Source organism: Schistocerca americana, chromosome 3, assembly GCF_021461395.2.
Source record: "Schistocerca americana isolate TAMUIC-IGC-003095 chromosome 3, iqSchAmer2.1, whole genome shotgun sequence".
Lineage (NCBI taxonomy): Eukaryota > Metazoa > Arthropoda > Insecta > Orthoptera > Acrididae > Schistocerca > Schistocerca americana.
Window position 1 is genome coordinate 571,929,717 of NC_060121.1, and position 268,594 is coordinate 572,198,310.

The following is a 268,594-nucleotide window of genomic DNA, read 5'->3' on the forward strand; positions in this document are numbered from 1 at the left end:
TGTGTGACAATATTATTCGTAGAAATCTGTCCTAACTCAGTAATATCTATATTAGGTAGTATTGTGGAGAAACAGTGCTCTACATTGAGAAAATCATGTTTATCCAGCTTTAATAAATCCCTTGGTATAATACTTATATTTTTTGGTTGTAGTCCACACAGCAATATCCACTTCGTTTATAGCAAAATAATTGAAACTATAGACAGACAGAATATAGTTCATAATCTTTTATCTGCATAGCTGTTTGAATTTAGGGACTGGATTGCATGTACGAGGATATTTAAAAGGCACCACCATGGATTTTTATAGAATAAGGTTTGACAGTTGCAACAGATCAGTCGTTTGTCGTAACGGAAAGCGTCAGCATGAGGCCAATGGTATGACGGTTTGGTATGTGGTTATTATTGGGAAACCTGGACAGTCATGATACTGACACTGGCAACATAATTTGAAGCGGAAGTTGTACACTCTTTAGCAGGAAAAATTTAAATTTACTTTAGTCCATTACAATACCCCTCTGTGACAACATAATGTTAGTCAGAATCTGTGGACTCTCAAGCACAATTAGAAAAGAGGTAATAGGCAATGTTAAGGAAAGAAATGTGTGGTTGATTTTAACAGCTATCTGCGTGGTAAATGCTTCAAGTTTATCTCTGGGAGACATGGCGTTGAGGTGGAGCTACCACATCTGCTACATGGGAACGACAATGTGACGGCAAGATCTTTCGGAAGAATTCCGCAGGGAATCATGAGTAACCATTTCGGGCAACTTTAAAAATCCTGTAGCTATTCCATATAAAGTGGAACTGCCTGACGCTAAAATGGGTACAATAATGGAGAAAATGTCTAGTGTAGCAACTTCATGTAAGAAAGTACTGCATTGTGTATCTTGATATACGGTAATGCTAGATTTTAATGGAACTTTTAACAAAATAGAGATTTGTGGCTACTTAATATCAAACAATGACTTCTGTGTGCGACGAGACCATAAAGGAAGGAGCAATATGATTAAAAATAACGATAATGTTGACGATTGGGTTTAATGTCGCATCGACAATGATGCCATTACAGATAGAGCACGACCTCGGACTGTGTCAAGGATGGGGAAGCAGATCGGCTGTGCCCTTTCAAAGGAACCCTCCTGGCATTTACCTTGAGATATTAAGGGAAATCACAAAAAACTTAAACCTGGATGACAGGATGCAGATCTGGACCGTCATCCTCCTGAAAGCAAGTCGTGTGTGCTAACCATTGCGCCTCCCCATTCGGTGACAATAAGTTTTGAGTAGACTGTTTAATGGGGGTGTGCTCCAGCTGTACAGCTAGATTACAAATATATACGTTAAATAACAATCATGGTAGTGGACGAAGTTATTGGTAACCATCTAATCAATATTATCAAATGTCCAGATATGCATCTATGAGAAACTTCAACGTCTCCCATGGCTGAACAACATGACTTAAGGCTACAATATACACTTACAGAACAAATCATGTGTTAGACTGTGTGCAAGACTGCATAAGTGTATTAAGCGTCAACAAACAGCATTTACAATGTGTTCCACTGTATTCCATGCTAACTACTTCTATATCATGTCAGCAAAGGAATAACTTACAGAGTAGCTGCTGTGTGGTATTTAACAAAGTTTTACTGTTTGTCTACTGGGCCAATGTCGACACCCGAAAATTGAGTGGAGTGGAATGAAATGTTCCAGAGAGCCAAAACTGAGAAACTTCAGTAAACTATGATTTGCAGCATAAAATTATAATTATCTTCTGTAACCCATGTAGAGGTTCCACTAGGAGACGAGATACTGGCAGAAGTAAAGCTGTGAGTACTGAGCGTGAGTCGTGCTTCGGTAGCTCAGTTGGTAGAGCACTTGCCCGCGAAAGGCAAAGGTCCTGAGTTCGAGTCTCGGTTGGGCACACAGTTTTAATCTGCCAGGAAGTTTCATGTAGAGGTTGTTATATATACTCCAATAAAGAAGATCTAAGTATTACAAAGAAAAATTTTATTAAGGTTGGAGAGAACATATTTCTCTCAATTCAGAACGTAATTCTCTACAATACTATCTAATATAGACTGATTCCCATGAAAAAAGATCTGTTGCATATAACAAACATAACCCATTCCATATTACAGAAACTATCCCCTTGTGTGCAGTTAGTGTGTTATTGATATTAACATAAAATTTAAAATTGAAATATCTAATTGAAAAAAGGAAAAGTGGAATATATTCATCTACATCTACATCTACATCCATACTCCGCAATCCACCTGACGGTGTGTGGCGGAGGGTACCTTGAGTACCTCTATCGGTTCTCGCTTCTATTCCAGTCTCGTATTGTTCGTGGAAAGAAGGATTGTCCGTATGCTTCTGTGTGGGCTCTAATATCTCTGATTTTATCTTCATGGTCCCTTCACGAGATATACGTAGGAGAGAGCAATATACTGCTTGACTCTTCGGTGAAGGTATGTTCTCCAAACTTTAACAAAAGCCTGTACCGAGCTACTGAGCGTCTCTCCTGCAGAGTCTTCCACTGGAGTTTATCTATCATCTCCGTAACGCTTTCGCGATTACTAAATGATCCTGTAACGAAGCGCGCCGCTCTCCGTTGGATCTTCTCTATCTCCTCTATCAACCCTATCTGGTACGGATCCCACACTGCTGAGCAGTATTCCAGCAGTGGGCGAACAAGCCTACTGTAACCAACTTCCTTTGTTTTCGGATTGCATTTCCTTAGGATTCTTCCAATGAATCTCAGTCTGGCATCTGCCTTACCGACGATCAACTTTATATGATCATTCCATTTTAAATCACTCCTAATGCGTACTCCCAGATAATTTATGGAATTAACTGCTTCCAGTTGCTGACCTGCTATTTTGTAGCTAAATGGTGAGGGATCTAACTTTCTATGTATTCTCAGCACATTACACTTGTCTACATTGAGATTCAATTGGCCATTCCCTGCAACTTGCATCAATTCGCTGCAGATTCTCCTGCATTTCAGTACAATTTTCCATTGTTACAACCTCTCGATACACCACAGCATCATCTGCAAAAAGCCTCAGTGAACTTCCGATGTCATCAACAAGGTCACTTATGAATATTTCGAATAGCAACGGTCCTATGACACTCCCCTGCGGCACACCTGAGATCACTCTTACTTCGGAAGACTTCTCTCCATTGAGAATGACATGCTGCGTTCTGCTATCTACGGACTCTTCAATCCAATCACACAATTGGTCTGATAGTCCACATGCTCTTACTTTGTTCATCAAACGACTGTGGGGAACTGTATCGAACGCCTTGCGGAAGTCAAGAAACACGGCATCTACGTGTGAACCCGTGTCTATGGCCCTCTGAGTCTCGTGGACGAATAGCGCGAGGTGGGTTTCACACGACCGTATTTTTCGAAACCCATGCTGATTGCTACAGAGTAGATGTCTAGTCTCCAGAAAAGTCATTATACTCGTACATAATACGTGTTCCAAAATTCTACAACTGATCGACGTTAGAGATATAGGTCTATAGTTCTGCACATCTGTTCGACGTCCCTTCTTGAAAACGAGGATGACCTGTGCCCTTTTCCAATACTTTGGAACGCTACGCTCTTCCAGACACCTACGGTACACCGCTGCAAAAAGGGGGGCAAGTTCCTTCGCGTACTCTGTGTAAAATCGAACTGGTATCCCATCAGGTCCAGAGGCCTTTCCTCTTTTGAGCGATTTTAATTGTTCTCTATCCCCTCTGTCGTCTATTTCGATATCTACCATTCTGTCATCTGTGCGACAATTTAGAGAAGGAACTACTGTGCAGTCTTCCTCTGTGAAACAGCTTTGGAAAAAGACATTTAGTATTTCGGCCTTTAGTCTGTCATCCTCTGTTTCAGTACCATTTTGGTCACAGAGTGTCTGGACATTTTGTTTTGATCCACCTACCGCTTTGACATAAGACCAAAATTTCTTAGGATTTTGTGCCAAGTCAGTACATAGAACTTTACTTTCGAATTCATTGAACGCCTCTCGCATAGCCCTCCTCACACTACATTTCGCTTCCCGTAATTTTTGTTTGTCTGCAAGGCTTTGGCTATGTTTATGTTTGCTGTGAAGTTCCCTTTGCTTCCGCAGCAGTTTTCTAACTCGGTTGTTGTACCACGGTGGCTCTTTTCCATCTCTTACGATCTTGCTTGGCACATACTCATCTAACGCATATTGTACGATGGTTTTGAACTTTGTCCACTGATCCTCAACACTATCTGTACTTGAGACAAAACGAAAATAACTAGCATACAAAAAATCTCAGTAGGAAAAAGAAGAAACGATTGCAGATGTGCAAGCCACACTTACAAAAACTTTAAATACAGTGTATGGCTTAATCTGGATACAACTGGTGAATGTAAAGTACCAGTATTTACTTTAAATACCATTGGTAAGTGGCCTTATATTGGAGTACTGGCCAAAGATTTTTAATTAAAGCAGATTTATTATGTTACAGGAAACAAAAATTAAAGATACAATCCCATTTAGATGTATTTAAAAGGCTAATTACAGTTACTCTAAATGTGGTGGACTTAACATTGTGTACCTGGCAACATAACAGCAATCTGATTAGTTTGAAACCGATGGAGTAATAAGATTCGATGGTAACTTATTTACAAAAAGTGTAAACTAATAGTTGTATATGGAGGTTCTCTAAGAACGTGGATGAGGAGAATGCTGTCGTAGAGCCATGATTAAGTGAAATATTTAGCAGTAGTATAATATGTCTCATAAGAGGGGAAACTCCCAAAAGCTATGTTACAAGGATTGCAGGAAGGAACAGACTAATTTTTTAAAGCTGTAAAAGAAATAGTTAACAGGAAAAAATCTGGCAATGTATTGGAAATATAGATCATATGTTCCTTGTATTTGTCCGGTTACTGGCTGGAGAAATAAATAGATGATTAAAATGTAGTTTAAATTGTAAAGTAAATTAAATGGGGCGTTGTTAAAATCACACCAAACAAAAATAAAGAACTAGTTTTTTCCGTGTGTAAATATATATTCACCACTTAATAATCTTTTTTTTTTAAGTAATTTGTTTTCTTCTTCACTGTCTTGCCAAAATTCATAAAGGGAAGTCTGCTCACGTTGATTCTGATGTGTTTCTTTTGTGTGGGGAAGTTTGTAAGATGAACTTGAAAAGTAGGTGAAACTAGATGGTTGGAAGTACAGTAACTCTGGTTTCTTGCCTATGAACAAAATTTGTTACTGTATTTCCTTGTTGCTACTTGTCAACCATGCCTTCAACCCCAAAACCAGTCAAACTGACACTATCCTTGCATATAACGTTAAAGGCACAAAAAATGGTTCAAATGGCTCTGAGCACTATGGGACTTAACATCTCAGGTCATCAGTTCCCTAGAACTTATTACTACTTAAACCTAGCTAACCTAAGGACATCACACACATCCATGCCCGAGGCAGGATTCGAACCAGCGACCATAGCGGTCGCGCGGTTCCAGAATGTAGCGCCTAGAACCGCTCGGACACTCCAGCCGGCTTAAAGGCACATCTACTGCATAACAATATGTGTGTGTGTGTGTGTGTGTGTGTGTGTAGGACAGGAGTACAGATACGATAAGAGATATAACATGAGTGGAAATACTGTCTGATTGAAGTTGAGGGTAGTGATGGAGGTAAGCATTTTATTTTATTTTTCTGACAGATGATGGTGAGGAATTCCTTGACACTCTTTTGTTGGATAATAAATCATTATAATTGATTAAGAAGTAATGTCGATAAAAGTGATAATTTACCAGTCTGGAGACACACAATTACCCTAGAATGGAGATCTGTAAAACAATGAATACTTTGTCTTCGACTGGATCCGCCATCTTAGATATCTCTTCTACATCTACATCTACATTGATACTCCGCAAGCCACCCAACGGTGTGTGGCGGAGGGCACTTTACGTGCCACTGTCATTACCTCCCTTTCCTGTTCCAGTCGCGTATGGTTCGCGGGAAGAACGACTGTCTGAAAGCCTCCGTGCACGCTCTAATCTCTCTAATTTTACATTCGTGATCTCCTCGGGAGGTATAAGTAGGGGGAAGCAATATATTCGATACCTCATCCAGAAACGCACCCTCTCGAAACCTGGACAGCAAGCTACACCGCGATGCAGAGCGCCTCTCTTGCAGAGTCTGCCACTTGAGTTTATTAAACATCTCCGTAACGCTATCACGGTTACCAAATAACCCGGTGACGAAACGCGCCGCTCTTCTTTGGATCTTTTCTATCTCCTCCGTCAACCCGACCTGGTACGGATCCCACACTTATGAGCAATACTCAAGTATAGGTCGAACGAGTGTTTTGTAAGCCACCTCCTTTGTTTATGGACTACATTTTCTAAGCACTCTCCCAATGAATCTCAACCTGGTACCCACCTTACCAACAATTAATTTTATATGATCATTCCACTTCAAATCGTTCCGTACGCATACTCCCAGATATTTTACAGAAGTAACTGCTACCAGTGTTTGTTCCGCTATCATATAATCATACAATAAAGGATCCTTCTTCCAACCATGTAACCTGGTCCCACTTTCCTAATCAATATAAACTGAATCTTACGCCATTTTTAAGCTTACCAGTTGGTCTACATCAAGTGGGGTATTTGAAGGTTGACTTTGACCCTTCACCTAGTAGGAAATCAGGAATGAATGCCGGCTCAAGCCGTAAGTGCAATGTCCCACTAATTCTGTAGTTCGGTCTTAGTGTGAAATTCGAACCTCTGCCCTTGAAAATTGAAAAGAAAATCTCATTGGCATAAAAAAAAATCATGGAACGTTCTCACTATTTGTTGCTATTTTATTATACAAACATGCATCAGTCAATGTCTTCTCGAAAGCTGACTGCTCCCTACTAATGCAGTACAGATTTAGAAATAGCTGCTAATCAAATTTTCATTGACATTAATAAGTGGTTTCATTCACTGTCATTAAACTTTGAGAATATCCCACTATATGCAGTTCACAACCTGTAAGAGATTTCCTCCCAGCATGAGTATAACATATGGAGACATGCAGATCGAAGAGGTTGACAGTGTCAAGTTTCTGGGATTACAATTCGATAACAAATTCAGTTGGGAAGGGCACACCACAGAATTGCTTAAGCCCTTAAGCAAGTCTGTATGTGCCGTGAGAATGATGTCAGGTGTAGGAGATATAAAAAAACTCACATACTTTGCTTACTTTCATTCTATTATGTCATATGGGATCATACTCAGGGAGAACTCATCAAAGTGAGCAAAAGTTTTTAGGGTGCAAAAGCGTGTGATAAGAATAATTTGTAGTGAAAATACAAGAACATATTGTAGAAACCCGTTCAAGGAACTTTCTATTCTATCCACTGCTTATCAGTGTATTTATTCCTTAATGAAATTTGTTGGAAGTAATAAATCTGTGTTTCCAACCAATAGTGATGGAGGTAAGCATTTTATTTTATTTTTCTGACAGATGATGGTGAGGAATTCCTTGACACTCTTTTGTTGGATAATAAATCATTATAATCGATTAAGAAGTAATGTCGATAAAAGTGATAATTTACCAGTCTGGAGACACACAATTACCCTAGAATGGAGATCTGTAAAACAATGAATACTTTGTCTTCGACTGGATCCGCCATCTTAGATATCTCTTCTACATCTTCATCTACATTGATACTCCGCAAGCCACCCAACGGTGTGTGGCGGAGGGCACTTTACGTGCCACTGTCATTACCTCCCTTTCCTGTTCCAGTCGCGTATGGTTCGCGGGAAGAACGACTGTCTGAAAGCCTCCGTGCGCGCTCTAATCTCTCTAATTTTACATTCGTGATCTCCTCGGGAGGTATAAGTAGGGGGAAGCAATATATTCGATACCTCATCCAGAAACGCACCCTCTCGAAACCTGGACAGCAAGCTACACCGCGATGCAGAGCGCCTCTCTTGCAGAGTCTGCCACTTGAGTTTATTAAACATCTCCGTAACGCTATCACGGTTACCAAATAACCCGGTGACGAAACGCGCCGCTCTTCTTTGGATCTTTTCTATCTCCTCCGTCAATCCGACCTGGTACGGATCCCACACTTATGAGCAATACTCAAGTATAGGTCGAACGAGTGTTTTGTAAGCCACCTCCTTTGTTTATGGACTACATTTTCTAAGCACTCTCCCAATGAATCTCAACCTGGTACCCGCCTTACCAACAATTAATTTTATATGATCATTCCACTTCAAATCGTTCCGTACGCATACTCCCAGATATTTTACAGAAGTAACTGCTACCAGTGTTTGTTCCGCTATCATATAATCATACAATAAAGGATCCTTCTTCCAACCATGTAACCTGGTCCCACTTTCCTAATCAATATAAACTGAATCTTACGCCATTTTTAAGCTTACCAGTTGGTCTACATCAAGTGGGGTATTTGAAGGTTGACTTTGACCCTTCACCTAGTAGGAAATCAGGAATGAATGCCGGCTCAAGCCGTAAGTGCAATGTCCCACTAATTCTGTAGTTCGGTCTTAGTGTGAAATTCGAACCTCTGCCCTTGAAAATTGAAAAGAAAATCTCATTGGCATAAAAAAAAATCATGGAACGTTCTCACTATTTGTTGCTATTTTATTATACAAACATGCATCAGTCAATGTCTTCTCGAAAGCTGACTGCTCCCTACTAATGCAGTACAGATTTAGAAATAGCTGCTAATCAAATTTTCATTGACATTAATAAGTGGTTTCATTCACTGTCATTAAACTTTGAGAATATCCCACTATATGCAGTTCACAACCTGTAAGAGATTTCCTCCCAGCATGAGTATAACATATGGAGACATGCAGATCGAAGAGGTTGACAGTGTCAAGTTTCTGGGATTACAATTCGATAACAAATTCAGTTGGGAAGGGCACACCACAGAATTGCTTAAGCCCCTAAGCAAGTCTGTATGTGCCGTGAGAATGATGTCAGGTGTAGGAGATATAAAAAAACTCACATACTTTGCTTACTTTCATTCTATTATGTCATATGGGATCATACTCAGGGAGAACTCATCAAAGTGAGCAAAAGTTTTTAGGGTGCAAAAGCGTGTGATAAGAATAATTTGTAGTGAAAATACAAGAACATATTGTAGAAACCCGTTCAAGGAACTTTCTATTCTATCCACTGCTTATCAGTGTATTTATTCCATAATGAAATTTGTTGGAAGTAATAAATCTGTGTTTCCAACCAATAGCTCAATACATAGTATCAATACTAGGAATAAGGACAATCTACATAAAGACCTAGAATCACACGCCTTGGTCCAAAAAGGGGTCCAATATTCAGGAACACACATTTTCAATAAATTGCCAGGAACCATTAAAAACGTGATTTCAGACAAAGCATGGTTTAAACAGAGTTTGAAAAACTTTTTGATAGGGAATTCCTTCTACTCCAGCTTAAGTAAAAATATCTGTTAGATTTTAGTTTTGACAACACTTGGTCACAACAGTCAAGGTTAGGTATTTTGTGTATGATAAATTTACTAATAGTGCATAAATTTTTCATTCTGAGAGTGTGTTAAATCTGTAAATATTAGCTGTTCCAGTTTACTGCATTGTGTTAACCTATTTCGACTACTCCTGACAAATGATCAGGGTAGTAAGTATTGCATTCAAATGTTTTATGTTTTTACGATATACTTTCTGACATGTTCCACACCCACGAGAATCATCTCACTTTTTGGGTCTATGGAACTAAAACTGAATTTAATTTAATCTAATCTAATTTAATGCTTGTTTGTTAGAGAAAATTTGAAATACTACAGTAAAAATTACCTTTTCTAATTTGTCGCTATTTTATAAAGTTGCGCACTTTGGATGTGAAGCTATAGTATATCAGTGAATCTCACTGATTATTTATGCATTCATTATACATTAGTGAACATTTTACAAGAAGCTGCGTCCTCATACTCTATCACTCTCATTAGGGGGAAAACGATCTTACGTCTACTGAAATGTGGCTGTGCGATTGCAGGTGCCCTTCATTCTGGAGAAATGCTCTTCTAAAGCTGCTGCTGTGTTAAGACAATGCATCGCGGTAAGAACAATGTCATTCTACACCAGCATTAAGATTTGGTAAAGTAGCCTGTGTGTCACATGCCCTATACAAAGTGAAAACTAATACTTGCACATAAGAGATCCCTGAGGTGTCTACAAACTGTTACAGAGTGTGCTCAAAACAGGCATAACATTTTACTCTTCAGTTACACTGTTTTCTGTTTCCTTCCTGCTGGAAGCCCACGTTAATATGCAGTGAAAACTCGTAAAGCTTTTTAAGGAAAACAAACTTTATTACCATATTACATCTTTGTTCTTCATGTTTACAAATTTATTTCTCAACAATGGGAGACCAATTTGTTGATGCCATCACTGTAGAATGTTTGACTTTGTCGACAGAAAAAGCGTCACTAAGAAAAACAGAATTTACTTAAGTTCACCATAGAAATAAATACTTTAGTCCTTGTGTGGTGTTGAGCAACGTATTTCACGAGTTTTGCTACCTATGGTTGGTTTAGCAGCTTTTACACAGTGGCTTCCAAATCGTAATTCTCATCATAATATGTGTAGCAACAATTTCATATCTTCCAAGGCCGATTAACGATAAAAAAATGTCGTGTGACTAGGGCCTCCCGTCGGGTAGCCGTTCGCCAGATGCAAGTCTTTCGATATGACGCCACTTCGGTGACTTGTGCGTCGATGGGGATGAAATGGTGATGATTAAGTTTTATAATACTTTTAAAACTAAGATCTACTTAACAATACATAGAGATTAATAGAAAAAAGCATTATTTACAGCTATACATTCGAAACACAATTACATTTTATTGGTGGCAGCACCTTAGTGGCCTGGTGCCTTAGTTTACCCTGCTGCCGTTAGATGGCATATGCGACCTCAGCACTGTATCATCTTACTGCTCGCTTTATACAGGTTTTACAACTGCGCTTCTACTGGTCGTATGTGTTACGTTATGACAGTGATTAACGAAACAACTTTTACGAAATGAAATGGAACAATTCCTACACTACCTGAAATATACTTGTGTCGTTACAAGTCACAACCTCATATTTGCTTCTACCGCTTCGTCATTATCAAAGCAAAGTCCTCGACTGCGTTATTTAAGTTTTGTAAACTGATGAAGCTCTGTCACACACGTTGAATTTTGCAGCACCGTTTGCATCATCACGAACACTAACAAACCACATTACTAATGACGATACAATGTTCACCGAACACAGCTTTTTTAATTCCATGGATTTCAGTTGGAAGCTCGTTTCCTGCTGTTATAAACTCAATTACAGCTTTCTGTTTCTCACTCTCCGACATTGCTACGTTAGACAACGCCATGTTACACGCTAAAAATTGGGAGAACTCTAGCGGCAGAGGGTTGCTACTTACGTCAGCGAAGCGGAGAAGACGACTGTGGATGCGTGACATGTAGTACCCCAAGCGATATTGAGAATAAAACTGCGCAGGCAGTACTTTTCAGCAGTGCCGTGTAAGAATATTTTGGCGGCCCAATACTTCTCGCATTTACATCAAATCATGTCACTGAACAATATCGCTAACGTAACTGAGCAGTGAATGACTTAAGTGGGAACAGTAAATGGAACATTAAATCATAGTAGCTGTGATGCCGTACAATAACGGAAGCTGTATTTACTTTCCAGAAATCCAACGCCAGAAGCAGATCCTGTAGTAGGGGGGCCGTAGGACCAGACAAGCCCGGCTTACCTGCAACTTCTCGGTTGCTCACGACAAGCTTGGCGAACGCTTAGATTTCTGGCATGAAGTTGTTACTCTTTTGCCTCTTCCCGACTCTTTGTCGAGAAAAAAATACTTGTAATAACAGACAAGCTATAGATAAGCCTTGCCAACTACTTCCAGTCATGTTTGCGACATAATTTCATTCGATGTGTATGTAACTAAATCACTGAGTTACAAGAGCAACGACATCTGTATTAAAATCCTGTCATAAAATAAATCCATAGATTTTTTGTGTTGGCTCCATCAATTAACTGTATTTGTGCTGAAAAAAGGGAAAACAGTCTCTTTAACCACTATCTACCAGTTTCAGAATTTCCTCAGGTTCATATATTCACCTTAGTTAGCTCAAAAGCAGACCCTGTTCCTGCAGCATTCAGATGACTATTATTCTTAGACAATAGCCAGTGTACTCACGTAAACATTAACCCAGACTTAGTGCACAATCAATAACTATATAATCCAAATGGAAACAGCTCTTCTCAAATCAGTCTCGTTCAAAGTAATTGCATTTTGATCCAAATGGAAAATACACAGCTTATCCCTGTCTCTTTTATGATAAATGCATACCATTATGATTTCGAAATACAAATACAGTATAACACTTTAGTAATATTTAAGATATTCTACGGATTGCAATAACTTGTACTCGATCTTTAAACATTATTGTCTCTGAGGTGAGGCTGCGCAAACCTACCATGGTCAGGAGGATGTGAGTCCTTGATGCGCTGGTAAGATGTCTAGGGGTGACCAAACACAGCTACAAAAGGTCTCAATAATCAGAATTCGTGGCAGAGATAGTAGCTTTAATAATTTTATTTAAATTAGCATTGTGATATAAACGTTCGGAAAATGTTCAGAAAAATGCCAATAAACTCGATGTATAGGTTATTTGAACAAACACATTAAATATAAGTCTGTCCGTGTAAACGGAACTTAATTACGCTGGATATTCTTAAACGTCACACAGAAATTAATACAATGTACTGTAAGCTTTCGCTACGTGCCTGCAATGTAGCCCCTGACAAGAATTTAAACTAAGGCTTGAGGCGTGCAATAATGAAACTATATCCGCTGACCAAACTAATGGAAGTTTCAGCCAGAAATCTCGAAATAAATACAAATTCATTTTCGTTAATACACTTGAAATTCCAAGCGTTGATTGCTTCGGAATTAGCTCAGAGCCACTGTTTTTCCAAATGTTCGAAGTTTTATAAAATGACCGCCGCTCGTGGTCGTGCGGTAGCGTTCACACTTCCCACGCCCGGGTTCCCGGGTTCGATTCCCGGCGGGGTCATGGATTTTCTCTGCCTCGTGATGACTGGGTGTTGTGTGATGTCCTTAGGTTAGTTAGGTTTAAGTAGTTCTAAGTTCTAGGGGACTGATGACCATAGATGTTAAGTCCCACAGTGTTCAGTGCCATTTGAACTTTTTTATTTAATTCCCTTGATAGGAAAGTTTTTATGATAGCTCCTCAGATCGTCATTTCATGCCATATTATATTCGAATTTTCCTACATTTAAAACTGAAAACTTCGGAAATCACGTCCATCCGCAAAACCTTGTTGATTTATCTACTCCGAGCGCCAAATCTTTCGTGTATTGCCGCTAGCTACGGTGCACCTTATAATCACAGACATCATTTCCACCAATTTTAATTGTTCACGTTCTTCAGATTAATTTACGTAGTAAATTCTAGGAAACGCAACTATACATCAAACTGCATATTTAAATGTACTCTTTTTCAACTAATAAAATAGTTGTAAGTTTGCTGTGTCTTTTTTAGTGTTGCTGATTGATGTTATACACGGTGAAAACCTTTTCAAATAGCACGAAAACTACAACTGGAACATCAGTGTGATGTGCTCTTCCTTGTAACGTTGTTGGAATAACCCTGTGAAGAACAGAATGCGAAAGACTACGTCAATCAACCGCAAATAAAGAAGGAAAATAATTACTGAATGTACGATGATGAACCAAAACATTGTGACCCGTACCCATCACGGAACTCAATGACAGCTGGTTGCGTTACTGGAACGTGACTCGGTAAAAATCGTATACATATGGAGTAGTGGCGAATGGACAATCATTCTAGCAATAATACGGGTCAGAAGTGGATAAATCTTCTGAGATAAACGACTATGAAAAAGGACAGTTTGTTATGATATAACCCCTGTAAACGAGCAGATTTTTAGAACAGCAAAGTACTTGAACAGGCAGAAGTGCTTCGGTGCACAGGGTCCACCGCGCGCTGTTCAACACTACAGACGATACCTATGTGTATCCTATGTTGATCCATTGCCACCGTCAATTACGACTGCAGTGTGCACGGCATCAGCGAGATTGGGTTGTGGGCGAATGGAGTCGCCTCACCTAAATGGATGAATCACGTTTCTTGTTCACCAGGTCGACGGTCGTATCCGGAGACGTTATCCTGGACAAGGCTGCTCGAAACATGCATTGTGTCTGGGACGAAGGCAATGGGGACGGAATTATGCCGGGGGTGTGGGGGGTCATTCACCTGGCCCTCCATTAGGAATGTGCTAGTAATCGAAGAAATAATGACAGTTAAGGATATATAAGGATAAGAAATAATGACAGTTAAGGACCAGTTGAACATTATTGCGTATCGCCTACGTGCCTTTATGTTTGTTGTCTTTCCCGATGTTGATGGCACCTGCAGAAGGGTAACTACCCGTCTCGCAAGATTACAATTGTACTGAACTGTTCTGAGGAGCACGATAGTGAATTCCCGTTGATTTCTTGATCACGAAAGTCGTGCGACGTCAACCGAATAGAAATCATTCGGGACGCTATCGAGTGCCAGATATGTGACCACAAACCAGTGGTCCGTAATTTACAGGAATTGACCTGCTCGTAGACATATGGCGCCACATACGTCCTAAAACCTACACAGAACTGTCGAATCCATGTTACGTAGAATCGCTGCTGTATTGCGTTCTGAAGGTACACCTACACACAAGTGGTGATAACGTTTTATATAATTAGTGTAGAACCTACAATGTTTTCTTATCTGATTGATCATAAACATTAAATCTATCAACTGCCTTTTTACTCTGTTGTTCACATATTCATTACAGGGGAAAGACTAAGAATACTATTTATACGTTCACTCATCAAACAGTACAAACCTTATAAATAACAAAACCACCAGTTTTTTTCAAACTGTTTGGTTTCGGAGATCGTGTTACTCTCGTACAAAAAATGAAATTTCATGGATTTAGCTCTACGCAGAGCTGGTTTTTGGGATCAATCCCATGCTTTATACATGTGAATGACTTTCCACTTAATATTCAGCAATCACAACTGATGTTTTTTCCACACAATGATATAGTTATAAAAATTCCATTGGAGATTAAGCAACAGAAGAGATGGTAAATGATATTTTCCAAAGAAATATGGAGTAATACCTAGAAATTTGACGCTCATCAATGTTTTCAAAGAAAAGGAAAATACATGAACAGCAGCCAGTAAATAGCGTAGAATGCTGCAAATTTTTGGGTATAAATTCTGATGGAAAGTTTAACTGGCGGAAGCACGTTACTAAGCTTCTCGAGTTCAGCTGCTATTGCTCTTCGTATAGATGCTAGTCTTGGAAACAAAAGAATCAACGTCCTGACATACTTTGCATATTTCCACTAGTAACACATTATGGAACAGTCTTCTGGGGTGGTTCATCACTCTGAAATAAAATGTTGATTGCACAACAGTGAGAAGGAAAAATAACGTGTGGCGTCCATCCACGGACTTCATGTAGATACCTGTTCAAGGGAGTGTGCATTTTAACTGCGCCGTCGCAATACATATATTCGCTAGCCAAATTCATTATAAATAATCCATCACAATTTGAGAAGAACTGTGATGTCCATACCTACATCACTAAATGACCTTTATTGTCCATTTTTAAAGCTGTCAGTGGCTCAGAAAGGAGTCAACCTGCAGCAACAGAAATCTATGATCACTTGCACAATAACATAAAAAGTCTGACAGGTAGCATAGCAAGCTTTTAAAATCAAGCTTAAAATCATTTTTCCTGGACTACTTCCTCCATTCCGCTGACGAATATTTGCTTGAAAAGTGCTAGCGAGTACAAGAAAATTAATAATTAAAGACTTCGTCTTTATGTGTAGCTGCAAGAGTCCTACTTAGATAATGATGTGTTCATCAGTGTTCCTGTAATGTGACTCGTTCCACATAATTTTTGTAAAATAATGTTTCAAATGATCTGTCGAACATGTAACTAACTAACTATCTAAGCAATGAATAACATAAATTTTCTATAGTTAATTCTTTTTTTCTTTTTTGCCTTTCTCGAGTAGGTACACAGGTATGTAGCGCTTGGAAGCCACCAAAAATATAGATGCACCTGAGTAACTAACTGTTGTCACATTATTTGTCACTGTATCTATTAACATCAGTGTCGAAGTGATTCCGTAATGTATTTGATTTTATGTACCTGTAACAAAGTGGACAACAAATCAAACAGATTAGACCACTGTACTAGTAATTTCTTTAATAAGGGATGTTATTTTAATGTCTCTGCCACCATGTGTCTAATGTAGTAAGCTGGAGCACGTCAAGACCGTTAAGACCGAGATTTCATACCTACTTACGGATGACCGGCTACCTATTCGTTGTTGACACTCAGTCCACGCTCAATCTGAAAGTAAAAGCCGCTGTAGTCGCGCCCATCACTCGCTCATTCTAAGTCGTAATCTCACAAGAAGCAGTTTGAAACAGTTGTGTCTTGTTTAACTTTTAGTTTCCTCCTTCCACATTTGTGACTGATCCCCTTCATGAAAGTTTCCGTGAAACAGAATATACTGATGATTCTGTACATGACTGAATTAATATGGGTAAAGGTTATACTTGACAGCCAACAAGATTTACTAATTTATTCCTCTTATCGACCCTCCACATAGATGATAATGTTGCTGAACGGTTCAAGGAAAAACTGAGTCTCATTTCAAATAACAGCCCCACTTAGTGGTGACTTCAATCTACCCTCGATACGTTGGCGAAAATAGATGTTTAAAGTCGGTCAAACGCACAAAACGCCGTTCGAAATTGCACTAAATGATTTTTCTGGAAGTTATTTTGAGAAATTGGTTCATGAGCCCACTCGGAGCGAAAACACCTGAGCTCTCAGCAACAAATGATCCTGAGACAATAGGGAGCCTCACAACGGCTACAGGCACTAATGACCACGAGGTAGTTGTAGCGAGACTGAATAACGTAACATACAAAATTTGTATTTAATACACCAAAAGCAAACGAAAATACACATTAAAAAGAGACAAAAATTCCCTTGGCACCTTTCTAAGAGATATTCCCCACTCCTCCAAAACTAACTTGGAGCAGATGTTTCTTAAGGTCAAATAAATAGTACCTACGCCAGCTGAGAGATTTGTGTCATATAAATTAACAAGAGACGGAACTGCTCTGCCATGATAAACAGAACAGGTCAATACACTGTTGCAGAAGCATCGAATAAAGTATGACTACGTTTTACAGAAACTAGAAATTAAGCGCGGACTTCAATGCTAGTTGCTTTTAATAGTGTGTACAACTAAAATGTAGCTCGAAACATGTTGGACAATCCAAAGAGATCTCGGTCGTTCGTAAGATACAGCAGCGCAAGACACAATCAATGCACCACTGATCGACAGTAGTGCTAATGTTACCAATGACAGTGCCGCTAAAGCGGAGGTTCTGAACACTGTTTTCCGAAATTAGTTCACCACAGAAAATGAAGTAAATATTCCAGAATTCAAATCAAGCATAGCTACCAGGAGAAGGAGGAACTGAGAAGCGCTTTTTCTAGATGTAGAGTAGCAACTCAAATCACAGAATAAAGGGAAGTCTTCTGGCCCAGATCGTAAACAAATTAAGTTCCTTTCAGATTATACTAGTGTAATAGTTCCATACATACAAATCATATACAACAGCTCGCTCGGCGGACGATCCCTACTTGATTCCATGCTGCCAGAAGACTTTAGACACGGTGCCTCTTGCGTGCAAACAGCGTGCTTATGGATACAGTCTCGGCTGTGCGAATAGATTAGTGATTTTCTGCCAGAAGGGTCAGTGTTTTGCAAATGAAAATAAATCATCGATTAAAAGAGAAATTACATACGGCGTTCCCCAAGGAGATGTAATAGGCCCCCTGCAGTTCCTAATCTATACAACTGATTGAGGAGACGATCTGAGCAGCCCTTTCAGACTCCTTGTAGCTAATGCTGTCATTTATCTTTCACGGAAGTTTATCAAAAAGAATTGAAAAGTTAATTAGACATGTTATTGGTATTTGGCGAAAAGTGGTAACTATCTATAAATAATGAATGGCTAAATGGTTCAAATGGCTCTGAGCACTATGGGACTCAACATCTGAGGTCATCAGTCCCCTAGAACTTAGAACTACTTAAACCTAACTAACCTAAGGGTATCACACACATCCATATCCGAGGCAGGATTCGAACCTGCGACCGTAGCGGTCGCGCGGTTCCAGACTGAAGCACCTAGAACCACTCGGCCACTGTGGCCGGCTATCAATAATCTGAATGGCTTCGTATCCAAGGAAGGTTATTTGCCTTACACATTGCTGACAACAATTTCTGTGATGAACAGATAAGTAAATTTCTGAATGAATGAGAAAATAAAGAAGTACACACTTTCCGAGTAACATTGGATCAGAGGTCCAAACCTCGCCTGTGTTTACAAGTTTAGTTCAGCCACTATCAAACGAACACAGCCAAGAGATAATGAATTGAGTTCTCGTGACTGTGTGGTACTCTTTGAACGTGAAGAACACCTGTGCGGCAGCTGTATAAACGACAGGCTACCAAGAAATTTCAGCAGTAGACGAGGCATGAGCGCAGGCTGAGGCACATTTAACGAATGAGCCACAATTGAAATAGTGTATCTTGGGTTCTGCCTGCGAAGCTGAAGAAGATATTGCCATGCTGCTGCACGTTAGAAACTTGCTTGGCATTATCCTTCTTCTTCGGTTCGCCGCCAAAGGCAAGGTAAGGTTTAGACCCGATAATTTCATGGTCGGAAAAGGTGAAACTAAACTTAAGGCAATAGTAACGTCCCTATCGTGAGAGGAAATGGAAGTACTTCACACTGATTAGTGCTGTAGTATCACTCTCCTAGAACAGTAAATAAGGTGCTGCAAAATATAATTTAGGGAATATAATGAGTATATGGCTATTGCAGCGAAAATAAAGCAACATATTGTATGCTTCAATAACGAAAGTCGGATGTTATGTCACACTGTCGAAATTTCGTAATCGCATGGATGTTCGTATGAGTAGTTAAAAGCAGAATGCTTCTGACTGAGTAGAGATAAAAATCTATGATAAGACTTATGGAATTTTTGTTGGTTTTGAGATAAAAAAGTAACTTCATTATGTCGTCCGTAAAGGATGGCGTCATGAGTAGCTGATAACTAAATGCAAATAAATCTGTGTTCTGAGTCACACTTCAAACGTTAAAACCAACTAGGCGAGAAAATACTCATTTAAATTCCTGATACTACTGGGGAGCACGATTCGTTCTTCATAATAGCACTTCAAGTAAAAAAATGCTGAACATTGCTAGACATTGCATCTGTTCTTAGCGGTATGTGATGTGTTATGGTGTTTTATCACATTTCACACCTTATAGCTACGAGACATGTGGCTATATTTAGATTAAGTACGAAACAGTTGCCAGAACTTGTTTGTTTAAAGTACTGGACATAACAGGACTTCACTGTGTTGTATGACAGCATATATTATATTTGTTTTAGTTTTAAAATGTGAATGGAACGTACAAACGTCTGTATGAGGAGCAGAAAACTTACGAGGATAGTTATTAAAATTATGCACTTTTAACAATAAAAGACCTGCATAGTAGGAGGAAAAGTTTGGTTGACAATTTTGTTACGTTGATAAAAAGTTTTTTAATTTATAAAATGCTAGACTTCTCAAATTATTTGTTGTAATAGAAAAACTGTTGCAGAAGACGCCCAAATTATATAAATTAGACACGAGGATAAGCGTATAAAAGAGTAATTAATAAGCTGTAAACTGAAATTTGTGGTAAATTTATTGAAGTTATAAGTACTTTGTCAGAACATCTGGAAAAGTGATTGAGCTTATTTTATTACTGACACTAACTCACTATCCCTCAAATTTTTATCTGATGGATTAAATTTCAAGGTAGCCCTCTGTCGAATGTCCTTTATATCACAGTTCTATTATATTATGCAGTAATGCAATGTGATATACATAAAATTAAACGAGCAGTCTCCGCTAACTATTCTCAGCTACAGTTGTAATTAATGTAAATAGGTATGTCTGATACGTATAACATATATACATGCAACAACTAGTAGCAGCATGTGTTTCCTGTTTCTTTACCTCTAAAGACGATGAACAATTTGTTTACGATATACGTTAATGTTTAGTAAAGGTATCTGTGTTCCTCACTAAGACCAGGAGTATAATTGTGGGATTTTGCTCCTGCAGAGGCAAGTATGATTCACTGAAAAGCATATTGGTACAGAAAAGTATGGACTATAGTACCTTATTTGTCTACGTAATTATCTTTTAGATATATAAGACTTTGTAGTGAGTAGACTCCTGTCGCGAAGTGTCTTTCTGGAAAATTACATCCCTCGACAACCACAATATCCTCTTCATTGGCTTTATAACAACTCCAAAATTTTTTTTTATGTTGGGTAACGAAGGGTGTAGGAAGTTAAACTCTACAACAATTCATACTATAATTCCTCTCTTAACTCACTCACAGTGGCTTTTCGTCAGAAGACGCAATCCTCGTACAAGATGATTAGTATTTTGTGGTTCAGATCTCTTCTCTCATATTTTGATGTTTGCTTGATTTGGAAAAAAACTGAGCTTTTGGCGGTTGTTATTTTACTCTTTCAAAGGTAATAAAATAAGAAAAATACTGTATAAACTTCAGAAAATACTGGACATAAAGCTCCACGAAAACATGGACTTATTTATCTAAGTTCTGCTGAAAAAATGGAATTTATATTTTTAAATGCCTGTTTCGTCTAAATTTTTTAAGCATCTTCATGGGTAGTGGACGGTCTTGTTTCAGAAGGTTTGTCATTACAGAAAATGTGTTCTTCGTTTGATGTTGATCTTGTACCTCCAGAACTATTAACACATGTCAGTACAGCACAAAAGCATATGACACACTTTTACACCGTGATATTTCGATGAGTACTTCTCAACATAGAGCAAACATTCAGGTTTTCATTTGCTTTTGATCAACATATGGCAACCACCTTTCAACAACTTACTTAAAGGTAACTATTCCTTTAAAATGAATCGCATCCATTCTTCTAATATGCCTTAAGACGTTAGATAATTCGAAATCCTAATATCCACATACCCCGTGGGTTCATTTGTTGTTAAAGTTCAAGAACGATCTTTACATGTATCATCTTCACGAAAAGTATGGCCACATTTGAATTTTGTCATCTCAATAATTAAAAGAAGCCTTGTAAATCATCAACCGCTTTCGATGAATTGTTGTTGCTGACAGACCATCCAAATAAGATAATTGTTATTAGTCGCCACTCTTTTAAAGACCTGTATCAACAAGACTAGCCCCAGATAAGAATGATGTTTGCCTATTGGGAATCACATACGAGAACAAACATAAAATGGAATTGCTGAAATGCTCGGCTTGTGTCACGTTTTTTTTTTCTTGTGGTAACAAAACGGAAGAACTAAATATAGTATGTACTCTTCAACTGTATCGTATTCGACTCGTTATGTTTCTGAAAACGGCATTATTTTCTAATGTGAATGTGGGGCTCCTCAGGAAACATGATTGAATGTTGGTACGCATCGCCAAGGTTTCAAATATAGATGCTGAGTCAATTTATTGATCCTCGACTTCAAGCTGCACATTTTCTGCCTGAGATTGCGCTGGTGTCATATTTTCCTGTCTTTCCTAGATAATATGTTCTCTATTAAGTGCGTAATTTGGGTGTCTTGGCTACATAGAGAGCACTCTTCCCTGTTAAGTCACAGAATGAATACTGAGTTTTTTAGATAATGTCATTGGGATTGTATGGTCTGTTTATTGTATGTCATAACGATAACGGAGGGTTCGACATTTAACCCCAGCTAAACTGCCTGTTATCGTAATGCGTTATAAGATTTAAGTTTACGGTAATGAACTGAATTAGTGAAAAATGCAATGATGCTGATAACATACTGGCTACAGACTTTCTCTTTTTTGACTATGGTTGATGATGAAAAATGGCTTTGACATAAACCTTCTGTAAGCCGGCTGCTTTGGTTTTCTTATTGGTAACGCCACGTAGCGCTCTGTATGAAAATCACTGGCTGTGCTGTGTGCAGTCTGTGGCTAGTTTACATTGTCTGCCATTGTAGTGTTGGGCAGTTGGCTGTTAACAGCGCTTAGCGTTGCACAGTTGGAGGTGAGCCGCCAGCAGTGGTGGATGTGGGGGAGAGAGATGGCGGAATTTTGAGAGCGGATGATCTGGATGTGTGTCCATCAGAGACACAGTAAATTTGTAAGACTGGATGTCATAAACTGCTATATATATTATGACTTTGAACACTATTAAGGTAAATACATTGTTCGTTCTCTATCAAAATCTTTCATTTGCTAACTATGCCTATCAGTAGTTAGTGCCTTCAGTAGTTTGAATCTTTTATTTAGCTGGCAGTAGTGGCGCTCGCTGTATTGCAGTAGTTCGAGTAACGAAGATTTTTGTGAGGTAAGTGATTTATGATAGGTATAGGTTATTGTTAGTCAGAGCCATTTTTTTGTAGGGATTTTTCAAAGTCAGATTGCGTTGCGCTAAAAATATTGTGTGTCAGTTTAGTGTTGATCAGAATAGGTAAAAAGCGAAATGTCTGAGTACGTTCAGTTCTGCTCAGCTGTTTGAAAATCAAATAATGTAAGAGGTTCATCAGCACAGTAATTCATTAATTTTTCTAAGGGGACGTTACACTACCACTATAACTTTACGTATCAGAGTAATGTCTCGTCAAAAGCAGCCTGATACAGAGTGTAGATACATATTACATATCAGTATTAAATATTCGTATTCTTCTAAAAGCTTAAGACTGCATGTGAAGTAATCCATTCTGGAACAAATTCCACGTTACATTTTAGCTATTGCAAACAAACGTTGTTCTATACAGAGTTAAAACATAAAAATACGATTATACACCATTTCATCAGGCTGTACCTTCTCCCTGCATGTCGATCAGTGCGCCCTTGACTAAACATCGCTTGGCAGTGAACCTAGAAGAGATGTCCCTTGTTACCTCTATGAATATGTTTCATTAAAGCTACTTTAGGCTAGAATGATGGAATGGTGTGGCATAGTCTCTTTTACATTCTGAGTATTTTATTTAATTAAGAGAGAGTATCAGTGAGAATTGATGATTATTTTCTTTTTTTATTTGGTGAAACTTTTCACATGACTAACTTTGGAAGATAATCCACAGGTCTTTATAACGACGTTGAACGATCTATATTGACATACGTGGAACTTCTTGTAGCCCACTCGTATTTGTAACGTAGTTTCTAATAAAGGTTTAATAAAATTGTTTGTCCAAGACATATTCAGTAGATATCAATTACCGAGGGTGACAGAGTGATCCACAGTAGTTTCCACATGAATCTGGAGAACGTGATGCACAATCAAGTACAGGACTAGAGATCAATATTTACAAATACCTATTCTCAGATATCACATTTATGTCACTGAATAAAGATAATGTTGCTGTTAGTAAATCACCTATATAAGTTGTAGTAAATATGTAATTTCTCTACAGGCTGAGGACATACTGGTGACCGTGGACGAGGGCACGCTGCTGGGAACCACGGCCACCAGCCTCTACAACACAACGTACACGGCCTTCCTTGGAATCCCATACGCTGAGCCGCCGCTTGGAGCGCTGCGTTTCGCTGTGAGTTCACTGCCAGCAGACAGTGATAAGTAACAATCTGGTGCTGACTAACACTAAGGGTGGCGAGCACAAAACCAGGAGTAAGTGAAAATAAAGTGGTAAGTTACTGAGAGAGAAGACAATCGGTGACTTTCAGTCGATAGTACTGAACTAAAGGAGTAAATTACTACAGGAGTAAATTTTTCATTTACTTCCTAAGTAATTTTATTCACTCCATTACTGGTGGAGAGCACCATTGAAAATTACGCTACTACGTTAGTAACTGAAGGAGGAAATAAGACCAAAATTTGCTCCTAGGCGGTAGTGGGAGTAAAGTAAGAGAGCAAGGTGCGACCTTTGAGTTCTGTATTTTACGTGTCGAATTCTATGGATTACCTGGACAACGAAGAACATATGGAAATTGAGGAAGAGCCGAACATCCCAAGAATGAGGGTTGTAATGGAGAGAAGTGACCCAGTGACTTCAAAGCGTGGTTTGGGTATCGTAAGGAATCATTTGAGCTGTTGCTTGATATGCGACTGCTGCCAGCAATCTTGTACAGTGGCTTCATTTCTGTCGAGTCATTTACAAGTATGTCTGCAATATCGCAGAAGGAACATTAAGCTTCTCGTAACCCTAGTACATGACCTCGTTCAAACTCAATAAGGTGTAAATAATGGAGTCTTCGTCACCTTAAAGGTATAAGCTCACCACGTCCAATTTCGAAGGAAACTAACGCTCATGACATGATTTGCACCCTCACAGTGGTGCTACTAGCGCCATTCTTACGTGACTGGTGCGAAATTGTATTAAGCATCATCAGATGTAGAAACACGCCTATCAATTTTCGTTTACGTCACTCAAATCCTTGTGGGTACTGTGATTACTTTTGTCGGTGCATTTTGAATAAAAGCGTAAAAATCCAAAGTAGTTCGTCGCAAAGACTGGGATTTATATAGCCGTCATTTGCGGGCTATGTGACAAGCCACCAGCTTGTTTTAAGTCAGTCGAAATATACATAAAACAGATATAGAATCAAGGAGAAACAACGACATCTCGTCCAGCCCCTAGGGAGAATTAGCTGATAAAACAGAGATGGATCTTGTGAACTGAGAACCACGAAAGAAAGCGGCTAGCCATCAACAGTCACATAACAGATGCATACTAAGATGGGCGATACGACAAATCCTACCGCTATAACGTCTGTTGAACCGTAATGCTGCTTACTCGTGGTGCAAATGCCGTATCTATAAACTTAATAACCGACGAAGTTGCCACGACCGTTCTACCTCTAAAGCTAACTGCATCTACACACGGTCTCTTCCAAGGGAACGGAAGCCAACACATACATCGCAAAATGGTGGCAATTGCAACACTATTGGTAGTCACCAAGTGAACACCCCCCTAAGAACTACAATGAAATGGGACTGAGGAAGAGCACCTCAATAGTTTAGTAAGCGCGTACGTGGCACAACAGTGTGCCTCCTCATGTAAAAAGATCCCTGTAACCAACTAGATCGACTGTGGCAATGCGAATCGTTCCTAATACTTTCGGTAGAAGGTTGGTTAACGTAAGGCGGCACCTGTTCCCTGAATGTGAGTGAGGTCAGTATTCCTACTATCAGGCGTTGGCGTGGCTTGAATTTGAATGTGAAGGTCCAAAAATTCTACCATTTCTATACCCAACAAAAGGAGCATTTTACTATAACTATCATACGGTATAGGGTCCCGTTGTTGTTGTCTTCAGTCCGAAGATTGGTTTGATGCAGCTGTCCATCCTACTCTATCCTGTGCAAGCCTATTCACCTCTGAGTAACTTCTGCAACCTACATCCTTCTAAATCTGCTTACTGCATTCATCTCTTGGTCTCCCGTTAAGATGCCCCCGCACCACCCACCAGGGCCAAATTAGTAATCCCTTGGTGTCTCAGAATGTGTCCTACCAAACGATCCCTTCTTCTAGTCTGGTTGTACCACAAATTACTTTTCTCCACAATTTTCTCTCCAAAACACTTTGAGAAAAGACAATTAAATCTATAGTCGATGTTAGCAAATTTCCTAATCTCATTCCCTTAGCATCACCTGATTTAATGTGATTACTTTCCATTACCCTCGTTTTCCTTTTGTTCATGTTCATCTTATATCCTCCTTTCAAGATACTGTCTTTTCCGTTCAACTGCTCTTTCAAGTCCTTTGCTGTTTCTGACAGAATTACAAAATCATCGGCGAGCCTCAAAGTTTTTATTTCTTTTCCCGGGATTTTACTTCCTACGTCATATTGTTCTTTTGTTTCCTCTTCTACTTGCCCCATATACAGATTCAATAACATTGGGTATAGTCTAAAACCCAGTCTCACTCCCTTCTCAACCACTGCTCCCCTTCAACCACCCTCGACTATTACAACTGCCGTGCGGTTTCTGCACAAATTGTAAATAGTCTTCCGGTCCCAGTATTTTACCCTTACCACCCTTAGAATTTGAAAGAAATTATTCTAGTCAACATTGTCAAAAGCTTGATCTAAGTCTACAAACTTTATAAACAAAGGCTTCCATTTCCTTAGCCTATCTTCTGTGAGAAGTAGGAGTGTCATCATTGCCTTGCGTGCTCCAACATTTCTCCAAAATGTTAACTGATCTTCCCCGAGCTCTACTTCTACCAGTTTTACCATTCTTCTGTAAAGAATGTGTGTTAATATTCCGCTACAGTGATTTATTAAACTGGTAGTTCGGCACCTACTTTCTTCGGAGTTGCATTATTATGTTCTTTTGAAGTCGGCCGGTAGTTCGCCTTTTTAATACATCTTGCTCACCAGATGGAAGAGTTTTGTCATGACTGGTTGTCCCAATGCTATCAGTAGCTCTAACGGAATATCATCTACTCCGGGGGCCTTGTTTCGACTTTGGTCTTTCTGATCTGTCAAATTCTTTGCGCAGTATCATATATCCCATCTCATATTCATCTACGTCCTCTTCCATTTGCATAATATTGCCCTCAAGCACATCTCCCTTGCATGGACCCTCTACGTACTCCTTCCACTTTTCCGCTTTCCCTCCATTGCTTATGATTGGTTTTGCGTCTGAGCTATTGATATTCTTACAGGTGATTCTCTTTGCTCCAAAAGGCTCTTTAATTTTCCTGTAGGCTGTTACTGTCTTTCCCCTAGTGATATGCGCTTCTAAATCCTTACATTTGTCTCTAGCCATTCCCGCTTAGCTACTTTTCATTTCCTGTCAATCTCATTTTTAGACGTTTGTATTCGCTTTCGCCTGCTTCATTTAAGCAATTTTATATTTCTTTCCTTTCATCAACGAAAATCCAATATGTCTTGGGTTACCAAAGATTTCTAGTAGCCCTCGTCTTTTTACCTACTTGATCCTCAGCTGCCCACTATTTCATCTGTCAGAGCAGCTCCTTCTTTTTCTATTGTATTCATTTCCCCTGTTCCTGTCAATCGTTCCCTAATGCTCCCTCTGAAACTCTCTACTCCCTCTGTTTCTTTGTGTTTGTCCAGGTCCCATCTCCTTAAGAGGCTACATTTTTGCACTTTCTTCAGTTTTAATCTACAATTCATAACCAATAAATTGTGGTCAATGTCTACATCTACTCCTGGAAATGACTTACAATACAAAATCTGGTTCCGAAATGTCTGTCTTACAATTACGTAATCACCTTCCGGTGACTCCAGGCTTCTTCCACGTACACCACTTTCGTTCACAATACTTAAACCGAGTGTTAGCTATGGTTAAATTATGCTCTATGCAAAATTCATTCTTTCCCCCCTATCCATTTTCACCTACTACCCTTCCTTCTCATCCTTTTCCTACTATACAATTCCAGTCCCAATGACTGTTAAATTTTCGCTTCCCTTAACCATCTGAATAATTTCCTTGACGGCCGAAGTGGCCGTGCGGTTAAGGCGCTGCAGTCTGGAACCGCAAGACCGCTACGGTCGCAGGTTCGAATCCTGCCTCGGGCATGGATGTTTGTGATGTCCTTAGGTTAGTTAGGTTTAACTAGTTCTAAGTTCTAGGGGACTAATGACCTCAGCAGTTGAGTCCCATAGTGCTCAGAGTCATTTGAACCAATAATTTCCTTCATATCATTACACATTTCTTCAATCTCTTCATCATCTGCGGAGCTAGTTGACATATAAACTTGTACTGCTGAGGTGGGAGTGGGCTTCGTGTCTGTCTCGGCTACAATAATGCGTTCACTATGCTCCACTATGCTATTCATAATAGCTTCCCCACGTTCCAACTTTTTATTCATTATTAAACCTACTCCTGCATTACCCCTATCTGATTTTGTTCTTATAACCCTGTATTCAAGCAACCAGAAGTCCTGTTCCCCCTGATACGGAACTTTACTGACTCCCACTATATCTAACTTTAACCTGTCCATTTCCCCATTCAAATTTTCCAACCTATCTGCCTAATTAAGGGATCTGATAATCCACACTCCGATCAGTGGATAGCAAGTTTTATTTCTTCTAATAACGAAATCCTCCTGAGTATTCCACGTCTGGAAATCTGAATGGGGGACTATTTTTCCTCCGCGATATTTTGCACAGGATGATGCCATGGTCATTTAACCATACAGTAGAGCTGCATGTCCTCGGGAAAAATTACGGTTGTAGTGTACACTTGCTTTCAGTCGTTCGCAGCATCAGCACAGGTTGATGTTACAGGGCCAGATCAGTCAATCATCCAGACTGTTGCCCCTGAAATTAATGAAAAGGTTGCGGCCCTCTTCAGGAACCCAACGTTGGTCTGGCCTCTCAACAGATACCATTCATTCGTGGTTGCACCTACGGTACAGCTATCTGTGTCGCTGAGGCACACAAGCCTCCCCACCAACGGAGTTCATAGGGGGAGTATGGGATCAAAGTATGAATATTACCCACTTCCTGCAGCTTAAAGAAACGATGCAAATCGTTTGATTATTTTCGCATTATATGTGGTCTATGGTGCGCCTTAATGGGCTGGTGGAGGCTCTATTTAGCTCATGAGTCATTCGTGAGAAAACCTGAAAAATATGGTTTTGAGTTCCGAGATGGCTGAGCACAGCAAATGATTGAAATTTTTGCCATAGACCTATAGTCCTAAGATCCTGATCTCGAGAAACCAGGAAAATTTTCTTGATATCTTTATCCGCTTCCGAAATCTGTCGCTTGTTCCTTTGTCCCGCATTTTGCGCGGGGTTGGCGTGGTTAAATCGGATTTGGCATGTTGATGTGAAGGGGTGGCCGGATGCCCCACCTGCCGCCACCCTGTACCCCCGGGACGGAATCAGAGTACCCCATCTGTCTGCATCTAGTTTAAATCATGGAAAAGTACGGATGTGTTTCAAATGTCTGTGAATTGTGTCACTGAGGTGGGACGTGGGTGGTGGTGGTTAGTGTTTAACGTCCCGTCGACAACGAGGTCATTAGAGACGGAGCTCATGCTCGGGTTAGGCAAGGATTGGGAAGGAAATCGGCCGTGCCCTTTCAAAGGAACCATCCTGGCATTTGCCTGAAGCGATTTAGGGAAATCACGGAAAACCTAAATCAGGATGGCTGGAGACGGGATTGAACCGTCGTCCTCCCGAATGCGAGTCCAGTGTGCTAACCACTGCGCCACCTCGCTCGGTGGGACGTGGGGACCAGTCCGGTATTCACCTAGAGGGATGTGGAAAACCACCTAAAATCCACATCCAGGCTGGCCAGCACACCGGCCCTCGTCGTTAATCTGGCTGGCGGATTCGATCCGGGGCCGGAGCCCCTACCCGAGCCCAGGAAGCAGCGCATTAGCGCTCTCGGCTAACCTGGCGGGTCTTTATCCGCTTCCGAAATACGGAGGTTCAAATTTACTCTACTTGTTCACGTAAAATACGCACGTAATATCGGGTGTGAGGCAAAAACGTAGTTTATGAAGTGACTTATAGCGGAGGAATATGTTGTAGAGTGCCTCCGTTATCATCATAAGGGTTCTGGGAGCACCATGTTGTAGAACCAAAACACATGCACGTAAAATCCGGTCTGGGGTGTAAAATTAATTTCGTCTTCTTTGAATTTCACGAAGAAAGCTATCAAAATTTTACTGGCACATAAACTGCTTTTCATGTGAATGGCGTGCCATGCTGTAGCAGGAAAAAGATCCAACAGAAAATGCTTCTAACGGAGCAGACAAAAAGTTAACATGCTCCTGTTGAATATGTTCCTGCACAGTGGGAGTGGAACATAGTTGACAGTGACAGAACAGTGCTGGGAAAGGAGTGAAGGAGACAGCGCCTGAGGGACATGAATAAAGAGAAGTGGGTGAGAGCCAATGACAAGGACAGACCATTTATGACAATGACAAGGAGGAAGGGAGAGACACTGACAGTAGAAGAGGTAGCAATAGTGCTACAGGATCAATGAGATAGTTGCAGTAAGAAAAACAAAAAGGGAGACAGTAGAAGTGGGACGGAATGAAGGAAACTGTGGCTTTGAGACAGGAGACAGTGACATACAAGAAGATAATGACAATGAGTTGGGTTGAACGAATGAGTGAGAATGGGCAAGGGGGATTGAATAAGTACAGCGATTTACCTCGCTGGACTGATGGGTGAGAGCGAGTTACAGTTAGCAGCTTTTTGCAGTGAGAGGTGAGTTACATGTTTAAAAGAGCGCGAATAGTTTTGCATGCCAAAATTTTTGAAGGTGTTGAGGAAGATAGAATGAGGGAGCTTGTACCCCACCTTTTAGTCAGTCTTTCAAGAAAAAGTGTAATAGATTTTTTTACGCTCCGAAAGGAGTATTTCTCCGCTGGTGAATTTTATGAATTACGTATCTCCTCATGATGAACATCCTTCCACCCCCAACATTCGACAGTCCTCTGTTCAGTCAAGCTGTATCCAATGTATCCAATTAATTGAGAAGGTATTCAGATACCACAGAATTATGCTACTATCCACATGACCGCAAAAAAAGTGGGACGAATTAGAAAATAATACTTTATTCTGAATGTTATATGTGCCACACCAGAAAACGGACTGATTCCGAGTGAAAATAAAAAACATTCTACAAGGTAAACCTTGTAAATGAAGAAAGAGTACCCAGCCACTGCCAATGATGCTATTTATTTAGAAAAATAGCGCCGTTACTGGTTTTGAACCGACATCCTCATCTTCTGGCTGCTGTTCACGTTGGTATTGGATTTGTTGTTCTTCACATTACTTGTACGTTCTTTTCTTTTTTTTCTATAACTAGCGTAAGGAACAATAAACGTAATATAAACTTTAACGGGCATCTGAAGATCAGCCTGTCGGCGAGAAACCGATAACGTTGCTGTTAGCGTAAATTGATAGCATTAGTAACAGTGCCGGTTACTGTTTTCTTATTGGAAAGAATCAGCTGCTACTTTATATGCAGCCACGGCATCATTAATGCCAGTTTTCGATAAAACAGCAGGAAGAAAGATTTAGTCGCAAGTGTCATAAAGATTGAGGTACTGCGTTTTATTTATGGTAATACAAATCATAAATACAGCGTTAGGTTTTTTACTAATAGAAAACTATATGGCTAGGGATTAAATTTAGAAAGTTCGAGTGAAAACACAGCTACGTACAAAAAACCATTTGCCATCTGCTAACGCATTTTTCAGACTTGAATGGGGTACCTGTAAACTCAGTCTCTATCTACCTGGCAGAGTGTGTTTGCTCATGCTACTTCTATTGCAGCAAGTGAAGCACCATTGTCCTAATGTCCTTATGTCTACATAAAGAGGGACGCCGACACGGCATACCACAACTTGATACTATACCAAGTTATCTTTATCCTCCATATCCAGGAAATCTATAGGACCACTTAAGAGACCTGTAGTGGAAGTCGAATTTGCTTTAGCAAAATTTTTATTTGGTCTGAATTTGAACAAGACGTGTCAAAAGTTACTTGCCTTTAACAGAACTCTTAATTTGTTACTTTAAGTGAAACTGAGGTACGTCACAATTAATCTGCTTTTAGTAGAACATTATACTCGAATACGAACATAACAAACATAAACAGATGTATAAAATTAATACCGTTTCGAATAAGCTTTGATAAGTTGGCGAGAGTAAATCTTTGTGAGGAACCCTATGAAAGGGAGACTGCATGGAAGCTACTGCGCCAAGATATCCTTATGTGTGCAGCTCGTTGATACAAGATAAGAGATCTAAATTCAAATCGTAATTAAGTCAGCAAGTTGGGTTGCACATCCAATATATATGAGAAGCGCTCAGATTGCCGATTGTACTGCCATGGATTGTGAAAATTTACTTCTGCTCGAAATCAGCAGAGTGTTGTAAAAAAGCCATAGATGGACGGCAGCTCCTGCCTCTGACGGAAAGCGCCGGTATCGCTCAAAACTCCATCCCCGACTCTCTCAAAAGTTCTTGCCTCCTACCAAGCTTCCCCACTCTCAAACATTACAGCAAGAGGGGCTTACATGATGGCTGAGGAATACCGCAAAATTTTCGAAAAATCGGGGAAAAGACAACATACACGAAGGAATTTAACCTTCACAAAGTTGCTACTGGATTTATATCAAGTTATTTTTGACTTATCAATCACTCCAACGCCTCCGCTAGCACGAGGGCATCATTCCTCAAGACTCGAACACTGATGAGCCTAATTATCTTACTCACAATTTCCTGGCTCGGCGGGGCATATGTTAACCATTGCCGCCTTGGCGCTGCTCGCTATCACACAACGGACAATGATGGGTGTACGCAACCTGAGTCAAGTCTAAGGACGTGCAAGAGAGTACCGACAAACAACTGCACTGATAACACGTTTTGTGATAATACGACACTTAAACTCTTTTCCATTTCCACTCTGAATATGACGTACAACAAGGAGTCTATAATGAAACGAACGTTTATCTTGTAGATATAACTCAGGCATTCCTGATAATGAATCAACTATATTTTTTTCTTTTTCTGAGTCTTCAGTCATCTGACTACTTCGATGCGGTCGACCACGAATTCCACTCCTGTGTGAAATTTCTTGTTTCTGAGTAACACTGGTAACCTCCATCCTCAATCATTTGCTCTACAGTGTTTAGTCCCTATGGCTACCTGTAGTAGTATGGTAGTTATATCCTGATGTCTTAACGGGCGTCCCACCATCCAATTCCTTCTTTTTGTCAGTGTTTCCCACACGTTACTTTCCTCGCCGATTATTTGGGGAACCTCCTCATTCCTTACCTCATCAGTCCACCTAATTTTTAACATTCTTCAGTAGCACCGCATGTCAAATGTTTCTATTTTCTCCTCTTCCGGTTTTCCTGTAGACCATGTCTCAGTGCCACACAGTGCTGTGTTCCAAACGTACATTCTCAGAAATTCCTTCCTCAAATTAAGGCCCATCTTTCATGCTAGTAGACTTCTATTGGTCAGGAATGAGTTTTTGTCAATGACAGTCTTTTATGTCTTTTATGTCTTCCTTGCTCAGTCAATCACGGTCTATTTTGCTATTTAGGTAAAGGAATTCGTTAACTTCTCAACTTCGTGATCCTCATTCACTACTTTCGTCTTCGATTAATTCTCAGTCCACACTCTGTACTCATTAGACTGATCATTTCGTTTAATACATACTATAATTCATCTTCACTTTTACTCAGGACAGCAATGACGTCATCGAATCTTAGCACTTATATTCTTTCACCCTTAACTTTTATCCCTCTCTTGAATCATTCTTTTATATCTGTCACTGCTTCTTCGATGTACTGAACCATCATCAGTGTTTAAAGACAACATCCCTGTCTTACACCCTCTTTAATACAAGCGTTTCGTCTTAGTCTGCTACTCTTGTTGTTCGTGTTGTGTTGGCTACTGTGGGAGTCGGCACCGACACACACAGGGAAGGAGAGAGGTTGAAATGACAGATGGCTGGAATCCAAACTGTTCTTACATTAAACTTTATAATTAATAGTAACCTTTATTTATGAAAAGAAAAGAAACATGACTTAATTTCTTGTGCTTCCTATGTACAATTATGTTTATCCACTATTACTACTAGCATAACGTAGGCTAAGAACTGTTTTCCTATCACTCCGTGTTGATGCGCTCGAAGATTGCGACTGAACTTGGCACGACCAGCCAATTCAGCATTGACAGGGGGGGGGGGGCACTGAAGTCTGTCTTGGCGGAGGTGTGGCGCTGCCCGCTGTTTCCATTGGTACGCGGGTCAGCGTCTTCTTCATGCCGTTCCGCAGCGCCTAGTTGGTTGGGGTGCAGTCGATGCTTCAGGACAGCACAGATCCTACTTGGTTCTTGCACTTTATGTGTATTACCCGTCTTTCCCTACAGCTTACCGCTATTTTTGTCAGAATTTCAAACATCTTGCATAACGTTACACTGTCGAACGCTTTGTATAGGTCTCATGCACGTGTCTGAATTTTCTTTAGTCTTGCTGCCGTTATCAATTGCAACGTCAGTGTTACCTCTCTGATGCCTTTGCCTTTCCTAAGGTCAAACTGATTATCATCAACACATCTTAATCTTTGTTTTTCGTTATTCTGTATATTATTCTTGTCAGGAGCTTCGCTGCATCAGCCGTTAATCTGGTTGTGCGATAATTTCCGTACTTACCGTCTGTTGCAAGCTTTTGAATTGTTTAGATGATGTTTTTCCGGTTGTGTGATGATATATTACCAGTCTCATACAGTCCACACACCAGCATGAATGTTTGTTACCACTTCCCTCAAGGAATTTAGAAATTCTGCCTTAATTGTTTTTAACTTGTCGAAAGCTCTTTTAAATTCTGATGCTTATAGTGGATACCCTATCTCTTGCCTCTCGACTCCCCTTTCTTCTTCTGTCACGTCATCAGACGCTTGCCACCTATCTGCTCTCTTCTCTGTATTTAACAGTGGAATTCCCATTGCACTCTTAATGTTATCAACCATGCTTTTGGTTTCCGCGAAGGTTGTTTGAATTTTTCTGTATGCTGACAATCATTTCTTTATCGATATCTTCATATTTTTCATGAAACAGTTTCGCCTTAGCTTCCTTGCACTTCCTGTTCCTTTCATCCCTAAGTGACGTGTGGTTCTGTATTCCTACATTTCCCTTTAGATTATTCTGCTCCCTTCCTTCGTCGACCAATTGAAGCACTTTTTCTGTCACCCAAGGTTTCCTCACAGTTGCCTTATTTGTGCCATTGTTTTTCTTTCCAACCTCCGTGACTGTACTTTTTAGATATCTTTTCAACTGAAGTGCCCTCTGAGCTGTTTACTACCGCAATATCAATTGCCTCAGCGAACTTCATGTGTGTCTCTTCATTCCTTAATATTTCCATATCCCACTTCTTCTCGCATTAATTCTACCTGACTAGTTTCTTAATCTTACGCCAACTCTTCAACATTAGTACATTGTGACCTGAGTTTGTATCTGCTCCTAGGTACTATTTACAATTCACTACCTGAATCGGAATCTCTGCCCGACGATGATGTAATCCAAATGAATCGCTGATTGCAAAAACCTACGGCCACATTTGGTGAAAACTGAGTTAAAGGCAAAAATGCGTACTCTGCACGTAGCTCCACCAGACTGTGCATGAAAACAGAGTAAGCCATCGTTTGTTGCCGTTCAAACAGAGAGAGAAAGTTTGAGCAGAGTGCAGGAAGTCCCAAGTCCAGGACTTCGGTTATTTTTCTTCTCAACTGTTGGCACTACAGTAAAGTGCGGTACAGCTGTATGGAAGAAATTGGCATTGTGGATTTTAGTATTCTTGTGAAAATGGTTGTAGTGGCGTGTACCAGCAGTTATGAGAAGAAGAGAGTGAAAAATTCTCCGGAATAGCAAAGAAATATTATGAAGAAAGCTAAAATTTATGGAGAGGAACATGTGAATCAAAGAAGCAAAGAAATTCCGAAAAAAGGTGACAGGAGAAGACTGCAAGTGTCGAAGAAGCTGTTTTAGTGTTATTGCAGAAGACAACAGAACTCGAGCTTTAGAACATTTTCTGGACATGGAATTCAAGAATGACCAGGACCTATCGCTGCAAGGACTGATCACAGCTAGTGATGTGAAAAGACAACGCCCGAGAAGTAGGAAGGGGTGCAGTCGTGAAAAGTCTTTTAGCTACTGTGTCCTTATTGGAGACAAACGATTTCAGGTATGTGGAAAATTTTTCTAAGTATTTATGCAGTAACTGACGCGAGAGTTAAAGGAATTCACAAACTGCTGTGTAGTGGGCAGACACCAAAAACGGAAGAGGGAAAAGTATGAGTGTCAATGCTATGCCGTCGAGGAAACTGTCAAAATTAGAGATCATATCAGATCATTCCCCATTAAGGAAAGTCATTATGGCAGCCGCACTATGCACTACCTTGACTGTGAACTACCTGTGAAAAAAATGCACCAACTTTTTATTGCTAAACATCATAATTAACCAGTGAAATACGAGTACTATAATCATCTTTTTCGTGAAAACTTTTCACTTGCTTTCGGAAGGCTTAAAGTAGACACTTGCTGCGCCTGCGAAGAGTTAGCGTTAATGATTAAGTGAAAAACATTCAATGAGGTAGCGAAACGAGCAGCAATAGCAGAGAAGATAGTCTATATCCGAAGATGTAAGAAGTTTTATGCTGCTCTGCAAGATGGGAAAAGACATTCGGAGACTAATCCTAGAGCTAGTGCTTCGTGTTTCGGATGCATGCGAAATGTTCAAGTTCGTGTCCCGGTGCAAGAGCTGTTCTAGTCGCGCCAGTTGACTGTTGTATACATAATCTACATACAAGGTCATCTGTTTTTTTATCTCTGTCACGAAGGGAATGCGAAGAAAGGACCCAATGAAGTTTGTACTTTACTATTAAGCTACATCAAAGATTATATAGCCCAAGATGTGAAAAACATACTTCTGTTTTCCTATTACTGCCCAGGATAGAACAAACACAATTATCCGCCTGCGTTTAGGTATTGTGGAGTTAGATTGAACATTTTTACCCTATCTGCGGTCATTCATTCCTGCCATGTGATAGGGTATTTGGTTAACAAAGAGAGCTCGCAAGAAAGTAGAGAGAACATACACAGTCCATGAATTAATGGAGCTTATAGTAACTGGAAAACTGTAATTTCATAGTGCAATTGGTGGAAGGAGATGAAACAGTAGACTTCAAGAAGTGGCGGCCATCACTTTATATGAAGACTAGCTTTTCTATTGAAATATCGAAACCAGATATTCCAAAGGCTGACAAGGGACCACTAAATATTTCTAATTTTCATCATTTCTGTTATAAATCATCAATGCCAGGAGTTATGGGGGCAATGGAATTCATTAATGGGCTTCACCCCGATAACTTCTCCTTGAAATGTGACCAAAGGAAGAAACCACAGTTGCCAGATGAAAAGCTTAAGAAGGATACGAAAGTACCTATTGGGGTAAAGAAAATGGAAGACATTAAACAATGTGTACGATTTATTCCTGATAGTGAAAGTGTGTCATCCTTTTGGAATGAAATATTAACTTGACCTACAGCAAATATGCTATAAACGTTGGGTGGACATCTCTACTTTATACATTAAATACTATTTTGTTTTGTTACTTGTTTTTTCTTTTGTAAACAGTGTTAATTATCGAAAAGATTCAAGTATGTCGTTTTACAGCTCTGCAATAAACATAAGAACAGTGCACTTTATTCTAAATAAAAAGAGGTAATTTGTTCTTTATTTTTTGAATTTTTTTATCATCCAATGTATTGATTGCAAAAGCAGCCTAAATCCACAACATAAAAATTTTTTGCAATGCAAATGGGTTAGCATATACGTGTGAGATGTTGAAAATAAACCTGTTGAGTGCCACTTAATCTTCAGCTTAAGGATAACCTTATTCTAATAATTTATATAGTACTTACATTGTTTTTCTCACTTCCCTTAAAAGTAGGTGAATGTCACTTACGTTGCTTTGCAATCTGCAATTAATATGAATTCTTTCCGTATCTCCCAGCATTTTCCAAGTACAACTCCACTTCTTGTGAGTCTTGAACAGAGTATCTGCTATTACTATCTGAAATTAGTTGTAGGTCTCAGTTAGTTTTTCTTCTCTGTTATCCCTACTACGAAGCCCATGTTCTCCTTTCTTCTTCTCCTTTCTCTATAACCGCGTTCCAGTGTCCCATGACTATTAAAATTTCACCTCTTTTTACGTAATGAATTACCCTTTCAGTATCCTCATATACTTTCTTATCTCTTCGTCGTCTGGATGCGACGTCGACATGTGTAGCTGAACTATTCTTATCGGTGTTGCTTTGCTGTCGATTCTGATGAGAACTAATCTGTCATAGAACTGTTTTGCGTAATTCACCTCCTCTTCTACCTTCGTATTTATAAGGATCCCTGCTTCCGTTAGACCATTTTCTACTACTCTTGATTACTTGTCTCACCGGAAATGTTTGTTTTATTTTCATTTACTGATACTTCAGTACTAAATGGGCAGGTTTCCACCCGAGGGATAATACAGTGCCCTGAACCTCTGTCTGCTCCTCCGATCTCTTTGGCAAGGCCGTTGGTTGAACGAGGCTGACATTATAAGGCGGAAATCTATGGTCGCGATTGCTGATGATTTTCATTCAAAATTTATGCGATGGTGAGCTTCGAATGAAGGACCTAAGACTTTGTCGTTATTATTAAAGATGCCACGCGTACAACACGGGTGCCTACTCGGCAATTAAATTTGATGAACTTGCTCATTTATGTGATAAAATGCCGTTAATTTTGCGTTATGTAAACTTTTACGTATTAAAGTGGGGATAAAGACCTTTTTTTATTTGAATTACTAATACAAGGTGTCACGTAATGGGTATAGGAAGTAACTGAATACAATTTCAGATGTAAAAACTATTGGGTTTTAGTGCCACGCATTTTTTTCTGTATCTTCGGGGCTCACGTTTCTGTCATCTTCCTGAGACCTTCTTCCAGAAAAAGACCTCACGTTCTGCCGCACTGTCAACCTCCAGAAAATTTAAGGTAACATTTTTCGCTTTTATAAACTTTGCTGTAGATAATTGTCTATTTAGTATCGTTGCTGTGATTGTTTGAAGAACAACCCGGTGTACCACTTGCTTGAAGACATCGCAAGTGTGCCAACTTGTTTGTGTTTGTATTCTGCGGTGGTGTGCTCTTAGTACTGAGAACAGCCAGCCAAACCACCAGCAGGCTAAAGAAGATGTCAGGTTGTCGTGATTTAAAGTGTTCGTGCGTTCAGGAATATCGACGGGTTCTCTGACCTCTCGTTTCTACTGGAAAATTGCATCGTCGCTAAAATGCAAACATGAAAAATGTCAGTATCTCGACCACACGTTTCACTACGATCAGTTACGATCGACCTTCTTGGTTATTTGAGCGCACATGTCGCTCCCGCTGTTTTAGACATTCTTCAGCTGCACGCTCTGTCTTCCCTACGTATACTTGCACCCAACCTCGTATACTACTGCAGTCTGTAGGCGTTCTGGTTGATCTTCGTGCAACATGTCTTTGTTTTCTGGCTGTTCGAAAAATTGGCTTTATTTCTACGATTTGGACTATACATTAATGTAAGTAAAATGGTCCTTAATAAAGCATTAACAGTTATATGGAATTACGTATGTACACCGGATGATAATCCAATCGACCACCACAATGCCACCTGGTGGACATGTGTATATAGTGATCGTTGTGTTCGCACCACTTTCCTATCAGGCGCCAGCTGGTGGTGAACATGAACACTTGTATTCGGCGTAATACAGCTATGTTTACTTCTGTGCAAAGTAATGTGACATTTGTCCTATCAATTTGATAGAGGGAGCGTATATGCGATGGGAAACGACTTGCAGTACTGATGGACGATGCGTTATAATATTTTAAAGCGTAAGCACTGTTTGAAATGCCTGGGATAGCAGGAGAGAGCGGATTAGGTTGTGGAAAGGGGCCAAAAGAAGTTGCTGTCTGTTGCACTCAACATAAAACCTTTATTTATCAACACACAATATTACAACAAGGATGCAAAACACTCACAACCTTAATTGACCTCCTTTAATGAACTTCAGATCGGCTGAAGGCCACACTCAAATTCAAGACAAGGCCTAAGCAAGAAATTGAAATACAAGGTCTTTCTGAAGGTTCCACCCAAAATATTTTCTAAATCTTCTATCTAAACAGGATGAAGGCCTCAGCAATTTAATTTTAAAGGAACTTGGTTGGAGGACGCATATTAAGCAATAAGAAGAGTTTCAATCAAAAGGCAGAAGGCCTTATCTTAAAACATTTCATGCAAAATTCGGCTGAAGGCCCCATACAAAAGCATAACAATTTTATGTCTTAAGGGCAAGACAGGAAAATTAACTTAAGAATATTAAAACTCGGCTGAAGTCTGCACATCAGCAAATAATTTAATGGCTTAAGCCCTAGAAAGAAGAGTTTCAATTTTAAAACGCAGAAGGCCACATCTTTAAACATTTCATATAAAATTCGGCTGAAGGCCACTATAACAGTCTCATGCCTTGAGGGCAAGACAAGAACATTAATTTAAGAGATATTAATGCTTGGCTGAAGGCCACATATCAACAAAATATGTTTAATGGCTTAAGGGCTATAAAAAGAGTTTCAATTTAAAAGGCAGAAGGTCTTATTTTACAACATCTCACGTAAAATTCGGCTGAAGGCCCCATATAAAATAATAACAGTCTCATGCCATAAGGGCAAGACAACAACATTAATTTAAGAGCTATTGATACTCGTCTCAGGGCCACATATCAACCAAATAACTAAAACCCAAACAGGGAAATTACTATATAGTGCACAAGTAAAGGCGCTCAGAAGTTTCTAGGGGTCAGCCTGAGATTGTAACACTAACCCCCGTTTAGGTGAGACAGGTAGCCAGTCCAACGACTTCTTAATCTGAAGGCAGCCCAACCGATAGACAGCCAACTCACCGATCAACAAAATCAGTTCCACTCCACGCAACCAGTAAAACGACCATAAGATTTCAATACAACGACACACAGAATATTAGCGCCCACAACAACCAACAACACCTGAGCTGTCGAACTACACGCCGCACTGGACAGCAACAACACGATGAGGAAAATACGCTGCCTAAAATTACGTCAACGATCTGGGCAGGTAACTGGAACGTCAACAGCCACAAGGCAGAAGATACCGCTGCGCAACTTCAATAATAGGAAATAAATTAAGTTAAACTCCATAGGAAGATGGCTGGAATCTTAGCCGAATTGAATACACACACGTTGTTGCTCGCGGGAATGTGCCAATGCCGACAACCAGGATCAAATGAAAAATGCAAACAGTTGAGGATCGATAGTAGGTTACGTGAGGACTCAACTTTCATGTCCAAGATCGGTGGGCGACGAACTTCGTAGCACTCGCAAGCAGCCCCTCACACTCAACCGCGCGTGACGCCGCCAGCGGCCCCGGCCAGAGCACGTGCGATGGAGACTTACTTGCTGCTTCACTCCAACCGACCGATTGCCCGGGTCCAGAAACGGTGAAAGGACCAAATACACGTCGGTCGAAGAGACGACCAACCGAACGACAAACCAACGGTCGTCCAGCTCCAATCTCCCTCTGTCGGACAGTTCATGTGTGTAGGCAGCGGTCGGCGAGCACTGGCTTCCGCGCCTCACCGGCGCTCCGTCCCCGACTTCACTGCTGGTCCATCTCCAACTGACTGTCAGACACACGACGACCCGGAAATACTATCGGTCGCTGCGGAGACGGTACAACAGTCCACTTACCGATACGCGCTGCTTCTGCCGCTCACGGGCAAGTAAGGCAGGAAGTCAGTGACACCAGTAAATGGAATAAGAAAACGAGGCGGCAGTACCGTAATAGCCGGCCGCGGTGGTCTAGCGGTTCTGGCGCTGCAGTCCGGAACCGCGGGACAGCTACGGTCGCAGGTTCGAATCCTGCCTCGGGCATGGGTGTGTGTGATGTCCTTAGGTTAGTTAGGTTTAAGTAGTTCTAAGTTCTAGGGGACTTATGACTTAAGATGTTGAGTCCCATAGTGCTCAGAGCCATTTGAACCATTTTGAAGTACCGTAATAGAAGATGACAAACAATAAAGGGCATGAACATGAGCCGTGCACGCCTCAATGTTATAGCTCCATAGGTTGTGTCATAAAAGAATTAATCGAGTAGTAATGTAATGCCTGTAAAATACTTTTTTATCAGTTTCTGTTCATCCTCATGTTCGTCCGATAGTGACGGATAACTCTGTAGAAAGTGGTCATCCAGTAAAATGTTTCTTTAGCGATCTTGGTTACTGAACTTTTTTTTCAGTTGCCGGCTACTCCTTACTGTATATGCCAACAAAATGTAGTTATACTGTTACGCTGGAGGATCTTTCGAGTGTGACTGATAGCGCTCTTTGTGTATGGCGGAATCACCAGCTGTCATGGTGTCGCATCCTCTCTGTTATCCTTAGCTGCAGCTATTTTTCGTTTCTGACTACTGAGTTTGTTTCATTGCCATTCGATGACAATGATTTCCTTAGATGACCTAAGTCTTGTTTTAAATTGACTTGATAAATGTTGTTCCTCAACCTGTAACTGTCTCAGGCCCCGCAGCCAGCAGCAGGCTGGGATGGAGTGCGGAACGCCACCCAGTACGGCAGCGACTGCGTCCAAGAGGACGGCAGCGGCTCAGAGGACTGCCTCTACCTGAACGTGTACGTGCCGGGTGTTCCAGAAGAGGGCGCCAAGCTGCCCGTCATGTTCTGGGTACACGGCGGAGGGTATGTACGCGGTGGGGGCTCTTCCCGCGAGTACGGACCAGACTTACTCGTCTCCTACGGTGTCATACTCGTCACCATAAACTACCGGCTGGGGGCTTTTGGTACGTATTGTTATCGTGATGGTAAGTCACATTTTCAATGACTTGTCTCATTCTTAACGATATACCCATACTGTCTGTAACAGATCGCGGTAGATTGTATAAATAGCTGCGCTGTCACCCATGCCTGTCTTTAGGGTGTAGTTCACAGACGTGTAATACACTGTACAGTCATATGAATGGGACCACCTGTCAAAAGCCTGAATAACCAACTTTTACAGCACCGACTGCTGCGAGCCAAAATGTTCAAATGTGTGTGAAATCTTATGGGACTTAACTGCTAAGGTCATCGGTCCCTAAGCTTACACACTACTTAACCTAAATTATCCTAAGAACAAACACACACACCCATGCCCGAGGGAGGATTTGAGAACCTCCGCCAGGATCAGCCGCACAGTCCATGACTGCAGCGCCTTAAACCGCTCGGCTAATCTCACGCGGCTGCTGCGGGACCAGCAAGAAGAGATCCAATGACGTTTTGGAAGGTATCAAAAGGGATGTGGAGCCATGCAAACTCTAGTACCATTTCCAGCTACGCTAAGTTTCTTGGTTGAGGATGCATGCTGCAAACAGACGGATCGAGGTGGATTCTTGAGTGAGTTTAAATCCGGGAAGGTTGGTGGCCAGGGTTAAACTCGTCTTGGTGCTCGTCGATCTACGCCCGTACATAGCGATGTACGTCATAATTTTCGCGATATTGGTTAAAACACAAAATCCACAGATGTGGAAGACATTAGTGTGGGCTCCAGTGTCATACAATGCACAGCCACTTATCCAAACGAAAGAGTCAGTTAATTCGGAAAGAACTACACTCACAAATCCCAAGTGGTGTACACTATTCGCAAAAAAGGCTCTAATTCCTTATGATGAATGACTGAACAGGGTAACAGGTGTTTACTGCTGCTTCTACTGGAATTATTAACTTTGTGATGCATTTTAAATTGTTATGATGTTAGCCAGTTGTCCAGTGTGAGGCAAGATAGAGTTTGTTCTGTGTTAACTTTGTTCTGCTTTCTTAAAATGATTATTATGCTGTGATTATTTTCAGCCTACTTGAAGTTCTCTCAGGGTACAAAATACATAGTTGTTTTATGCTAAGTGATTTTCCATTTTGATAAATAAAACTTTGATGCTAAATAAAATAATTGTTAAATTGAGCACCACGTCTAGATAATACGCATTCCATTCAAATCCAACACTACATAATCTCTATTACCAATCTGACATCCACTAGTAGCAGAAAACCTCTTCTACACCCTAATCAAAATTACAAGGTGTTTGACAGTCGAACATGGGAGGAACAGTGCGACGTTGTCTGTTGATATTCGTCTGCATGTACAATATGTCACAGGCAGCTACAGCTGGGTGTTTCCTTTCTGGATACGTTCATGCTCTGCCCAATAACGTGTAGTATTCGATTGCTTAATACGGTGGCAGCGGTCATGTCACTTATCCTGTGCACTATCGTCACTAGTTTAGGATGTTCATCCATGTAAAACAAACATGCCACACGGAAACACAATAAAGGAACGAAAACAAATCACAATAGTTATGTTATCGGTATCAAGCATCGTCTGCAACTGACTGTGGTATCTGAGGAGGTACCAAAGCGATGTAACAAAAGTGAACAGAACAGAAGGCGTGACACCGCTCATTCTCTGATTGGTTATTCATAGCAACTACCCTGTAAACATACTGCATTGCACCACTTGGTTATTTGATCCAGGTATAGATTCTAACTTCAGCTACGTTCTTCAGTCACACGTATCCCTTTACCCATGTTAAACGTTTTCTAATGTCATCCTCTTGCTTTCTAAGCTTTTGTCCTAGTAGCTCCAGGACGTGTCTCTCTATTATTCGCTGTATACTTCTCAGGTTTTAAATGGTTCGTCGCATTAAAAGCTCATGTCTATCTGTCCATGCCAGACGTCATAAAGGATGCTGATAGCAAGCTTTCGGTTTCAGGAACATCAGAAGCTCTATTAAAAAATCCTAAAAAAAGCACTGATGAATCTCTTCTGCTCTTCTGTCTACGTATTTTCCTATCTAATTTGCCACTGACATCAATGGACGTATCAGAAAAAACTAATCAACAGGTTTCATTGCTCTGAGCACTATGGGACCTAACTTCTGAGGTTATCAGTCCCCTAGAGCTTAGAACTACTTAAACCTAACTAACCTAAGGACATCACACACATCACACACATCCATGCCCAAGGCAGGATTTGAACCTATGACTGTAGCGGTCGCGCGGTTCCAGACTGAAGCGCCTAGAACCGCTCGGTCACAACGGCGGGCTTACTGGTTTCATATCTTTGATTTTAAGTAGAAGCATTTTTATCGACATGTGTATATATTATTTTAGCGCGCCGCATCTTCAGTTCCAATTCCGGAGAAATGTAAGAACATGAGAGGCAATAGTGACCCTATGACTGCTCTTAGAAGATAGTTTCATGAAAGATAAATTTAGATTTATGGTAATTGTAGATTTAGAAAACCTTTTGATAATGTTGACTGAAATGTACTCCTTGGAAATGTGAAGTTATAAAGGATAAACAAAGATAGCAAAAAGTTATCTACGACTTATATGGAGCAAAACTCCAGTCATAAAAATCGAAGTTCATGAAAATGAGGCAGTGACTGAGGAGTGAGCCTATGTTATTCAGCGTGTGCATTAGTCAAGCAATAAAGTAGATTAGGTACAAAATCTTGTAGGGAAATTAAGTTCAGGGATCTGAAATAATAATTTATGGTCTCCCCATGACATTGTTAATTTCGGCAGAGGTGGCAGAACCTTTGAAAGATTAATTGAAAGGAATAACCGTGCGAGGTGCCGGGGCTAGCAGTGTATGTAACACTAAATTCTTCTAGAATCTTCATATGGAAATGATGCGCTAAGCCCCCCCTTTTCTAACTCCGACTTTTGCTGTTGCACATGGATTAAGAAGAAACGCGAACTGACTGTAATCGACCCTGCAAGTGGAGTAGAAAAAAGTTTGGCACCTGCAATAATTTAATTTGATAGAAATTAAATAGATAAAGGAAAGTTTCATTAACGTAGTGAGAAATGAAAGGGTTGCTCTACCGATTAACAGAAATTTCTGTCCAAAATAACAATTTGATTTATTATGACTAAACTCAAAATAGTAAACAAACACATGAAACATTTACAGTACATCAAATTGGATACTCAAATAAATGCTGTGAAGGTGAGGTTGTCCATAAACTAGATTGTGACATTTATGACCAAGTGGTATGTGGAGCCAATTCCTTGCAACTCAAATCTTAAGAGAAACACCCAGCCAACCCAACATTAATTGCTGCTACAGTACTGAGAACTCAGGCAATGAACATCCGAGACAGAACCACGTAAGAAAGGATGGGAACAGGCGCGCTCTGCTGAGCTCTGATTATCACAGAGAAAATTCCCTAATCTGCCGGTGCTGCAGACATACATTACCAAGCTGTCTTCTTAACTGCAAGAACACGATCTGGCGTACTGGAAGCGATGGCTGGTTGCTTCGACATCCCGTCGTGGTGATGATAATGTCGTGAGTATAGCCCGAAACAAATTATCCTAGTCTGGTTGTTCCAGACGACTTCCTATCAATACAAATGCGCCTCTGAGGGACGCGAAGAAGGTTCGCCACACAATCACTGATGGTACGGTACAGTGATTGATTTTAACAAGCGAAGTCGCACAGTAACTTCGATACAGTCAACTTTAGCCAAAACTGTTCAAGATGGACAACATAGGCTGCTTGTACGCGGAATGCTCAATTGCCAACTGTACTCGGAAAGTTACGTTGAGGTCGAAACTTCAGAAACTTCATGAAACAGTTACAATTAAAAATCAAAGTATATTAGATAGCCAACAGAAGGCAGACTGTCCAGAGCAGCGAGAGCTCAGTTTTGTAACCTAGCCCGACTGAAAGGCGAGAGACGACTCTCTCAAGAGCACCCGTACAAGCTGAACACAGAATATTTCCGCCCCCACGACACAGTGGCGTGGTTAAACGTTCCAATCAGCAACTCGAAAACTGGCGGAAACTTTCACGCTATTGCCGAAGCACTACCACTCCACCAATAGAGATTCTTGGCGCCAATTTCTTCGACGATTTTGCTACGTCACGGAACTATGCCCTGAGCAAGCCAATCACAGTTACAATTTTGCAGAAAACGCGGTAATTTGCCCGCCAAGACCGCCTGGGAACACAATTCATTCCCATACCTCGCTGGTAGCCTGCCAAAAGCGTTTTCACTACGTTTCTGTGAAGTAACGGAATCTCTAGCCCAGCCGCTCCTTCAGGCCCCTGTGGGCGAGTCACTCCCGCTCTTATGACAATGTCGGTGTCAGGAAAGCATCCACTCGACTCCCTCACAACCGTCGACTGAACCCTTTCAAGATCAGAGGACCCGCCTGTTACCAGACCAACCAGGTGACGAGAGATGCTGCGTGGGAAGTCCGTGTGTGAAGGAATAGCAACTTTTCATGGCATGCAATTAGAGAGGAAAATCGAATTACCCAGAGTAAGATAGAAATATGAGAGGGGGCTCATGCCACCTCTTAACCGTTGTCGTCAAAAGAAGCTAAAAGATGGTTATTTACAAAGGCTAAACAGGAGTAATGAATGTAGTTGAATTCAGTCAGGTGAAACAGAAAGAATTAGATTAGATAATGGAACAATAAAAATAGTGAGTATTGATATTAGGGTAGCAAACTCTCTAACGACAGTAGAAGTAAACAGGATATAAAATGCCCACTCGCAATAGCAAGGAAACCTTTTCTTCAAAAGAGAAATATTCCAACACCAAATTTAAATTTAAGTGATAGGAAGTATTTCCTGAAAGTATGAGTCGGTAATGTACCGTTCTACTATCCGAATATAGTGTGCTTTTTCAGAATTTAGGAAGAATCCATTTTCTGAGAACCAGTTTATAATAGTTCGGAAAATATCTTTTACTATGAGAATCTCGTACATTGATTTCTCTCTAATGCGATTTATTGTAACGTATCACCTGCATAAAGTACCAAGTTGTTAAATGGAAGGTCATTCACAAATATAAGGAATAGAAGTGGACCCAAAACTAAATCCTGTGGAACTCCCTTTGTGTTTTCTCCTTAATGACTAAAATTTTCTACCCTTCCATCATTTTTGGAAGTATTCAGGGCAACCTTTTGCATAATGTTTGTTGAGTGTGATTAAAACCATCAATTTCATAAAACATGTGCTTATCTTGGAGAGTAACATGATCAAAACAATCAAAAGACTTCTAAAGATAAAAAAACCAATGAGAGATCTTTTGTTATGAAAATGTTCGTAACTTAAGCCGTATTAGTCACGACATATTATAAACACAATGGACTCTCTAGTTCTTTAATTTACATACTCTTTTCACAGAGACATCTAGCATGGTGTTACACGGAAGCAGGTTAGTGAGTGACTCTCTACATCTACATCTACGTTTATACTCCGCAAGCCACCCAACGGTGTGTGGCGGAGGGCACTTTACGTGCCACTGTAATTATATCCCTTTCCTGTTCCAGTCGCGTACGGTTCGCGGGAAGAACGACTGTCTGAAAGCCTCTGTGCGTGCTCGAATCTCTCTAATTTTACATTCGTGATCTCCTCGGGAGGTATAAGTAGGGGGAAGCAATATATTCGATACCTCATCCAGAAACGCACCCTCTCGAAACCTGGCGAGCAAGCTACACCGCGATGCAGAGCGCCTCTCTTGTAGAGTCTGCCACTTGAGTTTATTCAACATCTCCGTAACGCTATCACGGTTACCAAATAACCCTGTGACGAAACGCGCCGCTCTTCTTTGGATCTTCTCTATCTCCTCCGTCAGATCGATCTGGTACGGATCCCACTCTGATGAGCAATAGTCAAGTATAGGTCGAACGAGTGTTTTGTAAGCCACCTCCTTTGTTGATGGACTACATTTTCCCCACTCTCCCAATGAATCTCAACCTGGTACCCGCCTTACCAACAATTAATTTTATATGATCATTCCACTTCAAATCGTTCCGCACGCATACTCCCAGATATTTTACAGAAGTAACTGCTACCAGTGTTTGTTCCGCTATCATATAATCATACAATAAAGGATCCTTCTTTCAATGTATTCGCAATACATTACATTTGTCTATGTTAGAGGTCAGTTGCCACTCCCTGCACCAAGTGCCTATCCGCTGCAGATCTTCCTGCATTTCGCTACAATTTTCTAATGCTGCAACTTCTCTGTATACTACAGCATCATCCGCGAAAAGCCGCATGGAACTTCGACACTATCTACTAGGTCATTTATATATATTGTGAAAAGCAATGGTCCCATAACACTCCCCTGTGGAACGCCAGAGGTTACTTTAACGTCTGTAGATGTCTCTCCATTGATAACAACAAGCTGTGTTCCGTTTGCTAAAAACTCTTCAATCCAGCCACACAGCTGGTCTGATATTCCGTAGGCTCTTACTTTGTTTATCAGGCGACAGTGCGGAACTGTATCGAGCGCCTTCTGGAAGTCTAGAAAAATAGCATCTACCTGGGAGCCTGTATCTAATATTTATCTGGGTCTCATGAACAAATAAAGCGAGTTGGGTCTCACACGATCGCTGTTTCCGGAATCCATGTTGATTCCTACATAGTAGATTCTGGGTTTCCAAAAACGACATGATACTCGAGCAAAAACATGTTCTAAAATTCTACAACAGATCGACGTCAGAGATATAGGTCTATAGTTTTGCGCATCTGCTCGACGATGCTCCTCTCCTCTCTGCGTAATTGCGCGCGGGAACCGCTTAATTCAGATTGGCTATTGATCTGAATGACCAATCAGAATGATCCTTGCAGATCATTCTCGTGGAAAAACTTGCCTTAGCCAACCAGTAATCAGATAGTCATTTATGTCATTACAATTTTAATTTCTGTTATATTACTTACAATTTTAATTTCTGTTATATTACTTACCCCCCCCATGAACCATGGACCTTGCCGTTGGTGGGGAGGCTTGCGTGCCTCAGCGATACAGATAGCCGTACCGTAGGTGCAACCACAACGGAGGGGTATCTGTTGAGAGGCCAGACAAACGTGTGGTTCCTGAAGAGGGGCAGCAGCCTTTTCAGTAGTTGCAAGGGCAACAGTCTGGATGATTGACTGATCTGGCCTTGTAACAATAACCAAAACGGCCTTGCTGTGCTGGTACTGCGAACGGCTGAAAGCAAGGGGAAACTACAGCCGTAATTTTTCCCGAGGGCATGCAGCTTTACTGTATGATTACATGATGATGGCGTCCTCTTGGGTAAAATATTCCGGAGGTAAAATAGTCCCCCATTCGGATCTCCGGGCGGGGACTACTCAAGAGGATGTCGTTATCAGGAGAAAGAAAACTGGCGTTCTACGGATCGGAGCGTGGAATGTCAGATCCCTTAATCGGGCAGGTAGGTTAGAAAATTTAAAAAGGGAAATGGATAGGTTGAAGTTAGATATAGTGGGAATTAGTGAAGTTCGGTGGCAGGAGGAACAAGACTTCTGGTCAGGTGACTACAGGGTTATAAACACAAAATCAAATAGGGGTAATGCAGGAGTAGGTTTAATAATGAATAGGAAAATAGGAATGCGGGTAAGCTACTACAAACAGCATAGTGAACGCATTATTGTGGCCAAGATAGATACGAAGCCCACACCTACTACAGTAGTACAAGTTTATATGCCAACTAGCTCTGCAGATGACGAAGAAATTGAAGAAATGTATGATGAAATAAAAGAAATTATTCAGATTGTGAAGGGAGACGAAAATTTAATAGTCATGGGTGACTGGAATTCGAGTGTAGGAAAAGGGAGAGAAGGAAACATAGTAGGTGAATATGGATTGGGGGACAGAAATGAAAGAGGAAGCCGCCTGGTAGAATTTTGCACAGAGCACAACATAATCATAGCTAACACTTGGTTTAAGAATCATGAAAGAAGGTTGTACACATGGAAGAACCCTGGAGATACTAAAAGGTATCAGATAGATTATATAATGGTAAGACAGAGATTTAGGAACCAGGTTTTAAATTGTAAGACATTTCCAGGGGCAGATGTGGACTCTGACCACAATCTATTGGTTATGACCTGTAGATTAAAACTGAAGAAACTGCAAAAAGGTGGGAATTTAAGGAGATGGGACCTGGATAAACTAAAAGAACCAGAGGTTGTACAGAGATTCAGGGAGAGCATAAGGGAGCAATTGACAGGAATGGGGGAATTAAATACAGTAGAAGAAGAATGGGTAGCTTTGAGGGATGAAGTAGTGAAGGCAGCAGAGGATCAAGTAGGTAAAAAGACGAGGGCTAGTAGAAATCCTTGGGTAACAGAAGAAATATTGAATTTAATTGATGAAAGGAGAAAATATAAAAATGCAGTAAGTGAAACAGGCAAAAAGGAATACAAACGTCTCAAAAATGAGATCGACAGGAAGTGCAAAATGGCTAAGCAGGGATGGCTAGAGGACAAATGTAAGGATGTAGAGGCCTATCTCACTAGGGGTAAGATAGATACCGCCTACAGGAAAATTAAAGAGACCTTTGGAGATAAGAGAACGACTTGTATGAATATCAAGAGCTCAGATGGAAACCCAGTTCTAAGCAAAGAAGGGAAAGCAGAAAGGTGGAAGGAGTATATAGAGGGTCTATACAAGGGCGATGTACTTGAGGACAATATTATGGAAATGGAAGAGGATGTAGATGAAGATGAAATGGGAGATATGATACTGCGTGAAGAGTTTGACAGAGCACTGAAAGACCTGAGTCGAAACAAGGCCCCCGGAGTAGACAATATTCCATTGGAACTACTGACGGCCGTGGGAGAGCCAGTCCTGACAAAACTCTACCATCTGGTGAGCAAGATGTATGAAACAGGCGAAATACCCTCAGACTTCAAGAAGAATATAATAATTCCAATCCCAAAGAAAGCAGGTGTTGACAGATGTGAAAATTACCGAACTATCAGCTTAATAAGTCACAGCTGCAAAATACTAACACGAATTCTTTACAGACGAATGGAAAAACTAGTAGAAGCCAACCTCGGGGAAGATCAGTTTGGATTCCGTAGAAACACTGGAACACGTGAGGCAATACTGACCTTACGACTTATCTTAGAAGAAAGATTAAGGAAAGGCAAACCTACGTTTCTAGCATTTGTAGACTTAGAGAAAGCTTTTGACAATGTTGACTGGAATACTCTCTTTCAAATTCTAAAGGTGGCAGGGGTAAAATACAGGGAGCGAAAGGCTATTTACAATTTGTACAGAAACCAGATGGCAGTTATAAGAGTCGAGGGGCATGAAAGGGAAGCAGTGGTTGGGAAGGGAGTAAGACAGGGTTGTAGCCTCTCCCCGATGTTGTTCAATCTGTATATTGAGCAAGCAGTAAAGGAAACAAAAGAAAAATTCGGAGTAGGTATTAAAATTCATGGAGAAGAAATAAAAACTTTGAGGTTCGCTGATGACATTGTAATTCTGTCAGAGACAGCAAAGGACTTGGAAGAGCAGTTGAATGGAATGGACAGTGTCTTGAAAGGAGGATATAAGATGAACATCAACAAAAGCAAAACAAGGATAATGGAATGTAGTCTAATTAAGTCGGGTGATGCTGAGGGAATTAGATTAGGAAATGAGGCACTTAAAGTAGTAAAGGAGTTTTGCTATTTGGGGAGCAAAATAACTGATGATGGTCGAAGTAGAGAGGATATAAAATGTAGGCTGGCAATGGCAAGGAAAGCGTTTCTGAAGAAGAGAAATTTGTTAACATCCAGTATTGATTTAAGTGTCAGGAAGTCATTTCTGAAAGTATTCGTATGGAGTGTAGCCATGTATGGAAGTGAAACATGGACGATAAATAGTTTGGACAAGAAGAGAATAGAAGCTTTCGAAATGTGGTGCTACAGAAGAATGCTAAAGATTAGATGGGTAGATCACATAACTAATGAGGAAGTATTGAATAGGATTGGGGAGAAGAGAAGTTTGTGGCACAACTTGACCAGAAGAAGGGATCGGTTGGTAGGACATGTTCTGAGGCATCAAGGGATCACCAATTTAGTATTGGAGGGCAGCGTGGAGGGTAAAAATCGTAGAGGGAGACCAAGAGATGAATACACTAAGCAGATTCAGAAGGATGTAGGTTGCAGTAGGTACTGGGAGATGAAAAAGCTTGCACAGGATAGAGTAGCATGGAGAGCTGCATCAAACCAGTCTCAGGACTGAAGACCACAACAACAACATATTACTTAATGAAATAGAATGAAATGCAAAATGTTCTTTAAATTAATATAGAAACTTATTCCGCTTCAGACTTTTATTCTGGCTTCTCTCTTACAAAATTGACATATGTCATCAGCATCGTAGTTGCAACACAACTTTCCACCGGTTCAGTTTTGCAAGGTTTTACATAAAATAACATTAAGTACTAATGTATGTCCCACATACGCTCTCTCATTCATTCCCATGTATTCACACAACAAAATAATAAGCAAATAATAATTCTGAATCATTTTTATGCTACATAACGCAAGAAAGAAAATTCTAATTATGTAATTTTATACTCAGAAAACTTTGTTGTAGCTTCTATTGATAATGAAAAGCAATCTGTTCTTATTTTTAACTGAGTTTTAAAATATAAGTGTCGGTTTTAGTACATTTAGGTATTTTCCTCAGTCTCTGTAACTATAATAGATAAAAATCTGAAATTTTTACAGGATTCTTTCGTTAATGACAAAAGACAGTGTACCAAGTTTGAACAAAATCGGACTATAGTAACTATGGTTTATTTAGATTCGTAGAGGGTATGAATTTGCGTACTGACGGAATGTCACTTGAGTCCGTTCTCACGGCTGGTAATGAAAGCTGCGCTGTGAATCAGAGCAAATAATAAACTTACCCATCCTGAAGTGACTGCTACACGGCTGCGTACCTTACTGCATCGAATGTTGTTTCGTAATAACTTGCTACGTTACAAGTTTATTTCTACAGGTTCCATAACCACTTTCTCAGTTATTGCAAGGTGCCTCGAATACCCTCTTCTCTAGAAGACCGTGATTTATAGTAAACATTCTGCTGCATAAGTTGGCTACATTGGTTGCTGTTATGTCACTTCCTGTTTGTGGTACAATGTATCATGCACATTTTGTGGGGCATATCACACCTATCGTTGCGTATATTTGGACTTGTTGCTGATGTTTCTCTCTTTAAAATGACTTCACCAAAAGGAATAATTAAGAAGAAAAGAAATAAGGTAAATAGATTCCACGGAACATGTCCTGCTGGAAGTTTACACCCAGAAAATGAGGGCGAGAAACACTAAGTGATTCCAAGAAGAAGTTTGTGAACAATAATGAAGTGCACAGTGAAATTGGTGCCAGTGATATCAGTTTCATATTACGTTTAAGTGTAATAAAAACAATGTGTAATCAAACTGCATGCTATAATTGGGTGGTGGAGAGATACAATTATTGCTGAAACGTGTTCGAAAGAAATTGTTATTTCTTACTTTGGAAGTGTCTTGTTCGAATTGTTGGAGTAATAAAGGATTATGGACTCCTGAAAATGTAGGAGCAATAACCTTTTTTGGATGGACGTCAGATATTACTATGGCGTGAGATGATAAATTTTGTGTGCTCTTATGAATCTACTAATGTTCCAAGATGCTTTCGGGAGAAAAATAAAAATAATTGCAGAAGAGTCAATGCAATTTGGAGCAGTGGAAGCAGTTAAAGAAAATCATGGTAACGACGACATTTACATAGTATTTGATGGGTCATGGTAGAAAAGGGGCCATCAGTCTAAAATTTCTTGCGCATCTACTGTAAGTTTTGGTACAGGAAAGGTGTTTCACTTTCAGGTATTATCAGAACATTGCCGTGGATACACAAATGTGGATACTTATAATGAAAAGAAACAACTACATGAGCCCATCTATCAGAAACCATATGAGGAATCCTGTGGAGGAAAGGAAAGTGCCTCAACTGTGAAGATCTACCAGTACTTTGAAGATCAACTTGGTTTTCTCTATGCCAAATTCATTGGTGACAGTGATTCCAGTTCATTCAGAGTAGCAACTGACAGCATACACCTGTGATGATATAACGTCGCAAGAGGTAGTCTTGTACAGAAAAGAATGGATACCCAACTGCATAAACTTATCGTTGTGCACCAACTCGACGTCGCATGGACTAAACAAATCGCTAGAAGTTACCTGTAGAAATACTGAGCCATAGTGCTTGTATATTTGTCCATAATTTTGCCCGTGCAGGATTTTGTGCACGAACTGACCTCTCGTTTACGTCCCTCAAAAGTTCGGTGGGATTCATGTCGGGCGATGGGGATGGCTACATCATTCTCTCAAACTGTCCAGAATGTTCTTCAAACCAATCCCAAACATCTGTGGCCTGGTGACATAGTGTATTATCCCAACAAAAATGCCATCGTTGATTGGGAACATACTCATTTCCAGTCAATGATCGGTTCTGTTGCACCAGAGGACCCAGTCCATTCCATGCAGACACAGCCCACACCATTACAGAGCTGCCGCCAGCTTGCCCAGAGTCTTCCTCACAACTTGGGTCCATGCCTTCCTGGGGTCTGCACTGCACTCGAGCTCCTTTACCAATTGAAATCGAGACTCATCTGACCAGGCACGGTTCTGCAGTGGTATAGGGTCCAACTGATGTGGCCACGAGCCCAGGAGAGGCGCTGCTGATGATGTCGTGTTCTTAGTAAAGGCAGTCGCATCTGTCGACTGCTGTCATATCCCATTAACGCCAAATTTCGCCGCACTGTCCTTATGGATACGTTCGTCGTACTTCTCAAATAGATTTATGATGTTATTTTACGGAGAGTTGGTTGTCTGTTAGTACTGATAACTTTATGCAAACACCGCTGCTATCGGTCGTTAAGTGAAGACTGTCGGCCATTGCATTGTCTGTTGTGAGACGTAATGCCTGAAATTTGGTATTCTCGACGCACTCTTGACACTGTAGTCTTCGAAATATTGAAGTCCATAACGATTTCCGAAATGGAATGTATCATGTGTCTAGCTCCAGATACCATTCCGCGTTCGAAGTCTGTTAATTAACGTCGTGCGTCCATAATTACGTCGGAAACCCTTTCACATGGATTACCGGTGTAAAAGTGACAGCTCCGCCAGTGTACTACTGTTTTCTACCCTCTTTACGCTGTACAACCGCCATGTGTATATGTACATATCGCTATGCCACGACTTTAGTCACATCAGTGTATACAGCTCTAGCACCAGTAGATGTTCTGAAGAAATGCATCACATGAAGACCTCAGAATGTAAGTGAGCCTTTCAACAGTGTTCCATGAAACAGGGTACCCAAAAACGTATTTGTGGGCTTGAAAACACGGAATATCGTGGGCAGCGATGCTGTGATCAACTTCATTGATGGAAATTCAGGCAGAATAAGTATTCTGAAGCAATTTGGATCTACGTTTGGCCCTAATACAGAAGCAGTAAGCAGTCCTACAAGAACTGGGCAGACAGTGGTTCTCCAAGGCAGAAATTACGAGAAAAAATTCCGTAGAAGCAGCAAGATCCCTAAGACGGAAAAAAGAGACTGCATCCAGCTGACCCTCAGGATGTTAAATATTAGGGAACTGGACAGTTTTAGATGGTCTATTCATTCAACAGTGAGTTTTGATTTACTTAAATTTCAAATGAGATTTCTGAAAAACTACTATTTTTGCAAACGCTTCCCCTTATCTCAGAAACTACTTTGACTTGCTCCGAAATTTTTAATTTTTATTGTCAGCGGATCTACAAAGGTAGAGACAGCACTCGTAGCTTCATCATAAAAATATTTTTTTTTTTGAAAAATTTGATATTTTTTAAAAATTTTCTTTAAAATTTGTATCTTGATTGCTAACTACGATAGATACTTGATAGTAGATCAGTGAATGTATAAGGTGTGACTCAATATCCTGGAAAAGTTTCGTTTTATTATCTTATGTAATTCCTGAGAAAAATGGATACTATATGTTAAATTTAACATTATGAGGATAAGGCATTGATACTTCCCTTAAGATTTCCAAAACATGAATTAATTGCTAGTAGCAGGGAGGCGAACCTTACCCAGGCTTAGGAACCTGCCTGCCATTCTGGATGAATGTTTCACCACACTTCCACATTCGATAATTTGCTTTTGTTTTTTATACGGAAACAAAGTTCTGAAGCAATGAAAAATGATTTAATTTATTTTCTCTTTAGGTCGTTCATAGTGTTTTATTAAGTAAAAAATAGGAACAGTGTGTGTTTTACAGGTTTCCTGAGTACGGGTGACGAGGTAGTTCCCGGTAACGCAGGCAACAAGGACCAGCAGCTGGCGCTGACCTGGGTGCAGAGGAACATCGCCAGCTTCGGCGGCGACCATCAGCTGGTCACTCTGTTTGGTGAGAGCGCTGGAGCCATGTGTGTGTCCTTTCACCTGGTGTCGCCGCTGTCTGCAGGTCGGTACAGAGTGCTGCTGACACTCAACTCTAACTCTTGAATCACTAAGTGTTTGCACGTAATCTATGGTCCTTGAAATTCCAGTGAGTTTCTTGAAATGGGCTTCATCACTGGCAACGCATACTTCTGCGTGGCTATTTAATACACCTTCGAAGAAGACAATTGCAGTTGTGCTACTAGAAAGCCCTCCTAGACCCTTTTGCAACTATCCTATAATACAAAACCCGTATATTGAAACTGTGATATTTCTTCGTTACTTAATGTTGAAAAATAGTCTGGGTTGAAAAGCTACTTATTTCAATACCGTGGGAAAGTAGCCGGCCATGAAATCCATCCGTCATAGAGTCACAAAATGAGAGGGGAGGACCTTGGTCACACCAGCAAACTTCACCATAGCAGCCTGGCATAAGGACCACTCTTACATAAATATAAATCTGATCATACGGGTCCGGTTCGAGACCACACGAGCGTGAAACGGACCTGTTATGCCGTGCACAGCTGGTACCGCAGGTATTCATGTGTAACAGTGGTCCAATCATGCGCTCCTAAGGCCAAGCTCGCTGGCGCGTTTAAGGTGCATATCCCTTATCTGCGACTCTATGAAACATGGATTTTATAACCAGTTATTTTAAACAATCTGATTATGCCATAAAGGGTGAAGCGCGTTATTGAAGTAAATGACTTTATGACCGATACTGTTTTTCTATCTGAAATAATTCCAAGCCGTTGCAGTACCAGCCGGCCACAGTGGAATGGAATAGCTTCCTTAGTTATTATCTGACCAAATAAAGCTTGCATGCAAGAACGTGAACGGTGGTGGACGGCTGGATGTTGGCGGCCTAACATTGTTAGCTCATCGAATCCTAAATCATTCTGCAGCTCTACAAAAGATAAAAACTCAGAGCTCACAGAAAAGGAACTTTATTCTAATATCATGTATTCCCTTAGAGCATTAAATCGATAAAGTTTTACTTTAATATAATGGCAGCTTAGTAATGCCTACTTGACGTTGAACTTCTACAACTACAGTTTCTCATTATCTGATCTTTTGGCGAATGGTGAATTTTTAATTTGTATTTCAGTATTTACATTTTCTGTTCTTGAATTATTTTTTCTCAGAAGCACGAAACAATAAAATGGCTGTATTTTTTCCGTCACCAAAGTTCTTTTGGTATAACTAGAACATAATACAGTGCGATATTGTAACGGATTAACCTGTTATTTTGTTAGTGAAAGAGATGCAAAAATGATCACCATTAACTTATCACCTTTAACCCAATTTAAACAGAAGCAAGTCGTAACAGCATTTCTGTGAACCTGCAGTAGGTAATTCGCAAATCCTGAGATACGTTAGTGTTAGGACTGTGCTGAGATATGAGCGAATATTAATCTCGGATATATTTCATTCCAAACAAAAAGTTTCATACATTAAAAAAGGAACACTACTGATATCATAGTTGAGCGCTAAATACTTTTATGCAAAAAACTATTTGACTATTAACTGATTTAACGGGCATCTCCGTAATAATTTAAGTTAGACGCGTTTTACGTTAACAGTCGTCAGTAGTCCCATAATTACTAAAATACAGTAACTACATATTAATTTGGCAAATGATACAGAGTATAACTTGGACTTAGTAACGATTAAAATTAAAATTGTACAGCAATGTAATCAGTAAATTAGTTACTCAATTATTCAAATAAGGATACACCAATCACAGTTTTAACGCTTCATTAAAAATATCATTGAATACACAAAATAAGGTCTTGTCACAATTACGTATCAGAACGATCGAAATGACGATAGAATCCTGTAATTACAGAGAAAAATGTTTCAATTAAGCAAAAGAGTTCACAGAAATTCTGCTGTTTGTGAAATATACCGACCATATAAGGCAGTCGGACAGCACAGTAATCACAAGACTCAAGAAATCAGCCTCCTGTGATCCGTCGACATCACGCTGTGTCCCACGAATCGTCGTCCTCACACGGGAGCAGCTGACAAATCACTCCAATGCTCGGTGCACCATCAAACGTCCTCTTTTTTCAGAGCACTCTCCCGTAGTCGAGTTTACGGGTGCCACCACATGGCAAAACAAAGCGGCACTCTTCATTACGGCCGCGAGCACCTCGCACAGTCGCTGCATTTAAATTGCCACGGAGTAGTGACTCTCGTGACGGCACGGATAGCTTTTGGATGGTGAAGTGGAAGGTATTTTACTTGCAAGGAACGGCGGAATGGTTGACTGCTGTAAACATGTAACATGGGGGCCGCTATTACTGATTCTTGATTTATCTATCGTTATCAATGTTAAGACAGTCGTCATTATTGGCAAGGAAGATAAATAATGATTTCCTATGGCTCAATCACCGGGTGTAACTACTTAAATTGGACGCCGCTTTGGTGAATTGTGTGTCCCTAATCCAACCCCCACTTACCTAACCGCAGAAAGGGGACCTACAGCTCAAAGTGGAATCCGAACCACATCTCGGTCCTGCTGATTCCTCCCATAGTTGAGAGGTGAAGCCTTTCTTATAGGTGGACTGTAAGTTTCAATGGCCTGACTAGGATCCGATCTCGCGAAATCTCGGTTTGCAGGTACGTGTTTTACCAATTTCTTGTCTTCATTTTGATCGTTATTGTTCTTGGCATTTGGTTTGGCGTCTGATTGGACGTCACATTATATATATGAAATGGGTCGTTGAGTACTGCACTTAGTTCTTGTAACGGAGGACAGCCAGTCCGCTCACCGAATATGCTGAACTACCGTGCCGGCACCATTAGAGAACCAGGACCTTCGTTTCTAAAATTACAATAAACCATTTTAAATGCGTAAGTCATGAGTGATAATATTACAATAGGGTGGCCCATAATTAAAAAGACACGAGAACATTATCTGGAGACCCATAATGCATCAATTGTAGATTATGATGGAGCCTTCGTTAGAGTGAAAAAGCATATGCTGTGGGATATAAAGGAAAGACTAGGTTATTCTAAACATTTAATACAAGTGGTACGGATTTTGTATTTAAATAACGAAATTTTAATTATTACAGGAAAGACAGAACAGACAAATAGCAATTAACAGAGGAATAAGACAAGTTGGCAGTCTTTTCTCCACTTTATATAATACATACATTGACAATATTATTTGATATTGGAAACTAAAAGTTAATGTTGGAATGAAATTAATTTTTAGAAACAAACATTGAAATGCTGTACTGTATGCTAATGCCCAAAATATTTCACAAAAGATGGAACATGATTTGCAATTTTCTCTGCATCGCTTGGACATTATAGGCAAACACTACAACTCGTACAGCTTGAAAAAATCAGAAATTAAAACCAAAGTGATCATTTTAAGGGAAAATATCCAGTACGTTCTAAAATAACGTTAAATAAAAAACCAATTTGAACAGGTATCTTACTATCAGTTATTAGATTATGATATAATTATGAATACCACGAAGTCTTCAAGTAATTAGTTTCAAATGGGATGTGGCACAATGAATAGAACATTAGCCAGTAAAACCGGAAGACACAAAATCAAAATTCTGTAAGTTTCAAATGAGATGAGGTACAGTACATAAACATAAAACAGTAAAATCGGGAAAGATAAAGAAAAATTCTACGAAGTAGTTTTTGACATATGTAAGTGAAACTTGGACATTAACTAAGAAAGCACCAAAGAGGGCTACTGTCATGCAAAATAAAATTTGAGGAAAGTGAAGGTATGTACTTCAACAGATCCAATAAAGAATTCTTAAACAAGAAAAGAATCAAATATATTTTCCATGAATGAAAGAACACAATATGGGATAACAAAGTGCAAGAAGTATGTTGGAGGAATGAAGGTCAAAAGAATTGTCAGACTTGTAATAGACTATAGACCTAAAGGAAAGAGTGGTACAGGAAGACTAAGGAAGAGGTGGCATCTGTGTAGACTGAATAAGCTACAAGCCTACTCTCTTAAGTAAAGTTCATTTAATAGCCTTGCCTAGGTCAGTAATCTTTATTAGTGAAAATAATATTTTTGAAATTGGGCACTGCTTACGAAGGTGGGAGCACAGTACGACATCCCAAGGAAGAGTAGTACAGAGCAGATAAACAGAACAGCAGCTGTGCGCAGATGTCCAAGAGCAGGAGATTGTTGTAATATAACTGGGTAATCTTTCGCGGTCATAGTAAGTTGACATAAAAGTTATTTGACTATTGTAACGCGTCATAGGGTCAAAAGCTAGAGAAAACAACTTTTCGGCCTTGATTACACTGGCCTTCTTCTGAGTCTACTGCCGAAGAAAGCCAGTGTAACTTCCTACATTATGACACGGAACGATATTCAGAATTTTTAATGTAAATTTCATTAAAATGTTCAAAACATTACTTCGTCAGCAAAAACTTCGCCACAATTAACGTTACACTCCAAGACCCAGTGAAAGCAATGCTTCCAGATCACTGGAGAAACGTGTAACAACTGGACGTGAGTCACAACTTCAGCAACCTGAGACTGTTGCTTCTTGCCCAATCGCTAACAGTCGCTCCTACAGATTGCAATGGTTCTTGCTGCTAGCGGATGATCACTGCACTGCCGCCTCGTCTTGACTCTCCGCCTCCTGCTGTTGGCTGCCGGATGAGTGGACTCAGCAACACTGTGGCACCGCAACATGGCGATGACAATGCTTCGAGATCACTGGATAAACCTGTAAAAACTGTACGTGAGTCACAACTTCAGCAACCTGAGACCGTTGCTTCTTGCCCAATCGCTAACAGTCGCTCCTACAGATTGCAATGGTTCTTGCTGCTAGCGGATGATCACTGCACTGCCGCCTCGTCTTGACTCTCCGCCTCCTGCTTTTGGCTGCTGGATGAGTGGACTCAGCGACACTGTGGCACCGCATCACGGCGATGACAATGCTTCGAGATCACTGGATAAACCTGTAAAAACCGTGCACGAGTCACAACTTCAGGAACCTGACACTGTTGCTTATGGCCCAATCGCTAACATTCGCTCCTACAGATTGCAATGGTTCTTGCTGCTAGCAGATGATCACTGCACTGCCGCCTCGTCTTGACTCTCCGCCTCCTGATGTGGCTGCTGGATGAGTGGACTCAGTGACACTGTGGCACCGCAACACGGCGATGACAATGCTTCGAGATCACTGGATAGTCCTGTAAAAAATGGACGTGAGTCACAACTTCAGCAACCTGAGACTGTTGCTTATTGCGTAATCGCTAACAGTCGCTCCTACAGATTGCAAAGGTTCTTGCTGCTAGCGGATGATCACTGCACTCCCGCCTCGTCTCGACTCTCCGCCTCCTGCTGTTGGCTGTTGGATGAGTGGACTCAGCGACACTGTGGCACCGCAACACGGCGATGACAATGCTTCGATATTACTGGATAAACGCGTAAAAACTGTACGTGAGTCACAACTTCAGCAACCTGAGACTGTTGCTTCTTGCCCAATCGCTAACAGTCGCTCCTACAGATTGCAATAGTTCTTGCTGCTAGCGGATGATCACTGCACTGCCACCTCCTCTTGACTCTCCGCCTCCTGCTGTTGACTGCTGGATGAATGGACTCAGCGACACTGTGGCACCGCAACACGGCGATGACAATGCTTCGAGATCACTGGATAAACCTGTAAAAACTGTGCGTGAGTCACAACTTCAACAACCTGAGACTGTTGCTTCTTGCCCAATCGCTAATAGTCGCTCCTACAAATTGCAATGGTTCTTGCTGCTAGCGGATGATGACCGCACTCCCGCCTCGTCTTGACTCTCCGCCTCCTGCTGTTGGCTGCTGGATGAGTAGACTCAGCGACACTGTGGCACCGCAACACGGCGATGACAATGCTTCGAGATCACTGGATAAACGTGTAAAAACTGGACGTGAGTCACAACTTCAGCAACCTGAGACTGTTGCTTCTTGCCCAATCGCTAACAGTCGCTCCTACAGATTGCAATGGTTCTTGCTGCTAGCGGATGATCACTGCACTGCCGCCTCGTCTTGACTCTCCGCCTCCTGCTGTTGGCTGCTGGATGAGTGGACTCAGCGACACTTTGGCACCGCAACACGGCGATGACAATGCTTCGAGATCACTGGATAAACGTGTAAAAACAGGACGTGAGTCACAACTTCAGCAACTTGACACTGTTGCATATGGCCCAATCGCTAACAGTCGCTCCGACAGATTGCAGTGGTTCTTGCTGCTAGCGGACGATCACTGCACTGCCGCCTCGTCTTGACTCTCCGCCTCCTGCTGTTGGCTGCTGGATAAGTGGACTCAGCGACACTCTGGCACCGCAACACGGCGATGACAATGTTTCGAGACCACTGGATAAACCTGTAAAAACTGGACGTGAGTCACAACTTCAGCAACCTGAGACTGTTGCTTCTTGCCCAATCGCTAACAGTCGCTCCTACAGATTGCAATGGTTCTTGCTGCTAGCGGATGATCACTGCACTGCCGCCTCGTCTTGACTCTCCGCCTCCTGCTGTTAGCTGCTGGATGAGTGGACTCAGCGACACTATGGCACCGCAACACGGCGATGACAATGCTTCGAGATTTCTGGCTAAACCTTTAAAAAATGGAAGTGAGTCACAACTTCAGCAACCTGAGACTGTTGCTTTTTGCCCAATCGCTAACAGTCGCTCCTACAGATTGCAATGGTTCTAGCTGCTAGCGGATGATCACTGCACTGCCGCCTCCTCTTGACCCTCCGCCTCCTGCTGTTGGCTGCTGGATGAGTGGACTCAGCGACACTGTGGCACCACAACACAACGATGACAATGCTTCGAGATCACTGGATAAACGTGTAAAAACTGTACGTGAGTCCCAACTTCAGCAACCTGAGACCGTTGCTTCTTGCCCAATCGCTACCAGTCGCTCCTACAGATTGCAATGGTTCTTGCTGCTAGCGGATGATCACTGCAATGCCGCCTCGTCTTGACTCTCCGTCTCCTGCTGGTGGCTGCTGGATGAGTGTACTCAGCGACACTGTGGCACCGCAACACGGCGATGACGATGCTTCGAGATCACTGGATAAACCTGTAAAAAATGGACGTGAGTCACAACTTCAGCAACCTGATACTGTTGCTTCTTGCCCAATCGCTAACAGTCGCTCCTACAGATTGCAATGGTGCTTGCTACTAGCGGATGATCACTGCACTGCCGCCTCCTCTTGACACTCCGCCACCTGCTGTTGGCTGCTGGATGAGTGGACTTAGCGACACCGTGGCACCGCAACACGGCGATGACAATGCTTCGAGATCACTGGATAAACCTGTGAAAACTGTACGTGAGTCACAACTTCAGCAACCTGAGACAGTTGCTTCTTGCCCAATCGCTAACAGTCGCTCCTACAGATTGCAATGGTTCTTGCTGCTAGTGGATGATCACTGCACTGCCGCCTCGTCTTGACTCTCCGCCTCCTGCTGTTTGCTGCTGGATGAGTGGACTCAGCGACACTGTGGCACCGCAACACGGCGATGACAATGCTTCGAGATCACTGGATAAACCTGTAAAAACTGTACGTGAGTCACAACTTGTGCAACCTGATACTGTTGCTTGTTGCCCAATCGATAACATTCGCTCCTACAGATTGCAATGGTTTTTCCTGCTAGCGGATGATCACTGCACTGCCGCCTCGTCTTGACTCTCCGCCTCCTGCAGTTGGCTGCTGGATGAGTGGACTTAGCGACACTGCGGCACCGCAACACGGCTATGACAATGCCTCGAGATCACTGGATAAACCTGTAAAAACTGTACGTGAGGCACAACTTCAGCAACCTGAGACTGTTGCTTTTTTCCCAATCGCTAACAGTCGCTCCTACAGATTGCAATGGTACTTGCTGCTAGCGGATGATCACTGCACTGCCGCCTCGACACTCCGCCTCCTGCTGTGGCTGCTGGATGAGTGGACTCAGCGACACTGTGGCACCGCAACACGGCGATGACAATGCTTCGAGATCACTGGATAAAACTGTAAAAACTGTACGTGAGTCACAACTTCAGCAACCTGAGACTGTTGTTGTAGCCCAATCGTTAACAGTCGCTCCTACAGATTGCAATGGTTCTTGCTGCTAGTGGATGATCACTGCACTGCCGCCTCGTCTTGACTCTCCGCCTCCTGCTGTTTGCTGATGGATGAGTGGACTCAGCGACACTGTGGCACCGCAACACGGCGATGACAATGCTTCGAGATCACTGGATAAACCTGTAAAAACTGTACGTGAGTCACAACTTCAGCAACCTGATACTGTTGCTTGTTGCCCAATCGATAACATTCGCTCCTACAGATTGCAATGGTTCTTCCTGCTAGCGGATGATCACTGCACTGCCGCCTCGTCTTGACTCTCCACCTCCTGCAGTATGCTGCTGGATGAGTGGACTTAGCGACACTGCGGCACCGCAACACAGCGATGACAATGCCTCGAGGTCACTGGATAAACCTGTAAAAAATGTACGTGAGTCACAACTTCAGCAACCTGAGACTGTTGCTTTTTTCCCAATCGCTAACAGTCGCTCCTACAGATTGCAATGGTTCTTGCTGCTGGCGGATGATCACTGCACTGCCGCCTCGACTCTCCGTCTCCTGCTGTGGCTGCTGGATGAGTGGACTCTGCGACACTGTGGCACCACAACACAACGATGACAATGCTTCGAGATCACTGGATAAACGTGTAAAAACTGTACGTGAGTCCCAACTTCAGCAACCTGAGACCGTTGCTTCTTGCCCAATCGCTAACAGTCGCTCCTACAGATTGCAATGGTTCTTGCTGCTAGCGGATGATCACTGCACTCCCGCCTCCTCTTGACTCCACGCCTCCTACTGTTGGACGCTGGATGAGTGGACTCAGCGACACTGTGGCACCGCAATACGGCGAAGACAATGCTTCGAGATCACTGGATAGACCTGTAAAAAATGAACGTGTGTCACAACTTCAGCAACCTGATACTGTTGCTTCTTGCCCAATCGCTAACAGTCGCTCCTACAGATTGCAATGGTTCTTGCTACTAGTGGATGATCACTGCACTGCCGCCTCCTCTCGACACTCCGCCACCTGCTGTTGGCTGCTGGATGAGTGGACTTAGCGACACCGTGGCACCGCAACACGGCGATGGCAATGCTTCGAGATCACTGGATAAACCTGTGAAAACTGTACGTGAGTCACAATTTCAGCAACCTGAGACTGTTGCTTCTTGCCCAATCGCTAACAGTCGTTCCTACAGATTGCAATGGTTCTTGCTGCTAGCGGATGATCAGTGCACTGCCGCCTCCTCTTGACTCCCCGCCTCCTGCTGTTGGCTGCTTGATGAGTGGACTTAGCGACACTGTGGCACCGCAACACGGCGATGACAGTGCTTCGAAATCAATGGATAAACCTGTAAAAACTGTACGTGAGTCACAACTTCACCAATCTGACACTGTTGCTTCTTTCCTAATCGCTAACAGTCACTCCTACAGATTGCAATGGTTGTTGCTGCTAGCGGATGATCACTGCACTCCCGCCTCGTCTTGACACTCCGCCTCCTGCTGTTGGCTGCTGGATGAGTGGACACAGCGACACTATGGCACCGCAACACGGCGATGCCAATGCTTCGAGATTTCTGGCTAAACCTTTAAAAAATGGACGTGAGTCACAACTTCAGCAACCTGAGACTGTTGCTTTTTGCCCAATCGCTAACAGTCGCTCCTACAGATTGCAATGGCTCTTGCTGCTAGCGGATGATCACTGCACTGCCGCCTCCTCTTGACCCTCCGCCTCCTGCTGTTGGCTGCTGGATGAGTGGACTCAGCGACACTGTGGCACCACAACACAACGATGACAATGCATCGAGATCACTGGATAAACGTGTAAAAACTGTACGTGAGTCCCAACTTCAGCAACCTGAGACCGTTGCTTCTTGCCCAATCGCTAACAGTCGCTCCTACAGATTGCAATGGTTCTTGCTGCTAGCGGATGATCACTGCACTCCCGCCTCCTCTTGACTCCACGCCTCCTACTGTTGGACGCTGGATGAGTGGACTCAGCGACACTGTGGCACCGCAATACGGCGAAGACAATGCTTCGAGATCACTGGATAGACCTGTAAAAAATGAACGTGTGTCACAACTTCAGCAACCTGATACTGTTGCTTCTTGCCCAATCGCTAACAGTCGCTCCTACAGATTGCAATGGTTCTTGCTACTAGTGGATGATCACTGCACTGCCGCCTCCTCTTGACACTCCGCCACCTGCTGTTGGCTGCTGGATGAGTGGACTTAGCGACACCGTGGCACCGCAACACGGCGATGACAATGCTTCGAGATCACTGGATAAACCTGTGAAAACTGTACGTGAGTCACAATTTCAGCAACCTGAGACTGTTGCTTCTTGCCCAATCGCTAACAGTCGTTCCTACAGATTGCAATATTTCTTGCTGCTAGCGGATGATCAGTGCACTGCCGCCTCCTCTTGACTCCCCGCCTCCTGCTGTTGGCTGCTGGATGAGTGGACTTAGCGACACTGTGGAACCGCAACACGGCGATGACAGTGCTTCGAAATCAATGGATAAACCTGTAAAAACTGTACGTGAGTCACAACTTCACCAATCTGACACTGTTGCTTCTTTCCTAATCGCTAACAGTCGCTCCTACAGATTGCAATGGTTGTTGCTGCTAGCGGATGATCACTGCACTCCCGCCTCGTCTTGAAACTCCGCCTCCTGCTGTTGGCTGCTGGATGAGTGGACACAGCGACACTATGGCACCGCAACACGGCGATGCCAATGCTTCGAGATCACTGGATAAACGAGTAAAAACTGTACGTAAGTCACAACTTCAGCAACCTGAGACTGTTGCTTCTTGCCCAATCGCTAACAGTCGCTCCTACAGATTGCAATGGTTCTTGCTGCTAGCGGATGATCACTGCACTGTCGCATCGTCTTGACTCTCCGCCTGCTACTGTTGGCTGCTGGATGAGTGGACTCAGCGACACTGTGGCACCGCAACACGGCGATGACAATGCTTCGAGATCACTGGATAAACCTGTAAAAACTGGACGTGAGTCACAACTTCAGCAACGTGAGACTGTTGCTTCTTGACCAATCGCTAACAGTCGCTCCTACAGATTGCAATGGTTCAAGCTGCTAGCGGATGATCACTGCATGCCGCCTCGTCTTGACTCTCCGCCTCCTGCTGTTGGCTGCTGGATGAGTGGACTCAGCGACACTATGGCACCGCAACACGGCGATGACAATGCTTCGAGATCACTGGATAAACGTGTAAAAACAGGACGTGAGTCACAACTTCAGCAACCTCACACTGTTGCTTATGGGCCAATCGCTAACAGTCGCTCCGACGGATTGCAATGGTTCTTGCTGCTAGCGGATGATCACTGCACTGCCGCCTCGTCTTGACTCTCCGCCTACTGCTGTTTGCTGCTGGAAGAGTGGACTCAGCGACACTGTGGCACCGAAACACGGCGATGACAATGCTTCGAGATCACTGGATAAACCTGTAAAAACTGTAAGTGAGTCTCAACTTCAGCAACCTGAGACTGTTGCTTCTTGCCCAATCGCTAACAGTCGCTCCTACAGATTGCAATGGTTCTTGCTGCTAGCGGATGATCACTGCACTGCCGCCTCGTCTTGACTCTCCGCCACCTGCTGTTGGCTGCTGGATGAGTGGACTCAGCGACACTGTGGCACCGCAACACGGCGATGACAATGCTTCGAGATCACTGGATAAAACTGTAAAAACTGTTCGTGAGTCACAACTTCAGCAACCTGAGACTGTTGTTGTAGCCCAATCGTTAACAGTCGCTCCTACAGATTGCAATGGTTTTTGCTGCTAGTGGATGATCACTGCACTGCCGCCTCGTCTTGACTCTCCGCCTCCTGCTGTTTGCTGCTGGATGAGTGGACTCAGCGACACTGTGGCACCACAACACGGCGATGACAATGCTTCGAGATCACTGGATAAACCTGTAAAAACTGTACGTGAGTCACAACTTCTGCAACCTGATACTGTTGCTTGTTACCCAATCGATAACATTCGCTCCTACAGATTGCAATGGTTCTTGCTGCTAGCGGATGATCACTGCACTGCCGCCTCGTCTTGACTCTCCGCCTCCTGCAGCTGGCTGCTAGATGAGTGGAATTAGCGACACTGCTGCACCGCAACACGGCGATGACAATGCCTCGAGATCACTGGATAAACCTGAAAAAACTGTACGTGAGTCAAAACTTCAGCAACCTGAGACTGTTGCTTTTTTCCCAATCGTTAACAGTCGCTCCTACAGATTGCAATGGTTCTTGCTGCTAGCGGATGATCACTGCACTGCCGCCTCGACTCTCCGCCTCCTGCTGTGGCTGCTGGATGAGTGGACTCAGCGACACTGTGGCACCGCAACACGGCGATTGCAATGCTTCGAGATTTCTGGCTAAACCTTTAAAAAATGGACGTGAGTCACAACTTCAGCAACCTGAGACTGTTGCTTTTTGCCCAATCGCTAACAATCGCTCCTACAGATTGCAATGGTTCTTGCTGCTAGCGGATGATCACTGCACTGCCGCCTCGTCTTGACTCTCCGCCCCCTGCTGGTGGCTGCTGGATGAGTGTACTCAGCGACACTGTGGCACCGCAACACGGCGATGACGATGCTTCGAGATCACTGGATAAACCTGTAAAAAATGGACGTGAGTCATAACTTCAGCAACCTGATACTGTTGCTTCTTGCCCAATCGCTAACAGTCGCTCCTACAGATTGCAATGGTGCTTGCTACTAGCGGATGATCACTGCACTGCCGCCTCCTCTTGACACTCCGCCACCTGCTGTTGGCTGCTGGATGAGTGGACTTAGCGACACCGTGGCACCGCAACACGGCGATGACAATGCTTCGAGATCACTGGATAAACCTGTGAAAACTGTACGTCAGTCACAACTTCAGCAACCTGAGACTGTTGCTTCTTGCCCAATCGCTAACAGTCGCTCCTACAGATTGCAATGGTTCTTGCTGCTAGTGGATGATCACTGCACTGCCGCCTCGTCTTGACTCTCCGCCTCCTGCTGTTGGCTGCTGGATGAGTGGACTTAGCGACACTGTGGCACCGCAACACGGCGATGACAATGCTTCGAGATCACTGGATAAACCTGTAAAAACTGTACGTGAGTCATAACTTCTGCAACCTGATACTGTTGCTTGTTGCCCAATCGATAACATTCGCTCCTACAGATTGCAATGGTTTTTCCTGCTAGCGGATGATCACTGCACTGCCGCCTCGTCTTGACTCTCCGCCTCCTGCAGTTGGCTGCTGGATGAGTGGACTTACCGACACTGTGGCACCGCAACACGGCGATGACAGTGCTTCGAGATCAATGGATAAACCCGTAAAAACTGTACGTGAGTCACAACTTCACCAATCTGACACTGTTGCTCCTTTCCTAATCGCTAACAGTCGCTCCTACAGATTGCAATGGTTGTTGCTGCTAGCGGATGATCACTGCACTCCCGCCTCGTCTTGACTCTCCACCTCCTGCTGTTGGCTGCTGGATGAGTGGACACAGCGACACTATGGCACCGCAACACAGCGATGACAATGCTTCGAGATCACTGGATAAACGTGTAAAAACTGTACGTAAGTCACAACTTCAGCAACCTGAGACTGTTGCTTCTTGCCCAATCGCTAACAGTCGCTCCTACAGATTGCAATGGTTCTTACTGCTAGCGGATGATCACTGCACTGCCTCATCGTCTTGACTCTCCGCCGGCTACTGTTGGCTGCTGGATGAGTGGACTCAGCGACACTGTGGCACCGCAACACGGCGATGACAATGCTTCGAGATCACTGGATAAACCTGTAAAAACTGGACGTGAGCCACAACTTCAGCAACGTGAGTCTGTTGCTTCTTGACCAATCGCTAACAGTCGCTCCTACAGATTGCAATGGTTCTTGCTGCTAGCAGATGATCACTGCACTGCCGCCTCGTCTTGACTCTCCGCCTCCTGCTGTTGGCTGCTGGATGAGTGGACTCAGTGACACTATGGCACCGCAACACAGCGATGACAATGCTTCGAGATCACTGGATAAACGTGTAAAAACAGGACGTGAGTCACAACTTCAGCAATCTGAGACCGTTGCTTCTTGCCCAATCGCTAACAGTCGCTCCTACAGATTGCAATGGATCTTGCTGCTAGCGGATGATCACTGCACTGAAGCCTCGTCTTGACTCTCCGACTCCTGCTGTTGGCTGCTGGATGAGTCGACTCAGCAACACAGTGGCACCTCAACACGGCGATGACAATGCTTCAAGATCACTGGATAAACCTGTAAAAACTGTACGTGAGTCACGACTTCAGCAACCTGAGACTGTTACTTCATGCCCAATCGCTAACAGTCGCTCCTACAGATTGCAATGGTTATTGCTGCTAGCGGATGATCACTGCACTGCCGCCTCTTCTTGACTCTCCGCCTCCTGCTGTTGGCTGCTGGATGAGTGGACTCAGCGACACTGTGGCACCGCAACACGGCGATGACAATGCTTCGAGGTCACTGGATAAACCTGTAAAAACTTTACGTGAGTCACAACTTCAGCAACCTGAGACTGTTGCATCTTGCAAAATCGCTAACAGTCGCTCCCACTGATTGCAATGGTTCTTGCTGCTAGGGGAAGATCACCGCACTGCTGATTCGTCTTGACTCTCCACCTCCTGCTGTTGGCTGCTGGAAGAGTGGACTTAGTGACACTGTGGCACCGCAACACGGCGATGACAATTCTTCGAGATCACTGGATAAACCTGTAAAAGCAGGACGTGAGTCACAACTTCAGCAACCTGAGACCGTTGCTTCTTGCCCAATCGCTAACAGTCGCTCCTACAGATTGCAATGGTTCTTGCTGCTACCGGATGATCACTGCACTCCCGCCTCGTCTCGACTCTCCGCCTCCTGCTGTTGGCTGCTGGATGAGTGGACTCAGCGACACTGTGGCACTGCAACACGGCGATGACAATGCTTCGAAAACTGTGGATAAACGTGTAAAAACAGGACGTGAGTCACAACTTCAGCAATCTGTGACAGTTGCTTCTTGCCCAATCGCTAACAGTCGCTCCTAGAGATTGCAATGGATCTTGCTGCTAGCGGATGATCACTGCACTGCCACCTCGTCTTGACTCTCCGATTCCTGCTGTTGGCTGCTGGATGAGTGGACACAGCGACACTGTGGCACCGCAACACGGCGATGACAATGCTTCGAGATAAGTGGATAAACCTGTAAAAACTGGACGTGAGTCACAACTTCAGCAACCTGAGACTGTAGCTTCTTGCCCAATCGCTAACAGTCGCTCCTACAGATTGCAATGGTTCTTGCTGCTAGCGGATAATCACTGCACTGCCGCCTCGTCTTGACTCTCCGCCTCCTGCTGTTGGCTGCTGGATGAGTGGACTTAGCGACACTGTGGCACCGCAACACGGCGATGACAATGCTTCGAGATCACTGGATAAACGCGCAAAAACAGGACGTGAGTCACAAAATCAGCAATCTGAGACCGTTGCTTCTTGCCCAATCGCTAACAGTCGCTCCTACAGATTGCAATGGTTCTTGCTGCTAACGGATGATCACTGCACTGCCGCCTCCTCTTGACACTCCGCCTCCTGCTGTTGGCTGCTGGATGAGTGGACACAGCGTCACTGTGGCACCGCAACACGGCGATGACAATGCTTCGAGATCACTGGATAAACCTGTAAAAACTTCAGCAACCTAAGACTGTTGCTTCTTGCCCAATCGCTAACTGTCGCTCCTACAGATTGCAATGGTTCTTGCTGCTAGCGGAAGATCACTGCACTGCCGCCACGTCTTGACTCTCCGCCTCCTGCTGTTGGCTGCTGGATGAGTAGACTTAGCGACACTGTGGCACCGCAACACGGCGATGACAATGCTTCGAGATCACTGGATAAACGTGTAAAAACAGGACGTGAGTCACAACTTCAGCAATCTGAGACTGTTGCCTCTTGCCCAATCGCTAACAGTCGCTCCTACAGATTGCAATGGTTCTTGCTGCTAGTGGATAATCACTGCACTGCCTCCTCGTTTTGACTTTCCGCCTCCTGCTGTTGGCTGCTGGATGAGTGGACTCAGCGACAGTGTGGCACCGCAACACGGCGATGACAATGCTTCGAGATAACTGGATAAACCTGTAAAAACTGGACGTGAGTCACAACTTCAGCAACCTGAGACTGTTGCTTCTTGCCAACTCGCTAACAGTCGCACCTACAGATTGCAATGGTTCTTGCTGCTAGCGGATGATCACTGCACTCCCGCCTCGTCTTGACTCTCCGCCTCCTGCTGTTGGCTGCTGGATGAGTCGACTCAGCGACACTGTTGCACCTCAACACGGCGATGACAATGCTTCGAGATCACTGGATAAACCTGTAAAAACTGTACGTGAGTCACAACTTCAGCAACCTGAGACTGTTGCTTCTTGCCCAATCGCTAACAGTCGCTCCTACAGATTGCAATGGTTCTTGCTGCTAGCGGATGATCACTGCACTGCCGCCTCGTCTTGACTCTCCGCCTCCTGCTGTTGGCTGCTGGATGAGTGGACTCAGCGACACTGTGGCACCACAACACAGCGACGACAATGCTTCGAGATCACTGGATAAACGTGTAAAAACAGGACGTGAGTCACATCTTCAGCAATCTGAGACCGTTGCTTCTTGCCCAATCGCTAAGGGTCGCTCCTACTGATTGCAATGGATCTTGTTGCTAGCGGATGATCACTGCACTGCCGCCTCGTCTTGACTCTCCGCCTCCTGCTGATGGCTGCTGGATGAGTGGACTCAGCGACACTGTGGCACCACAACACGGCGATGACAATGCTTCGAGATCACTGGATGAACGTGTAAAAACAGGACGTGAGTCACAACTTCAGCAATCTGAGACCGTTGCTTCTTGCCCAATCGCTAACAGTCGCTCCTACAGATTGCAATGGTTCTTGCTGCTAGCGGATGATCACTGCACTGCCGCCTCCTCCTGACACTCTGCCTCCTGCTGTTGGCTGCTGGATGAGTGGACTCAGCGGCACTGTGGCACCGCAACACGACGATGACAATGCTTCGAGATCACTGGATAAACCTGTAAAACCTTCAGCAACCTGAGACTGTTGCTTCTTGCCCAATCGCTTACTGTCGCTCCTACAGATTGCAATGGTTCTTGCTGCTAGCGGAAGATCACTGCACTGCCGCCTCGTCTTGACTCTCCGCCTCCTGCTGTTGGCTGCTGGATGAGTGGACTTAGCGACACTGTGGCTCCGCAACATGGCGATGACAATGCTTCGAGATCACTGGATAAACGTGTAAAAACAGGACGTGAGTCACAACTTCAGCAATCTGAGACTGTTGCCTCTTGCCCAATCGCTAACAGTCGCTCCTACAGATTGCAATGGTTCTTGCTGCTAGTGGATAATCACAGCACTGCCTCCTCGTCTTGACTTTCCGCCTCCTGCTGTTGGCTGCTGGATGAGTGGACTCAGCGACAGTGTGCCACCGCAACACGGCGATGACAATGCATAGAGATAACTGGATAAACCTGTAAAAACTGGACGTGAGTCACAACTTCAGCAACCTAAGACTGTTGCTTCTTGCCAACTCGCTAACAGTCGCTCCTACAGATTGCAATGGTTCTTGCTGCTAGCGGATGGTCACTGCACTGCCGCCTCCTCTTGACTCTCCGTCTCCTGCTGTTGGCTGCTGGATGAGTGGACTCAGCCACACTGTGGCACCGCAACACGGCGATGACAATGCTTCGAGATAAGTGGATAAACCTGTAAAATCTGTACATGAGTCACAACTTCAGCAACCTGAGACTGTTGCTTCTTGCCCAATCGCTAACAGTCGCTCCTACTGACTGCAATGGTTCTTGCTGCTAGTGGACGATCACTGCACTGCCGCCTCGTCTTGACTCTCCGCCTCCTGCTGTTGGCTGCTGGATGAGTATACTCAGCGACACTGTGGCACCGCAGCACGGCGATGACAATGCTTCGAGATCACTGGATAAGCCTGCAAAAACTGTACGTGAGTGACAACTTCAGCAACCTGAGACTGTTGCTTCTTGCCCAATCGCTATCAGTCGCTCCTACTGATTGCAATGGTTCTTGCTGCTAGTGGAAGATCACCGCACTCCCACCTCGTCTTGACTCTCCGCCTCCTGCTGTTGGCTGCTGGATGAGTGGACTTAGTGACACTGTGGCACCGCAACACGGCGATGACAATGCTTCGAGATCACTGGATAAACCTGTAAAACCTGGACGTGAGTCACAACTTCAGCAACCTGAGACCGTTGCTTCTTGCCCAATCGCTAACAGTCGCTCCTACAGATTGCAATGGTTCTTGCTGCTACCGGATGATCACTGCACTGCCGCCTCGTCTTGACACTCCGCCTCCTGCTGTTGGCTGCTGGATGAGTGGACTCAGCGACACTGTGGCACCGCAACACGGCGATGACAATGATTCGAGATCACTGGATAAACCTGTAAAAACTGTACGTGAGCCACAACTTCAGCAACCTGAGACCGTTGCTTCTTGCCCAATCGCTAACAGTCGCTCCTACAGATTGCAATGGTTCTTGCTGCTACCAGATGATCACTGCACTGCTGCCTCGTCTTGACACTCCGCCTCCTGCTGTTGGCTGCTGGATGAGTGGACTCAGCGACACTGTGGCACCGCAACACGGCGATGACAATGCTTCGAGATCACTGGATAAACCTGTAAAAACTGTACGTGAGTCACAACTTCAGCAACCTGAGATTGTTGCTTCTTGCATAATCGCTAACAGTCGCTCCTACAAATTGCAATGGTTCTTGCTCCTAGCGGATGATCACTGCACTGCCGCCTCGTCTTGACTCTCCGCCTCCTGCTGTTGGCTGCTGGATGAGTGGACTCAGCGACTCTGTGGCACCGCAACACGGCGATGACAATGCTTCGAGATCACTGGATAAACCTGTAAAATCTGTACGTGAGTCACAACTTCAGCAATTTGAGACTGTTGCTGCTTTCCCAATCGCTAACAGTCGCACCTACAGATTGCAATGGTTTTTGCTGCTAGTGGATGATCACTGCACTGCCGCCTCGTCTTGACTCTCCGCCTCCTGCTGTTGGCTGCTGGATGAGTGGACTCAGCGACACTGTGGCACCGCAACACGGCGATGACAATGCTTCGAGATCACTGGATAAACCTGTAAAAACTGTACGTGAGTCACAACTTCAGCAACCTGAGACTGTTGCTTCTTGCCCAATCGCTAACAGTCGCTCCTACAGATTGCAATGGTTCTTGCTGCTAGCGGATGATCACTGCACTGCCGCCTCGTCTTGACTCTCCGCCTCCTGCTGTTGGCTGCTGGATGAGTGGACTCAGCGACACTGTGCCTCGCAACACGGCGATTGCAATGCTTCGAGATCATTGGATAAACCTGTAAAAACTGTACGTGAGTCACAACTTCAGCAACCTGAGACTGTTGCTTCTTGCCCAATCGCTAACAGTCGCTCCTGCAGATTGCAATGGTTCTTGCTACTAGTGGATGATCACTGCACTGCCGACTCCTCTTGACACTCCGCCACCTGCTGTTGGCTGCTGGATGAGTGGACTTAGTGACACTGTGGCACCGCAACACGGCGATGACAATGCTTCGAGATCACTGGATAAACCTGTAAAAACTGGACGTGAGTCACAACTTCAGCAACCTGAGACCGTTGCTTCTTGCCCAATCGCTAACAGTGGCTCCTACAGATTGCAATGGTTCTTGCTGCTAGTGGATAATCACAGCACTGCCTCCTCGTTTTGACTTTCCGCCTCCTGCTGTTAGCTGCTGGATGAGTGGACTCAGCGACAGTGTGGCACCGCAACACAGCGATGACAATGCTTAGAGATAACTGGTTACCTGTAAAAACTGGACGTGAGTCACAACTTCAGCAACCTAAGACTGTTGCTTCTTGCCAACTCGCTAACAGTCGCTCCTACAGATTGCAATGGTTCTTGCTGCTAGTGGACGATCACTGCACTGCCGCCTCGTCTTGACTCTCCGCCTCCTGCTGTTGGCTGCTGGATGAGTATACTCAGCGACACTGTGGCACCGCAACACGGCGATGACAATGCTTCGAGATCACTGGATAAACCTGTAAAAACTGTACGTGAGTCACAACTTCAGCAACCTGAGACTGTTGCTTCTTGCCCAATCGCTATCAGTCGCTCCTACTGATTGCAATGGTTCTTGCTGCTAGTGGAAGATCACCGCACTCCCACCTCGTCTTGACTCTCCGCCTCCTGCTGTTGGCTGCTGGATGAGTGGACTTAGTGACACTGTGGCACCGCAACACGGCGATGACAATGCTTCGAGGTCACTGGATAAACCTGTAAAAACTGGACGTGAGTCACAACTTCAGCAACCTGAGACCGTTGCTTCTTGCCCAATCGCTAACAGTCGCTCCTACAGATTGCAATGGTTCTTGCTGCTACCGGATGATCACTGCACTGCCGCCTCGTCTTGACACTCCGCCTCCTGCTGTTGGCTGCTGGATGAGTGGACTCAGCGACACTGTGGCACCGCAACACGGCGATGACAATGCTTCGAGATCACTGGATAAACCTGTAAAAACTGTACGTGAGCCACAACTTCAGCAACCTGAGACCGTTGCTTCTTGCCCAATCGCTAACAGTCGCTCCTACAGATTGCAATGGTTCTTGCTGCTACCAGATGATCACTGCACTGCCGCCTCGTCTTGACACTCCGCCTCCAGCTGTTGGCTGCTGGATGAGTGGACTCAGCGACACTGTGGCACCGCAACACGGCGATGACAATGCTTCGAGATCACTGGATAAACCTGTAAAAACTGTACGTGAGTCACAACTTCAGCAACCTGAGATTGTTGCTTCTTGCATAATCGCTAACAGTCGCTCCTACAAATTGCAATGGTTCTTGCTGCTAGCGGATGATCATTGCACTGCCGCCTCGTCTTGACTCTCCGCCTCCTGCTGTTGGCTGCTGGATGAGTGGACTCAGCGACTCTGTGGCACCGCAACACGGCGATGACAATGCTTCGAGATCACTGGATAAACCTGTAAAATCTGTACGTGAGTCACAACTTCAGCAATTTGAGACTGTTGCTGCTTTCCCAATCGCTAACAGTCGCACCTACAGATTGCAATGGTTTTTGCTGCTAGTGGATGATCACTGCACTGCCGCCTCGTCTTGACTCTCCGCCTCCTGCTGTTGGCTGCTGGATGAGTGGACTCAGCGACATTGTGGCACCGCAACACGGCGATGACAATGCTTCGAGATAAGTGGATAAACTTGTAAAAACTGGACGTGAGTCACAACTTCAGCAACCTGAGACTGTTGCTGCTTGCCCAATCTCTAACAGTCGCTCCTACAGATTGCAATGGTTCTTGCTGCTAGTGGATGATCACTGCACTGCCGCCTCGTCTTGACTCTCCGCCTCCTGCTGTTGGCTGCTGGATGAGTGGACTCAGCGACACTGTGGCACCGCAACACGGCGATGACAATGCTTCGAGATCACTGGATAAACCTGTAAAAACTGTACGTGAGTCACAACTTCAGCAACCTGAGACTGTTGCTTCTTGCCCAATCGCTAACAGTCGCTCCTACAGATTGCAATGGTTCTTGCTGCTAGCGGATGATCACTGCACTGCCGCCTCGTCTTGACTCTCCGCCTCCTGCTGTTGGCTGCTTGATGAGTGGACTCAGCGACACTGTCGCACCGCAACACGGCGATGACAATGCTTCGAGATCACTGGATAAACCTGTAAAAACTGTACGTGAGCCACAACTTCAGCAACCTGAGACCGTTGCTTCTTGCCCAATCGCTAACAGTCGCTCCTACAGATTGCAATGGTTCTTGCTGCTACCAGATGATCACTGCACTGCCGCCTCGTCTTGACACTCCGCCTCCTGCTGTTGGCTGCTGGATGAGTGGACTCAGCGACACTGTGGCACCGCAACACGGCGATGACAATGCTTCGAGATCACTGGATAAACCTGTAAAAACTGTACGTGAGTCACAACTTCAGCAACCTGAGATTGTTGCTTCTTGCATAATCGCTAACAGTCGCTCCTACAAATTGCAATGGTTCTTGCTGCTAGCTGATGATCATTGCACTGCCGCCTCGTCTTGACTCTCCGCCTCCTGCTGTTGGCTGCTGGATGAGTGGACTCAGCGACTCTGTGGAACCGCAACACGGCGATGACAATGCTTCGAGATCACTGGATAAACCTGTAAAATCTGTACGTGAGTCACAACTTCAGCAATTTGAGACTGTTGCTGCTTTCCCAATCGCTAACAGTCGCACCTACAGATTGCAATGGTTTTTGCTGCTAGTGGATGATCACTGCACTGCCGCCTCGTCTTGACTCTCCGCCTCCTGCTGTTGGCTGCTGGATGAGTGGACTCAGCGACATTGTGGCACCGCAACACATCGATGACAATGCTTCGAGATAAGTGGATAAACCTGTAAAAACTGGACGTGAGTCACAACTTCAGCAACCTGAGACTGTTGCTGCTTGCCCAATCGCTAACAGTCGCTCCTACAGATTGCAATGGTTCTTGCTGCTAGTGGATGATCACTGCACTGCCGCCTCGTCTTGACTCTCCGCCTCCTGCTGTTGGGTGCTGGATGAGTGGACTCAGCGACACTGTGGCACCGCAACACGGCGATGTCAATGCTTCGAGATCACTGGATAAACCTGTAAAAACTGTACGTGAGTCACAACTTCAGCAACCTGAGACTGTTGCTTCTTGCCCAATCGCTAACAGTCGCTCCTACAGATTGCAATGGTTCTTGCTGCTAGCAGATGATCACTGCACTGCCGCCTCGTCTTGACTCTCCGCCTCCTGCTGTTGGCTGCTGGATGAGTGGACTCAGCGACACTGTGCCTCGCAACACGGCGATTGCAATGCTTCGAGATCATTGGATAAACCTGTAAAAACTGTACGGTAGTCACAACTTCAGCAACCTGAGACTGTTGTTCTTGCCCAATCTCTAACAGTCGCTCCTACATATTGCAATGGTTCTTGCTGCTAGCGGATGATCACTGCACTGCCGCCTCGTTTTGACTCTTGGCCTCCTGCTGCTGGTTGCTGGATGAGTGGACTCAGCGACACTGTGCCTCGCAACACGGCGATTGCAATGCTTCGAGATCATTGGATAAACCTGTAAAAACTGTACGTGAGTCGCAACTTCAGCAACCTGAGACTGTTGTTCTTGCCCAATCTCTAACAGTCGCTCCTACAGATTGCAATGGTTCTTGCTGCTAGCGGATGATCACTGCACTGCCGCCTCGTCTTGACTCTTCGCCTCCTGCTGTTGGCTGCTGGATGAGTGGACTCTGCGACACTGTGGCACCGCAACACGGCGATGACAATGCAGTGGTTGAGCGCCAAACTGGAAATTTAAATTTGCCGAAAGATCTGTCACAGTGGTACAGAGTGCCGGACTCCATCGACAATATTTCAAATATGTTTTCGGAGTATTATGGCGTTATAGACAGTTGCTTTCGATAGATCGTTACAGAGTAATTGTGCAAATTTCGAGCTCTTACGGCATTTATCATTCTGCCTTTACTGCACCGAAAAATCTGCACAATAGTGGAAATACTGATACTATGTTCCGTGTGCTTATTTTGAGAAAACTTGTTCCATTCACTCACGGTAATTGCTGCGGACCATTTAACATTTATTTTAATAACTAAAACCTCGTGACCATCATCAAAATTTAACTCGAAGTGAGACGTCTTCTTTTCTAGGTGGATATCTGTTCTCTGTTTGAACAAACAGGCTCACCGAGCACGGACTTAGCTGTAATACCTAAACGTTTAAGACAGAATTGACATTGCGTTTTGTGTAAAACGTTTTTTGATACCCATCGGATTAAGGGATCATTGCTTCTAGATAAATTTCTCTTAGGTAGCTATTGGTTGCGTGGGCAGAGGAGCGGACAGAGAGATCCAGGTCACTCTGTTGACCTTGGGGTGGGAAACTGACTCTAAACGACGTAAGAATCGGCATCGATCAAAGGCATGAGAATGCAGGAGACAATGGAAACCACTACATAAAAGAAAAAAAATGTGTATCCACAGGACATGTGGTCGGTGATTGAAAACATCTCTTCATTGGCAAAATGTTCTCGATTAGCCCCACATCCGGTTCTCCGGGAGGGCACTGCCAGTGGAGAAGTGGCCAGGAGAAAGGATGGAACGACAAACTGTGAGATAACGTTCTGCGAATCACAATACGGAATGGCAGAACTTTGAATATAGTAGGAAAGGTTGAAAATGTCAATAAGGAAATTCAAAGTCCCGATCTAGGAATAATGTAGCGTCAGTGAAGTGAAATGGAAATAAGACAATGATAAGTTGTCAGACTATTATAAGGTAATAATAACAACAGCATAAAACAATGCAACGGGAGTAGGATTCATTATGAATACGAAAGTAGGGCAGAGAGGGAATTAGTGCGAAACAGTTCAGTGATAGGTTTGTTGTAATTATAATCGACATCAAACCAAGACCGACATCGATAGTTCAGGTATACGTTCCGACAACACAAGCAGGAGATGAAGAAATAAAGAAAGTATGTAAGAATACTGAACGGGTAATTCCTTATGTAAAGGGAAATGAAAATCTCATAATTATGGGGGAGGAAAAATGGTTCTAGAGAAAGGAGCATAAGAAAGGATTGTGCAAGAATATGGGTTTGGTAGTAGGAATGGAGGGGAGAAAGACTAATGGAGTTCTGTAACAAATTTCAAGTGGCAATAACGAACACTCTGTTCAACAATCACAGGAGGAGTTGGTACACTTGCCAAAAAATCACGGAGACACGGGAAGATTCAAGTCGGATTACATCATGATCCGACAGAGATTTCAAACTTATATTATAAGACTACCTATTAGCATACATAAACTCGTATCTCAATTTAGTAATGATGAATTATAGGCTGAAGTTTAACAGAATCGTCCAGAAGAATCAGAATGGAAGTAAGTGGGATACTGAAGTACATTGGAATGATGAGACACATTTGAAATTCGCTAAGCATGTCGGTACTGCGATATGGAGTACCAGAGTAGGCAGTTCAGCTGATGAGGGCTGGACATCTATACAAAGGGAACACACAGATTTTGGACAGACAATCGTAGCCACAAGACAGGTAACTGTGAAGACACCTTGGAAGACAGATGAAATAATGCAACTCAAAACGAAAGAAGGGAATTCAGAAATGTTCAGTTCAACAGCAGTATAAATCCCTTGATGATGAAATAAATGGGAAGTGCTAGATAGTCAAAACAAATGCTTGCAAGAAAAATGTGAAGATATCGGAAATGATCGCCACAAGGGCTGACTCAGCATAAGAAAAAGTCAAAAGGACTTTCTGTCGAATTAAAATACAACGTGACAACATGAAGAGTGCAATAGAAATTTCACTTTTAAACTCGGATAGGTTGGTTGGTTGATTTGGGATAAGGGGACCAAACAGCGAGGTCATCGGTTCCATCGTCTTAGAGAAGGATGGGGACGGAAGTCGGCCGTGCCCTTTCAAAGGAACCATCCCGGCATTTGCCTGCAGAGATTTAGGGAAATTACTGAAAACCTAAATCAGAATGGCAGGACGCAGGTTTGAACCGTCGTGTTCCCGAATGCGAGTCCAGTGTGTCAACCACTGCGCTAGCTCGCCCGGTAAACTCGGCTAGGTTGAAAGAATACGTTGAAGGCCTTTACGAGGGGGACTCTTTGTGAGACGATGTGATAGAAGAAGAAATCGTAATCGAAATGGAAGGCATAGGGGATACAGTATTAGAGTGAGAATTTAAAGAAGCTGTGGAAGACTTGAGATCAAACAAGACAGAAGGGACAGATAACACTCCACCGCAGTTCCTAAAATTACTGGGGGATGTGGCATGCAAACGACTTTTGAAGTTGGTGTGTAGAGTACATGAGACTGGTGACGTAGCAATAGATTTCCGGAGAAAATGTACACACAGTTCCGAAGATAGAATGCCAGTAAGTACGAGAACAATCGCACAAGCAGCATAAGAGCTCATGTATCCCAACTGCTGACAAGAAAATATACAGGAGAAAAGATAGACATACGAGACTGTGTTAAATAACGATCAGTTTGGGTTTAGGAAAGGTAATATCCCCAGAGAGGTGGCTCTAACGTTGTACTGCGCAAGAGCCAGGCAGGAACAATAATGTTAGATGACCAAGAACGAAGTGCTCAGACTAAAAGTGTGTAAGACATGGATTTAGGCATTTACCTGAACTGTTCAATTTGTACATAGAAAATGCAATGATATAAATAAAATTCATGTGGAAGGATGGGTTTAAAATTTATGGCGAGAGGATATCAATAATAAGATTCGCTTATAACATTGCTATCTTCGGTCAAAGTTAAGAAGAATTACAAAATCTGTTGAATGGACTCGAGAGTGTAATGAGTATGGAATATGAATTGAGAAATAACAAGAAAAAGACGAAAGTATAAAGAAGCCAGAGAAATGAGAGTAGGGAGGAACTTGACATCAGAACTGGTTATTACGAAGTAGAATTCTTCTATCTTGAAAGCAAAATAACCCTTGACGGACAAGGCATGGAGGAAGTAAAAAGCACAGTAGCACAGACAAAGAGCGCATTTCTTGCCAAAAAGAGTGTAAAACATATGCCTTAAATTGAAGAAGAAATTACTGAGAATGTACATTTGGAGCACGTCTTTCTATGGTAGTGAATCGTGGACTGTGGGAAAACCGGAACGGAGGAGAATCGGAGAATTACAGAAGAATGTTGATAATTAGGTGGACCGATAACGTAAGGAATGAGGGTGTTCTCGGGAGAACCATCGAGGAAAGGAATATACGGAAAACACTTACAAGAAGAAGATACAGGATGGTAGGAGGTGTGTTAAGTCATCAGGCAATATGTTACGTAGTACGAGAGGGAACTGCAGAGGGAAAAGAACGGTAGGGAGAAGACAGAGATTGGAATACATCCAGCAAATAACTGAGAACGTAGGATGCAAGTTCTGAAATCAAGACGTGCAAGAGATAAATTCCTGGCGGGCCCCATAACCAGTCAGAGGGCTGATGACTAAAAAATGTTCGCATGACAAGTGGTTGCAAACGGATGACAGCATCTCGTGCGGCTTGCACTATACTGGAAACATATACTGACTACGATACAAAGTCATAGTCTTCGTAAAAGGAATACTTATGCAACAGCTCCGTCGAAACTATGTACCTGTTTAGTGCGTGTTTGATGTGTGATATTTTCTTTTCAAATCAAGAACAGGCATAATAGGCATTTAGGCACCAAAGTGTTTTCTGCGTTAGTGCAGCGTTATAAAGAACTGACCGTTATTACCTTCTCTTCTTTTAATGGCTGGGGAAAACCGCACACAACAACGGGATTTGTAAACCTATACACGCACATGGTCCACAGAGATTTTTTGTACAGCTTCGAGAATGTTTCGGACGACAACTTTATACACCATACTAACTAATTCAGCGTGTCGAGTGGGGCGCTATTCTAACAGCCAGCTCTGTAACCTCCTTTCTGTTCACTGACGTCGCTGTACAGACGTTTCAGATAGAAAGAACTGAACACATGGATCTTTCGATCGGTGCAAGAGTGGATTAACTTCACTGGCAAGTGCGGGATCAACGTGGCTGGTTCGATTCACGGCCTGGTTGGAGATTTTCTCCAGTCGGGCACTGAGTGTTCTCTGGTAGTCGTCATCATTTCATCATCTTCGAGACGCAGGTCGTCTCAGTGTCGTTACATAAAAAGACTTGTGCCCGGCGGCGAACCGCCACACGAGGGAGAAGTAGATCACCGTCTCTGTTTTCTGTAGCGATGAATACCATATAACAGTATTTTTACCTTTGCGTTTCAAAAATGGTTCAAATGGCTCTGAGCACTATGGGACTTAACATCTATGGTCATCAGCCCCCTAGAACTTAGAACTACTTAAACCTAACTAACCTAAGGACATCACACAACACACAGTCATCACGAGGCAGAGACCTTTGTGTTTCGAATTGTACGTTCGGATAATATCACATTATTGACTTCTTCACTGTTGTCTAAATAATTATACAGGAACACTGGTAACTGGAGTGAAAACCGAATGAATTGTAATTACATGATTAGGATGAGAAACCAAGAGAGACTCCAGGTCTCTTTTACCAAAACACTGCGAAAAAATATTTTTGAAAACATTCGGAACATCGTCGGGAGAGTTCAGGTGAAAGCTTCATACCCTACGAGTTGAGCAAGGAGGCAACATTTGGGATTAAAAGTATTTCTCAACTATTTGTTCATATATGTGAAATTTCTGACTAATCCATACACACTTTTGGAAAATAATTTAGTCTAGTAGAGAAAACGAAGAACCTCAATAACAATTGAAATTATAAAACCTTGTTCGAAGCCTTTAGTAATAATGGAACCTGCGAGATGGCGGCAACACATCAACCGTACATCTGCAGACGACTACAGGTTTGTGTGATATAGGACACTGCAGTTGCTCCTGGTGTGAATACCGTAAAACATCCACAGAAGAGTAAATTTCTAGATGGGAAAAGCACATGCCATTTGCACACATATCTATAAACGTATTTAAGGGCAGAATGGAAAATCGATAGCCAAGCAGCTACGTTGCTTTTGAAGGAAAGAGCGGCGAATATGCAATGTTCTGATGTGGCTAGTAACAAGATACAAGGCTAATTGGTCTTCTACATAATGTCGCGGGCATACTTCCTTTCCACAAAGTGCAGCATGTGCCATTTAAAATATATGTAAACAATGTCTTAACCAATAATTCACATATCTATATCACTAAACGACTATCACTGTTCACGTATCATAATGCGTAGCCGCAATTGCAGGTTGCTTGTCTAACGGTTTCCAAGGCCAACAAAACTGCTTTTCACTGTATATCATGAGTGTCATGTGTTATTGATCCAACTGAAAAATTTAAAATCCTGTCATAAGTTGCTCATTAAAAGGTACAATTTAATGTCAAAGTTGTAACACGTAACCCAGACACTACAATCAGAAATTTTGTACACTACTGGCGATTATACTCGTAATTGCTACACCAAGAAGAAATGCAGATGATAAACGGGTATTCATTGAACAAATATATTATACTAGAACTGACATGTGATTACATTTTTACGCAATTTGGGTCATAGATCCTGAGAAATCAGTACCCAGAACAACCACCTCTGACCGTAATAACGGCCTTGATACGCCTGGACATTGAGTCAAACAGAGCTTGGGTGGCGTGTACAGGTACAGCTGCCCATGCAGCTTCAACACGATATCACAGTTCATCAAGAGTAGTGACAGGTGTATTGTGACGAGCCAGTTGCTCGGCCACCATTGAGCAGACGTTTTCAATTGGTGAGAGATCTGGAGAATGTGCTGGCCAGGGCAGCAGTCGAACATTTTCTGTATCCAGAAAGGCCCGTACATGACCTGCAACATGCGGTCGTGCATTATCCTGCTGAAATGTAGGGTTTCGCAGGGATCGAATGAAGGGTAGAGCCACGGGTCGTAACACATCTGAAATGTAACGTCCACTGTTCAAAGTGTCGTCAATGCGAACAAGAGGTGACCGAGACGTGTAACCAATGGCTCCCCATACCATCACACTGGGTAATACGCCAGTATGACGATGACGAATACGCACTTCCAATGTGCGTTCACCGCGATGCCACCAAACACGCCGCGACCATCATGATGATGTAAACAGAGCCTGGATTCATCCAAAAAAATGACGTTTTGCCATTCGTACACCCAGGTTCGTCGTTGAGAACACCATCGCATGCGCTCCTGTCTGTGACGCAGCGTCAAGGGTAACCGCAGCCATGGTCTCCGAGCTGATAGTCCATGCTGCTGCAAACGTCGTCGAGCTGTTCGTGCAGATTGTTGTTGTCTTACAAACGTCCCCATATGTTGACTAAGGGATCGAGACGTGGCTGCACGATCCGGTACAGCCATGGGGGTAAGATGCCTGTCATCTCGACTGCTAGTGATACGAGGCCGTTGGCATCCAGCACGGCGTTCCGTATTACCCACCTGAACCCACCGGTTCCATATTCTGCTAACAGTCATTGGATCTATACCAACGCGAGCAGCAATGTCGCGATACGATAAACCGCAATCGCGATAGGCTACAATCCGATCTTTATCAAAGTCGGAAACGTGATGGTACACATTTCTCCTCCTTACACGACGCATCACAACAACGTTTTTCACCAGGCAACGCCGGTCAACTGCTGTTTGTGTATGAGAAATCGGTTGGAAACTTTCCTCATATCAGCACGTTGTAGATGTCGCCACCGGCGACAACCTTGTGTGAATGCTCTGAAAAGCTAACCATTTGCATATCATAGCATCTTCTTCCCGTCGGTTAAATTTCGCGTATGTAGCATGTCATCTTCGTGGTGTAGCAATTTTAGTGGCCAGTAGTGTATATGTCTTGAGCCATCCTAAGTCACGCCGCGAAAATTACCCATAATACACTCACCCAGAGTTCAAGAATGAAAGCACTTAGTAGTTTCCAACAGACTTTATAGGTAACTTCAACCAGTACGAATCTTTATGTCGCTGACGCACCCTGCAAAACGAAGGAACGGAAAAAGCTTATCGCTTAGACTGCTGCATGGAATGATATGGGACACTTAATACGTGTAGATACGACTCCGACAGGTGACACGTACGTAAGCATCATGTCTGATCACCTGCATCCATTCATGTCCATTGTGCACTCCGACGGTCTTGGGCAATTCCAGCAGAACAATGCGGCACTCCACAAGTCCGGAATTGCTACAGAGTGGCTCCAGGACACCCTTCGAAGTTTAAACACTTCCGCTGTCCACCAAACTCCCCAGACATGAACATTATTGAGCATATCTGGGATGCCTTGCAACGTGCTGGTCAGAAGAGATCTCAAACGCCTCGTACTCTTATGGGTTTATGGATAGCCCTGAAAGATTCATAGTGTCAGTTCCCACCAACTCTATTTCAGACGTTATTCGAGTCCATGTCACGTCGTGTCGTGGTACTTCTGTGTGTTCACGAGGGTCCTACACGATATTAGGTAGGTGTACCAATTTTTCTGGCTCTTCAGTGTATATACGTATCACAGATGCACGTGAGACCTTAGGAGGTGGATGTAAATAGACAAGTGGCTTAACAAAAAACATACTTAACGAACGATACGAAAAAGGCACAATCAAAAAAACGCCCACAGTGAAGTGACAAGTTCGGTGAAGGGAAGCTTTACAAAACATGCAACGTCAAAGTAGGAAAAAGTAAAAAAAAGAATCGGATTGACCTCCTTTAAGGTTATCTGTCGTACATAAGTGAATACGGGAATAGTGCAGAATGAGAAACAGTTTAAGAAAGTGAACTGTAGTGCAGCGCACGAAATACTACAGAATGCCAAAAGCTGCCAAGTGCAGATGTGAAATGATGCCTTTCGACACCAACAGCTGCTAGTAAGGAGGGAAGGAGCAGAATATGTAAAGAAACACCAATAACCACGGAAGATGCTTTATAAATAAAAGCGAAATGCATCTAGTGTAATTCTTTTTAATTACATTGCAGTCAGATCAAGACCGATAACCTATAGTAACAGATGTTAACAGCTGCTGCGGAAGACGGCGACGCAAGCAGACGTATAACAGAGAATGGCTTACACTTTGTGTTAGCATGTACACAGTTCCAAAGTTATGTTGGACTTAGTGGTATTTAGGGGAGCATAGGTGATTAAAAGATGAAGTGATTCTGAAAACTGGGAGAATGAGTTGTGCCTCATTTTATACTTAGTGTGCAGTGTTTAGGATATGTAAGTTAGGTATTTTAGGCTTGTTTTGTCTTATATATCTACAAGCCGGAAGATTGTGTGTTCATTTGTACGTAAGTTAAATATTTTATGGTTATTTTCGTTTCTGTATCTACACCCTGGAAGACCTTTCAAATGGGGGATGGGAATGATGGGAATTCCATGTTCCCAGCTTGCTGTCTGTCAGGGTGCAGGTGAGAAGAGTCTCGGTAGTGCTCCACCTCTCCACCAAGAGCGAAGTTGTGGTGATTTGGGTGCTCCCAGTGGAAGCTGGAGTAATTTTCATGGGACAGGAAGATGTGATATTCACAAGGCACCAGGGCAGTCTGCAGTTCAGCCTGAATGCTTATAAAATGTACAGAGAGTTAAGACGATTAGAGGATATTTTTGTTTAATCATGGCAAGAGATATAAGGGAAAGATATACTGAAAGAAATGAAGTAAGATGCACCTGTCCATGAATAATTGTGAAGGCACGTGCAGTAGATGGTGGAAGTGGTACAGCACATGGTGTGTCAATGAGAAAGAGGTTGGTTAGACACAGGTGGAAGAAGACTGAAAACGGTTTTGGATCTGGGGATGTCGGTGAAATCGAGGAATTAAATGTCACAATAGAGAGAGGTAATATTGTGTTGAAGGGGAATAAATTTACCATGGAATGACACATCACACAGTTAACCAGTCTGGAGCAAGGGCTACTGGATAAAACACACACGCACGCACACAAACACATACTTGCATCCACACATATACACACTCACACACACACACACACACACGCACACACTCAAACACAGATATTGTCAAGTGGGAACTGAAAGTTGTACTGGCCTGGGTGGATACACTAGATATGTGCAGAATGGCGATAGAAAGATAGATGCAGTCCTTAACAAATAACTTATGAGATGCACACGTGGTGGTGACAAAGTTGCAGGATGCAGTTTTACATGTTGTGCCTGGGCAACTGAGTCCACCTTTGTTAACGCTGGATCAGTTGCTGATAGACCTGTGGAAAGTACAGAAGGAGTTGCAGATAAATTTATCATCGAACCAAACGACTCAAACCTATCACTGCGTTACAACATAGCAACTGCTGAGATTAAACGGATCTAGTACGATTGTACGTATTAGTCCGATTTCTAGTTAACAATGAGTGAGCACAGTTATAGTGGGAAACCTTTGGAAAGTTAGTCCAAGTTAAAACAAAGGAGGTATTGCTGATCTCAGATGACAGTAATAGTCAAGCATTATTGTCAGTAACTGAACTCATACACTGTCAAAGTGCTGGGTTATAATCTATTCAACTTTGGCGATGCATACAGGCATCATAAAGTGGGAGATGCAGTTATACTTAGAGAGGACAGGTCAGATTTGCCTACATGACATCCTGTAGCCGCGATCCTACTTTTAGCAAGGGGGTCCAAATTGGATTTATTCTGTGAACGAAACATATTTGGAATGTCCCTAGCCAAGGGGTGTATCAGAGAGTATTGAGATACATACTTTGCAAATAACAGCTGTCTGTTTATTAACATGAAAAGAAAATATTAACATGAAAAGAAAACTAAGTAGAGCTACTAAGGAAGCTTGATAACAACTGAAATGTCGATCCTTGATGATTTCTAGCAGGTGCTCATTAAGACGAACTCCATCAACGTCGAAGTGGCGAGGAGTAGAGAAGATAAGTAACGACACAGTCTCACTACGCTGGGAGTTCTTGGGACTTGGCTGATGAGCAGCTAGGTACCATGAGGATACATTCCCATGAGATGATGGCACATAAGCAGTCAGGACGTAGATTCAGCAAAGCGACGTCCTCTGTAGTGGCTGGCGGAACTTCAGCATCGTACGGGCCTCACGGCGAGGGTGAGACGTCGCCTTGATGGCAGTAGCTGTGGCAAGCAGTTGGTCTGTAGTGTAGACTCACAGTGGCTAATGATTGGTCGGGGCCCAGCGCATAACTGGCTGTCAATGTGCGAAGCGGCGTATTAAGTACATGTCACGTGGACATGTCACCACGCAGTAGCGAAGAGATGCCTACGAGTACAGCGCAGTATAGTGTAACCTGTACATTGCTCTGAGGTGAGGTATGATCGTACGTAGCCTGCAAACTTATGCACTGGTCTGGTGGCCGAACGTCCAGGAGCGCAATCCTGCATACATTGCAATAGCAACAAACTACAATGAGCTCCGATGTCGTCATATAAGAACTTTTCACACGTTACAGTCAACTGAACGCTCGTGTCTTTCAGCGCCTTCAACATTTGCTCACATCTCGGGAAACAGGTACAATAGTGATTCTAAAATTTGGTTCTCTGAGAATCCCGTGGTAATAAATGTCTTATACGATTTGTGTACGACGTTTTCTGGGTGATCAGGAAGTTATTAAAAATTAATGTTTACAGAGCACTGCTATCATTATTATCTTTGATACATCGTATGAAAAAAATTAATAAGGTATACAAGAACGATCGGTTATCGCTCAAACTCGGCATGCAGCTGATCACAGTTCTTTGGTGCTGTATTGAGTAAACTGTCTCAGATGTACACAAAATAAAACAAATTTTACTGTATCCATTATCCTGAATTTCAAATGTTAGATATGGACACTGTAACTGCAAGAAAAAGTTGTAGCTGCCTCGTGAATCTCATGTTTAGACATTTTATGTTTCCTGTTGACATACATCCTAATTTGTACAGGACTCTTCTCAAGGGTCATCATCCAGAGCGGCAACTTCATTGGACACCCAAACCCCTTGGAGTACGCTCGCTGGAACTCTTTCCGACTGGGTGCCATCCTTGGTTTAGAAACAAATAATTCACAGGAGCTGGTTGAATTCCTCCGTTCTCGCGACACGGCGGATCTTGTCGTGGACAACTCAGTCATCCTGACAGATGAGGTATGTTCCTTGTTGCCAGCAGCGATAAACACACTCACACACATATACACACACACACACACACACACACACACACACACACACACACACACACACACACACGTACCACCTTCGTCAGATGCAGTGAACGCTGAAAGTCTCCTACAAAATGCTAACTAGATACCACAACAGATTCACTCTTGTTTCAGTTGGTTTCCGGTTCAAAAATGGTTCAAATGGCTCTGAGCGCTATGGGACTTAACATCTGTGGTCATCAGTCCCCTAGAACTTAGAAGTACTTAAACCTAACTAACCCAAGGACATCACACACATCCATGCCCGAAGCAGTATTCAAACCTGCCACCGTAGCGGTCGCGCGGTTCCAGACTGTAGCGCCTAGAACCGCTCGGCCACCTCGGCCGGCTTGCTTTCCGGCATACACGTATGCTGTCACAGCAGATGCTTAAGTGTCCCACGACTCCTCAAGTGATTTTCTTTGATATTTCGAGCATCACATTCAGTGAGCGGAGGTACATATGAATGATGGCATCTTCCGTATCTCAGAAACGGGAATTTGTTCTCCAATGTGCAGCTGTTGGGCGGATTGTTGTTGTCCAATAGTGAACTGGCATATATTTTCGTGACCTGTCTATCCACTGTTAAAACCTGCAGTCATCGACAGCGAAACTTTTCATCACATTGTTCCTGTTGATAACTCTTCACAGGAGCATGTGAAGTCCTCATACCTCCACAACTGGTACCTGAGACAGAGTATGTCTCATGAAGTGCCCACGTAACATATGGCATCAAATGTACTGGTATCGCTCGTCTTGTCCAATCTACACTCGTTTCTGACACAGGCAAAATATGTTGTTTTAAACAGGCTGGTCTTTCACTCGGGAATGGAGTCTACAGTCTCCATCCCTCCATCCTTACTTAGGTTTCCATTGGCTTCTTTAAATTACTTCAGACGTATGTGAAGATATTACGTAACATAAGGCCATTTCGACAACATGCCGCATCTTTACCAGACTAAAAGGTAAGTAAGAATGAATTACTTTGTCATTTTCATTTAAAATAAACACATCAAGAAAAGTTTTGTATCACCCCGGTTCCCAGAACTCCTGAAGAAAGGCGTTGACTATGGATATTGTATCACAGACACAGTCCCAAAGACGTAAATAACCATGCATGAATAGCGCTTATTAGACGGAGTGAGTCCGCCAGTCGATCAGTTCCAATCATTCCACCAGGAAGGAGGTAAACGGCTCGTGTTGTCTGTAGTTGCCATGCCTAGATAGTCAATAGCGCGGTTCGATAACGTCTGCATGATTACTTTGCGCCAGGAGGGCTCTCAACCACGAAAGTGTCCAGGCGTTTCGCAGTGAACCAAAGCGATGTTGTTCGGACATGTAGGAGATACAGAGAGAGACACGAACTGTCGATGACATGCCTCTCTCAGGCTGCCCAAGGGCTACTACTGCAGTGGATGACAGCTGCCTACGGATTATGACTTAAAGGAACCCTGACAACAACGCCACCATGCTGGATAACACTTTTCGTGCAGCCACAGGACGTCGTGCTACGACTCAAACTGTGCGCAACAGGCAGCATAATGCGCGACTTCACTCCCGACGTCCATGGCGAGGTCCAACTTTGCAACCACGACCCCGTGCAGCGCGGTACAGATGTGTCCAACAACATGCCGAATGGACTGCTCAGGATTGGCATCACCTTCTCTACACCGATGAGTGTCGCATATTCCTTCAACCAGACAATCGTCGGGGACGTGATTGAAGGCCACCCGGTCAGGCTGAACGCCCTAGACACACTGTCCAGCGAGTGCTGCAAGGTGTAGGTTCTATGCTGTTTTGGGGTGGCATTATGTGGGGCCGACGTACGCCGCTGGTTGTCATGGACGGCGCCGTAACGGCTGTACGATACATGAACGCCATCCTCCGACCTATAGTGCAACCATATCGGCAGCATATTGGCAAGCCATTGGTCATCATGGACGACAAATCGCGCTTCCATTGTGCACATCTTGTGAATGACTTCCTTCAGGATAACGATATCGCTCTACTAGAGTGGCCAGAATGTTCTCCAGACATGAACCCTATCGAAAATACCTGGAATAGATTGAAAACGGCTGTTTATGGACAACGTGATCCATTAACCGCTCTGAGGGATCTACGCCGGATCGTCGTTGAAGAGTGGGCCAATCTGGACCAATAGTGCCTTGATGAAATTGTGGATAGTATGCCACGACGAATACAGGCATGCATCAATGCCAGAGGACGTGCTACTGGGCATTAGAGGTACCGGTGTGTACAACAATCTGGACCACAAGCTCTGAAGATCTCGCTGTATGGTGGTACAACATGCAATATGCGGTTTTCATGAGCAATAAAAAGGGCGGAAATGATGTTGATCTACATTCCGATTTTCTGTACAGGTTCTGGAACTCTCGGAACTGAGGTGATGCAAAACCCCTTTTTTGATGTGTGTATAATAACATGACGTGTCGAGCATGCTTATAAGACTGATTCACTGATGAACTGAATAAAATTATTACTACTACTGCTTCTACTACTATTTCTCTTGATGCAGCTGCTGCTATTATATCTGGGCCCATAATAAATAAAAGCCCCACAAAGAACTTTTAACATCACATTAGTAGCCTTACCCATTATAAATGCCGGCCAGAGTGGCCGCGCGGTTCTAGGCGCTACAGTCTGGAACCGCGCGACCGCTACGGTCGCAGGTTTGAATACTGCCTTGGGCATGGATGTGTGTGATGTCCTTAGGTTAGTTAGGTTTAAGTAGTTCTAAGTTCTAGGGGGCTGATGACCTCCGCTGTTAAGTCCCATACTGCTCAGAGCCATTTGAACCCATTATACACCTTGACATCGACTCTGTCCAGGGCCCACGGAAAATGAATGTCTCTTATCTTTGGCATGTGTTACTGAGAGATTTCATGTATTTAAGTGCGCAATAATTAAGAATTATTACACTGGTGTGAAATAGTAACTCTCTCCCTATTGGGGATGGTCGCAGGAACTCGTAATACCTGAGTGTAACGTAGTTTGACGGACGCCAGAGGACACATATATCCTTGGTCCCCTACTGCAAGGTCTGATATTATCCCACTCATGTGACACAGAACCATTGCATCGGCCATGGTGACAGTGGCACGCTGTGTGAAGACTGCAGCTAACTGCTCACCTCGGAAGGTAGTTTTAACTTAAGTAAGGTCAGCAGCAGTACACTTATTGGAACTGGATCTCCCCAACAATGCTGGTACACTTACTAAATGAATGTACTACATTTTCTGATATTTAAGATGTTTTTGGTGTCCACTAGGATGTACATACAACTGAGAAAAGTTTTTGAAATGCCATATCAAAACTTATGTAGAAGACACTCTGAAGTTGCTTCAGGATCTTATGTTCAAATGTGTGTGGATTTGTTAGGGGCTGAACTATTGAGGTCATTGGTCCTCAGACTTACACACTGCTTAAACTAACATATGTTAAGAAAACACACACATCCATACCCGATGGAGGACTCGAACCTCCGGCGGGAGAGGCCGCGCAGTCCGTGACATGGCACCTCAAACCAGGCGGCCACTCCGCACGGTAGGACCTTACCTTTGTTGCCAGAAGGTCCTTTATGTCACATAGCAAGGCATGTACTGTACAGTCTTATCAATCTTATACCATCATAAAATCCTTGTCAATGAGTAACTAACCATCTACACATTCCTAGAGTGAGTAACTCATTTATATACACTCCTGGAAATTGAAATAAGAACACCGTGAATTCATTGTCCCAGGAAGGGGAAACTTTATTGACACATTCCTGGGGTCAGATACATCACATGCTCACACTGACAGAACCACAGGCACATAGACACAGGCAACAGAGCATGCACAATGTCGGCACTAGTACAGTGTATATCCACCTTTCGCAGCAATACAGGCTGCTATTCTCCCATGGAGACGATCGTAGAGATGCTGGATGTAGTCCTGTGGAACGGCTTGCCATGCCATTTCCACCTGGCGCCTCAGTTGGACCAGCGTTCGTGCTGGACGTGCAGACCGCGTGAGACGACGCTTCATCCAGTCCCAAACATGCTCAATGGGGGACAGATCCGGAGATCTTGCTGGCCAGGGTAGTTGACTTACACCTTCTAGAGCACGTTGGGTGGCACGGGATACATGCGGACGTGCATTGTCCTGTTGGAACAGCAAGTTCCCTTGCCGGTCTAGGAATGGTAGGACGATGGGTTCGATGACGGTTTGGATGTACCGTGCACTATTCAGTGTCCCCTCGACGATCACCAGTGTTGTACGGCCAGTGTAGGAGATCGCTCCCCACACCATGATGCCGGGTGTTGGCCCTGTGTGCCTCGGTCGTATGCAGTCCTGATTGTGGCGCTCACCTGCACGATGCCAAACACGCATACGACCATCATTGGCACCAAGGCAGAAGCGACTCTCATCGCTGAAGACGACACGTCTCCATTCGTCCCTCCATTCACGCCTGTCGCGACACCACTGGAGGCGGGATGCACGATGTTGGGGCGTGAGCGGAAGACGGCCTAACGGTGTGCGGGACCGTAGCCCAGCTTCATGGAGACGGTTGCGAATGGTCCTCGCCGATACCCCAGGAGCAACAGTGTCCCTAATTTGCTGGGAAGTGGCGGTGCGGTCCCCTACGGCACTGCGTAGGATCCTGCGGTCTTGGCGTGCATCCGTGCGTCGCTGCGGTCCGGTCCCAGGTCGACGGGCACGTGCACCTTCCGCCGACCACTGGCGACAACATCGATGTACTGTGGAGACCTCACGCCCCACGTGTTGAGCAATTCGGCGGTACGTCCACCCGGCCTCCCGCATGCCCACTATACGCCCTCGCTCAAAGTCCGTCAACTGCACATACGGTTCACGTCCACGTTGTCGCGGCATGCTACCAGTGTTAAAGACTGCGATGGAGCTCCGTATGCCACGGCAAACTGGCTGACACTGACGGCGGCGGTGCACAAATGCTGCGCAGCTAGCGCCATTCGACGGCCAACACCGCGGTTCCTGGTGTGTCCGCTGTGCCGTGCGTGTGATCATTGCTTGTACAGCCCTCTCGCAGTGTCCGGAGCAAGTATGGTGGGTCTGACACACCGGTGTCAATGTGTTCTTTTTTCCATTTCCAGGAGTGTAGATATCATATGAGGTAAAACGAAGATGAGACCTTCAGACCGAAAAAAAGCGAAGTGAGGCTGTTCTTTGTATGTGCACTTGGGCTGTCACTCCAGAAAGTTAACCTACCAAATGTGTTTTCCTTTTTCGTATACATGTTTCAGACAGCAAATTTTATCCCATTAAATAAGACACATAATATCTAATGTAATCAATAAAGGATACTTTTAAAGTGAAATTAAAGAATACTTGCTGTTTGATCCCAGCTGAAGGTCTTATACATCTATGAAGTGTGGTCACCACACGTCGAACCAGATCTCGACGGTTCCTTCCTCGCGGAGTCATCAATTCAGACGTTCATCGACGGCCGTTTCCACAGAGTACCCATCATGACAGGAGTCACTTCCGGAGAGCTGGGTGAGTACTTTGGTGTTACAATTTCAGTGTTAATTATTACCACGTGAATCAATTCCATAGATTATCACTCCTCGCTGAGGTAGTGAATATTGCATTGTAGGTTGAAGAATAACTCATTTTCCATGTCGCTGATCTGAGGCTGTATATGCTATTGCAGATACGTTGCATTGTAGGTTGAAGAATAATTGATTTTCCATGTCGCTAATCTGAGGCTGTATATCCTATTGTAGAAACATTTGTGCCATTACAAGAGTTAAGTTTCGCACATACAACGTCTGCAAGAAAAAAAATTACACCGATCACCTTGCCAAGGAACTATCGGCCACCTTGTATTAATAAGCTACTGCTTTTATGCCTTTGCGCTGGCAGATAGTTCATCAAAATTAATCAAGTGTCAACAGATGAGCAGCTTACTGCAGACATGTCCTTGGACCATGTCGTAAAATGTGTATGGAATGTCACTCGCCGTGACTTTGTGCGATTACTCAATACAGCATGTTACAAAATGTCAGTTTTCACAAATCTGTATCTTCTACATTCTACATTAATTTAGATGGTATTTGGGGCGAATTTTAACTTACACATCGAAACAAAAGTTTCTCTTGGCACCAGTTGTAATTTGCCAATTAATGTGATTCCCAGTAGTTGTCCTTCTGGTGCAGCTAGCTCCTTCATAAGCCAATGTGCGATGATTCGAGATGGCGATAAAACAGGAACAAAAACTTTACATCTATATCGGGAGCGTAACCTCAATGAAGGCTTAGTGATAAGGGGAAAGCATATCTCAAATTGCACCATAGAACTCCAGGTCTACCGTCTTTCACTTTGTTTAATTTGTTGTGGTGGGTTGTGAATTATTCTGTCCATGTGCCTCCAATTGGAACAACTTTAGATCAGCTACAATAGCGTATAGTAGCAGAAGTAAATGCAATAACTCCAAACCTGCTCACGAGATTCACTGTGGACTGAATGCTTGTGATACACCCGCTGGAGTATATGTTAAACATTTATGAAAGATGAGTGTAAGATTTCATTTTAAACGTAATTGTGAAGGGTTCCTCAATGTCTTGTGTTTAAAACTTTTCCTCATAGTTTCACCTGTTATGTGTTTGACGTATGTATTGAACACACCTCCTGCTCCTCCAGCTCCTCCTCGTCTCTGTGTCCATCTCATCCTCTCACTCTCTGTCTTCATTCTCCTTCCCCACTCTTTGTCCATTTCCTCCACCACACACCCTGACCTTATTTGCCTCCCCCTCCTTTGGATGATATCCTATCCCTTCTCTCTTACTGTCCCTACATCCCCCTGTTCCTTGTCCCCATTATTACCGCCCCTGTACACCTACACCTGCCTCAAGCGGCTCCTCCCTCCTGCCATCGTTGACAGAACCGAGTGCGGACCTTTGGCGCAGAGCCGGGTGGAGGGTCTGAATCAGAGGCTCAGACGGTTTTGCGACCGTGTTGGCTGCAGATTCCTTGACTTGCGCCATAGGGTGGTGGAGTTTCGGGTTCCGCTGAATAGGTCAGGAGTTCAGTACACTCAGCTAGCTGCTACACGGGTAGCGCAGGCTGTGTGGCGTGGACTGGGCGGTTTTTTAGGTTAGAAGGCCTCGGGAAAGTACGGGGTGGGCTGCAACCTCAAAGGGTGCATGGCAAATACAGGACGTGCTTGGATCAAGGAACAGTCGGAATTGTAGTTCCTCAATGGTACCCGACTACCATACCAAAAATCAGTAAAAGACCTTGGAATAATCTTGGATGAACACCTAAACTGGGAGGAACAAACAGTCACAGCTCTCCTCCCTACATGCAATTCAAAAATTTAGAAAAATATTTCCAACCCATGTTAAACAAAAATTAGTCCAAACACTAGTCTTGCCTAATCTTACTACTGTGATGTAGTTCAACACGGCACAAATAGTGAAAAGTCGAGCTGCCTCGAGCTAGTGATGAATGCTTGCGTTAGATACGTATGCAATATACGGTTGTATGATCATATCAGTCCTTCATACTCCCAGCTAGGTCGGATGCGCCCACATAAGGCACGCGATCTCCACACGATGTGCTTACGTGATCGATTTCTTAGCCACTGGTGCCCCCAATACTTATCTTCTCACATTAAACACCTATCATCATTCCACAACCGCAATACCAGATCGGATACGTCTAGCATCTTGGCTGTACCTTTACATAACACAAAATCTTTCTCCATGTCATTCTCCATCTCAGCCATACGACTATGGAACGCGCTCCCCTGTGATCTGCGTCTTATCCAGAACCACTAAACATTCAAGAGGGAACTCAAGACTTACATATTAGGGACGGTATAGCCACCATTGTTGTGCCACTCTCGTCTCTTTCTTTCTCCTCTCCATCATAGCTTCGAATTTTACCATTCTTTTTCGCTTTCTCTAACCTATCTACCTCTTCTATATCTCATTCACCCCATTCTATCGTCTTATGTCTCTGCTTGGTGAGAATAACTCACAAGCTGCAAGAATATAACGAGAAAATTCCCAACTAGCAATAGGACTGACACTCATAAAAGTAAAATATGTTTACTTTCATATACATAGTCATTAGTATTATTATTATTATTATTCTTGATTGTTATAATTATTTTCTGATTGTTATAATTATCATTGTACTACTTTTATAATCTCTATTTTTTTTCTTTAACATTAATACTGTATAACATGTTATATGTCCTTAATGTTCTGTAGAAACTGAAATTTGTTGAATCTGAGTATGCCTGGTTAGGTGTAAGAGAGGGCCTGGAGGCCCTAATCTTGTCAGGTAAAATAAATGCATAAATAAATAAATAAAATAAATTGTTGTACTTGTGCTGGGAAAGTACCTGAGCTTCAAGCGCTAATAGAAAGCACAGAAGCTGAAATCGTTATAGGTACAGAAAGCTGGCTAAAGCCTGAAATATGTTCTGCAGAAATTTTTACGAAGTCTCAGACGGTGTTCAGGAAAGATAGATTAGGCAGAACTGGTGGTGCAGTGGTTTATGTTGTAGTGAAGTCGAAGTAGATACTCCGTGCGAATTGGTATGGATGGACGTTATACTTAACAGCCGAACTAAGTGAATAATTGTCTCCTTCTACCGACCCCCAGACTCCGATGATATAGTTGCTGAACAGTTCAGAGAACATTTGAGTCTCGTAACAAATAAATACCCCACTCATACGGTTATAGTTGGTGGGGACTTCAACCTTCCCTCGATATGTTGGAAAAAATACTTGTTCAAAACCGGTGGTAGGCAGAAAACATCTTCCGAGATTGTCCTAAATGCTTTCTCCGAAAATTATTTCGAGCAGTTAGTCCACGAACCCACGCGAATTGTAAATGGTTGCGAAAACACGCTTGACCTCTTTGCCACAAACAATCCAGAGCTAATAGGGACCATCATGGCTGATACAGGAATTAGTGATAATAAGGTCGTTGTAGCTAGGCTCAATACCGTTTCTTCCAAATCCACCAGAAACAAACGCAACATAATTTTATTTAAAAAAGCGGATAAAGTGTCACTAGAAACCTTCCTCAGAGACGATCTCCATTCCTTCCGAACTGACTATGCAAATGTAGACGAGATGTGGCTCAAATTCAAAGATGTAGCAGCAACAGCAATTGAGAGATTTATACCTCATAAATTGGTAAGAGATGGAATTGATCCCCCATGGTACACAAAACAGGTCCGAACGCTGTTGCAGAGGGAACGGAAAAGGCATACGAAATTCAGAAGAACGAGAAATCCCGAAGATTGGCTAAAATTTACAGACGCGCGAAATTTGGCACGGACTTCAATGCGAGATGCCTTTAATAGGTTCCACAACGAAACATTGTCTCGAAATTTGGTAGAAAATCCGAAGAAATTCTGGTCGTATGTAAAGTACACAAGCGGCAAGGCGCAGTCAATACCTTCGCTGCACAGTGCCGATGGTACTGTTACCGACGACTGTGCCGCTAAAGCGGAGTTATTGAACGCAGTTTTCCGAAATTCCTTCACCAGGGAAGACGAATGGAATATTCCAGAATTTGAAACACGAACAGCTGCTAGCATGAGTTTCTTAGAAGTAGATACCTTAAGGGTTGCGAAGCAACTTAAATCGCTTGATACGGGCAAGTCTTCAGGTCCAGATTGTATACCGATTAGGTTCCTTTCAGATTACGCTGATACAATAGCTCCCTACTTAGGAATCATATACAACCGCTCGCTGACCGATAGATCTGTACCTACAGATAGGAAAATTGCGCAGGTCGCACCAGTGTTTAAGATGGGTAGTAGGAGTAATCCATCGAACTACAGACCTATATCATTGACGTCGGTTTGCAGTAGGGTTTTGGAGCATATACTGTATTCAAACATTATGAATCACCTCGAAGGGAACGATCTATTGATAGGTAATCAGCATGGTTTCAGAAAACATCATTCTTGTGCAACGCAGCTAGCTCTTTATTCGCACGAAGTAATGGCCACTATCGACAGGGGATCTCAAGTTGATTCCGTATTTCTAGATTTCCGGAAAGCTTTTGACACCTTTCCTCACAAGCGACTTCTAATCAAGCTGCGGGCCTACAGGGTATCGTCTCAGTTGTGCGACTGGATTCGTAGTTCGTAGTAATAGACGGCAAATCATCGAGTAAAAGTGAAGTGATATCAGGTGTTCCCCAGACAAGCGTCCTGGGACCTCTGCTGTTCCTGATCTATATAAATGACCTGGGTGACAATCTGAGCAGTTCTCTTAGGTTGTTCGCAGATGATGCTGTAATTTACCGTCTAGTAAGGTCATCCGAAGATCAGTAGAAAAGATTGCTGTATGGTGTGGCAGGTGGCAGATGACGATAAATAACGAAATGTGTGAGGTGATGCACATGAGTTCCAAGAGAAATCCGTTGAAATTCGATTACTCGATAAATAGTACAATTCTCAAGGCTGTCAATTCAACTAAGTACCTGGGTGATAAAATTACGAACAACTTCAGTTGGAAACACCACATAGATAATGTTGTGGGGAAGGCGAAGGTTGCGTTTCGTTGGCAGGACACTTAGAAGATGGAACAAGTCCACTAAAGAGACAGCTTACACTACACTCGTTCGTCCTCTGTTAGAATATTGCTGCGCGGTGTGGGATCCTTACCAGTTGTGATTGACGGAGGACATCGAAAGGGTGCAAAAAGGGCAGCTCGTTTTGTATTATCACGTAATAGGGGAAAGAGTGTGGCAGATATGATACGCGTGTTGGGATGGAACTCATTAAAGCAAAGACGTTTTTCATCGCGGCGAAATCTATTTACGAAATTTCAGCCGCCAACTTTCTCTTCAGAATGCGAAAATACACTCCTGGAAATGGAAAAAAGAACACATTGACACCGGTGTGTCAGACCCACCATACTTGCTCCGGACACTGCGAGAGGTCTGTACAAGCAATGATCACACGCACGGCACAGCGGACACACCAGGAACCGCGGTGTTGGCCGTCGAATGGCGCTAGCTGCGCAGTATTTGTGCACCGCCGCCGACAGTGTCAGCCAGTTTGCCGTGGCATACGGAGCTCCATCGCAGTCTTTAACACTGGTAGCATGCCGCGACAGCGTGGACGTGAACCGTATGTGCAGTTGACGGACTTTGAGCGAGGGCATATAGTGGGCATGCGGGAGGCCGGGTGGACGTACCGCCGAATTGCTCAACATGTGGGGCGTGAGGTCTCCACAGTACATCGATGTTGTCGCCAGTGGTCGGCGGAAGGTGCACGTGCCCGTCGACCTGGGACCGGACCGCAGCGACGCACGGATGCACGCCAAGACCGTAGGATCCTACGCAGTGCCGTAGGGGACCGCACCGCCACTTCCCAGCAAATTAGGGACACTGTTGCTCCTGGGGTATCGGCGAGGACCATTCGCAACCGTCTCCATGAAGCTGGGCTACGGTCCCGCACACCGTTAGGCCGTCTTCCGCTCACGCCCCAACATCGTGCATCCCGCCTCCAGTGGTGTCGCGACAGGCGTGAATGGAGGGACGAATGGAGACGTGTCGTCTTCAGCGATGAGAGTCGCTTCTGCCTTGGTGCCAATGATTGTCGTATGCGTGTTTGGCATCGTGCAGGTGAGCGCCACAATCAGGACTGCATACGACCGAGGCACACAGGGCTAACACCCGGCATCATGGTGTGGGGAGCGATCTCCTACACTGGCCGTACAACACTGGTGATCGTCGAGGGGACACTGAATAGTGCACGGTACATCCAAACCGTCATCGAACCCATCGTTCTACCATTCCTAGACCGGCAAGGGAACTTGCTGTTCCAACAGGACAATGCACGTCCGCATGTATCCCGTGCCACCCAACGTGCTCTAGAAGGTGTAAGTCAACTACCCTGGCCAGCAAGATCTCCGGATCTGTCCCCCATTGAGCATGTTTGGGACTGGATGAAGCGTCGTCTCACGCGGTCTGCACGTCCAGCACGAACGCTGGTCCAACTGAGGTGCCAGGTGGAAATGGCATGGCAAGCCGTTCCACAGGACTACATCCAGCATCTCTACGATCATCTCCATGGGAGAATAGCAGCCTGCATTGCTGCGAAAGGTGGATATATACTGTACTAGTGCCGACATTGTGCATGCTCTGTTGCCTGTGGTTCTGTCAGTGTGATCATGTGATGTATCTGACCCCAGGAATGTGTCAATAAAGTTTCCCCTTCCCGGGACAATGAATTCACGGTGTTCTTATTTCAATTTCCAGGAGTGTATTTTGTTGAGCCCAACCTACATAGGTAGCAATGATTATCAAAATAAAATGAGAGAAATCAGAGCTCGAACAGAAAGGTTTGGGTGTTCGTTTTTCCCGCGCGCTGTTTGGGAGTGGAATGGTAGAGAGATAGTATGATTATAGTTCTATGAACCCTCTGCCAAGCACTTAAATGTGAGTTGCAGAGTAGTCATGTAGATTTAGATGTACCCACTTCCTCCTCCACCTCACTCTACTCATCCCCATATTTGTCTCGTCCCTAGCCAAGCTCAATAGCATATGTAGCTCCTAAAGCACGCTTCAATAAATTGTGATGATACTACTCCAATACAAGAGACCTGTCATGAAGGGCAGCCTACATATTGGGCCTCATAAAACCGTCTCTTGCCCTGTCATGTAGGCTGCCATGCAGAGCAGGATGATTGGGCAGGCTGATACTGTTCCCACACAACACATTGATATGCAGGGACCCTACAGTGCTGATATGTCTGAGATCTGTGACTTTTTTGCCAGATCTGATTGATATTAACCCAGGGTTTTGGGATGAGATGCCAGACACGCACATGTACACTCACATAGACACACACTCTGCTGTATGTGTATAAAATTTGTATGTAAGAGGTTTACCTTTGAAAAACTTGATAATTCTTTTGAAAATAAAAATGGTGTAGTACCATCCCTAAGATCAAATTCATCCAAAATTTCTATATTCGTTCATGTACAGTCAATAGTCCTGTCGTAGAACTGTATGAATCTCTGAAATAAAACTATTTGTTAGCTACCACTGAATGAATCGATATTTATTAAACTTGTCACACTAAAAGAACTCCGCAGAAACCAGTCTCATAACACGTGATGACACTGCCCCTTGGAAATTTAATAACTCGTATTTCCTTTTTAGTAGATCTAGTAGAGTTATATCGCACCGATAGTCTAAAGGGCATCACTTAACTATTGTTATCTGGCAGGTTACAAAATGGTTAACGACACAGAGAAAGTGGAGATACTCAACAACCAATTTGTCAAGTCGGTGGCACCCTGTTTGCACCTTGCTACTGCACAGCAGCAGCAGGAGGCAGCTCACAAAATGAGGGAGTTCTACTTCGGTAATGGCACTGTCTCTGTGGACAATCCTGACCCTGTTGTGGACGTAAGTAAACCAGAAGCTTTTTCTCAGTCTATAGGCAAGTCTGCCAACCGGAATACTAGTTTATTGAGAAAGGTCACCTTCCCTACTTGGTATATGCTCTATTACGGTTCCTTCTACTAGTACCAATCCACATTTATTTGATATTGCGGAAGGTTTTATTTCTTGTATTCACTAGAGATCGGTAATATCATGCACTGATGAAAATGTTATAACATGTAACAGTTTTGAAATGTATAATTACAATTAATTTTGTGGTTGATCTTATGCTCCACCTCAAATTTCTTCCACATTTTAACATTATGAAACATACTACATTGATTTCTTTTACGAGCTGCCACCGAAATTCACGTTGGAGACAGAAAACCTATATATATTCTTCTGCATATCTTTTAAATCTTCAGATTGCGTTTTCTTAAGATATAAGCGACCAATTTGATGTTGTATAAAAAGAAGCCTTTCGATGGATAAGTTGTCAAGTGAATGGTCATTGTCATTCACATCCATCCTATACAGGAGTCTTAATTGTCCAGCTTGTGTATTTATCTTTAGTCTCTTCTATCTACTGTCGTACTCTAATCATTACAAGATGTCCTCCAACAACATTTCTGTAACACTAAAGGGGACCATGCAACTATCTTTCAAACATACCCAACCTTGCACTAGCCTACAAGTCCTCCTCGCTTCTTTCAGCATTTGTGTATTGCCCGGTTGTTTCTTGAACAGATTTACATCATCAAGACTACTGACTAAAGTCTCAGTACAAACAGCTAATGACGCGTCACGCCTGTCTTTGCTGTTTGTGTTGGCTTTTATGTCCCTACACAAATAGCCATCTATGTGCAGTTTCTAGTCTATTGTTGTTAATTTGTAAAATTTATTAGCATATTTTTAACTGTCTTACGTAGGAAGAAAATAATATTTTTGGTTAAGTAAAGTGAGAGCTATAACTTGTTAGGAACGAATGTTCAGAGCTAAACAGTATCTAATAGTGTACTATGTAAGTTAAATTAGAATACTATGGATAGTTTAAAACGCAATGGTAGCTACAGCCTACGTAATTAGATAATAAAAGGATGTAAAGTACTGACAGAAATTCTACCAACATACTTATCGCACAGAACCTATAAAAATCTGTCATAGTTAACCACATTAACTCAGTTAAATCAACAGGTAAATTCAGATTTGCGAGTTTCTCCTTTCTCAATTTAACAGTGATTCGTCTTATTGCGTATACCTACTAGAGATATATAATTTTTTTATTCTTCTGCACACAGGAAGAGAATGAATGCCATATGTACCTTTTAGTGTCATCACAGACACTTGATAAGAACATTTTAGGTTCGTTTAAGTAGCTACCAGAGAACTACTTCTATGCGTCAGAGAAAAGGCGTTACTGCGGATGCGCAGCTACAATGGTGTATGATCCCTGTGCCTGGTGTCTGCGCTGCTGAAACGCTTCTCGTATCATTTCTAGTTGTAATCCTTGGTATATCGGTGCTTGGTCATCTGTGGCACTAGTTGTCAACAACCATTTTATTTTTACCACACGCTATATTCCGTCATTCTAAATAATGTGAGTTTGGTAGTTTTCGTATCACAATTTTCCCGCTAAGGAAATTGAGATGCTTAGTTACGTGAATGCTTCAAATATCATTGGATATCTTTTTCTTTTTTCTTTTGGTTACTCGATGTACTTAAAATCCACAAATGCGACGGTAGTGTATAAAGGCGTTATCTTTAGTATATCTCTGTTTACAGTCCCGAAACAAGTTACTTTTTTAATCTTTTAGATCATGAATCCTATGCTTGCACTTATGCAATAGTCATAAAATACTTCCAAAAAGGCACATAGAACAAGCACACTGCTCTAGCATAACTGAATATATTGCATGTGTTATATTTTCTCAACTTTTATATTAGAATTCCTTAAAGTAAAGGGCTATTTTTATAAATCCAAAGCTTTTGTTGTAAGAGCATAGTGATTAATTCTGTGTCTTTACTTCCAACAAACTTAGATGATCTTAGTACGCAACCTTTGATAAGATGTAAAATTGGTGAATATTGGAAGAAGATGTCTTCTACTTACATTGCTTAGCTTTGTGCTGTTAACTGCTGTTTTATGCATGAGAATAATGCCTGAACTTGGTGAAGAAGGTAACTAGAACACATATTGTGCTTTTAAGTCAGGGACAGAAGCGTGTCAGTCTCTAGTCTTATATTATACACTAAATCACTCTTTCTGCTCAGCTTCAAGTTGAAACTAATCTGCTGCCTTATTAAATTTTTGTTACTCCTATTTAATGTCTGTCAGTTAGGCACAGCACCAACAGTACCGAAATAACTCCTAGAATGTGTAGTCTAAAAATTCACACTAAAGTACTGGTATTAAGCTTTTCAGTGTGGTTTTCTAGATGCCAGTTTTTCTTGAACTATTCTCTGTCATTTTGTTCTTTATTAGGTAATAACATGTAATCTGTTAGGACTATATTTACGAGGAAATGAAAATGAGCACTTAAAATTCAGCAACAGTTGAAACTAAACAGCAATGTAGAATCTAAATTAACTGTTATTCAGCCGCCAAGAACAGTACATTTTAGTTGGTTAATAAAAGCCAAATTTCTTTAGCAAGACGAAAAAATAACTTCAGTATTTTGCTAGGCTATTAATGTTTGATTTTCTAGTAAAGTGGAAATAAAATAGGACCAGAGAACTGCAAGTAATGTCATATTATGCCTTCGGCAATTGTGTGAACGTATTTTAATTCACTATATATCTCCTGGGCAAAGAAATTTGATTTGTTTTGATGCAACTTAAAACATCAAAATTACGAAACATAAACACCGGTCAGGTGGAGACTAAATCCTACCCCATTAGAGCTCAAATAGCTATTTTCATTCGAGGAACCTGCAGATAGACAGCTTGAGAAAAAATTTTCTGAGCACATTCTGGTTTCCTCTTTTGTCTTGCTTCTCGCTGCTTAAATAACTGACAGCCACTCTGCAATTAACCAAAACGGGAGAAGGTACTGATGAAATGCGAATTCAATTGTTTAGACGAACCTTTTAACACCACTAGACGCCGAATCAGTATTGCATCTACTATTTCGTGTGTTATGGGAACATTCATTTTCTCTGCGTTGTTGTTTCCTAGCAAGGCAAAGACTGATTTGGAATCTGGTAGAATAATCCTTCCTTGGTAATGTATTTAATAGAAAGAAGATCTACTAGGATTGTGATTAGTTGCGCTGTCATGGCTGTTGCCTTTTACTAGTGTAAATTTTACGCTATTTTGCCTTGTATTGTCACAGTATGTTCTGTTGCGTATCTTCATGTCAACTCCAATCCATAACTCTCTGGATAATATCAAAACTCATATACATTACGTTTCTTTTCTGGACCGTATCGCAACTTCAGACTTCACTCTACTTGGGCTTCACAAACATCAAATTAATTTCTTTGGTAATAACGGAAGGAACATCTAATGTTAGCGTGCTTATGGTAGAGAGCAGATACAAATATCTGGAAACTCAACATATAAACATATCAAATGGGAATAAAATTTTATACCTAAACGACAATAAACTGTAGTTGTAGACCACCCAAAAGTCTAATTGTTTTTCTTTGAGTCATCAGTCCTCTGATTGTTTTGCTGCAGCCCGCACCAATTGCTCTCCTGTTCCGACCTCTAAGCACTTGCAACCTACGTCCTCAGTTATTTGCTGGAGCTATTCCAATCTCCGTCTTCTTCTACAGTTTCTGTCCTCTACAGCTGACTCTAGCACCATGGATGCCATTCCCTGATGTCCTAACAGATGTCCTATCATTCTGTCGCTTTTCCTGGTCAGTGTTTTCCATATATTCCTCTCCTCTCTGATTATGCGCCGAACCTCCTTATTCCTAACCTTATTATTTCACTGCCATACAATACTGTGCTCCAAACGTATCTTCTCAGAAATTTCTTCCTCGAATTAAGGCATTTGTTTGATGCTACCAAACTTCTTTTGCTCAGGAATGCCATTTTTTCCAGTGCTAGTCTGCTTTCGATGTCCTCCTTGACCCGTCCGTCATTAGTTGCTTTCCTGCCTAGGTAGCAGAATTCCTTAACTTCATCTTCTTCGTGACCATCAATCCTGGTGGTAAGATTCTGGATGTTCTCATTTCTGCTATTTCTCATCAGTTGCGTGTTTCTTGGATCTACTCCCAATCTATATTCTGTACTCATTAGACTGTTCATTACCTTCAGCAGATCATTTAATTCTTCTCTCCTTTCAGTCAAGATAGCAATGCCATCAGCAAATCGTTTCATTGATATCCTTTCACCTTGAATTTTGATTCCACTCCTGAACATTTATTTCCGTCATTGCTTCTTCGATGTACAGATTGAGCAGTAGGGGCAAAAGACTGCATCCCTGTCTGCTCTGCTCTGCTCTGCTGCTATTGATAAACGAAATATTCCAAAATGTACGAACATTATAATCAAACGAAATTTCGAGAACCTTGCAGGAACGACAAATAAGAGTACTAACAAACAAGCAATTGGTGATTGTCATATTTGAACTGGCGAACAGCCACGTTCCAGATAGCGATGCTAACTGCCAAGCCACGCTCGGCACTGTTTACCAACCGAAGTTCCAAAATTTGTCGTGGGAGCTGACTACAGTAACCTCGGTCTAGATCTTCTCATTGATCCTCTGTGTGGTAGCGCTAGCTGGATCCTTGTATTGTGATTGTTTTGTCACCTCCTCCTCATTATGACGAGCATCGAAAGTAGCCCCGCACATGGAAGCTGCGCGATCGTCGAGTGAGTATTCAAAATCTTTGAACGAGAAGCCCCATCGTCGATCTGCTCCTCATACGGAGAAGATGGGCGACGTCTCTGAGCTTTTATCTTCTTGATGCGAGTTAGTAAATAATATCAGACAAGCGGTAAGCATTCGAAACATCCTAGAGTAGTGCTTTAGTATATTTTCCTAAAATCCCACTTCCGAGCAGGCGTGAAATTCCATACCAAGTCTCTTGGTATATTTCTGTTCTTGGCGTTACAGCGCTCTCTGTGTTGCTCCTGTGCCTCCAGGGTCTGTATGAGAGCCGGCTGCCTTGCTTCTTCGGTCCTGCTGATGAGATATTTCATGTAGTCATCCTGAGTGTCGTTCGGTTAAAATGGGTGCAGTGTGTCCATTGTCGTTTTTGGCTCACGATCACAGAGGAGAAAGAACGTTGTGAAGCCTATAGTGTCTTGCTTTGTTGTGTAATGCGCGAATTGAATGCCACAGTGGCAGTATTGTATCCCAATCTGCTTGTTCGACAACAACACACATCGAAAGCTTAGCTGCCAACATCTTATTAAAGAGTTCAGTGAGACCATTAATCGGCGGATGGTAGTCAGTTTTCATCCTGGGCATGACGTCATAACTTCTAATTATCTCTGATACTAGTCTCCACTGGAAAACTTTTCCACTCTCAGAACATCATCGCACGGGATACACCTTGCTTCAAAATGATGTCTACTACAATAAACCTTGTAATTTCCGGACAGTGACACAGCTTTTATGGTGGGTACGCAGATATGTTAGTAGGGGCAGACTAATAGCCATCTAATCTCGATCGTCGGCTTCGAGAACATCCGCCAAAAACTCTATTCCATTCTAATGGAATGGGGCAGCAGATTCCCCAGAGATAAATTTGGCGTATGCTTCCACCCCTGTCATTCACTGTAGCGACACACAAAGCGTCTTAACTCATAGATGGAGACTTGGCCAGTGATACCCGAGTCTGTATCTCCCTTGAGTCTTCATGAATCTGAGATTACAAGTAGAAAAACTTCTGGACAGCCGTCCGCAGAAGAGCTGGGATGATGAGCAGCCCCTTCCCGCCCATCTGATTTCTTACACAATGTTTCGTTCTTTAACTGGAATTCGTCTTTGACCTGTTGTTCATTCTTCAGGGCTTGTATGGTTTTCAGCAATGCTGGAGCTTCCCTCCGTTCCAAAGCAATTCTATTTAATGTAGTGATTACTCAGATTTCGTATACGTTGCTGTGTTCCAGTAGATTATTCCTTTATAGAAAGTCGGCGTTCTTAGCGTCCGTTGTTGTACAGCATTGCAACGTAGTGTTCCTGAAGCCCATCTTACCAGACGACCCGGTGGTTCCTCCAGGCTAGTCAGCTAACCTAGAGAATTGTACACCGTCACAGCGGTCAATCGTTTGCCAAATAAATACAGTCGGAACTTGTTAGTGGGCCAGACTAATGGAAGACAAATGGTTCAAATGGCTCTGAACACTATGGGACTTAACATATCAGGCCATCAGTCCCCTAGACCTTATAACTACTTAAACCTAACTAACCTAAGAACATCACACGCATCCATGCCCGAGGCCGGATTCGAACCTGCGACCGTAGCGGTCTCGCAGCTCCAGACTGAAGCACCTAGAACCGCTCGGCCACTCCGGCCGGCAATGGAAGACATACTTCGTCGGTTGTAGAGTAGTTCATCTCGGATTTGAATCCTACTCTGAAAACATAAGCTATCACTTTCTCAAAACCTTCTTGAATGTGTACTAGAACTTAGCTATCCCATAACCATTAACGTTGTTGTTATTTTTATCATACAATGCTAGAACTGCAGGAGATGTTAGTGCCTTCTTAAGCACAAGGAAACATCTTTCTTGCACCTCATTTCAGAAAAGACTGACTTCATCTTGCAGGAGCTCTTGCAAGGGATTTCTCTTGATGCATGAGTCCTTTCTCAGTCGCCGGTAGTACGAGCATATCTCAAAAAACTCTTCACATCACCAATGTGCCAAGGAGCCAGTACATCAATGGCTGTTTTTAGATCCTCTGGATCGGGTGGGACTCCATCGCCATGTGCCCCAAGATTTTTTTCTTAGACATTAAAGAGCTGTTTTTCCGTATAGAGGCCGAGAACTTCAGCCTGAACACATTTCAGCAATGTTGACTGCCAACTTAGATGTTCTTCAAATTATTCCAAATTAACGACAATGCCATCCATACAGCAAAAATATGTCTTTCATTTAAGGCATCGAAGCTGACTGTCCATCATACGTTCAAAAGTGCCTAGAGGTTTGACGTAGTCTAAACGGCATAATTTTGTACCGTTAGATGTTGTAAGGCGTTATGAATACAGTCTTTTCCCGATCACTCTCGCCCACTTTGATCTGCCAGTACCTTGTCTGCATGTCCGAAACTGATAAATACTTTGATCCTCTCAGGCAGTCTAGGGTGAATTCAATGTGCCGGAACGAATAGGTATCTATTTTGTTCTTTTTTTCAGACAGCGGTAGTAGACACAGAAAAGCCACGTGTCATCCTTCTTCTTCACAAGGATCACAAGAAAGGACGAAAGACCCCTGAAAGTTCAGTGATGTCATCGTGCAGCATTTTATCCACTTTCTCCCGAATTTTCGTATTTTCGTTGTGTCGTACACCAGTCGGCGACACACTGTTAAAGCGTTGTATAATTGGTGGATGATCCCCAGTCTTGATATGGTGTACTCGTCTTATCTTTCCACCACTTTGATTCTAAAATCATTGGAAACCTTGCGCAGAACGGTTAGCACTCGACAACGTTGTATCTCGGTCAGATCAGTTCCTATTGACAGTTCATTGGTGGCCTCTTCCACTCTGTCGACTCTAGTGGTAGCGGAGCACGATTCTTCTTCGATGGCATCGAGCTACCCGTCCTGGACTGGTTCGAATGCAGCCACTCACATATCTCTGGGGTTGAGTTGTGACTCTTAGTGACAGTTAGTGTTCCAAATTGCAGTGCATACGATCACCGCTAGCATGTAGATTTATTTTGTGAGCCTGAGTAGATTTTTGTAACCGACAAAATCTTTACAGTTCAATTGAGCATCTCGATTGACGACTGGAACTAGTCTTGTTGATAGCGGCGGGAAAACAACGCCTTTAATGGATAGCAACCGTCCAGAGCAGTATACACTTGTCAGCCAGAACATTATGATACCTACATAATAGACGGAACGTCACCTTCGGCACGGATAACAGCGGCGGCGCGTCTTGCCATGGGAGCAGTGAGGCCTTGATATGGCGTTCGAGGGAATTAGCACCACTTGTGCACACACAAGTCACCTAATTCCTGTAAATTTCGGGGAGGGGTGCGATGAGCTCTGACACCACGTTCAATCACACCCAAATGTGCCAATTGATGAGCTAGCCTCCCAACTCGCCATATCAGGTTCAGATCTGGCGCTGGGACGCCAGCCTATCAATTGGAACTGGCCACTATGTTTCTCGAACGACTCCATCACCCTCCTGGCCCTGTGACATGGTCATTATCCTTTTGAAAAATGCCACTGCTGTCGGGAAACATGATCGTCATGAAAGGTAATAATTGTACAATACTCTGTGGGCGTCATGCTGCCTCGCACGAGCTCCACTGGGCCCACGGATGCCCACACGAATGTTCCTCAGAAGACAATGGAGCCGCCGCCAGCTCCCCTCCTTTCCGCAGTACAGGTGTTCAGGAACTGTTCACCTGGAAGACGGCTGGTTCGCACCGTCCCATCAGCATCATGAAGAAGGTGTCGTGATTCATCAGACCGTACAACGCACTGCCAGTGTGCCAAAGACCAGTGCCAATGGTCACATGCCAATAGTTGCAGTTATCGTTGTGTTAACATTGGCGCATGCATGAGTCGTCGGCTATGGAGGCCCATCGTAATGAGTTTCCTGTGCCCTGCGTGTTCAGACACATTTGCAACCTGCCAAGCATTAAAGTCTGATGTTAGTACCACCACAGTTCACCAGCTGTCCTTTTTTACCAGTTTGTCCACCCTGCGATGTCCGACATCTGTAATGGGTGTTGGCCGCCCAAACCCATGATGTCTTGATGGGGTTTCACCTTGGGGTCGCCACGTGTCGAAGACATTCACGACAGCACTTCTGGAATACTAGGAAAGACGTGCAGTTTCTGAAACGCTTGTGTTGAGCCTCAACTGGCCATTGGTCAGATTCAGATAGATCGCGCGCCTTCCCCATTCTACACACAGACAGCACGCTCCTGATTCTACATGCAGTGTGCGTGTGTCCGACTAGCAGTCACTACACACCAGGTGACCCTGCTATCCCTGGACGAGTTTATATCAGTTGGAGGTCAGTAGTCATAATGCTCTGGCTGACCAGTGTGTGTTATGTGCACCTTTTCTGGGATATATATATTGTGTCCTCCCCAGACATGTCTGAAAGAACACACACTATTTTAATCCTGCAGCCACTATGAATCAAGACACAAAGGAATTAAAGAAATTATCTGGCAGTGGGTATTGATTTGTACAAATGGGCAATGCAAAATTTGTGCCGGACTGGAATTCGAACCTGGGTCTTCCGCTTACTCCGCAGATGCGCTGAACCTACACCATCTGGACACAGAGGAGAGGGTAATAGCATGGACTACCCTAGCACACCGCCAGTAAAACCCAAATTCTCAAATTATTCCACACACTACTGATGAAGTGCCCCTGATGATTAGCCTCATTACTCGCGGCTTCATGTGCATCTGCACTGAAGGGATCATCGCCCTAATTAAGTATGTCGAGTCTGTTATTCTGGACCCGTCTGAAAGGACAACGTTCTGGTCCTGCAACCGCTATGAATCAAGATAGAAAGGAACTAAAGAAGTTAACTTGCAGTGGGCACTGATTTATACTAATGGGGCAAGTTGAAAATTTGTCCGTGACCGGCCGGAGCGACCAATAATCCCTTCAGTGCAGCTGGTTTTGGAATCCAATTACCTCCCGAATATAGCATGGGAATGACGAACTGCCTGTGTTCCGGTTGCAGTTCATGTTGGTGATAGCTTTTACATTGCCACGGTGATTTAATTATTTTGAAGTAACCGGCTTCTCCAACAAACAGTCCCATTTCTGAAACACCATCATATCGAAAGCAGGGTCGCAATTGACGTAGACCACGTAACACTGAAGGCATGTTTATTACGAACACCAACGTACAGCCAGAACGGACCTAATCTCCTGGACGGAGACTGCTAATATTTATATAAACATTGAATTTTCCAGAACATAGAAACATGAGAGGTTGCGGGAAACTTCCAGAAATGTTAAGCACTTAATAACAAAGAACTGATGACCGGGTCTGAACTGGCGATCAGCTGTACATCATTGAGCGACGCTAACCGCTACGCCACGCTGCGTGCAGCACAGCGTGCGGCAGTATCAAAAAGAGTAAGGAAAGACTGCGAAATTAGTTCCAAAACAGATACACACCCATGAAGGAATTCGGATTTTTCCTATTAACAAAAGAAAAAGCAACAGTCGACCTGAATGGAATTTAAAAGAGCCTTTTAAATTAACATTGTTTCGCATTATGGTGTCGTATGGAAATGTAATCCAGAGAGAGAGGGAGAGAGAGAGAGTGACGATAAACGCAAGGTCTGCACAATATAAGTATGAGTAATAAATTTTTGAAAAGACAAGCTTACTGTCGCATAGAAATAAAGGAAGCAGTTTTATTTAGTACACTCCTTTAGAGGAGAACAGAGAAGATTTCAAGGCCCTTCGCACAAAAACTTTACAGCGTCTGTAATTTAAGATATTTGGGAAGCGAAGTTTTTATTTCAGTAAGGCGATGGAACGAAAAAAGTTGGAAAGAAAGATGCAGCATTGGAGAAGGGTATTTCGATCGAGTAGTAGATAACATTGTAAATAATTATTAAAATTAATAGATGGATGAATGTTTAATCGGGAAACTGTTGGTGGCAAATGCTGTTACCCATCTACTTTAGGGATCAAGTAAAGAGAAGATCGTTACTTATAAAGGAGTACAGAAGACCTTTACAAAACAGATTTAACTGACAAATTGTGTCCGAAAATTAGAACTGAAGTGTAACAAATTTGAAAGAGAAAAGATCATACTTCATGAAAGTTGGTAATTTCGTTACTGTATTGAATCACACTTGTATAACGATGAGTCTAGTCCTTGTAGACAGAATTCGATTTATCACAACTTGATACGTCCATTGTGAGACTACTGCAGCATTAATAACATTTATTTTTCTTATCATAGTTCAACAACGACATGATGTTTTTCGAGCCAACGGACGCGCTGGTGAGGAAAGTGTCCGAGCTAAGTGACACACCAGTGTTCTATTATGAATTCGACTATCGCGGGAAGATAGTCCAATCTACGAATTGGGGTGAGTACAAAGATATTACCTCATGTAACATAAACATATCTGATTGCTGTCGCAGCGGCGTGTTGAGACTGTGCCACGTTCCCAAATTAACGCAGTTTCATCGAAACAAGACATTTGCTAAGAGCGAGAATAGTCACACTCATCGTTAGATGACGCTCCAAGGCTAGCATAAACATTGCCGACACCACTATTAATCAGGACGGCCACTTCTGACCCAGAATGACTTTTACCCATTCTGTGGTCTGGCAATACCACTCAGTGTACAATAATGATCTTTTTTAAGAATACAGAACAGCTGTCACTTCGCAGTGGCGTGTTGAGACTGTTGAGTGGTGTAAAGTGCACGCAGCCTGAATAGCTGACAGAGATGTGTAACTGGCCGGAGTTTCTAGGGAAGAACCTCTCCCTAGGTTTCATACCCTGAAACCTAGGGAATGGTCTTCTCTCAGTGGCATCTGTTCGAGAACAGAAACTATCAGGCGTAGCCAGCTGCTCAAAATCAGCAGTTACAACCAGATGATGATACTAAATGTTCAAATGTGTGTGAATTCTTATGGGACTTAACTGCTAAGGTCATCAGTCCCTAAGCTTACACATTACTGAACCTAAATTATCCTAAGGACAAACACACATGCCTATGCCCGAGGAAGGGCTCGAACCTCCGCCGGGACCGGCGGCACAGCCCATGAATGTAGCGCGTAAGACAGCTCGGCTAATCCCGCGCGGCGCTGATGATACTGCTCGGTGAGATTATAGCTGCTCGCCCACACATCGGACTGACTTCTGTGGAGGTTTTCATAGGGTCGGTGGAAGTCTGTAGTCCAAAAACGAGTGCTGCTAGTTACTGAGAGTGCGGGTGGTGGAGGTGTGGGAGCAATTTACACCAGCAGAGCACTACTTTAAAACCCACTAACGTTTAAATTTATGCAGACTGGACCTACACATACGTCTGGTCATTATAACTGCATCGATATGAAATAAAGAAATTTTAATGATTGTGGTGGCATGCATAATTAAATTTGTAGATCACTGGAGTTATACAGAGTGAAAAAAATTAGTACACTATTGTAGAGGTACGGTTGAGTTAGGATGAAGGGGAGAAGTGGGCACACAGGTTTGTCACGAAATTTCTTAAAAGAAGTCCATAACCAGAAGAATTTGTGTCGCAGGAGTTTGTTGGCTTCAAGTCTTACCGCTAATGGATACAGCGATGATGTGACAGCCAGAATAAGGGCCTGTTGCCAGAGAAGAGGAGCTAGAAAATGCGTCTGGTTGGGAGGAATACTGGTAGGCAAAGAGAGTGACACTGCGATACTAGTCAGCTCACTCTGTATCCTCCGTCACAGCTTCTAGCCGTCCAATTGGCTGGTAGATGTGCACTACAACGTGTCCGTCAGGAGTGCCTTTGCACTAGCGTCCCCTGCTCAGCAGCACCACATGTAGGAATGGTGCCAAGAGAACTAAGCACAGCTGATTTCGTATTTAGAAACATCCGGTGCTCCACTGATCCAGGCCCAGCCACTATTCCAATGCATGATGCATTAGCAGTAGTCATGAGAATAAAACGAAACGCAACATAATTTTGAAATATCCCTCAATCGTCTCGATAATACACTCAGTCTGAGTACTCGTGACGCATGAAATGCTGCTACATCTGGTAGTAACTACAGACCGGAGTTGTATCGAGTCACACTAACCATATATGACAGATGTGGGTATCTCAGAATCTCATTCCGTGGCGCTTCAATTTTACGCCGAAGGTCATTAACTGCCATGGCTGGCGAGTGGAGGCGTGTCAGTATCTCACCCAGCCAAGAAAATACATTTTCTTTGGACGTGAGGTCTGGAGAATGATGAACAGAGTGCCAGCCGACAACCGTCTCCGTAGAGATATTCTCGTTGAAATATGACGTCATAGTCTTCGAAACTATAGTACAGCCACCAGCTTTAACACGTCAAAAGAGTAACGGCTGCTGTCAGAATTACCTGTTACGCGAGCCAGAAGTGTTATATACCCAGTGGTATGTCGCTCTCTGTAGCTGAGTGGTCAAAACCGCTGACTGCCATGTGGAGCACTCGGACTCGATTCCCAGTACTGCCAGAGAGTTTGTGGGAGGAGTTGTATGGGTTGTTCTCAAGCTCATTAGCCTGAGTAGCTATCGGACCGATTAGTAACGGTTCCAAGGTCAAGAAATCCAACAAATTCCGAAGAGTTCTGTGCTGATCAGATGCCCCTCAATACCACATACAATGACGTCAGTCGCAGAGGATGACACAGTGATCGGTCAGGCCCTGTAGGGCCGTACGCGGCCAGAACGTGGAATTTTTACCTAGTGGTACCCGGTCCCACCAAGCCATGTGTTGGATCCCTATTAAGATGACAGAAATGGAATCTGACAGTGTTCCTTCGCCTTTGACGTTCCACACATGTATGCGCCAATAGTGATGCTGTACGCAGAACTGAGTCTCATGTGAATATACGATTTGGCACCACTCGTCTACGGTGTTGTCCGACACACCTCTGTCTCTCTTCGCTGGGACGTCAGATGGAGCTGCACCAATCGTCGATGTTCTATTAGTTCGTGGTGTGCCACACGTCGTCGAACTGATCTTACGGATGCTTGATTTGCTGCGAAGAAAACCTTTTCCTGACTGAAGTTAAATTACTTGGTTGTGCGACCCTGCAAGTGCGAGAGAACCACATGTGTATCCCCTCGGGCACTACTTGTGTAGGGTTATTGAGATCTTGCACAACGTTAAGTATAGCACTCCTCATCAATTCTGTTGTGACATGTCCGTTACAAATCGCTATGCGACATCATTCATTTCAGATCCAGCATATTTTTCCATATTTACGTTGGTGGTTTGTTGAAAGCATCCTTTTATAGCGACAAATACGGCTGTCAGTAAATCTTACCACTTAAACCAAGCTGCTCTTGTGGGTGCTTTGAAATATGATGCCATTGTTCAGATATTTAAGGAACACATACGGCTATAAAAGCAAGAAACAAATTATGTGCTGAGTGTCTGACCCAACGATAAGAATGCTTTGAGATAAAGTCACTCAAGAATTGCGAAAAGCTAACAATAAGACTCTGAAGAGCGTCCGAAAATGAAGACCATTACATCCGTAGCCCTTCCTTTGTCCAGTCGATAGCATAGTGAGTATAGTATTGAAGATACAGTCTTTGGCACAAGTTCGTGACGGGGATATTACCCTTACTGCAGGAAGAGCACAACTCTGTGACCGCCACTCTAAAAGGAGGCGAGTGACGAGTGGCTCAGCGCCCTGTCTGACATTTATCTAGCAAGTAGGAAATATTCAACGGCTGGATACGTGCTACAATCCATAACCAGGATTTTTATTTTATCTGAGGTGCCTGAGAAAGACCAACCAGGAGTTCATGTATCCCTTCAATAGAGCTCGCAGCAACCCCTTGGTCTACTACTAGACTGTGAACTATTGCTTTTGGAAATGCATGTGCGCCTGATGCTTGACAGCAGCGCAAAGACTGTGAAGGTACGGCGAATGTGCGATCTTCGCCGCTCTGAGTGAGCCTAGCAACATTGACAGTTAGGTATGAGATAAATGGTTCTGTCAGTGTTCCACTTTGGTGCAGAATCGTTTTCGTGCTGTGTGCTCGGGATCGAAATACCGCAACAGAACGTGCTGCTATTCATACAACATTTCCGTCTGATGGACAGGCTGACATGGTGGACTAGTGCCTACAACATAAGGACGTCACACCTCAAAGAATCGACAACTTTGCTAGTCATATCTGATGAAAAATGTACGGAAGGCTCTAGGCCGAAGAACTACTTCAGCCGCGCGGAAAGGAGCGGGGTTTGAGGCATCATGTCATGGACTGCGCGGCCTCTCCCGCCGGAGGTTCGAGTCCTCCCTTGGGCATGGGTGTGTGTGTTGGTCTTAGCATAAGTTAGTTTAAGTTAATTTAAGTAGTGTGTAAGTCAAGAGACCGTTGACCTAAGCAGTTTGGTCCATTAGGAATACGCACACATTTGAACTACTTCCCTAAAAACCGATGCAGGACGCATGTTAACCATTGGGAGCCATTACAGCAGGCCATGCTGTGTGCATCGTGATGCCACTTCAGGGTGACATTCTGTATGGCACTGAAGAAGGGTTGCAACACACTCTAAGTCAGTTTTAAGTTAACCTCCCATCTCTATCGTTGTGGTGTTCCCAAGGCATCTGTTGGTGAATACGAAACCACTGTGATTCGCGTATTTTCATGGATCTCTACTAACTTACAAGAATTTTTTTAAAATTCTTAAGAATTTTCCATGATTATGCTGTAGTCAGGCAGTAAAATAAACTGATAATTAGTAACTTTCAAATCACTTGGGTCGCTTTTTATGTTTCCTAAAAGTATCACACGAATAATTCGCCATCAAGGGAAAACAGAAGGCCTATTATCCTCGGAGTCTTTCCCGACGGTGGTTTTCAAGCCGCGTCAATTCGAATAAAATCCTCGAGCTTTCCGCCATCGTCGTCAGGAGTTCACTGAACTGGCGGAGATGGTCATCGAAAGCTCTTGGATTTTATTCGAATTGACGCGGCTTCAAAACCGAGAGCGTTTTATTCGGAAGACCTATTGACATTGGGAGACTATTCTTCGATATTATCCGTGTTTATGAACACAAATATATACTATCTTGGTTTCAAAGATATAACGATGTAATATCAGTAACCACTTTGTATGAGCTGATGGACTAACGAAAGCGACTGTATGAATACACACTCTCATGTACCAAACAACAATAACACAATGTCATAGCAGAAACAGAAATATGGCGAGATACTTTCACTTTTTACTGAAATAATTAAAATCATAAACCACCTTAGTACACATCAACAATTTCTCACTTACATTTAACATGAGGTTAACGATATACTATCGACTGTTTTAATATACACCTGCTCTTTCAGGTGTAAATCACGCCGGTGATATATTCGTGCTTTTTGTGAGAGATGATACGGTGTGTAACCTGGATCCAGAATCAGAGGAAGATCAAGTCCGCAGGAATATGGTTAGATACTGGACCAACTTTGCTAAGTATGGGTATGTACAGTTACGAATAGTACTTTTTCTGTCATCAGATTAAATTAATTATTTATGAAATCTATGTTTCACCATTGCATGTTAGTTAAACGGTCTGCAGTAGGTAATCAAATCAAGTTCCGGTTCTTGACCAAACATTGTAGCAACTTCTACATGGCGTAAACGCTAGCGCCTCAAAGTCGGTTTCCAAATTAAAATTTTGAGGGAATAGAATCGCTCCGAAGTACTTCAGTAAGACACCTTTCGGCATCATACAAACTTAGTTGTCGACTGAAATGGCTAACAAACGCTGGAAGATATTATATTAAACGCCGTGAGGTTGTCGTATAATGGTCATACCGGAATTGGTGTATTTATACAACGGTTTAGAAACAAATAAATATATACTACATTTGTCGCATGTTCTCGTCACCAAAATCGACATTCTGTTCGTTGCGATGTAACGTGTCTGTGACCCTCATTTCGTAATGCATTAGCGCGTACAATAAAGAGGCAAGTGTTTTTACACCATTCATTTTGTATACAGTACATACGTAATTCGCCTCTCCGTATATTGAGGTATTGCTGATTAGGTTACCTGTGTACGAATATTATTTTACTGTTATTTTACAGTTAATTATTTCGTTCTGTTTATGATATCAAAAATTTTTTTTGTTATCCTATCATCTTCTGATCTCAAAAAAGTCTTTGGTTATAAATCGTGTTCCGTTACGCGTTTATCACTTATGCCAGCTCATCATTATTCTGGAGAATATATGGCACTTTATGCATATGTTTGTCAAAAGTAAAACCATATACTCTTAAAAAGTACCTTGTGTAAATGGGGATGTTCACACACGTAGCAGTCCTCTGAGGCTTGTTACTATTGTGTGAATATGTTCATTTTTAAAAGGTGCTTGTTACCTGTAGATGTACTCTAATGCGGCTTGTTAGTACAACATGTGTAAACATGTCAGTTTGCAGAGGTGCTTTTTATCTCTATGAGGTTTTCCCTTACGCAAACCTATGCGTAATGCGCTGTAGATTCTCAACTATAATGACGACATGACATGAGTGACAAACTCATAATGGTGCGCGATTTATGCCGGCCGGAGTGGCCGAGCGGTTAAAGGCGCTACAGTCTGGAACCGCACGACCGCTACGGCCGCAGGTTCGAATCCTGCCTCGGGCATGGATGTGTGTGATGTCCTTAGGTTGGTTAGGTTTAAGTAGTTCTAAGTTCTAGGGGACTGTTGACCACAGCAGTTGAGTCCCATAGTGCTCAGAGCCATTTGCACGATTTATAAACAAATATTTTCACGAGGATCATCTGATGACAGTTTCAACTGTCGAAACTGGTCGTCAGTAATAAATCCTAAGTAATAAAATCTTGTCCATAAAATGTTTTTTCAAGTAATTGCAGGTCGCTCTTTCCATTTTGTCAATGTGAAAAATTTCAAAGTGAAGAAACAAGTAATTTCTTGGCTGAGCTTAACCCTTCCAGAGGATCAGCATATTCACACACATTCTTGTGTCTAAGCAGAAATCCAACCCCGGAAGCTGATCCAGTTATCTGGGAGCCATACAACAATGTGACCCGCAGCTACATGCTGATGCAATCCAACTTCTCCCTCGCTCACAACAAAGACGCAGAGCGGATGGACTTCTGGCACGAGAACGTTCCGCTACAACCTTACGCTGATAACTTCTGGAGACACGTGTAAAGACTCACAACGTAAGGCTTCCTGAGCTTCAAGAAGAAATAACTGCCTTCTTAATCATGCTATAACGTGTACAAAAATGAAATATCTTCATTATATAGCGTCGTTTGCTTATCTAGTTTTCTGTTCCTAATACATAAGAATGAACTGTAACGCGACGAATAATTTTCCATTTTTCCATACAGATTAAGTTAGCATAAGACAACCCTGTAAAGACAACAAAAATTCGGTAAAATCATCTTTATGATGGAGCCTATGCTTAATGATTATTGTGCATTCTTTTGTGCATGTCACTAACATCGACCACAGTAATCAACATATTTAACGATTGTCTTGAAATCCATTTTCTTAAACAGAATCGTATAGCTAACAAGGTAGTGAACTGAGTTAGACATGTGCACGACATGTTCTTTCTGTTTGACGGTAGAATCAGCGACATAAATCGGCTTCCCCATTAGTATACATAAATGCATAAGAAACTTTAAGTTTTGTATTGAACACTGCATCAACAACAGTATTAACTCTCTGCAGTCGACGCGTGAAACAGTGGTGTCACCCACATGTTCAATGTTTGTAATAAATCGATGAATAGCGGCTATATATATCAAGTTTCATGCTACTGTCCACTGTAATATGAAAAAACCGTATTCTGAACATGTTAGACCTAATTACCCGACTTTCACTAAAAGATGAAAGTAAGTGTCACTCAGCTGAAGCTTTACACCAGTCTTGTGCCTTGTATAGTGTTTATGTGCTAGGAAAACTGTGTAATAGAGGTAAACGTAAAGCTCAATTCCAAGTGCAGCTGAAGGGAGCGTGTTGTGCCTCCATTCGTCAACGGTAAAAAGCAGGTTCTGAGGTCTATTATCTGTCAATATTCCTCGAAGCGTCACTAAAAGCTCTTTTTTTCCTTTTGTCACACGAAGTTGTCCACCGACTCGGCGTAAACCAGAGTGATGTCTTCCGAGCAGTCTCCTACGATGTGAGACGTAAGACATGGAAAGATCTGTCTTATAATGGCCGCTGGCTGTCACCTTCATCAGCTGCACCCACAGCAGAATGCATCGCAACCGCGGTGTCTTCTTGTAGGTAGCTCGGACGGCTGCGTCGACGCACACTTCACGCTACAAGAGAGAATGATCTCTAGGCATCCATTGCCAGAAATACCACAAACTCCTCATCACCGAGGTGCGCGAAAAAGATGGGCAAGGGAACACCTGGAATGGAGCCTGAAACAATGGCACCAGTTCACTGGAAAGCGCAGTACATATACGACACTTGTTGATCGTCGGAGAAGGATGTGGAGGCAGCCAGGTACCAATGTGCGTCCCACACATGCCGCGCCGCAGCCGATATCATGTACATACAGCTGACACGTCTGACTCATGTATTGGGTTGTATCTGGACAGAATCCTCCATTCTGTTGATCAGACCTACGATGAAGGGTTCGTCTCCCAAGACATAAGAAAAAGAAAGGAATGGGTGAGCCCAAACATAGCAGCAACCCTTAGAAACACTTGCGCGCGTCCATAATAGATAATGGATAATATTATGGATCTGTTGGAACAGGAACGACGTAGTGTATGCAAATTGCTTCCAGAAGGTGTACCCATCACTGCTGACATTCATTGTCAACAACTGAGACGCCTTGCAAACGCAGACCAACAACAACGACCAGGAAGTGATGCTACGCAATGAGGCGCAAACACACAGCTAGGTGGCAGTAGTCGTCTGAGAGGACTATCTTACGGTAATTGCTGTCATGAACACAATAAGGATGCCACAGACCAGCTGCATCCTCGCAGGGACTCTCCTTACATTTTCATCAGGACTAACGTCACAGGCAGGACAGGCATGGGGAGCAACTTACCGACCACATTTTCACAGCATACCAACAACAACGACCAGGAAGTGATGCTACGCGATGATAACGCACGCACGCGATCTACTAGACTGAAGAAAAAAGCTATACAGGAGCTAGGATGGGAAGTCATTCCGCACCCACCTTATTTACCTGATCTTGCGCTCTCAGATTTTCACTTTTTCCACTCTCTGCCTCGAACAGCCTTCAAGGAACTCTCTTTCCGAAAGAAAATGCGCTCCGAACATGGCTCGATGAGTTCTTCCTGATTTCATTTTTATTTTCAAAATTTAGAATACTGCAAAGTTTTGGAATGTCTGAACTCGTAAAGACAACCTCTTTTAGTTTTCCGGTTAATAGGGTTGGAAATTTGTTACAAATATACTGGAAACATTTACCATCTTTCATCTTTCTGTGTCCTACGCCCATACGAAACAAGAAAACTTAGTTTGGCCGCCTTGCTGTCCAAGGACCATCTGTAGTACTTCAAGATCGCCACACATGATGCGTTTGGTTGTGGTGCAGATTTGCAAGGTTTCTACTTCTCTTCGTTACCTTAGGTTTCTTCACGTGATTCAATACCATCTACTTCAGGTAAATGACCTGCTTGGATAGACAACGGTACGTCTAGACCATGAGAGGCACAATGTAAAGTCCATAGCAGATATGGATAGACAACGTTCTGTCTGTTTTTGACACAGAAACTGTGAACATTAGCTTCAACCCAAAGATGAATGATTGAAGAAAAGAATCAACATTATGATTCTGTGGCTCTCATCAGACCAAACGAATGCCAAATCTGAAGGTATATTTTACGCCGTTTGACCACTGTGTGTCTTCAACACACGTATAGGAAACGTAGTGGTGTGCTCAATTCTTGTCTTCCTCTCCCAATTTTACACCTAAATACGCGAATACACTTGCCATACGAACGATTTTATACATCAGCTTTGTTGTGGACTGGCAAGACAGCCAATCCACTATGACAGGTAGCCGAAAGGCACGCGTTTAAGCTCATGCAGGATGGCGTGAGGTCTGGAACTGGACAAGGTCTTTATAGTAGCAAAAACAGTACGTAGCTTCTGGAGTACTTAACTTTAATCCATAATTGGTGAACATCGGTCTGACGGTACATGCATCACAAGATAAATAGCAAATGATAATGGCGCCTTGCTAGGTCGTAGCAAATGACGTAGCTGAAGGCTATGCTAACTATCGTCTCGGCAAATGAGAGCGTAATTTGTCAGTGAACCATCGCTAGCAAGGTCGGCTGTACAACTGGGGCGAGTGCTAGGACGTCTCTCTAGACCTTCCGTGTGGCGGTGCTCGGTCTGCAATCACTGATAGTGGCGACACGCGGGTCCGACGTATACTACCGGACCGCGGCCGATTTAAAGGCTACCACCTAGCAAGTGTGGTGTCTGGCGGTGACACCACAAGTTTTGCCTTGCCACCATTAACTTGCCGTAAATGCATCAAAAGCAATCTGCAGAATTTTTATAGCGTCTTGAAGCCATTTGGAACAGTGTATGTTTGCTTTTTAGCGTATGTCTCTCGACAAAACGCATTTGATCACAGAGGATACGTACGAACGGTTATGCTAACACGGGCAGATGAGATGTACATCACGAGTAATGACGAAAGTGCTGCCATCTGCCAGTTTGTGATGTCAAGGCTTCGTTTTCGTCATAAACCGACAGATAGAAGCATTTACTACGTATTTAAATCTTTCAGTACGTACTACTCGTACATTTGTGATTTTGACAAATTGTGATTTGAAAAAAATTCTGACAATGTCGAAGGAACAGAGGTCACTTTTTAATTCAGCACACAACCATATACAGAAATCCAAAACCAAAACTTGACAAACGTAAAAAAAGGCAGCCCTATAATGTTGTGGTGGTCTTCAGTCCAGAGGCTGGTTTGATGCAGCTTTCCATGCTACTCTATCCTGTGCAAGCTTCTTCACCTCCAAGTAACTACCGCAGCCGAAAACCTTCTGAATCTGCTTAGCGTTCTCATGTCTTGGTCTCCCTGTAGGATTTTTACCCTCCACTCTCCCCAGTCCTGTAATACCGATTGAAAAACGAATTCGGAAATTGGTTTCCATGTAGTGTGTGGATTTTCTTGCGACCGTTGCGTGTGTTATTGATTCCATTCCTTGTAAACGTGACTTCGTCAGTGAATAACGTTAATTGAGGAAGTGACCACTGTCATTTAACCAGTGACCAAATTCAAGTCATGTGGCATTGTCGCCAATAAAGATTGTAAACATGCTGTACGTGAAATGGGTACAAGTTTTCCTCATTTAAGGTTCAAAATAAATTTATTCATGGGACACTGACACGTGCACATAGTTGCCCTGTGCTGGTAGTAGAACTGCGCTGCACCATTTCAACAATGAGCTGCTGTTCCTGGACAGGTTATTAAAAGTAAACAGGGAACTTGTAAGAATACCTGTTTCACCCAGTGTCCAGAAATCTCTGGTAAATACTCGCAAAGCGCCAACAGCATGCTTTGGACAGCAGCAATAGCACAACCGTCCCAGAAGCCGTAGACATACACGGTATCTGCATATTCTTCGTTGCTGCAGATGTTTGGATTTCAGCCAAACGCAGTTCGCCGATGCTTCTCGCTGACACACACTTAGTCCCCCGCACTACTTCCCTCAGAACACGCAACGGACAACTGTGTGTTCAACGGGCTAGTCTAACACCATAACAATATCCCGATCAAAGAGGTTGAGATCAACTAGGTGAGTTTGGCTACAATAAAACGTCAGTGAGTTTGGGTAGGTAAGACATAGAAGTGCGCGCCACTAGCTGAAAAAAATGTACACTGAATGTGTTCTATGTAAACATTCGGAATGGGGCATACGTCCAAATGAAGTTCGTTGCTTCAAATGAGTTGTACTGTCATTTCCCTGTTTCTCCTGGGACAGCTAGAGTAAAGCGAGTGAACAGCGTCAGACACTGAGTGATCTCAGTGAAGAACACGAAGATGCCGCATTCTCCAGTGAGACAGCGTTATCAACACCTGTCGAAGTGGCTCTGAGCACTATGGGACAACTTCTGAGGTCATCAGTCCCCTAGAACTTAGAACTACTTAAACCTAACTAACCTAAGGACATCACACACATCCACGCCCGAGACAGGATTCGAACCGGCGACCGTAGCGGTCGCGCGGTTCCAGGATGTAGCGCCTAGAACCGCTCAGCCACTCCGGCCGACCCTGCCGAAGTTTGAAAGGAAGCTCGCTGTGGGCCTCCATTTAACTGGCTGGTCGAATCGTGCAGTATCAAAATGTGTGTGGTATTCAGACGTGACAGTGACCCAGTGGACGGCATGGGAGCTTGAGACCTGCATACTTGTAGCGAAGGCTCTGATTCACCATGTCTGACCACCACAAGGTAAGATCGACGTATAGGGCACCAAGCACATCATAGTCCCTCCACATCTGCACCAGCCATCCGGAAGCAGAGAATGACTCCATGCAACATTCCATGTCACCTCATATTGCTGGTCAGAGACTAGCAGCAGCCACACTAGGTAACTACCAGTAACCCCACAACAGAAATGGCTGTGTTGTAGAGGTGCTGTGACAGAGAAGAGTGGACTGTTTATGAATGGCGTCGCACTGCGTTCAACGATTCTGAATTGCAGTTGTTCACTATCTGCGATGACCATCGTTGATGATTATGGCGGAGACCTAGGGGAAGTTCCAATATTCCAATACTATAGAGAGGTCCAGCTGTGTTACCCCACTCCATTGGGTAAGACTTCAGGCCAGGATTGGTCTTGACTGAGGGAACTCTAACGGGAGAATGATACGTCATGAACACCCCGCGTCCTCCTTGTACCTCCTAATGTGACAGTATCGTAGTGCCATTTTTCAACAGAATAGTGCTCGTCCACATACGAGACGTGTCTTTACCAACTGTCAGTGTGGTATTGAGATACTGCTGTAATCACTAAGATAGCCAGATCTGTCCTCGATACAGCATATATGGGACCAGCTAGGTGGTCAACTTCATCCCAGAGCCAGTACCCAGAATGTTAAGGATAAATCGCAACACGTGTGGTCCAGTTTTCCTCAGGAGGGCTCATCTTTCTCATTCGAATCAGTGAATGAACCCAGGCCAAATAGGTGCAGCGTCATACTGACAAGTGGACTCATAATTCCACATTCTCCGTCTGGCAGTATAAACCCAGGCGAGTGCGCTAGCTAGCCGCTCCTGGGATTTGTACAGAAGAGGTGAATTAACGACAACCGTTTTGAGCCGGCCGACTTGGACATGGGTTTCGCCGACGTCCCACATGCGCCCCTTTGAATAACGGACTGGTACCCACGTCCTGCCTCACTTACACCATTATTAAACATTTACAAAATATTTTTACGCTTGCACATGGGATAACACCAGCCGTAGGTAGATGACAACGCAAATTCCGTTTCAGATGGGACAGGGGAGGGGAGGGGGAGTGACGACATGGAGGACATTAAACCACCTCCCCCACTACCACTGCCAAATCCAGTATCATGCCGTAACCATGAAGAGTTAAGGCCAGGAACAAGAAGTAAATTAGGGGGTCTAAGACATTTTAGAGTGTTTCTGGAGATAAAATGAAGTACTGTTTTATGTGACAAAAATGTCATTAGAGCACCAATGTCCCACGAGAGGCCCATGAAGGTCAGAGACGGTGTTCAAACTGCTGTGTGATGCTCATTGTCTTAGTGATGTTCCTGAAAATGTCGTCCGTTTACATCAACACACAAATGAAATCTTATAACATGCTGAAAAGAACCAGTTGCTTCATAATGGCTGCAGCTTTGACCAAAAGGGCAGCCAGCCCCTCTGGAATGTATTGGTGTCTTGTAAGACAAACACTTTATCACCTCTCATCAAAAACGCCATAGATGTTCAGCGCCGTCTCTAAAACGATATGCATAGAAAGATACACTATGTCTTAAACAAAATTTCTACTTGGTTTGATGAATGGCAGCTAGCTCTAAATTTAGAAAACTGTAAGTTAATGCAAACGAGTACGAAAAACAATCCCATAGTGTTCGAATACAGAATTAGCAGTGTGCTACGTGACAAAACCTGGTCGATTACATATCTAGGTGTCACACTGCAAAGCTATATGAAATGGAATAAGCACGTATGGATTGTAGTGGGCTTTGGGAATGGTCGACTTTGGTTTATTGGGTGAGTCTTTGGAAACTGAGAAACTTTCGGGAACTGGTAATTGAAGTCAACTGCTGCACAACGATTTAATTGCCTTCAGCATACATTTCACGTAAGAAACACGAATAGAAGGTAAGAGAAGTTAGAACTCTTACGGAAATTTGTAAACAGTTGTTCTTCCCTCGCTCTATCTAAGAAGGGAAATGTCCTTCGGTTAGTTAGGTTTGAGTAGTTCTACGTTCTAGGGGACTGATGATCTCAGAAGTTAAGTCCCATAGTGCTCAAAGCCATTTGAATCATTTGAAATGAATGGTAGTGGTACAAGGTATCCTCCGTCACGCACCGTATAGTGGCCTGCAGGATATGCATGTAGATGTAGATGCACGTAGATGTAGATGCATGTAGATGTAAAAGGTTTTTGACGGTAAAGTTTACGATACAACCAAAATCACCCAAAACCGATCACTTGTTTCTGTGTCTACTGCTAAAATTGCTTACCCCCATTGTACACTGTAATGGTTGTGCGCTAGTAGCTATCACGCTTGTAGAGATATGATTTATGTAACCGCCACCACATCGTTGTAGTCACCAGGATATCTATTGTCTTTTCCACAACAGCATGATCTGTAATGTTCTCGAGCTTTTACGAATAGTTTCGAATGGTAACGAATGTTCTCGAATGTTCTAGAATATTCTTGAATGTTTCACCATAGGTCGCTGGTATACTCTATCACGCTCGGCTCTCGTTACCTGGTCTTGTTACGATGTGCAGTTCAGCCGGTCGCCACAGAGCGCTGTTTGACGGCCGATTAACGCCAGATGCTACTGAGCGCCAGGTCTATGGCGTTAAACGCGCAGCATCTTTTAACTCAGCGATGTAGAGTTCAAAAACCTCTGTTCTTCGTAAGAATCTATGGGAAGGGAAGCTATCCGCTTCAGTACAACTGGTAAGAAATATTTACACACGAGAGCACTAAGAAGGACTCCATGGTCTTCCCCACTGTTACAACAGAAACAAGCTTCTTTTTGTAGTTCTGGCACTAATACATCTCCAAATGTTTTCTAACGAGCAAGTACAGGAGAGCGTTTGTCACAAATTCCGATACTGCATTTAACAAATTCCCGAGAGGCGTGGATGGGTAACACATGCTTTTCATTGTGATGTCACGGGCATATATCAAATCCATTAATGGAGATTTATGTGAAATGGTTGAGATGAGATGTTTGCAAGCTGAAAAGGATGTTTACTTTAGTGCTTTCATTACAATGTATTCAACGTCATAGGCCAATGATGAAAGTTTAACAGTATTAAGCTGCGTATCTTGAAAACCAAAGTAAAAACTCTTTATGAAGAAGCTTAGCTTAAAATTTTCAAACTCAGACTGTATTGTTGTTTAATTGCGATTTAAAGTGGTTTAAGGAAAATTTAAATTTTGCTTTTCTAAGAAGGTAATATTGGATTATTTTCATACTGGTACGTGCATAAGGCAATAAGTATTATGCACACAAAGATTTACGTCGTATTTCGCTAGAAGCAGTTAGTATGTTTACAACATGTGCAGGCAGTTGTACTTTCTATTTGTTTTAGCTTTCACTATGAGGTGGTGATGGTTTCGTACACGAATTTTTCCTTGCTGAATCTGCTGTTCTGTCCGTGGCTGTGTTTGTACTCGTACACGAAGGTACCGATAAAGAACCAGTTTTTCAAATTACATTCGTGCTGAAGGCCACTGTATACAGCCTACTTACAACTGTTAAGAACAAAGTGAAATCCACTATTTAGCAAATATTTTGTGCATTCGACTGTCGAGATGGTTGTAAGTTCAGTGGCTTCATAAGTTTCATTACTTGAGAATTGAGTCTCAGCCGTAGCGCTTTTCCTTTTTAATGGAGTCTAGATGCGGCAGAAATTGATTCTGCAGCCATTCCAACCTCTCGTCATCACTTGAAGGTACTGCAATTTATCATCATTGTGATTATTTGTATGATGTGGTGTGCTGCAGACATCATGAGCTGTGTCCCGTTTTAAAAGGAGCTATATAAACTTTATTATAGCTCCTGAAGAAGTAAATTCCAACCATTTCTTTTGAATGAGACTATTGACTTTTAAGAAGCCTTACTGTCGGAATTACTTCTGGTCAAAATATCTCCTTCGTAGGCGTAATATTCATTTTCTCGAAGGCTTGTGAATGAATGAGTTTGCTAGAAAGAAAATTGACAGGTTTTATAATTTCTGGAGCTTGTATTTCGTACAACTGCTTTACACATTTCCTAGAAACCATTCGCTCACCATCAAACATACTTATTTCTATAAATATCTTAAATTCTTTAAAATGTGACACTGGTCGAAAACTAGAAAAAGCGGCCGTATACTCTCACGCAATCCTATTATAATTTTGTGATTAACCGTACCAAACAAAAGACCACTTCCTTCTGTTTTGTGAATCATATACAATGTAAGCTTATGCAGCCGTGCGCCAGAGAGCTGTTTAGTGAAATACGCTGCTGCCAACCTGAACTTGGTTGTAGTCCGCTTAACATGAAGCGTAACAAACGACTGGCTAGAGCTCCTTTGCACACATTGTTGTGATTCGCTACCATTCTCAAGTTGCTGCATTTGCACAAATCTCGTTCCTCGAAAGATGCATCGAATTTTATGTCCCACTGGAGTTGTTACTCTATTGACCTCTCGTCAGTTACAAGCTATATAGCAATTCCGCCTTTTTAGACAGAGATTACATTAGATTATATTAGATTAGTACTTGTTCCATAGATCATGAATACGACACTTCGTAATGATGTGGAACGTGTCAGGTTAAGAAAAGGTGTCTATACAAGACATTACATTACACAAAATATTACATGACACTTAATATTTTAATTTTTATTTTTTCTATTGTTGCGAGGCTTAGGGAAATTACCCACTTATTATATCCAAAAATTCATCTAATGAGTAGAAGGAGTTGCCATTAAGAAATTCTTTTAATTTACTTTTAAATGCTATATGGCTATCTGTCACACTTTTGATGCTATTAGGTAAGTGACCAAAGACTTTCGTGGCAGCATAATTTACCCTCTTCTGAGCCAAAGTTAGATTTAACTTTGAGTAGTGAAGATCATCCTTTCTCCAAGTGTTGTAGCCTTGTACACTGCTATTACTTTTGAATTCGTTCGGATTGTTAATAACAAATTTCATAAGTGAATATATATATTGTGAGGCTGCAGTGAAGATCTCTAGCTCTTTAAATAAGTGTCTGAAGGATGATCTTGGATGAGATCCAGCAATTATTCTGATTACACGCTTTTGTGCAATGAACACTCTTTTTCTCAATGATGAGTTAACCCAGAATATGATGCCATAGGAAAGCAGAGAAAGAAATTGGCATGGTAAGCTAATTTACTCAGATGTATATCGCCAAAATTTGCAATGACTCTAATAGCATAAGTAGCTGAACTCAAACGTTTCAGCAGATCCTCATTGTGTTTTTTTCCAGTTCAGCCACTCATCAATGCATACACCTACAAATTTTGAATATTTTACCTTAGCTACCGATTTCCGATCGAAGTGTATCAATGGTGTCACTCCATTTCCTGTATGGAACTGTATTTGCTGTGTTTTGTCAAAGTTTAATGAGAGCCCATTTGCAGAGAACCACTTAATGATTTTCTGAAAAACATCGTTCACAATTTCACCCGTTAATTCGGGTCTGTTGGGTGTGATAGCTATACTTGTATCATCAGCAAAAAGTACCATCTTTGCATCTTCGTGAATATACAGGGTGTTACAAAAAGGTACGGCCAAACTTTCAGGAAACATTCCTCACACACAAATAAAGAAAAGATGTTATGTGGACATGTGTCCGGAAACGCTTAATTTCCATGTTAGAGGTCATTTTATTACTTCTCTTCAGATCACATTAATCATGGAATGGAAACACACAGCAACAGAACGTACCAGCGTGACTTCAAACACTTTGTTACAGGAAATGTTCAAAATGTCCTCCGTTAGCGAGGATACATGCATCCACCCTCCGTCGCATGGAATCCCTGATGCGCTGATGCAGCCCTGGACAATGGCGTATTGTATGACAGCCGTCCACAATACGAGCACGAAGAGTCTCTACATTTGGTACCGGGGTTGCGTAGACAAGAGCTTTCAAATGCCCCCATAAATGAAAGTCAAGACGGTTGAGGTCAGGAGAGCGTGGATCCCATGGAATTCGTCCGCCTCTACCAATCCATCGGTCACCGAATCTGTTGTTGAGAAGCGTACGAACACTTCAACTGAAATGTGCAGGAGCTCCATCGTGCATGAACCACATGTTGTGTCGTACTTGTAAAGGCACATGTTCTAGCAGCACAGGTAGAGAGAGTATCCCGTCTAAAATCATGATAACGTGCTCCATTGAGCGTAGGTCGAAGAACATCACGACATCACCAACAATGCCTGCCCAAACGTTCACAGAAAATCTGTGTTGATGACGTGATTGCACAATTGCGTGCGGATTCTCGTCAGCCCACACATGTTGATTGTGAAAATTTGCAATTTGATCACGTTGGAATGAAGCCTCATCCGTAAAGAGAACATTTGCACTGAAATGAGGATTGACACATTGTTGGATGAACCATTCGCAGAAGTGTACCCATGGAGGCTAATCAGCTGCTGATAGTGCCTGCACACGCTGTACATGGTACGGAAACAACTGGTTCTCCCGTAGCACTCTCCATGCAGTGACGTGGTCAACGTTACCTTGTACAGTAGCAACTTCTCTGATGCTGACATTAGGGTTACCGTCAACTGCACGAAGAATTGCCTCGTCCACTGCTGGTGTCCTCGTCGTTCTAGGTCTTCCCCAGTCGCGAGTCATAGGCTGGAATGTTCCGTGCTCCCTAAGACGCCGATCAATTGCTTCAAACGTCTTCCTGTCGGGACACCTTCGTTCTCGAAATCTGTCTCGATACAAAGGTACCGCGCCACGGCTATTGCACCGTGCTAATCCATACATCAAATGGGCATCTGCCAACTCCGCATTTGTAAACATTGCACTGACTCAAAACCACGTTCGTGATGAACACTAACCTGTTGATGCTACGTACTGATGTGCTTGATGCTAGTACTGTAGAGCAATGAGTCGCATGTCAACACAAGCACCGAAGTCAACGTTACCTTCCTTCAATTGGGCCAACTGGCGGTGAATCGAGGAAGTACAGTACATACTGACGAAACTAAAATGAGCTCTAACATGGAAATTAAGCGTTTCCGGACACATGTCCACGTAACATCTTTTCTTTATTTGTGTGTGAGGAATGTTTCCTGAAAGTTTTGCCGTACCTTTTTGTAACACCCTGTAGAATGGCAAGACATTAATATATATTAAGAACAGCAGAGCACTCAAGACCGAAACTTGCAGCACCCCATTCTTGATTGTTCCTCAGTTTGAGAAATCACCAGTTTTTTTGCATATTATGTGAACTGCTTATTTCAACATTCTGCACTCTTCCAGTTAGGTATGATTTAAACCATCAGAGCACAGTCCCATTCATACCACAGTACTTGAGCTTATCTAGAAGTATTCCATGATTTACACAATCTAAAGCCTTTGATAGATCACAAAAAATCCCAACGGGTGACTTCTGGTTACTCAGAGCATTTAATATTTCATTAGTTAAAGTGTGTATAGCATTTTACGTTGAAAAACCCTTTTGGAAACCAAACTGACATTTTGTTAAAACTTTATTTTACAAAGGTGTGAAGCTACTCTTCAATACATTTCATTTTCAAAAATTTTGGATAAGACAGTCAGAAGAGAGATTGGGCGGTAGTTGTTGAAATCAGACGTATTCCCTTTTTTATGCAGTGGTTTAACAATGGCATACTTCAGTTTATCTGGGAACATACCCTGCTTCAGAGAGCTATTACATATGTGGCTAAGAATCCCAGTTATTTCTTGGGAACAAGCTTTTATTATCGTGCTGGAAATGCCATCAATTCCATGTGAGCTTTTATTCTTGAGAAAGTTTATTATCTTCCTAATTTCAGCAGGAGGGGTGGATGGAATTTCAATTGTATCAAATGGTGTGGGTAAGGCCTCTTCCATTAAATGCCTTGCTTCTTCTAATAGACATTTACATCCTATTTTCTCTACAACATTTAAAAAATGATTATTCAAACTGTTTTCGACTTTCGGCTTGTTGTTTATCAAGTTTCCATTCGCTTTGAAGGTGATGCTATCATCCCGTACTCTTGGTTGCCCTGTCTCCCTTGTAATAATATTCCAAATTGTTTTCATTTTGTTATCAGAGGTATTAATCTCAGACATGATGTACATGCTTCTGGACTTTCTAATAACCGTTCATAATGTAGCACAGTAGTTTTTGTAATAATTGGCTGTTTCTGGGTCATTACTCTTTCTTGTTGTTAGATACAGTTCCCTTTTGTGATTGCAATATATTTTTATTCCTTTAAGAAGACAAGGTTTTTAGCATGGTTTCTTATAATTTGATTTAACTGCTTTCTTGGGGAAACAGTTTTCAAATTCCTTGACAAGTGTATCATGAAATAAGATATATTTTAAATTACCATCGGGTTCCTTGTACACCTCATCCCAGTCTAACTGCTGAAGATTTTCTCTGAAATTTCTAATTGTTGAGTCATTAATTGAACGCACAACTTTGGAGGGTAGTTTTGAATTACTGAATGGAGCTATGTCATATACTGTAACTAGCTGAGCATCATGATCAGAAAGCCCATTCTCAACAGGACAAGAATTTATGTTTTTAAACCTGTCTTGGTCTATAAAAGTGTTATCTATCAATGTGCTGCTGTCCTTTACTACCCGAGTAGGGAAATTAATGACACATGTCAAATTGAAAGAACCAAACAAGACTTCTAGGTCATTCTTCCTATTTCGCTCTTTCAGTGAATCAACATTGAAGTCCCCACAAATAATAATTTGCTTTCCCCTATCTGACAGATAGCACAACAAGGCATCCAAGTTTTTCAGGAGTAAATAAAAGTTCCCTGAAGGGGACCTATATACTGTTACAATTATAAAAGAGCCCTCCTTCAGTTTAAGCTGACAGGCACATTCTTCTATATGTTGCTCTAGACAAAACTTTTTTGTATCTAAGTTTTCTACACAGTGATAACTTTTGACATATATGGCAACTCTCCCTCGCACCTTATTCTCTCTACTCCGATGTGCAGCTAGTTTATAGCCACTGATATTTACCTTTTCCATATCAGACACAATGTGATGCTCAGACAGGCATAGTATATCTATTACATTATCAGATTCAATGTCATCTAAACAAACCAGGAGCTCATCTACTTTATTCTTCAATCGCGGAATATTTTGGTGAAAAATGGTAACATTATTTTTTACTTTACTTTTGTGAGAATCTACTTTTTTTCTTTAATCCACCAATATTTTGGTTAAATACGGTAACATAATTATTTTGTGAGTTTTGGACCTCTTTAGCACCTGCCTGCCTGAACTTCTCATTGCACACTGATATTAGCCTAAAAAAGAGGTACATCCATGAGTACTAGTGTCCCCCCTTATGGATTTCGCTAACAACCTTGCCAGTTTCCCCTTCCCTTTCCTATTGAGGCTTAGCTGTTTTCTGCTTCCAGTCTTGACTGTATCAAATGTTACCAACAAAACTAGAAATAGTACAGCTGCTGGGTAACTTCACCATAAAATCTCTGTGTATTTGTTACGGTTGACAGAAGAGTACTGCAAATGACGCACTGTTTTATTAATTCCTCACTCCAGCGAGGCGATTGTCTTTTACTATTTTTCATTTGCACCAACGAGAATTCTATTTTAAACGTCGTAGTTTCTTCTGGTATTAATGTTTCCAGGTTTATGTTACAGGTGTTATTTTTATACTCTGCAAATCGTTCTGACATCATGTAAATGTTACCTTGCTGGCTCTTAGTTTGTCGTTTAGTCTGCATGTCTCAGTTTTTTTTATCTTAGTTCTTGTTCCAATGCTTTTATTTTGGAAAGCACGTCGTCTTCTGTTTGAACCGCAGCTCCTGTGAATAAATTAAATGTGACGGTAGCGCTGGTTTCTTGTGCAGGACTTTCGATTATTTGACGTTTATGGCACACACTATTATTCGGAGATTGCTTTTCAATTTGACGCCTAGATAATGCTGCGACCAGCACTTTATGGAGAAGATAATTCGTAAGTCTGCTGGAAATACAACCTGTTCTCAGAATCTTTCTCCTGGAACCAGATTTTTAGTATGTCTCGGTAAAAAGTTGACTGCAAACTACTAAAGCGCTTGACATTGTATTTGGCGTAAAGTTATTTCGAGATATCACTCATAACCATGTTTTTCTTAGGTCACTCTCAATCGGCAGTACGTGGTAACTTACGCCACTAACTTTCCTTTTCCCTAGTTACAGAACGGTACACAACGGTAAGGCATCCGTAAGAAATAATGAGCGTATTTCAGACCATTAAATATCGTTGAAACGTAGTATCAATGTATTTTTATGGTAAATTTTCAGAATATCAGCAACACGCACACAGTAGTGCAAATGCAAGTACTACAGTAACAATTTCAGCATGAAATACTTTCTGCAATTACTACCTCTTTAAAAGCTGACTGCAGTTGATCTTAAGACACAATAAATCCACAAAACCATATATTACTTATTCACTATTTGTAGTCTACATAAGCACATGTGAGTTTAACACCAAGAATTCCACACTCCAAGAGTGCTCGGACATAGCCAACTACCATACCAGCATGCAGGCTGTGAGCTGGGGAACAGTCGATGCATGGGGCCACTTGCGTGAGAAGTTGCAAACTCCATGAGCACGCTCAGCCCCATTTGATCCCGCAGAGTGCCGAGGCTGTTGGAGCACACTAGCAGGCTATGGTACGCCTAAAATACAATATGGAATTAGAACATAGCACACTGATCCGAACTCCCGCAAATCTTCTTAACCGATGACTTTTGCAATTTAGTGAAGTCAAATGAACTATTTATAACACATCCTTTGGGTATGTGATACATTAGACGATACTACTGTTACCCCCAAGTCCATTAATTAAAACACAAATATTCCATTGAGTGAACATATCGGAAGACGGATAATGATGGGTACTATGAACAATAGTTATTGTTTAGTAGACGTCGAACACTATGATTTATTTTCGAAAACACAGCGCATAGCAAATACTTTGAAATATGAGTAAATTATTGAGATTCCGTGTGCCACTAAACGACATACATCTTTTCACACCGAATCTATCAACTGAACAGACGCAGTGTGAATAATCATATTACAAACAACAACTTCAACCGTACAGCGCCAACCCGCGCATATACTTCACCCAACCGCCGGCTCGACTCCACCACTCCATTCTCGGCCTGTCAGCTGCTACGAAGCGCAGGCGCCCACCACCAACAATTAGACGTTATTCAAAACTTTGTCTAAGGGTAGCGATTACTTTGGAATTCCACCTCGGCGATAACAGAAATAGCAGCAACATAGTCTCTGTGGGAAGGCAGTTTTGTAAATTGACTCTTAAATATTACTGATAATAGCAAATGACATTTGACGATATAAGAGCCTCACCAACTCATCGGAAAAGTGAATTCACATAGAAACCACTTAAGCAACAAAAGGTAACGTCGTTCAACAAACCAGTTAGTGAATACAGTATAGTATGTCATCGGAAGAAAAAGTATTGAAATCCATTGATTCTGTGATGAACAAAAATGTGTGAACTATCCAAAAGAATTCCCAGATTGCTAAATTTTTTACGGTAGTCCCACGTAAAAAAGTTTCTACACAAAAAAGTAGTTTTCATTTGAAAAGGAAACGACAAGTCCGCAATCATTCCAAGAATGTGGCTCATTTACTGGCAGTCAACACATTCAACGTCTGAATAGACAGGACACAGTAATAAAAACAATAACTTTACGGCAGCTTTACTCTTACAAATCATACCAAAGTACAATTATTGGCGCACCATTTACCTCTACCACAATATAATACAAAGATCTACACTCCCTAGTAACCTTATGTGATGACTTACGTGATCTGTAGTTCTTGCCCCTTACCTCAACATCATAGAAATACGTCAATTTGACATCTCTTTGCTTTATTAGACCTCTCACATTTATTGTTGTGACAATTTTTTTGGCGTAACAAGCAACAGATACAAATAGATTAGAAGCATCTTTACCTAACCAAAATCCTAAAAGATGGAAAAAGGCATATCATATCATTCCATACTTATGTAAATTGTACATGATTATTTCCTCTTTTTTGTTATGTAGCAACGTATTTCCTTTCATACAGTTCCGATTGACCAAAACATGGAGATTCTTTCTCTAAAAGTTTTCTTACCTCGAGTACTACCCGGTGTACAGATCGTCTTCCTGGGAACAGTATATACAATTTAAATATACATATTAATTTTGGTGAATTCGTTTTCCTAAATGAAAATGGGGTGCAAAAATATATAAACGAAACATAATCGCACAGCATCACTTTGCTGTTGTGCACACATCAGACAAAACCCATCATTAACGGCACTCCTTCGGCTCCTGCAAAACTCTCATATTGGTGCTCTCTTGTCAGCAAAAATATAAAAATACAACGGTCATTACGTTTCCGCAACTGATTCATACCCAAGAAACGTACACAAATCCATCCTTGATGGCATATTCATTCTCCACAAACAATTCGGCTGCAATTACCAGATCATTGTGCTGTACATCCAAAGCTGTAATAAAATTCTATCATGATTACTCTAACGGAAACTTTTCCTTCATGAAGGATCTTTTTACCTTTACCCACGATCCTTTACGTTATGAAGTGGAATCATTGCATAAACTTAGCTTTTCAATAAGGTACCATGGCTTAATAAAGACATCTTTGGCAACTCCACAACAGCATGGCTTACCTTAATTCCGAAACACAGCAGGTATAAATTCTTTTAATATGGAACCACTACACAGCGAACAGAATTGGCAGTCTTTATACTACTTTGTTGAGCTTAACTTTATTTATTTTGACAGAGCTGAAACCAATACACATTTCTCATTATGCCCTACTGGGAGAACTATCTTCTGCTCCTCGTGGGAGTTTCCTCATTAACCACATTCCGGCGTAGATCTGGTACAAGTATTGCCACCTCGTCTTGTCGCCCGTCATTGCGACGATCATTTCTGTTATTCCGATCTGCGTGACTTTGCCTGTCGTCAGACTGGGGTGGTTGATTTCAAGAATAAGTTTCGGTTTCATTGATTCCTGTTTTTACTGGGACAATTTCTGTCTCGCGAGGCTGGATTTCTGGAATCATTGCATGGCTGTTCATGACCGGTTTGCAACAAGTGTAAAGCTCTCTCCTCATGTGACCCAGCTCACTCAAGACGCCCTGCAAGAACTATCTCCCTTTGGATCGTAATTTGCCAGCTTGGTTTGACAAATCCTTATCATTTCATTCTGATCGAGAAAATGGGCTCTCCACACCATCTCTCTACAGTACTGGATGGGATTGATAAAAGCCAAAATCGCATAGTGCTCTATCGTGACAATGCCATGCTTAACTCTCCTTTTTTTTTGCTGACCTAAAAACTTTTGCAAAAACGCTCGGTTCAAGTCGTCGAACGTCCGCATTGACCAGCTACTAAAGCATCGTAGCAGCCTTTTCTTCTCGGAGATGCGAACAAACAAAATGAATTTTGTAGTTCTGTGGCCACACTCTCGGTAAGCCAGTTTGAAACTGGGCACTCCAATGCCTGTGATATAAATGATTCTACTTATCAGGAAACGACACAACCCTTTGCACTGATATGAAGTAATTCCCGATTTCGCCTCCGGTACTTTGTATATTCGATGCTGCTGATGAATGTAAATTTCCTTATAGCGGAGCAAGTATTCCAGGGATAAGGCAGAGCGTCTCCGTCACCTTTTGTTTGCTTACTTCGGCACGCAACGTGTCATGGTTTGGTGCGTTGCTGCCCGCAGTGTTGTTTCACTCCTTATCTTAACGGAACTCGACGAATGGTTCCCCGTTCCATCTGTTAATGTCTGCCTCAATCTCTTCAAATTTTAGGAGATTTATGATCTCTTCCTGATCTCTCAAATTTACCAGAACTGTTTTGTTAGTACCTGTTTCTTCACACGCAGATAATTTGTCTGAAACTTCATTTTCCATTCTTTTAAAGTGTCTACATCTTTTTGTATGGTATCGGTAGTACTCGTTATCACCTTTGCAGCTCCACTGACGCACCTTTCTACGATTTCTTTCCTCTTTTTTTGGACGTTTCTTACTTTGGACTCTATTTCCTCACCCAGCATCATGATGAGATCTCCACAGCCTTTGTTATGATCAGTAAACTACTGCTATACCTTGGTGAACCTGGCATCTTGTGCCTTAAGACGTATATGTGTAGCGACGTATTCTATTTATTCGTATTTCGAAGACTGTTACTAAATTCTTGTCTTCCTTATTATTGAAAGATGGAATCAGAGCATGCACTTCTAAAAAACTATAATTTTGTGGTATGCTGAATTGAAGTTAAATTTTGACTACGAACAATCAAAAGGTCGAAAATTCGAGAAATCCTAGACATGTTGCTATAATGTGTGAGGTGACGTGGATGTCATTGTGCGTGAGCTGAGGTTGTAGTTGTGCATACCCATAAGATACAATACTAAAGTACCCATTACTGGAAAACGGAATGAAGCTCCCTATGCAACCATTTGAGTTTACTTTTGAAAGGTAATGAGACAAGTCGTGGAATAGTTAACGTCTCCCTCAGGGGCTCTGCATTCGTTTGCTGGGTACGGGCTTGGAGATCCCTGCGTTTCTGACTGGAGGGCTGGTAAGGGACCCAGTCATTTGTCATCGTAAGCGCTGGGCATAATTCAGCGACCAGCATGCCGTGCGGCGGTGGAACATTGTGTGTCATAGGGCATTGGGATCTCGGCTTGACCGCCTGGATCGCAAGAATGATAAAAATCCTTATAAAAACCCATCAGCTCAAGGTGTGCTGCACATTGATGAGATGCATGGTGGTTTAAGTGGAATTGTCGTTAGTGGGCAGTTTCCACGGAACCTACAACACCTCAGTTGTATAAGGCCTACAAAGGCACATGGGGCTCTGTCTAGGCGGACTCTTATTTCCCTGGCTGCTCGAGGGACCAAGATGGATCTTTCGAAATTTTCTCTTCCTCCTCCTAGCCAAAAGGGTGAGCCACTGGTAGGTACCAACAACCAGCCAAACAAGAGGGCTGATGTAGCAAGTCATCCTGTTTCAGAAATTATTCAGAGTGAAACCATTTACAGTAACGGAATGCGTGCTGCTGGCCAGAATGTGGTCTTAACAGTCAAGCAGAAGTAATGTAATCTTGAGAAGGTTTCACTCTTCTATATCCAAAAGGTTTAGTAAGAATCTATGGATTTTTAAAATCAGTAAAGCGCTTGAGCAATGGGACACTGTTAGTGGAAACGTCTAACCCGCAGCATGCAGCTAACCTCCAAAAAGCTAGACGCCGTGGGGAATACGCAACAGAAAGTGAACTTGAAACACGTATGTATTCATTACCAGCGATGGCGAGGCATGACAGAATCTCTGACCAGAGAGTTATTTATCGTTGCTAGTCTGCGCTTGACCCCGCGAGTGTTCAGTTGCGAGTTGCACTCTGTCTGCAGTAGTAGTCAGTCGGCAGTAGTGTGTGGCGAGTGGGCAGAGAGAGTAGTCAGTTGGAGAGTAGTAGCAGTCTGGTGTAGTAGTCGGTGCTTGTCTGCGGGAGTCGGCATGCGCCGACGGCGTGCTGTTCTTCCGAATCTGGTCAGGATTGTGGTGGACGATGTGTATTATAGTAGAAGGTAAATGAAGCAGCATTGCGCTCAGCTAATAACGTATGTTAATTGTAATTAATTTGTTCAAAAAAATGATGCCCCAATAATAACCTTTTATAAAGTAACTCATTTAAAGAAAAAGATTCATTTCAATTTAAAGAATATTTCCTATGCATTCCCTCCAAGAATCAAAATTAAATGTAGGCCAGCATTGCACGGAGCTGTGCCGAGAAATAAGAGCAGATATAGATGCAGTTTTACTGAGGTAAGAATTTATCAGGTTTAATTATTTCACAGGGCCGAAGGTCAGCGCAGCTGCCCTTATAAAATTTATCAGGTTTAATTATTTGTGTTGAGATGTTACATTCAGTTCATAGATCATTATTTAATTAATATTATTGTGGGTTTATGGTCAATTTCCATTTATCAATTTTTTGGGGAGTTTAAGCTTGGCTCACATATTGATTCTAATATTTCTCGCGGGGAGGTTACACTTGGCGACATCCGGACCAGGATCGTATTTCTTTGTGAATCTTCTGATAAGTAGTCAGATATCTGCTGTTATTTACTTAAATGTAATTAGCACTTGGTTCAACGCATTTACTAATTTTGTCACTTTCCTTCACAGATCATCGGCAATTCGTTGCTCTTTGTTGTATTTGTGTTTGTTGCATTTTGTATTGTCTTTGTTTTATTATTGAATAATTGTGATTTGTGTAAAAATGCCGCGAAAAACTGTTAATAGTACATCGCGATGTGTAATGAGTGAAATAACCGACCTAAATAACTTGACCGATAGTACTTGCGACATGCAGTATAATGATGACAATCCTCCGGTTACTCACAATCAGTGTGTACCGACCACTAATGTTGATTTTGATCCTAGTGATGAACAGGCGAACTCAATTGTGTCCTCTGTTAATTTGACGACAATTGATGACGCGGGGCGTTCTGTTGCAATGAGCGCTGCCCAGCTTAACACACCCGGTTTGCAAGATTTACGTAATGAACAGACAAATTTCTCTAATGAAACCGAACAGTGTAATCAGGATGCGTCGGATTCATTTAATTCCGAGGTAATGACCGATAGTGCACATACGATCAGCAAACATTTACTAGAATCACAGAATGACCAAATGGTCACACAAAACGTGACAATTGCAGGGACACCATCACACAGCACAGAGAATGCAACAGCTACTTTTGGCTTGGATCAAATTATGGCAGTATTGCTGCAGTTTAAACACGAACTTAGTGGAGATTTCAAACAACAACTTAATGAAAATTCCAAACAACAGAATGAAAGGCAAGACAACAATCACAAACAACTTAGTGAAAATCTCAAACAACAGCTTAATGAAAATAACGAAAATCTCAAACAACAGTTAAATGAAAAATTAGACAACAATTCCAGACAGCTTAGTGAACAGATTAGAGCCGTTGCCGCGCAGTGTCATGATAGTAAGGAACAATTACGTGAAAAAAATTGAGACTTGTGCTAGGAAAAGTAGTGAGGAAATTAGATCTGTTGCTCAAGAACTTAGGGATATGCAAACAGCTGCAACAGAATCACTTAGAGACGAAATTAGTGCAGTCGGTAAACAATGCTCTGAAAAAGCAACACAATTACGCGACGAGTTTAAGCTAATGACAGCAGAACTTTCGAGCACAATGGATGCAAAGATAGTCGCGAAATTCGACCAACAGAACACTCAAATTGACGAACGTTTTAATCTTCACCTACAAAACAGTGATACGCGTTTCCATAAATTTATACAGGAACAGAATAAAGTAAAACGACAAGTCATGGAAACAATCACCGCACAGAGACAGGAAGATAAACGTAAATTGTTTGCGAAAGCAAAAACATACGTAGACAACAATATTGCTACAGTGTCGGACGAAATTAATACCATCAAACAGTTGAACACATAATTACGTGATGAAATTTCTGATCTTAAATCAAAAACACACAGTAGATATTCAGACAGTGACAGACAGACTCGAACAATTAGAGCTAACACAGGATTCTGATGACATCAAAGCTGACGTTAAAAAACTGAACGAAACCACACGTAAAATACAAAAACAAATTAATACTTCTGACACTAAAAACGATGATCAGGTAAAAATACTGACTGAAAAATATGATGAATTGGCCAGTCGTATTGACGTTATTGAAAATAATAATGATAGCAGATCAGACGATACCTCACCGATTTCGTTTAACCAAACACCTGAATTCCAAAATTTACAGCAGACAATCAATGAGATCAATTCGTCTAATAACACATTACGTAGAAAATTGTCAAGTTTACAGCAAGAGGTAACAGAGATAAAAAATATTTCAGTTAATAATACGTCACAGCATACGGCGAATTCCGAACATTTCTCACACAGCCAGTATAATTTAGGTAATCTACAGAGAGTATGTGAGTTAGATTCCGAACAGTCACAGTCAAACAGATTCCCATACAATCCTGAACCTGTTCCGTCATACAGAGACGATAATTTTGATTACAAACATTTTCTATCAGTGAGAAAACTTAAAGTATTTAAAAATGACAGAGCACAGATTCACCCCCTGGATTGGATACAACAATTTAGCTTTGCTTTTCCACCGACTTGTCCTGTAACGCACAAACTTGAATTTATTTGCAGTTTTTTGGAAGGTGAACCGGCAACTCGTATGGGACCGATTGCGAGGCAATGCTATTCGGTAGAAGAGTTTCAGAATGCTTTTTTGTCAGCGTATTGGTCGCAGACGACACAGCGCGGAATTAAGGATCAACTAATTAGTTTACCAAATTATGAGAACTCAAATTTTCCCAGTGTCACGCAATTTTTTGAGCATATGGTCCAACAAAGCCAGTACCTAAGTGAAGCATACAGTGAATCTGCACTTATTCAATTATGTGTTTCTAAATTACCACGATCATTAAGAGTGTCACTTTTAACGGGTCAGCAAAAGGAAAATATTTCGGCATTCAGGGATCTGTTACAGCTTTTGGAAGTGCAGCAATCGGATTATTCCTTTATAAACAAAAATTTTTCATATAGTAACCTAGGTCAACAAACATACAGTAATTACGATCAGCCACGCAATTTCAATAGCAAAGGTAACAGACGCTTTAGGAATGACAGCCACCAGAACCTTAATAACAGACAAAATTTTAATTATCAATATCGTCAAAATTATCAGGAACAGGAACCACATTTTGGTAACAATAGACGTTTTTCACCACAACAGCATGAAAGTCAGCTGGTTGGCATACCTAACCAACAATGTAATGCACAAGGTCAACCAGGCTTTAATGTTTCGCTGCATGCACGTATAGTCCCAGCTACATGCAGAAAACACAATATTTCAATTCCTATCGCAATGCACCGTATAGGAATGACTATCACGACAGACGTAAAAATAATGGGCACAATTTTCAACGTACATTTAATAACAGTCGATCTTACGAACAGCAAAATTATCCACAGGATCATATTCTCATGAATGAACCAGATAGTAGATATCATCCAGAACGTAATACGTCTGGAAGAAGTAACAGAACAGTTCAAATAGTCGAAATGCCACAGAATCCTCCTGATAATAATAATACGTCAGATAGAATTTGACTAGATACTGTACAGGTCGCATCTTCCAGTAACACAAGCACTACTTTTGACACGCAGAATGTTGTTCACGAATATGTTATTACTTTTGACGATATCAGAGACACTCTATTGCAGGAAAGACCAATTGTTCAGGAAACCATTTCACATCCTGTCATCGAAATTAAAATTGGATCATCGAAATTTTCAGCAGTAATCGATTCTGGATCACCTATGTCAGTTATAAATGAAGAAACTTTCAACGAGTGTAACAAAGAGAATACCTATCCTACATTACCATTAGGCAAAACGAAAGGGAAAGGAGCAGTATCGAGTAAAGGAGTAGATGTTAAATTACAGACGCATTTATCATTTTGTATTGCTGGTCATACTTTTCACTCAAATTTTTGGATTGTTCCTTTATTGACAACAGACGTTATTTTAAGTACTAATTTTCTGGTACAGCACGACGCAGTTATTGACTTTCAAAATTCCTATTTAATGTTGAAGGATGAAAATGTACAACTGGCTTTAGAATTTCAGCACTCTTTATCTGCGGAAGAACAAACCATTAATTGTACAGAGGTCATTTCCGTATCACGTAGCATAGACTGTAATTCCACATTGTTCACAGATACGTACGTACACAACTATAATACTCCAGACGAAGCTGACTACGACGTTATGCAGATGATTTCTGATAAAGTTAAACAGAGCAGTGCAAATACAGACGACGAACGCACGCAACTACACAAAGTTCTTTTACAGCAAGCTCCAGTTTTCGACAACATTCCTGTTACTATGTCCGGATTTATGTATGAATTTCAAGTTAAACAGCACGACACATTTAAAGCCAAACATTATCCTATTCCGTATATTCATAGAGAGCAAGTTAAGAAAGAATTGCAAGATATGCTTGACCAAGGAATTATTGAACCGGCAGTTAGTCCGTACATAAACCCGCTCCATATTGTTAAGAAAAAGGATGGTTCACTTCGCCTCGTACTTAATTCGCGTCACATCAATGACATTATTATTAATGAAACAGATCGCCCACAGACACTAGAAGAACTACTACAGAAATTTCATGGTACTGCTATTTATTCCACATTAGATTTGAAATCGGGATTTTGGCAAATTCACCTCCATCCGAATTGTAGAAAGTACACAGCCTTTCTCTGTTTTCGTGACTGTTATCAATTTTGTAAATTACCATTCGGTTTAACTATTTCTTCAGCAGTTTTTATTCGCGGTTTGAACACAATACTTCCGACAGAACTTAAAGACAGAATTACAACGTACGTAGACGACATTCTTATTGCAGAAGCTAACTGGCCTGAACACAATCTGATTCTTGAACGACTGTTGCAAACTTTTCGTGCACAAGGACTCACAGTTAATCTCAGTAAATCGCACTTTGGTAAAACGTCTATAAAATTTCTTGGAGATGTAATTTCAGCAGAAGGCATTACGCCTGACCCGGAAAGCTTCAAGCTCTACGTGAAATTACTGTTCCTACGACGAAAAAACAACTACGCAGCTTTTTGGGTTTAATTAACTTTTTTCGTAAATTTATTCATTACTCTGCTTTAGACACCCCCAGATTATGTCAATTGACAGGTAAAAACACTATTTGGTCCTGGGATAAGCAAGCACATTCTGAATTTATGAACCTGAAACATGCTTTGTTGAATGCACCACTTTTATCGCACCCAGATCTTTCTACAAATTTTTCTATTGCCACCGACAGTTCTAACACCGCTTTAGGCGTACATATTTTTCAGGAAATTGAAGAAGATGGCTCTACAATAATTAATAACGTCGCATTTGCAAGTCGCATTTCCAGGCGCATTCTGTCACCTGCTGAACGAAATTATTCCGTTACATAACTGGAAACATTATGTGTTGTTTGGGCTTTTACGAGATTTCGACATTTTCTTTATGGAAGACATACCACCGTCTACACAGACCACAGAGCGATACAGTTTTTACTTTCGGATAAATTTACACACGATAGATTAAGCAGATGGAAACTTTATCTACAGGAATTTAATTTTACATTAGTTCACATTCCCGGCACACAAAATGTTGTAGCAGACGCACTATCTCGTTCTCTCGGCAACAATCAGCAAGACATCGCAACCATCTTCTGCAAAGCTAATTTCAGCGTCATGTACATTCAACAAGTTGCATTTGAAAATTTCATTTCGTCGTCATTACAGGACATAGCACAAGAGCAGAATAAAGACAACGTGTGGAAAGAGATGAAACACCTTTGGCAAGATAGGAGTAATGTTACCATTAGAAACCATTACACTGTACGCAATGGCATTCTGTTTCGCCGCTCTCATCCTGACAACAACAATTGGTTATTATGCATTCCTGACGAGCTTGTTAACAAATTAATCAGGTATACTCATTTAAGTTACGCACATTACGGAGCTAGAAAATGTTTTCTTATACTGAGACAGAACTGTTATTTTGCCAACATGGAGAAACGTATACACGAGTTTTAGCGTCATGTAAAATCTGCCAGATAGCTAAGTCAGACACAACTTCTCATATTCCTCCATCATATCCCACTGTACCTGTTAAATTGAGACGTATGGCCGCTGTAGACGTTTTTGGTCCGATTCCCAGAACTAAACTTTGTCGCTGTTGAACTCACTTCAAAATTTGTTACCTTCACTCCGTTACGCAAAGCTACTGCTAAAGCTGTTTCGAAAGCATTTATAAAACATTTTTTATTTCATGTAGGGCATGTGTTGAAAGTAATTTCCGACAATGGACCACAGTTTCGATCTGCTATATGGCCACGTATGTTACGAGCTAGAAACATTTCTCCGATATATATATCCAGGTACCATGGTTCTTCGAACCCTTGTGAACGATTAGTGAAAGAAATTGGTAAACTGTGTAGAATGTACTGCCATAAAAGACATATTGGTTGGGACACACACATACACTCATTCCAAGATGTAATTAATTCCATACCAAATGAATCCACTATGCTATCTCCGTCTGTTATACTGAAAAATGTTGAACCACCTAACAAAATTAAAGAATTATTAAACTTTCCTACATCTCGTCGACTACGACACCATGAAATAATTGACATTGCGCTGAACAACATCAAACGTGCCGCAGAGCGCCGGAGAAGACAACAAAAACAGGTTTGTGTACGCCGTGACTTTCACGTTGGACAGAAGATATTAGTACGTACACACTATTTATCCAACAAAATAAAAGGTAGGTGCAGTAAATTTGAACTTCTATACGCAGGTCCATATCGAATTCGCAGCATTCCTCACCCCAATGTTGTACACGTCGAAACTTTGAGAACCAGAAAATCCAAAGGAAACCACCACATATCGAATATCAGACCTTTTATTGAATGAAAATACTTTATGATTTAACATGCTGTAATGCCATTTGCTAATTTTTATGACCACTTATGCAATTATACTCACATGAACACCTACTGATGATTATCGCATTTTTTCTTAACAAGTGCCCGGCAAGGTAAGGTTAGCAGGTCGCTTTTCTTGTCGTTACACATCAGACCGTGCATATTTTCCAGATGAACTTACACATTTTATGACCACTTATGCAATTATATTTATGTGACTACTTACTGATGATTGTCGTATTTTTCTTGCCAAGTGCCTGGCAAGGTAAGGTTAGCAGGTCGCTTTTCTTGTCGTCACACAGCAGACCGTGCATATTTTTCCAGATAAATTTACGTATCTTATGAATAACTATGGAATTTTGCCTAGTGACATAATTTTATTAAATTCTCTCCCCATTAAAGTCTTTCATTCTCGCCTCTATTAACTACACAACATACAAGCTGAACACAAAGAAGGTCACATTTCTTGTCATCATTTTTTTATGTATGTACGATTGTTTTCATGTTTTGTTTGTATGCACTATGAATTAGTTAAGATATAGCAAACACCAGTTGACTTTGACATTTTTGCCTTATGATATCTCAACATCGTGACTATTTTACATTTTTTGCTGCTGCATTGTGATATTCTGTGTACATTTTTTGCATCTGAACACTGTCTATGTTTTTTGACATATTACGTTTTCTGTCATGGTATTATATTACTATAAACTAGTTTTTATTTAATGGGTATATGATTTAAATGCAAGACATTGATCTTTGTTCATCATTTTCAGAAAGAAATAACGTGTAAAGGAAATAAATTAAACAGAAATGGAATTTCACCTACGGAATAAACGAAAGAAGATGCAAAAACCTTATGAGGAAAAGTAAATGGATCAGGATTAACAAGCATTAACAAGAATATACCATACACATCGTAAAATAGCAGTCTTAACTAATTTTTTCTTTCAGAATACGAAGCGATTGATGCAGGCTGTCAGACAGGACTTCACATCTTAGTTTTAGTGATGAAATATGATAGAAATAAGGAATAATTGTATAATAAGTAATGAAGTGACTTTTTTGCAGATGATAATGAATGATGATGAATAATGATGAAGAATATGCTACTATGAATAATGAAGTTTTTCTTTACAGGTGATGATAATAATGGAGTTATGATAATATGGATAATGAAGTGATGGATAATGAAGTTTTTTTTCTTTACAGATGAGGATGATGTTGAAGTTTATGTATTATGCTATGTAGTTGTTTAAGTATTTGTTGCAGCTCGTTTTGACAGTATGTGTTATATTGCATAGTAGGATGACTGAAGGTTTTGGAAAGGACAGCTAGGGAACACACATATTTTTTATACACATTTCACTACCTGTTAATTCGAAGTTCACTACTTTTCAGCATAAAATGCGTTTCTTCTTTCAGTTTAATAATCCATTTTTGTATATTTTGCAGGAGAAATTATTTATGAAGTTAATGTGCTATAAACAGTCGTTCATTAAACCCATGTCATTTATGAATGTGATTACATGTACTCTATTTGTTTCATAATCTTGCTACAGCTGACTCAAGACGAATGACGTTACACATCTTCATTTGCAGCAATAATTTCAAAGCTAATATTTTCATTCCCCAGTAATTACCTAACGCAATGCATTGTGCATTATTCTGTAATACTATGATGACTTCTGATGGTTTTTTAATTAAGCAATGAGTGCCAATGTTCTCTGTAAAAACAATTCATGAATATTATTATGTAAACATTATTCTGTAATTCTATGATGACTTCTGATGGTTTGCAATTAGGCAATGAGTGCCAATGTTCTCTGTAAAAGCAATTCATGAATGTTATTATGTAAACATTATTCTGTAATACTATAATGACTTCTGATGGTTTGCAATTAGGCAATGAGTGCCAATATTCTCTGTAAAAACAATTCATGAATATTATTATGTAATCATTATTCTGTAATACTATGATGACTTCTGATGGTTTGTAATTAGGCAATGAGTGCCAATGTTCTCTGTAAATGACTTCTGATGGTTTGCAATTAGGCAATGAGTGCCAATGTACTCTGTAAAAACAATTCATGAATATTATTATGTAAACATTATTCTGTAATACTATGATGACTTCTGATGGTTTGCAATTACGCAATGAGAGCCAATGTTCTCTGTAAAAACAATTCATGAATATTATTGTGTAAACATTATTCTGCAATACTATGATGACTTCTGATGGTTTGTAATTAGACAATGAGTGCCAATGTTCTCTGTAAATGACTTCTGATGGTTTACAATTAGGCAATGAGTGCCAATGTTCTCTGTAAAGTTGCTCATGAACATTATTCTGTAATACTACATACATGGTACAGAAATGTTCAATAACTGGGCAATGAGTGCCACCCATTACTAGTGTAATTCTCAATGAAGACTTGTATGCGACTTAATGTCCTTCACCTTCTAACCTAATTACCTGGAATTACTGCAATATCCATTTGTCCTGTATATCCTCACGATCATGGAGCACTATATTTGGTTTTTGCACTAATTCTACATTGTTGTAACAGACAAGAACGTGGTGTTGACACGACATGCTGTCCACCACCATGAGCGATGAAGATGCTATTATGGTCCCACTGTTTGGTGTACCTAATGTACTACCAAAAGGATAACATGGAATATTACTACGACATTTCAGTGTCTTCGCTACGCTGATTAACACTTATGGGAAAAGAACTTTAGATTGCCTCACTTGGTGTTGTGCTTCTGTAGAAAGATATGGACTTTCAGTGCAGCTGCGTGCAACCTAAAGTGCTACAACCATGACGCAATCCTTTCCTTTCCTATCCTAATTCTTGTGACATAGTAAAAAAAAAATTATTTTGTTATCATGATTTGTATTTCTGACCTATACATTTTTGAGATTTGCAAATATGTTCTGAACTACAGTGCATGTGCACTTTTGTCATTTTGTTAACATGATTTGTACTCATTGCATATACATTTTTTGTTATTTGCTGATATGTTCTGTACTCATTGTATATATATTTTGTCGTTACCTGATATATTCTGTACTCAGTGCATGTGCACTATATTTATTTCATGTTCTACACCTATATATTTGTATATTCTGTGATTGTAAAGTTAATTAGTCAAGAAAAAATTTGTTGCTCATGGCAAGTCCAAATGACTCACCATCGCTGCCAAATTTTTGCCCCTCCACCAGTGGAGGGTTATGAAACACGTATGTATTCATTACCAGCGATGGCGAGGCATGACAGAATCTCTGACCAGAGAGTTATTTATCGTTGCTAGTCTGCGCTTGACCGCGCGAGTGTTCAGTTGCGAGTTGCACTCTGTCTGCAGTAGTAGTCAGTCGGCAGTAGTGTGTGGCGAGTGGGCAGAGAGATTAGTCAGTTGGAGAGTAGTAGCAGTCTGGTGTAGTAGTCGGTGCTAGTCTGCGGGAGTCGGCATGCGTCGACGGCGTGCTGTTCTTCCGAATCTGGTCAGGATTGTGGTGGACGATGTGTATTATAGTAGAAGGTAAATGAAGCAGCATTGCACTCAGCTAATAACGTATGTTAATTGTAATTAATTTGTTCAAAAAAATTATGCCCCAATAATAACCTTTTATAAAGTAACTCATTTAAAGAAAAAGATTCATTTCAATTTAAAGAATATTTCCTATGCATTCCCTCCCAGAATCAAAATAAAATGTAGGCCAGCATTGTACGGAGCTGTGCCGAGAAATAAGAGCAGATATAGATGCAGTTTTACTGAGGTAAGAATTTATCAGGTTTAATTATTTCACAGGGCCAAAGGTCAGCGCAGCTGCCCGTATAAAATTTATCAGGTTTAATTATTTGTGTTGAGATGTTACATTCAGTTCATAGATCATTATTTAATTAATATTATTGTGGGTTTATGGTCAATTTCCATTTATCAATTTTTGTGGGGAGTTTAAGCTTGGCTCACATTTTGATTCTAATATTTCTTGCGGGGAGGTTACAAACTGCACAACATCTTGAACTACAGCAAAAGTTTTGTGACCTGTAGGGATGTAGTTGACAATCCCAAGAAGGGACTGAAAGATGAACGGACTCCAGAAGGTACAGTCGATGAGCAAAACATAAGGAAGAATGTAGATGGGGATCTTCTAAAACCCGACTTCTTTATCGTGACATTCAGCAACAAGGAACTTCCTGAGCATCATAAGATAGGTCTCCTTCGTCTTAGAGTGTGGTCTTATGTCCACAATCCAATGTGCTCTTTCAAATGCCAGCGCTTTGGGCATACTAGTGTTGGGTGTCATGGAGACACAACTTGTGGCAAATACGGTAAAGCTTCCCATGAAGGAGTCGCTTGTTCATCTCCCTTGGAGTGTTTGAATCGCTCTGGGTTCACTCTTCCAGGAGGTGGAACTGCAGCATATATCTTGAAGAATGAAAGATACAAGAGCTTAAGTCTACAAAGTGCAGCCCATATAATGAGGCCAAAAAGACGTATAAAGCTATGCTTCCCCAAAGTCTGTTACCTCCTTTGCTTTGGTACTTAAAGAACAGTGCAGAAAATCGATCTGATGCGGAAGTTGCTAATGACAGCACTAGTACCTGCGATGCTGCAGTCACTTCGTAGCTTGTCCCCTCCCCAGAACATCAGAAAAGGCCGTGGTTTCCGAATTTTTGCAGAACACCCTAGTCCTCCAAGGCTTCAGTCGGGTCCACTGTCCGGCGCTGCCACCACCATATCGGCGGTTGTGACTCGGAATCCTCCTCAAGCCAAAAAATCAGAGTCGATGACTAAGAATCGCCCACTGACGGAGACACGAAGTTCACAGTCCAAAGATGTTGATGTCATTCTCTCAGACACGTCTCCCAACTCTTTTTCACAGGCGATGGACCTTGATGTTGGATTGGGGGCGATCACTTGATTGGGCCTCCACTCATTGTGGGGTTCCCACCATGGCAAAAAATCAAGATGTAAAATCTACACCCACAGAGATGGCTCGAATCCTACAGTGTAACATTAATGTATTCAGGACATATTGTGGAACTGAAAGTCCTAGCACAGGCACATCCCCTGTGTTACATTTACATTTTAAAGCCACTGATGCCCCTTCACTAAGAGACTATGTCCATGACCAAAAGGATGATCTGTCTGGGTACAGAGCCAAGGGATGAGTTGCGGTGTTTGTCTCTAACACACATCACTCCTCTACTCTCCCCTACTGACTTGCAAACAATAGCTGTTGTTTTTCATGTGGGTCAGAAGATCACTAACTGCTCGCTGTACTGGCCTCCACGGGACAGAATAAAGTCTGAGGCTCTCACGGGTCTTATTACACTACTACCCTGCCCATTTCTCTGAACGGGTGACTTCAATGCCCTTTATGTGTTACGATGATACTTGAACTGTACTTGCGATATGGGTCGAGTCTTGGATGTCTCAAAAGATTTGCATCGTCAATACAGCCAGTTCCACTCGCTTCTCAGTTACTGCTGGGTCGTCCTCAGCCATCAACATCTCTTTCTGCTTTCCAGCGCTTGTAGAGTCACCTCAGTGGGAATCAACTGATGAACTTCATTCCAGTGATTGCTTCCCACAATGAATCCTCCTACTGGACAGGGGATTACTTGAACAGACGCCATCAAAATGGATGGTCACGAGGCGTAACACATTTTAGTCAAGTGGCTGTGTCTGGACACCCCAGCAGCATCAGGAATGAGTGGACCACATCACGCGAGTGATCCATCATACGGGTGAATTATCGGTGCCAAAGTCCTCAGGTCATCTTAGGAGGCGACCTGTTCCTTGGTGGAGCGAACAGTCAAGCTCAGCGTTCCGGGAAAGGTATGTGATTTAAGTACTGCTTAGAAACAGACAGCCTCACAGCATTTTGGGACGTGAGGGCCAAGGCCAAATGTGTAGTTATGGACAGCAAAAAAGGCTCATGACAAACGTTCCTGGTCTTCATCAACTGTCCCACTTCTTTTACAAAAGTATGGGAAGCATCAGGAGGATTTCTTGTAAACGCAGTAATTTGCCAATAGCAGCATCGGTGAAACAGGTTCGTCTCCAGCCAGAGACAGCTCTCAGACAATGACAGAGCATTTTGCAGCGACTACTGGTGGTGCCGCCCAGGATCCGGCGTTTCGCCATTACTGTGTAGAGAGAACAAGTTGGACTTCAGAGCCCACAATTCTGAGTCTCACAACTGCCCTTTCTCCAGTTTGGAACTGGAATCAACACTTTCTGAGACTTCTGATACTGGGACAAGTCAAGACCAAATACAGTACTTCATGATTCGACTTTTAACAGGAGCATCAGAGGAAAACCAACTCGCATGTTTTAATTATTTATAACAGACAGGTATCTTTCGTAACTTGTGGATAGAGGCAATTCTGATACCTTTCTTCAAACTGGGAAATGATCGCACATGTCCCATTAGTTACCAGATCGTCTCATTGATGAACTTTATGGGAAACACCCTCGAGCAAATGATTGAGATTACATTAGATTAGATGAACTTTTCATTATAATTGATTTGTAGTGACAAGATCTTCTGGGATATGGAACATGTCAGAAAACTAGAATGTACAAGAAATTTTTACAAAATAAGATCAGATACATTGTTGTACATTCCACAGATCTCATATGGATTTGCAATTGTGGATGTGGAAACGGTCAAAATAACAAAATCTTAAGCATATTTACGTCTAAAAGGATATAAAACTTGTCACCAAATATTAAATGTTCAGTATTTATGTTCGTATGATAATTCTTAGACTATTATAGCCACACACTTATTTACAGTGATCACATTGATGTACAAAACTGGTATAGAAGTCAAATTGTATACAATATAACATTATATGATATTATTAATAACATACAATCATCAGTCGGTTCTGCTAAGAAATTCATCAGTGGAGTAGAAAGAGTTGACAGCCAATAAAGCCTTTAGATTCTTCTCAAACTGTGCTTTATTATTGGTCAAACAATTTGTACCTGCTGGCATGTTATTGGAAATGTGTATTGCTGGATAGTAGACCCCTCCTGAACAATAGTGACTGACTTTAAATCTTTGCGCAAGTTATTCTTATTTCTAGTTTTGATTCCATGAACTGAGCTGTTGGTTTCTAAAAATGATTTAGTTTTAATGACAAATTTCGTTACGGAATCTTGGGGGTACTACATGTTATTGGTTCTCAGATGGATGATGCCCAATTGTTTAATACACGTGTCTCTCCTATTGACACTCATGTCAAAGATATAAAAGGTGGCGCAAAAGTCACTGGACAGTTGGTTGAAAGAAAGTTGGTTAGTTAATATATCTAGTTCCTTAGGTAGCTCTTTGGAGGAAGTTATTGAGTTCACACTACAAATAATTCGTATTGCACGTTTTCAGGATCAGAAAAATGTAGTCTGGCTTGATCAGTTACCTCAGAAAATAATCCCATATGACATTATGGATGTAAATCAAGCATAGTTGTCTAGCTTCTTTATTTTTATGACACCTACTTCTGACAACACTTGCGTAGCAAGTAGAGAATTGTTTACAGGCGTCAGAAATTTTGTGGTCTGCTCTTGCCAGTTAAATTTATTATGAAGCTGTAAGCCCAAGAGTTTAGCACTGTCAACTTCTGCTATTTGCTTGTCGTTATATATTAGGCATATATTGGACGAAAAATTTGCAATTTCTGAACTACGTGTAGTGGGTCTTTTCAAAGTTTGGTGAAAGAGAATTGCCTGGGAACCATTTATTAACGTCTATGAAAATTTCATTACCTGCCATTCCTTAGATGTATTTGATTTACTGTTTATTGTAACGTTTGTATCATTTGTAAGGAAAACAAACTTGATATGTGGTAATGTTAGCGATAAAATGTCATTGTTATACACAAGAAAAAGTAAGGGCTCTAAGACGGAACCTTTGGGGACACTACATGTTATTAGTTCTCAGATGGATGATGTCCCATTGTTTAATACACGTCTCTTTCCTATTGACACTCTTGTCAAAGATATACAAGGTGGCGCAAAAGCCACTGCACAGTTGGTTAAAAGAAAACAGTAGGAAATTCCAACCTGTTAAGTTGTTACTGCCAAACGGTGATAATTATGCCTTGTCCAGTTGGTGTACAATGCAATGACAAACAAAACAAATAGAATAATGAGACTGGCGAATTGTTGAAAGCGTGATCCACGAAACGTGTTTACAGCTGTAGTTTTCCGAACTGTCACGATGTTACCGAAAGAAAAAACGATTTTCAGGTTAAAAGTATTTTAAAAAGTGGTGGTACTGCAATTGTTAATGAATGGGGAAGAAACTTTAGATCAAAACCACCGTCTAGACTTTGAGTATACGACATACGACATAGATATGAAGAAAATGGATTTATTATCGTTACACAAAGACCTGGCAGCTCGACAGGTCACAACTCAGGAAAGTGAATTGTAGGTGTGTAGCTGTGACCCAAAGTCGGCGAAAATCAACCAGATGATAAACAACTGAGCTGGTTTAATAATGAAGGTCAATGCAAAAACTGTCACACAAATAAAAGTTTAAAGTTGGCCTTCCACGTTTACGAGAGGGGTTATTTGAAGATGATCCAGATCGACGTCTTCAGTTTTGTGAATTAATGCCAGATCAGCAGAAAATTGAAACTAACTTATTCAGTAAAATTGTGTGGTCTGACGAGGACAATTTTAAGTAAAGAAGAGATGTTAACAGGCATAACTGCACCTATTGGGACACTAAAAATCAATATCTTTTGTTAGAACAACCCCCTGAATCTACATGGTGTGAGGTTGGGGAGCTAAATCGTCATTTGACGTACTTAGCAAACATTTTTTTGGAGGAACAGTGACAGGAGATAACTATTTGGATATGCTTCATGTTTATGTGGTAGTCGGACTTATGACATATGCTGAATGCTTTCAAGAAATTCACTTTCAATATGATGATGCCTCATCACATTTTGCCATTGCTATCAGCGATTATTTAAACGAAACTTTCTTCAGAAAAGTGATTTGTCGAAGGGCAGATATTGATATGCCCACACTTTCACCAGATATCACGCCCATTCATTTTCCTTTGGGGTGTCGTCAAGGACTCTGCTTATTCTCAAAAGCTTCAGACCACTGCAGAATTAAAAGAATACATACACGACGGATTTCATGATTTGGACAGTACTACCACACTATGCTGTGGAATGTGTAACAGTGTTCCAAGTGGAATTCAAGGACATATTAATAAGAAGGAAAACTGTATGAATATAAAAAATAATTGTAAGTATATTTTATATTTGTAATAAAACATAAATTCAATCTTTTGTGTACATCAGTGCCAAGCGTTCAGAGACTTTCGGACCATCCTGTATGATCTGAGCCAATTGTGTAGAATTTCGTGTTCCACCGTAATATTTTAATTTACTTAAAAGGGTATTTAGATTTCCACAGTCAAATGCCTTTGACAGGTCACAAAAATTACCAGTAGCCTGTAATTTATTGTCCAATGAGTTAAGTATGTACTTAACGCATTAGACAATAAAGTACTGTACGTGTAGATATCCTTCTCAATATCAGGACCCTTAAGAAATCCGAATTTTGACTTTGATAATGTATCATTTGTGGTTAGATGGTTAAGAAGACGATTGTGTGTTATCTTTTCTAAAATACTGGAGATTGTGGGCAAAAGTGGAACTGGATGGAAGTTTTATGCTCTTTCTTTATCTCCTTCCTTATACAAAAGCTTAACTTCAGCATATTTCAACCACTTAGTAAATGTTCGGCTGATAAATTACAGGTAACACAAATAACTCAAATTGTTACTAAATACATCAATTAAATATTGAATACGAATAATCCAAAGTTCGACGAAATTCGGAAAATCCTGGAAATGTTTCCATAATGTGTGAGGTGACATGGATGCCATAGTGTGTGGGGTGGGGTTGTAGTTGTGCATATAAAGTACCCATGACTAGAAAACGGAGTGAAGCTCCCTATGCAACCATTTGAGTTTACTTTTAAAAGGTAAGGTAAAGTAAGGTGGCTAATTATCTTAGCCGCTACTAATTATTTTTATCTAAGGATTTTATGGGGGGCATTACTTCTACTAGTGTTGTGAGGCTCTCACTCATATTATCGTAGTTATTTGTAGTGAGTGGTCTGAAATATTCCGTGGCAGCATGTATTGAACCTGTTCAATAACAGCTATAAAGTGTTTATTGGAAATTTCGGCAGTGCTACACGTATTTGTTACCTCTATATCTTTTACTCTTAATTTTATGTGCTCTTCTTCATCTCTAGTTTAAGTAGTCTATTTCTCTGCTATATCCCATCTTGTCTTCATTCTGTCAGCAGATGTGACTATCCTTTTGTGATAATGCACTTGTTTTGATGTCTTTATTACTGTCTTCATTGTTTTGCAGTGTGTTTTTTATCATGTAGAGCATTTACATCAGAGCTGTTTCTGGCCGATAGGTAAAGCTTCCTTTTTGTCTTACAGGATACCCATATTCCGTGAGTAATCCTTGGCTTTTTATAGACCCTCTGTCTGATGTGGGTCCCCTGGTCTGGTTATTAGAAACCAGACAACCCTTTAGACACTCTGAGTATGGATTCTGGAGATTTCGGTCCACTTTTGGCGTCCTAACCCTGCTAGATGTGACCATTCGGTCGGCTTTCCTACGTAAACATTACTGTTTCGGTGTATTTTTCGACGTCAGTGAAGCATATGATACTGCTTGGAAACCCAGTATTCTCGTGCAGTTCCATCAGTGGCGCTTTTGTGGCCATCTCCACATCTTCATATGGTCCTTCCTGCGTTCTTTAAGTCCCGAGTTGGTCACATGCAGTCGAATCTTTTTGTGCAGGATAATGGTGTTCCTCAGGGCAGTGTTTTAAGTATTATCCTTCTCGCCACGTCAACAAACAGTATCAAACCTGTACATTGCTCTTTATTTATGGGCTATTTCACTGTTTTCTAGTGTTTCAAAAGCATCCCGTCAGTTGCAGCATACAGCTAGGAGGTTAAAGAAGTGATCTGCAAAGACGAATTTTCAATTTCATCTACCTGACTTACATATAAATAACACCATTATACATTGTAGAGACTCAGTGCGGTTTATGGGCCTCATTTCTGACTCCAAACTGTTTGTGTTACCACACCTGAGAGATCTGAAAGCCAGAACCCAGAAGACACCGAATTTCATCAAGTGGCTTAGCCGCAGGTGTTGGGCCGCAGGATTGTTGTGTGTTCACGGCTAAATTCACGGCTAAACTATGGATGTACAGTGTACGGTTCAGTGAGGTCATTTTACCCAATGATTATTGACGCTATCCACCATGAGAGGATTAAGGTGGCCACAGTTGCTTACAGGACCAGCACTGTACCCACTCGCTGTGCTGAGGCTGGGGAACTGCCACTCACTATCCGGCGGCAGCTCCTCATGGTGCATCAAGCACCCAAGTACCTCGCAGCCCCAACTCCACCTGCATACCATATTGTAGCTCGCCCCTCTCTGGAAAACCTTTTCTCCAATAGTTCATGAGGAACAACACTGACTGGGGTGTGCATGCAGTGTCTGCTGGAGTCACTTGTTGCAGAGCATGTACCCCAGATATAGAGTTTTAACCATGGTTATTGAAAACGCCTAGGGTAATTTTAGATTTGGTTCAGTTCTCGGACGTATTTTATAATAATATACGTCTTGCAACTAGTATCCAAATTCGAAACCATCAACTAAACTTGAGAGTGTCTGAAGAGTATCACTTATCCTGGTCAGTAACAAACGAAAATAATTACAGAGACAGATGTGCTTGATGTTAAATGAAGCTTCTGAAGAAGAAGAACCTACGCATATCCGAAACAGGTAAAGAATAAGTACCATTTTCTTTAGTCTGTACATGATTCCTTTATCGAATCAAAAAAAAAAAAAAAAATGCTGTTGGAATTATAATATACGCTCCAAATCTACATGACAGAAATGAAATCAGAAAAATGACAAACACACGGGGTTTTGAGGAAGAAGAGAGAAAAAATAACATACGTGGTCGACGCAACGAAAGCTAGCCCACTCGATGCTTATGAAGAAATAATGGGCGAAAAGGAAGGCCAACAAACGTTGATTATACGTGGTCCTAAGTGATCCATCCGCGAAGAAGAAGAAGAAGACGCACAAAAAGTTGGCCAGCCACCTCAGAAGCGAAGCTATATAAAGGGACAGATAGAATTGTTGTGACTGAAGAGGAATGTGCTCTTGTTTGTCTTCAAGTACCGACAACTCATGGCCATGTGTTTTCCCTGTACAGATCAGCTGGTGTGCTGTAAATTTCAGTCTGAAGTAACATGGCTTGACGAATCCACATTATAGAGATGGTCGTCTTCAAATAACGTACATAACAATTGAGGCTGTTGTAGTACAATGCAGTGGGTAGAAGGAAAAACACCATTCAAATTATTTAGTTAACATCTGTGATCGCGTCTCATGTTGCATAATGTGTTCAAATGTAAATGCAATTACTGTTATTAATGAATAATCATCTGCACGCATAGGCAACACAACAACACATTGTCTAGCGACAGAAATGTTACAAGTTTGAGGTCGGTGAGGGTGAAAACAATCTGAAACAGAGAACAGTCGATACGAAGTGCTCTGAATGGCGCTGACTTAACGATTAGTTCTTGGCCAGCCTATCGAGCACTTGCTATTGCTAGTCTCTTTTGGACTCATAATATACTACTTTGTATAGGTTGCGAATTAATAATGAGATCAGTACGCATGCGCCCAGAGGTTTCAGTACTGACTCTCGAACATGAAAATTTGACAACCATTGTGGAATTGTACCTGACGTTGCGAGCACTGGAGCAAAAGCGATGTGCTTCAAGTACTAAATTCATTCTCTGTTCCGATTTTCTGAGTGCCTTCAGCTCTCTACAACACTTGTACTCAGCAGATAGAGCGGTCCGGAAAATCAAGGAAATCTGAATATCTAGGACACCCTCCTCCAAATGGGTTAGGAGGTTTCTCTCTCCTTGGTGCCAGGGCACACGGGCATTGCGGGAAACGAAAGGGCATATGTAGCAACCAAGGAGGCGTGTGTTGATCCCTATCTGCTTAAGTGTGCCATCACCATGCGTCTTCTTACCTCAGTGTTGAGGTACAGAGTCATGCGTCAACGGGAGGATGGGTGGGTGGAAGTGACAGATAATAAGCCGCATCTAGAAAAGCTCACTACGCCGCCGTGGCCTACGTTCTTTGAGACGGAAAGGCAGGATGAGCTCCTCCTTACTCGTCTGAGAGAAAATCGCGGCTTTGTGGCACGTGGATTCTTGTTCTGGCACTTATAGTGTACAGATCACAGTGTGCCACATTTTACTGAACTGTGTTTTATTTTCAGATCGGAATGCAGTGGCAGATTTGCTGGCAGATCTGCCCTCTATTTTAAGTGACGTTCAAACGAGTGTGGTGAGACATTTAATGTTTTGTCATTTGAGGAATTTGTTTCCAAAAATTATAGGAAAACGTTCTTAATGAGTTAACAATGTGACTGGCTCATCCGGGTTTTTTGTAAGTGCTCAGCGGGTCACATATCCCAGTGACACTGTTTTTTCGATCCTCTGTCTTTTTCCTTCAGTTTCCGTCCCAGGAGTGGTATCTTTCACTATTTCTCCTTTGTTTTATAGCGTGTGATATGGAGTAACTGTGGGGATCAATGCGAATGATGTAGGAGTGAGTGAGTCACCAAGTGAGTGTACCAAGGCTTTTAGCCCTACGAACTATATCGTTTCTTTTAATGTATGTAACCTCGCCATTGAATACTCGTATACCCCGAAAACAACAAAAAGTGGATGACATCTTATTAAATGTGAGTTTAACCTTTAAAAGTTAATGATGCCTGACATACACAGGTCAACTACCATACAACACCACGTTTTAGTTAAGTGAACTATATAATCATAGAAATAAAAGTGCACACTTATAAAAAAAAAGAAACGCATTCAAGTAAGGAAAACTTCAACAAGATAACAAACAATGAATGCAAAGTTAAAAAGACAGTTACGCCGAATTCTGATCTTGGTACGAATTTAAGGATCGCTCAATGACTATTGACAACGGTCAAGGCAAGAGCATATGAGAAAGTGCTACTGAAAGGTGAACTCGAGAGGAGGAACACCATGCACAGATGTAAAGTGCATCATACTAGTCAAACAACTTTCATCGGTAACCGAAACGATTAACTCCACAAATTTGACAAATACCGCTCTCCATAAACTATTACAGAGAAACGGAGTGCTGGCCGAATCTCATCACATAAACTACCAGTTCTCGACTGCGTGCGCGGCATCTGTGAACAGCATGTCATCATCGTCTATCGGATGGTGCATAACAGAAGATGGGCTACTACCAGAGGCCGCAACCAGTCATATTTTCGATAAGTCACTGTGCAATCGAGACTGATTTTTACTAATTTTATTTACAGACCAATACTTTGAGAACGCCATTTCTCTGCGGTGAGTGGTGCCACACGATCGAGTGCAGATATAGATTAATGTGGCTCTTCTTACGGTATAGGCTGTGTCCCAACGTGCTTTTCTATCAGGAAATCCAGAAACAGGAGGATTCCATTGATTTTGACTTCCAACAGATCATTTCAAGTATGGTACCAATGGGTATGGGGAAGTCATTCAGCTTGCCTCTTCCATGTGGCCATTAGACGATGGTGTTATCTACATACCGGAAAAAATAGGTAGTTGTACATTAGGCTGATACCTGTGCTTCCTCCTCACTGGTGAAACTTGACTCCCAATGGCTGCTCTTTTCGTCTGCGCAAAGTGGCCGAGTCGACGTCGACATTCTTAAAGGGATATGCCGTTTCTGCGTCAAATTTCTGGCTAATAAGTTCCAAGGATTTTTGTACAGACAGCATCGGTACCCTTAATCTTGATGCTCTTAAGGCGTCCAACAAAATCCACGGAGTTATTAATGTGATGCGAATACTTCACGACTAAGGTCTAAGCAAAGCCATCAGGTACCTACCGAATGAGAATGTCGGTCACCATCTTCGCTAACATTGGACCGAAAGGAATTCCGTCTTTGGGAACTTTCGGCAGTCCGGTAACTCTCGGTGGAATAGACGCTCTTTGTAGAAGCTTCTTAACCTCATTTGGCAAACTGGAGTCTCTGAGAAGATCTGTTTCTAACTGCTCCACATTCTTTTTAGTCATTACCATTCTTCTGATATGCACTGCCTTCTAGCATGCCTTGCATTTTCTCAGTATAATCCTGGTGACGTAAGACCACATTGCTTTATCCACGTCGGTTGGTGAGACGACGATGACAGTATCTTCTCTTAGTTCTAGTATGACACCGAATGTCTCCATACTAAAGACATTCGGTGTCTTACCGCATGATAACTGGACAGGTATCGTGACCATCAGCTGTTTCAGGTGTGTCAAGGAGTTCCAGAAGGTTGTCTCTCCGATAATTATACTCTCGAATTTTGATGTTTGGCGTCCGATGTCCTTTCTTTGTGTTGAGTTCTATATGGCCCAGGGGACTCCATCAATCCATACCCATGTAAAGGAACTGAACTGATTGGCTAGGTGTGGATGTAACTAGTCGATTCCAGGCACTGGCAAGTAAAGCGTTTTCTGTCCCAAGCCACGGTTAGGCTGGCAGGTTTCTTGATTTTTCTGGCTGCTGCTGGATCGATGTGGTGCAATACCTTTGTGATGTTCAACTCCGCATGTTTTTCGCCTCATAGGAAAATGCAAATGCGTTCACCAAACGGCTGCGATACATCTCCTGCCCACAGAGCCATGTGGTGTGATTTTTCCCTTCTCCCGGAGTACTTCACGACGAAACACTTCAAAGTTACAAGGCCGGATGTCAGTGTCGTATGTGTCGAATATTTCGACAGGAGACCACTTTAGTGAAGAGTTGGGGAGGAGATGCTGGTCGCAGACGACGCTGCGTCTACACAAAGCGGTTTACCTGTGCTCCAGATGATACGAAGGTGATCGCTTATCAAAATATTGTGCCTGTTGGATACTGACATCCGGCATTCCTCCCGTGAACTGTTTCATCTGAAGTATGCGGGCAGAAGCTAAAGAATCACATAAGTATTTTTTGTTTCTGTGGCCTATGTAGGAAGATAAATAAGGGGGGCACGCAACTCAACCGTTAACTCCCTTCAGTGACTAATAGCTGACACATCATTCCACATCGCATCTTTTTGCATTAGTTTCACAGTGATTTTGTTATATCTGTAACTCCTAAAGCGAACGACAGACCATCTAGGTTGGGTCACGGCGTCAGTAATTTTGTTGAAGAAGGAGAGTTATTTTGGTGTATCTGCCACCATATGTCCATCGTTGATAATTCACTAAACTGGATTATTTCAAGACCTGGATTTCATACCTGCTGCAGACGTCTGTTACCCGTAATTCGCTGACAGTCCCGGCAGTCTTATATAATTATTTCTTGTACGGATTCCAATATCTGTCTTTCACTACAGTCTTTACCTTCTGCTGTGATATGGAAGTAATTCCCTGGTCTCTTAAAGTATGTAGTATCATCTTGTCCCTTGAGCTCATACGTTCTGTCATTTTATGCAAATTCCTTTCTTCGTCAGTTCCGGGGAGAACCACTGCAATACTTATCAAACTAAAAATTTTCAACATCTTTCAGTAGCACCACGTCTCACCACGTCTCTTCCTTTCCATTTGCCTGAAAGGTCATAATTCCCTACCATACATCCCACGATACAGACGCACACTGTCAGTAATTTCTTTTTCAGATTAAAGCCGATGTTTGACAGTAGCAGAATTCTTTTGGCTAGGAAACCCCCTTTTCCCGTGCCTACCTACTTTTTTACGTCATCCTTTCTTCGTCCGACGTGGGCTATTTTGCTTCTAAGGTAACAGAATTCAATTCCCAACTTTTACATTAATATTATAGGTAATCTCATTTCTGCTCGTCTTCCTGCAATTTAGTCTCTGATTGCACTGTGTACTCATGGCACTGTGCATTCCATTTAACACGTCACGTAATTCTTCTTCTCCGTCACTGAGGATAGCTATATCCTCACAGAACCGTATCACTTATATTGTTTCATCCTGAATTTTAAATGCACTCTTCGACTTATCCCTTTATTCTCATCTTCGATTTGTAGCCTGAACAGTAGTTAAAAGACTGCAGCCCTGTCTTATACCCTTTTCAGCCCAAAGACTTCGTTTTTGCTCTTCCGTAATTATCTTTCGCTGTTGGTTTTTGTACGTGAAAGACATTATTTTGCCCTCTTGATTCCTGCATATAAATCATACTACCCGTATATCCCTCCACGTCAACAAATCCCATTACGTGTGCGGTTTTTCCTTCAGTCTTGCTTCCACCATCAACCGCAGCGTCCGAACTTCTTCTCTGTTGCTTTTACCTTTCCTAAAGCCAAACAGATCCTCAATTTTATTTCCATTCTTCTGTATATTAATCTTGACAACAGCTTGTATGCATGAGCCGTTAAGCTGATTCTCTACTATTGCTTTCTTCGGGATTGTGTAGTTGATTTTTTTCTGAAAGTCTCAGTGTATGTATCGAGACTCACAGAGTGCAGATACCAATTTGGCTAGTTGCTTGGTTGTCACTTTCCCCAATAATTTCAGATATTCCAAATGCGTGCTACCTATTCCTTCTGCCTTAGCTGATCACAAGTCCAACAAAACTCAATTTAACTCTAATACAAGATCCACTATTTCGCCATATAGATTTGGATGTCTTCCCCAATCATGTCATCAAACAAGTCGTCCTCTTGATAGTTACGTCCAGTATTGCAGACAACCTTGTAGGTGGGAGAACCACAGCTATGAGTATTTATCTAGCGTATTAATAATCGCTTCAGCTGTATTTTGGTCCTTTCTTACTGTGTCACTACCGGTTTCGTGGCGTTAAAAGACACATCTTCAGGTAACATATGATTAAACATTAGAACGGAGGAGCTCAGAATCTTTTTCCCCAACATTCGTTGTCTGTAAAATACAAAACACCGCTATAATATCTTAATAATATGTCACCTGAAGGAGTGACTTTAAGTCACGAAACTGGTAGTGGTAAAGTAATAGGGGATCAAAATAAGATGAAGCAATTATTATTACCCAAGAGGTCGAGTATTGTGGTCCAGTATTGTCTTTCCACCAATCCGCACTTTCCTCCCCATTTAACAATGGAGTACACTTAGCATTCTTAATGTTGCCGCTCTTGCTTTTAATTGCCTAAATGTTATTTTGACTTTTCTATACGCTGAATCAGGCCTTCCGACGGCCATTTCCCATGTCTTCGATTTTTCCTGCAGCCATTTCTAGCATCACGCGCTGTCGATACCACGCCGTCTACATGGCGATTTAAGATATCCATATACGAATACAGAGAGCTGCAGTTAGTCAGAAATTTTTTAACGGCACAACTTACTTTATCACATAACTCACTGAAATAAATGCTAATTAAACTTTAGGAAGTAATAGCTTTGCCCTTTCTGCTGTATGGTACAGAATGCTAGTTCCTAACATCTGATCAGTGACGACGAATAGTATCATCAGAGATGCAGTTCCTCCGCTTCAAACTGTGATATTCGTTACTGGACCATATAAGAACTAAATGACGATTCCATTCCAACTGGACTTAAAAAATACAGACTGATTTGGAAGGCCATGTTTGACGCATGTCTAATAACAGGATAAGTAACGCTGCAGAACTATATGACTCCACAGGAAAGAGAAACGTTTGACGTCCCTTAAAGACACGGCATAAGTAATTCTGACGCAGAACAGGCCGAAAGGCGCAATCCTTAATTACAGTTATGATAATGACGACGATGGCAATGATGATGAGATGTGGACAGTACAATTGCAAAATAATCATTCACCTCGTATCTATCTCCTACGTCTCATGTTAATATTTTTATAAATGTTGTTTGATATAGGTCTGAATTTGTAGAGGGCTCTTCTCAAGAATCATTGTTCACAGCGGCAACTTCATCGGACGTCCAAATACCTTGGAGCAGGCCCGCTGGAATGCTTTCCGACTGGGCTCGGTCCTTGGCCCGGAAACGAATGACTCACAGGAGCTGGTTGAATTCCTGCGTTCTCGGGACGCAGCGGATCTGTCCTCTTGACGGATGAGGTACGTGTTATGTTTTCACTAGCGATAACGCACACACACACACACACACACACACACACACACACACACACACACACACGCACGCATGCATATTCAGGCATGCACACATGTACAGACACGCACATGCCCACATTCAACATCTACATCCATACTCCGCAAGCCACCCGACGGTGTGTGGCGGAGGGTACTTTGAGTACCTCTATCGGTTCTCCCCTCTATTCTCGTATTGTTCGTGGAAAGAAGAATTGCCGGTATGCCTCTGTGTGGGCTCTAATCTCTCTGATTTTATCCTCATGGTCTCTTCGCGAGATAAACTTGGGGGGGGGGGGGGGGGGGAGCGATATACTGCTTGATTCCTCGGTGAAGGTATGTTCTCGAAACTCAACAAAAGCCCGTACCGAGCCACTGAGCGTCTCTCCTGAAAAGTCTTCCACTGGAGATTATCTATCATCTCCGTAACGCTTACGCGATTACTAAATGATCCTGTAACGAAGCATGCTGCTCTCCGTTGGATCTTCTCTATCTCTTCTATCAACCCTATCTGGTACGGATCCCACACTGGTGAGCAATATTCAAGCAGTGGGCGAACAAGTGTACTGTAACCTACTTCCTTTGTTTTCGGATTGCATTTCCTTAGTATTCTTCCAATGAATCTCAGTCTGGCATCTGCTTTACCGACGATCAACTTTATATGATCATTTCATTTTAGATCACTCCTAACGCCTACTCCCAGGTAATTTATGGAATTAACTGCTCCCAGTTGCTGACCTGCTATATTGTAGCTAAATGATAAAGGATCTTTCTTTCTATGTATTTGCAGCACATTACACTTGTCTACATTGAGATTCAGTTGCCATTCCCTGCACCATGCGTCAATTCGTTGCAGATCCTCCTACATTTCAGTACAATTTTCCATTGTTACAACCTCTCGATATACCACAGCATCATCCGCAAAAAGCCTCAGTGAACTTTCGATGTCATCCACAAGCTCATTTATATATAATTCAAATAGCAACCGTCCTACGACAGTCCCCTGCGGCACACCTGAGATCACTCTTACTTCGGAAGACTTCTCTACATTGAGAATGACATGCTGCGGTTTGTTACCTAGGAACTCTTCAATCCAATCACACAGCTGGTTCGATAGTCCATATGCTGTTACTTTGTTCATTAGACGACTGTGGGGAACTGTACATTACTCATGTACATTGAATGCTAAAAATTTGCAAGGCGCTAACTTGGCACAGCGATGACCGACTTGTTTCAGTAGTTGAAAGAAGATATTCCTTAGTAAAAATTTCAAATGGTTATAGAGATTGCTAGTATAATAGAGGAAACATGTGAAGAAGTGTATAATTCAACGTCTAGTCGTCGACGCGCTCGGTACAGACGTAATACTAACTCATAAAGAAGAAGCAAAGCAAACAGTCCATGTACTTTTTTAATAGGAACAATACAGAGGTAGAAGGTTTTGTAGGAATCACTAAACATAAAGCTGTATGCAAGATAACTGAAGATGGAGTTCCACCACAATCCAAGAGTGTTTTTTAGTGTACCTAATTGTCGGCTTTGGTACGTAGCATTGTTTGTTGAAGTCTTTCTATTGCATGCTCGTATGTCAATTCATGCTTTACCTCTTGTTGCTTTTCCTGTGACCAATATTTCTCTATGAAAGCTCTTTCAAACGCGTCGTACATGGTCCTAACTTCAGAGAATCTACCCAGCTGGCTATCCCTTCTTCCATCTACGTCGCTGCAAAATCTATCTTTTCTGTGTCTGACCATTTCCAGGAATCGCTCTTTTCAACATATGAAGAGAAGCCAATGGCTGCAATCTTTCTCCTTGTTTGAACCTGTGGCTTTCGGAAGGTCTTACTCGGATCAAACCAGTTACTACTATGTTGTTTACCCCTGTACTGCGCTTCGTTGCTTCTTTCTCTAAAATATTCATCACGAGGCCATCTTGTTAGTTGTGAGAGTGCCAGTAGTCTTTTCTAATTCAGACTTAACCTCAGCGATTTCCCTTTCAGTTCTTCCACTAATTCGGTTTCATTTTATGGTATGTTTTTTTGCCTCGTTTGTACAACTACTGGTTGTGTGCCGAGCTGAGCACCATTGTCGGCGCACTCCGCCGTAACTGCTTCAATCTGTAGTATTCTTAGTTCATGATTGCGACTCCATTCCTCGTGTGTTTCGATCTGCTTCTTCCACTTAGTGATGAATTCTGCTTTCTCAGTTTTTACTTATCTCATTCCAGCTTGATGTTCCTCTCTCTTTTTCTCTACTTCTTTAAAGTAGGACAAGTTCCCCATCTTACCCATTATTGTTGCTTGCAAGACGCTGTTATATTAGTTCCTGACGTTTCTGCGATTCCTAAATCTTTATCTACGTTTTTATTTGTTCTCCCAGTTTGTATAGGTTAACATTCCATTCGTTGCCCGCTTCGCCCTGTTCCTCCATGACTTGTATTACTTCCGTCTTGTAAAACTGATTCTCACTTTCTGACATAATACATTAGTTTATCCACATCACACGCACCAAATTCGATTTTACTCAGAATTGTCTAAAGCAACAATTTCACATGCACCCCTCTACATCAGTAAAGCTTTTTTGCGACACTTATATTTGCATCTGATTGACAAAGTATCTCACTGGACTCTATCGTTGATGTGTTGTGATGCCTCGTACAAATTTATGTGCCTTCTTTCCTGCTTTCATATTTACGACACTTCACGTGCAAGTATCAGGAACCGTTGTAGTTTGTCTACGTGTTATGGACCCTATTCGTGCCTTGCACAGTTTAATACAGTCCCTTTTCGAGATTATTAAATCAGAAAATTGTGTCGTGTCACCGTACGTCACTTGCAAGCTCTCATCCCGCAAATTTAAGAGATCTGACGGTGATCCTCGTGCCTGGCTATCTGCCTACAGGATGAGAGATTTACTTCAGCCACAATTACACAAAACATTCAGCTACTGCCAAACTGAAGTCTCGCAGCTGTAATTATTTAGTTCCGAAGTAATCGTAGAAGCTGGTGAGGTTTCAGATTCATAGACCCTTCATTACTACGTGTTCACTCGACCGAGTCTGTTACACTACTACCTCATGCACATACATGCAGGTAACTTGCAGTCTCGCTAAGGTTTGTCAGCTAGCACCTACTGTAAGGTAGTTATCTGGCAAGGATATCGATTATGACATCACTACATCTTGGAAACACTATAGAGACTCTAGCTTGATGGGAGAATCAGAGACACTGTTGAATGTCAAAGAAACCTGGTAGGGTAAGCAATTAGAACACAAATATTCTTGTACATGTACACATAGAATATAGAAAAACATTGAAAATTATGTAAACAAACGTAAAATACAGAAAACAAATGAAAAAATATGGAATATGGTGAATGAGTGAATAAGAAAACCTAATGGTGATAAAAACAATGTAGTTGCTTTCCTCTTATGTCACTACCCACCTCTAGAGAGATACAATACATCCATTACGGCCACAAAAAGTGCATAAATTGTGGCTCAGACACTAGATTATATACCAAGAAAATAAGTTTCCTCCATTACAGTACTGAAATTCACAGTAACTGATTCTAATTAATCCATACAAAAACACGTTACCATCCCCCTAACCAAAGGGGTTGTAATGACTTCACACATTTTGCCTGCATTCACATCTGTGACTTAGATTGGCAACTACTACTATTATTTGGCGTTTGTATAGCTTTAAGTCACTTAACATCATTTGAGCCATTCTTTCAATTTAATTACATGCATGTTAATTTACATAATACTTTGGACACGGGGGTTCATAGGAGATAAATTGGTCTTTTGGATTTTTTGCACACTTTATATCGCATTAGACATATACATTTGCAGATTTTAAAGTCAGTTCCTTGGAGATGGCTAAAGTTACGAGGATATCTCCTCTATGGACCTTGTGAATCTCACCCATATTACTCATCACTGTGCAGTATCTCAGGCTGCCTCTGTCTGCTCCCCAAATCAGTTCAGTATCCAAACAAACAAATACAAACTTGCTACAAGCTATACAGGGTGTTACAAAAAGGTATGGCCAAACATTCAGGAAAGATTCCTCACACACAAAGAAAGAAAATAAGTTACGTGGACATGTGTCCGGAAACGCTTACTTTCAATGTTAGAGCTCATTTTATTGCTTCTCCTCAAATCACATTAAGCATGGAATGGAAACACACAGCAACAAAACGTACCAGCCTGACATGAAACACTTTGTTACAGGAAATGTTCAAAATGTCCTCCGTTAGCGAGGATACATGCATCCACCCTCCGTCGCATGGAATCCCTGATGCGCTGATGCAGCCCTGGAGAATGGCGTATTGTATCACAGCCGTCCACAATACGAACACGAAGAGTCTCTACATTTGGTACCGGGGTTGCATAGACAAGATCTTTCAAATGCCCCCATAAATGAAAGTCAAGACGGTTGAGGTCAGGAGAGCGTGGATGCCATGGAATTGGTCCGCCTCTACCAATCCATCGGCCACCGAGTCTGTTGTTGAGAAGCGTACAAACACTTCAACTGAAATGTGCAGGAGCTCCATCGTGCATGAACCACATGTTGCGTCGTACTTGTAAAGGCACATGTTCTAGCAGCACAGGTAGAGTATCCCGTATGAAATCATGATAACGTGCTCCATTGAGTGTAGGTGGAAGAACATGGGCCCAATCAAGACATCACCAACAATGCCTGCCCAAACGTTCACAGAAAATCTGTGTTGATGACGTGATTGCACAATTGCGTGCGGATTCTCGTCAGCCCACACATGTTGAATGTGAAAATTTACAATTTGATCACGTTGGAATGAAGCCTCATCCGTAAAGACAACATTTGCACTGAAATGAGGATTGACACATTGTTGGATGAACCATTCCCAGAAGTGTACCCATGGAGGCCAATCAGCTGCTAATAGTGCCTGCACACGCTGTACATGGTACGGAAACGACTGGTTCTCCCGTAGCACTCTCCATACAGTGACGTGGTCAACGTTACCTTGTACAGCAGCAACGTCTCTGCACGAAGAATTGCCTCGTCCATTGCAGGTGTTCTCGTCGTTCTAGGTCTTCCCCAGTCGCGAGTCATAGGCTGGAAAGTTCCGTGCTCCCTAAGACGCCGATCAATTGCTTCGAACGTCTTCCTGTCGGGACACCTTCGTTCTGGAAATCTGTCTCGATACGGCTATAGCTCCGTTCTAATCCATACATCAAATGAGCATCTACCAACTCCGCATTTTTAAACATTGCACTTACGTTCGTGATGAACACTAACCTGTTGATGCTACGTACTGATGTGCTTGATGCTAGTACTGTAGAGCAATGAGTCGCATGTCAACACAAGCACCGAAGTCAACATTTCCTTCCTTCAATTGGGCCAACTGGCGGTGAATCGAGGAAGTGCAGTACATACTGACGAAACTAAAATGAGCTCCATGTTAGAGCTCATTTTAGTTTCGTCAGTATGTTCTTCCACCTACGCTCAATGGAGCACGTTATCATGATTTCATACGGGATACTCTACCTGTGCTGCTAGAACATGTGCCTTTACAAGTACGACACAACATGTGGTTCATGCACGATGGAGCTCCTGCACATTTCAGTCGAATTGTTCGTACGCTTCTCAACAACAGATTCGGTGACCGATGGATTGGTAGAGGCGGACCAATTCCATGGACTCCACGCTCTCTTGACCTCAACCCTCTTGACTTTCATTTATGGGGGCATTTGAAAGCTCTTGTCTACGCAACCCCGCTACCAAATGTAGAGACTCTTCGTGCTCGTATTGTGGACGGCTGTGATACAATACGCCATTCTCCAGGGCTGCATCAGCGCATCAGGGATTCCATGCGATGGAGGGTGGATGGATGTATCCTCGCTAACGGAGGACGTTTTGAACATTTCCTGTAACAAAGTGTTTGAAGACACGCTGGTACATTCTGTTGCCGTGTGTTTCCATTCCATGATTAACTTGATTTGAAGAGAAGTAATAAAATGAGCTCTAACATGGAAAGTACGCGTTTCCGGACATATGTCCACATAACATATTTTCTTTCTTTGCGTGTGAGGAATGCTTCATGAAAGTTTGGCCGTACCTTTTTGTAACACCCTGTATATATATATATATATATATATATATATATATATATATATATATAATGAATTAATAGAGGGAAACATTCCACATGGTATGTGCGGATGGATATGAGTGTGTGTGCGAGTGTATACCTGTCCTTTTTTCCCCCTAAGGTAATTCGTTCCGCTCCCGGGATTGGAATGACTCTTTACCCTCTCCCTTAAAACCCACATCCTTTCGTCTTTCCCTCTCCTTCCCTCTTTCCTGATGAGGCAACAGTTTGTTGCGAAAGCTTGAATTTTGTGTGTATGTTTGCGTTTGTTTGTGTGTCTATCGACGAGCCAGCGCTTTCGCTTGGTAAGTCACATCATCTTTGTTTTTATATATATATATATATATATATATATATATATATATATATATATGTGTGTGTGTGTGTGTGTGTGTGTGTGTGTGTGTGTGTGTATATGTGTAAATTTCAGACAATCAGGACTGAGGAAAGGTTGTAAACTATGTTTTGTCTACCTATAATCTTCATTATTTGCCTGTAAACTACGTGGAAATCTGTGTTACATATCCGCTTCAATTACTGTGTTTCAGCACTTGTTATTTATCATAAGTGAGTTACATTTTATAATCACGAGGATGAAAGTTGGGGTAAACATGCTGTATAATGCTGTTGGCTTAAAGGAATATTTGTTATGGAGGAATGCAGTACCACATACTTCAGCACTCAAGAAAAACGGGGGGAGAGTGACAGCTGCACATAAAGGAAAAGGGAGAATACTAAAAAGAGAGGGGTGGCAGGCATATGGTAGACAATCTTTTGTTAAGAAAGTAAGAATGACCCCAACAGAGGCGACATAGGTATTATATATAACTGCTATATCAATCCAGGACCTAGTTAGACTGACACAACATACAGCTTGACACAACATACAGCTGAAATTCTATACTGAGACGGGTAATACCTAAGGGAACCACTGTGTTCACCAGACTTTAAGCATTTCCTATGAAAGGTTTCAGTTTGCGTACTGGAGTAATTTTTTGTATGCCTATCGTTATAATCATATTTCTCAAAACCAGGAGGGGATTGGTAACTACGCTGATACGTATACTATACTGAAGTATTATACATTCTTATGACAGCAGCTCCCGTATGTAGAAACAAGATTGCGTGGCTACTCGATGGATTGGGGCTGGTAATTTGTTGCACTGTGGCCTACTTATTGAAAAGAAACATACATTAGCATACTGACTTTCTGGAGTGACATGGGCTGTCACAACTTCACAACGAGCAACATCTGTTTCTTTTACTCTTCGATAAAGATGTATTAAATGACGTGACTAAAAAAATCATAGTGGCACAGCGTTATTGGCACAGAGATTAGAGGGACAAATTCACTCCGTTAGTGCGACAGTTTATGTTATTCACGTTGGCTTAATTCTTTCTCAAACTGTGGATAGTATTACCAGGAGAAAGATCTACTAAATGTTCTTGTGACAGTTTTCGATATACTTGTTTCAGATCACAACTCTTTTCCCAGAAAATAAAACATATTTCATATAATCAATGAAAGTTACATTTAAATTGAAATAAAGGAACACTTTGTGTTAATCGCTATTTTTGGTTACAGCTGAAGGTTTTATTTACCTACATCGTGTGGGCGCCACACGCGGAACCAAACCTCGAAGGCGCCTTCCTCACAGAGTCTTCAATCCAGACGCTCATCGACGGTCGTTTCCACAGAGTGCCCATCATGACAGGAGTCACTTCCGGAGAATCGGGTACGTACTTCAGTGTTACAACGGCAATCTACGTTACTTCAGTGTGAGATAATTACACAGATTATTGCCTCGGTTTGTCTACTAGTATCTAGTAATTCAAACAATGGCCATTCACTCGTCTCTCCTATCCGAATTACTGAACAATAGATTGTGATCCGCTGAATAACTACTTTTACATGTTGCTGATCTAACGGAGACTAAAGTCTACGACTATAATAGGCATTACGGCGACAGAGCTTGACAGATAAAGAATAAAACTTGTTGCCTTGCCAAAGAGCTATCAACCGTGTTGAACTAATGAGCTATTCCTTTTCGACGTTTATGCTGTCAAATATTTGATGGTAGTTAACGCATTGGCAGCTGACGAATAGCTTACGACAGACACTCTTTGACCCCATCAGAAAACATGTATGAGATCTGACTCAGGAGAGCGAGGGTAACACAGTGACTATGTGCCTACTAAATAAAGGGCACTTCAGACGATTCCGCAAGAGTATATCTTCTACACGAATGAAGATAGAAACTTGGGATGAAATTAAAAATGTCGATCGACGCCTGTTGTAAACGGTCAGTTCCTGTTGTTGCCGATGACTTTCTCTCTGGTACACTTAGTGCGTTCATTAGACAATGGGCGACCATTCAAGGAAACAAACACTGTAAACTGCAGTTCAGTCAGATTCGTGGTGCGTGTTTTTTGTCGACTGTACAACCTCAACAATGGGTCAACCATAAGTGGGGAACCGTTCTCGGATGGCGCAATTCACCTCCAAGGTTCTATAGTGCGCACATCTTACGGTATGTAATTTACTGTGGAGGTTTGCGAAATATTCCGTCCAAATGCAACAACACTAGATGACTTACGATTTAGCACAGTCGCAGCAGTAAACGATGTAACGTAACACAAATTTAAGTTCAGAATTTTTCACAGCTTATAAAAGAAGGAACCGAGTGACAAAACACAAATGCATAGGTCTGTTGGTAAAGGAGTGCAGACGCGAGTAGAGTTCCGTCCTCACGTGAGTAATGTTGAGAGGCTAGAGTTATTGCGACGTGCCCTGTTATCGTAGTGGTAGCAGTAGCAGATGACGGGAAAAGTTTGCTCTATTACCTAAGTTGCGGAATGCAAGATTTTCCGAGCTAAAATTAATGGCAATGTTGAGCGCGGTTACCAAGAGTATAATGACGTCTGCGAGAAGGATGGCTTGGTGTAATAATAGCCACACGTATTGAGAGGTGAAGGCACCAATATTCAGCAACTTCATCTCAATAGCAGCATCCCAACGCCTACATTCTCAAAGCAAGGCAGTTCTCATGTTTGTTAACCGTTTCCAGAATTTTGAGAGAGTTCAATTAGTATTTCAAAATATCCGATGCAGTCTTGGAAAACAGAGTAATTCAGATGAATTGACTTTAAATTGTTATTTGCCTTAACAAGTTTCCTGTTTTCTCCGTTAAAGTAAATGCAAGTCTTATGTCTGTGTGTATAAATGTTTTATAGAAGTTCAAGATTATGAAGGAAACTTGTTATCATAAACAGCGTAAGAATACGATGTCGAAAGTTCCCTTTGAGCTTAATATTGTTAGAAAATTCTATGGTCGTTTAAATTTGTTGAGAACATGTTTCAGCGAAAGTAAATTTTCTTAATGAAGTTTTCTAAAGTAATTAATAACATCATAGCTATTTTAGCCACATAGTGCAATAGAGTTTTATATTGGCGTGCTACATTTAAATTAATGTTACAGTAGCTTATCTATCTCGTATTTGAATTTGTAAAAAGGTTTCACGTAAAATACACAAATATTTCAGTTCAAAAGTAGTCAATTTTATAACCAATATTCCAGGTAAATTAAAGTTTCGAATTTTAACTGCACCCACGTTTCGTTCCTTGTCTTACACCCTTTTTAATTTGAGACCTTCGTTCTTCGTCTCGTACTCATATTGTTACCTCTTGGCACATGTACGTATTGTACATTACCGTTCTTTCCCTATAGCTTACCCCTATCTTTTCAGTATTCATACATCTTACACTTTTTTACATCGTAGTACGCTTTTTTCATTGCGAAAAGCCCTATAACGTGTTTTACTTTTTGCTTTAATCCTAATATCAACCGCAATGTCAGAGTCATATCTGTGTACCTTTCCTAACGCCATACTGATTGCTGTCTAAAATATCTTCAATATTATTATCCATTCTTCTGCTTATTATTTTTTTTGAGCAATTTGGATGCATGAGTAGAATTTTCGTGTGGTTATATCCCTATCACTGTCTAACTGGCAACGCTTCTCTGTGGTAATCTGACAGGTTACAAGATATTAAACAACACAGAGCAAATCGAGACACTCAACAGCCGATTCGTCGAGTCGGTGGTACCTTGTTTACACCTCCCGACTGCAGAGCAGCAACAAGTAGCAGCTCTGAAGCTGAGAGAGTTCTGCTTCGGCAACGATACTATCTCTACGGACGATGGTGACTCTCTTGTGAACGTAAGTAATCCACAACCAGTTTGTCTGTCTTTTATGGAATTCTCCGGGGTCGAATGCTAATTCATTGGTAAAGGATACCTTCCCTACTTTCTATGTAGTGTGTTAAATTCCCTTCTACAAGTAAGCTATCCACATTTATTTGATTTTGTGTATGATTTTATTTCTTGAAAGATATTTTAGTAATGTATTCAAAACAGTGAATGCTAATGCTGTACACTTATGAAACTGTGAAGACGTAGAAACGTTTCAGAACCATACAAATACAATGAATTTCGCTACTGATATCACTCATCAATTCACAGTTCCGCCTTAGCTCATCGAAAAGTGCCACTTTCATTCACTTCTGTTTCTGTTTAGAGTTGCTTTGTAAATCCACGTAGGGTTAATGTGAGGACACCAAAGATTTATATCCATTCTTCTGTGTATAGCGTAAATCTTCGGACTGCCTTTATTGAAGACTAGCTATTTTCCCGTGGCTTCACTTGCTTACTCATATGTCACGTACGTTGCATCCTTATACACAGGGTGGTTAGGAACAGTCTGTATGAGCGTTTCAGGGAAGGTTGTGCTGAGGGGAAATACTTAAGAAAAAATTTTATACCTTGGTCCCTATGCAAGTTAATTAGCATTGATATCAGCCATCAGTCTGTTGCGCGCGCAAATACAAAGGAAGGACGATTGGGTTTAACGACTCGTTAACAAGCTCGGATTTTGTATAACGTGGGGAAGGAAATCAGCTGTCTCCTTTCATAGGAAACATCCCAGCATTTGCCCTGAGTTATTTGGAGAAACCACGAATAACGTAAATCCAGAAGCGAGTTTGAACCGTCGTCCTCCCGAATGCAGGTATAGTGTGCTAACCACTGCGCCACCTCGCTCGATGCGCCGTTTCAAGCGACCGGAAAACACGATGTCGCCAAACGGGTTTTTTGTTTAGTTCTCTAAACCCAGGCGAGAGAAAGATATAAAAATTACTCGTGAGGCGCTAGTAAGGACCGAACCGGAGCCAGAGGATGACGAGTCTTTTGAGCTACCGTGTAAGCTATGAGAACAACTGACTAAATTGTATCTGGCAGGTTGCTACAGTTAACGCTCGCAGCGCCCGTAACGATTGGCTAACTTGAATGGTGATTAACTCGTAAATGGCGCAACGTATCAAATTTTTTTTCCTAACAATTATTTCTCAGCGCAACTTACTCTTCATCATTCTCACAAGCTTTTCAGACTGTTTCTGGTCGTCTTGTGTATATTTGGCATACATTTAATATATTTCATACATACCTGATCACATATTTCGTCTCTAATTAATTTCGTCCTACGGTTTCAAAATGGTTCAAATGGCTCTGAGCACTATGCGACTTAACTTCTGAGGTCATCAGTCGCCTAGAACTTAGAACTAATTAAACCTAACTAACATAAGGATATCACACACATCCATGCCCGAGGCAGGATTCGAACCTGCGACCGTAGCGGTCGCTCGGTTCCAGACTGCAGCGCCTAGAACCGCACGGCCCTGAGGTTTCACCTGAATTCGGAGAAAAGTTATAATTTTGTCAGTAACTGATTGTCGTTTCGAGGAAAAGACTCTCTTAGGGAACAATCTACTCTGCTGTGTTTTACACATGCAGCTCTAGAGATGCAACTGAACAACACAAATGAGATTGTGATTCATACTCATGAGGTGTTCCAAGTCAGATAAATAACTGGCCCAGCTGTAAATAGTTTTATTGGTTCAAAATCACTTGTTAAGTCCGCCTTCAGGTGTACGGAAACCGAGCCACCGCGCACAGTGAACGCTAGCTAGGCTGCGGCCAGGTGACAGCCGCACGTGAAGCCGAGATTCCGGATCCACGGTTCCTGTACACCTGAAAGTGGACTTACAATTACCCGAAAACCGGCCGTGACTTGAACCAGTAAAGCTATTTACTACTGAAGCTACTCACTCTATTATAACACCGAAGTTTAAATTTCCTTCAAACTAAATTTTATTACAGGAAAGATCGTTTTCGGACGTTTCTACATGTCGCTCCATCTCAAAGTCACCTGCACCCCTTGCAGTAGTAGGGGTATCTGACTCCCGCATACTGAATCATCATTATACAAATTTGGTTCCAGTAGTTTCTGAGTTGTCACACACCTTTCCATCCCAAAACCTTAGTCGCAGGGATGCTAGAGTAGTCTTGGCTTTCACCAGTATGGATTTGAAACCAGTGCCGGTGCATATGGAATATTTTTACATATCGTGTCTTCTCACCCCACCTCACATCTAGAGTTACTTACGGTACACTGCCCCCACGATATTTTTAAATAGATAATTTTACAAATAATGTGATGCGTATACAAAATTTGATTGCAATTGCTCCAGACGTTCCTGAGTTAATTTTCTAAGACATCCATTCTCCCTCATACACTTTGTGATCAAAAGTATCCGGACACCCCCAAAAACATACGTTTTTCACATTAGGTGCATTGTGCTGCCACCTACTGCCAGATACTCCACATCAGCGACCTCAGTAGTCATTAGACATCGTGAGAGAGCAGAATGGGGCGGTCCGTGAAACTCACGTACTTCGAACGTGGTCAGGTGATTGGGCGTCACTTGTGTCATACGTGTGTACGCGAGATTTCCACACTCCTAAGCATCCCTATGTCCACTGTTTCGGAAGAGATAGTGAAGTGGAAACGTTAAGGGTCACATACAGCACTAAAGTATACAGGCCGAACTCGTCTGTTGACTGACAGACACCGTCGACAGTTGAAGAGGATCGTAATGTGTAATAGGCAAACATCTATCCAGACCATCACACAGGAATTCTAAGCTGCATCAGGATCCACTGCAAGTAGTATGACCGTTAGGCGGGAGGTGAGAAAACTTGGATTTCATGGTAAAGCGGCTGCTCATAAGCCACACATCATGCTGGTAAATGCCAAACGATGCTTCACTTAGTGTAAGGAGCATAAACATTGGACAATTGAACAGTGGAAAGACGGTGTATGGAGTGGCGAAACACGGTACACAATGTGGCGATCCGATGGCAGGGTATGGGTATGGTGAATGCACGGTGAACGTCATCTGCCAGCGTGTGTAATTCCAGTAGTGAAGCCGGCCTTTGTGGCCGTGCGGTTCTAGGCGCTTCAGTCTGGAGCCCCGTGACCGCTACGGTCGCAGGTTCGAATCCTGCCTCGGGCATGGTTGTGTGTGATGTCTTTAGGTTAGTTAGGTTTAAGTAGTTCTAAGCTCTAGGGGACTGATGACCACAGATGTTGAGTCCCATAGTGCTCAGAGCCAGAGCCAATAGTGAAATTCGGAGGCGGTGGTGTTGTGGTGTGATCGTGTTTTCCACGGAGAGGGCTTGCACCACTTGTTGTTTTGCGTGACACTGTCACAGCACAGGCCTACATTGATGTCTTAAGCACCTTCTTGCTTCGTACTGTTGAAGAGCAATTCGGGGATGGCAACTGCATCTTTCAGGACGATCGAGCACCTGTTTATAATGCACGGCCTGTGGCGGAGTGGTTACACGGCAATAACATCTCTGTAATGGACTGGCCTGCACAGAGTTCTGACCTGAATCCTATAGGACACCTTTGGGATGTTTTGTAACGCCGAATTCGTGCCAGGCCTCACCGACCGACATTGATACCTCTCCTCGGTGCAGCACTCCTTGAAGAATTGGCTGCCATTCCTCAAGAAACCTTCCAGCACCTGATGAACGTATGCCTGCGGAAGTGGAAGCTGTCATCAAGGCTAAGGTTGGGCCAACACCGTATTGGATTCCAGCATTATCGATGGAGGGCGCCAAAAACTTTTAAGTCATTATCAGGCAGGTGTCCGGATACTTTTGATCACATAGTGTATGCATACGTGGTAGATGGATCTTACCCCTACAGAAACCTTCACAAGTGTATGCGCTACAACTCACCAAAGTTTCTTATCGAATGAATGGTACAGGAACACACAAAATACGAGGAAACAGACACACAAGTAATAATATTTATAAATTACATATAAGACAAGATTTATAGTTTATGTAAGAAAATGAAATTCTGTAGGTCTGGCGTCAACTGAACCGTCCTTTTCTTTCAGGTTCGTTCAAAACTGTAGTAATTAGTTGTCAGCTGTGTGTGCATTGCAGTCATGTCTTTCGCCTCTTCAGTCTCATGTCACTCACAAGCGAACAGTACGGTTCGACATGTCGAAACCTGCCCTAAAATTTTATGTACAGGAAGTATACACCAAAAGGAACACGTTGCCAGAATTTTAATCGGTGAGACACACTGCAAGTATTTTTTACATAATGTTGAAAGTTGCCAAATTCGTAGCTCGTCAGACAGCTGGAGAAATGTATACCCACGCTTCACGGTGCATACCCTACACGGCGGGCAAATACACTTAGTCGATGTTGCATTAGTAAGCAGATAACAGGCCATGACACAATTGTAATCTGTAAACCGAATTTCACTTTCTGTTGACAGTTTGTCACAGTTAAACACAGTTATTATTCATGAAAATTCACAACTCATTTAACATCTATAAGAATTAGCAGTGGTTGCTAATTTCATCTGCCTTTGCGGAGGCTTAAGAACTTCGCAGTAGTGTGAAATGCAATTAACGTTTTCAGACTAGCAAAGGTAAAATAGTAAAAACTTGGTGTGCAGTCAAAATCACCTAACGTGAAACTTCCCCTTTGTATGTAAAGAATGACAGTGCTGGAAAACTCTTACGTTATTTGAACAACTGTCTCAAGATCAACCTCTCTTTCAGCATATATAGATGCTACTGAAACGTCCCCTTTGGAAAATTATAAATTACTGTGCTGGTAAACCTCTTACGTTATTTGATTTTCAAACAGCTGAACAAAACTGAACGTACTCAGACAGTTCTCTCTTTACGTATTCTGATCATCACTAAATTGACACACAATATTTTTAGCGCAACGCAATCTGACTTTCAATAAACCCTACAAAATAATAGCCCTGACTAACAATAACCTATACCTTTCATGAATCACTTACCTCACAAAAATCTTCCTTACTCGAACTACTGCAATACAACGAGCGCCAATACTACCAGCTAAATAAAATATCCTAACTACTGAAGGCACAAACTACTGATAGGCATAGTTAGCATATGAAAGATTTTGATAGAGAAAAAACAATATATTTACCTTAATAGTATATATATATATATATATATATATATATATATATATATATATATATATATATATAATTTCATGACTTCCAGTCTTACAAATTTCCTACTGCACACAGCGCAGTCAGCGATTTCCATAGAGAGCACTACGTGGCGTTACAAACATAAAAACCTAAACAGCCTACTTACATAGCCCACAAGTCCCCCCCCCCCCCCCAAAAAAAAGGATTTTATAAATTGTTTTGGACAGTGGACAGTACTGATTTGATAAAAATTTTCATAATTAAAATAACAAAGATATCAAATGCACACACTTATGGATACAGTGTTGGTCAAAAGCCAAATTGTTCTCCATAAAGACAGTCGTGATCATTCATCGCAGCAGTAATTACAGTTTTATGCACAAAGTCTGAGCAGCAGAAGAAAATGCACAGGGAAGTAGTGGATTTCCATGCAGTCTTGAAGAAGTACTGTTGTCCTTCCAACGGAAAGACAGTGCTGACTCTTGACATGCAAACAGGTAATTGACCACAACAAAGCGAACCCACAGCAGAGTCAGTCGAAGTTTTGAAGAATATTGGTAGGTAGGTCATCACAGAGCACACCCACAGTATTTCTCGTAGAGATAATGGTATTGGTGGGCCACCAAAGGTGCAGACCCAATGTAGCCTTGGTAGAGGTAATGGTATTGGTGGGCCATCAAAGTTGCAGACCCACGGTAGTCCTTGTGGAGATGGCCAGCAGCCATCCGTTGCGACTGTGCGGGTGCATAATCACCATCTAAGTGTCTTGCGAATAATATAGCAAGTCCATGAGCCACCACTTGTGCACTCACCAACTTTTTGGAATGACCTAAGAACCAGCAATGCTGTTAACCAGTCCCTTGCTGAATAATCATGTCCAAACACTAAGACAGTCATTTAGCATCTGAGAATTTACACATACGTTATGACCAACAGAAATGTCTGCAGTAAAATGAATCCCTACTATTCGCTTAATTTGAAGAACTAGTGTCTATACAATTACAAATTTAAGGCATAAGAATATAATTAAAAAGGTACAGAAAACATCATTAAAGAACATAATAATACAGACAACATTTAAGTAATACAGGCTTTAGAAAAGAATGGAAATAATAATACGTATGAGCATTATAGGAATTGTGACATAAGTAAATAAATGTGAAATGAGAATAGTCAAACATTAATTTGACGTAAGATCGTTAAAGGAAAACATAACAGAGTAGCCGCCGGTATGGCTGAGCGGTTCTAGGCGCTTCAATCTGGAACCGTGCGACCGCTACGGTCGCAGGTTCGAATCCTGCCTCGGACATGGATGTGTGTGATGTCCTTAGGTTAATTAGGTTTAAGTAGTTCTAAGTTATAGGGGACTGATGACCTCAGATGTTAAGTCCCATAGTGCTTAGAGCCATTTGAGCCATAACCGAGTAAATAATATCTAAACATTTTTCCAAAGTATTTGAGGATAACAGTACTCCTCATCATAGTGAATGTAGCTTAGTATTAGAAAATTCTAGAACATAACTCTTATCAGATAAACGCATAAAGACAGGAAGAACATAGACACACAAGGGTACACATTAACACATAGCGGAATAACACCAAATGAAAGGACAGGGTTTGTTTTCCGTATAACGTATGGTAGTGCAGTCCATCCTTAAACTTCATCGTTCCATAGATGTCTCCGCTTGTTTCAATATTTTTTTTCGCACAGAGGTCCTATCTAAGCATGCTTTCTGTATTTTCCATTAACTTAGCTCATTATTTTTCATCATCTTACCTCATCATTTGTTTCCAAGAAAATCCTACCTAAACCTGTTGTCCCTAAACCGTACTTCTTTGAAAATAATTAATCTTCATTGTACACTACTTTTTTGGCTAAACCTTTTTCTTATAACTTCTTAATGCAATCTTTCCCCATTCTTCATAGTTAGTTTCCTATATAGTATCTGCCCTCTGAAGCTAACTTAAGTCTACTGAACTCAGACACATATACTAAGGGACAAGGCAATGCAGCAGCACAACATTAACACAAACATGAACATTACAACTAATATAAGGCAATGTACAGCAACAAGATGAATAAATCAGTGGTAAAACTGGCTTAGCAGAGTAATACGAAGTGAAATTCAGTTGGACTAGGCCTGGAAAACAGCAGCACCAAATGCAATAACTTATGCCTAAACATGGCAAAGCTCAAGCAGAATATTACAGTAAAGATAGCCATGTCTAATACCTATGTCACATCTGAACACTAGAGTGATACATCACGATAACTTACTCTACCAAACAAGTTACCAAATCGTTGAAAAAAATATGTATGGAATCCTGAGAAGGGAAATGTCTATTTGTATTTTTTAAAGAAAGTATATCAGAAAATTATTTAATGGATCGGTAGACAGAAAATATTTACATTAGTACAGATATTAAATTTTATTTTAATCAATGCTGCAGCATAGCTAGAAACTAGATATTAAACAAAATAGGCATATATATATATATATATATATATATATATATATATATATATATATATATATATATAAAGCAAAGCATGAAACATCATTCACCGGCCATATGGCATTCCATAAGGCAGTAAAAAAATCTCTCAACTAGAAAGACAGTAGACATAATCAGGGGTATAGACGTAAAATATTTCTCATCATTTCATTAGGCATTTCAGTAAATATCAGAAAGTACGAGCTCCGAACTATAATCATATGTTTTCAAGTATAAGCATGTCATATTTGCGATGCTTTCTACAAATAAATGTCAATAGCGAGGTTAATGGCCTCTTTTTCCTACACTGGTCCCTCTGAAAGGCACACACTTATGATTTTTTTCCAGGCAACTGTCGGTCAGCTCGCCACCTACAGCACATTACGTCAAGGTCACCTACCTTCCTTACCGAAATACTGACGACAGTAGTTTCCACTAAAGTCTCATATAAAATAAAAATTTCAGAGGTTGAAAATTTACATTAGAAGTGTGTAGAAACGAAATATCATATATAAGAGTGTCCAAAAAGTTTGGTCAGCATTGTGGTACTCACATTCACGTATGTACAAACATTTCATAACTCTTAAAGTATGATTCTTGGTTTCCAACACCCTTTTTCACAAACCAGAGTCCCTAACCCCTACTCATTATTGATATACAAATAAACACATGATCACATTTCTCATATAGCATAGTTGTATTGATCATAAACATATCTCAACATCATAATACACATCATTGTCGTAATTATATCATCACAGCACATCAATCACATCTCAAAATCGTCACAGCTTCTTTCAATAATTTCAAAACCTAAAAAAATTCTCTGCTCGTTTTAATTGTGTCATCTACCTCAAACGTACTTCAAAGATCATGATCCAATACAAAATACATCATTCAAAGCTCTCATAGTATCTCAATGGTTCCCAAATGTATGAACAGTTCACAAAGTACAGAAAAAATACAATTTTGTAAGTGTGAATCAACTGATGTAAAAATTATGTCTGTCTCTCTTAAATTAATTCTGTGTTAGAGAAATATGGTACTGATGTGTAAAACTGAATAAGCAAATACCATATTAGCCAGGGCTCCGAGCGCTGGCCACACACATGATACACAAAGCAAACGTGTACCCCCTGAGGGTTAATGTAATTATACTTTCAGGTGTCACAGATTACAGCAACCGAATGAAATGTCTCACCGAGAACCTTCTTTGTATCTTTGTAATTCAAGAATCTTTCTAAGAATTTTCCAAGTAAAAAAATTAATCACTCAAATGCGTTTCCTGTAGTGCTAAACTGTGCGTCTTGCTGTAAGATAATTTCTGTCATCGCTTTGCGGTAAAAATATGCCAAGTGTCGTATTTATCGTCGTCTGTAAGCCAAGTTCTGTAGAAGTCATTGTACTTACCTCATCATAAACAAAAGTGAAATGGTATGCATATAGATATCTTAGTTACTACGCTCATTGCTGTGATCAAGAAAGTACTCTACTGTAACGTAGTTTTGTGCTACAGGAAAGGCTGTTTCGTTGTAGCTATACCACAAAAGTTACTACTAAAACATGTTTTACTTTCCAGACGATTACAGAAAAACTGTGCAGATATAAAATGGGTACAGCGCTAAAGCAATAATATAAATTGTGTCACTCATTAATAGCATCATGATTTAATCGTGTAGCTGTCAAACAAACCAAATACTAAGTCATCTGTAATCTCTCAGAAAGTACTTTTGAAGTAAACCAAAATGTTGCATTAAAGTCTCTTTAGCAGTATATGATCTAAGTATGTAAGCCTTATAGTGGTTATGTAATAGTGCAACTAACAAGCAAGAAGGTACACACATTAACACTGTGTTGTCTGTTCACTATAACAATGCAGTCGTAATTACTGACTAAATAAGTTCCCTAGGTTCTTGAATGGATAGTTAACTTCAATACATTGTTGCATACTTTCAATAAAGAATGGCTTTTGAAGTAAACCAAAATGTTGCATTAAAGTCTCATTAGCAGTATATGATCTAAGTACGTAAGCCTTATAGTGGTTACGTAATCGTGCAACTAACAAGCAAGAAGGTACACACATTAACACTGTGTTGTCTGTTCACTATAACAATGCAGTCGTAATTACTGACTAAATAAGTTCCCTAGGTTCTTGAATGCATAGTTAACTTCAATACATTGTTGCATGTTAACAGTTTCTAAGTGTGACAAAGCGTATTAGTAACGTGAAGTGAAAATTTTATGGCAAAGACTAAGTTAAAAAGCAGATTATCTCTCAATAATCGGCTTTGCATGTGAATTGTGGTGTAACCCTTTACTCTTTCCAGTACGCAGAGTTTCAGCTTCAACCCAATTATTATGTGGTATACGTTAGTAAAGATTACTGGAATTTTTCTCAAGATAAGCTTATGTTATTTTTCTAAAGCCCAGCCGGCGCATGTGGCCGCCTGCGGTGAGAATTATTGACTGTTACCTCTTTGTTGTCGCGCATCGTTACTGAGTTTTGGAGATCTAATTTCTACAATTTCAACTTATCGAGAGGGCCCTGCCCTGTTTGAATCACGCCAATTTGGTTAAATTTTGGTCTGTTGTTAAGATTATATCGTCTGTCGTCATGTTGGTATTTTCTTTAATTTCTTTCTTGTCGGTCACGTGGTGGAGAATTTCTCCCTGAATCATAACTGCATAGTGGGCTGTAGTGTCTGAAGTTATTCTGTCTCCCTTGATAATAATTGTTCTAGATCCCATATTATCTGTTTCTATGATTGTAATTTCCGTGGAGAGGTGATCGTTCCCTGTAACAATTGTTACTCTGCCAACGGTTGTCATACGGGTGGAGTCTGCTTTGGTCACGATATGGGTTATAATAGTAGTATTGTCATGTCTGGTTATTGTTTCTGTCGTCACGGAATTGTGACGGAGGTGTCCTATAATGATTGTTTTCCTGTTCTCGAATCCTGCGACTGTCTGTGTCAATTTCTAATTCTTGTTAAAGGTCCCGAAAACCTACGATGTCGTCTTTGCAACGTCCTGCCAAAATAATATGTCTTAAATGTTCTGGCAACTTGATTAAGCAAATGCGGATGAGTTCTGAGGAGCTGTATGTTTTGAAAGGTACTGATTCTTGTGCAACATGTTTTCAAAATGTTTGATAAGACTGGAGAATTCTGATTGTTCAAAGTGTTTCATCATTATGATTCTATGTTTTACTCGGTCTTGAGTAGCTTGAGACCAATATGCTGAGAGGAAGGCATGATAAAATTCTCCTTCAGTGTGACAATCGCGAATGAACGAACGCATTCTTACAGCAGGTTCATTTTCCAAATAGCCACACATACATTCCAATCTGTGCTCTAATGACAAGTTGGGAGGAAAACAATGAGAATGGATGAATGTCGTTGCCGGAATTCTTAAATGTTTTGAATTTACGTGTACTAGCGAACAGCTTATAGTCAAAATCATCATGACGGCGAGTCGCTTATCGGTCATTGTTATGTTGTGTCGGCGGATCCATCTCAAAATGTGGTGCACCTTGTCAATTACTTATACAATTTCCAGAATATCGTGTGTTGTTGCTTTGTGACTTTTCCTTATTTCTGAATCCCTCTTCCCGAGTCGGAGCGCGAGTCTCCTCTGAAATATGTAATTATTGCATTACGTGTGTCAACTGATCTTGTACTTCCCGCATTTCTCTTTTGTACCGTGTATTGATTTGATTCTGATTATGTTTAAATTTCTTAATTTGTTCATACTCTTCTGTGTCAGTGAAAGCTGCCAGTCTTGTGTCATTCAGATCATCATCTACCTTTGCAGATAAGTCAATGAACTGATCCGAAAGTTCGGCTACTTTCTCTGATAATGAACTGATTTCCTCCGTGTGTTTTTCTGAACGAAGTTTTAGAGTATCTACTGTGTCCTTTAAGTTTTCCTGAGTTTTTGCAAGTTGCGTAACCGAATCGGTAAATGGAACTGAGTCAATTTTAGCCCCCAAGGTGATTTTCAGGAACAATAGTTTGCAGTTCTTTTATAGCTGCTTCGTGATTCTGTAATGCATTTTCATGCCGCGAAAAAATAGGTTGAAAATGCTCACAAATTTATGTTTTTACGCCATTACAGACTTTTTGACATTTAAATTCGATGTTAAGTAACTCAGCAGTTAAATCTTCGCGTGTTTGTTCAAGCGTTGTGTCTAACTTTTGTAGCTGTTGCTGTGTTTGTCTTTGATTTGTTCCATTTATTGCTGTGATTGTTTTTGATTTTATTCCATTTGTTGCTTTGACTGTTTTGATTTTGTTCCATTGCGCCTAACTTTTGAAGCTGTTGTCCTATTTGTTGTATTAATTGTAATAACAATGCACTGAAACGTGTTCCTCTGTACTTTTCGGCACTGCATTTGCACCCTCAACATCCGCATTTCGAAAAACAGAAAATGTGTCTTGACTTGATTGAGAAGTGGGTAATGACGCAAAACCTGAATCTACAGTATTTGCAAGATTGTTTCCTGTCATTTCGGATTCCTGGGGCGAGCTGTTGCCGACCGATCGATCGACAATACTACCCCGTTCACTAGCTGTTTCACTGTCTACACCATTATTTATTGCCTGGTCCATTTCCCTATGCATAATTACAAATTACTATTCTGAATATTTGTTATTTCATTACACAGTGGCGCTAACACACTACTCTGGTCTTCACTGACATTTCTCAATTAACTTTGCAGCCTAGTATTACAGTTTTCACACGCCATAATTGTCAAAATATTTCACACGACAACACAGAAAAGCACAATTTGAAGAACAAAATAAGAAATCACATTAAAACAGCAATTAAAATAATATCCAATTAATAGCAAGCGCGGGTGCGAAATACTTGGTGCAAATCTACATGCAGGTCACAACTGTTTTACTGTACAACAATGAAAAACTGCAACTACAAAGTTGATTCTCTGTACAATTACGCGCTAGCAATAAACAATAACTACACTAGTTACACAAACTACAAGAAAAAAATCAGAAGATACCAGTGAGGTATCCTCGGCTAAGGATCGACATATGAAACTTCCCCTTTGAATGTGAAGAATGACAGTGCTGGAAAAACTCTTACGTTATTTGATTTTCAAACAGCTGAGCAAAACTGTACTCAGACGGTTCTCTCTTTACTTATTCTGATCATCACTAAACTGACACGCAACATTTTTAGGGCTACGCAGTCTGACTTTCAATAATCCCTACAAAAGAATGGCCCTGACAAACAATAACCTATACGAAACTTCCTGGCAGATTAAAACTGTGTGCCCGTCCGAGACTCGAACTCGGGACCTTTGCCTTTCGCGGGCAAGTGCTCTACCATCTGAGTTACCGAAGCATGACTCACGCCCGGTACTCACAGCTTTACTTCTGCCAGTATCTCGTCTCCTACCTTCCAAACTTTACAGATATATATATATATATATATATATATATATATATATATATATATATATATAGGGTGAGTCACCTAACGTTACCGCTGGGTATATTTCGTAAACCACACTGATGAACCGATTCCACGGACCGAACATGAGGGGAGGGGCTAGTGTAATTATTTAATACAAACCACACAAAAATGCGCTGAAGTAGGTTTTTTAACACAAACCTACGTTTTTTTAAATGGAACCACGTTAGTTTTGTTAGCACATCTGAACATATAAACAAATACGTAATCAGTGCCGTTTGTTGCATTGTAAAATGTTGATTACATCCGGAGATATTGTAACCTAAAGTTGACGCTTGAAACCTCCGACGTTCAGTTGCGTGTTGTAACAAACACAGCATACATCGCGTTTCTACAGAATGATCTGCCAACGTTGCTCGAAAATGTCCCACTGGAAACGCGTCGACGTATGTGGTATGAGCATGATGGTGCACCTACACATTCCTCAATTAACACTAGGCTGACCCAGTATGTTCGACGGGCGTTTCATAGGACGTGGAGGACGCATAAATTGGCCAGCCCGTTCTCCTGATCTTTCACCTCTGGACTTCTTTCTGTGGGGTACGTTAAAGGAGAATGTGTACCGTGATGTGTACCTACAACCCCAGAGGATATGAAACAACGTATTGTGGCAGCCTTCGGCGACATTACACCAGATGTACTGCGGCGTGTACGACATTCATTACGCTAGAGATTGCAGTTGTGTGCACCAAATGATGGCCACCACATTGAACATCTATTAGCCTGACATGTCGGGACACACACTATTCCACTTCGTAATTGGAAACGGAAACCACGTGTGTACGTGTACCTCACCCCTCATGGTAATGTACATGTGCGTCAGTGAAAAAGACCAATAAAAAGGTGTTAGCATGTGGACGTAATGTGCTGTTCCAGTCTCTTCTGTACCTAAGGTCCATCACCGTTCCCTTCAGATCCCTACGTAATTCGGTGCTCTCCGATACACACGATCGAACAGCGGAGGAGTCGTACTCAAGCGTCAACTTTAGGTTATAATATCTCCGGATGTAATTAACATTTTACAACGCAACAAACGGCACTGATTACGTATTTGTTTATATGTTCAGATGTGCTAACAAAACTAACGGGGTTCTATTAAAAAAAACGTTGGTTTGTGTTAAAAAACATACTTCCGTGCATTTTTTAATGGTTTGTGTTAACCAATTACACTAGCCCCTCTCCTCATGTTCGGTCTGTGGAATCGATTCGTCAGTATTTGATGTGGTTTACGAAATATATCTAGCGGTAATGTTAGGTGATTCACCCTATATATATATATATATATATATATATATATATATATATATATATATATCCAGTCTTACAAATTTCCTTTTTCTGACCGAAACACGTCCAGATTGTCCGCATATAGTAACCTCTCAAAACTCTGGCATCTCTCTCCCCATATCCATCACTGCTGGCGGCTCACATCCAACTGCCCAACGCTATACACTGTTCACATCCAATTGCCCAACTCTACACTAGCGAATATTCCAACAATGAGTCCAACCAGCCACAGACTGCACACAGCGCAGTCAGCGATTTTCATACAGAGCACTACATGGCGTTACAAAAATAAAAACCTAAACAGCCTACTTACAACCCTTCTTGAAGACCTTCGTATTGATTATTTGTTAGTTAATTTCTTGGATATCCTCTCGAAGGTTTTCGACATTTCATTAGAAATTGTGGAAATCAGAAGAAACAGGAGATAAGTAGGATTATTCGGCTAATTGTAGTTTAGACTATGACTGTAGCGCTTATAAAAGTCCAGAACAATAACAGACTACCTGCCAAACCGAAAGAAGACACGTGCAGTAGTAGGTTTCAGTGAGAAAGTAAAGGAAATAGATTTTTTAATTAAACAGAGGGGGGAGACAAAGTTTAAACGTTTAAACGTTCGCATAAGTCTGAACACGAATTGTATAAATGGAAGAAATATTTACACGAAGTAAGAAATGTCCACCGAAATGAAACTCGTAAAAATACGAAAAAAAACCTTTTTGATAGATTTAGATCTGCTCATGAGGACAAGTGCACTGTTAACGAAGGCGATATAAGGGACTGGGCGCTCTGAATTACAAATGAGGTGACCATTATTGACTTCTAGGTTACTTCGACCCTGTTAAACTGATTCAGGAAAATATACGGAAAGGAGTAGCAAAGTTACGAATTTCACCTGACATAAACGTGTAGATATGTCATTAATAGGTATTGTCATAGAGAAGTTCGTAACTGTTTTGGAAACGAAGCTGCTTCCTTTACAATAAAATGCTGTGTATAAAGCCAGTCAGTCGGTCAGTCATGTTTCGTGCAAGAATTGCGTACAGACCGCATTTTGCCATCACTTGAGTGATCTACGAATGGTAAGACACGTTCATATACAACAATGTCACTGATAGGTGTCAGTGGAGTACTGTTTGGAAATTTTACATCTGCCTCCAGCAACATCGAGGCAAATTAGGACAAAAATGAAAAAAAAAAAAAGAAATGACTGAGTACTTGCAAACAGGTTGTAATGTACGAAGCAAAATCTGGAGAAAAACGAAAGAATAAGGTCACATCCGAAACATTTTCTTACCATTTGCAGAAAATAATTTATTGCTTTTGTTGGACTCTTGAAACGGACATAACATCACATATGTCTTCAGGAGGACTACGAAAAGTTTCATCCTCCAACCAAAGTAATTTTTCGACATTATACAGCATTTTTCAGAAAATTGTCAGACGATATAACTTCCTGTAGCTCTTTGTCGTTTCAGGTTTATGAGTGGAGCAGTTCTGTTAAGATTCAGTCACTTCTGCATTTTTGCATCACCGCATCTGTCGAATTTGATCAAATATGTCTCCTACGCCGGACAATCTGTAGAACAACGGCCTTGAAGATTTCTTACTCCATACCAATTCTGTATAAATAAATATAGTAGTTACTGTGAAGTGCCTAAATGCATTAATATTTTGTCAGGGTTGCCTCGTGTACCGAAAAGTTTGTTTTTTCATCCAACAGACCATTCACTTTTTTGTGAAGATTACAGAAAATAATCAAGGAAGTGTCTCATTGATAGTAAAGTAAACACTCTTTCTTATCCGAAATTTTATTCAGAGATAATTCTACTTTAATTACACAAATAGAAAAGTAATGCTGATTGTTAATAACACGCAAAAGTGGTCCAAATTATTGGTAAGTAAAGTCAGGGTCGAGACAGGAACTGGGCACAATGAAAAAGGATAAACTGCAATGGATTTCAGACGGTGAAGTAAACACATCATTGGAATTAATGTATTGTGCATAAACGACTATTTATGCTACCATTAACCACATCCGGCACAGATATACGTTTCCACAATATGAATAGGAAAGTAAAATAAAAAACAGTTAAAAAACAGAAACAGAATAGTAACAGAAACAAAATAATTGAAATGGTAATCTGAGGGAGGATTCTTTAGAAAGAATCTGAGTTTGGTGTCATTGCTTTTTACACCACAGGGAATATTTTACCGGACATACTTCCAGAAACCGAATCACGGTAGATGAGCTAAATCAGACTACACTATAGTTCAATATCTTCTTCTCCGAACATCTTGAGAGTTTTCATATATGAAGGAGAGTAAAGAAAGGTTACAAAATTAGTGCATGACAAATTCTGTTCCGAAATAGTAAAGCACCAGTGACGGAATTCAAATTTTGAATATTAATGAAGGAAGGAATTGATAAAATCTCTCTCACTGATATTTAGAAGAGCCTTTGATAGTGAAAACTATAATTTTTGCGCTGCAGTGACGTATGAGAATACAATACATGAGGAGACCTTAAACACAAGGTCTACAAAATTTTATTATAAGTATTGAATGTAAAAAGGAAACTTTCGCATAACATAGGAAAAAGGAAGCAGTTGTGTTTAGTAATATCATTTAGGGTATAACAGACTACACTCCAAGGGCGTACGCACAGAATTTTGACATTATAAAGTGTACTCATGTCGTTGATTTATAATTAAAGATATTCTGGAAGCAGTATGTTTATATTAATACGACGATGAAACGAGAAAAAAAGGGAAAAGGGAAATCTAGCACTGAAGAAACACGTATTGACTGAGTGAAAACGTAATGTTGGGAATAATTATTGAAATCAGTCGGTGATTAAATGTTTAACCGTGACACCTGCCAAGAGGTGGAGGCTGTTAGTGACACATTTGGTTACCCATTTATATTTGGGCAGAGTGAACACAAGATCGTTACTTATGAAGTGTTGCAGCAAGCTGTTACAGAACAAATCAAATTGATAAATTGAGCGAAAAGAATAAAACTGCACAGTTTCAAAGTAAAAGGACCATACTTGATAAAAGAAGCTTTTTCTTACTCCGTTGGTTCATATAAATGTTGGTATAGCCACCTTTGAAACTAGTGTGATATGTCACACCTTGATGCATACATTATGCGACTACAGCAGCATCAATCACAATCAAAAGATAAATAATATTTTTTTTTCTTATAGTTCAGAAATGACATGCTGTTTTTCGAGCCAACGGACGCGCTGGTGAGAAAAGTGACCGAGCTAACTGACACACCAGTGTTCTATTACGAATTCGACTATCGCGGGGAGATCGTCGGATCTACGCACTGGGGTGAGTACAAAAAAATTAAGGAACCTAACATAAACATGTCTCTTTGCTGTTAAATATTTCATGTTGCCAAAATAAACCAGTGTAACTGAAATAATGTTTGCTAAAAGTTAGAGCAGTCACACAAATTTTTGAATGCCATCGAAAACCTAATCGCAGTTTTCTTACATAGTGTAAAGGCGCCGCCGGCCAGAGTGGCCGTGCGGTTCTAGGCGCTACAGTCTGGAACCGCGCGACCGCTACGGTCGCAGGTTCGAATCCTGCCTCGGGCATGGATGTGTGTGATGTCCTTAGGTTAGTTAGGTTTAAGTAGTTCTAAGTTCTAGGCGACTGATGACCTCAGAAGTTAAGTCGCATAGTGCTCAGAGCCATTTGAACCATTTTGTAAAGGCGCCGCGGTGGCAGTCAACACCAACAACAGCACCAGCCAGGATGGCTACTACTGTGCCACAATGGTTTCTGCAGGATCTGTGGGTAGTGGTTTTTCACTATCGCAGCGAGGGCACAGTGAGAAACGCTCACTCAGTAACAACATTATATAGTAAGCGCAGCTTCCATACAGCTGATAGATATTGGTTCCAAAAATGGCTCTGAGCACTATTGGACTTAACTTCTAAGGTCATCAGTCCCTGAGAACTTAGAACTACTTAAACCTAACTAACCTAAGAACATCACACACATCCATGCCCGAGGCAGGATTCGTACCTGCGACCGTAGCGGCCACGCGGTTCCAGACTGTAGCGCCTTTAACCGCTTGGCCACCACGATAGATATTGGCATACAGCACCCGGGGGCATGCCGCCTCATCATAAAACGACTGATAGTGGGCGTGGCGTTGCTGGTGCTGAACAACTGTTTGTTTTGCAGCAGTGTGGTGAGACAGCTAAGTGGCGTACACTGCAGGCGTAGTGCGCGGTAGGCAGGGCCATACAGATGATCCACCTTTGAAACCGTCCAGACTATCAGGCGATGACACTCAAGGTGAGGCATCCTGTCACTGGTATCAGTTCCAGATCCAGAGTCTAGCTGGCGGCTCGAAGACTAGCGGTTTTTGCACAACTGATGACACTTTTCAGTGAGACTTTAGCGGCTTCGCCAAACATGGACAGTTTTGGAGATTATCGCAGCGATGGTGGAATTCGAAAGTCCAAAAACAAGTGCTGCTAATGGCTCAGCGGGTCGACATGTCTACTCGGCGATCCTGGGCGTGTAGTGACAATAGTCTCCTCCCCACCACGTAGATGTCAGCTGAAATGCAGCATTGTGCCACGGCGGGAAGTAACCCGCTGCGGCAGACTGCTCTGTTGCAAAGTGCTACTCCAGTACTACTTCAGCACCCAGCTCCAGCGCAATCGTTTTTTCCTTGCTGTATTTGTGAGTGGAAGAGGGGAGGGAATGACTAGTAGTGGTACACGGTACCCTCCGCCACGCACCGTACGGTGGCTTGCGCAGAATCTATGTAGATGTACAGGGTGATTATAATTAACGTTAAACTTTCAAAACGCTGTAGAAATAACACTACTGGTCAGAATGAAGTCAGATTGCAACGGAATATTATCGGAGAAAGAGGAGAACGTATGGCAGCAGAAAAAGTAGTGTAAAAATTGATCAATAGATGCTGCGGTATGTGTCAGAATACTTAAATAAAAACACCTTTCATGTGCACAACCCATTGAAGTTCGTATAAACACGCCGAGTACACGGCTTTTCCTCCTTTTGCGTCTGCGAAGTTCTCTATGACTGTCTCAATGCAGGATAGCGTTTTGCTTGTGAAGCTGTATTACAAGAATGATGACCGTGCACACGTCGCTCAGCAGAACTTCCGAACACTGAAGGATTTGAATAAAAGTATTGGGCCGATGACTGCCGTGGGTCTGGAGGTAATGATTCGGAAATTCGAGAAGATGGGTTCTTTTGGCGTTCAACCTGGTAGAGGGACGAAGCGAATTGATACGGCGTCGTGGAAGCGGTGGCCACAGCAATGCAGGGGGAGACGAATGGTGGTGTGCAAATGTATGGTGCACAGACAACTGCCCGAACATTGGACATAATTAATTGTTCTCAGAAGATCAAATGTGTATTAAATTTACAGAAGATTTTCTGCCCAGTTTATGTAAGTTGCAAGTTGATGAGAACTGATTACTAAAATATCGTTATTGATCCTTAAAAAGTCGGACAAATTCTCGATTCAAGCTTTCGCACGTGGATACACAAGTGCACTGGAAAACCACATAAAATGTAACCTCTCCAGTGCAGCACAAGCATGCAACATTCGCACAAAACTTCCTGCAAACTGCAGCTGTGTATTGGCCATCTCAAATGATTCGAAAACAATGCAGGGTGAGTACAAAGTCTGGCCCTGATTGGTTCAAATGGCTCTGAGCACTATGGGACTTAACATCTGAGGTCATCAGTCCCCTAGAACTTAGAACTACTTAAACCTAACTAACCTAAGGACATCACACACATCCACGCCCGAGGCAGGATTCGAACCTGCGACCGTAGCGGTCGCACGGTTCCAGACTGAAGCGCCTAGAACCGCTCGGCCAGACCCTAGTTGGAAATGAATGGAAATGAGCGATTGACGTCATTGGCCGGGAGGCCCCTTGCGGGACAGGTCCGGCCGCCTCGGTACAGGTGTTATTACATCCGACACCACATTGAAGGACCCGCGTCCCGGATGGGTATGAGATGATAATGAAGACAGCACAACACCCAGCCCCTAAGCGGAAAAAATCTCCGACCCAGCCGTGAATCGAACCCGGCCCGTAGGACGGCAATCCGTCACGGTGACCACTCAGCTATCGTGGCGGACTTGCCCGGATTATAACAGAATAACCGTCTGACATAACAAATTACATTTGATGCAGTTACATACGTTAGTGTTACTAGCTTTTGTGACCAATAGATGGCGCTAGTGCTCCACAACACCGACTTGGTCTGTTATGTCACGTTAGTTGCTGGCGAAATGGCGTTGAAGCAGGAGAAAGCGCAATGTGTGCTTTGGTTTCACGAAACGAAATCGCCGATCAGTGTTTAGCGTAAATTTCGGGCTTCTTATGGACGCAGACCTCCTGACGTGGAATCAATAAAGCGATGGTATGAAAAGTTAACAAAACAGGAAGCGTTAAAGATCGTCCTCGAAGTGGCAGCCCTCGTGTGAGTGATGCAACTGTTGATCGTGTTCGGTAGTCGTGTCAACGGAGTCTGTCTCAATTAATTCGTCAAGCATCACGTGAACTTCAAATACCGCAAGCAAGTGTAGTGAAGATTCTGTATGAAAGGTTTAGGTTGCATGCTTACAAAGTGCAGGCCTTGCAACCGAATGATTTGCTAAAGCGTGCTGAATTTGCAACTGAGATTCTCAACAGGATTGATGGCGCTAATGATTACTTAAATCGCATATGCTTTACCGATGAATCCACCTTTGATGCAGTGGAATGGTAAATAGGCATAATGTCCGTGTACGGGGTTCATATTCTCCATTTGCTACTGTACATTTACAGCGAGACAGCGGAAAAGTGAATGTTTGTTACAGCCTCATGCATAACTAGGTTTTTGGACCGTTTTTCTTCGCGGAAAAATCCAATACCGCTTTTACTTAGACGTTTTGCCACAGTTCATTGCCCCACAGTTAGACGAATATCAACCATGGATACTTTTCCAGCAAGATGGAGCACCCCTCCCCCCTCCCCCCCCCCCCCCATCCCTGCCACTGGGCTTTGGTAGTGCATGATTTCCTTGATGAAACGTTTCCGGAACGGTGGATTGGAAGGAACGGTCTAATGCCTTGGCAGCCCCGGTCTCCAAACATTACGCCCCTTCACTTTTTTCTGGGGCTATATCAAGGACAGAGTCTTCGTCACACCAGTTGCTGACGTCGATGAACTGAATGCTAGGATACAAGCTGCTGTGGGTACTGTGACAGAACACATGTTACGGAACACCTGGTGGGAACTGGAATACCGCTTCGACATTCTCCGAGCTACCAAGAGACCACATGTTGTGGTTCACTAACGTAAGTGGTATTTAAAAAAACTAGTAACATTAACCTATAAAACGGCATCAAGTGCAAATTGTTATGTCAAACGGTTATTCTAAAGTAAATTGTTATAATCAGGGCAAGACTTTGTCTCACCCTGTATATCTGAACTTTTACTACGCCAGTTCTGTGTAAACAGCGCCTCCAGCTGCGAATGTAGTATGGAAGGAAGAAAAAGTAAGTGATTTGCCCAGCCCACAAGGGCCAAGCGAACTCCAATCCAAACGCATGGCAACCTGATTGGTTGACAAGGCTCGGTCTTCGAAGTACTGCTTGTAGGTATACTGCATAACCGAAGACGAGACTGCATTAGCGGACGAAACCATGGGCAGTGTAGTCTTTGTATCACGCATGCGATTTACAACTCTACGAGTAGCACTTTGTTTGAAACGTTTGCCTTTCAGGTTACATTGTTAACACCAACTCATTCTCATGGTCTCATAAGTGTAATGTTTGGAAAAAACACTGTGCCGCTCCGTGACTGTCACCATATACCTCTACAATCCCCCCAGCAACAATAAACATGGCGAAGGTGGGCTGGCTTGCGTGCCTCATCGATACAGATAACAACCACAACAGACAAATATTTGCCGATGTTTTATTTGTAAAGTCCCATCTTGATAACATAAAATATAAAACTCACGAGTGCCGTACCGGTTTAGGCCATTGCTATATTCAGATCTGTCAGTAATAGAAAAACAGTCGTGTAACAACCTAAGTTTAATTGGCTGAAGTAATTTCTGCAACAAGTCTAGTGATATATAAGAAAAATTTAAAAAAATACTAGCAGCTCGGCGTGCGGTCGTGTGCGCCGTCTATCAAAGGAAGGAGTTCTTCCGCTAACTCCACCACAGGAAAGCGAAAACTTCCTACAGAGAAGCCACAAGGCCGCGTCTCTGTGATTCCATTCCGAACGTGTCATCGGCTATCGAGATTTTAATCAACAGACATTTTCCTGTTAATTATCTCAGACGTATGGTAATGTTTAACTATTTTGTTATGTTGAAAGGCTTGAATTTATAGACGTGATGGGTACTTAAAAATGTTTGGCTTTGACTTTTATATAATGATGTATTATTTACTTTCTGGGCTAGGATCTTCCTATTATTATTCACTACACGTTTTATGTGGATTTTGAGTATGCGTTTTATTTCTATATATAGCATGTCAGTTCATGTTTTATTGTCAGATGTTTTTCTTTCGTCATATGAAATGATTTTAGTTAATGACTAGGCATATAGTCGTTTAACTATGAAATTTAAAATTCTAGTTACTCATATACCCTAGGATTAGCGCCTTCTACTGGTCTCAGTTTTCTGTATTAATACAGAACGCAACGAGGCCATTACTAGTACTAATTATACATCTAGATATATACACTCCTGGAAATGGAAAAAAGAACACATTGACACCGGTGTGTCAGACCCAACATACTTGCTCCGGACACTGCGAGAGGGCTGTACAAGCAATGATCACACACACGGCACTGCGGACACACCGGGAACTGCGGTGTTGGCCGTCGAATGGCGCTAGCTGCGCAGCATTTGTGCACCGCCGCCGTCAGTGTCAGCCAGTTTGCCGTGGCATACGGAGCTCCATCGCAGTCTTTAACACTGGTAGCATGCCGCGACAGCGTGGACGTGAACCGTATGTGCAGTTGACGGACTTTGAGCGAGGGCGTATAGTGGGCATGCGGGAGGCCGGGTGGACGTACCGCCGAATTGCTCAACACGTGGGGCGTGAGGTCTCCACAGTACATCGATGTTGTCGCCAGTGGTCGGCGGAAGGTGCACGTGCCCGTCGACCTGGGACCGGACCGCAGCAACGCACGGATGCACGCCAAGACCGTAGGATCCTACACAGTGCCGTAGGGGACCGCACCGCCACTTCCCAGCAAATTAGGTACACTGTTGCTCCTGGGGTATCAGCGAGGACCATTCGCAACCGTCTCCATGAAGCTGGGCTACGGTCCCGCACACCGTTAGGCCGTCTTCCGCTCACGCCCCAACATCGTGCAGCCCGCCTCCAGTGGTGTCGCGACAGGCATGAATGGAGGGACGAATGGAGACGTGTCGTCTTCAGCGATGAGAGTCGCTTCTGCCTTGGTGCCAATGATGGTCGTATGCGTGTTTGGCGCCGTGCAGGTGAGCGCCACAATCAGGACTGCATACGACCGAGGCACACAGGGCCAACACCCGGCATCATGGTGTGGGGAGCGATCTCCTACACTGGTCGTACACCACTGGTGATCGTCGAGGGGACACTGAATAGTGCACGGTACATCCAAACCGTCATCGAACCCATCGTTCTACCATTCCTAGACCGGCAAGGGAACTTGCTGTTCCAACAGGACAATGCACGTCCGCATGTATCCCGTGCCACCCAACGTGCTCTAGAAGGTGTAAGTCAACTACCCTGGCCAGCAAGATCTCCGGATCTGTCCCCCATTGAGCATGTTTGGGACTGGATGAAGCGTCGTCTCACGCGGTCTGCACGTCCAGCACGAACGCTGGTCCAACTGAGGCGCCAGGTGGAAATGGCATGGCAAGCCGTTCCACAGGACTACATCCAGCATCTCTACGATCGTCTCCATGGGAGAATAGCAGCCTGCATTGCTGCGAAAGGTGGATATACACTGTACTAGTGCCGACATTGTGCATGCTCTGTTGCCTGTGTCTATGTGCCTGTGGTTCTGTCAGTGTGATCATGTGATGTATCTGACCCCAGGAATGTGTCAATAAAGTTTCCCCTTCCTGGTACAATGAATTCACAGTGTTCTTATTTCAATTTCCAGGAGTGTAGATTGTTCTGATACTTGCATCAGAATATTTTGATGGTATGTATGTCTGCTAATGATTCTAGAATTTTTTCCGTGTTCTTATTTATCACTGGGATTTCGTATAAATTGCCTCAGTTAATTCATTTTAGGTTGTTATTGACGGCTTTTCTGTTTGTAATGGCTCTGAAGATGACAATGGCCGAAACCGGTACTTGTGAATTATACAGTTTATGTGACCAAGACGGACCTTTACAAATAAGATGCCGTAACATGGTCGTGGATTCGCTCACAGACTTCATGTCTTCAGTTAGTATGTCTAAAGACAGATAGGACCGAAGAGGTACGCAGATTTGTCGGTAGTGGCAGAGGCAACAAACTGTATGATTGACTGATAGGGCAATTAGCCAACATGGCCCTTTCGTGCGATCGACTGAAAGCGAGGGAAAACTTCAATCGTTATTTCTTCCCGAGAGCATGCACCACTATTGTACACCTTAATAATGATGTCATCCTCATGAGTAAAATACTCTGTGGGTAAAATAGTCTCCCTAGACGGATCACCGGTCTGGGAATAGTATTTAGTCATCAGGAAAAACAAAACTTGCAATCTGTGGTTCACAGTGGAATGCGTAATCCCTTGTTCGGATGGATAAACTAGAGAATAGGAAAAGGGAAATGAATAAAGATATATTGAGTACTAGTGAAGGTGACAGGAATATTATGACTTCTGTCTGGTCAGTACGTAGTTATAAATACTAAGTCAAATATGGGTAATGCGGGAGTAAATCCCAAACAAAAAAGGAACGCGGCTAAACTACTTAGAAAACCATGCTGAAAGCATTATCGTAACCATGATAGTCACTAAACCAACACCTGTCGCAGAACTAAAAGCCTACACGCCAACTCTCTCCGTAGATGGCGAAGACACTGAAAGAAAACAGAGGGGCTCAAAAATGTGTAAACTGTTTAATAGCCTATATCTTCGACACTGATTGACGGAAACATCTCATTTTCGGTCAAAGTGCAGCTTTAAGTACAAATTATCGAAATTAGTATAGGAGTGCCATAAAAGAAGAACAGCCCAATAAAACCCCGGTAATATAACTAACACAACCCATTTCCTCCAGGTTGAGTCATAATTTCCTCCGCGTTTACGTGCAGATTTGAGGCTACCAAGTATACAGAATTGTGCAGGTTTATTGTGCCACAGAGGTTAAATTGCGCCTTATCAGAATACACAAACATCTCTGCAAATATTTCCTTGATGCACACCTTACCATTAAACCACTCGCAATGCTCCTTTCTACGACCTGGGTCGGCCTCCTTAGTTGCGCGTGGCAGACTTGACATGCAGCACTTGAACTCCTCAGATTTCAGAATGAGTTGATCACTTGATTGACTCACCATGGTTTCATGTCTGTCTCACAGACTTTTGTGGTGAGAGAGAGAATTGTTGTTAACACAGCACTGCAGTTCGCTGCACTTAATGCTGTCGTGGAAGGTCGTCTATATCGTTGTTGTGTAGATCATTAGCACAGCTTCCGACTGCGTCACGAATGCGGGCAGTTGTTAGGTTGTTTGAAACTTATTTCGCCACAGGCGTCGATCATCATCAATTTTCTGATACATAATGTGTCACTACAAAACTGTCTTCCTTTCATTGAATGTCAGCCTTGTACCATTCATGTTTACTGAAAATAAAAGAAAACAGCGTTACGTGGCGACATCACGTAACAAAACAAAACAAGCAACTACCAAGTAAGGAAACAAGAAAACGGCAATGCGGCGACTGCCGAAACAATACCTACTGCACTATCATAAGCGAGACGTTTCCGTCAGTTGATGTAGGAAGTTATGAACAGTTAAATGGTGAATACATTTTTCGAACACTCTGAGTATGAAATAAAATAATTTAGAAATTTGAGACGTGATTTAATTGGTAGTAGAACATGGGCTATGGGAAACAAATAAAAACTGCGTCATTTAATCATTTCTGACGTCTGGTTTAAGAATAATAAAAGAAGATTGTAGAATTGCAAGACATCGGAGACACAGAAAGATTTTATGTAACGGTAAGGATAGACCACTAAACTAGATATGAGAACATTGGATGATGTCTATGGGAGTGTTAATGAAGATAAGATGGGAGATACTATAATGCGAGAAGAATTTGAAACACTACTCAGTGACCTGTCGAAACAAGTCCCTGGAGTAAACAAAATTCCGTCAGGATTATTGAGGTACTTTAGACGTGTACGATAAATGAGACAAGTGAAATCTCCACTGGCTTAAAGAAGAATCTAATAATCTGAATTTCAAAGCAGTCAGGGGCTGAACGGTATAAATATCACCAAGCTGCAAGTTTGATAAATGATGGCTGCAAAGTACTAACACGATTTCTGTACAGAACAATAAAAAAACAGATAGAAGTCAGTCTCGGGGTCTGTCAGTCCGGTTTCCGCAAAAATGTAGAAATTTGGAAGTCATTACCGCCCCACGACGTATCTTGGAAGACTGAAGATGGGAAAACCAACGTACATATCATTTGTAGATTTGCAGGGGGCTTTGGATTATGTCTGAGGGTACCAAGCATACTCACAGGGAACAAAAGGTTATCTACAACTTGTACATGAACAAGACTGCGGTTATAAGAACCTAACGGAGTGAAACGGAAGCAGTAGTTGACAAGGTAATAAGTCAGAGTTGTTGCCTATACCTGAAGTTAATTTACCTGAACGTTAATGAAGCAGTTAAGGAAACCAAGCTGAAATTTGAAAGGAATTCTAGGAAAAGAGAGAAAGTTGGTAAAGCTCTCTGACGAAATTGCGTTTTTGTCCGACACTGACAATGTTGACTGTTTATGGGAAAAGTTCAAGGCAATCGTAAAACGCGTTTTAGACAGGTACGTGCCGAGTAAAACTGCGAGGGACGGGAAAAACCCACCTTGGTTCAACAACAAAGTTAGGAAACTACTGCGAAAGCAAAGAGAGCTTCACTCCAAGCTTAAACGTAGCCAAAACCTCTCAGACAAACAGAAGCTAAACGATGTCAAAGTTAGCGTAAGGAGGGCTATGCGTGAAGCGTTCAGTGAATTCTAAAGCAAAATTCTATGTACCGACTTGACAGAAAATCCTAGGAAGTTCTGGACTTACGTTAAATCAGTAAGTGGCTCGAGACAGCATATCCAGACACTCTTGGATGATGATGGCATTGAAACAGAGGATGACACGCGTAAAGGTGAAATACTAAACACCTTTTTCGAATGCTGCTTCACAGAGGAAGACCGCACTGCAGTTTCTTCTCTAAATACTCGCACGAACGAAAAGATGGCTGACATCGAAATAAGTGTCCAAGGAATAGAAAAGCAACTGTAATCACTCAACAGAGGAAAGTCCACTGGACCTGACGGGATACCAATTCGATTCTACACAGAGTACGCGAAAGAACTTCCCCCCTTCTAACAGCCGTGTACTGCAAGTCTCTAGAGGAACGGAGGGTTCCAAATGATTGGAAAAGAGCACAGGTAGTCCCAGTTTTCAAGAAGGGTCGTCGAGCAGATGCGCGAAACTATAGGCCTATATCTCTGACATCGATCTGTTGTAGAATTTTAGAACATGTTTTTTGCTCGCGTATCATGTCATTTCTGGAAACCCAGAATCCACTCTGTAGGAATCAACATGGATTCCGGAAACAGCGATCGTGTGAGACCCAATTCGCTTTATTTGTTCATGAGGCCCAGAAATAATTAGATACAGGCTACCAGGTACATGCCATTTTCCTTGACTTCCGGAAGGCGTTCGATACACTTCCGCGTTGTCGCCTGATAAACAAAGTAAGAGCCTACGGAATATCAGACTAGCTGTGTGGCTGGGTTGAAGAGTTTTTAGCAAACAGAACACAGCATGTTTTTCTCAATGGAGAGACATCTACAGACGTTAAAGTAACCTATGGCGTGCCACAGGGGAGTGTTATGAGACCATTACTTTTCACAATATGTATAAATGACCTAGTAGATAGTGTCGGAAGTTCCATGCGGCTTTTCGCGGATGATGCTGTAGTATATAGGGAAGTTGTAGCATTAGAAAATTGCAGCGAAATGGAGGAATATCTGCAGCGGATAGGCACTTGGTGCAGGGAGTGGCAACTGACCCTTAACATAGACAAATGTGATGTTTTGCGAATACATAGAGAGGAGGATCCTTTATTATATGATAGCGGAACAAACATTGGTAGCAGTTACTTCTGTAAAATATCTGGGAGTATGCGTACAGAACGATTTGAAGTGAAATGATCATATGAAATTAATTGTTGGTAAGGCGGGTGCCAGGTTGAGATTCATTGGGAGAGTCCTTAGAAAATGTAGTCCAACAACAAAGGAGGTGGCTTACAAGACACTCGTTCGACCTATACTTGAGTATTGCTCATCAGTGTGGGATCCGTACCAGGTCGGGTTGACAGAGGAGATAGAGAAAATCCAAAGAAAAGCCGCGCGTTTCGTCACAGGGTTATTTAGTAAGCGTGATAGCGCTACGGGGTAGTTTAGCAAACTCAAGTGGCAGACTCTGCAAGAGAGGCGCTCTGCATCGCGGTGTAGCGTGCTGTCCAGGTTTCGAGAGGGTGCGTTTCTGGATGAGGTATCGAATATATTGCTTCCCCCTGCTTATACCTCCCGAGGAGATCACGAATGTAAAATTAGAGAGATTAGAGTGCGCACGGAGGCTTTCCGGCAGTCGTTCTTCCCGCGAACCATACGCGACTGGAACAGGAAGGGGAAGTAATGACAGTGGCACGCAAACTGCCCTCCGCCACACACCGTGGGGTGGCTTACGGAGTATAAATGTAGATGTAGATGTCTTAGAGCTGGCAACTTGGAATAGCAGTTGAACGGAATGAATAGGTTATTGAAAAGATGAATATGAACAAAAGTATGGCAAGGGTAATGGAATGGAATCGAATTAAATCAGGAGAATTTGACATAGTTCTGAAGGACATAAGACTCTGGAATAGATGACAGTCCATCAGTATTACTGAGGTCCTTTCGAGTGACAGCCATGAGAAAACACTATCCTACCTTGTATGGAAGATATATGAGATAGGAGAAATACCCTCAGACTCCAAGAGGGATATAATAATTCCTATTCCAAGGAAGGAATCTGATGAAAGACGTGAATATTAACGAACTGTCAGTGCACCAGTCATATTTATAACGTACTTAACAGTACGAAAAACTGAAGAAAGTGATCTCCCGAGCGGTTCTGGGCGCTTCAGACTGGAACCGCGCGACCGCTACGGTCGCAGGTTCGAATCCTGCCACGGGCATGGATGTGTGTGATGTCCTTGGGTTAGTTAGGTTTAAGTAGTTCTAAGTTCTAGGGGACTGATGACCTGAGACGTTAAGTCCCATAGTGCTCAGAGCCATTTGAACCATTTGAACCGAAGTGATCTCGGGGAATATTAGCTTAGATGTGGGAAAGCTGTGCCACTCGCGAGCCAATACTGAGTCTACGACATATCTTAGAAGATGCGTTGAATTAACGCCAACCGGCGTTTATAACATTGATAGATTTAGAGGCTGTGGAAACTGTGAATACTGCTGTTCCATCAGCTGATGTCGGTGCTGTTCTCGGCGTTTGTACTGCTGTTGTTTCAATGTCACTTACTGTAGATGCTGTTCCTGTTGTTCAAAGTTTTATTCTTGTTCTCAGTCTCTGCTTAATACTTTGTTTTTCACGCTTGCCGTTCTTGTTTTCTCGTAATTACTTTTGTAAATAAGTAGATAGTTTAAATTGGATTAGATATGTTTTGCTCCATAGATGTGTAAAAGAACCTCTCAAGAATTTATAACCTATCATAAAACCAAAACAAGTCATGACATATGTACAAACAAGGCCCACACTAATGTGCTAATGTTCCTTCTAGAGAGCCTAAGTGAAATGATACTCACAGAGGGTGAATTATTCAAGACATTTATTGAAAACACGCAGCTGTAAAGGGCACAAATAAACTAAGTACTGAGTGTCTGAAGCACTGATAGGGGTGGCTTCAGACGCAGCCACTCAAGTGAACAGCATCGAAAGCCATAAAGTTGCTACCGTGAACAGCAAACAAAATAGGACTCAGAAGATTGTCCAAAACTGAAGTCCGTAGCTCACGTCATTCATGTTTGCGTCGTCTGTCGTGATTCTGACGAACTGGCAGCAGCCTCAAGTGCGTGGCTTTAATTTTGCCTTTTGTCATTGCTATCGATACACAATAATATAACATCTCTCGTGACAACTTCACAGCAGCTTTGTAGACTCTATATAGCATTTATTATTGTATATCCATGGTGAATGTCCTCATCAAAGGGAATGTGTAAGGACTTTAGATAAGAAATATTATTTTGAAATGATTATTAATATGAGAATACAAGACTGAATTAATAGTAAACACTTTACAGTACAGTAAGATGGTAATTTTTTGAGGGGTCGAAGAAATCCATAAACGTTTATAATAACAACATGTAAGTTTACGAAGATCCTCTGTGTCATTCAGCAGCTTTTTCCTAGACCACTTTGGTATGTCCACAAAATAATGTAGTTAATCTGGAAGACAAATTCAGTCTAGTTTGCTTCCTATATTTCAGAAAGCTCAGTTATATTGGGAAATGCTTCCTGCAGCCATGTAATGAACAGAATGGTTCTTATCTCTTTCTTAGATATATTACGAATTTTTATGTAGTACGCATCACTGGAATAGAAGTTATCAAACTGTGGTCGCCCACAATGACACACAACACTTAGTGAAGTATGTAATGACATACACGACGTGTCAAATCAACTGTGACTCACATATGCATTACACTAGTCTAAATACTGAAAAGAGAGCTTCGTACACTGCTGATGCAGTCTGATAAAAATTGGTTTAAAAAACTTGCTGCCAACGTATATAAAACAGTTATTTCCTAATACACGAGAGCAGAGGTCCAAGATCAGAGTCAACTTGCGGAACATTCTTCTGGGTGCGTTGCCAGATCATTTTAGCAGGAAAAAATTATTTCGGAGATTTGTTCCGTAGGAGCGGTGAAATACCTTCCCAATATTCAACATGCTGTTTGATATCCAGCCTTCAGACGCCCTCGTGAAAGAAACGGCTCGAAACGACGATGGTTAACTGGACATACATATCTAGGTGTAATGGGACTAGCTCAGTTTAATGTTTATTTGTCGACTAGTTTTGATGAATGCAACATTAGTCAAATCTCTGTCAATGGTTGTCCGTCTTTGACACTTTTGCTCTGTAGCGTAACACATGCCAGCCAGTGAGCCTTAAACTCTAGCATTTTGTTTTTGCTTTTTCTTTGCTTTTTCCCTCTCTTTTGGTTACGTGTCTTTTCTGGTGGCTGGGGCATTGTCGTGTCAACAATGCTCATAGTATGGAGCACTCGAAATTAGTAGATAGTAGTTTTGTGCCGGCTGAGTTAATATGTAGGGAGACCCTGTCGGTTATAGACACTGAAACTGAAAAGTGGGAAGCAGCTAGCGCTATACGGTATTACACTATTTTAGTCGAATAGAAGCAGGATAGCGGAGGGTACATGTTTTAACCACATTACGATCATTATCGGCAGATTGTACACCTCCATGGACAACGCAAATTGGGCCGAGAGCTGAGTGTAGACGTCTGAGGAGAAGAATCCAGCAAGGAGGAAATACTCAGCAGCAGTGCGCGTGATACATTCCAAGAACAGCATTGTTTTCTTAGTGCCAGAAGAAGACTAACAAGCAACCTATGGGACTCATATCTACACTGAACTGTGAGCCACTGCTTTCGACCATTGTTTCAACATGTCGGCGACCAGCCTGACACATTTCAGCCATGCAAAGACAGTCAATGAGGTATCTTTTCAGCTCTGAAAGAACCTATCAACAATGAGACAGAATTCTATTTACGGTTGCGTCAGTGTTAAGACTGATGTTGGATCTCACCATCTGTTAAACAAGCACGTCCAGAGACATATGAACTTTGAAAGTACTGCAGATAAAAGCAAAAATGACTCCATAAATGTTTTGGTTTGTATGGAGCCATTTAGGACTGTACACACTCCTGTATATTATTACTGTAATCAACATGATGTTTTAAATCTACAGGACAAAATAATGCAACAATATGTGCTACAACTGGTACTAAATTTCAGTCCAATGGATAGGAATACCTGACGAGGTTGACTTGGTGAAGGAATGCCTACATCGTGAAGACGTCACACCTTCAAGAGTCGACAGCTTCGCAATACAAACCTGATGAAAACTGCACGGTAACCTCTATACCGAAGAAATACTGCCCTAAACACTACAACACGGCCTGGAGGCCACGTGTCAAGTATTCTGAAGCATTAGGGCCAGCCAAGCTGTACATATCTATGCCACTTGAAAGCTACATTCTGTATGAACGGTGAAAGTACACAATATATCATTAACTCAGTTACCCGGTATACGTCTAATTATATCACTGCGTCACGTATTATATTGCTCCCAATGCATCTGTTGGTGGATATATTATCGCTAAGACTCGCGTATTTTCACAGATCTCTATTTACTTCCAGGCGTTTTTCGCTGAATTAATAACCCTTACGAGGAGTCCAGGATTACACATTGGTCACACAGAGCAATAAAACAACGATTAGTAAATTTCAAACCAAGTGCACCTTCCTTTTGTTTTTCGTAAACACTCTCAGACTATTAATTGGCCCTGAAAGGGAAGAAATATGTGCTGTCCTTGTTTAAAACAGGGCCGGCCATGGCGAGCCAGACTTCACGTGTGCAGCGTGCAGGCTAAGGCCCGTCCTGTCACCTGACTTTGCTCGGGTCCTGTCGGACGTACCCAGAATAGCGCGACAGTTTATTTAGCACTGAAGTGCGGCTTTTTGCGATCGACACAACTCTCTGAGTTCGGCAGAATCCTGGTGTCAGCGCTATTTACCATTCGCTACTTGTTCTTGGAATGAAGGACGTTCATAGGTCCAGCTGCCGTTTCTACAAAATGAGGCAATGTTCTATCGTGACAGTCTTTTAAAATAGATGGGAATGACAAAAGAGAGGGATGACAATTCTCAACTGGCATAAGCGACAGGTACTGTTTATTCGCAACGAAGCGGTATATAGTACCAAGCAGAAAGAAAAAAAACTTTTAGGTGTCACGAAAGAAAAAAAAATACAACGATCGACAAACGGCATTTATTATTCTGTACATTAACAAACATTTTGCGCTAAATTTGCAGGCAGGGAGCACTTGAAGAAACTGGTAGTAAAGTAGTAAAATTTCTGAAGTCGCACCTATTATTCCATTTTCAGTTGCAAAAGTTTTCAGTGGAAGTGGGCGAAGAGTATAGAGACTTCACATACCACTGCAAAATAAATAAATAAATAAAAACCGAATGATCCTGTGGCATTGATGGCCGGGATACCCCATCAGGAGAACTTCTGCCGCCGGGTTGCAAGTCTTATTTCAGGTGATGTCCCATTGGCCACTTTGCTCATTGCTGGTGATGAAACATGATAGCACAACATCCAGTCCACGAGTGGAGGGACGCTTCAACCCGGCCGGGAATTGAACCCGGGCCCGGTGCACGGGAAGCTAACTCGTTACCACTCAGCTAAGTATGCGGACACATTACTGAAAAGTCCGTTGATCAAGTCAAGGAGCGTGTCTGGAACGATTTTTCGATTTAAATCACGCTATTTATGAAGTTATGACGGAAAAAGGACTCCAGCAATGAAAATTAGAACATGAGGAATGGACTGTAGATTTCACACTATAAATGGATTCGGCTGCACACTGTCCACAGTTAGACACTGCGAGGTAACTCAGGATGCATTTAAAAAGAAAATCACATTGTAGACGGGACACATTCTGAGAAAGACAGTCCACTTCCATAAGCTCACTGCCGTTAAAAAACGCGCGAGGTCTGAGGACTTCATTGTGGCCTCGCAAGAAAAGAAAGCGATACTTTTATAATGGTTTCCAGCATTCTATTAGTCTTACATTTGTTCTCAAGCTGTTATCGAAACCGTTTGCCGTTTCAGTTGAGAGGGGCGCTGTGCATGTACAGACGTAATTGATTCACCTGCAAGGCAAATCCAGTTTTAATCACAAATCATTTTCGTTAAAACTGTCCAGTAAGTCTACAGTGTTTTTCCCGGGTAGATTTTCCAGGACTCCATAATGAGGTTGCAAAAGTACTACAATATTTCGATCGCCATATTTGTGTGAAAGACCTCTCTTCGATTATGAACTAAATAATTCACGATCACATGGCAACTTTTCAGTAAAACTGTGTGAAATTGTCTGGGTCTGCACCAGATAAAAGTTATATTACGTCTTCAGTACGGCAGAAATAAGTAATTAATTCTGAAAACTTATTTTGTTTGAGATCTATGTTTTTGAGAAATGTGAAATATAAAACCAAGTCGTATGTAGTACGACTGTACTGCCATTTATGTGCGGCGAGATTGCTGTTTTCCCCTCTTCCCCCTTTCTCGCGCTCAGATAGTGCCGTGTGGTGATGGGAGAAATGTTAGGGAGGCTGGACGCTTTGGCAGTCGGGCCCGGGCATCACACCTGAGCTGAAATTTTGGCCACCCCTGGTTTGAAAGGTACAACAATGACAAAAGTAACTATTCTGTATGAATTGCCGTACTAATGGCAGCGACTAAAGACACTTGTATTTACCGAATTACAATTACGCAAGATTATATCAGAGACGGAAGTATGCCAAAATAACTTCACTTCTTTATTAAAGTATCTAAAGTTATAAACCACCCAGAAACATATCAACAATTTTCCACATGTGTTTATTAGGGCATTCACAATACACAATTGACTGTTTTAACATAATCTCCTCTTTCAGGGACGAATCACGCTGGTGATATATTTGTGCTCTTTGTGAGAGATGATACTGTATATAACCTGGATCCAGAGTCAGAAGAAGATCAAGTGCGCAGGAATATGGTTCGGTACTGGACCAACTTCGCTAAGTATCGGTATGTACAGACACTGTAAGATCTTTCCCTTCGTAATCAGGATAAAACAATTATTTTTCGAATTTTGGTTTCACTGTTTGTTGCTGGTTGAGCATTCTGCATCAGATCATTAAATATGATTCCGGCTGTTCACTAAAAATTGCAATAACTACAGCTTGTCTTAAACGCTTTCTTAAAACTATTTGAAATTTTTTTATAACTGTCTAAATCGAGCACATTATAAATCATTCAAAATGCGATGCGATAACTGGGAGTACGAGTATGTCCGTATGTGTTAACACTTCCAATAAAAACTGAATAAACCAGGTAGGTAAAACCATCTAGTTCTAAACCGTGCTTAATCAGATTGCTGTACAGAGATATATGAGAGATGGAGCTATATCAGCGGTGCACGGTTTTCAGTACGCTATATGCTGATATATATTTTACCATGAGTGATGGCTATGTCATCATCTGAAATAAGGCATCATATTTCAATGTTTTACAAAGCACTTGATGTAGATAGTAATAAAAAAACCATTATTATAATTTTAAGGTACCTATATTTCTTCGCCTTCTCTTTTCCTAGCAGTGTTACATGCAATGTGTAAAAAGTAACGTTTTACAACCAATTTCCGAATTAACCCGTCAGTGAGCTTCTCTGCTTCGAAGTATGTGATTGGTCTGCGTATCGGAATCACAAACGAACTTAGCAGACGATTGAAACGGTTAACAGTTACCATAAGATTGTCGTTTAACGAACGTAGCGGAATTTGTGTGATTATGCGACAGTTAAGAAGCCAATAAATACGGTGATACTACAGCTGTGCCACGTTCTCGTTACATGCATCACTATTTCGTTCGTCGCGGTCAACATGTTGCTGCGCATTATTTCCTACTGCATTTGTTCTAACAAAAAGTACAGCGTTACTCTTATCAACAATGCACATGTTATTCTCATCTGCGTGTGTGTAGGTATTATTTGTTTCGGTATTTTTTTTTACAAATATGTTGTTAGCATACACTGCAAGTGTGCATTAACTTTTTCGTTCTATTTACTGCCTCCATCTAAATGTAGATGCAGAATCACTAATCAACTTTCTCGATCAATGTCAGAAACTTAAAACAGCGTAGACTTTAAAACCAGAGAAGAACTACTAACGGTTCTAGGCTCTTCAGAACGGAACTGCGCTGCTCCTACGGTCGCAGGTTCGAATCGTGCCTCGGGCATGGATTTGTGTGATTCCCTTAGGTTGGTTAGGTTTAAGTAGTTCTAAGTCTAAGGGGACTGATGACCTCAGATGTTAAGCCCCACAGTGCTTAGAGCCATTTGTACCATTTTGTTTAAACAGCTGATTTTTCTGCTGTGCTTAACACCTCCCTAAGGTTCAGCTGATTCACGTCACCCTCTTGTTCGCAGAAATCCAACCCCAGAGGCGGATCCTGTGATCTGGGAGCCGTACGACAATGTGACTCGTAGCTATATTCTGATGCAGTCCAACTTCTCCCTCGCTCACAACAAAGACGCAGAGCGGATGGACTTCTGGCATCAGAACATTCCGCTGCAACCTTACGCTGAAGACTCTTAGAAAAATATGGGGAGATTCATCGACATAATGCTTCCTGAGACGTCAGACGGAATGTCTACTCCTAACTAGATTATAATGTGTTCAAAAATTAATTATTATCATTGATTAGTATCATGTGATTGCCTACTATGATGTTACCAATATGTAAAAATGACTAGTACTCCAATAAAGAAGAAGTATTTATTGTTCCATGTAGATTAAATCAGTATGAAGAAACCTCTGTCATAACATTCAGTAAAATCATCTTTACGATGCAGCCAAAGCTTAACAGCTGTTCAGGATTCTGCTACAGCTTTTATTAACATGAATACCGATCATTAAATGTTTTTTGACTATCATCAAATCATTTTCCTTAAACACAATAATATAGCTTTGTGAATAATGAACTGCCAAAAAACACGACTACAATGCATTTTTTCTTAATTGGTGGCAGACCCAACGACATCAATTAACGTCATCGTCAGTTTAGAGAACGCCAGTAAAACTTTAAGGTCATTATTCAAAACGAGTAGAACAGAAATACAAACTTTCTGGACTGAAAGGATCTATTTGTGGGGCACCCACATGCATAATTTTTAAAGGAAATCGATGAATGACAACAAACGAGAGATTAGCAAAGGACAAATATTTGTAACAGCCACATCAAATAGAAGAGTGATGACCGAAAACACAAAAAATTATTAGAAATATGAAAATGCACATTTGCACTGCACCCAGCTCCTGAAAACTATTCATAGAGTCAAAATTCAACCAAATGGACCAGATGTCATGAGCTCAAAGACCAACTGAAATATGTGATGCACCATTGCAAGGCTTCTCCTTATTCATTTAGGTGCCCAAATGTTAAAGAGGAGACAGTGTAAAACTTATGTCAGATGATGAGTATGTATTATTTCATAATGTTGTGCAAATTCTTACCAGCATGCTCTAGGAGAGAGAGGGACGATGGTGTTGGGTGACAGAGCACTTCCAGTATGGCACCCGGGTGAAATAACGTGATTTGTGATCAACTTTGTAAGAGAACGCTATTGTCTGAGCTATGCAGCAATATACATAGTCAAACAAAATGTATGAGGCGCTAACTGGCCAAAAAACAAGACAGCAGATCCTTACCGTGTGTCGCAGCTTCAGGGTCAGAGCTGACAAGTTAGAGGGGAAACCATTAGCAGGAGACGTGTTTCGGTTGCACCTCCTGCTTATTACTCTGATGAATTTCTTGTATTAAAGGCAGAATCGTTATCGGTGGCCACCGTGGTTAACAGACAGGAAGTGACTCTCATAAATTACTGCAGGCTTAGCGTTTATATATACATATCTGCTGTCCGTTTTTGTGAGGGCACACATGTGTGTAATATGTGTCTCCTGTGTAATCTCCCCACAGTTGCAGGGTGCGATAGTAGTATGTAACGAAGAACTGCTTAGTGCAGTATATGTGGTGACATTACAGGATAAATGGATAATTATTTGTCATCCCTTTTAAATCGTTGAAGGCTCTTTACGTTTAGTATTCCCTTCACAACTGACCATTGTAGCTACACCTCTGCCTCAAAATCAGAGAAGCCCACGACCGGCGCTTCTACTGCAGCGAAAGGGACACCACCTGACAGAAGCATGTTAGAAGATTTCACATCAACAACCGCGAGATGTGGCGGACTTGAATATTTTCAACTACACCCTCACCGCCTACACTTACTCCAGAACAAATAGAGGCTGCTAGCGGCCTTGCCGACTCAAGAGGAGTTGATGAACCAAGCATCCGAGTGTATTGCAAAGTACACCAATCTCTGTTAACGACAGCTCATTTTGATTTCAAAGATGTGCTCTTTGAAATACATTGACTTTAATTTGATTATTTTTTTTTTAAATTACATATCTGGGTTCAGTCAGGGCTTCACCGACAAACTTGCAGAGACGTTAGTGCAGATCGTGAGAAGAAGAAAATGTCAAGAAAACATGTGCTCTAAAATGCATACCTGAAGAATTATGGGCACTTGTTCACTTTCGCTACTATGAGACACATCTCTTCTAGATTACATGTGCTCATAGCTCTTAGGGCACGTATTTTAAAGCCCATGTTTATTAGACGTTTTTTCTGTTTTTGATCCATACTACCTCCTCCCAAATACGTAAGAGAACAGAAGCACAACAGGAAGAAGATCTCGAAGACGTACAGAAGGCAATCTGTGTAGGACAGATGAAGTCTGAAATAAAATCATCTGGGAGGGAAACTTAAAGGTGGCAGTCTAACCACTGTCCTTATTCTGTGATGCACTTGTGGTGCGGTCAAGAGACACTCGAACTGCTAAATATCCAAAGAGACTTTCACGCCGGACTGATCATTATATGCCGACCCATGAAACAAATAAGGTACAGAGTAAGGACAAGTTACATGTATCAGAAATGTTTAAAATAGCAAATGAACTGTTGACGTTGTGAAACGTAAAGGAACAGAGCTGGAATAAGAACTAGGCAATGCCAAAAGCTATAATGCTGCCAGAACCGAAACAAAAAGAAATTACAAGAAACGATCGGATTTCAGAATTATGTGATGATATATTGCAGAGTAAAGCAAGAACAAGGAACTGCTGCTGAAGCTTCCATCTGGGCACAGAAAGCTTTGAAGAACAGGATGCATTGGTACACATATATAAATGGAAGAATATTAGTGCTACATCTTAAAGTTGAGAGAGGATACATCTACATTTTGCCTGTGTGCACGCCAGAAGAAGCAAGAACTATAAATTATATTGAATTTCATGAGTTGTTACAGAGCACAATAGGAAAAATAAATATAAATGGTTATCAGCTTCTTATGGGAGAATTAAACGCCCAAGTGGGTAAGAGACACATTAAATGTACAGTTGGTAGAGAGGGTGAAAATACACTGAATAATAATGGAAAGAAGCTGATACAATTTGCCACAATGAATTACGAAAATAAATTCCTTCTTAAACACTGTGACATCCATAAATTTACATGAGCAACTCGAGGTGCAGCTTCAGTAATGGACTACATTTGCGCAAATAAAAAAGCATTGGTAAGAATACAAGACGCAACAGTTTACAGAAGCTCGGATGTATCAACTGATCACTTTTCAGTAAAAAATGACATAGCTTTTTTAAAAGGAGGGAAGAAACCACACAGAAAGGCTTAGTTGGATGTAAGAACGTAAGAGTTGCACCTGCTCCAAGAATATAATATCAAATTATTATACCAAAAGAAACTAAATAAGAAATGTCAAATGAAAACAGTAAGTAATAACATAAATAGAGAATGAAATACTATTAAATAAATAATAATGCATGTAGCTGCTAAAGCATTAGGGATGAGGAAAAAGGAATACTCTACGAAGGAATTAACAATTTGATATTATCACGTTAGCACTTTAATAAAAGACAAAGAGCGGATGCGTCTAAAATCGTTGTCATTAGCTAGTAACGTAAATTGTAGAGAGGATTATAAAACCATATCTGCTTTAGTACAGAAAAAAATATGAAAAATTAAACAGGAAAGCTGGGATCGGGAAATGAGTAAACTGAAACCTGATACTCAAGGAAGACAAGACAAAGCATATAACGTCATGAAGTACTTGAATACTCAAAGAACGATATACTATACAATGAAATGTAATATCCAACACAGAATTTTTAATGTACTTCAAATGTCTGTGAATTTTAAATGAAGAAGAACCAGAAATAACCACCTGCGCCAACGACAATATAGATCTGATAACATTGGAAGAATATCAAATTGTGATTAAAACAAAAAATCACCTGGCACTGGTAACATAAACATGGAGCTGATTAAATATGTACCTGACCAGCTAAAGTATAGACTCTTAATTTTATGAGTGTTTGATGGTTGAATGGAAGTGTGCCAGACAGATGGAATATCACTGTGGTACGATCTATTTATAAGAAAGGCGATAAATCTTGATGTGCAAATTAACAAGGAATAGGTCTAAATTCCTGCTACAAACTCTATGCTAAAATTATGAATAAGAGAATACTAACAATAGCAGAAGTACCTATGTTAGAGTTACAACATGGTTAGAGAAAACGTAGATCATTTCCTGATTGTCTTTTTACTTTGGTACAAGTAACTGGGAACAGAGTGGAAGTGATATTGCCTGCTTATTATTTTTTATCGACTATGCAGTGGCGTTTGACAAGGCAAAGCGGAAAATGATGCTACGGAACTGAATTAAGGAACTGAGGGTGCCAGCACATCAGATTATCGGAATTGAGTCATCATACAAAAATAAAAAATTAAGATCTGCACTGTGAAGAATTGGACATAATCTGCCGATATCAGTCGAGGAGTCAGATAAGGCTCCCCACAGTCCAACACCCTTTTTAATGATCACATTGTCGATATCATTTGTAAATGATTGATTTCACTAAATGACACATTAAGAAATGATAATTTTAATTTTCTTATGATGCCATTTGCTGATGATGAGATTATAAAAAGAGCATCTGAAGAGGAAGTTCAAAGTTTAGGACAGAAATTTCGTGAAACTAACGCTAAATATGGAATGAGAATATCACTAGAAAAACAAAAGTGATGGCATTTCTAGGACTGTAGCCTATAAAAGCCAAAAATGTTACAGATGGGAGAATTATTGAACAAGTAAGAGAGTTTACATATTTAGGGTACAAATTTAGATTTCCCATGTCAGACGAAGTAGTGGTAAAATTGGACAGATTCAGACATTTTTGTGAAACTACATAACATACACTAAAACATAACATAAGGAGAGGAACATTAACTAAACAATGCAAAGTAAAAAGCATTACTTTGATGCGGTGTGGTAGCAAATGTTGTATATTTTTCGTTTTACATTGATGTAAACCATATTTCCATCTCTAAAACAATATTCAGTTGTGAGAGTTTGAACAGCGTCAGAACATCACTAGCCTCAAAAACTTCACTGACCCATCGTGAGGAAGTGGTGCACCTGTGATACTTCCGTCACTTATAAAAAGTTTCTTCTAATCTTCCTCCAACATGGCAAAATTCTGTGTAAGTGGTTTTCTTACACTGGTGTTTTTCGTTGAAGTTAAAGATGACAACATAACCACCCATCATCAGTTACTGGTTTTCGTGTCTGTTGGCACCCTTGGTTCCCCTGTTGTGAACAATAGAGGTGTCTGCTGTGGTTGTTGAGAAATGAGTCATGTAGTCGAATCGGAAGGTTCTATAATCTTGCACAGCTTCTACGAATATTCTTGGATGTCACGTATTGTTTTCGAATATTCTAGAAAGTTCTAAAACACAGTTTGGAAATGGCACATAGTGCACTGATTTTCACATATGTAAAATGGTGTTAAATGATGACTTTTGCAGACAGACAAACGACTCATAGAAAAAGTATATCTATCTACAGAAATAAAACTTGTAAATAACGAATGGTGCCTACCAACAGCACATAACATGGTGCAAAAGCAAATCAGTGAACAACAGGGTAAGAAAAACTGCTTAAATCTATTGATACAATGATGAACCAAGATGAAAGTGTGAATTTCCCATCAGAATCCTTAATTACATTCAGCATTCCCAGTAATCTCTCACAAGAAAGCAAAGAAGTGAAAATGGTATCTGGAAAAGAAAACAGCAAGTCAGTAATTATACCATGACTTCCACTCATTTTCGAGTAATTTCCCATTCACATTTAAAACTTTCCAATTTCTGTGAAGACTAACATACTGTATGACTATCAACAAAGCAAAAGAGCAAGCATTCCACTGTAGAAGTGTGAATTAAATTAATTGTGTTTCTCCAAGTAACAACTACAAATAGCATATTCATATATTGGACAACCACAGAGCTTATTTGTTTTTACATGTGACAGCCAAATACGAAATGTAGTTTGTAAGAACATACTTTGAATACTATCCAAACTAATTGCACTTTTTTCCATTTCAGAATGCAAATAAAAACAAAACAAAACAAAACAAAACACCAAGTGAATTGTATAAAACAAATTGTATCCATTGTAGCACGTGGTAGAAGAAGAATTAAACTGGGAGAAGTTATGGTACACAAAAGAAGTGTAATAGTCCAGTACATGGGAAAATTAGAAAAAAAAAAACAGATTAAAGACTTCAGAAGACTTGACACGACATTAAGATTGCACTTTACAAACTATGTGAAATAGATAACACCTTCAATTACCTGCATTTTAGAGTGTAGAAGATCAGATGGACAAACTGTGAACTCTGCACCATGGAGACATAGGGAAAATATAAATTATAGCAAACCATTCGAATCCATTGCACACTTCCACAAGGAAGGTGACGACGCTATCATAGATAGAGGATATGATGTCAACTTCCTCCATAAACAATGATGGCATAAGAACGTGCTGGAAAATTTTGTAATGTACACAAATCTGAAAAAGGTAGCCTGAAGAATTAGTAGCTGTACAATTAGACATAAAGATCAATAAATGCCTTGTCGCCCACTTACTGTTTTCTACATCTACATCTATAGCTACATTCATACTCCGCAAGCCACCCAACGGTGTGTGGCGGTGGGCACTTTACATGCCACTGTCATTACCTCCCATTCCTGTTCCAGTTGCGTATGGTTCGCAGGAAGAATGACTGCCAAAAACCTTCTGTGTGCGCTCGAATCTCTCTAATTTTACATTCGTGATCTCCTCTGGAGGTACAAGTAGGGGGAAGCAATATATTCGATACCTCATCTAGAAACGCACCCTCTCTAAACCTGGACAGCAAGCTACGCCTCTCTTTCAGGGTCCGCCACTTGAGTTTTCTAAACATCTCCGTAACGCTATCACGCTTACCAAATAACCCTGTGACAAAACGCGCCGCTCTTCTTTGAATCTTTTCTATCTCCTCCATCAACCCGATCTGGTATGGATCCCACACTGATGAGCAATACTCAAGTATAGGTCGAACGAGTGTTCTGTAAGCCACCTCCTTTGTTGATGGACTACATTTTCTAAGGACTTTCCCAATGAATCTCAACCTGGTACCCACCTTATCAACAATTAATTTTATATGATCATTCCACTTCAAATCATTCTGCACGCATACTCCCAGATATTTTACAGAAGTAACTGCTACCAATGTTTGTTCTGCTATCATATAATCTTAAGATAAAGGATCTTGTGCTTCTATCGTTTCTTTTTGTGCAACCTTTCCATAATACGTACTTACATGTGACATAAGGATTGTCCTCATTATGTATATTGGACTAATGTATGCAGTGTAACGTCATGTGTACAATTTCTAATAGCATCCAAAAACTTGTTTAAATTGGTCCAGTTTCGTCACAAACTTGATGGTCAGATTAGGACTGATTACACACACACACTACTTACAAAGGTACCTGTAGTTTAAAAGTGATTAAGGTAATCAAGTGAGAGGTCCAAATTTATCATCACAAATTTAATCCATATCGCCATAGCAGTTAATCCCAATATTGAATTAATAATATGCACTTCACAGCCTATACATTGGTAATATTTCTGCTGTAACAACGATTCTATAACAATGCGATGAAAGTCGATAAGGAGAACTTATTTGCAGTTCCTTTTAACATATGCTTAATATATTACAAGGTACATTTGACTCAAATTATTTATATTTTCTAATGAATGGTCATCATTTACATTATTAATTATTCAATTGCAACATTCCAAAGATACAGCTTTGAACATTTTGTGGCAACATATACCATCAATTCAAAGATTTTATTCCTCTCATATGAACAACAACAGTGCAGTAACTGTGACAGTAGCTTGGATAAAAAACTGTAAACAACATATGTGCATTCTACCAGTAAGTTTTGACCAGGTAGCGTTAAATGCAGGTGTGTGACCGTCGTGTCTTCCTCTGTTGAGTCACAAATGACAATGGAACAATACCTCTGAATGAGAATGTTTTAAAGAAGGACAAAGAATGTGCAAAGCCTGTTCCATGCACCTAGACCTCTGAACAAAAATATGGCTGCTGAACCGTGTGACTGAAATGCCCAACCTGATAAACTCTTTTATGATGAAGTCATCATGGGGATGAGACTTGGTGTTAACATTGCGAATGCACAATAAAACAATAAAGTGCAGAAATACACATGAACAGTCAACACTTTGACTACCCAACCGATATACAAACCAATGTGATATGCTAGTTGAACAACAAAGGAGACAATTCTACTACTTAAACATAAAAATCAACAATATCCCATATTCTATGAGCACTGCCATAAAAATGATTGTTATTGAAAAATACTGAAAATTATTGAAAACTAGTGTTTAAATGGACAGCCAAAAAAATGATGACTAAGTTAGCACTAGTGAGGAACCGATGACTAAGAGCTCTAATATAAAAAAATGAAAAGTGGAGGTACATTTTAAAATCAAAAATTAAACTAGAAATTATGTATTATGGAATTCATTATGATTATTTCTAAACTACTGTAGAAAACCTACTTTAATTTTAAATTATTAAAATTTACAAAATAATAACTTAAATTAATTTTTATATCTATAATGCATTGTATTGTCTCTAGAATTATCTTTTATCATACTGAAATTAGAATTCTTTCTTAACCTGCTTCTAGGTTAAACTTTTAGTATCTACAGCTCAGGTAATCTGATTATGCTCTCATTCTGCCTATCCTTCACTTCACTCTCTATTAATCTTGTCATAGACACACTATTCAATTTCTGAAAATTTGTATAGTTTAAACTGAAGCCTTTTACCTTCATTGCTGTGCTTTTATCATCTTTCTTAAAATAGCAAATTTTAGATAGAGTTGGAGCCCAATTTGTAATCCATTTATTATCCCCTAATTCAGCAGCCCATTCACCCACATACATGCTTTTCTACTGTATTATTTTCTATGTAATAATTATTGAAATTGTACTTCCTCTGAAGCACTTCCCAATTAATAAAAGTTATATCTGTATTGTGCAATCGATAATGCAATAGTACCTCAAAAAATTGTTGAAAAATGTCATACCTTTTGATTCAGACGCTTCTTAGAAACAAATCGTTTTCCTGGATTTTCCTTTATTCATATCCGAATCTAAGTAAATTCCAGTTTTTCTTTAAGTGTTTTCATATACATATGTATGTTTTCAAAGTTGTGGGCACAGGTTTCCAATTCTAATTTCTTAAAATCTTTCCCGTCATTTTTAAACAAAATGATATTTTTATTTCAAAGATCCTAAACATCATAGATATCAAAAATTTTAATCTTTTCCCATAGCTTTGACATAAGAAATTTTAATCCTATTCCCATAGCTTTCTTTATTTCCTCATGTACCCAAGTGCCAATAAGACTTCTTTCCTCATTGTTGTGATTGCTTTTATGTATTTTTTTCTTCTGTGCATTTGACACTTACAGGAAACAACAGTTTCACATTTTTATATTTCTTCATTCACACTGGTAAAATTGGGTGATAAAATCACCTAGGTGCTTTACATTTTATAGATCCATACCATTTTTACAATAATATTTTGGTCTGTATAGTTTTGTTAGATGTAGCTCAGGATAATAATCGTAATATTGTACAGTTGGATAAGGGCCACATACATCATAAAATCTTATTTTTGTGTTAACACCAGCTGCTTTAGTTCTTAATTTTATTGTATTTGTTTGACCAGCATGAAAAAATCTTTTGGATTCAACAAACTCAGTTAACTGTTTTAACTTCTTAGGCTAAGCTAACCCCATTCCCTTGTCTCCACTAAATTATATCCAGCATTGTGAATTTCATTATTTTTTATCAAAGTCATTTGATGTAGGTCATCCTCTGTTTCCTTACTTTTTTGTTAATTGTCTCACCTTTAAAACATTATTTACAGCCTTGCCAAAAGCAAACTTTTGTGTTGGTAAACAGTAGTGGTTTCTTAATCAAATCCATGTACTCCATGTACTCCGCCTATATTTACTTCACCAGCATTAAGAGCATGTTGAATATTATTATTGCTTAAGCTGTTTGACCAAGCTATGGATTCTTTAGTATAATTTTCTTTCTCTTCTTTATCTGCTACAGCAGTTCTTCCTTCAGGCAAATATTTAGATTTTTATACACCATACAAACACTATCAATAGCTAAATAACAGAAAGGATTTGTATTGGCTATTTATAGGAACTGTTTCCTTAGTTCCAAACACTCCTTTCAGTACATATACATCAGAATTTTAACATTAATTAATTTCTTTCATTGTACTGAGTACATAATTTTCTTTAACCTTCTGACTATGCCATTTGAGAAATTGCTTCTCTTTCTCTTGGTTTCATAATGTCAACAAAATAATATTCTATGTCAGGATATGACCCTATGCCATTTTTGTTTTCCTGTGTATTGAACAAATGTGAGAAGTAATTTTTCTTCAGTAGTTTCAAATCAGATGTTTCAGGGAAGCTACAAAGAAGGCTTTCTACAAAATTCTGCTATTTATAATTTTCAGTTCTAAATGCTTGATCTTCAGTAACATCAGTTTAGTTCCTGTGTAGATGCAATAGAGTTTTATATATTATCACAGAACTTCAGAATGAATTGTGAATTGTAACCTTTAGTGTTATTCAGATGCTTATTAGAAATCACCCACCTACAAAATTCGTAATGTGTAATAAAGTCACCATTAACTCTGTGAACTATTATTAAATTTGGAATATGTATATCTTTTTCTCGTGGAGCTTCATAGTAGAACAACATTTATTTTTCTGTACACATGCAACGAACTTCCTTTGGCATTCCCTTTTCATAACATTTAAATTGTTTTCCTGTCAGTTTTTTATAGCATTCCCAGTATCAGAAATCATAATAGTCTTTGAATTCTCCATTTATATAACTACTGCCATTACTATAATTTTGACCTCCTTTGATAATTCTCACCAATTTTTTTCCATTTTGTGTTGCATGTAATGTTTGTGATTTTTAATTTTTAATTTTTGTCTTCGATTTCTACATAGTTCAAAGCCACATTGATAAGCTTATCATAAACTTCTTTTTTTAAGCATTGTTCCTTACAACAGTATCTATTGCCATTTTCGCACTATATCTCAGTATCTCTAGTAACCTGTTCAGCACCTTTGCATAGGATACAGATTTTTCTATCTATTTTACATCTGTGCTTGTTATTCCTGTTGTATGGCTTATTACATATACTACAATAATATCATGATCCTAAGAAAGCTGAACTACTGTTAATTAGATCAAAGTGGTTGTGTTTTTATAGAGATATGTATTTATTGCCTCATAGGACCATGATAGATAGCTGAATTCAAATCACAGCACATGCAGCATTTGTATGGATATCTAATAGTTGTCCAACATATTTAATATCCTCTAGAGCAAATCCTTCTTCTCCAACATTTTATCCTAACCAATTACGTAATATATTAGTTACCTCTTTTTGTAATTTTTATTTAATCCTACTCTAATCTTCTTAATTTCACTCTCACTTAGTTCACTAATATATTATTTGTGTAATATGTTAATGCCACTATTATGATTAAGCCTTGTGATACACTTTTCTGTCTTTTTATCACCAGCTAAATATATTATGCTTTTCTATGCTTTTACCTCCACCATTATCTCTACAAATCTTTAATGTCTGAATGTTAATGTTATATCTCCTATTTCAATATATTCATCACATGATAATATGTCTTCGACTTTTTTGCACAAAACTTGAATACATTATTTAGTCTGATGCCTTCCATCCTGAAGAAGAAGGGTAAAACAATCTTGAATTTGCAGATGTTATGTCCAACTTCTCTCCTTTTCTAACATTAGTTCTCTTTTTAGCTACTTCTACCATAGAATTAAGTGCTTTAGTAATATAATCTGTTTTCTCACCAATAGTATCAAGTTTGCTAACATTAGCAATATTAAAGAAAATTTTCGGGTCGACAAACCAAGCCTTACATTTTTCATTAAATTTAGATTTTATTTCCTTAATCTCAAATAAAATCTACTTAGATGGTTTGTCCTCTTTTACCTGCTAAAGATAGCTAAGTGGATAGATTTTTATCTATTCTCAGGATTTTTTCAAGTCTCAGTGTTCGAATTTTTTCAAAGACATCTTTGTCAAATCTGTAGAAATAAGTTATATTTGTACATGTTTTAGCCTTGATCTAGTCTTTTGGAGTAGTTTGGGATGAAATGGAAAATCCTGTAACACAACTAAGTTAATTAACTCTGTAGCATCTAAGAGCACTGCTTTCAACTATGTTCTTCAGTTTTACTACTTTCACATTACTAACAGCCCTAGTACAGGGTGGTATATTATGTCACATTCTAGCACCATTATTAAACATGCTATATATGCTGAAATTATTTCTCTTACAATTACCATGAAACTGAGCAACTATGAATTGTCTCAAAGTCTGAGCTTTAATTTTAAGATGATAAAATTTTCTGAACACTTTGATGAATAAGAATTTAATGACACAACAAGTGTAGGAATTAGTAAATTTTCAGTTTTATTAATTTTATGTAACTTTCATCTTTGTCTATAATAACCCTGCACCCATTTCAGCGTTTTTCGCTAGATGTGGGGTTTAAGTATAAACAATTAAAATCTTTAATTTTAAAACAATTTATACTTTTATTGCTTGAAATATCTCGCATCATTTTTCATGAATAACAATATATTAAAATTCTCATCACTTGTAATTCATTACAAAAGATTCTTGTAGTATATAGATGCAATATATATTTTCCACATGTACAAAACCTTATTTATTATTGTACATATTTCCATGACAGCTTCTATCACACTCTTTCCAAATATGTGAATGCTACCTTTTTTGTAAATATGTGAATAAAAACTATCAAATGTCTTTTCATTTCAAGGATTTTACACTTATTGCATATAATGGCTTCCATTTATTGAGACAAGTTTCTATTGGTTTAATAAAAATTATAGTAATGATGGCTCCAACAACTTAAAATAGTTTTTGCATTAGCTTCACTTTTTCCTGTACTATATAAAAATTTATATACATAAAGGAATGCACTTTCTTGTTCCCAGGCACTTGATAATGGTGTGGATAGAATATTTACACTCGTTTTTGGCTGTCACTAGCATTTCTACTAAGTATTTTTTATTTTATTTGTAAATTTTTAGTAAAATACACATTTTATGAAAAAGACATTCAGATTTTTGGTCAAACAGTTTGAGCCATACTCTTAATGAAATTACAAAACTAAATAATTTAAATAAGCTATCAGAAAATTTCCTGACCCACTTGTGAGGTGGATTAAAAATGAGTTATATATATTAATGAATCTGACTACACTAGTTAATATTTAAATATAATTAATGAAATTTAAAATAGAATAAATGATCCCAGTCCCAAGTACATGTGCCTGTGTCTCATAATATCAGTGCTGAAAACTTTTCAGAATGATAACATTCTTTCACATAACAATAAACAAGTTTTGTGATAATGAGTAATGATAGCAATCCTTAGTTTAAAGCGAAATATATCTGAGATTTTAGAATATAAAATACAAAAAAGCTATTACGAAAAATATTGAAGAACAGGAAAAGATTATTTATGAAAATATAAAGAATGTCTACCAGATGCCCCACATATAATGAAAAAATACTTTTTTTATAAATGAATCCGATTTGTATTCTTTAATTTTATAATCAAAAAATATGAAGCTATAAAATTTAAAAATGTGAAACAAAAGAAGATTTACAATGAATCAAAAAATAAATAAACTGCAAGAAACTATAAAATTAAAACATAAAGAAAATCACAATTATAACTACTACAGGAAAAGGAAAGGGAGGTATATCTTTGAAAGGTATAGTAGATGAAGTAGTAGTCATGGATAAAAAACAAATTGTTTGCATTGCCACAGCTAAGGAGTATGATAAAAAATTATTTTAAGGTTCATGGTGTATGGTCTGATAATCATCTTTCAGGATGATGATCCGGTTACAAAAGTGGAAGATGTAAAGAGAGTAATAAATTTTATGTTTAAAATATGATTGTACAGATTATAAGTTAATTGAATATATGCTTAATAAATTTGTTAACAAATTTGAACTTTTTTCTGCTTACGGTTCCCAACTTTTCCAAGTAGAAATCAAGATTAGACTGTAAAAAGTGAATTTTAAGTGACATTCTATATCCTATGTCCTACAAATTAATCACAATAATAACATAGCTTTTCTCTTTTGTGTTACCAAGAAAGCCCTTCACAATTAGTTTAAGAGAAAACCAGGTAGCTAATTGGATATCTGTGAGTTTGGTATAAAAGGTTAGATCTTTCAGCAATTTTGTTATTTATGGTCCAAAAATATACCCTCTTTTAGCTTTACCTCAGTTAATCTGGTAAACTTTTCTTTTAAGTGATTGAAGGCCTCACCTTCTTAATCCAGAGCTTTTACAAAGCTCTTGATAAGGCCCAGCTTGATATGCAGGAGAGGGAAAATGATTTTGTCAGGCTCAACCAATGGGGTATTGTTCATATTTACGTTTCCAGGAACATATGACTTCCTTACAAGCCATTCCTTCACTATATAGTGTTTCTTGGTGTTAGGGCTGTCCCAAAGAGACAAAAAGCAGCAGTTCCTCGTGAATCCGGCATGTAAATCTGTAAAAGTTTTAAATCACAGCAAAGCTACCATTAATGATCCTTATATTCGATTGTGCTTCTAGCAGCAAAGCCATGGTTTCATAAATTTCTTTTATGTCTACTGCATAAGCCAATGATACGGATGGAAATGCATGGCCATTCTGCAGTAGTAATGTTTTCATGCTACTTTTACTGGAGTCAATAAATAGTCGTCACTCCTGTGCAGTACATTGTACACCGAGCTGCATCATCAGACCATTGACATCTCTACATACACACATTGAATTCTTCATATCTAAATACTGAACGAAGTAGGCACCTATTTATCTCAAACAGGAAATTTTTGTCCCTGGAGAAGGTTCTGTTATTGCAGTCTGGAAGCCAAGAGTTCAGCTTACTGTTTCGAAAGTTTTAGATCATGACGCAAATCGTTCAGTTCCTTTTGATTAAAGATCTGAGGCGAAGTGTCATGATATTAAGGGCAGTACTATATGCTCAATACTTTCTGATTCACTTGACATGGTGTCTAGTTCCGTGAATTTCAAATTACAGGCAGGAACAGGCAACTCCTCATCATGGGGCACAGGCAAGTGCACTGAAGATACATTTGGATACAATATTTTACTTCTACCTTAGTTGTGCTAGAATGTCCCGAAATATTTGTAAGACAGAAGTAACAGCCTGAATAATGGTCATTAGGCTCGCACCACATCATCAGAATAGCGAATGGCAGTCTCAGTGTTTTCCTCTCGACCACTCAGTTAAGGCTTTAGTACAGGTTACGCTCACAATATTATGTGCAAAATTTTTGTCTTGGTCACCAACAGGGCAATCAAAATACAATTTATATGCATTCTAAACCAAATAAGTGATTGGTTTTCTTTGGGCTTTTGGAGTGAATTTCCACACATATTCTTGTAATAAGAGTTGTCAGCGTGGTTTAGACAGCAATGAAATTTACTAATTTCCATTTTTCTTAGTGTAAGTTTTAAACACAAAAATTTTGCACTTTCTCAGGAAACATCCACCGGGAATCTCTTTCACAACACTGGAATACCACATAAACCACATACTGATGATCTGTAGATCTTTTAGCTCTCCTCTAAAAATCAAAAAGAAACAATTAAACATCAAAACAGAAGAACAGCAAAAAGCGAAATATTAAATACAAAAAGTGAAAAACCGGTAAGAACTCAATAATGATATATACTGGAACATTTTGAAAGGTATATTATGATTCTAGACACCAAAATACTTACTAGTTGATGTATCATATCCCAGATGCAAAATGGCTGTCGACTACAGATATTTATTTTGGTACTCATGGAGCAGATAACATGAAAGAAATGTACTATATTCACTTTAACAGTGTATCTTATTTTGTTGAGAAATTATATGCCCAATCCAATGATATTGTTGATGAACTAAATAAGAAGAAGAAAACTATTACTGATCACATTTTAACTTAATCTTGTATAGAATTTGTCTACAAAATTTTTTTCTAGTTCATGTTTACTCTATACAAATACAGTCAATCATAGACCTTTTTTTTTGGTCATCAGTCTACTGACTGGTTTGATGTTGCCCACCACAAATTACTTTCCTGTGCTAACATCTTCATCTCAGAGTAGCACTTGCAACAACCGTCCTCAATTATTTGCTTGACGTATTCAAATCTCTGTCTCCCTCTACAGTTTTTGCCCTCTACAGCTCCCTCTAGTACCATGGAAGTAATTCCCTCATGTCTTAGTAGATGTCCTATCACCCTGTCCCTTCTACTTATCAGTGTTTTCCACATATTCCTTTCCTCTCTGATTCTGCGTAGAACCTCCTCATTCCTTACCTTATCAATCCACTTAATTTTCAACATTCGTCAATAGCATCACATCTCAAATGCATCGATGCTCCTCTGTTCTAGTTTTCCCTAGTCCATGTTTCGCTATCATACAATGCTGTACTCCAGACGTACATCCTCAGAAATTTCTTCCTCAAATTAAGGCCGGTATTTGATATTAGTAGACTTCTCTTGGCCAGAAATGCCTTTTTTGCCATAGCAAGTCTGCTTTTGATGTCCTCCTTGCTCCATCTGTCATTGGTGATTTTACTGCCTAGGTAGCAGAATTCCTTAACTTCATTGACTCCATGACCATCAATCCTGATGTTAAGTTTCTTGCTGTCCTCATTTCTACTACTTCTGATTACCTTCGTCTTTCTCCGATTTACTCTCAAATCATACTGTGTACTCATTAGACTGTTCATTCCATTCAGCAGATCATTTAATTCTTCTTCACTTTCACTCAGGATAGCAATGTCATCAGTGAATCGTATCATTGGTATCCTTTCACCTTGTATTTTAATTCTACTACTGAACCTTTCTTTTATTTCCAGCACTTCGATTCTCTTCTGTTCTGGTTTTCCCTAGTCCATGTTTCACTATCATACAATGCTGTACTCCAGACGTTCATCCTCAGAAATTTCTTCCTCAAATTAAGGCCGGTATTTGATATTAGTAGACTTCTCTTGGCCAGAAATGCCTTTTTTGCCATAGCGAGTCTGCTTTTGATGTCCTCCTTGCTCTGTCCGACATTGCTTATTTTACTGCCTAGGTAGCAGAATTCCTTAACTTCATTGACTCCGTGACCATCAATCCTGATGTTAAGTTTCTTGCTGTCCTCATTTCTACTACTTCTGAATACCTTCGTCATTCTCCGATTTCTTCTCAAACCATACTGTGTACTCATTAGACTGTTCATTCCATTCAGCAGATCATTTAATTCTTCTTCACTTTCACTCAGGATAGCAATGTCATCAGTGAATCGTATCATTGATATCCTTTCACCTTGTATTTCAATTCTACTCCTGAACCTTTCTTTTATTTCCATCATTGCTTCCTCGATGTACAGATCGAAGAGTAGGGGCGAAAGGCTACAGCCTTGTCTTACACTCTTCCTAATACAAGCACTTCGTTCTTGATCGTCCACTCTTGTTATTCCCTCTTGGTTGTTGCACATATTGTATATGACCTGTCTCTCCCTGTAGCTTACCCCTACTTTTTTCAGAATCTCGAACACCTTGCACCATTTTGTATTGTCGAACGCTTTTTCTAGGTCGACAATTCCTATGAAAGTGTCTTGATTTTTCTTTAGCCTTGCTTCCATTACTAGCCATAACGTAAGAATTGCCTCTCTTGTCCCTTTACTTTTCCTAAAGCCAAACTGATCGTCACCTAGCGCATTCTCAATTTTCTTTTCCATTCTTCTGTATATTATTCCTGTAAGCAGCTTCGATGCATGAGCTGTTAAGCTGATTGTGCGATAATTCTCGCACATGTCAGCTCTTGCCATCTTCGGAATTGTGTGGATGATGCTTTTCCGAAAGTCAGATGGTATATCGCCAAACTCATATATTCTACACACCAACGTGAATAGTCGTTTTGTTGCCACTTCCCCCAATGATTTTAGAAATTCTGATGGAATGTTACCTATCCCTTCTGCCTTATTTGACCGTAATTCCTCCAAAGCTCTTTTAAATTCCGATTCTAATACTGGATCCCCCATCTCTTCTAAATCGACTCCTGTTTCTTCTTCTATCACATCAGACAAATCTTCACCCTCATAGAGGCTTTCAATGTATTCTTTCCACCTATCTGCCCTCTCCTCTGCATTTAACAGGGGAATTCCCGTTGCGCTCTTAATGTTACCGTTGCTTTTAATGTCACCAAAGGTTGTTTTGACTTTCCTGTATGCTGAGTCTGTCCTTCCGACAATCATATCTTTTTCGATGTCTTCACATTTTTCCTGCAGCCATTTCGTCTTAGCTTCCCTGCACTTCCTATTTATTTCATTCCTCAGCGACTTGTATTTCCGTATTCCTGATTTTCCCGGAACATGTTTCTACTTCCTCCTTTCATCAATCAACTGAAGTATTTCTTCTGTTACCCATGGTTTCTTCGCAGCTACCTTCTTTGTACCTATGTTTTCCTTCCCAACTTCTGTGATGGCCCTTTTTTAGAGATGTCCATTCCTCTTCAACTGTACTGCCTACTGCGCTATTCCTTATTGCTGTAACTATAGCGTTAGAGAACTTCAAACATATCTCGCCGTGCAGGATTAGCCGAGCGGTCTAGGGCGCTGCAGTCATGGACTGTGCGGCTAATCCCAGCGGAGGTTCGAGTCCTCCCTCGGGCATGGGTGTGTGTGTTTGTCCTTAGAATAATTTAGGTTAAGTAGTGTGTAAACTTAGGGACTGATGAACTTAGCAGTTAAGTCCCATAAGATTTCACACACATTTGAACATTTGAACATATCTCGTCATTCCTTAGTACTTCCGTATCCCACTTCTTTGCGTATTGATTCTTCCTGACTAATGTCTTGAACTTCAGCCTACTCTTCATCACTACTATATAGTGATCTGAGTCTATATCTGCTCCTGCGTACGCCTTACAATCCAGTATCTGATTACGGAATCTCTGTCTGACCATGATGTAATCTAATTGAAATCTTCCCATATCTCCCGGCCTTTCCAAGTATACCTCCTCCTCTTGTGATTCTTGAACAGGGTATTCGCTATTACCAGCTGAAACTTGTTACAGAACTCAATTAGCCTTTCTCGCCTTTCATTCCTTGTCCCAAGCCCATATTCTTCTACTCCTTCCCCTACAACTGCATTCCAGTCGCCCATGACTATTAGATTTTCGTCCCCCTTTACATACTCCATTACCCTTTCAATATCCTCATACACTTTCTCTATCTGTTCATCTTCAGCTTGCGACGTCGGAATGTATACCTGAACTATCGTTGTTGGTGTTGGTCTGCTGTCGATTCTGATTAGAACAACCTGGTCACTGAACTGTTCACAGTAACACACCCTCTGCCTTACCTTCCTATTCACAACGAATCCTACACCTGTTATACCATTTTCTGCTGCTGTTGATATTACCCGATACTCATCTGACCAGAAATCCTTGTCTTCCTTTCACTTCACTTCACTGACCCCTACTGTATCTAGATTGAGCCTTTGCATTTCACCTTTTCAGATTTTCTAGTTTCCCTAACACGTTCAAGCTTCTGACATTCCACACCCCGACTCGTAGAACGTTATCCTTTCGTAGATTATTCAATCTTTTTCTCATGGTAACCTCCCCCTTGGCAGTCCCCTCCCAGAGATCCGAATGGGGGACTATTCCGGAATCTTGCCAATGGAGAGATCATCATGACACTTCTTCAATTACAGGCCACATGTCCTGTGGATACACGTTACGTGTCTTTAATGCAGTGGTTTCCATTGCCTTCTGCATCCTCATGTCGTTGATCATTGCTGGTTCTTCCGCCTTTAGGGGCAATTTCCCACCCCTAGGACAAGAGAGTGCCCTGAACCTCTATCCGCTCCTCCGCCCTCTTTGACAAGGCCGTTGGCAGAATGAGGCTGACTTCTAATGCCGGAAGTCTTCGGCCGCCAAAGCTGATAATTTATCAAAATTTAGGCAGTGGCGGGGATCGACCCCAGGACCGAAGACGTTTTGATTATGAATCAAAGACGCTGCCCCTAGAGCTAGTCAGCAAGAAACTTACATATATGCATATAAGATAATTGATGAAAAAGTAGTCCATGGTTTAAAGCTAAAGATGTTTCAGAAATATTGGAATATAAAGATAGTGACAACAGAATTAAAAAACGTGTTGATCTAGAAGATAAAAGAATATTGAAATTTTTAACCTGAGCATCCCTCATTGTAAAGACAAAACAAAAAGTCACCAATATTTATCAATGAACCTCATTTATATGCTTCAATTTTTAAACACAAATGGAAGAGGTTTTACAATTGAGGAAATAGGTCACATATGATGTGTTACCATCACTTTGGGTACATGGTGAATATGAAATCAAAGAGAAAATAATTCACTTGAAAGATTTCAACGTGTTCTTAGAAGATCATGTTCAAAACTGAAATGGAGTAGTGGATAATCGTATGGAAATAATATGAGAAAGAAACAGAGAAGTATATACTCTGTTGCCTTACGTTGTTCCCCTGATTTTTGATTAGAATATAAGACTTACTGTACTTCTTTTAACCCTTTCATCCCTAAATTAATATAAGTGGTATTAAAAAGATTTTGCTTTGAAATGTGTCATCTACAATGTATTTGGAAATATAATTTGAAGTTCTCCTAAATTTTCCCCCACCCAATCTTGAAAAAAAATGTTACCATATGTCAATGTTAGTACTCAACAAAATGATTTTCAGGAATTTGATAATATCATTTATTTTTAAGGATTGAATACAAATACAAGATATGCTTGGGATACAAGGAAGAATATCAATGCAACAAGGAGAATATATCTTCATATGGATGACATGACCATTTCTAAGTGTTTCTTACATAACATAACATAAATATGCCGTCAAGGTAAGTTACAGAAAACTTCATTCATTATTTGGTGTGGAAAGACATAAAGCAATTTTTTTCACTTGTTGACATAGGAACACTTTATATTTTATGCACAACATTCTGTTGAATCCTTTGGTACATAGATTGCAGGGGCCTTTCTGGTGGTTCTGTTGTGGCCAGTGACCAACTTCATCATATCTGACATCTGCGATAGGCCTGGAGGCTACCAATTTCTTCTTTGCAAGTTTGTGTATCTTCTGTCGATGGTCTTTCTCATTTGCAGTGAACAACATTTCCTGCCATAATAAGACCAGAAGCAATGTGAGTGTGGAAATCCTGAAGAGAATGGTGAGATGTTGCACATCTGTAAAGCAACCACAAATTTACAACTGCAACGTTGAAGCACCAATAAACTATTCACATATACCACTTTTTTGAATGGAAATTTATCCTATACTGTTCTACGAGCATGTCTGCTAAATACACTCCTCCCATTTGTTCATTATATTGCTTCACATCAGTGGTCGATTTACCTAAATTGACTGACTATCCTTTTTACTCCTTCTCTTGCATTTATCCCATGGATTTATACCTGCTTATGTGGAAAGCAATTGTACAGCTTTACTGCCATACCACCTTACTGCTGTGATGGATCATTCATAAATGCTATAATCCAGTGCCCCTCTTCCTTTCTTTTTGAGCTTCTTTTCTTCTGCTATGGGGCTGAGTGACATTCTGTCTGAATGAATAATTGCAACACATAAAATACCTTTCCTTTTGAGAATCTCTAAAGATTCTAAAGAGCTGAAGCAATTATCAAAAAATATCTGGTAGTTCTTGCTCTCTGGCAAACCTCCACACAGCATCAGAGCAATATCTCCTGCAACTCCTAAACTGAACTCATCAGATGTGCCCTTATCTACATAAATTGGAAAATCATATATTAGGCCTGATACTCCATATGTATCCCCATTTATGACGTTTGGTTTGAGATACTGAACTAAAGAACTTCTTTCCTTGAGAGGGATCATCTGTTCATCAATGCTCTGTTTCTCGTCTGGAGGGTGTTGCAACATATTGTTCAGTAAAGAATCTATCAGAGGTTTACCTTTTAATAACTTGTCATTCTTTCAATCACTTTTCGGTTTATGGTTACTGTTATTATTGATATGGAAATATGACCTTAGAGTTTCAAATCGACTCCTACTCATAACATCAGCAATTGGAGGAAAGCCACATTTTTGTGACCAGTACATTTTATATTGTGGCATTGGAACTGCACCCATAAATAATAAAATGCCAACAAATTGTTTTATTTCATTGCAAGAAACATCAGTAACAACCCTATCTTTGATGTGAGCATTATGAGTGGTTTCAAGGGCCAAGGATTCGCATATTTCATCATCAATCAACATCCGAAAATGATTGATTGGAGTCAGGTCTTCATCAGATGGTGGTTGATGTATGTTGTCTTTCCACGTGGTATCTGGCAGAATGAATTAACCTTTCTTCTATGAACAGTTTTCTTCTTCTTTTTTGCGAGTTGAGTTGCTTCCTGTAGCATAATGTATGCATAAAGTCAGTTATATGCGTTTTGAGGTCACACAATGTAATAATTTTTTCTGCTGAAAATATATAATACTTACCTTACTGGTGGAAGGTTGTACATCATTTATTTCTATGTTTGTTTGCTTGTTGTTTAGAGATGTTTTCGTTTTCAATACTATAATCGTTCTCTTGTATATGTATTTCAATATGTTGACTTTGTGGATATTTTAGGATACTGTCAGAGTCTTGCTGGATAATGTCACACTCATTATTTTCTTCATCCTATGAAAAGCTAAACTTTGAAATATCGCTATCTGGAATCTGCAGCAGCTCTAATATTTTCTTATCAGTTAGACTTTTCTGGAGGAATGCCATTCCCAGAAAACTGTGAAACAGGAAGCACTTTCTGTCGGTATGTAAACACAAAACATGAATTCCCATAATTGCCAAATGGCAACAGTCACATTTCTGTAAGTGTTCTGAGTATAAATCGTTATAAATGTATTATTATTTTACAGTTAGTGATACTTTGCAGTTTTAGGAATATTATGCAAAATGCTCCTTGTAAGTATTCATGGAGAGAAGAGTACAAAAGAGCAATAATAGCAAACAGCTGATCGAAACATCAGAATGGCAGCTCATACCAAAGATTACTTTTAAGACCCATTGCTGGACATTCTCCTGCCATCAGTTGCTGATTTCTCAAAACACATGTGTGTAGCCATAGGGCAGCTACAGGATAAAGATTTGTGGTGGAAAGATCCATGAATGGCCCATAAGAAAGTACTGTGGCCACATGGTTGGCTGGGGAAGGAAGGGTGAAGATAATTCGAAGGTTTGTCATTAGAGTACAAGGAAGAAATTTCCAAAAACGATTGAACAATATTAGATATAACCAACCAAATTTGAAGAAATGGTAAGCCTTAATTATGATCACATCTCAATGAACTAGTACAAGGGAATCAGAGAAAGATTGAATATTATCTGTTAGCACAATAAATTTAATTTTATGGGTGGCTACATGTCACAGGAACTGATTCCTGCCCTGTTAGCCGTGTGGTCTAATGCACTGCCTTCAAGGTGGGAAGATATGCCGGTCCTTGGCATGAATCTGCCCAGTGGATTAGTGGTGAGTTTAATTTTGATTTCAAAATGTACTCTACCTTTGTTAATAAAACAATTAGCAGAATTAACATTGTAATAAAACCAAAATATTTACATCATCAATAGCTATCTCTATTTAAACATAAATCAATTTTATTTTTATCCATCCAATGATTATGTGAATTATTGTCACACAACCATGTAACATAAATTATGCCTTATCTTCTATCTTTCTCAAAATTTTCTCAATAACATGTATGTCAGGATAATTTGTTTTCTGTAGTTCTAGCTCATAAAATGTTTTTTCCATTATTTCTCCATCCAATGAATTCAGTTTCCTTGTGACAGGGTTAGAATGGATAACAGTTTCAGGTTCGAAAATTTCTTTTGGCCAATTGGCAGTGGATTTTCTTCAAATATTTCATTTAAGTGTACTGATTCTCATTTTACCACCCACTTAATATTTGGATTTGTTTTCAGATACATTTACAACAGGATGATAATTTTTATCATTAACTTCTATTGGCTTTATTTTTATTGTTGTTTTTTTGTATTATTATATTAATCAACTGGATTTTTAATTAACTCAGCCTATTTATAATTTCCTCTCAAGTCAAATACTTTCTACATCTTTCCTTTAAATGCTCTATGAAATATTGCTACAGAAGATGCTTTTAATGCATTGAATAATGATTAATATTACATTTTTCGTAAGTTCTTGAAATATGTTGTTATACAGTAGAATACCTTACCATTTTCTATCTGTGGAATTTCTGGTCATTTGAGTTTTAATTTTTTTTCAGAAGAATCAGCCACATGTTTTCCTGTTCTACCTTTAACGTGAATATCCCAAGCCAATTTTTACACAATGTCGATTATGGTCAGTAAATATTCATATCTTAAAACTCTATCCATTTGGTTTACATACTTCATTAATTATTTCTTCACGAATATTGAAGGTCTGGATGAATCACTCAAACCCTGACCTACAAAATATTTATAATGCTTAGTTTTACATACTGTGCAAAGATATTCTATTCTCTGTCTTCGATTTTTTTGGTGTTACTCTGTGAGGATTGTGTATCTCAGTAAATTTTCTGCACTTCATTCACCAGTTCTGTTTATCCATTTATACGAATTAAAATTCATTAAATTTAAAGTCATTTCATAAAATTTACTTCCCAACTACTGGTACAGCTGGAACAGTATCTTTTAATCTTACAGCAAGAAAATTTATTTTTTGTACCTTGATTGATTCATTACTATTATTTAATTCATGTAGGTTATCATATACATTTGCTGTTGTACAAAAAATCATGATTTTTAAATGTTCATTCTTTTAAGCCTGGGTGTGTTAAAATGCTTTATTTGTCAGCTTTGCTAACAGAATTAGCTGATTCACTTTCTAACTATTGTGCAGTAACTGGATCATAACCATTTGCAGAGTCTTTTATTTCTACAGGTGTTCTACCTTTGAAATCAATATAGTCTTTTTTATCTTAAAATTTGCTTAATTCTTTTTGAAATTGTTGAATTAAGTTATATATGTTTTGGATCAATACTACCTAATTCATTAAGAATTTTTTTCATTTTTGTTTCTGAAGATTCTGATTCTCTGCATTATACACTCCTGGAAATTGAAATAAGAACACCGTGAATTCATTGTCCCAGGAAGGGGAAACTTTATTGACACATTCCTGGGGTCAGATACATCACATGATCACACTGACAGAACCACAGGCACATAGACACAGGCAACAGAGCATGCACAATGTCGGCACTAGTACAGTGTATATCCACCTTTCGCAGCAATGCAGGCTGCTATTCTCCCATGGAGACGATCGTAGAGATGCTGGATGTAGTCCTGTGGAACGGCTTGCCATGCCATTTCCACCTGGCGCCTCAGTTGGACCAGCGTTCGTGCTGGACGTGCAGACCGCGTGAGACGACGCTTCATCCAGTCCCAAACATGCTCAATGGGGGACAGATCCGGAGATCTTGCTGGCCAGGGTAGTTGACTTACACCTTCTAGAGCACGTTGGGTGGCACGGGATACATGCGGACGTGCATTGTCCTGTTGGAACAGCAAGTTCCCTTGCCGGTCTAGGAATGGTAGAACGATGGGTTCGATGATGGTTTGGATGTACCGTGCACTATTCAGTGTCCCCTCGACGATCACCAGTGGTGTACGGCCAGTGTAGGAGATCGCTCCCCACACCATGATGCCGGGTGTTGGCCCTGTGTGCCTCGGTCGTATGCGGTCCTGATTGTGGCGCTCACCTGCACGGCGCCAAACACGCGTACGACCATCATTGGCACCAAGGCAGCAGCGACTCTCATCGCTGAAGACGACACGTCTCCATTCGTCCCTCCATTCACGCCTGTCACGACACCACTGGAGGCGGGCTGCACGATGTTGGGGCGTGAGCGGAAGACGGCCTAACGGTGTGCGGGACCGTAGCCCAGCTTCATGGAGACGGTTGCGAATGGTCCTCGCCGATACCCCAGGAGCAACAGTGTCCCTAATTTGCTGGGAAGTGGCGGTGCGGTCCCCTACGGCACTGCGTAGGATCCTACGGTCTTGGCGTGCATCCGTGCATCGCTGCGGTCCGGTCCCAGGTCGACGGGCACGTGCACCTTCCGCCGACCACTGGCGACAACATCGATGTACTGTGGAGACCTCACGCCCCACGTGTTGAGCAATTCGGCGGTACGTCCACCCGGCCTCCCGCATGCCCACTATACGCCCTCGCTCAAATTCCGTCAACTGGACATACGGTTCACGTCCACGCTGTCGCGGCATGCTACCAGTGTTAAAGACTGCGATGGAGCTCCGTATGCCACGGCAAACTGGCTGACACTGACGGCGGCGGTGCACAAATGCTGCGCAGCTAGCGCCATTCGACGGCCAACACCGCGGTTCCTGGTGTGTCCGCTGTGCCGTGCGTGTGATCATTGCTTGTACAGCCCTCTCGCAGTGTCCGGAGCAAGTATGGTGGGTCTGACGCATCGGTGTCAATGTGTTCTTTTTTCCATTTCCAGGAGTGTATTTTGATTTTTTCTTCATTTTTTCAATGCTCTGCTTTTTTAACTTATTTCCAAAAATAATTGTTTATTAAACCAAATTATCATTAAACTTACAATTATCTGCTAAGAGCTTTATATAAATAGAGAGAAATTATCAAATGTTACCTCTTTAAAATTTTGAATTTGTTGGCCATATAACACAGCTCCCTAGACCCAGAATACTTAATCAGTTATTTAGGATATTTCTTCCAAATAAATTCAATACAATTTTTTTAATCTTTATTCTTATATTGAGAGACCCAATGTGAACCACAATGATCAGCTTTATATGAATTAACTATTCCATATTCGTATTCCTTAGGATGATTACATAATTCAACAATCATAAAAATACCAGGAAAATGTTTAATATAAAATTTTTAGCAAATTTTCCTATATCAAAATTACTTAGTGCATTAAGTTACATATAGACACATTGTTGAAATTTTTTCTTACATTTTTTTCACTAAAGATGTACATAATGTTATGTGTAATCTCTTTTTCTTTTCTGTGCATCAGTTAAAAAGTTACCAATACTACTTAAATGTTATTTACTGAGTTTAATATTATTTGATTTTCGTGCAGTTTTGCCACTTTGTATCAAAGTATAACCGATGCTGAAGTTATTCATTTATGTAGGTAGAAATTGTATATGAATTAATATTATTAATATTCTTACAATTTCCAACCATTTGCATTGAGGCTGATGTCAAATTTTTCTCTTTTCATCTGCTATTTCTCTAACTGCAGTGCACCTAATTTTTCGCCAAGTGATGCATCTTTAGCACATGATCTCTCTTTTTCAGCTAACTAAAGTTCTTTATCAGCTTTATGTCTTTACTCCAAATCTTTTTATCTCTATATGCAATCTGAAGCATTTTACAAACTTCATCTCTTGGTTTATTCCTTGATCTTCTGTAAAAATGAAATAAAATGATTGTAAGCCATTGTTGGCTCAGAGGTCCCATCAGCAGAATGTCAGCCTCTAGATGCAAGCATTATTTCAGGTGATGCCACACAGGGTAACTGGTGTATTGGTGATGATGAGATGATGATGAGGTCAATACAACACCCACTCAACAGAAAATTTCCAACCCAGGCAGGTATCATACTCAGGCCCTCTGCATGGTAGGTAAACACGTTACCACTCAGTTAAGCAAGCTGACAATCTCCTGTAGCTAATCATACATCCAGATTCATAAATGTCCACAGTACATGTACGCTTGTAAATGCATTACTCACATTCGTAAGTTATTTAAAGCCAAGTTTACTAATGCTTTTCAATGCTTACCACTTTTACAAAATGTGTGTGGTAAATAATTCTAAATTCTGCTTGAATACAGAATTCCTTTTGGATTGTTGATAATGAAATCGTTAAATTTATTTGTTAACATTTGCAATATTTCAACTTTTACATTATAATAATTTTTTAATGCCAAATCATCAACATGAATTACTGTCAATTCATCTATTAATTCATGCATACTATTTATCCAGATATAGCCATCTGGTTTTGCTGTATACTTTTTATTAAACCTTCACCTTGTAAGTAGGCTGTTTAGGTTTTTTTTATGGTAACGCCACCTCTGTATGAAAATCACTGGCTGTGCTGTGTGCAGTCTGTGGCTGCTTTGCATTGTTGTAATACTCGCCATTGTAGTGTTGGGCAGCGGCAGCTGGATGTGAACAGCGCGTAGCGTTGCGCAGTTGGAGGTGAGCCGCCAGCAGTGGTGGATGTGGGGAGAGAGATGGCGGAGTTTTGAAATTTGTCATGAACTGCTATATTTATATATGATGATATCAAGGTAAATACATTGTTTGTTCTCTATTAATATCTTTCATTTGCTAACTATCCCTATCAGTAGTTAATGCCTTCAGTTGTTTGAATCTTTTATTTAGCTGGCAGTAGTGGTGCTCGCTGTATTGCAGTAGCTTGAGCAGCGAAGATTTTTGTGAGGTAAGTGATTTGTGAAAGAAATAATTATTTTATGATCCACATTCTTTAAAAAAGGAGCACTTGGAAAGGAAAGAACAATAAGAAGGAACTAGTAACAGTAACACATAATTTTCTTTTCAAGTACAAGGTAATATTTCTTTTTACAATCAGTTGTTGTGGTGCACCACTTTAATTACATAGACATTAAGATGTGAATATACATTTCCCTTATCTGCAGTGTTATCTTTAGTGTATTATTTTTTCTGCTTGAGCTATGTCATGTTTAGATATATGTTTTTTTTATTTTGCTGCTGCTATTTGCCAGGCATAGTGCTACTGAACTTTAATTTGTGTTACTCTGCTAAGCCAGATTTTTTTTTTTTTTTTGTTTTGTTTGCTGCTCATTGCCTTATATTAGTTATAATTTATGCTGCTTGCTTTGCCTTTTGTATTTTTTATCATTGCTGTTTGTATTAATTGTTTTGTGCTGCTGCATTGCCTCGTCCCTTAGTTTAATATCTGAGCTCAGTAGATTTAAGTTAGCTTAAGAGGGGGTAGACTATATAAGAAACGAACTATGGAGAATAGGGGAAGAATGCTTTGAAAGTTACATGAAAACGGTTTGGGCCTAAATGAGTATTGTACAATGAGCCATATTTATTTTGAAAGATATATGAATAGAATACAGAAAGCATGTATAGATAGGACTTTTTGGGAATAATGACGAATGAAGGGAGATCTCCGAGAAATAATGCAAAATACTGCAGTACAACAAACCCTGTCCTTTCTGTTTGTGTTATCCCACTATGTGTTTGTGTACCCTTGAGTATTTGTTTTCTTCCTGTCTCTGTGTAGTTTCATAGAATTTTTTCTTCTTTTAATATTAAGCTACATTCACTATGATGAGGAATACTGTTATCCTCGAATATAATTGGCATTAATAATATGTTATTTACTTTGTAAAGATGTTAGACATTATTAATTCTGTTCTGTTCAATGCTCATGTGTGAAGTTGATGTTTCAAAAGTTATTGTGATCCTTTATGTATGTACTCATGTCATAATTCCACTGATGTATATGTTTATTTCTATTCTTTTGTAAAGCCTGTGTTACTACAAATGTTATCTCTATTGTTATGTTCTTTAATGATGTATTTTGTACCTTTGTAATTGTATTTTCATGTTGTAAATTTATAATTGTACCGACACCAGTTCTTCAAATTAAGTTACATTTCACTGCACACGTTTCTGTTGGTCATAGTATATGGACAATATGTGAGAAGTAGGGACTGTTTGTGTTTGCACGTGTGTTAATAATTCTGCAAGGGACTGGATAACAGCATTGCTGGTTCTAAGGACAATTCCAAAAACGTTGTGAGTGCACAAGTGGTGGTTTATGGACTTGCTATATTCTCTGCAAGACTCTTCGATGGTGATTGTGCACCTGCACAGTCGCAACAGATGGCTGCTGGCCATTTCTACAAGGACTACAGTGGGCCTACACCTTTGCTGACTCACCAGTACCATTATTTCTACAAGGCCTGCAGTGGGTCTGCACCTCTGGTGGCCCACCAATACCGTAATCTCTACCAGGACTACAGTGGGTCTGCTCTGTGATGACCTACCTACCAATCTTCTTCAAACCGTCGAATGACTCTGCTGTGGGTTTGCTCTGTTGTGACCCATTACTTGTCTGCAGGTCAAGAGTCAGCACTGTTTTTCCGTTGGAAGGACAACACTACTTCTTCAAGACTGCATGGAAATCCACTACTTCTGTGTGCATTTTCTTCTACTGCTGAGACTTTGAGAAAAACACTACTATTTTACTGTGATGGACGATTAGGACTGTCTTTATGGACTGTGAGAAATTTTTAGCTTTTGACCAACATTGTATCAATAAGTGTGTGCATTTGATTTCTTTGTTATTGTAATTATGAAAAATTTTATCAAATCATTATTGGCCACTGCCCAAAAAAAATTTGTAAAATTTTTTGTGGGGAGCATGGGGGCTATGTAAGTAGGCTGTTTAGGTTTTCTTTATGGTAACGCCACCTCTGTATGAAAATCACTGGCTGTGCTGTGTGCAGTCTGTGGCTGCTTCGCATTGTTGTAATACTCGCCATTGTAGTGTTGGGCAGCAGCAGCTGGATGTGAACAGCGCGTAGCGTTGCGCAGTTGGAGGTGAGCCGCCGGCAGTGGTGGATGTGGGGAGAGAGATGGCGGAGTTTTGAAATTTGTCATGAACTGCTATATTTATATATGATGATATCAAGGTAAATACATTGTTTGTTCTCTATTAATATCTTTCATTTGCTAACTATCCCTATCAGTAGTTAGTGCCTTCAGTAGTCTGAATCTTTTATTTAGCTGGCAGTAGTGGCGCTCGCTGTATTGCAGTAGCTTGAGCAGCGAAGATTTTTGTGAGGTAAGTGATTTGTGAAAGGTATAGTTTAATGTTAGTCAGGGCCATTCTTTTGTAGGGAACTTTGAAAGTCAGATTGCGTTGCGCTAACAAAATATTGTGTGTCAGTTTAAGCACAGTCATGTATAATTGTTGAAAGGGGACGTTTCAACCTCTGCTCATCTACACTTGATCCAAAATCTGCAACTACTTTTGGGAAACTGACATCAACAATTATTAAAGTAACTAACTAACTCCATCCAAACAGGCCTTGGAAAATCCAACAGTACTGACTGGCTGGCATGTCATCCTGAGCCTATAGGCATCACTGGATGTGGACATGGAGGGTCATGTGGTCAGCACACTGCTCTCCCAGCTGTATGTCAGTTTACGAGATTGGAGCTACTACTTCTCAATCAAGTAGCTCTTCAGTTTGCACACAATGGCTGCTTCCCAACAGCCCTCAGCAGACTAGATGGTCACCCATCCAAGTGCTAGCCAAACCCAACAGCACTTAAATTCTGTGATCTGACGAGGACTGGTGATACCACTGTGGCAAGGCTGTTGGCCATCAACAATTACTTATATACTAATTTGTTGTGTTTAATAATACTACTGATTAAATTGTTTTTGATTCTTTTCAGAATATAATGCTCCTGAACAGTACAAAATATTTGGATGATTTGATAAATCAACAGCATCAAATCGTTTAATCATGTCTTTCATACTACACTGTTTTTCAGTTAAAAAAATCACCTGTCCATTTATGTACCTTCATATGACCTACCACCAACTGTTAATTTATCTCCATCAAAAATTTACTTGCAGTTTACTAAGAAATTCAATTGTGCTAACACATCTTAAACCAAAAACTTGATCCTGGCTATGGTTGGAGTATTCTAGCGTTTTTTAACTTACAGATATTTTCTTAACATTAACCTCACTTACTTATTTATGAGGTTTTCTGTCTTGACCTCTCCTTCATATACAGTCAGTACACCTTGTATTTCTAATTCATTTTAAGTACAGCTGTGTGGCAGACTTTCAAACTGCTTAACTGGTGGTGTGTCATCATACTCATCAAAATTGTGATAAGGAATCTTGTGTTATTTTAACCTCTCTGTTTTCTTCAATAGCTTTAAGCACACTATCACATAAAACTTCAATTATTTTATTAGTTTATTCGATTGCATCAATAACTGGATCAGCCTCTTTTTCATATTTTTCATACTCTGTTCTCAGTCGTTTGTTCCATTTTTTAAAATTCCTCTTGTTCCTTTACCTTTCTATTTTGACAACCATTATCAACACAATATGGGTCAGATTTTGAAAACATTTATTAAAGCTAAAAACAATACTTTGTTTAGAAATTTATTTTTCATATGTCTGTACATACCTTCCTTAGGCTAGATAGTTGTGTCTGTTGTAAAAGAACTTAATTACATTTCTTATAACATTTGCCTTTCAAAACACATAATTTTAAATCGTCACCAACAAATTAATGATAAATGACACATAAATTTGTCTTACACTGAAGAACCATGAAACTGGTACACCTGCCCCATATCGTGTACGACCGTCATGGACATACAAATGTGCCACAAGATGCTCAATAATGTTGAGGTCTAGCAAGTTTGGTGTCCAGCGGAAGTGTTTAAAATAAGAAGAATGTTCCTGGAACCACTCTGTAGCAATTCTGGATGTATGGCGTGTCGTATTATCCTACTAGAATTGTCCAAGTCCGTCACAATGCGCAACGGACACAGATGGATGCAGGTGATCAGACAGGATGCTTACACATTTGTCACCTGTGAGAGTCATATCTAGACATATCAGGGGTCCCATATCACTCCAAATGCACTCGCCCTACACCATTACAGAGCCTCCACCAGCTTGAACAGTCCGCTGCTGACATACAGGGTAGATGGATTCTTGAGGTTGTCTGAGTAACCATACACGTCCATCCACGTGATACAATTTGAAACGACACTCTTCTGGTCAGGCAACATGTTTCCAGTCATAAACTGTGCGATGTCAGTGCTGACAGGTCCAGGCGAGGTGTAAAGATTTATCTTGTGCAGTCATCAAGGGTACAAGAATGGGCTTTTGGCTCCAAAAGCCCTTATCGATGATATTTCGTTGACTGCTTCGCTTGCTGACAACTGTTGATGAACCAGCATTGAAATATGCAGCAATATGCAGAACAGTTGCACTTCTGTCACGCTGAATGATTCTCTTCAATTGTTGTTGTTCCTGTTCTTGCAGGATCTTTTTCCAGCCTTTGCCAGAGATTCGATGTTTCACCCAGATTTGTCTCAGTGGATATCTGATATTCATGGCACACTCATGAAATGGTAATATGGGAAAATCCCCACTTCATCTCTACCTGGGAAATACTGTCTCCCATCCCTCATTCACCAACTATAACACCATGTTGAAACTCACTTAAATCTTTATAACCTTTGTATGGCGTCCAATTTTATGGATCTTACATGATCTTGATCCATAACAGGGTGATACATTATGAGACCCTCAGAAAATAATAGTTATATTGTATCAACAAAAGGCAATTGCAGTTAATCTCATGTACCGAAAACTAACAAAACAATCTCAACTGATGTAGGCAATGGCATGGAACAAACAAAACGAGACACATTTTAGAGATAAACCGAGCAGGTGGTTAATGATATTGAAAAACTCTGATTTAGCAAGAGAACAGCGAGCATCAGTGCAGAAAGGGATAAGGCCAGAAAAATACATTATTCCTTTTAATGCAAATAAGGCCGGACCTGAGGGTAAGCGGATGAATGTCATTAACAGGGCTAGGCTGTGACCCAGCAAGAGGAATAAAAATGTATTCAACTCTAGCGAGACAGTGATTGGCTGACACTGTACTAGGCGACACAGACATGACAAAGTGGGGAGATCCCCATTATATAAAAACACTTTGAGACCAAAATACTCTGTCTATCTCTCTCTCTCCCTTCTCATGGCGGACCACACAAGTGTGTCGAAATAAGTAAGGGTGTTGAGAGCTTTCCTTTCTGCAAAGTGAGGATGATACACCTCGCATATCATGGTGACAGATAGCAAAGTGGTAGTTAATTATTCCAGCAGGAATTTTTATGGGCAAAGAAACTGTGCACATTGCACCAACCCATAGTGAGTGAGGAATAGTCATTATTTCGTCTAGGGAAAGATTAACGCTCTATGGAATGGAGGAAAGTTGCGACAGTGAGTGCAGTCAAGATCAGAGTGGGAAATTAGAGTTTCATATCCAGCATGGAGACAACGCCATTGGAGATGCCACTTTGTAAAGTACCATCGCACATTATGCACAGCAGATGTGGAGTCTAGATTTTGCTCACTCCAACTTGTGTACGATTTGACCACTGAATATCCAAAGCTAGCATACTGACCTACCCGCACATTGCATACATGACATTTTTTCTTCATTGGTTCAAACAGTAAATTTATTCTCCACCAACTCAGTGCAGTGACCAGCTACGACAACGCAGATTTAAATGAGCTGATGAGGATTTTTAATAATCATTCTTTCCTGTGACAAAAAATTTTGTTTTGCAGAGATAACAATTTTAATAATCGACATTTCCATATGTCCAAGAGTTAAATATTTTGTTGCCAAGTGTCTAAAGTAATTGATCAAGATTGTTGTTTATCTGTTGAACCCGCAAAGCAACAGTGGATAAATTACATATAGTATAAAAACGGGAATAGCTGTGTTGCCTTTCTAGAATAGATACCAGGCTTTCACTTTTATGAATTCATGCATTCTAGGTACGTGACAGCATCATTTTTTATGATTTTTGTTACGAGCTGCATCTGATATTAGCAACCTTACGGGACCAGGCTCATATTTATTTAGAATGTCTGCTTGACAGCCTGGGCTTGAGAAGAAAGTTCAGATGTTTTGTCCATTTGCTCACTAAGTGTTAAGCTAATGTTGAGTGGTCAATTCGAGGGTGAATTACTCCGAAGGGTGGAGGAATATTGAGTGGTACTTAAGTAAATAAATTAGTGAACTCAAAGTGAAGTAGAAATTAGAATATAAATGAAAAACTTGGGCCAAATGTAACAGTTGTGATACTAAATGTAACTGAGTTTTCCCTTTTGATGCTAGTCAATTGTCAGGACGAGCATTCTAAAGCATTATGACAGGGTGAAAATACTAAATTACTTAATTTTTCTCTCTTAACAACATGTGGGCAGGGTGGGTTCTTCCTTGGCTCGGGTATGAGGTCGAATGAAACATCATTTTTACATAAGATAACTTTTATTGAAGATTTGTACAACTGTTTCTTACTCGATGTTCTGGCTCAGAGAGCGGCAGCTGTGTCGTTTTCAAAGTCTTCTGCTGCTGCGGCGGCGGCGGCGTCTGATTACGCTTGGCAGTGTGTATCTCGTGTCGCCATCTCGCCCAGCTGACTGGAGACGCGCAGCGCGAGGTGGCCCGTTTAATTATTGCGAGCGAAGTTGGGGATCGGATGGTGATACCTTGGATGTGGCGTCCCAGTGTTTCTCTTCTCTATGCGGTCGCGTGTGTTGTGCGTCCACCAGCGGAGCGGCGCTGCGGGGGAAGGCCAGTGTCCTGGACTTGAACAACGGACTCCCGCTTGCCAGTTTTCGGCTGTCAGATCTTCATCCCAGCTCACAGGTGACTGCTGACGTGAGGCCGTCTCCTTCCCGTCCTCACGAGTAACCCGGGTACGTAAAAATCAGACTTCAAATACCTTTTAACTTCTGTCTTCTGGCGCCGAGGCTGCTGCTTGCTATTCCATTTCAGTGGCGGACTTGGTGCGTCTGTGCATGATGCAGTCTCTTCTTGCATGACGATCTTCAGCACCGAAACTGACTGAAATCTACCGCTACGCTTCTTCACTTTTTCATCTTCTTCGTCTCTCATCTCTTGGGCCAACTGCGTCTCGCGTATTTATTCACTTCAGTTTACTGGAGGTGAAGGACTTCACGGTCATTGCCTCTTCTGTCACGTTGAAAAGCTTCTCGAAGAATCTTCTTAATGTCGTTTATTGGCTCTTGGAATGTAGGCGAGGGCCTTTGCTCACGTGCGACAACTGAGAAACACGTGAGCCTGTCGGGCGATGTCCTGACGGCTGAATCGACAGCGCCCACTTATGTGGAACTTGCTGACTTCACGGTCATTGTCTCTTCTGCTCTGCTGTTCTGCCCGCTGTTTGCCAGTATGTAACTCTCTAAACTAAACCAAGTTTTTCATTTATATTCTAATTTCTACTTCACTTTGATTTCACTAATTTATTTACTTAAGTGCCACTCAACATTCTTCCACTCTTCCGAGAATTACGCCCTCGAATTTACCACTCAACATTCCGCCACTCTTCACACGGCAAAAACACTAACACAAGCAATGAAAACTCTCGACTTAGAAGATTACACACGCTTCACATTAAGTATGTTGAAAATACTTTATCACTTTACTAAAGCACTGTACGGTTATGAATCACATAGTGTACACATAAATCGTTGTAATAAGTGTAACAAATCTTGATGATAATGAATAAACAAAAATAGATTATTCACTTAGAAAGTTACATAGCAACTCCCGTTCAATCTACCCTATATTAATGGAAGAATATCTATTCTACAGTATTGTTTACTTTAACATAAGACTGTTTAGTAAAGAGTGAAGTACAATAAACAAAATTAATACACTATTGCTCAAAAGTAACCACTGAAGTACACCAGTTAAGAGTGTGGTATCCAGTTAACAGGGAATGATGAAATGGTATATTATTATTTGTCTTATATTTTCATCTTAAATAAAAGAAAACTGTACAAATCAGAAACATCAACACAAAGGTTCCAGATATACCCGCTTCCTAGCATTGTAATTTTAGTTTGGTGTTCACCTTTAAATTTTAAGACATGTTGCATCATAACATTGGCATCAATTTTGCCTTGCTATGAGTTTATGAACGTATCTGATGACTTCAGAAGGGAACTGTCAAGGGAGTCATTGAGGTAGGACAGGTTTTGTGTAGGAAATGCTTGCTTGGCGTTTTCTGAAAAAAGCAAACAACATGGTTATGACCTACCAACCGAGCAAAAACAAAAACAAAGAAAAGAAGGAATACGTTGTTAACTAGAAGATCTACCTGTTTCTATGTTCACTTGTTTTCTTTTTTTTCTTAAAAAATAAACCATTATCATTTATTAATTATTTACATTTGTATATTATCCACAGTCTTCTAAGATTCCACTAGGACATTCAAACTCTTGGTCGAAGATTGTATGGTGCATGACTGTATGCTGTGCTGGCGTGGCCACTCTTTTTCCTTTTCGGGTACATCCTCCACTCTGTGGAAAAGCAGACACTATTGTTGAAGGGATTACATCTGGAGCCCCCTTAAAAGGTTTTAAACGACTTTCATGCACAATGGTAGTTCGGGTGGGCAGTTGCAGTTTAACGTTGACTGGTGACGTGATCTCAATAATTTGATAAGGACCTCTGTAGTTTGTTAACAAATTTCTTCGTTTTTCCTTTCGCAATGTATGGGGTTGACAGCATCAACCACTGACAGATTTTGTAATTTGGATATTTAGCTTGGGCATTACCTAATCGTTCCTGTCGTTCCAAAGCCTTTGTATTAGATTTTTGAACCTTTTTCCGTACATCCTTCATCATTCGACTGAAATCTCTTACTGTTTCTCCGACTTTTCCGTTTTTCTGTCTGATTGCATCAAAAGGGGACGGCATTTTTCTCCCATAGACCACTTCATAAGGTGACATGCCAGTTGCTTCATGTGTTTTGGCGTTGTATACCGACACGATTATTGGTAAATACGTATCCCAATTAGAACGTTGTTCGTTAATATAATAACTAAGCATCTTGCCAATTGCCCAATGAACTCTTTCTGTGCGTCCGTTGCACTGAGGGTGTAACGGAGTTGTGAATAATTTACGTATTTTTAGTAAGTGGCATAGCTGTTTCATTAATTCAGACGTAAAATGAGATCCCTGTTCTGTGATAATAGCTTCAGGTACGCCAGATTTAAGCATCCAGTTGTTAACTAAGGCTTGGGCAACTGTATTTGCTTGCTGATCTGGGAGACTCACCATTGCTAGGTAGGGTGAAAAGTGATCTATAATTGTAAGAACATACTTATTACCAGCAGGTGTTTTATGAAATGGCCCGTAGAGATCCAGTCCACAGATTTGAAATGGACCTGAAGCCTCGGGGAGCCTCTGTAAGGGTATTTTTGAACGAGAAAGTTCAGCTCGTTGTGCACACGCAATGCAATTACGAACGTACTGCGCAACATCCTGCTTTCTGGTTTGCCACCAAAATCGCTCTGCTACACGTCTTTCGGTTGTCCGCTGTCCACCGTGTCCTGCAAGGATATGATCGTGGGCCTCTGCCATTATTTCTTGTCTAAGGTGTTGGGGAACAACAATTCGCGGTCCAAGTTTTGTTTTACGGCATACTACACCATCTTCAAAGCAAAATTGTTTTTGAGTTGCGTATTTTTTGCATTCTGTATCCTCATCTTGTGCCTTTCTCCAGTCCTCAGTATCTCGGCCTGTTGCTTCCAAAAGTGCTATTTCCCCACTTAGGCAATCTGCATTCATGTGTTTTTTGCCTGGTTTATGGATAACTTTGAAATCCATTTCGGAAAGACATAGGGCCCAACGGGTAAGATGGCTAGAAGGATCCTTTAACCCAAGCAACCACTTTAAAACTGCGTGGTCTGTAATAACCTTGAATTTCCTACCATACAAGTAGCATTTAAAGTATTTGATGCCATAAATAACACTTAACAATTCTTTCTCCGTTGTGGAAAATTTTCTTTCTGCTGTTGTTAGTTGTCTCGAAGTGTAAGCTATGGGGTGTTCTGTGACATTAATATTCTGACTCAAAACAACTCCTGTTGAATGACCACTTGCATCACAGGATAAAATAAATTGTTTATTATAATCTGGATAGGCTAATACTGGACTGTGTGTTAACTTATCTTTAAGGATTTGAAATGCTGAATCACAATCTTCAGACCAATGAAATTTTGCACCCTTTTTCAATAATTGGGTTAAGGGTCGGGCAATCTCAGCAAAATTTTCAACATATTTTCGGTAATACGATGCGAGACCAATGAAACTCTGTACCTCCTTAACGCGTTGTGGTGTTGGGAAGTCCTTAACTGCCGAAATTAATCGAGGATCAGTTTTAATTCCTTTTTCACTAATGACATGTCCAAGGTATGTAACCTCTGTCAATGCAAAACTACATTTTCCATATTTAATGTTAATTTAGATTTTCTAAGACTCTGAAAAATATTACGTAGACACAAGGCACGTTCATTAATGTCTTTGGAGAATACAATAATATCGTCTAGATATACACAACATTGCTGAGTTCTGAGTCCTCGCAATACTCCATCGAGTAGTCTTTGAAAAGTTGCTGGTGCATTTTTCAAACCGAAAGGCATTCTTCTAAATTGCCAGTGGCCTCCATGGGTAGAAAATGCTGTTTTATGCCTATCTTCAGGTCCAATTTCCAATTGATGATATCCGCTACGTAGATCGATTGTTGAAAAGTATTTACTGTTACCTAAACTGTCAATGGTATCTGTAATGTTTGGAAGAGGATAAACATCTGAGATTGTTTGTTTGTTAAAGTGTCTGTAGTCACAACAAAATCTATATCGTTTCATACCGTCGGGAGACTTCTTTGGAATAATTACAATATTTGAATTATAAGGCGAATCAGAATATTCTATAATTCCGTCTTTCAGATGCTGTTCTAAAAATTCATCCAGTACTGGCTGTAAGTGATGCGGAACTCTACAAGGCTTCCTATAAACTGGGGAGCTATTTCCAGTTGGGATCCTATGCTGTGTGATATCTGTTGCTGGCAGTGGACCTTCTGCATTAAATAAATCTTGGAACTCAACTAAAACTGCTTCTATCGTGTCTCTATCATTTCGTTTCAAATGCTCAATCTTCTGGCGTAATGCGGTTTTATAGGCGTCTGGTTGCTGACCATCAGTAATATCTGACCAAATGAAATCTTCTTCTTCAAAAGTACTGACTGTAGCTACTAATGTTCCCTTATGCAACTCTTTGTCCTCCACTCCGAAATTGTCAGTATGTACCGGTACTTTTCTTTCTCCCTCAACGTCTTGACCCTGTACAACACTTCTTCGTACAAAACAATGTGATACATTTAATTCCTCATTTTCCTCTAAAGGCTCTATTAGACACACTGTATCTGTAGGTACCTCGGGGTCAACGGTCATCCAGAAAAGTTTTCCTGAGCCAGATGGTATCTGATCCCGCGAATCAACCTTCAAGGACATTGCATGCAGTGTAGTTGATTTAGCCTTCCGGTTGGGAAATCTTGTGGCAGTGGGCCCTTTGCAGCGGTGTTACCTAGCTGAAACACTATTCCGCTAAGTTCTACAGTTTTCTGTCTGAGGTCGATTTTAGCATGATGTTTATTCAGGAAATCCAGTCCTAGGATCGCGTCGTACCCGTCAGTTACCTTTGTTACCACTTCTATATCTTCCTGAAATTTTACACCGTGAATATAGAAAATCAGTGATGTACATCCTAATGACTTCACTGTACCTCCTCCTACCCCACTCAATCTATACCTTGGAGGGTCATATTTCTTTTCTCCAATACATTCATTACTCACAATTGATACGTTTGCGCCTGTATCCACCAGTATCCTTGCCTCTTTATCCTGTATGGTAGCAGATAACCAGCATTCCTCCTTCACATTCACCTTAATGGCATGAAATTTTATTGGGAACGCCTGGCGGCGGCTCCGACACTCCCGTTTGAGTTTAACTGATTTCAATTTCCAAAAACTTTCTTAGACCTGCCTTCCTTGAACTTGTGACCTATTCTTTGACAATTAGTGCATTTAGGTTGTCTGCAATTTTTTGCTATATGGCCCTGTCAATTTCACCTAAAACATCGTACTCCTGCTGAAAATACATTTCGCTTCTCCTTGTATCTGGTGGCAATGTCTATTTCTTCGAAAGCTGTCGCCACAGATACAGCTTCTGCTAAATTTTTAGGAAGCTCTGCCCTGACACGACGTGACGTTTCAGGAGGTAACCCACGTAAAAATGTATCCAGAGCTCTATGTCCTGCTTCTTGTAAAATAACTTTATTTGCTTCATTACTAGTTGTCAACTGATAGGTGTTAATATTAATTTTTCTAATCCTATCTGCAAAGCTTTCTAACGACTCGTTTTGTCTCTGAGCGATAGTGTTTAATTTTTCCCTATAAAATCTACAGCTGTTCCGTTTTTGAAAACGTTTAAGTAATCCTTTCTTCAACTCCTCAAATGTTGGAGCATTCCGTAATTCTTCGTGGTATAATACGAGTGCTTTAGCCTCTCCTATCAATCTTAACTTTGTCATTTGTAAGAGCTGTTCATCTGACCATGATCCTAACTTTGCAGCTGCTACTAAATCATCAAAAAAAAGGCTGTTATTTCTTCACCAGGTTTACCTGAAAAAGGAGTTACTCAGGCTGCTGCTGAGGAATATAGGGTGGGAGGGATGGAACCAGTTTGCCTAATCTCACACAACTGTTTAAATAATCCATTATTATCACTTTTAAGCTGTGCTATCTGATTAACTAAGGTCTGAATAGCTTCCTCAGTAGAAACCGCTTGTGGTGCTGACCTTGACTTTGTACGATTTCGTGTCATCATTTTACAAGCTGTTAGTTACACAAACTTACTACACTGAATGAAAAAGATGTTTAAATATTTTCGACAAACTCTTAAAATTATGAGAGAGAACCAACTTGTAAATAAAGAAAATATTACGACTGATATGCAAACCTATATTCTTTCACACATTAAACAATACTAACTGTGGACCATTAGTGACTGTCATTCACACCTCATATTGAGCCAAGGGTTTTCTCTCTGACACCAAATGTAACAGTTCTGATACTAAATGTAACTGGGTTTTCCCTTTTGATGCTAGTCAATTGTCAGGATGAGCATTCTAAAGCATTATGTCAGGGTGAAAATACTAAATTAATTAATTTTTCTGTCTTATCAACATGTGGGCATGGTGGGTTCTTCCTTGGCTCGGGTATGAGGTCGAATGAAACATCATTTTTACATAAGATAACTTTTATTGAAGATTTGTACAACTGTTTCTTACTCGATGTTCTGGCTCGGAGAGCGGCAGCTGTGTCGTTTGCGAAGTCTTCTGCTGCGGCAGCGGCGGCGGCGGCGGCGGCGGCGGCGGCGGCGTCTGATTACGCGTGGCAGTGTGTATCTCGTGTCGCCGTCTCGCCCAGCTGACTGGAGACGCGCAGCGCGAGGTGGCCCGTTTAATTATTGCGAGCGAAGTTGGGGATCGGATGGTGATACCTTGGATGTGGCGTCCCAGTGTTTCTCTTCTCTAAGCGGCCGCGTGTGTTGTGCGTCCGCCAGCGGAGCGGCGCTGCGGGGGAAGGCCAGTGTCCTGGACTCGAACAATGGACTCCCGCTTGCCAGTCAGTCGTCTCCTTCCCGTCCTCACGAGTCACCAGGGTACGTAAAAATCAGACTTCAAATACCTTTTAACTTCTGTCTTCTGACGCCAAAGCTGCTGCTTGCTATTCCATAACAGCGGCGGACTTGGTGCGTCTGTGCATGATGCAGTCTCTTCTTGAATGACGATCTTCAGCACCGAAACTGACTGAAAACTACTGCTACGCTTCTTCACTTCTTCGTCTCTCGTCTCTCGGGCCCACTGCGTCTCGCGTATATATTCACTTCAGTTTACTGGAGGTGAACGACTTCACGGTCATTGCCTCTTCTGTCACGTTGAGAAGCTTCTCGAAGAATCTTCTTAACGTCAGTCATTGGCTCTTGGAATGTAGGCGAGGGCCTTTGATCTCATGTGACGACTGAGAAACACGTGAGCCGGTCATTGCCTCTTCTGTCACGTTGAAAAGCTTCTCGAAGAATCTTCTTAACGTCAGTCATTGGCTCTTGGAATGTAGGCGAGGGCCTTTGCTCACATGTGACAACTGAGAAACACGTGAGCCGGTTGGGTGATGCCCTGACGGCTGAATCGACAGCGCCCACTTATGTGGAACTTGCTGACTTCACGGTCATTGTCTCTTCTGCTCTGCAGTTCTGCCCGCTGTTTGCCAGTATGTAACTCTCTAAACTAACCCAAGTTTTTCATTTATATTCTAATTTCTACTTCACTTTGATTTCACTAATTTATTTACTTAAGTACCACTCAACACTAAGTTTGCACACATAAAAACACTCAGTGTACAGATTCAAAGGTCCAAATACGAAATCTTCCATTCTAGCAGCAGTAACTGAACTAACACCAGTGCCATACACTTGTTGTCTTATATAGGCATTGCTGAGTGCAGTGCTGTATTCTACCTGCTTTCATATCTCTGTATTTGAATGTGTATGCCTGTACAAGTTTCTTTCTTGTTTCACTATATGTTGTCTACAAATACTTAAACAATTAGATTAACCTTACTAACTGTTTTAGTAATTTTGAGTATGTCTGAGCGAAATAAAAATAATCAATTCCTTTATGCATAAGTGTAGTAATATATTCTCCAACTATATCCTGATTTTCAAGAATAAAATCGTCTAATACAACAACTTAATTACCTTCAGAACCGTTTAGTGGTTCAATTTATTGACTGTTTTCAATGAAAGTAGCAATTTTGTAGTAGTTTGTCTTAATTTTTTGTATTTTGGCTGATCAAAACTTTTTGAATATATACATAAGTGGTTGATTTTTACCCAGTTCAACTGTTATGGGGCTAAAATATAATAACAAATCATTAAATTTATTTTTTCAAAATCCCTTGGTCCTTTTATTACAATTCCATTAAAATTTGGTAAAAAATTACTATGTTCATTTTTTGATTCCTTCTGTGCAATTCTAATTTTTGGTCCTTAATCACTGTTTATTTAACTAAATAAATTGATATTAATAGTAAAAGTGTAGCCTATTTCAGTTGAGTGATATGTCATCTGTTCTCAAAAAAGGATTGATTGTACCTATATGAGAAAGTTTTAATAATGTTGCACTAGTTGGTTCTTATACATCATTTCTAACTCCAGATATTATATATGAAAATAATAAATTATGTAATAGGGAAATGATAGTAACTCCTGTTGGCCAATTTAGATTAGAAGACTGGAAAAATTTATTCATTCAAAGAAGCTAAATATTCGTATTAAAGCAGATGAAATTTTAAATAGAATTATTATTGAGGTGACATTAAATTATATATGGATGAAATGGATGGTATTGGAAGTTTACATTCATTTAGTAGTCAAACTACTGAATCTAATGAAAAGATTGTTGCTAAAAATGTGCCTAAGTTTATTCCATTTGAATTACACTAAACTCTCGCTAATAAGGCGCTCAGTAGTCTGTCCTCTCAGGAATCTGGCACACTTTCAGCTTCTAGTCGTTCAACCTACAATAATGATACCTACAATATTGAAATTTCGTCTGCAACAATGTTGCTAGTTTGTTACAATGTTGTACTTTGCTATACACTTTCAAATTCTGCTTTCCTTATGGATCACTATCATGGGTTCTAAAGGGAAACACGTTATGCTAAACCTCAAGCAGAAGCTCAAAATGAGATATAAACAGCACTGTGGTTCTTTGCAGAAAATCATTGTTGTTGGCAACAGTGTTGGCCGAGCATCTATTTATGACCAAGCTTTAGCAGAAAAGAGATAAGTATAAGTTCACATAGAAGTTACGATAAAATTGATGAAGATGAGGTTTTGGAGGAGAGAACATGAGGATATCTCAAATGTATGGTGCTGAAGCTGGGAATGTCTTTCTAGTGTACATCATGCAACAATCAGAAACATGGCAGAACCTATGAAATGCTTAAAAAGCTGATGTGTGATAAAGCATACCACAATTGCGCTTCATCATAGCGACAACTAACACTTTTGGACATGTTACATAGTGAATGTGGAGTAATACTGATATGAATGTACACACTCATGCACCAAGTTTCCTGTAAAAATAAATGTATCTTTTTATTTGATAAAGTACAATCCCTATGTGTTTATACTAAATTTTAGACACTCTGAACAATCTGGCACTTCTGCTAATCCAGCATCCAAATGTGCAAGGAATGCCGGTTTAGCAAGAGTCTAGAGTAATTAATACGAATTTAATTTGGCTGAGGGTGTATTTGTAAAGCATACTGATGATTTTGATCAAGAAACTAATATCATTACTTTTTCAGGACCAATGCTGAATTTGGTGGACACGTATTTCACTAACCACAATATCTTGTGTGTATTCCAATTTTCTGTACTATTCAGGAATAGAAAATTACTGTACCTGATGAAAATCATACTTTGTTTGACTTTGCTCATGCTACTGTAACAGTTATTTTAGGAACTGTTTCATAAATTTTTATTTTTAATATATAATGAACAAAGTAGAGGGCTATCAGTGTTTCTTACCTACCGTAAATGAAAAACTTAAAACAAACTGTATCTTCCCAACAAGACCACCGAAATTAATATAAATATTGACGATGGGCATCCTAATCGTGCTCAGATGTACATGAGCCTTAGAATTATTGTAGCTAATGGTACAGATTATCCAACATAGATTAAAGTCCAATAAACTCTACATGGCAAAGCTGTTTGTCGTTATCATCATAAAGAAAGGAAACATTATTTTGTCTACAATGGAACATTATTTAATTTCGTCATCTATCCTTATGTGACTAATTTCATCTACCCAATGAGTTAACCATGGAGGGTCATATCCTCAATAATAGGAAAATAAAAAATAAAGAAATTGAAATACTTTACCTTTTGGAAATACTTGGTGGATTTTACAAGGATTATAAAGAAATAATGTGGGAAGGAGATTTTGCTGTAATTTCTACGTGGTCTTTAAGTGCTTGAGATGGTATTTTTCGATGAGCTGACAATAATCAAGCTGCCATTGAAGATGTTGTAGAATGAATGGCAATTTCAGTGGCTAAGTATGAGCTAGAGGAAGAGAGACTAAAGCATTTGAAGATCCTCATTGTCTTCTTTGAACCACAAACCACTATAGTTGCTGTACTGAATAGAAAGAGAAATTTTAGATTAATATTGCCTTTTCCTATAATTATACCGAATTTTATATTCTTTATTTAATTTTTGTCGGTTTCCAGACGAAAAAGGAAGACTAATCAGTTAACAGAGTCCTCCTTGTTCGATCACATAAAATTATAGAATATCTACCCAAAGAATGGAAAGAATGAAGTTATTCCTCAAGATATAAATCCACCAAATAAATATCTGAAAACATACAATGTTTCCTAGATTTTAAGAGAGTCACTCAACTGAATAGTAATGTCAATAAAAGTCCCTTTAGTTTTACTGAAAATTACCCTATGTATGTAATAAATATGTCTAGGAGAATGAATGTGTTAACTTCTTAGATAACAACAATAAAGCTGTGTGCTACATTCAGTAATATAATTCTGAATGATAGTCTTCCCTATATAGTCATGTATGGCAAGAAAAATTTAACACATGGTGCTTAGAACAGAATTTTGAGTGAAAATTTTTAAACTCAATGATTTCATCTATATACATAGAGGCTCTACTGAAGAAGGTCAATAACGCTAACAACTCTTATTTCCTTCAAAAGATATGTATTAGAAGTAAATTATTTATACTAGGTTACTGACTGAGAATATTTAAAAACTAGAATGGAGAAAAAATTTGGGGGAAGCTTGATGATAAATTTAAAATTACTTTGACAAACAGATACTTGAAGTTAATTAGTGGTTGGGACTTTAATTTTTTTTAAGCTGAGATATAAAGGACCGAAGGAATTTAAAAATAATGATAATGATTTTCATAATATAGAATCTGAGTTTTAGTTTTTAATTAAAAATTAACTTCGATTTTAAATTTTTTATGTTTGAGTTATTTGTCGCCAGTATTCTGCCATCACTGCCCTACTCTTCCTTTTTGAGCTATTAGTTCTTAGTATTTTATGTTCAATAGCGAATTTTTTTCTTGTACCAATGGATGTAGTATGTGCAATGTTGGTGATTTTTATGTAGACGATATTGTCTACTCAATAGTTTAGTGCACTGAACAGGGCCACTTACATCTTTGTATGAATGTCCTGCGCACTGTATGCACATGGGAAGCAGGGGATGAGGGGAAAGGGACTTTGTAGAACACCCAATGAAGCACTAACCTAACTTACTAAATCCTCATAAAATTTACAATTACAGGTGTTCGCAGTTCCCGCAAATTTATTGTTGCATATAATGTAAAAACAGAATTTTGTATTTATTTTGTATGTGACACACCAATGAAAGCATTATAAGTGTAATCAACTAGTGCCAAAATTACTACTCCTTTGAATAAAATATAAAATAGAGAGCAGTAAAATTGGTGATGATTTACTAGCGATTTAACATAGACCCCCTCAACTACCATTTATTGTTCTAGGTTAAAGCGTTTCCCTATTGTTTATTGATCCTGTCTCAATACTTCTTGGACTGGAGGGGTATTCTAAATGAAAGTAGTATGTTTTACAGTGTAATGGCACTATTCTGCATTCATTATACACATTACGTTAGATTAACCTTGCTAGTTTCCCACTGACACAGGTAATGATAGGAACGCGATGGGAAATCAGCCCTCTTCGTACAGCTCCAATGCTCTTCGTGTTTAAATGAACTAATCACATTTTTACTAGTAACTAGAGAGCCCACACGCGCTTTTCATGCATCTTTCCACTACGTGGCTCGCCAGGGCTCATCATTTGGACGTAATTATTCCAGAATTTTGTTGGTGTATGGCGATTTAGAGACAGAAGTGTCTGCACTGATACCACGCATAAGCGAATGCAGAACCTAAAGTAGGCAGCAATGTTGTCATGCAGCGGCAGCAGAAGTGATCAGGATGCAGTCACAATTTGCGTCACATCCGTGTTTCGTGCGTCATCTGTTTCGCAGACAACACACAGCCACAGCAGGTGCGCTCTGGGACGTAGTCACGAACAGCAGAAACTTCTTTTCTGTCAGTGAACGGACTCTGTGACTCACAGCCCATAGCTAGCCTTTATTGTCCCACTTGGGCTGCTCACTTGCCAACTGTACAAGATAACAATCACATCTACATGACTAATGTGTGTGTGTGTGTGTGTGTGTGTGTGTGTGTGTGAGAGAGAGAGAGAGACGAACCGTTGTGTTTCTATGATTTATAATGATGGTAAGTGAGGGAAAAGCATGAATCATAGCATTTGCTGTAGAATAACATTCAGTTTCCACTTATGAATCACCAGCAAAAGTTTTGCGTCCATTTATTCCATGAGACAGTGCAGAAGACAGTCTTGTGATGGGATATGTGTTCGACTAGTTCTCTTCCCCTTTTCCGCAAAATACCGACGATGAAACATTTTTCACTACTGCAAATGGCTATCTGTAACTCAAGCAACACAGTTCTAACTCATGTTGACGACCTCGCCCACAGAACTAACCCATTTGATATGAACTCGTCTAAGAAATATTCACAGTCTCCACGTACCGATGGTTCTAGTATGTCAATACCGATACATCCGAGTCTCTATACATGAAGTGCGTATGGAGCCTGAATATGGCTTACGGAAATGCAGGAACAGCTTCTCAAAATAAAATAACTTCTCAATACAAACAGCTGTTTTGGCTACTTTCCTTGGTACGTAGTTATCTGAGTATTCAGTGATAGCTGCATAGTACCCTATCAAATAATCTTCAGGAGAACAGGTAACAGTAATGTCAACTTGATTGGCTACCGCCAGCATAAGTAAAAATGCTCAATAAATGCCTTCTTGTTATTACAATGAACAACACAACCGGTCGTTGATCCCAGTAATGCACTGGACAAACGATGTCAGGTCACTTTCAGCCTGCTGAAACAGTATCACATACTTGATCTTTCACTTCCCCTTTTTCTGCCACAACGTCTAGAGCAGTACCGGCATGGCGCAGAACGTATTTTCAGCAGACAGTCTGCAGTGGTCTGTGTCGATGTATGCGTATAGACTACACCTGAAAGCAATTGCCTTTCCCTCTCCCACACAGCTGGTTGGCGTCTCTTGGTGTGGCGCGACGACTGCTCCTAGAGGAACTTATAGACTAACTCTTACACATTTTGATTGTATCCTACAGACGAAATGGACTGTGATTGCTGTTCTCGCCTATCACATTATATTGTATACGAACATATGAAAACTACACTGCACGGCATTCATTCTCGTGATGGATAATGGTCATAATGTAGTATTTCATCATTCTGCAAACAACAATTATTTTTCTTCTATGTTTTTAATTCATTGAAATACTTCAGGTGGTATTTTGCACTTCGATTCTAGACATAGTGATTCTAGCAGTGTCACAAGAAAGAGTACATCAAATCCCATGACGGTATGACAGTTGTATTTTTCGTACTATTTCAAGAGGTTTTCAACGTACATAAAGTTATTCAATATGTTTCATTGTGAAGACACAATTTTATTAGGTGCAAAAGCGTTAATTCCAAGATACATTTTGATCTATCGTTGCATTTAATGCATAGTCTGAAGAAAATGAAGAAATAAAATGGATGGAAATGATGTCAGTGATTATAAGGGTCACACTAGCTAGCGGCCATGTATGAATATTTTGCGCTTGCAGAACACAGATCTGCAAGATTTAACAAAGGACGTAATCTTGTGGTGAAAAGTTTTCACTTTCAAATTTACAAAATTTTGAATAGAATTCGGTTTAAAATGACATTAGGAAGAGCGATCATGATGTACATATTTTTAAATTTTCAAAAAAATTTTGCGATGAAGACATTTAAATAGAAATTGAGAAATTTTATGAGAATGTTTTGTGAGAATAGTAAGTAGTTTTGAGCTAATTCCGGTGGAGTCAAAGATTGCTATTTCGAGTATATTAACGAAAATCGGATTTGTAATTATTTCAAGATTTCGGATTGAGACGTTCATTAATGTAGATAGGGGAAATAGTTTAATTATTGCACATTTCAAGCCTCAGCTTGAATTCTTGTCAAGTGCAACATTTCAGAGACTCAGTGAAAGCTTACAGTCTATTGGATTAATTTCTGTGCAATATCTAGGAACACCCCACGTATTTAACTTCGTTTTAAACAGAGATTTGTATTTAATGTCTCTGGTCAAGTAACCTAGCGATGGAGTTTCTTGGTGTTTTAGAGAACATTGAACGAAAAGTTTGTGAGAGTGTGCTAATTTAAATTATGACAGCTAGTATCTCTGCCCCAATACTGATTATTGGGATATTATGTAACTGTGTTTTGTCTGCCTTAGACAGTTGACTTGTGTATCAAGGTCTCAAATCGTTTTAGCCTTGGATAGGTTCGTGCAGCTTCACGTTACAGACAATAGCGTTCACAGACAAAGTGGACGTTATCATTTTGTACTGCGTAACATACATTAAA

At 41.1% G+C, this 268,594-nt stretch overlaps 2 protein-coding genes across 3 annotated transcripts; both read left to right on the forward strand.

Annotated features, from left to right (window-relative positions):
- The first annotated feature begins 18,718 nt into the window (after positions 1-18,718).
- LOC124607405 (carboxylesterase 5A-like) lies at positions 18,719-123,554 on the forward strand. 2 transcript variants are annotated; one of them, XM_047139729.1, is made up of 10 exons: positions 18,719-18,875; positions 23,691-23,825; positions 42,361-42,637; positions 56,951-57,136; positions 91,738-91,937; positions 97,375-97,525; positions 105,244-105,425; positions 116,488-116,617; positions 121,569-121,701; positions 123,224-123,554. In XM_047139729.1, exons 1-10 carry the CDS (start codon positions 18,810-18,812, stop codon positions 123,402-123,404), a joined length of 1,641 nt encoding a protein of 546 aa, XP_046995685.1. In that variant the 5' UTR covers positions 18,719-18,809; the 3' UTR covers positions 123,405-123,554. The 2 variants fall into 2 exon arrangements, with proteins under 2 accessions (XP_046995685.1, XP_046995686.1); XM_047139730.1 differs by lacking the exon at positions 56,951-57,136.
- Positions 123,555-170,471: 46,917 nt separating this feature from the next.
- Positions 170,472-218,219, forward strand: LOC124607411 (carboxylesterase 5A-like). The gene is made up of 6 exons (XM_047139736.1): positions 170,472-170,486; positions 178,239-178,389; positions 180,693-180,874; positions 198,537-198,666; positions 216,370-216,502; positions 217,902-218,219. Exons 2-6 carry the CDS (start codon positions 178,362-178,364, stop codon positions 218,068-218,070), a joined length of 642 nt encoding a protein of 213 aa, XP_046995692.1. The 5' UTR covers positions 170,472-170,486; positions 178,239-178,361; the 3' UTR covers positions 218,071-218,219.
- Positions 218,220-268,594: the final 50,375 nt, after the last annotated feature.

Excerpts from the sequence above, each read along its gene's own strand:
- LOC124607411 (XM_047139736.1), top strand. The coding sequence starts at position 178,362 with ATGACAGGAGTCACTTCCGGAGAATCGG. Across the intron at positions 180,875-198,536 it reads ATGGTGACTCTCTTGTGAAC|TTCAGAAATGACATGCTGTT; the intron begins GTAAGTAATCCA and ends TTTTTCTTATAG. Across the intron at positions 198,667-216,369 it reads CGTCGGATCTACGCACTGGG|GGACGAATCACGCTGGTGAT; the intron begins GTGAGTACAAAA and ends CTCCTCTTTCAG.
- LOC124607405 (XM_047139729.1), top strand. The coding sequence starts at position 18,810 with ATGCTGCTGCACGTTAGAAACTTGCTTGGCATTATCCTTCTTCTTCGG. Across the intron at positions 91,938-97,374 it reads CAGTCATCCTGACAGATGAG|CTGAAGGTCTTATACATCTA; the intron begins GTATGTTCCTTG and ends GTTTGATCCCAG. Across the intron at positions 105,426-116,487 it reads ATCCTGACCCTGTTGTGGAC|TTCAACAACGACATGATGTT; the intron begins GTAAGTAAACCA and ends TTCTTATCATAG.